This window comes from Caloenas nicobarica, chromosome 4 (assembly GCF_036013445.1).
Source record: "Caloenas nicobarica isolate bCalNic1 chromosome 4, bCalNic1.hap1, whole genome shotgun sequence".
In the NCBI taxonomy this organism is placed as follows: domain Eukaryota; kingdom Metazoa; phylum Chordata; class Aves; order Columbiformes; family Columbidae; genus Caloenas; species Caloenas nicobarica.
Window position 1 is genome coordinate 34724524 of NC_088248.1, and position 288358 is coordinate 35012881.

Below are 288358 nucleotides of genomic sequence, written 5' to 3' on the forward strand. Positions count from 1 at the left end.
ACAGAGACAGCAGAGAGCAGGCATTCAGTCTCTCCTACAACTGGCAGATGCAATAACAAAAGGTATTAATGACTTTAATTTTATGGATCTGCATCAGTCCCACTGAAAAAGACTTGGCTGCCTTCTCTCTCTCTCTCTCTCTATATATATATGTCAATAGGCTCATACACTTGTTTTGAACTACAAGTAACAGTAAGCCAATGCTCCTCTTCCTTAAATTGATGTAAAGGAGGAAAAACTCACATTAAACAGATTTATTGCCTTTTACTTGTGTGCGCCTGTCTGCAAGTTTACATAAATCCTAGGCTGGAATGTGTATGATTTTATCACAAAGAAAATGTGATGGTATTATTCATATTAACCTCTACTGGGATGCAGAGTCCAGCCAACAGGAATGCCTGCAGTTTTGGGAAACCATAGCAAGCAAATAGGAAAATCTCCCCTCTTGCTCCAAAGTGGCAACAGAAGCCCTATTTTTGCTATTTTAGAGGGTCCTCCTGTCTCTCTCTGCCATGTCTGTCACAACCCAACTTGCACCCAGCAGCCCAGCGGCCAGGGACAGCCCCGTTGATGAAGACATTTGCTTCAGCAACACTGAATCAGTTCCACTGTCAAGGAAAATGGACCAGTTTCACTCTCAGAAAACCTACACCAGTGCTTAGACCTCCTCATCCAGACATGAAAGAGAACTGCCACAGCTGGTTAAATAATTCTGCTCAGAAGATTAAGTATGTAACTGAGGCTTTTGAAGGGAAAAGCAAGAGTGGCTGTCATGCTTTCCGCTGTCCTGATAGCCATGCACTTTATGAAAGACGCCAAGTGCTATTGCAAACACAGTTTGTACTTCCATGACAGTAAGTGCTTCTCTGCTCCTTTTTATTACCACAGATCAGCGCTTTTGATCCATCAGCAGCGCTCAGTGCACATTCCCAAGGGAAATTCTTTGAAATGTACCTTCATCTTGATCGCAGACCTCAAGCTGGTCCATACCGTAAGCACCAGTGCAAAGAACTGCAGTTGCTTTGTGCAGAACTTTATCTGATTACCAGATTTCAAAGCAGCTAAACCCAGGCTAATCCATCACATAAAAGAGTCAAACTATTTTTATTTTTAATGCAGGTTCTTTCTTTTAAAACCTAACAAGGAGCCTAAATTTCAGAACAAAATTTAGCACAGCTTTTTTTTCTGTCCCAGAGCCAGCCTGCTGCAGTTTATCATGGAAGTTTATATTGTATTAAGAATATTATTCTAGAAATAATAGAGCATTAGAAATACTTAGTAAAATCAAACCTACATAGAGATCCAAGAAAATGTTATGAATACAAAAAAAAAAACCCAAAACACATGAAGAAGATGAAAATGGAACAACTTAATCTATTCATAAGCAATGAGCAATTACTACTTTATTCTGATACTACTAATAAATCCTACAAGGACACCAATGTTTTAGATTTTGCTCAAAATAATGACTAACAAAGATGACTGCACATAAAGACTAATTCATTTATCTACACAATTTGACACAGAAGTCACTTCATAGTAAGCTGTGTCAGTTCTTTTTAAAAACACATAACATCTGCAACACTTAAAAAAAAAAAGTATTAATAAATGCTTAAGGATTGGGAGCTCCAGCTGCTGTGAGAATGAAGGGATCCTCATGACATCAGAAAGCAGGAATTATATTTCATTCACCCTTTTTGCCATGGTGAAAAAAAGTCAACATGATCCAGATGTTTGTTCTGGGTGTTAGAGTGTCTACGTGGTAATTATTGTCCGATACACAAGCCTTTTCTTTATAGTGCTGGAATAATTGATTTAATCCAGAGGTAAAGAACTCAGAAGTATAGCAGCCTTCTTTCGTTACTCTTTCAGGGTAGAGGACACAGTTTAACATTTTTTCACATTTTGGGACTTAACGTGAAGTCACATGAAGTTAACCAATTGCCAAACAAATCAGAACAACACTATAGTCCAATGAGTATGTAATAGTGATACAAGCAAATAATTAAGCATTAGCATGGCAGCTTAGGTTTCCTACCAAGTCACATGAAATTCTGGTTTTTGTAATACATGTCATTTGTCAATAAAGTTACAAAGATTTGTTTGTAATTATTTTGAATTCTATTGAGAAAGATTCTGGTTTTCTTTTTAATACAGGGAGAAAATGAAGTTTTGAGTGCAAGGCATCTTACAACTTTTTTTTTTTTTTTCTTTCTTTCTTGTTTGCTTTTAAACCCTGTGCACTTACTTGCACCAAAACCGCTATCTCTGAGCTCATAAAATTCCTTATTCTACTCCCAGGAGCACTTACAAATATGGAGAAGCTGAGCACCCAGGGAGAAGAGAGCTGTCTCACCACAGGCCCAGCATGACTCCATTGAGGTGACAAGCTGTGAAAGTGCCCTGCTCCTCTAGATGACCTCATGCTTTTGGAAATACACCAAACATAAACAGCAGTTTAAATCAGTCATCAGCATAGACACTTAAGCCAACATTACAACTGAGCAGTAGCACCAGTACTTGCAGAAGTAGCAGAAGAAATTGCAAGCACTCCTGTGTAACAGAAAAGAGAGCAGTAAATAGCTATAAAAGCTGGCATAGAAATTTCCATCATTAAATTACAGAACAATGATACAGTACATATTTACAGCACATCGCCTTTCTTAATCTGTTTTCCAATACCAGCTGTAAGAAAAAAAAATCACGTACCAGTTTTCCTTGATTTGCTTAACTGATAATCAGTGCTTCTCTGACACAGACAACATTTATGTTGCACAAACTGTGCAAATTCAACAGCAGCATAAAAACAATTATATTTGCAATATTATTAGAGCTCTTGAAGCAAGAGAAAATACAGTAGTTTTGCAACAGTTCTGCTTCCTCCTGAGCAGGCTTAGAATAAAATGGAATTCATTCAACTGCAGGACCCAGACAGACCTAGTAACAGAAGCACACAGGGAATGCTCTAGCCATGCCTCTTTTTGCTTTAGTCTCCTTGCTGTTAACTTAACAACACAGGCATCACAGGTATAAATCAAAAGCCTTACTGGTGACACTAACTGCAAAATTCTCATCCCTATGTGGACAATCCATTGTGATGTCTGTAAAGTTGTCTTAACTCCAGCATACTGACAATACCGTGCAAATAATTAACACAACCCATCGGGCTGGTGTCAATATTCCGTGTAACACCTGACTTCAAAGATTCTATCAGATGGAAAAAAATAATGTGAGCCATACAACAAAGAAACTTATGGCTTCAGTTAACTAGGTCTTTAGAGACAAATGCTATATCCTCCTTGTGCATCTATATTATGCACCAAATAGAAATTAGTCTGAAATGCTGGTCTTCAGCTACTGCTTAAGTGAACATGCTTGCAATGGGCATTTATTTTACACAGCGTAATTTATTGCCAAATGCTGCAGATCCATACAAGCTGTGACAGTGTTTGCCCACATCCGACTTGTAGTATTGGAATTAATCACGTGTTGCTGCAAAGCCTGAAATATATCTGGATTCCTCTGTAAAGAGGCAGTATACATGGCACAAAACTTAAAAGCCTCTGGAACAAGTCCTACTGAAACTTCCCCGAGGTGATCAGGAAACTATAAACTACAGTGAGACTTTAATCTTGATCAACCACCAGGTTCATGAATTAGCAATGAGAAAAGCTCTTCCAGGAAGACAGACACTGACTGACATCTGTTTTGTACAGAATGGCTGTAAAAGCACTCAGAAATTTGTGGGCAGGGTAGGAATGAACCTAAATTTTTGGCACCAGATTTAGGAAGCTGCCTGGAGGTTCACACCTCAACTCAGATACAGGACACTTCCACAGAAGTAGCCAAAGCATAGATGAAATTCAAGTCAAAATGTTCATGAAGATGTTGCAACAAACATGTCCTCTGCAAAAAAAGTTAGGATTTCAAGCAAGTTCTTGAATAAAATTCCAAAAAGACAAACAAAACACATTTAGTGAAACCTTATTAGTTTTTAAGGGTTTCAGGAATATGTTGAACTGTTTGTTGATTAATGATTTCTTCAAAGCTTTGTAGATGAGAAAACTTTGGGTTAAATCTGTTGTTATTCCCCCAAAAAACAAACAAACACAAACCCTAGAGTGATTTAACAAACTACATAATTGCTTAGATCAGTCTAACCATTTCTAACATTTTTATGGAGAGTAGGGTAAGGAAACAACAGAAATATTCCAGTGGATTAGAAACTGAAATTTCTAACTAAACTATTTATGTAAACACCCTGCTTCCAGTGGGAGCAGGCAACATATCAAGACACACTTTTTTAAACCTGATTTGTCTGTGTAAGGAACATACCAGGTTCAGATTACCAATGATATGCATAAGTGGCATGTTTAGAAATGGCTTGAAAACAGAAAACCGATTTCCTTCAGTAGTTCCTCAAAATTTGTAGCAGTATTTGATGTCTTCATACACTGACACACCTTAAAATCAGCAAAGATTTTGGTCTTAATCTTTCTGCATCTTAGACCTCCTCTTGCAGCTAAGAAACCATAATGATGCTGTTGCTTTTTTACTGCCACTATAATACATTAACATGGACTTAGTCTGCAAGAGGGGTTTAATTATTTTATTATTTTTTTTTTCTTTTTTTAAATGAAGAGGCAGTGAAGGACCCTGGGTGGCTACAGTTATGTCACTACATGTACCTGTCTAGATTTGAAATAATCTGCCTTTACAGACAATAGGAAGAAATATTTCTATGGAATAATTAAGTTTGTCTTGAAGAAGGTAACTGAAACAGGTCAGAGAATGACACCCTGAAGCTTTCTCTTTCTAAAAATTTTAAAAGGAACTTGATGAGCAGCTCAGGGGCAGGCACCTACATCAGGAAAGTCCCATGGCCATATCCTGGAAAAACCTCTAGGGTTGGTGCCATCTTAGCATTTAGGTGCAAGAATAACACCATTATAATTTCAGAATTTTTAAAAATATACATACAAGCCATTTTAGGGCCACTACAAACACTTTATAGCCTGTTTTTCTCCCTAGAAGCAAAAAAAAACCCCAAAAAACTCAACAGGTAGAGCATGAGAAACGAGAAGTGTGTTCAGAGCACCTTGCAAAAGAATAAAAACTTCCCAGAAAAATAAGACTCCCTTCTCTTTTTCCCCTCCCCTATTAACAGATCAGTAGTAACCTCCAATTATTCTGTCACAAAAGTTATCTGGCAGTTTAGAGAACTGTATGTGTTGCAAAACAGAGATTCTGTTTCATCATACAAAATCTTCTCTGGAATTAAAGAGGTTAAAATATATGCTTATATTAATGAAATTCCCAAAATGAATATTTACACAAATGAAGATAAGTCCTCATACATGTTTAGCTTCGCAGCAGCCTGGGGAAAAAGAGAAGCATATTTTGTGCCAAACTAAAGACATCTCATTGTGTTTCTGTGGAAATCATCACCCATATCCTCCATCCTGACTGCCAACATAGGGCCTACATATCTTGGCAGGAAGAAAAAGAAGTCAAGGAAAGAAAATAAGTGACCTTTAGGAGCTGTAAAAACAACAAGGTGCAGCAAGTTCCCTTTTCACTTCAATGGAACTGAAATTCATCAGGATCATTATTCTTGTGTCTCATGTTCTTGAAGCTACCAAGAGACAAACCATGTTTTCCTTGTTTAGCCTCATCATTCAGCATCTCCTATAGACCAGTATGCAGCTGAGCAAGTCAGGGAAATCACATGGTCACACTAAGCTCAGTCCTTGTGAATCCATAACTGTTATTTTGTTTAACGTACTTGTGAAGGCCATGTACCACAGCCTCACAGTCCCGAACATGGAAACCACCATCCTAGCCCTTCATTATAAATCCCACAGTTATCAAATATAGCCAGCACTGAAGTACACAATAGACCACAAAATTACACTTGCTGCAAAAGCCAGAATGATCCTCCATTTCCACTCACACCTGGTTTTGATCAGTATATTTGCACAGAGTTTTGGCTACTTGAAGCCACACACTGGAAATGATACTATACATGGCACATAGTCCTGGAAAAAGGGACCACAGGAGCAGCAGCCCAATGCACCAGCGCTGCACTCCCTCCCTACTTGCCCACATCTATCTTTGTGGTGAAACACAGGGAATTTTTTCTTTGCCACCTTCACATAGGTAAAAACCAGGAATTCTGTTTTTAAAAGTCCAAGGAAAACTTGGTCCTTGTAACTACTCAGCTATCAAGGACAGTATCATGAAGTTTCTAATTAAAACACAAGCATCCATTTAACAAAGGAAATATTGTAGACAGGGAAGGAATACAAAACACAAAGAAAGTGAAATAAGCCAGGGACAAATAAGTCAACACCCTAAATCACATTTGCTGCAAATATATTTTAACATCACTTTTGTACCTTTATATTGTTACCATGCACAGATGGATTCTTCAGGGAGTTGCAATCAAAAAGGCGCATCTTAGTTCTTAGAAAATATGGATGTAACATACACGGCAGCAGGGGTGGTGTGAGGAAAGGAGGAGGAGGAGGAAGGCAGAGCTCCCAATTGTTTCTAAACAGTCAGAAGAAGATATGTTGTAGTCTCCACTGCCAGTATAGCTTTAGGGTTAAACAGCAAGAGCTTCATCAGTTGCTGACACAGGAGAGGGCTGAGACCAAAGTGATAGAAATGTCAAGGTTGCCCCAGTCTTGCAAGCATCTTTTCTTGGCTGTTGACTATTTTGGGACTTTCAACCTCTGTCCTACTAGGGCACAGGTTGTTCTCCCATCTAATGTCCTGGCTGGCCTGCACCTTTATGGGTGACCTTGGGTCTTATTGTGAATGGGTCACACACACACACAAAAATCTAATTTTATTTTCAGCCAAGTTCATCCACTGTTTATCTATTCTTTTGACTTGTCTAGGCCTTTGACACTGCCAAATGCTTGCATTCAGGAGAGGACAGAATAAGACACATCAGTTGACCACAAAACTATTTTAAAAGTTAGAAGATTAATAGTGCTTTCTCTCTTCTCATGCATTTTGGCACTTTCTAATTAAAGCAAGGTAAAAATAAGTAGAAAGGTATTGAAACTACTTCTGATGGTTTTCAAACTGTACATTATTCTACCGTTGCAAAATCATCTGAAGTTTTGTTCTAAGTAACATCACTGAATGGATACATTGTAAAAGGAGGCAATAAATTTATCTTTTCCATCCTAACAAAAATTGTAACAGTGCCACATAATATCACAGACAACTTCTCATACGTATTATTTTAATGTCAATGTTGGCTCCAAACAATATATAGCCATATCCTTATGGTTTACTAGAGCATGAGGGTGGAGGGCAAATCAAACCCCACTTCATCACTCCGCTGTTTCAAGGAATTAAACAGATTTTTTTTTTTTTCCCCCCAAACCTCTTTGGTTGGAAAAGCAATAGAAGGCAAATATAAGAGCGTCTACATAACAGAGGAGAGAAATGCTTGCTTGGGAAGCAGACTGAATGAGCACAGTCCTTATATTATTTTTAGTAAAGTACAGATGTATACACCTACTTTGCCGCTGATGTTAAAAATGGAAAAAAAATTATGTACTTTTGCACCGAATTTGACCATATTGAAAGGGAATAACATCCCAGGCAATTACCATCATACTAATGCACAGGTGGGTCGGAACGATTACGAGAAGTACTAATTCAGCAAAACTAATTTTTCTTTCCATTTGCTTGGAAATAGGTATTATCTTAATTACCCACCATTAAAAAAAAAAAAAAGCATGCCTTATGAATCTTCTCTTAGTAATTTAATTCTTAGATTTGAAGTGCTGCCTTTAAATATTTAAAATGCAAGATTTTTCCTGATTTTGAATTAGAGAAGCAAAACATTTCCTTCTTTAGAAAAACAATTTTTGCCAAGTTATTTTGTCTCATTTAAATAATATTAAAGTAGTGCTTGTCAATAGTTTTTCTTGGCATCCTTATAATATTGCTATGGTGTCCAAAAAGTAATGATATTTTGCATATTTAAATGATGAGGGATTATTATGTCTAATAACATTTGAATCTGTAGATAAATCTGAAGACAGGGATTGAAATGACTAAACTTGAACAAGTCCCCATCTGCCATTTCAACTGGTGATTTTTTCTGAAATATTGTCAGACCAATTGTTCAAAGTACTCAATGCTGTACATAACATGGCACATAAACTCTGCGAAGACAGAGGTACTTTGCTTGTAGAATAGGAGCAGCTTAGAAGTAGCCACGTGTTTACAGGCTGCAAACAACTACACTTGTTCCTATCCCTAACCAGTAACTTACGTGAAAAATCCCTGTTGAGCTGTAAAAGGCTCCTGGCAATAATAAACAAGTAAACATTTGCAGAAACCGTGTTTTACTCGTCTGCTGTTATGTATTTGCCTTAATTTAGAAAACCACAGTTAGAGATGACAATTTAATTAGCATAAAGGTGTTCAGGCAACTTGAACACATCAGTCTGAAAGTTTCATTCTTAGAAACCTCATTTGACTCCCCCCTACCCTCTGAGGTACCTACAATTTTTGAAGTGGTTAAGCAGGTAGTTGATATTGTTTCTGCACAAAGGGAAAGATTTGCTTTCGGGGCTGCCCATAACTGCCCAAACCTCTGCAGAGCTAAACAAAGAGCATGGACCCGAGCCCTGCCAGGATCTGCGAAGGAGGTGACCTTTTTTTTCTTATCATTCTTATTTGTGTTCCTCAAAAAAACTCCCACCAATCCGCTCTCTAAATCCCACCTTTCTGGGAGAGAAGGGAGAGGTCACCTCTACCCCACCAGCTCCATTACTGGAGCACCTGGCCAAGGAACAAAACATGGCTTTTAACACCCATGTCTGCTGAAGGTATTAGGACACAAAAAGCCAACTCCACAGGTTTACAGGGCTCTCTAGCACCTTTCTCCATAGGAGTAACTCTGCTTGTGTGGAAAAATTATTTCTCAGGTCAGCGAAAGTGAGAAAAAAAGACATCATAAGCAATCTTAGCGTTGGAAAACTGAGTCCAGAGAATGCAAAGTAACATCGTAACCTAAGAGTTAGAGCATTTATCCAAGATAGGGACAACTGGCCAATCATGCTTTGTATTTTACATTAATTTTTTTATTATTATTTGATTTTTTATATTATATTATTATATTATTGTTATTTTATTATTAGCACCAAAAATTTATTATTTACATGCCATATTTAAATGGCTAATTGAACAAGCAAAACTGAGAGTGCTCCATCACAGAATACTTCTCCGCTCCATGGCTTAATGCATTCCCACTGGAGATAGTTAAGTAGGGTTCAAACCTTTCCATTAGAGAAGGGACTTCAGCCTTAGTTTTCCAAAACCTGAGCAAATATTCTAATTACTAAATAGATTTTTATTTTCCTTTTAAGAGGTTATTGTTCCAACAATGTTTTCTTCCTGGGAGGCTTATGAGGTATATAAACTACTGATAGGATGAGTATACTGCAGCCACATTTTGTGAGAACAATTAGTTTGTTATTTTAAAACAAGCATCTGTGGTTAGTGTCTTGGGAACAGAGCTCAATTTAAACACAGCTCAGTATCCCATTAAGTATCTGATTAGCCAGCTGTACTTGCCAGATTATCACATTCACTGATGTTGGATTTATTAAGTTTGATGAAACCAAACAGAAGAGGTTGGAAAAGGAGTGCCAGGAAACAGTACCTTCCTGTGTCTTACAGTGCTTTTTCCTTAAGGGCAACCGGAGGCTGCTGCAGTTTCAAAATTGCCATTTCAAAACTTTCTGGATCTTAGCCACAGAACATTCTTTTCAAAATTGCCATAGACACAGATCACTCAGATATGGGACACACAGAGGCAAAACAAAAAGCCAGAAAGATACATAGCTGCACGCAAACAGTTGCTGACTTCTGATACAAGTCACAAGTCCATAAGCCATGTCCCTTGGTACCCGTTAGATGTAAAAACTATAAAAACATTAAATCATCTCATAATTTTCTCAGAGGCTACATAAACACTTCAAGACATTGGTAGTCTACTTTGTTTTTTCCTAGCCTTCTACACACTGTAGATTTCCTTACTTTAAAGTATACTCTTACCCTTTACGCCAATGAAGATCACAGTTCAGCAACTTCTTCAAAATGAGAACAGGAACAAAAAGGAAAAGAAGAATATGAAGTTCACAGCTCCGCACACACCAGAAGACCTCTGTGCTTGTGCAAACACACCAAAATGCACTCCCAGGGCTCAGCTTGCAGAAATTGCATGAACAGAAAGCACAACAGGTGTTTGCAATTGTTATCAGCTGAAGCACAGCACCAAAATGTAATTGCACCAACTGCTGAGTAACTGCTCCAAAACTGCCACCTGCCTCTGTCTGGCTGCCTTTAAAAGAACAGGCCTCCAAAAAATATATTCCTGCAAAGGAGTGGGGGAAAGGATGGCACAGGGAGTATCAATGCCTTTTCTCTCTGGATTAGTATATTAATTACTATTATCTCAGGTGGGCACCAGTTCTGGCACTGCCTTTGTTTAAAAAACAAAACAAAACAAACCAGCAAAAAGCAATGCACATGTCCTCCCTGCAGTGATACGAATAATTTCATAAGGAATTTAGCCCTTTTGAGATTATGTCAGTGCCTGCAGGCACTCCCTGTGTGTGTGTGTGACGGGTCAGTGGGGCCGCCCGGAATTGTGCAGCCAGTGCCCAGATGCCAGAGAAGCTGCAGAGGGCAGCTGCTTGTGTCCCACAGACCAGGACAGGACAGCCCAGCGTGGAAACAGACCCACAGGGCTCTAAGAAACACCTGGAGGGGAGCAGGCAGGTGTTTCAAATTCAGGTTTACGTGCAACAGAAAGAGGAATTTTTTACTTTTTAATAAATACTTTAAACATCTTAAAACCTTCTAAGGTCTCCTCTGGAGAGGGCCACACTTGGTGTTACTTGGTGTTACTTAATTTGTTTTCCAATTAATATGGGTAAGGGGAAATATGAACTGCATAAAATAGATATGCAAACATTCTAACCTATCAGAGATGTGATAAGATTCGTCAATTACATTTTTGTACTACACAGAGAAATTATTTAGATAATAGTTACACTTTTTTATATCTTGCAAGTCCTGAAAATATATAACAAGCAAGTCTTACGAATTGGGGAAGGGGATTTTCTGTTTCACAAATAAATTATTGACAGAAAGACAAATATTTTGTATAATGCTGTTACCTTACATTTTGTAACCATTCAGCAAGCAGTATAACTATGTCCCTTCTCTATTTGCGGTTCACTTATATGTTCCTTGTGTCTTTGTCTATGGCTACTAGGTATGCCTTTTTTAAGAATTTAAAGCAATCTTGAGCCAATTACATGTTAGAAAATCCCAATGCCAGCCTGCCAACTTGTCATAAAATTAGTGTATCTATGGCTTAGTAGTCCAGTATTTAAAATAGAGATGTGTTTCAGATCCATTAAATCTTATACCATATATTAATCAGTAATTGTAATACAAATAGGTGGATTTTCAGCTTAGAAGTGGTGGAATTAATAGCTATCACTTTTATGGGTGCTAAGAAGTACAAAAGATGCATATATTTGTGACAATTTTTGGCATTGATTGTTCAATTTTCTTTCTGAAAAATACAGCTTCTGAAATATAGTTAAAATTACGTTATTCTGCATCTTCCGACTTTGGTAAATTAACCTGCTTTGTTATTCTTAGGAAAGCTGTAAGGCCATACAATTTTGCAAATTGAAACACTTGATACAGGAAAATTTCTGCTTCATCAGGATAAAACAGTAAAACAAAACAATAAAGATGATTTTCAAGAAAAAAATATCAGTTTGTATAAACATCACTTGTAAAAACTTCAAAAAGAACTGATGCAAGAAACAAAATTGAAAACCAAAACTGTTGTTGTATACTGTATTTCACATTGTTACTGTATTTTGCCAGAAAGAACAGGCAGATAGTTTGGGTTATTTTTTTTTCTAATAATTGTTGCTATTATTTTAAAAACATGGGAATCTTTTAACTTTTACTTCAGATTTTCAATGTTCTTTTAAATCTTATTCTAGCAATGAATTTCTGCTTAGCACAAATAAGCAGCAGGATTTCATTTTGATCAGAGGATCTTGACCTTTCCTCAACTCTTGTTGACACACTGGACGTACAAGAAAACCATGCACAGAACAGTTATGTATTTCTGAAACCCTTCTCTTGTAATGAAGTGGAATAAACTAATCCAGCAGACTACCTGTTTTCAAAGATGGTGGGAAAAAAATCTGGAATCACTGAGCCAGTGGAAATCCCTTCACCTTTACAATATGTCCAAACAAAAACGACAACGGAAACGCTTCTGAAGACAATACAAAACCTTGCAGAACCAAATAAAAGATCTGAATAGCCTGTAAGGCATGGTGATGACAGTGACGAGCTTTATAAAAAAATACTTAGATCAACATGTGATCCACAGCTTAGGGAGTGTTATATTTTTACAAACCCATTATTTTAAAAATCTCTGTTGTCATCATACCTCTCTGTGACCCACTGAATTAAAATTGAATCTTACGAGTTGGGGCAGACTGTAATACGTGCCATCTCTGAACAGGAAGTGAAACAACATACAACATATGACCACAGGTGGTTTCTTTCTTGCATCTTTTGCTGGGGGGGCGGGGGGAAAAATAGTACTTTTTGAGCCTGTACACCTTGCCAGCCAGCATCCTTAGCAAAAAGAACAAAAATTTATTTTAAAATCAATCTTAAAATCATAGTACCTCTCAGATGAATAATCTCAGTTTGCTAAAAAACAGTATTAAAAAAATCAAGCCTATTCTTAACTTTGTAATATTTTGGTTTTCAGTTTTTGTGATGTTTCATTTTCATTTCAGTCATCAAAACATTAGGAAATCAGGTGAAAAGTTTCATTGTGGTTGCTTCTGCTGATAAAGTGTTTGTCTGGGTTTTTTTTGAATTGCATTTTATTTATCCTGGAAGAGAAAGCTATGCACCATCCTTGAAAGCCACATGTAAAGCTCACAGACCTCTGAAAATACTTGACTGGTTTCCTGAAGAATTAAAAATATTATTTATTGAAATATTGGTTCACCACTTTCTTGTAGGAGCCAGAAAAAAGCATGAAGCAGCAGAAAAAATACAAACTACAATTTCTGTGTTGGTTCAAGAAAAAATGAAAAAGTTAAAAATAGAATAGCTATTTACATGTAAAAGTGGCAGTATTTTGCTCGTAGAGGCAGTGAGTGGCAGCAGATGGTACTTCTCCAGAGAGTAAAATTGCTGGTGAAGCAAATAAAAACTGTTTTCAGTGACAGACAAACAGTCCTACAGGTTAGGGTAGCAGAGGTAAAATCTCGGCCTGTCGTGGTGGCAAGGGACACAGCGTGCCACCCGGACCCTTCTCATCTATCCTCCAGCTCCCTGTTGCAGTCAGTGTGTGATGTGAAAAGGACTACAATAGTAACCTCACTCTTGCTGGCCCCTTTCTCAGCACAGACACAACACTGCTGGTGCACAACACGATTGCTTGTGCGATAGCACAGGCAGCATGCAGGGAGAAACCTCTTTCTCTGCAGAAATCCCATTATAGCCTCAAGCATGAAGTTCAGTTTCTCTTATCCAGCCACATATTTTCTCTGCAAGATACTTTGTATTAATGAGGACAAAGAACTAAATAGTGGAATATCCTTCCACGCTACTACGAAAAATCTGAAGAAGCTTTCCTAACAGGAAATCTGTTACCTGACATATCTTGCACTGCACCCGATTAAAATCAAGCAACTCAGGGGCAGATTCTTAGCTGCGATATGGCTGCTTTTTGCCACCCTGCACTGCTGCACTTCTGGCCAAAGACTGCAGTAAAGGCGAATTTTAAATAAAGCCTGAATCAGGGTAGTCCTCGTGTTGTTTTACGGCTTGTGGAAGGCAGCCCAGTCTGCAGGGGACCACACAGCTGCAGGAATACAGGAAGCGAAAAAATAGGCCACTGCTAAAAACTTGGTGATTCTGAGCATGCATGAGATTAACTGCAAACTGGCTTAACCTGAAACCATCTATCTTCACTTATCCATTTGAAGAGTCAAGGAATTTAAGGCGTCTTTGGAAGTAAGAAAGAACTTGACTCTTTTCTCCCAGGAGCTTCATAATGAGTAGCTCTGATGAGGGGAGTAATATTATTGCAAACTGACAGTGGTGCAAGTAAGAAAGCAAAGGCGGCTGGCTTCCTGCCCCTTTTTATTTGTGTTCCAGAAACCATTCTTGCACCATCTGTGATCCTGTTGCAATATCTATGTGGGAATAAATATTACCTTCAGACTTTATCATAGCTAAGACCACACATGGCAGAAGGCACGAAGAATGAGCTCCCTGGGGCTCTATTCCCAGATGTGGCTGAGTCTCCTCCCCTGATGGGTAACAGGCTGATCAGCTGCTGTAAGGGCAGATCCTTCAATTCCTGCTCCCCACATAACTGGGGGCAGCAAGGATGCAGTCATTCTCCCTACAGGAGAGGAACTGAAATACATGAATATCCTTCCACGCTCCCAGAAGAAAGATAAACTGGCTGTAAAGCTGCTTTTGCACCAGAGCAGAACAACATGATAAATCAGCAATGCCTTGTTAGGGCTGGGGATGTGAACTGTGGTGCCTGGTTCAGGTGTTTTTCAGCAGATTTTGATACAATGTGTAAAGAAAGTACCTGCCTGAAGAGCACGTACACGGCCAGCCAGTTTGTTGCCCATGGGAAGAAGGCACCTCTAGTATCACCCTTATTCCCCTCACAGTGCTTTGATTTTAGTATGCCAAAACATCAGGCACAGCTTTTGCATGGAAATCTCTGTACAGTGGGCAGCTTTCTGGCTTGTTTTTCATCACAAATCTTCCAGAAGAGCAGCAGTTTCAAAGACTTTTACGAGGAAGCCTCAGGGCTTGTTTGCCAGACTTCAATGGATGTGTTCGGAGCATGGTCTATGGAGGTTGAACTGCCTGACTCCCATTAACGTTAATAGAGTCAGGAGGCTAAATGCCTGTTCACCGCTCTGATGATGTACCCACAGCATCTGGCAAGTAGCCTGCTGTCATTTCAAAGTCCTTTTGGATATGATGCTTCCCTCATCTAAATCAAGGCAGCAAAATAAAACAGAGGGACAGCTTAGTTTCATCCAGTCAAAACATTCTGCAAAGTACAATAATTGTGGGGAGTTTGCCTTGATTTTCATAAAGAACCTTCCACTTGTATATAAACTTCCTGATGTACAAGGTATCTAACAGCATTACAAAAACTAATTTAAAAAAAAAAAAACAAACCACAACCAAACAAACAAAATCCCCAGAAAACCTACAAGCACAAAAACATAGCAAACACAGACAACGAACTGCTAGCAACTTATTAGTTTAATATGAAAGAGCAGGCTAGCAGTTACACAGGATTCATGGACCCACCAAAATTCTAGGATATCTTGTTTATATGTGCTTCTTGAAAATTATAGATAAGGGACGTACTTTTCTAGGATCAATCATGAGGCTGTTGTACAGCTGAAGGAAGGAGCTAATTTAAAATGTAACCTGTATTTAAAAAAAAGTAGTAGTTTTGATCCTTCGTTCTCTGTTTATGAACACCTGCAGTTTATATCGCACACATTTTCATTGGAAACAATCTGTTAAATCTGTAAAATTATTATGGTGCAGTCCATAGTATGTCACACTGTGGCAGTACCTTTGATCTCAGTCCCTGGGAAACATTTTTTCATGTGGGCAGCAGCAGCAGCTGTAAATACAATGTTAACACTATTGGGGTATTAAATTTCCCTTTTACTTTGCTGGCTGAAGTCTGAGGGCTTGTGCAGTACTACACTTCCCATGTAACACGCTTTCAAGTTTCTGAAGTTTCAAGATAATCTAGTAAATGGACTGTCTTAGATACTTCTACAGTGGTGTTACAAGTGAAAAAAGGACCCCTCTGTTTCTTTCAAATCTGGGAAAATATACTTTGGTGATAAATCTTAATCTTTCAACATCTTGATCCTCCCCTCAGTTGCCTCTCAACTGACTGTTTTTCTGCTTTAACCTGATTAGAAACGACCTGTTAGCTAAATTCATGTTACAACTTACAGATATCCTGTATGTTTGAGTTTTTCAAATGTGTAGTTCTACTTTTTTCATTAAAGTATCTTTTTAAAAGAGACTCACTGTCCCTGATGGTTGTCTCATCACAGTGCTAAAATTCTAGATCATATATTGGTTTTGCTGTGTACAAACAGCACCAAAATCTGCCCTCAGCTTGTCACCATGCTATGTAGCCTATCAACCACCACACACGCATCCCAACTATATCTGAAGTCAATGGTATAAAGATTAGATAATGCTTGGAGGAGCATAAAGAATAACTTGAGCTAGCCCTTATTCAGAGAGATACATTAACGCTATTCTAACCCCTACAATTTTATTCTGATGTAGTTCCTTTGCAATAGTATCTTATTTGTTCAAGTTTTATACTGGAAAAGTTATAAAGATTAGGCAATTCTTTTATCTCCCATGCACTGAGTGCATTCTTTAGTAAGAATATTTATTAAACAACGTTAAAAAAAACAACAAACAAATGTCACATACATTCTGTTAAGTAAAAATTTACATTTGTATACACGTCAGTAATTTAAGTGCCTTTTGCCTTTCAAGAACACTTACATTAAAAAGTCTTAAGAAAAGTGATTCTACCAAATGGCATGCAAACACTCTGAAGTATCCAAATTATCTTGATTTAGCCTCTCCTATTCACTGCTTTGCATCCTGAATGAGACACACAAGCCACAAGACCTGTTCTTTGCATGCTCTGTACACACTGCTGTCAAACGCACATAATGACATCAATTTTTGCTCAGTTGCAAATACCACTTTAATAACTAGGGGTTTTTTTGCACACAAAGCTTTTTAAATGCATATGCCGGGTTCTGTGCCTTAGTGCAAATCTCATCTTACGCTTTTTGATATCACTATAGTTTGAGAATGCAAGGACTGAAACCTAAATATAGGGACTAAATCCAGAAAAAGACACAAAAAAACTGTTAGAGGGAGGGTGGGAGAGAAAGGGACAAGCAGGCGTGCACACTTCCCACGAAGGCAGGTACATCCCTTTCTTCTTCAACCTGTGAAGTAGCATTAGGCATCCAGCTGAGATTTACAACAGCCAGGAGGCTAACGTTCATGAATTTTTTTGTTAATCAGTCATCAGCTAAAGCTTTTAAATAACCACTAGCAAGGACTAGAAGTCAGCCCTCTCCTTTTCCCAGGCAAGAGCTCTAACTGCCCCAGGACACCAAAATAACATGACTATTCTAGCACAAAATTCTGTTCACACTCCTCCCCACCTCCTCCCATTTACTTATGGAAAGAAGTACATATTCCTTTAAAATACAGAGCTGTTTCACAGAAGAAAGCCATATTTGAGTAGCTTTTAAGTGTGAGATTGGGGTGAAAGGTGGGCACAAACCTCTACTACCAGGCAGAGACTGAACCCAGGCTGCCCACATCAGCTACTCATCCTCCTGTTGGAGGAATGAATGAGGACGCCCATCACCTCCTGCTGCTGCTGTGCTTCATGCACAGCCTGCACCATTAGTCATGCTAAGAGCATGCCAGCTGGATAGAGCCCCTCAGGTAAAACAGACTGAGGAATGCCTTGCTTATGAATCCAAATTAGGCTTAAATGCAAATTATGGCTGGGCCACTCCACAGTAAGCTAGTTCTGGGATGCCCAGGAAAAAGGAATTTAAAGCCTTCTGGAATTACTGCAGTTTTCATATGGACAGGTGGCTAAAGACAGCTGCAGGCTCAGTCTGCATTCCCTCTAACCCAGCTCCACCTAAGCCTACTCCATTTGAGAAGCTGGACATCCATGCCAGCGTGGCAACATGCTGAGGGGTCAGAAAAACGCAGGACAACTAAACAGTTCAGGTTGCTCCAAAGTTATGCAGCCACTTAGGGGAGTTATAAGGCCGCAGTTTGGGACGCAGAACCTTAAAGCAAGTATTAGCTACCTTTATTCTTTCAGATTTGCCATCTCTTCACCTCCTTCAGATTATATGTTGGAAAACCCTGGTAAAAGAAATTCAGAATTTTAGGGAGGAAAATTTCATGACTTCAAATGACAGAGCAAAGAATTACATGATCACACTGCAAAAGATGGTGGTGCAGAAGAGAACAACACATCAGAAGTGACCGAAGAATGGAAAAGAAGGAGAAATACAAGCTTCTGCAATGAAGAGAGAGCCTAAAATCTAAAGAGACTCTGTCTAACAATTTGCAGGAGAAGGCCTGACACCTAACAGGAGCACATTTCTGTGCATCCTTGACACCAAAGCAGTTGGGGTTGCCACACGTCAAGAAGAAAAGGAGGAGAGATGTCTCTTTATAAATTGGAAAACCTGTCCTGACTCTCACATCAAATACTCTAGGGCTCCCACCTCAAAAACTACTCAAGCTGTCTCCCAACCCAAAACTCCCATTCCCCAGGCTCTTCTGTTCTACACACCTATACAGTTTCACAGACAACAACAAGAACAAAATAAATACATTTAAATAGAAATCATTCTCAAAACCACTATGATCAATGACAGATTGATGCCTTTGTTGCGGTAGCTTTGAACCATGATAATGACCTGTTCTTTGAGTACAGTTTTGCTGAGTATTTCTTACTCTTGTTACTATAATAGATAGAGAAGAACCAGTTTGCTGTTTATGGTATAGAAATCAACAAACTGCACTATATACAATGTGCGAAACCATGAAATTACTTTTGTCAGAGTAAAAATTTGTATATCTGTGACATTAAAATAATGCAGTATAGTTTATTAAAGAGTTTTTTCCTGCAGTTCAGAAATATTGCTTCTGGTCAAAAAAACCAACCAAACAAACTAGAAGTACTCTTTCCTTTCCAACATCTTCATATCCAAGTTGGGTGGTGGGTCTGGATGGGTGGTCTACTAAATGGGTGAAAAGCTGTCTGGGCCCTGAGGCCCAAGGGGTGGGTGGTTAATGGTGCGTGCTCTGCCTGGAGGCCAGTTGTGGTTTTTTTCAGGGGTTTACCCTCCCTTGTCTAATATCTTTTTCAACAATCTGGAGGAGAGGTCAGAGTTCACCTTCATTGAACTTTCAAATGACATGTAATTGGTGCATGCAGTCAATGTGCTTGAAGGCATGGCCACCATTCAGAAGCACCTAGGCAGGCTGGAAGCTTGGGCTTGACAGGAACCCTAAGAAACAAAGCAAGGACAAATGCAGAATTGTGCACCTTGAATGAATGAAACCCTTGCACTTGTACAGACTGGGGACTGACTGGTTGCGGAGCAGGTCTGTAGAGAAGACCCTAGTGAACCCTAAGCTAAAAATGAACACGCTCTGGTAGTAATGAAGGGCAGCAGTGTCTGGGGCTGTATCATCAGGAACAAACACGGTGGCAAGGGACCTGTGTATTCTCTCTACCTAGCACTTGTTAGACCATATCTAGGATACTGTGCACAGTTTGGGGCATCTTGAGCAGGAAGGGAAGACATTGATAAACTGGAGCAAGTCCAGTGGATGGCTGCAAAGATGGTCGGAGGCTGGAGCAGGTGTGCAAGTGTCCTGTAAGGAGAGGCGGAGGCTTGTTCAACTGAGAGAAGGGATGGCTTCAAGGGGACCCAACAGCAGCCCCCAGTGCCTGTGGTAAATTTAGCAAGAAGACAAAACCACAACAGTCCATGGCAGGAGCGTGAGAGACAACAGACATAAACTGAAACAGGGGAGGTCCCACCAGAAATAGGAAAATGCTCTTTTACTATGATGGTAGTCGAGCGGTGGAACAGGCTGCCCAAACGGGCTGTGCAGTCCCCAGCCTTGGTGGCTTTCAGGATCCAGCTGGAGCAAGCCCTGAGCAGCCTGGGCTGACCTCAGGACTAACTCTGCTTTGAGCAGCAGGTTGGACCAGAGACCTCCTGGGGACACTTCCAACTTGAATTAATCTATGATTCATCATACATTTTAAGACCTTTCCTGGAGCTTCCTAATCACTACCTTCTTTAACTTTCTTTTGCTTTAGCATGAAAATCTTTCAAACTATTTCTAAAAGTACATCCCTCAAAATAACTGTCCTATTCTAGCTAAGTACTTTCATTATATATATATATATATATATATAAATTCTGAATACGGCAGCTTATTTTGAAGGCTTCTTCATAAAATGATGAAAGCAAAAGCAAGCCTTTTAAAATGAAATCTAGATGAGCTATGCATGAATGAATTAATGCCTAAGGATATTCTGTCATATTTAAATGTAGGAAAGTATAATTACAAAAGCTACAAGTAAAAAACAGAGCTTCTTAGGTAGAGAAATTAAGACTTCTTTAAGAAAAATAAAAGGAACTACAAATGCCTGGGTGACTTAAGTTTCCGTCTTTTGTTACTATGGCTACAATAAAGAATTACGAAAGGAGAGAATTGGATTGGTATGGTATTAAAGATTTGGCATGCTAATTAGTACTCTCCTTTTATTACTCTGATAGCCACATAATCCACAGCCATTTCTTCTAAATCACTTAACTTGGAATACTTCTTCACATTGTTTTGCAAGTAAAGGCCAACTCTATTTCTTGCACATTTGTCTGTATTAAAAAAAAAAAAAAGACCTGTTTCAATTAACATATTTTTGAAGTCTAGACTTCACCAATTTTTAAACTCTCCAGACAGCCATTTATTATCAGCTTCCTAGTGATATTATTTTCTTTTGCACAAGTATATTATATAGTAAGTTTGCTTCAATATGTAAGCATCCCTGTGGTGCCTTTATGCTTTCAGCCACAAAAAAATGTATGTGTAGCTGAACATAAGCTATCTCTATCCAGAAAATAGCCCCTTTAAAGTAAAACACCTCCAGTTTTATACCATTTTAGTTACATATTTTTGTCATGTTTTTCTAACATTTAAAAAATATCTTTAAAGCTAAGCTGCCTGTTGTGTAGTTGAAAACCGACACACTGCATTTTTCATCAGGACACCTAGATTTCTGTATTATTTTCTAATCTAAGTTTGCAAGATGTACATACACAAATGAAAACAAAAGCATGCACAGCTGTTTACAAATTAAAACAAAAGAGAAAGAAAGAAAATTCTTTTCTTGGGCACACTTCTAAATTCAAATGTCAAACTGATTAGTGAAAAAGAACACTAAATGGAAAAATCAAGAAGTGAGTTATTTCTATGTGTTAGCCACTGAGCTTGGACTCAGATTTTGATTCATTCTTGGCTCTGTCACAGACTTGATAAGGGACAAGGTATCTAATCTTCTTTCTGCCTGAGGCGGTAGCTCCTAAGCTGATGTGCCTGCTGGCTGCCTCAGTCCTGCCATCCTCCCCGCCTCAGCTCTGACCCCGGCTCAGCCATTTCAGTGTGAAAAGCCACATGAAAGGGTTTTGTTCTCCTCTCCCTGCTTTTCAGGTTAGTTTTCTATAGCTTTAAGACACTGAAACAGCCCAAAGCAAGGCTGGACAAACATTAGAGGAGTAAAGAGAGGATTGCTGCATGGCCAGCAGAGACCAAGATGAACAGCAACAGTCTTAAGCGAGACTTAGTTACACTGCATGGGACAGCAAGCTTCGGTTTCTCTGCCCATAGCATTGGCTTAGTGTTGGTTCTCTCTCTTTCCTCCTTACTTATCCTAGTTTGTTGCCTGTAGCCATCTTAGGTTAGGCCTGAAAATGTCTGTGAACACTTACTAGCTTTACATAAAGACCAAACGCATAAAAGCTCTAAAGGAATTATGTTGGAGGCAGCAAAAGGAGGCAACAAATGGATTTGTGCCAATAATGTGTTAAAATTAAATGCTTCTGGGAATGTGTTTCAGCAGATGTGTAAGGGTATGATACATATTTGAAGGCACTGAAGACATTATACACTTGCTCTTCATCATTACTATTAATAGGTATTTTTATAGATGCATTAACAGCACTATCTGCAATAGGATGACCAAGCAAACCACAGAGGCTTCCTTGAAAACCTTACTGACCCAAAGACAGAACTAATGTTCACCAGTGCTTAGCCACATTTTCATCACGAAGTGATTTGTTTGCTGTTATGTCGGGTCTGGAAAGAATATTCTGCTCTAGAAACGGTAAATTGGACAAATTTATCCAATCTATTCTGCTGACTGTTTGAGCAGAAAATAATAATTGTATTTGGCTGTGCCTGGGTGACATTAACGTTGATTTCCAAAGCACAAGGAATAATTGAGGATTTGACTGGAAGAAGGGCCAAATTACCTTCTAATAAGTTAAAGGTTACAAAACTATTGTAGGGGAAAGAATTGGAAAATATTTAAATCTGAACAAAACCCCACTGGTTCCCAAGAAGTAATCAGACAGAAGATACATATATTCCTCCTTTGGCAAACTATCTGGGGACACAATGCATGAGGTAGGACAGTGATACTGATCATGTGTGTTAGCAGAATGCTGGCTTTTTAACATGGGACAGATAGATGCAATTGCCCAGAAACCCCTCAGGCCTGTCGGCATGTAGGTCCATAGTATATCTGACCTGAGAATAGTTCTTAACAATGCTCATCCACCTTGCAGAGCTCACTGAAGTATCTGAACAGCAAGGAGGCACACCTCCGCTTATCTGCATGGGTGGACAAGAAAAAGATCTGTGTGAAAGAGAAGACAGATAACGCAGGGATCTGGGTATCTTCCAAGAAGCAACATGAGCCAGATAAGACCCCTCACAGCAGCAGTCCTTCTGAAGACAAATGCTGCATATAAAAACATGTATATTCAGATAATTTCTAAAGTAACCTTCTTCAAAAGCTTATACAAACACTTCATGTACATAAGAGGTCTCATTGACTATAGTAGGGCTACTCATGTGTGTTAAGCTGAGCCCATCTGTAAGCCTTTGCAGAAGAAAGCTCTTGGCGCATACATGAAACGTGCCAGTGACAATGAGATGCTGACGGTGAAGTTCTTTAAGAAAATTGGATCTGAGCATTAGGAGGGACTCACTGGGGAAAGGACTGGTGGTCAAATGCCTTACTACCCAGCTGCTACCAACAGATGGGCAGCAGTCCTCACACACTGAGCAGCTTTGACAATGCTACAGTGAGAACTGGGGGCAAGAAAGGGAACACAGGTAGCAAAAACATAGAAGCAAAGCAGCAGGAGAAGTTGCTACGAACTTTTGCATAAACAGCAATGACCTCATATGAGAGGTTTTTTTAATTCCTTCAAAATTTGTTGGTAACTAACAAACACAGAAAAAGCCAACACTTGATACAAAAGACAGGTATTTGGCAGCTACTGCTGTAGCGTCAATCACTTGACATGCAGACTGAAATATCAGAAGAGAAGGACACAGACAACCTTGAAAATATATGATTGCATCAATGGCTTTATAGAGCTGACAGAGCTGCAAGAATTCTGCAATATAAAGAGATTCACCAAAATGCATACGTAAACCTTGCAAGGAACTTGAAAACTATCTGGGAAGTTTGGTGTCAGCGGTTACCTTGAATCTCTTCCACCTCAGGATAAGCAGCTACAGAGTCTTTGAAGAAAACCAATAAATATATTAGTAAAGCACTAGAACTGTGATGCTTAGGGAGACTAAACAAACAAACCGAGGTGTATTCACTGTTGTTAGCACTATTATCAACACTCTTGTGTGCGGGGGACAAAACAACACCTCTGTCAGAGGACAGCAGGCAGATCTAGACCTGACCATCTTTAGAAAATGTTGAACAGCTGTCTTCGAAAAACCCTTGCCAACATCAGTCACACTCACAGTTCAAGTACTACATTTTCTACCACCATGTGACAACTCTGTCTCCCTGCTCTATGAAAACATAGCAAAAAATAACAAGTAGACTTCTGGAACTGTCAAGAGTATTTGAATTATTTTAAGATCCATGTAAGATTTTCCTGCTAGTTTTGTGTGCAAGATGCTCAGGTGTTACAAAGATGAGCTACAATAAAAGCTCAACAAACAGTCATAGATCAACTTCTCTTCGGTGACTTACGAAATAACAATACCACCACCACCCTGACACAAATAATTCTAATAATTTTCAATGTAGATAATAGATGTAAAAACACGAAGTTTTTATGACTCACCCGATGACACATCACATCTTAAAGGGATGCGAATAACTGTTACTTCAGCAATCAAACATTCAGTCTTGATGCTATTGTTGGGCATGAAATGTCACACAAGCACAAACATGATAATTGTTATCTGGCACTAATTACTGATATCACATATTGATGTTCTCTAGAACAGAAATTCAAGAAATTGCAGTGCAGATTCTGTGGTTGCTATCCAATTTCCTCAAACCCATGTAAATCTGTGAATAAAACTGCAGAGGAAGTAATCACATCTAATGCACATTGTTTGTGGTTATGAATGAGTCAGAGATTCTATTAAATCTTTGGTGTAGGTGGGATTTTCAATGTCTGGGTTGCATATCGAAATACTGCAGTCAGAAGAAATCAGCTCCCCCTGGTATAATCACTTTACTGATGTATCATGTAGGTGCAGCAGAATCTTATCATAACTCAGAATAGTTAAAGTATTTTTCACTCCTGGAGCTAGAAGCTCTTATAATTAGCTCTTTCTCTTCTCCAAATGTAATTTCTCCTAAGGAGTGATAAAAATAGGTCTGAGAAGAAACGAAAAAATCTATCATAAATTCTTATCAAATTCTCATTTGCAAATAGAGTTTTCAGATCAAAGTCTATAATAATTTCAATCCCTTCACAACATACTTCAATGAGTATTGAATCATTTTAGAACAAAAAAGATCCTCCGTTTCTCTTAAGACATATCCCATATCTCATTTCTGAGTAACTTTTCTATTTTAAATAGAGAAAAGCATATTAAATATATTAATATTAATAGGTAAAAAATGTTAAATGTAAATAAATCAAATATAAAAACTAAAATCTTTATTTCATGATCACAATTATAACAAATTATGTGCATGATTTTCAGTACTGCCCTATTCTGATTCCTTACAAAAGGAATTTCACTTCTTTGGGCATAAGACTATGAGTGATAAAAACTTCTGCAAACCACATTCACAGGCATGCTTACCTAAATATTTAGTTATTAACTTACTGAATGCCTGTTAAAAATTCCTAAGTGTTCACTGTTATATCAATTATTTAAGTACAATATACATGTATAAAATGTGCTCTATATATTTTACTGGTTTTTAAGCTTTCTCTCAGTTTCCTTAAGGTATCAATCTCCCTTGTCCCCCTAAACTCATGATTTTCTCTTCAAAAAAAGGAAACAAGTAAATAGAAAGAGAATCCGACATATTCATTATTTGGTCAGCTTTCTGTGTTATTTTTTCCTTTAAGTAATTCACTGAAATATGCATTACAGTGCATATCAAGGTTATATAGCACCTAGTCAAAAAAATACATCTCTTAAGAACTAATATTTCTTTCCCAAACTTTCCACTGAGACTTTTCTTCACCTGAAATAGTTTGCGTTTCTAGATTTTATCTTTTATTCTGATTACCTATAAATTTCCTAAAATATAGGCCGATGAGCAATCAGACTTAAGATGCAACAATGACACACTACGTTAATGACTCAGTCTCCCAAGAGGCCTCATCTTAAGTATCTTTAAGGGTACCATTATGATAATCTTGTATTTATTAATAAACTGAATACATCAATTGAAAATACCATGTGACCTTCCAGCTTTAGCATGTGTTAAATCAAAAGTCTACATATTTAAGTACTGTTCCCTAAATTTCAGGGCTAAAATATTAGCAGTTGATAAAAAAGGAACATGCAGAAATGTCCATGGAAATATACTTGCTAGACACTCTGCTGGCTATCATTCTTCACAGTTCAATCATGTCATGGACAGTACTTATGGTGTACTTTCATTGTTCAGTTAATGTGTCTGCACACGTAAATGGGCAAAGGATGTGTATTATGGAATGGTGAAAGGAATACTGCATTTGCCAAGTTGAACAAATACAAATGCTATTCAGTAAGCTAAAGATGGTCTGCCTGTACGACTCACAAATTGTCAGCTGTCTGTCCCTGATTAAATTCAGCTAACTCACAGCTTGGAAATGAAGGCTTGAACAGCTCCAGTATCAGGCAAATCATCGAAACATCTAGTCCCCCATTCTTCTTGTATCCTAAATGTAAAAGAATGTTATTTATAGCAAAGTACTCCCTGAGTCATTTCTTGGAATAACTGCTAAAAAGGGAACTATGGGAATTAAAAGCAGCAGGAAAGGAGACTTCATCCATCTCCTCTCTTTGTACAAACTTAACCCTCCCAATTGTTTAACAAAAAACCCCAGAATTGCCACAGAAGAAAGAAGCTTGCCATGGACTTCCTTAGGAAAACAACTTGTTGTGCTGTCTCCCAGTATTGCATTTAACATCAGTACCATCCCCTTGTCTTCTGATATGGTTGTCACCACAGGATCAGAATACTTTCAGGTCCATTAAAGAGCATCCAAACAGTTCCTCTGTCCTAATATCTTGCCTTGTCCACCTGATCCAGCTGATTCCAGGTGGATGCTTGAGTTACTTCAAGGACACCCAACTTAGAGAAGAAGAGTTAGACCTAGAGTTTTTGTGAAGTAAACATACTAAACACACAGTTTCTTAACATAAATTTCATGTATATCTACATACCCACCTTGATCTCCCTGCTAGTATTTATGAGATACATGAGGTTTTTTTCACATTTTCTGTGAGGATTCGGGCTTTCCATTCCTGACAATAAACAATAAACAATTACTTCTCCTCTAGTCTGCGCAGGTCCAGCAACTGAAAAGAATATACAGAAAAATATGGGAGAATCAAAATATTCAGTTCAGCCCCTTTCTGGTAGTGTCAAGTAAAATACATGTTAATTAATATCTTCTAGTATTTTCTGCAGCTGCTTTCAGACAAGATAAGAGTTACTTCTAGCAAGTACCTGATTCAAAACACAAGGAGTTAAAGCTGTACACAGGGCCGATATATGGGAGTTGCTTTTACAGACAGTGGAATTCTGTGAGGGTGAAAATGCACATAACTCCTTCGAGAGCATGGTATACCATGATTTCCACAAGAAATAGGGCTCACAGATCGCATCTGTTGGAATCAGAAAATAATTAAATATTAGAATCAATATAGGCTCAGGTGTCATACATTTGTGAGACAGATCAAAAGGTGCCATCCAGAGAAGGTTTTTGTCTCTTTTTTTCAATCCTGCCCTCCCCCCCCCCAAAAAAAATGAAAAGAAAACAAACCCAAAACAAACAAAAAAACCCACAAACAAACAAACAAACAAACAAACCCCTAACAATAGGATTGTATCAAATTGATTTTTTTCCCAAAACAAAGACAACTTCAAACAAATCAAGTTATACTGAAGTCCCATACTTAATATGATTTAAAGTCAATAGACTTTAGGACATAACTAAGATTTCAAAGCTTCCAGAAACTTAAACAACAAATCTGTGCAGCACCATACAGATTTACTAGCTGAGGCTTGGATGCAATACAACCAAGGCCACACCGTCCTGTTTTTGAGCCAACCAGTTGAGAGATGTCACTCCTTACCTCTCACACAGCACGATGCAAATGTCCCCAAACTACAGCTCCCAGCAGCTACAGTGTCTTCTCACAGCCTTCCCTAGCACTTTCATTTCCAGGTTTAAAGTGGCTCAATGGGATCAGCTCAAAACTTTCTACCCCTGCTGACTCATGCATGTCCTTAGACTCCGACATACTGAAGATTCAGATGTTCAAGAGCATTTGGGTTGCTAAGACGTTGAATCTAGGCTCTTATGGTTTGGTTGACTGACCTGCTTTTAGTCAAAAATAATATATCCATATCAGCATGGCTCTGTTCGTAGTTAATAAGCCCTACCTCTGGCCATATAAGCTCAGATGTAGAGTCACATTAATGTAGTTAGAGTTTTGAGACCCGAACCAGTGGCTGCACTGACATCATATGGCCAGTTAGGTGCTAAATCAGACCTCACTGGCTTTTTCCCATCCTTCCCTTAACACAAAATGGATGGATAACGTCAAGTAACTGACACTGGGGACCTGATGCTGAATCCTTTTGTGCATGTGGCTTTATACAACATCTGAAAGCAGTCTTGTTTACTTCAGTCTTTGGAATTTACCTTTCATCAGCTTCCCAGTACAAATATGAGCCTCATGAATCAAACAAGGGATAAAAAAAATAAAGGACTGGTACCATATTAACTTGGCAGACTCACTTGAATGTTCTTGAAATTTCTATTTTTCTTGCAACTTAGCGAAATCACCTAGGAAATTTCTTTATATATGTCTGTTTGACGATGAGTTCGAGGCAAAACAAGGAAGGTGAAGGAAAAAAAAAAAGAAAAAAAAGAAAAAAAAGTCAAAAAAAAGAAGATATCTGGAAACAAAAGTAACACTTTCAAAACATATGCCACTTTTAAGAAGTAATTACTGTGAGGAGTTTGTGTGATAGTCTAGTTACTCTTTATTTCATTCGCTTTCCAGAGACTCCATAGTCTATAAAAGGACTGGAAATTCCTATAATGAATGCTATAATGGAATTTATTATGCCAGCAGAATAAAGCTTGTGTCAACACTTCCATTAAGAAATCTTGGTTTTAAGAGTTCGTAACTTGTCTCTATAAATACTGCATGCCCCACTTTATTTCTGAATAAGTAAAAATATTATTGTCTCACAGCATTACATTTTCACAGTGATAATATCCATTTTAAATGAATAAAGATCTTGATTAACAAAGACAAAAGAGGGAAAATAACCTTACTGCTTTATCACTAAACTGTATATTTTCACAACCGTGTGTTGGAATTTTAAAACATATAATGTGGGTTTGGGTTGGTTTGTTTGGTTTTTTTCCTTTTATAATTTAATGGACCACCACTCAGATTATTTCTGTGGAAGGAGATTAAACAGGTTTTATTGTTAGATTTTTTTTTTCCCCCAAACTCATGTCTGTTACAAAATTATGTTGTGGTCCCAATTTGAAAAATGAGACTCTACGATTAGTGTGGGGGATGAAGGAGAAAACAGTCCCCATACATCTGCAGAAGCAGATTAAATGGCACAAATGGAATGTGAGCAAATGTACCATCCTTTCTCCGTTCTACCTTACGTGCCTCCTGATTACTGTGACAACAGCAAATCTGATGTTGCACCGGAATAAAGCAATGTTCAAAGCTTTTGAGCTGGTACTTGCTGATTTATGGATTTACTTGAGAAATCTTAACTTTGAAAGGAGAGAAGAGACCAGGTGCTGTAAGAGCTATAAAGCCCAGGCAATTAGACCAGGGGTAGGGAGCAGCTTTCTTCTTGTTGCTGAGCATAAGTGTAAAATATACAGCATGGAAGACTATGTTTGACACATTACTTTCCATGTAATTTGCACTCTTTACCACTCATTCTTTTGTTAGTATTTATATGCTTTTTGTTTTCATGAAACTACTAAGAAGATCAGAATGATAGCATAGCAAATTAATAAAAATATTGAATGTACAATGTATATTGCACACAAGAATATATGTTAGGAAGACAAAGCTGATTTCACATAAAAGGCAACAGCTGAAACAGAGACACATGGAGCCAGGGATTTTTTTTACATTAAATGAACAAAGTTTAGCCTGTGAACGCACAAATAAGGAAATGCACATATACATATAAAGAAGTGTCAATTATCATTTTGAAACATCAATAGTAGACTCCGAAGATTTTCAATAAGCCAGTGCCAGTCTGGAGTCACATTAATAATTTCATGTTATATTCAAACTCCATGTAGTTTGAGACCTTTTTTGAATTATACCATTTTAGATAATCAGCCTCAAATGTTATATTCTTACTGATAAGTTTTTACATTTGTAGCTGTCAAAAGGAGTATAAATTGAGATTTCTAGCAATATGAGGAGTGAGGAAGACAAAAAAGATATTCAGAAAAACATCTGGATACTACAAGAAAGAAGCTTGTCATGTCTATAAAGAAGACTGATAAGTATAAAATTCTCTTAGTTACTTCAAAAACAGTCCTTTAAAACAGAAATAAATACCATGAGTAAATTCAACCAAGAATTAAAATGGCTGCTAGTGAAATATTCAGCATGGATTTCTAATATATTAAAGACATGGTAAAGTGGAGGAAAGACATCCGATCTCGCTTTTTTAAGGATTATGAAAAACGACCAGAGAGGAAAACTACTCATTTCAATCCCATTAACCCTCATATGTCCAAATAATCCATCGACAGTAAAATGAGTTCCTCATCATCCTTTCAGGAATAGGTGGCAAGAAACAACTGGAAGGAAGACAGAACCACTGAAACAACAATTATTCCTGAATTCCTGTCTTTTCAGGCAATTCATGCTGTAAAGCCCAACCTTTGCTGGACTATACTGTCTCTGCAGCTGCTGAGACACAGACAAACCCACAAATTTTGGAATCCATTCTAGGCTTCAGATGGCACAATACTAGTCCTACTAATTTGGAAAGGACTAATGAAGATGCACTAATGAAGATGTGCTAAATATATATATATATATATATATATATATATATACACATTTCTGTTTTAACACATACCTGGATTACTGTGGGAAAGCAGACACTTCTACCATTATGAATGCTGGGTGCACCATCCCAGCACTATGTGGGGTAATTACCTGGGTGAACCACAGTCCTTCCCTTGTGTGGTAATGCAATTACGTGCCGAAAACTTCCGCAATTCCATTTCCTTTTCAATCTGTGTACCCCTGGGTTCATCTACATCGTATTATTCCAAACCATCTTATAACAAATAATGTCATATACAAAATTGCATTTTGTGTTCCATATTCAAAATGTAAATTGCCTTGAATAAAGAAGGCACCATCACCTACATCCAGCAGGGTAAATTAAGAAGGGAGAGTGACTTGCTCAGCATTATATCGGGCATCAGTGGCAGTGCAAGGAGTGTACCACTCATTTCTAGTCTGATAGGTTATGAACTTGAAGGAAGGGAAGGAGTGTTATTATGTTAAACCTGGAAGCCTAGTCTTTTCTTATAATAGCACAGAATCTGTAGTTCAGAATCGCAGCCTCAATTTCTCTGTTTCCTTGTAATGCAGGAAATCTTCAGTATTCTGGTCCGAAAAAAAAAAGGAGGAGAAGCTTTCCCATGCAAACTGAAAGGGAAACTCTTTACTATGTAATCTATTTATCTATTGGTTCATTAAAGTCATTTCTGGAATATCACAAGATACAAAATATGCATACATTTTAGTTTAGAATATACCTTTATCATCACAGAAAATTTGATTTTAAAATCACTTGGAGCTCATAATAATCTAACTGCAACCTTGGCAGAGAGTACATTAAGCAAAGATCAGTATTAATTTGGACAGTTCTTCCTTTTTCATGCTAGTAAAAAAAAAGATTACCATTAAAAGGAGCTCTTTGTAACAAATATTCATACTGATGTTCTTCCATCTTTTGTGCACATACATCTGTGAAGGAGCTGTACAGGTGTAGCACGATGTAAACAGTGTGATCTGCTGTACACAATCTATATGTTTAGGTATTTACATGCATTCCCGCTTCAAAAGCACACTCCAGCTCTAAACACTGTGCAGGCACATCCATAGAAGATCATGTGAGAAACTGAGCAGCTGGCAGGCTTTGTGATGGGACCCCCTCCACTTCTTAAAAATAGAAGAAAATAACGTGATCTGGGGATCTGCACATTGGGGCAAATGTCAATACGAAGGGACAGAAAAGTATTAAAATTGGATATAAAAGGTCTCCAGCCCAGCTCTCCCATACTGAAGAAGCACATGGCAATAGCACTAAAATTTCTCTTTGCTTCAGTGGTGTCTCACACCAGAGGTGAAAAGGTACACGGGTCGGGCAGCACCACGCAGCACACAGCCCTTCCCTCAGTGGGTCCTCCGTGTGCCTTTGTGCCTGCCCAGCAGTAAAGGGATCTGTTTGTGTTTGCTATTGGGTAAATGAATCCATATTCATATGGCTGACACAACTAAACCGAATGCCAAGATATATGGAAATGGTCTTAAGTTCTTTTTTAGCGTCTCCTAAAAGGACAAGGGTATAAAGGATGACAAGGGTATAAAGGACAACAAGGGTATTAGGTGGGGAAAAAAAAAAAAAGCTTTCCAACTTTAGGTAAAAAAATGAATATGCCACAAGAAATAAAGAGATAATTTTAAAGATCTCTTGTAGAATGAATGCATGTTTTCAGGTTCTTCCCACATGAAGCAATTTATTTCACACATGGAAAGCTCAGGAAAATGTACTTCACAGTATGTACCTCTGCTCAGCAACTTTGCTAGACCTCCAACAAAAAGAGAAAGTTCAAAACAGCAGAAAAATACATATAATGCCTCCGATTACCAAAAATACTACACCCACAGTAAAAATGAAATCAAGCACAATAGGCTAAGGGAACACCAGGAAACTTAACACAGGAAACAGAAGACTAAACTTTCAAAGTAAAGATGTAGTTGATTGCAAAGTGGGAGAAGATTGCTAAGAAATGTACCTGAGCTAGTTTTTCAAAATTAATTTCCTGCTTGCTAGACTTGATTCTTAAAGTACTTATGTCACATAAACGCCAATTGCAGCAACTCACTCCAAGTGCAGAGGCTTAGGATTTGCTGAATTGAATAGTAAGAGGCTGGAGCTGAAAAAGACATGCTACAAGGATTAGGAAATAGCTAATATATTTGAATGTTTTTATTTAAAGCTAAATATTAGCCAGTTGCTCAAGTCACAGTAAACTGATATCACAGACCTGATTGTAAGTTTTTATGTATGTTGTATCTTTTAAGCAAATGCTCAGTCTCTTGAAGTCTTCCTCAGCCATGTGCAAGCACAACCAACTCTTGTCAGTTCACTCTTGAATGGCTTTTCAGAAAACAGCAGCCAGCCTCTACAAATCCCTGCTCCACCTTGCAAAGTTTTCCTCTATGCTTTGCAGGTAATAGGCAAAACACAACATGAAACAGGAAGAGTTGGAGTATTTGGTTCATTGAATTTAAACACAGTGGGTGTCTCCTTTTAATTTATTAAATGCACATTCTACAGTCAGCTTGAATCCACTACAAAAGCTGTTCATTTTTTCCTTGCTGCAGTTCAGGTCGCCAGTACACAGCTTTTCAAGCTGAGGAAACAATACATTGGCCAGGCCTCCAAGAATTGCAGCTTACTCTCTCCAAAGTAAATCTGTTTGCGCAGGACAAAATGTTTATGCTCAGGGGCTGCAAGAGCATGATGACTGCAAACATCATGAACGCTCTTCTACCTCCTCTTTTGTAACAGTATCAGTGATAAAACCCATGGATCAAACAGCATTACTGCAACTATAGAAAAGTTCATTTTTCAAATTACTTGACCAAAAGCCAGGTGCAGCAACCGAAAATCAAACAGTAAACTTTGTCTATAATCCCACTATATAATCCCAGAGTCAGAAGCTTGCATAACATGACAGAATTAAGTATTTTCAAGTATCCAGGTGTTAGCACTTCCCAGTACTGCCTTTCTTTAAGACGGAAGCAACCATCCGCTGCTTCACACACGGGGTGCTACTTCCAGGCTGAGCCTTCCCCTTCACACTCTTTCTCCACAGGCCAAACTCACTGACTGCTGCCTCCGAGCCACAAACTTTGCCATTCAACTCCAAAAGCAGTTGTCTTCCTGACAGGTCTCTGAACATTCCCACCCTACAAGAAGCACACTACAGCTTAGTCCCACCAAAGCCACCCTTTGCTTCACTGTCTCAAGAGTTCAGTCCCTCCGTATCCAAGCTTGCAGTTCCCAGCCGTGGGTAGTGGTTGACAGGCACAGTCTCCATTGCCCACTCTTCCTCCTACATTGTCTTTAGACTGCCTTTGAAAACAATCAGGTTTTAGCAACTGAACAAACTACCAATGGACAAATTAATGCCCACCAACTGAGTTATAACAAACGCTGGATGCTCTTGTAGCTAGCACTGATGCAAAATGAAATTCACCAGCTCAAGCCAGCATTACGGCTGAAGCATACCACTGTAACTGCAACTCAGACCAAGGATGGACTCTTCCTGATGGCAGGATGGCAAAGACAGTAAAACATACAATGAAAAGAAGAAAAGGACGGGAAAATATTCTGACAAAGCCTTCTACTTCTTTTATGACCTGACAAAGTAATGATGACTAGAGAGAACTGTGGGAGTCGAGTTTCCTTCTAGAGCCTGAGAGAAGCTATACCTCACCACACATCAAAAAAAACAAACAAAAAAAATCACACAAGACAGCACGTTTGGTACTCAGGTGGGAAGGCATAGCAGATCTCTCACAGCACATCCTCTGCCAGGATCCCCTCTGTCCCTGAGGGCATACCCTTGCGAGGCCAGGCAGGAGTGCTCCTGCCTTCGTGGCCTTCGTGGAGACTTTGACATAGGCGCAGGTGAGGCCCCTTCAGCCTGCCAGAGTCCAGGCACCCAGTAACAGGCAGCCACGCTTGCATTTAGCATCTTACACTGCCAGGCAGACTCAGAGCAGTGTAAAACTCCACTCATTTGCCTGCAATGGAGAGGCACCCCCTGGCCCTTCAGAGCTCCTTAAACAATGAACACCATCAATTGGCTGTCTTGGTGAACACCACACTGAGCCTTGCGTTTAGTTTCTTCAATCTTCCCACACCTGGGTCCCTTTTCAAAGATACGTTCCTGCCCTCGTTTTCCTTTTGCTCGAAGGGGGAGTTTTCAAAGGCAGTAATAAATTCAGACCCCACAGCCCACTGGCTCCCAAGAGGTGCTAGGTTCTTACCTTAAAATTGTGTCCATAAAAAGTTCCTTTGGTTCTTTCATTTTTCATCTATAGAGACTCTGAGCCTTTTTATTCACACAGACTAACTGCTGTTCTTTGCTTCCTAACTTTCTTAACTACACTGATACTGATCTGAAACAGCCAAAAAGACTGAGTGTTTCTACTTTCTGGGGCCCATTAGCACAGCTTGAAGGCAGGGAGAAAATGCATAGGTTCAGGCTCTCTAGATTCACTACTTGTATAGCAGAAGGACATGTAGGAAAAGAATATATAAAAGTGAAAAAAGCTGAATATTAGATTATAGGATCCTTATTTTAATCTTATTACATTTTCCTATGAGAGGGAAGGAAATTTAAGTTTTAAGAGACAAAATAATCCTAGCTGAGGAATGGGAGTCTGCCAATTTGGAATGATTTCTCTAGCCGTTTTCCTAAAACTTAAAAATAAATCTGTGCCTGGCCTCTTCTTTTGCATTTAAATAGGAGTGCTTTCATGACCTCACTGCTTAAAACTGTCCCACAGGTCACAGAGAAGAAATTTTTCAGTGCAGCAATCACTCAGAGTGACCTTCAAGGAGACTATGAGGGCAGACAAAATTCTAAAATCCATTAAGGCTACTTAAAATAGTTGGAAACTAAGTCACAACATTTAAGGCAACAATTTTACCCTGCCACACAAAGTGCTTTGACATGATCAAGTGTGGTTAGTATAGCAGTGATAATGTTAATGTAGGTACTTTATAGAGTAAATTATTTATATAGAGGACCTTGTTCACCGCTTTCACACTGGAAAATGTTTCCCTTACTGATTTAAATGCCACTCTGGAGCATGGGCAAGGGGAAGAGCAGCACTGCTTAAATAAATATTCTATTTGTTGTTTCACATTCCCATGGGTCAAAAAGAATTTATAAGTATTGGGATAGTTTAACTAGCTCTTCATTCCTTCTATTTTTTTTTTTTTTTTCCAGGAAGGGACTAGGATGATGTCATTCACCTTTACATACTCTCTCAAATAGAACAACAAGGACAAGTCAGTCTTTGAAGAAGTGGATCCTTTCCACAGTTGAGTCCCAGGGGTACTGGTCCTCACCACAGCATCCTGTGGGTATTTATACTGTGTACTGACCTATCTGTGAACTGGTGCTTATCATCATCCTGTGTGGCACCTTTCCTGGCATTGCTGCCTCTAGAAAACATGCCATGACATTGCTTGTGAACTCTATTTGCAATTATGAGGTACTTTTTGTCGGGGCAAAGTACCATTAACAATTTGAGAGGAAAATGGCTACGTTCTTATGGGCTATGCAAAGCAAAACTAAAATGCAGAAGGATTATTAGGTAAGCTATTTGGTAAGAGTTCAAAGGCTATCACTTATACAAGAAACTTGATCTTACTTGAAAAATAAAGGTGTGATTTCACACAGGATATTGGCCTAGATATATGCCTCTTCCTATCAAATAACATATGATTATTTCACATCCTTATCTTCAGTTTTTAAGTTGAAAGTAATGGTTAACAAAGCAGATATGAAGCCTTAGAAACCTATTCTGGGAGAAACTTAAGTAAAAGAATTTGTCATCTATCGGATCATAAACATTACGAGGCAATTCGATGCCTAGGAACATCCTTATGGCATAAGAAAATACTTGACCCTGTGCTTATTCTTAGTTCTATGGTGATTTTAATATCTCAATGTTAAGATATAGATTTAACGTTGGTGGAAATTGTACCTATGCTAATCACAGAATGGTTGAGGTTGGAAGGGACATCTGGAAATCATCTGGTCCACCCTCTGACTCCAGCAGGGCCACCTAAAGCAGGTTGCCCGGGGCCACGTCCAGACAGCTTTTGAATACCACAGAATGTTAGGGATTGGAGACTGGAAGGGACCTTGAAAGATCATCTAGTCCAATCCCCCTGCCAGAGCAGAAACACCTAGATGAGGCTACACAGGAAGGTGTCCAGGCGGGTTTTGAATGTCTCCAGAGAAGGAGACGCCACAACCTCCCTGGGCAGCCTGTTCCAGTGTTCTGTTTCCCTCACTGTGAAAAAGTTTCTTCTCGTATTTAAGTGGAACCTCCTATGATCTAGTTTGCACCCGTTGCCCCTTGTCTTATCATTGGTTGTCACCAAGAAGAGCCTGGCTCCATCCTTGTGACACTCACCCTTTACATGTTTATAAACATTAATGAGGTCACCCCTCAGTCTCCTCTTCTCCAAGCTAAAGAGACCCAGATCCCTCAGCCTTTCCTTGTAAAGGAGATGCTCTACTCCCTTAATCATCTTCGTGGCTCTGCCCTGGACTCTCTCAAGCAGTGCCCCGTTCTTTTAATATCTACAAGGAGACTCCACAATCTCTCAGGGCAAACTCTGCCAGTGCTCACTCACCCTCACAGTAAGAAAGTGCTTCCTGATGTTCAGAGGAAACATCCTGCTTTTTGGTTTGTGCCTATTGCCTCCAGTCGTGTCACTGGGCACCCCTGAAAAGAGCCTCGCTCCATCCTCTCTGCACTTTCCCTTCAGGTATTTGTACACATCAATGAGATTCAAGCCTTCTCTTCTCCAGCTGGAACAGGCCCATCTCTCTCAGCCTTTTCTCATACAAGAGATTATCCAGTAGAACTTAATGGACTTTTGCTGCACTCTCTCCAGTATGTCCATGTCTCTGTTGTACTGGGGAGCCCAGAACTGGACAGAGTACTTCAGGTGGAGCCTTACCAGTGCTGAGGAGAGAGAAAGACTCAGCTACCTCGACCTGCTGGCAGCACTTCTAATGCAGTCCAGAACACCATTAGCCTTCTTTGTCACAGGTGTGCATTGCTGGCTCCTGTTCAACTTGTTGTCCCCTAGGACCTCAGGCCATTTTCTTCAAAGCTGCTTTCCAGCTGGGTGGCCCCCAGCATGTACTGGTGCCTACGGTTGTTCCCCCACAGATGCAAGACTTTGTGCTTCACCTTGTTGAGCTTCATGATCTTCCCATGAGCCCATTCCTCCAACCTGTCAAGGTTCCTTTGGACAGCAGTGCAACCCTCTGGTCTACCAGCCACTCCTCCCAGTTTTGTTTCATCTGCAAACTTGCTGAGGGTGCACTCACTCTGCCTTAACATTCCTATCATTAATGAAGATGTCAAACAGGATTGGACCCACTATCGACCGCGGGGGCACACTGCTACTTATTGGTCTCCAACTAGAGTTTGTTCCACTGACCACTACCCTCTGGACCTGACCGTTTGCCCAGCTTTCAATCCACCTCACTGCCTGCTCATCCAGCCCGCACTTCATCAGCTTCTCTAATGTAGCTGTCTAGCTTAGTTTCATGAACTGCATTAATAAATCCTTATTTTTACAAGTAGAAAAGGAGCTATATGACTTTGGCATTAACATGCCACACTGCCAAACTACTGGAAATGTAAAATTGCCAAAGTTACTGAAAGGAATTCCTCCCAGCCACATATTTCCGTTGTGGTTTAGGCCATAATTTTGTCTCCTTTACTTGAAGCATTAGCAACTCATCTCTGTTTAGAAATGGCTACACTTTAAAGTTTGCTTTTAATAATTCTTGAATTATTGTTACTAACAGTAAAAACTTCAGCTTTAAAAAACAGGTAAAATCTTAATTTATCTGAAACTGATTAAAGAAAAGGACAGTATGCCAAATGTATGAGAAAAGATTTTCCAAACTGATCAATGCCTTTGGGATAATGAAATGTGTAGAAGGAAAGCACGTATAGCATATATAGCACATTAACAATGCTTTGTAAAAGAATAATTCGTAACTCATTTTTTAATCCTTCCAGCAACTAAATAGTTTGTATGACACTACTACTTTTATTGAACACTTCATAGTGCATGGAAGTGTGATGCTTTTCATGTGTAAATCATCTGTACTTCATTATCCTCCTGCCTTTTTGGTAGTGAAACAGCTAATCTGCCCCTTTTGAACACATTAAGATCAGGTGTGGCAAAGGAAACCAAGTTTATGACATTTATGAAAACTATCTCTCTGGTAGGCAGGGTCTGTGCTGAATTTCAGGTCTCTTTGATCACATCACGCAGAAGACACATTCATTTATTTAACTGGGCTGTGCTTTATGGCCACTGATGTTATGGGCTGTAATTCAAACTCTGGCTAAAGGAGTCCCAAACTACTGATTTGTGGAATTTGGAAAGCATACTGTACTTGTACGCTTTCATAAACTTTGACCATTGCCATGAACAGAGGCGAGAATGCTGAACTAGATGAGCATCTGGTCTAAAGTAACACAGACCTTTCACTTTTTTCTTATTCACAGACTCCTAATTTTTCATTATCCATAACCAATTTTCTAAGTGGAAGCCAGCCCGTGTCCGAGGACCACATGCAGATCATATCTCTCGGCAACACCTGCAGACTGCTCCCCAAAGAGCCAGATGCCATAGAACAGTCAAGAAAGGATGCCCTCTCACCCTGCCCCCACAGACAAGAGGTGATTGTTTCAGCCTATGTCAGAAATTTGTGCTTAAGCTCTGAGATTTAACTGCACAACATAACAGGAATGAGACTGTTGTTATGGTTTACTAAATGAATCAGAGCTCTAGTTGCTTAAGCCTCTGGATGAAAAAGCTTTCTTATAGCTCAGATATACCTTGTCTTTCAACACATCTTCAACACGAGACATGAAAAGTAGCTAAGTGGGTCACAGATAAACAGACTTATTTTTGAGACTTTGCACATGGGGCATATGCTTTCTGGGGAGCAGTGGTGAAATTTTGTACATTTGAATTCCATATGCCCTTTAGCAATATAAAGCCTCCTATGACTTTGCAATAACATGAAGCCTCCCAAAAAAGCCATTTTCTGCCTACCATCACCTCACTGTAGCTATGTCAAGAGTCTGCTTAGAATCTTTAAGGAACCACACAAGCATAAAGATGCTGTATGGTAAATAGATCACCTACTTTCGATCACTGAAGAGTATATTAGCCACAATAAAATACATGTCACCCTGAAGGCAGAAAGAATCAGAGGGTCCAGTCTTTCAACACCTGAGGCCATAGAGAGTTATGTGTTTATTTTACTGTTTTCAAGAGAAATTATTCAACTTGTGACAAAAAGATACACAATAAAAAGCAATTAGTGAGAAGGGAAAAGCAATCTCTCTTCTGAAATTGTGGAAAAACTTGAAAAGAATGAAATCAAAGCTTAAACTTTTTTTTTCTTCAGTCTCTAAATGAAGCCTTATAAACAAAGTGGTGCAGTTAATTTTACTGTCTTTTGACTTACAGAGTTGCTAATTATACTGATCACTATGTGATGCTGTTCTTCAGAAAAGAACCCTGAACATCATGGCCTTCTCTGGCCCTCTCTTAAATGAGGTTCATGCAAGTGCTGAGATCCCCAGGCACACTCCACAGATGTGACTGAAGTAGGACAAAGTGAGACAGAGAAACAAGTTTTCTTGCCAACCTTGTTAACTTATCAGGAGTCTGAGCAGTGAAAGAAAAGCAAGTTTACTAAGAGAGACGTTGTTTGTTTCTCACTCTGAACAGGAGAGACACCAGAAGGAAGCTGGCTTGGATCTGTCTTCAGCACAGCAGAATATGAGGAAGGCAGCACGGGCTTGAGTTGAACTGGCACTTCTGTCTTTGCTTCACTAGTCAAAACAAAAGCTTGCCAAATTTGCTATATGAAAAACCATTCCAGACTGCAGAACTTCTCGAGACTCTTATCTGAGAGACGTTTTATTCAGAAAACAGTCCTGTAAATAGGGTATTCCATTGATTAACTTCATGCATCTAACAGAGCTGCGTCAACTAGGAGGGCCAGACTTTGACTCTATATACAATGAAGGCAGATGAGCACTTTCAAAAAAAGCTCTCATCTTTCTCCCATGACTGAGCTGTAAACTTATTTTCTTTCAGCAATCTAGGGGAGTTGCAGGGAAGCAATAGGCAAACTGTGTTCTCTGAAAAAGCTTTGTCCAATTTATGCTAAAAAAGTAGCCATATTTTTATTCTGTGATTTTGCAGACAAACAAACAAAACCACTTTCCCTGGGCTTAAAAGGTGCAGGAAAGGACTTTGAAAAGTAAGTTTTCTGATAAAGCATCCCATGCAAAAAACTATACAAAGAACAAACTTACTCAAACTAAGTTAAATATCATATGACAAGCAGCATCAGAAGTTTGTCTACTTAGCTTTAAAGCTTAGTTTGAATGAGAATCTTGCAATCATGATTCTTTTAGCATCTCTGCATGAGGTTTTATGAGAAAGCATTTAACAGTAGCACTACTACTGTATCTTCAGAAGTCAAACAGAAAGCGTTTCCAATTTTTATTTCCAGAGCTTAGTGCAATCAAAATAAGACTATTTAAACAGCTAGCATCTGAATAGCAAATTTATGAGTTTCAACACAGTCTGCCATTAATAAGGAAATCGGGTAACAGCTTATGTTGAGTGATGCAGTAGCTATAAATAAGGTAGCTTTGTGCTTCTGTCTGTCTTTCCCCTCCACACACTCTGTTGTGTCATCCACATTTTTTTCCCTCCTGCCGAAAAGGAGCCGCGGGCAGATGGGCAGACAAAGAACAAGGAAACTTAAAAGACTTTAAGAGCCAACAGATCTGCAGTTAACGCCCTTGGTGACTAAAGTTTTGATGCTGCTCCACATCACTCCCATGCTGGCCACAGCTGACAGGAGGGTTCCAGGAATGTGAATATCTACAGAATCCATAAAAACAAGGCTCACCATCAGTCGGCATCTCCCCACCTATTCCTCGGGGAGGAATAATTTTAGCCAGAGACGTTCATTTGGAATACGATAAAAACTCCAAAATGCAGCCTAGGCCATTTGGATTTTGTCTGTTTGCAGGAGCTGCTTTATTCCACTCCGCTGTTTCCACTGCTCAGGCCCATTGGAAACAGTCACCTCCCGCTTTATCCCCAAACACTGCTGCTTACATGAATGCAGTTCAGCAACTCGCGGCTTAAAACAGGCAGCAACAATTTAAGAAAATCTCCACAAAGATGTGAGATCAAAGCTTACAGCTTCTATTCCAGATGGAAAATCATGGGCTTTCTACCCACTTTCGTCTGTCTTTTTCTACACATACAGTGTCCTCGGCATTCAGCTGCACTGACCTGTAAGTGTGAAAGACACCGCTGTTTGCTTGTTAGTAATTCACGGTTAATATCTTCAGTTAGTTTTTACCATGCCTTTTTCTTAGAAACAACAGAATGTAAATAATAATAATGAAGCAAAAGCCTCAGAGGAGCATTTCTTGAATGCTTTGTATAATTGTGACTATAACAAGCCTCAGCTCACCTTGAGGCCCCAAGAAGTTGATGCTCCTCAAAAACACCTGACTGAAAAATTTCATCTTTGGGGAAGAAAACCTTGAGAGGGAGAAATTAAAACCTCTCAGTGAGGGAAATTTAAGCAAACCAGGAGAGGCAGAGTTAGGCAATTGTTTCTCTAAGTACACTGTGAAATAATCCCTTTATGCTAAACCGTACCTACCGTTAATTACTACATTTATCACTTGCAATTCTGAAGTATTGTATAAAGTATGTTTTTAAAAGTTTAAGGCCAAATATTAGAAAAGCGCAAGGCATCCCAGTTAAACCCAGGGCCGTGTCTCCCTGTGTCATCCCTCCTGCTGGCCGAGGATGGCCATGTCCCTGGGCTGGCAAAGCTGCCCAGGGAGGAACATGTCAGGGAGATACGGGCCTCGCCGTGGGGCAGCTCTCAGCAAATTAGGAGACCAGGATCATCAGCACCATTTCTTTCTTGTCCTTGTCTGCTCTGTTTCCCCCCAGCTCCCTGTCCGGGCCCAGCCCACCTACTCCCCCTCCCCTTCCTTTGACTCGTCCCATGTATTTTACCTCATGTCACCCTTTCCTAAATCCTGTCCTTTCAAACAAGGGACCCCATCCATGCTCTTCAAGCTAGGGAAGAGGCGGAGTGCTACATTCCCTGAGCACCTGAGGGGAGGGGGAAAAACAAGGTCTGAGCAGTGGCAGTTTGAAGACACAGCTTCAGCGTGGAGCCAAGCACACGGGAATGAACTTAACAACGGACGACAAGAGGACAGAAAACAGGAAGGATGGTGATTTTGGATCTAGATGACAGACACAGCACTGTGAAAACAAAGGTAAAGAGCGAAGGCATAAGGAGTTCAAATGCAGCAGTTCAAACACAAGCCATTGGGAAGGAAACTGGTGCAAGAAATTGGCAAGGAAGAAAGTAGGTCAAACCTGGGGGTAGGGACAATAGAAAAAACATAAGATTTTTGGAAAACATTATCCTCCATACCCTGTGTATGGCTCTAGAAACTCCCCACTCCTCCACTGCCATCAAATACCTGCCCGAAAATGAATGCCATGCCGTCTTCCACTAGCAGGTCTACAGAAAGGACAAGACCTCTTGCATTTCCTACACCAGAGTTTTCTGTAACAGATTTACATTTTTCAATTATGATGCCAGAGTCTATGATTTCTACTTTTAACTCAACTTGCTTTTCAAAAACGCTTTAAATCACAAAAAAGGGGACAATATTAAAGCAAAAAAAAAGCCCCAACATCCCTGCAAAACACCCTTTTTTTCTGGTCAAAGACTTAAGGTTCAAGTAAATCAGGTTTTTTGTGGAGCTGTAATTCTGCATTCTGATACAGAGTTAATGTTCAAAGTGGATAATTATATGCCACATTTACACCAGATATTTGACTTTGGGGCAGAACAGATCAGTTTAAGACAGAATCAGAAGCCACCTGAGAATTTTCCAGAACTGATATCACAAAGTCATACCAACTTGCAAAAACGTTCACATTTTCATGAGAACTCATTTTCATGATGGAAACAATAACAGAAGGTGTTATTTCAATTTAATGGCTTCACATGCACACAATTTTAAACATTTTGTATATTTATACAAATAGCATCACATTCTTTTTTCCCCCTTTTTCTTCTTGTGGATCTACAGGAAAGTAGAAGTAATAAAGCAAGTGGAAGCCTTGGTAACAGAAGACTCTTGTTTTCATAACTGACATTCAAAATGGTAAGTAGAAAATCACCCTCTTTAACTTTTCCTGTTATTGTATATTGGAAAGATATAAGATGCAACCACACAGAAACATTTATTCTCCCAAAATTAGCATTATTACTTTATTTGGTGATTCATTACAATCTGCAAATCCAATAGTCAAAAAAATAAACTAGGCATAATGTTAAAGCATTTTACAAGCAAAATACTTTTACTGTTTCCTTTTCAATTTGCATAGGGTGGGATAAGTGTATTGGTTAATGAGTATAACGTACAGAAGAACAAAACCATAGTTCATCAAACTGTACTGAAGAGTGAGCAAACAGTTCTTAAACAGCTGTAACCTTCAATGGAAAACCATACACTTCAACATTAACAAGGTGGCCTTCCCATGACCTTGATGCATCATGAAGGCTGCAAGCCACTGGGCTGCTTTTCTTACATTGTAGATCATCCTACTTTAAAGAAATTAAAGAGTTAAACAAACCAGAATGCATCTATCTATGCTCATTTCTTTTCTACCAGAACAAAGGCCAGAATGGAGGGAGGGAATTTTTAGAGTCAGCTTCTGAAACCACTTAGAGTAATGTCTGTCTCTCATATTTTCAGTGCCATGGAGCTAGCAAGCTTAGAGCTTCATCCACACATCCCTGTTTATTATTACTGTGCATCCAGGTAAAAAACTATTTTTTCACTGTGTAGCAACAAACTGCAAAGAAATCATCATGCTCCTTTCCCATTGTAACCACATCTCTGTTACTCTGTTACTCCAGCTGTATAAATCTGGCTTTAAAGTCTCACAAAGCTAAAAAATAGTTGATCTAGGTTGTAATAAAAAAAAGAATATTAAATACCTTTGGTAAAAATAGATATATTTAACAAGTTTAGAAAAGCAAATAGTTATATTGTCAAAAGGAGAGTATAAAAATGTACACGATAAAAAATAACAAACAAACAAAAAATCATCAGCCATAGTAGTAAGAAAAAAGGCGCTGTTCTTTTCAATATTTGCTTCCTTAGCTCACGTTATTGTCCAGTCTTCTTTCTAAAAGGCAGGAGCTTTACTAGAGCATATGGAAAAATCCAGTCCTTCCTACCAGCATTAGACAAATTAAGTTTGATTGGGAACAATACAGTCTGTTTTACCCCAAGTTTATACAACAGAGAACGCTTCAATTTAGAGTACCTAGGAGTAGTTGAACACAGAAAGGAAGATTTCAGGTGTTTTCAACCAGAGGCCAGATGTACTGGAGCTGTAGAAATGCGACAGCCAGCAGGATCAAGTCTCCATGAAGTGAGCCTTCTAACTTTATTTTTACTCCTAAATTATATATCCATGTATTGTCAATAAAATTGTGGGGGACAAAAACAATACATATATTTTAAATCCCTCATTGATGCCTTTCTCCCATCCTTTCACTGGGCCTTCGAACAGAGCTGTCACACAACATATAATCCCAGTTTGGCTTCTCCTCTTTTTAGAGCTCACTGTGAATCTTGAAGACGGAAGATCCCCAAAGCAAACAACTGAGATTACAGGAGGAGATAATGCACAAGCCCCATAATAGAATCAGCCATTGATTGAATGTGCTTTGAAAGAAAACAGCACAATTAAATAATTTTTATCCTTCAGTATTCCCTTTGCACACACAGTCACACTCCTCATGGTGTTCCAAGGGTACATCTGTCAATGATTTATGCAATCCTCGGACGCCAATCCTCGGCTTCAGCTGAAGAACCTGAAGGAGAAGACAAGCATCAAGAAAACAGTAAGTGCTTCACCGCACACCTTGACTATGAGCTAGATTCCACTGGAAACACACTGGATGACAGGAAACCTATTAAAAGAAATAGGTTTTCCTCAGCTGAATTTCTTCATTTATTCCACCCACTAATTATTATATCTGCTTTTCTCTGAAGCCCTGTATGAATTTGATTAAAAATGTTGAACAGATACTTGCTTTTTTCAAAGAAGAGTGTCTTGCAGATTTGTATTTCTACTTAATTTTATTTAAGGCCTAATGGTACAGTTAACCAAATGGAATTATTAAATAATTATATCATAAGTAATTTAGGTACAGATTTACAACAATGGAAATGGACAGATATCTGTTCCTTCATAAAGTTCACTTCTACCACTAGAGAAAGCTGAAGAAGGAGGTGTAGTTGGGATGTGTCTGAACTGCACCAGTAAACAAATACTGCAGGAATGACTTAATAGTTCCACAGAAGAATACTTTAACAAGGAAGGTATTACGTTTTTTTTTATGTAACACCTCATTAAAATGGTAAAAAAAATACTATTAGTGTACTACATAAAATTTTAAAACATTAATATTTGTGCATTCCTATAGTAGAAATAAATTCCTTGGTTGGATTTTGGTATTTCCAAACATGCAAATGTAAAAAAAAGGGCGTACCTCATGGTATTTTTTGGTGACTTTTGTTGGTACACATTGGCACTCATTGCAACTCTGATGACAACAGGCACAGTTTCCACCACAGCGTTTGACCAGAAGACACAATGGCCAGAAGATGGTGTCAGTTCGCTTCAGCTCCTCCCTCAGTGACACGGAGAAGTTGCGAGGAGTACAACTATAGAGCCGCACCTCCTCCTTGAGGAGGTTGAGATCGACCACTGCAAAGAGACAAACGAAGTGGTGCTTTTCTGATTCATAATCCAACTTCATCATGGTAAACCAACTTCAGCAATGCAGAACCCTTGAGGAAAGTTCGTTTTTGTGCAGGTGGTACAGGTTCAGCACACAAGTATAATACTGCCGTTAGATTAATACCATGAAAACTAAATCAAATGATTATTGTATAGGAGTATTCACTAGTTATTTATAGCCCTGGAAGAGCTGGTTCAATATAAACAAAGCAAGCTTTGGCTACTATATTCCAATAAATGTTTTATCAAGGCAACCCTAATGGAGTTCCCTTTGTTCATGCTCATACTCTGAGCTCTAGTGTTGTTATTCTATATTAATTTTGGATTGAAGAAACACACACAGAAATTAAGAATCCTGCAAACCTCAAAACATATTTTTAATTCATTCACATAAAGCATTCAAACTTCTTCCCTGCTAAAATTTCAGTTATTGCTTCTTTGCAGTGGTGGTGTAAATATATGGAAGAATCAAACCATTTATATCTAAGAAGAACACACTTCTATGCACTACCAACTTCAAAAAGTTATTTGTCATCAGTGAATACTGTACAGACAACAAATAAGTCCACAAGCATGTGTACCTATATAACTATTGGTACACTCCGTTTTTCCCTTTTTCCTTCATAGCAGCATATATATGAATTTCTGTTGCTACTCTGGGTTTCATTTTCACTTGATATGTCTTAAATAAAATACAGGTCCTCCTTATAAGCACCTAACTTGAAGTGCAAGTTAAAGATATTAATACTTGGCGCCAGTTTCCCTATAAATTGGTTCCACTGTATCACACTAAAGCTTCACTATGCCAATGGTTGAACAGCAAGCTCATGAACAGATCTGAAACAGGGCAAGCTCCTTTAGGTTCACCTTAGCTACATAGCTAAGACAAGACAGGCCTTGAAAGAATCTGTTAAGACTGAAAAAAATGGGATTGGTTTAGTGAAAAAATTAATACGTATTTTTCTTTGGTGAAAAGGAATATAATTTCATTTATTTTAGAAAAGCCAGACTCTAATGATCAGAATCTGGGATCTTTTGTCTGAATGGTTTCTCTCCAAACCTACCATCATCGAGGAACAGAAATAATGGTTAATTCACAGGGGCAGTCTATCTGGTTAAAAGAAAAGAAAAGAAAGAAAGGAAAAGAAAGAAAGGAAAAGAAGAGGAGAGAGGAGAGAGGAGAGAGGAGAGAGGAGGGAGGGGAGGGGAGGGGAGGGGGCGGGGAGGGAGAGGAGAGGGAAAGAAGAGAAGAGAAGAGGAGAGGAGAGGAGAGGGAAAGAAGAGAAGGGAAGGGAAGGGAAGGGAAGGGAAGGGAAGGGAAGGGAAGGGAAGGGAAGGGAAGGGAAGGGAAGGGAAGGGAAGGGAAGGGAAGGGAAGGGAAGGGAAGGGAAGGGAAGGGAAGAGAAGAGAAGAGAAGAGAAGAGAAGAGAAGAGAAGAGAAGAGAAGAGAAGAGAAGAGAAGAGAAGAGGAGAAGAAGAGAAGAAGAGAAGAAGAAAAGAAGAGAAGAAGAAAAGAAAAGAAGAGAAGAAGAAAAGAAAAGAAAAAAGAAAAGAAAAGAAAAGAAAAGAAAAGAAAAGAAAAGAAAAGAAAAGAAAAGAAAAGAAAAGAAAAGAAAAGAAAAGAAAAGAAAAGAAAAGAAAAGAGAAAAGTCTGTGATAATATGGCTACTGAGATGACTGAAGTAGAGGTCTTGAGCAAAGCAGCAAAGAGCTTTAAACCGACTGTTTTATCAAGAAGAAACTAGGAAAAAAATCCTAGTGCACTGATATTACTTGACAAATACTTTATAGTTATTGCTAGCCGTTTGTTCAAAGCTAAAATATGTTCCTGATCTGAATCACACTCTAGAGAAGAACTTTTTTCCCCTCTACTGACTACGTAAAAAGCCTCTAGAGGTCACCAAGGAGAACTTCGGCCTATCAAGGCAAGATAATAACTCTCAATTCTGTTTAAACACCTAGGAAATAAAAATAATTTAGAAGTTGCATTTCTCTAGTAGAAATGCTCACTACTACTGTCCCAGGAGCAGATCTTTGGGCAGCAATTTCATTCCATGTTTCTTCAAAGATTTCCTTTGCAGACCATATCCATACACTGTCATCCATAAGTAAGGGTTTATTGTTGTGAAAGGTCAGTTAAACACACTGAAGCTTTTTCTGTGCTTGCACTTACAGTGAATGCCAAGCTGAGGCACTTCATTCCATCACTATCAGGTTAACACAGGCTCCTAAATAAACAATCTGATTTTTAAAAGCAAGGAGTGTGTAAAAACTCCAATAAAGTTACTGATAGGACGCCAGCCTGCCTCCCACAGTGAAAGAGCATTCCTTGGGGAAAGCTGAGAAGGGAGCAAAGGAAAAGAGAGACAAAACATCCAGGGGAGAGATTCACTGTGAGAAATTAGAAATGACTTAAACTCTTCTGATCAGCTAATAGCTCTAGGCTGAGTCATTTGGAGGGTGGACATGTCTACCTCCATCAATCAAGAAGAATGGAGTGCTTCTGTTACATTTTCAAACGTATAATAAGTGAACTGTCTGAATGAGGATAAAATGCCTAAAACACAAAGAGAGAAATGCTAGTTCTGCTAGTACTTTCTACTGGTAGATTTCTACAGAGGCTGACATGCTTGGTACACTGAATGTCAAGAAGCTGAGCTTAGGCATCCTAACACAATTGCTGCTCAGCCCTTCACCATCAGAAGTGGAAAAGGGGAGCTGGGTACAGATGTCTGGTCCAGCCAGTCCACCCACCAGTGGGAGAGCTGCCTGTGGGGCCTGGTGCTTCTCCACTGCCTCTGGCCTACTGGCAGCAGCTGAAGGACAGATCCATTTGCTGATACTTGCTGTAGTTACGACACAGAGGAAAGGGCAATGCACTAAAACGAGCAGCAAGTGTATTACACATTTTGTCACAAAATTGGAACAAATTTGAACTAAGCCCCTCAGACTGACAGACCCAAATTTTAAAAATGTTTTGTGGAAAAACACACAAACAGCTCTTAGCAGATATCTTTGAGTGGGCCTTACTGTTACGACAGGCTTCAGGAGAGATGAAAAACGTCATGTTTTGTTTTCATGCTTTACAGTGTACTAAGGTATATTGCTATTATACCTCACAATGAACCCTTGCCCTGCCTTATGTAATTCAATTTCATTAAAAGGTCTGTGGCAAATTTATCTAGTGCTTATATAATCACTTCTTTGAAGTGTGTGAATGAAGCTGTTATTTTTTCAAAGAGTATCTGTCTGTCCAAAATTTATTTTAACACACTGTGGGCATGAAGCTAGATGAGAGAATGTATATATTCCCTTAAAAGTGTTTACTTAACCACAATAAAAGGTTATGTGGATTTCCCACGTGCACTGAGTTACAGTACCTGTTATAATGTGAACATTTAAACACTCCTTCAACTTGGCTTCCACTCATGTATCATGTTTGACACAACAGTCAAAGTTCTTTTGTCTAGCACTAGCTCAGGAGGAATGGAAGGCTCTGCAGTAGCACATGAATGGGAAACACTAAAATAAAATAAGGGGAGAAGGAAAAGAGGGATAAAAAAAAGTAGATGCAGGTAGATCTACAGTAAAGTCTATTTCAAAAGTGTTCCTTCACTGGCACATACAACTGAAGTAATCCATTTTCACACCAGCCTAAATGTAACTGTCTTCTCCAATTGCCAATGCAGCTTCTGGGACGTGTACCGAGTACCACAGGAAACCCTCTTTCCCAAACATTTTTTCCAGCTGAATGCTGCTCTCAACATCAACAAAACAAGTTAAATTCTGGTTGGGGCACTTTTGTGTGGGCACAGATAGCAGCAGGTTGGTTTTCATTCTTAAGCATCTTTGACATGTTCCTGAGAGTTACTTAATGGTTCCTGCAATAGGACAGGGCTGTTACAAAATCCCAAATGAGAAGTAAAAACCAACCAAACAAAAAGTCACATAACAATATGAGAAGAGCATCTACTAAGGACTATGGTTGGATTGTTACTCTTCTTCTTAAGCAGATGTCAGAATACAGTCTAATGATTATGTATAGATTTCTGTGGGAAGTGATGGGATCATTTTTTTTGCACAGCAAAATATATTTTAAGTATGTTTAATAGTATAAAAGAATTTAGGACTATATTTAGAGATCAAAGCCTCTGAACTTGATGTTTCTTCTTTCCTGGCTAGAAGTTTTTGGAAGCATTTTATCCAGGGAAAACATCAGACACAGAAGTACTGTGGAATTTAGGTTGTCTAAATATAGTCTTTTTCATATGAATTATTAAGTGGGAGTAGAGGACAATACTTTTCTCTGTATAAAGTAACTTACACTTTTAATTACATTTTCATTTAATCTAGATGCAAACTAATGCTTGTCTATGATAGCAAGACGGTAATTTAGCCTTTAAACTGAAATATTGCAAAAATAAAACTGATCTAATTATAGAATCAAAGAGTTTGAAAAAAACCAAACATGTTAGGGCATGCACTTCTCCCAAACATTTTGTATAAAGGTTTCTAAATAGAGCAAAGACGCTACTAGAAGGAATAACATTTTTAAAAAGTTTGCTTTCCCTATCTATTGAATACACCTAACAGTTAATACCATGTCATCTCAACTGGACATATTTTCCACCTCAGACTATTAGATTACACACTCAGTAATGCAGTCTGAGGGTGGTCTCTCAGAGACAAATGTGGCAATACCGTGATATGTTTATTCAGTGGAAAATCTATTTCAGCATCTAATGAGAAGTCTTTAAAAGATTTACTGTGGTAGTTTCTTTCTAAGATATGTCTTGCATGGAGTTGCTTTTGTTATAGATGTTATCCAATGCCTGCATTTTAGTTTATGTAAGGTTTCACAAATTACATTTTGTTTTTCTCCCACTTACTGTATGCTTATGCATAAATTTGGCAAATACTGAATCTCTTTCATTAGGAAAGTCTTAAATGACTACCCGAAAGGCATGCTCCATCGCTGAAAGGTTTTAAAGAGATTTCCTCCTCTTTGACTCTTGATTTAGTTGCTGTGTGCATAACTGTAGCAATACAGATAGGGTAGAAGGGTCAATTTTTAGACCCTGATCCAAGAATTTGCTGTCAAAAACTGAAATTTAAGTTACGAAAGGTTTTAGTTCCTCCCTTTTTTTGCTCATCAGACGATAATCTAGTTTATGCTTGTCAACAGAGGAGTCTATTCAGTTACGGCGAGCAAGGAAGGTGGTATTGACTGCATGGAGTCCATAAACATGAGATAGTGGGCAGTATCTGGATAATATGCAGTAGAAAATTCATTAATGTCAAACGTAGATGGAAGAAAATGACTTGCTGAACAAGAAATAGCTCCACAAGTCTTGAAGTACATAATCTGCTTTATATCTGATTAAGTTGACGACTGGGGCACCAAACAGAGTATAGACACAGGGATTTCATGAGGTGTCGTGGAAGAGGAATATTTAGCTCATTGCTCTCAATTCATATGGTATAAAGACTGGAACAATTCTAAAGAAATAAACCAACCATTCACATGATACAGTAAGTGTAAGAAATTACCTATCCCAAATGAAAAACAAAGTTTTTGCTCTCCATAAAAAAAGAAAGCCACGAAGTCAGATTATGTTACCCACCAGTGATGCTCTGCTACTTTGTGGAAATAAAGATCTCCCAGGTTCCGTACAGAAAAATGCTCTGTCTGCTTCTATTCTCCCCCTACCCCCACTTGTTACTTTATCCTGCTAAATTCCTTTAAGTTTTGAGTTTAGTTATTGTCCTTTTTTCAGATAAGATAATAGTGAGAATAGCTAACAAACAATGACCTCTGCTGTATTTCTAACGTCCTCCCTTGCAAGGCCAGACAGAAGAGTAATTTACCTCTCGATTTCCTCCCATGAATATATGCCTTTCCAAGAAGTTGCCACGTTGGTCTGTACAAATCTTCCAAATCCAGTTGCCACCGATCTGGTTCAAGGTACCGGATGAGTTCTTCCACAGTGCTAAATCCAGCAACAGCATTGTTTAATACATCCAGCGGTAGAGCTGATGGGGGCAGCAATGATGGGCTCGGTGCTTCTGTGTGGTGCTGCAATCAAAGCCAAGAGAAGAGAAGAGTACCAGTCAGAGGGTTAATGGATCTGCTTTGATGAAGTGCTATACTTTATGAAGTTACAGAGCTGGGAAAGTTTATAAGTGGCTAGCTTGTTTCCAATGTACAGTTTACCTAATAAGACAAATGGCAAGAGTCAAAAAGTACCTAATTATTCTTCAGCGATAATTGTAAACAAACTTCCACTAGACAGATTTCCCACTTCTTACATTCCTAGCCTTGAAGATAGCATGCCGCTGTACCTGCTCTTTGAAGGAGTCCACTGAATGATGGACAAGATTTTAGAAACAGACCAGAGAGTGATTTGAAAATACAGCCCCATTACAGGCAATTATTGTAACCTCCTAGAAATCTGAGGAAACATACATTTCCAATGCTGCCTTTCCTCTGAAACAGCCATAATCTTTGTCATCTTGTCTTTCAATGTAAAATCTGAACATACCCTAGTACAAAGCTAGCAAATATTCCTGCTCCACTCTCATCTGTAGATGAAAAAAAAAGCACCAGTTGCGTTTCATACAGCACGGAGAATTATGTTTCTGTTTAAACAATAATGAACAGAGTAATAACAACATCTGGCATTACTGTAATTATTTCTCCCTTCAGAAGAAAAAAACCCCCATGTTCCCAAGGATACCGAAAATACTCAGATGCTGAAATTGAGAACTGAAAAAAGTCTATGTACTTTCCCACAGCACAAACTGTACTGACAGACTCACTGGATCAGGGGTACTCAGTCACAGGCAATTCAAGCAAAGTCAGACTTCTGGATTTGCTCACTCTGCAATGCATTTAAAAATTATGCATTAATTTGTATTTTCAAAAGAAGAAAAAAAGGCAGAAAGGGAAGTCCAAGAAGGAAGCTGCTGCTGAACCATCATAAGTTTATTTAGGCTTTTATATAGGCAGACATCACTACAGACATTTTGGCCACAGTACTACACCAGAGCAATTTATCTGGATCATGTAAGAAGGATGAAGAAAGATTTGCATGCAGAGCTGATTTAAGGGACGAGAAGGACAAGAAATCTCGAACTTACATGGACAGTACTTCATGCATCACTACTGTAGTCCATATAAGATTTAGGGAAAATTTATTCCTGTAAGTACAGTCAGGTTTTGGAAAAGGTTCTCAGAGAGGCTGCACAGTGTCCCTCACTGGAGGTTTTCAATACCTGACTGCATAAAGCCCTGAGCAATGGTCTGACCTCAGAACTGACCCTACTCTGAGCAGGAGGTTACACTGGAAACCCCCTGAGGTTCCTTGCTGAATTTTCCTACAACGATCCTATAACATAATATTAAGAATGAAGGACTGAATTATCCTCCAATAAGTGAACTAATATGCTTCTTGTCCGTTCCGTGTGCAGTGCCTGTTAGTATTGCACAACATCTACATATATATTTATTTATATTTATTAATATGTACTTTTATATATTTAAAAATCCTCAGCCAGTTAGTGCCAAAATGGCACTCTTGGTACTGTAATGTGAAGTGTAGAAATACTGTAATTTTTTTCCACCTGTAATGTCAAATCAATTGTATTCACTTTTTCGAAATGATCAGGGAAACTGATGAGAAGTTTACAGTTATGCAGGAAAAAAAAAAATTACTAAAATAATCCTTGCAACACTACATACGAAATAGCAGTTTTCTAAAATACATACACTCGTGATAGCTGTATTTCATACCAATATTTTAATTTTCCTTTCCCTGTTCTCAATTCTATTAAATATGCAGCTAAGTGTGTGGTTGAAGGGCAGCAAATGAAAGTAACCACCACGCCCTTCCTATTTTTTGGTCCAAGGGTTTTTCTCTCTTCATCTTCAAGAAATGCAGTCATTAGAATGATTTGTGCTGCTTTTTAACTGGGAGTTTTGCAAAGATAATACAAAATGTAGATCTAGTGTGCTGCTACTATTAACTTTTTACCATATTTTCATTTTGCTAATCTAGTATTGTTTCCATAGAGTGAGTGAGATAGTTGATTCCCATTCTGGATGAATGTGGATTTCAAAAAGTTAAAATATCTATTTTCCTCTTCTCTGCATTGCCCACAAAAAAAATAATAACATGTTGCTCCATCTATTAGGTTATGATAATAAAGTAACAGATTCTGGTCTGTAATTTAAATATTTGCTCTTAGCAAAACATGCTACTCAGCAAGTTTCTAAATAGTTCTGTGACACTATAATTCAGATGGTCAAAAAAATAAATATTCCAAAATTTTTCTTCCTGTTTTTCTCCACAATGATGTATTTGTAATGGTCACATTTCCTGGTTTGAAGGTGTAGGATTTTGCTACGGTGAAAAACAAAGTAAGGATCAAATGGTAGAACTAGTATCTGATGAAAAAAAAATCTTCTATTTTGCTTCCAGCTGAAGAATTTACTTTGGTGTCTTACTTGTACTGGGATTTTTTGATGCCAATGAAATAGATGGATTCCAGATGAAAATCCATTCATCTAGAATCTATTCCCACATTTACAACTTAGAACATGTACACTTAGCAATGCATATATAGGAACTAATCCATCTATTTATTGGATTCTGGATTCAGTGTGCATTCACCTCAGTTAAAACATTATGAGGATATGGTGAATCATTGCCCTTAATGGTAACACAATTAAAATTGTCATCACTTTCTAATTATTCTCACAGCAAACCAAAACATGAAGAAAAAGTAATTGAAGTAACAAAATTGCACAACTTTGAAGATTAACATTTTAGAATAAAGTAGTTAAAATCTCAAGATTAAGAATGTTTTTCCCAATAATCTCCTAATTTAGTAAATTTAAATGACAGTTAAAATGTGCCAAAGATTAAAGATTATTGATGTCATAAAGCTATAAGTGCTGTAATTTATAACATAATAACCTTTATGAAATCTCAATGCAATAAGTTGTTTAATATAAATGGTAATTCAAATTATACTCTACGTTGCTTTTACTTGCTAACAGGTACTACTTTTTTATAATTTAAACCTTTTGGATAGGCCATCCAGGGCGGCATAAATGGTACTCCTTTCTTTGAATAAAATTATATCTTGGAATTTTATAAAATTTATAATTTCGCTTGGCTTTCTTGAAGATTTTCCTGTGTTCTATAGGCAATGCTTACAGCTGCAGTAAGGTTTTACTCTCAGAGAAGATACCGGGAGAAATGGCAATGCAAGAAATTAAACCCCAGCTTCACTGATGGCGCATACCTTTTAGATGAAGCAAATACAAAACTTCAGCATAACTCTGAAATGTTACATCACAGTTGCAACTTCAAAAATGCTGAAATGCTCCTTAAATGGAGCTTTCCCTCACTTTATAACAAGTCCATCACTTCTGTTATAATTCCTTCCAATTAAATAATCTCAGATAAAAATCCATGTGCCCAGATTTTAATCTGCAGCTCTCTTGACATTCCTGCTCTGCCCATGGCCTCAGAGATGCAACGTCACTGCCCAATGGTGGTGTGAAAGCCTCACAGGAGGACCACCAACAAGCTCTAGCTGTTCTGCTGCGTAATGTTGATGGAGAAAATGAAGATGATTTTACAATGAAGTAGCTCTGTGACAACTGCACGTCTATTCTATAGCTCGCATCACCTGATTAACTCCACAGAACTATATCACGTCTCCCCTAACAGGTCAGCCAACACATAGCTAACCTGTAATATAACGGACATCTCTTTATCTGACAGGGCAGACATAACCCAAGACAGCACACACTTGCTTAGGAACAGACAGCTATTCAGAATAACTTTCTTGACAGAGACCACTTACCGGGAAGTGATGTTCTCCAAGCTTTTTTACAATAAATACTAATTGATGGTAAACATTTTTTCTGTCATAGCAGCACGTCCTTGATTAATACCAATGTTCCAGGCTTGAGACAACTTTTTTATTTTTTACCCGAGCATGAATAATTTCTGTCCAGACAGATTTTTAAAATACATCAAGTAGTTCTGCATTTTAATGTGATTCCTCTAGTAAACAAAACACCCTGTGTTTTGTTTTTTGTGCCCAGGAAACAATTTCAATTTACTTTAATAAATATAAACATGTTTAAAATCAAGATAGAGCCAAACAGTTGCATCTTTACTGTTAGTTAAAATTATTCAGGATGAAAACCAGAGTAGAAAACATAGGCTTCTGCTGTCCCGTAGAACAGTCAAGATTGACAATTACTGTTGGATGAAACAGAATTTTCATTAGGTCTGTTAAAATTGTATTTCTGTATGTGCATGTCAGTCTATCAAAACAATCTTCTCAAAATCCCCAAGGGTGTTTAGAAGTGTAAAAGACAGGCAAATAGACAAAATTTAACCAACAGTTTAAGATATGGGCTTGGAAAAAAAAGAAGAAAATAATATAAAGACTAACTTATATAAGGACTAACAAAATTACCCAGCCCTGAAGTTTATACACAACAGTATCCCAGAATAAACTTAGGGAGTAGAATTTATTTTAGGGTGCTCACAATGTTAGTTGTGACCTATTAAAGGAATCAAAGGTACTCCATCTACCCTCTTTCTCAAAGAGTAGGACATCCTTATAAGTAGAATAAGAAGGCAACCATCAGCAAAGCAGTAAATCTGAACAAAAACTGCAAAAAATGGATTTGAAATCACCTAGCTGAAGCTCAAATCTAAAGGATTAGTTAGCATGTAGCCTAACTTGAAGACCTGTGATTAATTTCTTGTTCTGACACATATTTCCTGTGTGATCCTGAGCACAGTATTTAGGCCACAGCTTCATTGTGTAAAGCATCCGGCAGTAGCACCTCCTTGCTACACCAGCATGACTGTGTATGTGGCTGCATCGTACACAAGAAGTAATCTTGCTGAAAAAGAATATTTTTCATTTTCATTTCTCTTTAACCTCAATCTTATTCACAGCACAGAGCTCCAACAGCTAAGCCATGACAACCAAACGCACAGCAGCTGCTAACACAAATCTTCTGAGATTCACTCTAGCACCAGGAATTTCATAGCATGCAGGTTCGGAACACAGCCTTCTCAAATCTGTAGAATAAGCACAAAGGGAATTCCTTGATCTCACAAGTTCTATGAGAGTATGAATACAATGAACATTTATTAGATACCCATTACCAGTTTATCTGAAGAATCCAGAAGTATTTTAGAGAAATAAAAGGTAAAACTCTGGCCATGAAACTGTACATTATAACCTGTTCTGCCAGTATCCATCCGTTCTTTCCTTGCACTGAACCTACTCCAGGGATAAATAATTCAGAACAAAACAGCACTCATCTACAATCTGCACAAGACCAACTCTTAAGCGCCATTGCAATCTAAGCAAAGCCTTCTTTTTGCTCCTTTCTCATTGGATAGGACTGTCAAGTTACTGACACTACCCTCTTCCAGTTAAAGGGGAGGCAAGAAGTAATTTTGTTAGTGTGCTGCAGCCAGGAATGAGGAATTTCATGTTTAATAACGCAATCCCTGAGTTAAGACTAGAACAACAAAAACAAGTGAGTCAAATACTTGGCATGACCGGACATTTACCAAGTAGTGAATAATATGTCTAAAATAATTCCCTCCCCACAAAAGAAATCCCCATTTTTTTCATTTCTTGTCTTGAAGAAAACATTGTCAAGCAGTTTATAAGTGAAAACCCATTCATCGTTGGCAGAGTTTGGAGAAACTATTAAACATCAGCATGGTTTAATCAGATCAGAAAGGACTCTGCAATAAAGAAAACCTCAGAAGAATCTGCCCAGCTCCGAAAAGCAACCAGGATTAGCACTTTGAAAGAAATAACATATTTCTTCTAACGAAATATCCTTACAGCTTTTTTTTTTTTTAATTATTATACAGGAACACTCCAAGTCCTGCTTAGATTTAGAGATATGCTCTTGAAACTAACAGTACATGCACATTCTTGTAACACTCACAATAAAGAAAGCCTGTGTTTTTCCTTTATAATCACGGGTAGCCGTTCATTAGAAGCTACGAGAGAGCAGATATCCAACTCTTCTCGAGTTTGCCCTGAGGACATAGAAGCTTCTTGGCATAACAATTACCTCTTTCTTTTTTCTCCCATGAGTATATACACCAGTAAGTATGAAAAACCTCTAGAAATCCTGACCTACCTGAAAAAGCACAAACTTTTACTTGCTTGCATGTATGTGGTACAAAAAGCTAATGCATTTGTGAAAGTCTCTCACCTGTAAAGACATCTTCTCTGTAAATTATGAACCTGCACCAGTGCTATGCAAAATGTTAGTCCTGTTCAAGTAGCAACATACAAGGAAGCAGAGACGAACTGTAGCTGGGCCTGTGAGCAACCACCTGAGTAGAGAAATCAAGTTCCAGGATCCTATTTTTGTGCCTCCAGCAAAGGAATGAAAAAAAGAAGCAGCAAAGGCAGATAATAAATTTAGTCTGCCAAAGCCAGGGAATAAGGCAAGGCTGTTTACTTGCATGTGACAGATATGGAAGCCAGGAAGGCCGGTGCAGTTCCCATCCATTGCTGTATTTCTTCTTCAGCTGAACTTACTGTCACAGCAGTGAGAATGGTTGCACGACAGACACAGGACCTCCGGGGCTGCTGAGTAGGTAGTCTGGTAAATTAAGCTCTCGTGGCACTGAAGTAAACAGGCATCTTGTCCAGCTAACCTCACTTCAGGGACGCTAACTTCCGCCAGTCAAATGACATACAGGTAGGGGCACCACCCCTCCTCAATTTGATCAGTTACTGCACGTGAGATCCAGAACGCAGGATGACGGCCCCTTCTTTCCTTGCTGGGCCTCCAGCTCTCTGCTTTTCACAGGCTCCCTAAATGTTCCGTTCTTATGTTGTGCTACAACCGCCTACCTGAAGTTTGTCCAGCCTCTCTTCGTACACATACAGGGCTTTCCTTTTATCTCAGGGAGGACCTTATTTGCTGAGTACCTGTGTGCTTGCACCAATTTACATCTTAAAGCCAGACAAAGATGGTGTTGCATTTTTGTTACACATTTTGAGCGTTGCTTCCCAAACTGTGCATCATTTCTACACTCCTTGCCCTAACTGCCAACAGGAGAAAGGTCACAAGGGGAAGCGAATGCGTTTGTGCCTTTCTGCTTTTGCCTCTCACCAATGTAAATATAGGAATAAAGATGTGTAGAAGTAGAGTCAGGAGCAGCCTAACGTTTCCTCAGGTTAAAGTTTTGAGATAAAATATATTTTTTTTAAGTTTTAAATATTCCCTCAAACAGAGTTTCTGTGCATTTCACAGAGAAGGCCTGGAATCCTAATTGTGCTGGAAACAACTGAGAGATGCTCTCAAGGAAATTAGCAGCATGAAAATAGTGCAGGATGTCACTAATCGTCAGCTTTCTCCTGGCAAAACGCAGCTTTTTGCCTGAAGCCTGTTCACCCTGACACTCTTTGAAACACACAGCATAGGTGTGAGAACCACTCCTGTGGAAACAAAGATGACACATAACTGGAACAGGATTGTTAACTCTCAGAGGATGGCGTCAATAGCAATAACCTCTGGAAGACATTTTTTAAAAACTTCAGTGATTTGGTTGATTTTCTCAATAAATTAGTGATCTATAATCACGTAGGTGTACACATATATATGTGTGTATATGTGTATGAGAATACATTTTGCTTTTTCCTGTGATCACATGTTTCAGCAATCATCCACACTAGCTCCCTTTAAAGGCAACAAGAAAATTAATTCTCACAGTACTGTATTGTATGGAACACCTTATTGTTAACACAGTTCATCATGGTAGTTGTAGTGTTTTCTATTCCTAGCAAATATATACACATGGAGAACTGTCTTTATTGGATGCAGTTGCATGGAATTATGGATTTTTTTCTGTGCATCTAGTAAGTCTCACCAAAGCAGCGCACATGAGTTCATCAGGGTTTCATAAGCACTAAAAAATTACTAAATTTCTCTCTCCTGTCCTCTACAGAAAGTATTTGGTTTTTTAAAACATGATCTAGTGACTTGTGTATTCTTTTGGGCGAGAAGTTTCATTCACTGATTTATTCTCTTGGTTAATTAAGGAGAGAAGAGATGTAAACAATTCTGCTTGAAAGCTGTGTTGCCAGCATATCTGGCAACTGCAGAGGTCTCAAAGCATGAAGCGTACAACCCCTGCAAACCCGAGAACCCACACAGCTTGGAGATTGAGCCTGCTACCTGCAAGAGGAGTCAGGTTTTGATGCCTTACTACCTTTGCCATAGGTTTTGACCATATTTGCTTACATTAGGAATTTGTGGCCATAGTACTGAATTATAAGATTATGGATAGAAGACTCAAAGAAACATAAGACCTCTCATGACTTCGACATATTACAACTCAGTGGCCAGACTCTTGGCCTTATTCTGAAAGCATGTCCTGATGTACTGAATTGTACAGGGTGCATTTAAAACTAAACAGTCTGTAATGAATCAAGTCTAATAGTGTAGAACAAGCTATGGCATAGACTATCTTCATGGCATAAAAAGTTTTGAAGCAAAATCAGTATGTTAGTCTCCATCTAGAGTCCCTTCCTCAAACAACTTGTCTTTTTGGTTCTTTTCAGATGACTGTAGATATGCAAACTAATTTTAGGTAATAATAATCCATGCGGTTTTATTCCTGTAAAGTATACTTGTAGCAGAGTAATATCTAAACCATAACTACTTCCAAACCCGTAATTTTTAGTGAGCATTATCTTCTTGTTTATACATCTCCCTCTTCTAAATGAGACTTTAACCAAAATTTACAGTGAGCTCTCCCCACTCCGTACAACTATATATACATGCCGTAACAAAAAGTAAGTCTACTTTTTGTATCGTAGTAACAACTACAAAATATTTGATTTCTGAGCTTCAGAGAAACTTGCATTACAACATTCACAAACCAAACATATGAAATACATTTAAAACTAATTAGGAGTTTATTTACCTCATGCATGTGTATAAGAGGACTATAGTTGCAACTTTAAAAAGTTAAAAATCCAGTACATAATTTTCTTTCTTGTATTATTTGAATGCTTAATAAAAAACATTTAGTCTAATTCAGATCAGGGGCAATACTAATATCTACATATGCATTTTAAAGAGTTGAAGTGTGTGTGTGTGTGTGTTTCTACAAACTACCTGCTGAAAACAGCCTAAAAATAGACTGTGTATAGGCAAAACAATGTTCCAAAATAATTTACTGAAATATAGTTTGTCACCTAATGTCATATAATCTTTGTTTGGAGAAAGTCCTGGAATGTGTCTTTTGCTTGCAGTATAGTGCTAAAGCAAGCAAAAACCCCAGCATCTGAGAAATCATCATCTCCAAGTCTGATAACATTTTTTTAATATTCACAAAACTGTCCTAAACAAATTAGCATCTGCAATAAATCATTTCGGTGTGTTGAACATGTGAGGGAACGCGTGTCCATTATAAGCACTTGCTAAAAGTTTGTTTGACTCACTTGCAGTGGAGGTTGTCAGCAGTCTTCTGCTCAGGGCAGCAGGTTAACACCACACAGGAGTGCTGCTGGTTCCTGGATGCTAAGTTTTGAAAACGCAAAGTATTTTCCTAAATAGTATTTCTGTTCTCACCTTCATACAACTCTTCCTTACTATACAAACTACTCGTCATAGTATTTAATGAGATTTAAAGTTTATCCTGTGCTAATTTACCACCTCTCATTGTTAAAGGCCATCTGCAGTCTCATACCTATTTCCAGGGCAGAACTCTGAATTGATTCTCTGCTGTTTTCTCCTCACGCAGCTCTCACTGAGGAGCTAAAGTAGAACTCTACAGAGACCCTTCTAAAACTACTTCTTCAGTCCTTTAGTGCTTCATTGCTTTCTGCGTATACCCACTACCACCTTTTTGTACTTCAACGACAAGCTCTTGAGGTAACTTATTTTTTGTTTTGTGCTTGAATTGTGCTTGTGATTAAGGCAGTAGGGTACTTCATGACTGTAACAGTAGTAACAACGCTTTGCACTAAAATATTCTTTCATGGACATCCAAAGATACTTGAATGCATGTATGAGTAGACAGCCAAGTAAGAAGTGTTTTTCAAATGCTACTGTGAATAAATGCTTTATCTTCATTCTGTGAATATAAACTTAAATGGAAAAATGTGTAGAGCCAATAAGAGAGATGTATAAATATCATTACATACCCTATCCAACACTTAATTCTATTGGATTAATCTGATTATTTCTTCTTTATATATGCAACTGATATATTTTTGTCCATTAAATGGTATTATCTAGAACATCTTATTTTGATGAATGTTGTGTTACACCTGCAATTCCTTTCTAGAAGGGAAACCTTAATAAGAATCGTGTATCAAATACTAAGAAAGAGCAATAAAGAGAATCTCTCTTCTCGGTATTTATAATGAGATCCTAATATTTTTTTAAAGTACAGATCAAAAGTCACATTTAGTGTAGAGACCCCTGGCTCCAAAACTTAGCTGAACTTTAGCAGAAAGGGAGAACCAAAAGAATTTTACCACAGATTAACTCCTTTCACTGAAACTTTGATACTAAGCAAGTCCTGTGTACACACCTGTTGTAGGCTGAAATGTAGAAGAGCTTTTACTTCAGTAAGGAGAACAATTTGCAAAAGCACAATCTGAATTATGCTTAAAATGTGAAAGTTTCATCTAAAAGGAGGACTATCATTTTAATTGGACAATCATAAGAGCGTCAATGCACAAATGAGTCAATGCAAAAAGAGACTCCTACGATCAGACTTCAGTGAGCACATAAGTTATAGTAAAATGACTGTTTGCTCAAATCTTATTGCAAATGGAGTTAACCATGATTATAACTTCATTTGTATACACACCCAGAATTTATACATCTGTTACGTTTACGATTTACAAAAGGATTTTTTGTTGTTGTTCTGTACACAATGCTCTAGTTCTTACTTGACAGACAGTAGTTTATAAGGAACAGATAGGCAACATAAGTGCAGCTGTCCTGAACAGAAAAAAGTTTTTGTACATTCTTCTATGACAGAGGATGTGGTCAGCCGTAATTAAAGGGCATCGTGTTTGCAGACTTTTTTTTAAAAAATTACTCATTTTACTCAAAATATGTGAATACTTATAAAAAGCTTAACCAAATGGAACAACAGCAAGTGTTTTGAGTCAGGGAAAGAACTGCTCCTTAAGTTTCCTCTAGGTGTTAGAAATGGGTAGCTGTTGTTAAGAAAATGTTTACTTATCCCAGTAGGTTCACAGGAGGTTCATCAAACATTAAACACTAGGAATGACTGTTTATTACCACTGGAAAGTGTATTTGGCAAGGGCGATGAAAATGACTTCTACAGTACATGCAATTTTCATTTGATCCTTCAGTATACATGCTAAATTGCATTCCACAACAGGTTTCTGTTCATTTCGTATCACAATAAAAGGAACACACCCAACATTCCTGTACAGCAGACACTGCAAATCAGAGCTTGTTCTAGCCTTGAAGGTAGAAAGGCCTTGAACAAAACATTGCTTTGCAGGAAAGGAACCACAGCTGTGTCCTCATGTATCAGTTCTTAGTGTCATCAAACATGTTAGAGATTGACCATACTTTAAGAATTGTGAAGAAAATATTTTTTATTGTTTCTCATATTTAAATTGGCTTTATACATAACATACATGTCATAACCCAAAAAGCACGGTAGAGATTATGACTACATTGCCCTTGTAAAGATTCTTACACTGTTTGAACAAGCCAGTCTTAAAATTTGTATAGCTCTATACTGATAACCATAATGTTGTCCTGATATACTCTTAATGTTCAGTTGTGTCACTGCTACCTACATATTTTCCACTAGCTATATCTCTTAATTCCCCTCTCATGTTACCTCATTATATTTTCGTATATATTACGCACACAAGCATAATATGCGATTACACGACAACTAAAAGGCAAAATTAATTGGAAAAGTATCTTTAGTAAGAGAAATTTAAGAAAAGCTTTCTTAAAAAACTCACATTTAGGAGTAAAGCATTAAAAGCATAAATGCAAAATCGTAAGTACAGAAGTCCTGAAATAGAATAAACAGCATTACAGTGAACCAAAACCTGAACAGGAGACAATGTGATCCTGCTATGACAAAGGCAAATCTCGTTCAGATATATTCAGAACAGCACCATAAAGCTGGACCACTGAGCTGCCAGGGAAGTCTCATCTGAAATACAGTTTTCAGATTCCTTTCTAGCACTTTTAAGATATAGGCAGAAAGAAAGAGAATAGTCAGAGGAAAAAGCAAGAAGGAAAAGAAAATATGAACTATGATAAAAGATCAAGTGATACAAGTTTCTTTAATCTAGACAAGAAGACACTGACAGGAGATGTGATAATAAACATGTAGAGAATATCAGATGATCAGCTGTTCCCTAGTCCATCACCGACAGGAAAGATTTAAGTTACGTATCAGAAAAAAATTCATTCTATGTAAAGCAGTGCAACAGATGATCTGGGAATTCTGCAAAATGTTTGTCCTTGAACTTCAGGAACAACACAAATATCTAAGCAAGAATGAGCTTGGTCTCTCTAGTCCCTGCTTAGAGCAGGACAATGGCTTAGAAAAGATCCCACTGAGTTCCCTTCCAGCTTTGTCTTCTGCGGTTGCATTCCACATTATTTATCTGGTAACCTCAGTGTTTCTAGAAAACGTGTAAAATTATGCTGGGGGAAATGCTAAATTATATAAACAAATTAATTTGAAATTATTCTAAAATCTGTGCTATTGACTAGCTATGCTCCAAACTCTGCTGTATACACAACCAAACTCTAATGCACCTTTTTCCTCAGTGGTTTGTATGTTCATACGTACCTCCATTTGCACTTTTTAACCCTACAGATTTATTCTGTTAATGCTGTAATAAAAAGCAATAACTGCATGCCTGAATACTTAAATATAGAATATTTGGTAGAAAAAATACATGTGTTTTTGATGTTGCATGTCAAACCACAAGCCCTTAACTCACATGACAATATGAAAATAAATGAAACTACTCCAATTTTTGGACTTTAACTACTTTCTTATGAAGAAAAGTAGGGAGTCACAGGTTTTTAATAAAAGTTGGTTCCTTAGGAGCAGCAGTAGTTCCTTTGGCAGTATCATTTACAATTTCTTTGAAGCCTCAAAATAGTATGTAATATAACCTATTAAGAAAGTGGGTTTAGCGTCAGCTGTAAATTAGAAGTAGATCCATTTCTGCAATGCTCTAATTTTTCAGTCTCTGTGGACACTATTTAAACTGGATCCTGCAAAGATGGTTTGAAAGCAGACTACTTCATTCTATTTCTAGTAGGCTCCCATGAAATTTTGTGCTGCTTACAGCATGAACAAATCTATTAAAAAAGAATAGGTTGAATTTTAAGACACCACTACAAACAACTGTCTTAGCCTGATTCTTGGTGTTATTAAAAAAACCTAATTGAAACAGGCTAATTTTCTTTATTATAATACATGAATATATGTGTTCCTTTATACATGCAATATCTTCTCAGCCCTTTCCTTGACAGATATACAATTAGAAAAGAAAAAAAGAAGGAAATATGAAATCTGCCAAGTAATAAACCCACAGTATTAACAAATCTAGCATTTTATAGAGAAAATCTCATTCTCTTGAACACTGCTAGTAAATTAATCAACTTCCATTAATCCCAAAAGGGCTTTGGTTATAGCACCGTCGCTATCCACAAGCATGGCCGAAATTATCTGCAACCTGTCTGGTCAACTAGATCAATTATTTTGATTTATACATTTTAAAAATCTAATTAGGGCTTGCTAATATAATATGAGTAGCACACTCTAACAAAAATGATGGAAAATTCACGGTGACTTATGTTTTCAACCAGACCATTCATCTTCCTTAAAAAGTCGTAAATGAGTCTGTTCAGGCGTTGATTATGGCCCCAATCCTGCAACCAGAAGCGTCCGCACTGTCCCAGGGAGGCGAAGGGCTCTCCCGCCACATGCACCCACCTGCACTCCCTCTCACGTTACTTCTCTCTTCTTGCACATTGACCACACTGTAAAACTACAAACTCAAAATATTTATCTGCAAAAAAAAGGAACTAACACTGTACTAATCTTACGTCATTTACTGTCCAGCCTATCACATTTTAAAAAGGCAAGTATTTTTTTATTTCAAAGGCAGGATTTTAAAAGAGTTGTAAAGCCTTATGCGGAGGCATTGTTCATTCTATTTCTCACATGTACCCTTTTTATAAAAGGGTTTGTAACACTCATTTGAAAATGAATATTTACACACTGAAACATACTTTTTTTCTTGCATTTATACTTAAAATTTTTTCACCCTCAGTCTCTTATTTTCATGTTCACTGATTAAGGAATACTGGGTGTTTCTGATGATTTCATGTAGAATTTATGGAACTAATTACAGAACACAGACATCAAAACCTGTGGTTTTCTAAGCTTTAATTAATTGTGGTTTCACAGGCTGCTATTCATTGCAATCTAGGAAGTGGTTAGATGTGGAGTTTATTATCAGTTTAAGTAAAAAGCAAAAGCGTGAGGCATTAGTTCCACCTGAATTTTCCAGCCTGTAAAAACCCACGATTTTCTGTGGACTGCAGACTTTGTTTTCCTTCTGTTGAACCCAGCATTACACAGTTATTTGCTGCATTAGCCTACTAGATTGAAAGATTCTGGCTAACCACGAGGTTATCCTTTGATGGAGACAGAAAGTGTGCTTCAAAACAATATGATTAAAAATGCTCATTTGAATGCTTGACAAAGCATTGTTTCACAAATAAGCCAAACACGAAGATAAATTAAGATGATATTTAAAAGGCATTACTTACGAGCATTGATCACTGATTATCTATCTCAGTATGCTTTTTCCTGGGCTTGAGGGACAGACATTACAATCTGCAGCAGAAGAGCAGAAAAAAGCTGCGGGGATGGGGAGGAAAGCAACTTTGCAAGGAAACACTGGTCAAGAACACTCACTGAAGAGATCTATGTGGCTGCTTCTGGTGGGATTTCTTCCACCTGCCCTGCACAGTGAAGCCCCTTGAGATGATCTCTTTGTTTAAATAAGAAAAGAATCCCATTCTGAAGGTTCTGAACACCGAAAATGAAAAGAGGTACTGCATAAATTACACTGTTAAACAAGTCAGGTAAATTGACGGTGATGACTACCATGCTTTGCTGAAGAAAGAGTTAATCTAGTATTTTCTGCTTTTGTAAACAATTATACATTTAAGATACCTAATTGCCAAGAAGACAGTATTATCATGTTCTTAGCCTTCTTCCACTATTTACTGTTTATTTTGAAGCTGTTTTGCATCTTTCAGATTATCTGGGTAGTCCCACTGGACAAACATGAGGACTTGAATGAACAAATTAGGATGCGTGAGTGCAAGGCATGTGTAGAAGGGGAGGGGAGACAAATTGTCATTTCAAGTACATCACCATGAACTGAATATAATTTGACTTTATTCAGATAAGTAAAAATTCCCTTTGTAAGTTTATATTCCAGTTAAAAAGTCAGAAGAGGACATTTTGCTATTTAACAGTTAAGGTTATATTCTCTCATCAGACAATATATTAGTATTAGATATGGGTTGCCTTAACAACTATTATGTGTTGTAAAAGACAAATATGAGAAATGAGGTTGTTTTATAAGCAACTAAAAGAGTCACACCCATTTTCTTTTTTTCTCCCACAAAAAATTAAACCAATTTTTTGAGATAAAACTGATTGTGATCTCAGAATGATAACATCAATACTGTTTTTAACCCAATTACCCTCAAAGTTAAACTCTTCCAGGCAATCTTCATTGCTGAAACTGGTCCATGGTGTATCATTCACTCAACTAGGAAATTAGAGAAATAGGTAGTGACTGTAAAATAAGATTCTCCCTGGGTAGACCATTATTCTCACTGCATATAGAGAAGCAGTTATTTGCCAATTAATTTATCAATATACTAAAAAAAAAAATCTATTTAAACTTGGATAATGTGGCCATTATTTTGATGATGTGGTCATTGTTTTTCAGACTCCGATACCTAATATTTCATGTCGAAGGCAATGGGAACCATTTGTTTAAAAATCTGTATGTCATCAGTCACACAGCCTGTGTGACAAAGGAGAACTAGAATCAAAACATGCAAAGCTTTCAAAAGCCTAGAAATGGGAAAGTATAGCATTATCTATTATTCTAATTTCAATAGTGGGCTTATCACGGCATGAATAGAAATAATGAACATTAAAATTGCATGCAGTAATAAATCCAAGTTGATGCATTGTTAGAATAACTTTAGAATACAATTATTCTCATGACAAAAACCACATGAATACCATTTGTAAACAGAATGATCCAACCATGACAATTTGGCACTATAACTATTGCCAGTTACTCTCTCCCCTCAGGTAACCTGACTGTTATTTTTGCTTTCTCCGCTAAACCTCAGTACACATGGCAGAAAACAGAAAAGAGCTGCCACCCTTTTCCAGAAAAAAAATGAAAAAAAAAAGAAAAAAAAGAAAAAAAAAATCCGTAGAAGGTCCAAGTGTTGTACTGCCAGGAAGCCATTGCCTGTGACAGATGGCTATTGGAGACAGAACCTGTACATGACAGAGTCAGAGCAGGATATAAAATATCCATACTGAAAAGTTCATATTCTGTGCCCTGTGCAAGATGTGTTTCTTCCTGGTTCTCTTTGGGGATTCTCTAATTGCTTGATTAGGAGATTACTTTTTATAAATATTTAATTAAAGAGAGGACAGCATGGAGTCTTTCATAAGTAAGTATAATCTTTTACTTTATTAGAGAATTAGATTTAAAGAAAAATTAAGAATGGAAAGGTTTTTTTTTTTCTTAAAACTATGTTTTTAAAATTATTTTCCTCTGGTTTTGGATTTTTATGATGACATCACCTTAGTATTTTGCCACTCTTCCAAGTATTAACCACAAAATTTAGGCCAGCCCATCTATAAATTATCCTCTGGCATTTTGTCTTGGTTTTGTTAAAAAACAAGTTTCTCTTTTAGTGAATTTCCCTGTCAGCTAAAGCCTTCTTACTAACTGCAGTTTTCCTGAAAGCTACATTTATGTTTTGGTAGACATAGCAATGGAATGCGAGGTCATTGATAAGGATGCACATCTCGCGAGAGCAGTGAACTGAAACAGGTGACCAAAAAACTGACCAACTAAATATTCCATCCCATTCATGTCATACTTCATATAAAAGTGGGGGATCACGAGGATCTCGCCCCTTTTCCTTATGGCCGGCATTAGGAGAGGACCTTGCGAGTTGTCCCTGCGAACTGAGGCCTAGTGACAGACTGAATCCAGCTCCGGTTGGCTGCAGAGTCCAGTCCAGGACTTCGGGTGCCGGCCCTACATCTGCCGGAGCAGTTGCCGGGACCTTCAAGATTGGTTTTGTAAATTTTGTATTATTTTCCTCTATCTTTACTAGTAGCATTAGTAAAACATTTTTAATTTTTCCAACTCACTTCTCTCTGTCCTTCTTTCCCTCCCAATCGCCTGTCCTTAGTGGGAAGCGGGGAGACGGAGGGGCTGAAGGGGGAAGGCAGGGGAGAGGAGGTTAACAATACATCTGCCACGGTTTATTGTCACCCCGCAATCAAACCACGACACATTTTCATATAGCACTGGCTTTGTAAATCATAGCTTTATATGCCTTGCTTAATAAGGATCCTTAGACTCGCATAACTACTATTCAAATTATCATTATCTACTTTTATTAAACAGCCTGCAGACAAAAGTTTGTTCTGTTTGCACTTGGGCAGATTTGTTTTATTGGTTTTCCAAATTCACCTATACTTTGTAAGCAATTTCAGATACTGAAATATCAAACCTCATAATGGAAAGTTTTTGATTTTTTTTTCGTCTTTAACAGCACTGCAAGTCTCTTTTCCAATTTGATGAAGCACCCTCTCAACATAGTTTTAAAAAATATTAGATGCACTAGTAAGAGATACATAGGTCATAGAAAAGGAGGCAATAAATGGCAAAATACAAGAGGTGCCCACTTAACCAATGGACAGCAACCCCAGTCTCGGAAAATAATAATGAAAGTTCTTGTAAGTGTACCTGTTATCTAAATGAAAAATGGCAAAACCCTCTCACTATTTATTAGCACTGTTACATGCAAACATTAGGTGTTAATTTATCTTCTTCCGTTTAGTCTTAGTTCTAAGAAAATGTATAAATAAATCTTTAACTACATAGACTTGTGTGCTAGTAGCTCTAAAAAGTAACAGCTGATTTTACTTTGCCCTTCTTGTGTCACGACATCACATCAAGGGTGATCTCGGGCTTTAAATTAAGTAGGAATATAGCGCTGCTTTGCAGGATATAACCAGAACAGTTTGGTTTGCTACAGCAAAGCAGAAGACAGCTGCCCAAAGACCTGCACTTGAGCTTCGCCTCTGTACAGTGGGCTTTGCACAAGGTTCAGGTTCACCCATCTCTCATATTTGCAAAATATTGGGCATTCCATCCAATCACCTCTAGCACATCAAAGATGTGCAGGTTTGGTCCTTAAGTTCTAATATTTTTAGATATGTCTTGTTACCGAAGTAGTAAATTAGTTCCAAATTTCATATTGTCTTTCATCCATGTAAATACCTAGCTGTAAAAATAACTCATTTTTTTAATGACTATTTGGAATGTAATTGAAAAAACCCTCTGATAATTCATCATTAGTCTTTGTACTGTTGACCTGACCATCTATCTTTGATTTTTGGTGAAAAGCTGGGCTGTACCCTGAAGTGTTTTATACCAGCAAACAGTTTCAAAATGCTCTTATGAACCTTAATTCTACATTTATGTTGGATCAAAAGATGTATTCCTGTTTAGGCACCTAATCACAAGGTTTTTTCCTACATGAAAGGTGCCTATGGTTTCTTAAGCAGAAAGGCAATTAAAAAAAGTAAATAGAGTATTTAAAGTTATATATATTGACAGAGCACAAACAAGAAGAAATCAATTACAGAATTTACTTTGACTAAAAGACAAGAGTTCCAAGCCAAAGAGGCATTACACAGATGACTCAAGAACAGGAAGTATTTTATTATTAACTTTTGATTACCCAGAACACCTCACATTGAAAAGCCTGAAGACAAATACGCACACACAAGTCAGAAGAGTTCAGAAGATCAGAGTGATTTTCAGAAGATAAGCAAGGGCAAACCTATTAACAGCTTACATATTAAAAGCCTATATCTATGTGGATAACTGTTCTGCCATTTAGCAAGCTAAAAATGAGTTCCCCCAAGGAATACTTGCGCAACTGAAAGGGAAGGGCTATTAAGAGCCACCGACTTCACAATGTCTGTAGGATTATGTGCAAAATTTCTTCCAAAGGCTGTGCCATCTGCTTTCACATCTCCACTTTTCACATGCCTTTGAACCTAGTCTTGCATGCACTAAATCACTCCCTTCAATTTGAAGCCAGGCATTTTATTTCTCCTCATAAACGATTCTTATTATTTATCTTCCTACAATTTATTATCTAGCTCAAAAGTAGAGTGAAATGAACACTCAAGGATCCTGAGCATTCTGCCTTCGGAAATGTCTTTTGCCAAACAAATTGCCCTACATTTTCACATGCAAGATTTTGTTTATTTTATTTTGTTTTCCAAACAATTACAGTTCTTCAACAACATTCACTAGTTCTCAGGAGCAAACATGGAAGTAACCCTCCTGAATTCCTTCTCCACCACCCTGGTCAGAGATAATTGAAAGAACAGATGCAACAGCTTTGTCATTATCTAGACTTTCCCACGAAAAGAAAAGCAAAACCTTTTCAACAAAAATCCTGGCTTTCATCATCATCATTAAAAAAGTTTTGAGGACTTATGAGAAGCCAACAAATGACAGCTCATAATCCTCATCTGTAACACAAGAGGCCAGGTACTGCAAAGACAAGACAGGTGCAAATTTTGGTATTCCCAATGTGCTTATTATCCATCCCTTTTTAGAAACAAAAGGATTTCTCTTAACACCACTACCAATACCCCACATTAATCTTTCCACAAGTAATCGCTTACCCTGAAGCTACTATACAGTGTTATTACCCTGTCAAGAATTTTCCTTCTGAATTTAAAGAGGTTCTTCCACCAGGCTGTGGAGTCAGAATGTGTAGTCATCTACAGAAGCTGGTCCACAGTTGATTTGATCTCAGATGTCTAGAGCCGCACTCATCGTTCTGTTTTTTCTACGTAATTCTGCTGTTCCTAAGAGCCTTTCAGATCTGGACCATATGTCAAAAAATAGAGAAGTTTCACTGAGTAACTCTGTTCTGTCCCAAATTCCTCCCTTTTGTTTCTGTTTTCATCCTTTCCTGCCAGGATTATGGTAAGAAAACTTCGCACAGCACACACCACTCTTTAGCTACTGCCTGTTTTGTTGGGGTGAGGCAATGGACATGACTAAGGTGTTAATAATGGATATGGACATGACATGAACGCAGCTAAAACAGCAGAACTGAAAATTACGGTGCTGCCTGAAACCTAGTATCAAATGTACATTTGCTTACCTTTTTTTCCACTAGCAAGCGTGTCAGACACAATGTCTTAGTATTTGAAAGCACAAAAAATCTAGGACTCTGCCAGTTATACAGGGGATTACTTTGAGAATAGGACAGAGTCACTTTGCTTTGGAATTTGTAGAGAAGCCATCAGCATGCTTTCTCAAAAAGCTGTGAATATCATGTTGATTCTGGAAACGGGATAGTCAACTAGACAATTATGTAATACTTAAGATGTAAAAAATAAAGACAAGTGTAGCCAAAAAACAAAGAAACAAACAAACCAACTGAAAAACAGCAGAGCTAAAGGGACCTGGGAGAACAGGAAGGTTGTGTTGGGAGTTTTTTGTTTGTTTTGTTGTTTGTTTGTTTGTGGTTTTGTTTGCTTGGTTTGGTTTGGTCTGGGAGGGTGCTTTTTGGTGGGGTTTTTTGTTTGGTTGGTTGGGTTTTTTGTTTGTTTGTTTTTTTAAACCAAACATATTAAATGAAAAGTAGCTTATGTAACATTTAGTAAAGGACTAAATTTAAAAAAAAAATTAAAAAATCACACAACAACTAATAGATCACGCTCTTTAGAATAGATCTGATCAGTAAGATTGAACAAATAAATTTGAACCATGACTACGGAATAGTTTTAAAAGACTAAAGGAACTCTTGGACATCATTGTGGAATATTTAAGTTGAAGTAGCATCCAACAGCTCCAATTACTTGGGATCAGTTGAGTTTACAGTTTAAGAGTGACATATTTTTGTATACATACATATCCCTGTCAAGTAAAGGAATTGTTTGTAGTTTCTTTTCTATGGTGTATCTACACAATCTGATTTTAGCAAAGGATGTTGTGAGAGCATGAAGTTTACCCTGGGTTCAAGGAGCACACAGACAATTATTTGCAAGGAATGTCTGCTACAGATTACTAACTAGACAAAGCACACAGGCTCAAGGAATCCCCCTCTTCTGCAGAAAATAGCTGGTAAGTGGGAAGTACAGGAGGGGTGAAGAATCACACCTGCTTGACCTCCTCCTAGGGCTCCCTGCCAGCGGCTCGTGACCACCACTGCAGGCTCCTGGGCTGGACAATCTTTGGTTTGATTCAAGGCAGCCTGACATTTGGGAAACTGGGAAGTCACTTGGAAAGGCTTCAAACTTGACATTACTGCAAACTCTGTTGAATAATAAATTTTCAAATTCACATGCCACTATACATAACATGTATGAAATGCTTTAATGTATTACTACTGACTGAATACAGAATAACCAGATCCTTCTGCTCCTCATTCATTTGTAAAGAACTGTTTTAGAAGTGAAATTTTGAGAAGGAAGAGAGAATCTCTTTGAAGATCAGTTAAAGGAAAATTGGAGCAAATAGAGAATAACATATTTTAGATTAATATTTATGGTTGCTACAGAGTGGCAGCAGTATTCTTTTGTTAAATTCTTCTGTGTAATTGCTCTGATCAGACCTAATCCAGTCCTCCTTGAGTGAACTTAATGAAAAAAATCGAACAATCCAAATACTGCTTGAAAAAGCATTTATCAGTTAGTATAATGGTAGCCATTTCATTAAGTAAAAACCACACAATCTGAAATGTTCTTCAAACTCTTATGTCAAAACACAAGGATAGACATTTACCTAGTTTTAAATCTTGAGTTTCAACATTTAACTTTTTTTTGCTGTAAGAATACACTCTCATAATGAGGACTCCCAGAATATACAGTCAGGGCTGCTATATTAAAATGTAATTGTTGAAAGTTATTTTCATTAGTAAAGTGTTCCCTGCTTATTATCAGGTGTCAACTTCAATGTCTATTAAGTCAAGTTGAACTACGAAAGTAACACCAGAGGTAACAGCTGTGATAATCCACAAGGCTGCTAATCCACCCCAGTCCACTTTTGCTATGTACCATGTGTCCTCTTCCTTGCATCATTAATGCAGACTGGATTGTCCACATTACTGTCTTTCCTGGATTTGTACACAGCTTTGGTGTTTTGTTTTTTATTATTTTTTTGTTTGGGGTTTTTTCGTTTGTTATGGGTTTTGTTGTTTTACTTTTCTGAACAGTTGGCAACAGATAGTTCTTTTGGATTGTTCCTAAACAGAATAAAAGTTATTTAAGATCCCACATATACCAGCCAAACCACTCCCAGAGTCATGACATTCCAGGAGACTTTTTAAATTGTTCAAGAGAAGACAAACCCACTTCTTTTCCTGTCTTTAACTTCTCGTGTAGACTTCTTGAAAACAACAGAGCACACAACATTAAATCTCATATACACAAGATTTGTTGCAGAACATCACAATAAAGTAAATGATACACCATGCAAAAGTAATACTCATCTTCGAACTAGATAAATATGCATACATAAACTTCTGATAAGCATTCTATGAGACGCTCTAATAAAGTTTCCAGATAATAACAGAGTCCCTGACAATATAAATATTTATTACTAAATGGAAACCTAATAAAAACCTTTAGTAACTTAGAGAAATCAAAGAAAAGAGATTGTCTCAAGTATCTGAAATGTTTTTCTGATATGTTTTCTACACTTTTTCACCTTTTAGGGCATTTGAAGAAGTTACATATTGTTTGCACTGAATCATCCTACCATAAGCTTTTATGTGGGAGGAAAGAGTTAATATATAATTTGGCAAAAGGAGCCAAAAGGGCTGCCTGCTTTTTCTGGACAGTTGCAGTACGCTATCTCCTGTTTATGGCAATAATTTCTGCTTGAAACAGGTTGCCAGAGGATCTAACTTGTACCTAATGTTATTGACAACTCAAGGAGAGCAGTTTTCACAGGCTCTTCTCCACCTCGCTTGTTTTGATTTCCCCTCAGTACTTTCAAAAATACAACTTTAAGACTTATGTGAATGCTTTATAACCAGAATCAGTTACACTATTTGTTGAACGCTCCCAAAATTTTCAGCAAGAAATTCTACTGAAGTTGTCGAATAGTAAAAAACAAAGCATGACATTTGGGGTATGATAACATAATTGCATTTAATTTTAAAATTATTGTTAGTTACTTAGAAATAAGAGAACCAGCTGATTTTTAAATATGTTTTGCCACAGTGAAACTGGGTGGGATATACAGTAAACTCCCCAAATCAATGAATTTAAATCTTCGTCAAATATAGAATGAATTTTTCGAAAAGTCTGTCCAAGAAAATAAAATTACTTTGTCCCACCATTAGTCATTGAAACAATTTCTGATTCTTTTCAGCCTGATTCACTGTAAAGCTAACGTCACAGAAAAGTGCAAAAGAAATGGTATACACTACGTATACAACATGAGAAACTACATTCAAGTTTTGGCCAGGGGGAAAGGAACCCAGTCCTTCAGAGTACAAAACTTGCTATCTTCTAAGTATATTCATTCATTTTAAGAACTAAATGACAACCAATTTCATTCAGAATGTCTCTCTTCCTTTTAGAGTCTCAAACAATCCACACTGGCATCTCAGGTTGTGCAGATTCAGGACATGCTACTGTGGATTTCTGGGCAGGCCCATGTTTTTGTTAGAACAACTTTACTAGATTCATTTCTAACCCCATCTCTCCGAGAATCTGCTTCACATACACAGATTTTTTTTTTTTTTTATGATGTCAATGTGACAGAATGAGATGTGGTCACAGGAAAACAAGATGTTCTGATTTTATCAGGAAATATCCTTCAGAGGTTCTTTCTGCTTCAAAGGGTTTTCTGCCTCTCTCATAGTTCCATGGATAATAGCCATGCTCGGTTTTGTACTTTTTGTCTTTTTTTTTTTTATTAACCTGAAGCATGTCACTTCTACCTATGTGTTTTGGGGTGATCTTTACTGTCTCATTTAGGAGATTTAAAAGGAATTTTTCTTTAGACCTCAAGCACAAATTCAATACAAAACAAATTTCCAATGAAAGAATTAGTCCTAAATCTCTCTGATTTATTATACAATGAATTTTTGCAACACAAAAAAACCTGAATCATTGAATTTGCAAGCTGGAGCATCTTCAGGAGTTTGTTGATTTATCTGGGCTTTTCACTAAACCTAATCAGTGGAAACTCTGAACACAGAAGTTTTGTTTAAGAGTCCTCCCCATCATATGAAAATTTTCACAGTATTTTTTCACATCATGTAGCATTGCAAAGTGCTAAATAACACTCGCACACTCTCCTGCTGCTTCATATCACCTTGGCTTAAACAACCCTGAAATCATGTTATTTCCAAAATCTTTTGATTACTTCAAGAGAGAGTATAGAAAAACATTGTTTAGGAGATCAACAATGTCTTGTTTGATGTTTCTGGATGGATTTTCAGTTACTGCAGCCAAAATTAAGCCTCTCTTGGGCTTTGGTACCAACATGTGAGATACACACCTGCTACCTGTGATACCTGTGGACTTCTGAAAGGAAGGGAATGCTAGGTACGAGCCTTCCTTTCTCCGTTCTATTAGGATGCACTTTTTCTATTAGTATTTAAATTTTACTTGCCTTTCTAATTAAACAAGCTTAATTACAATGCTTCCACAAACAAAAATAATATGTTCAACCCTAAAAGAGCAAAGCTTAGACAATTTGAATGAAACGAAGAAACAATTATTAGATAGCCCTATAAAGATTATCTGCACAATATTGAAGTTAATTTTCATTACTGTTAATAGCAAGAGCACTAGTAACAGCAACTCTGCATCAACAGATGAAAAAAAAATCCTCTCTTGGACTGAAATCCAGATTGCCCTACAGGTACTGCACCAAAATCATAAACCACCTGCCAAGTCACTTTTAAACCAGGTCAGTCTTTAAGTAGCTTCTTGGATTTTCCTCTTCATTTTCTCTTGCAAAGAAGGAGATTAAGTCTGTTCTTTACAAACATCTTCGGCATGATCTTTGATAACAAATGACATGCTACCATATGCCAAAAAAGAAGAGGAATACGGTCACTCCCAGCTTCAACTTTAACTGGAGCAGCTTTGTTCTAAGTGCCCTGAATAATTAATAACTACTTTGGCAATCAGTCATGCATTCCTTAATGGCACCTCTGGCATCAAGTATCCCATTCACCCGCTCCCCAAGTAACAATGGACTTTATTACATCAAGTTTTCTCTGCCAAACTTGTAACTGACATAATTTAAACTAAACAGTCACTAGGAAGACTGAAGCCCAAACATATATTATAAGAGTTTATAAGGTTTCCCTCAATTGCGTGTGGCTACTATATGGATTAGAGCTGTCACTGGGGGCAAGTGAGAAGAAGGGGAAAAGAAATGAAATATGAATTGGTTTTGCAATAAAGTTCTGGAGGGTTTAGGTGGTATAGTGCTGCCAAAAACATGACTTTTAATAAATGCATAGCTCAACAGTCAAAATGCAGAACAACCACTAAGCAACCCTTAGTGAATAAAGCAGCTCACCAGTGAGCACAGACCAAGTGACAAGGCAGAGCATGAAGAGAGTGACTAAGAGTAACAGCTGTGCTGAAAGTAGCGTAATACTTTTGAAATAACACAAACTACATTTTCTTAGGAAGAATAAGCTTTTTCACCACTTCCTTCCACTTTACAGTATTTCAGACAAAATTAACTTGTGACTACAGAACAGAGGAAAGAAAAGTAGAGCTAGACAAGAATTACGGAAAGTTCTAGATGCACCCAGAGTACACAATTATAAATGGAAGAAATTCAAACAATTAAATGTAATTAGCTAGAACTTGAAGAAAAGCTTCATGTTTTTCTCAGGGAGCATTCTACTTGTATGCAGTACATGCTCTGCTTTTATGCAGTGCCTTACAATCCCACAGTAAACCTTTCTAGAAATGATGTTGCGTCTATTGACATTGGAACTGCCACGAGTCCTTTTGGGTGACTAAATCTTATAAGTAATCAGATCAATAGCCATTCTCCCCCTGCTTATTCATCATGTGAAAGTTGGTTTGAAATATAATATACAAAGTAAAAATATATGTATACGATAAATTACAGCAGATTTAAACAAAGCCATTTCTCTTGCTCTTTAAAAGACCTGAAAATGTGTCCAGTGCCCCTCTCTGTGTGTGGCCTCCAGATACAGAAACAAGCTTGCACTGTTTTATTTCAGTTTTACTTCATTTCTCCCCAAACAATCTCTCATTGCTAGTCTACCAGGCATCTCCCCCGCCCCCTCTTGTCAAAAAATGAGGAAAAAAAAAATTAACTGTTTAGGACCAATTTATTGAAGTGAATCATTAAATGAATCAGTTATGGTTTTGCAAGAATTATTTAAAATTTACACTCATTCCTATAGCTGGCGTCTTTTTCGCAGAGACATGGGAGGTGCGGGGCGGGGGGGTAGGAATGTTGGATGAGATGGCATTACACTTTTAAAGAAAAACACTTTCCTTTTTTTTGCATCATTTTTCAATTGCTTTATGTACAAGAAGCAGGTCTAATCCTGAAACTCAGCACTACAGATTTCATTTACAATCTGCAGTCTGAAATGCAAAATTGTATTTTGCATGGCTTATTAGGGTAGAATTTTTGATGAAAACGATCACAGCCCTTTTAAAGAAAGATTTGGAAACTAATCCTCACAAAGAGATAGGCAGTTGTCATACTGCACATTTTGGGTCTAGTTCTGCATTGCTATGACACGTTACAGATGTGAGACATAACATGCTTGGTTTCTAAAACAGTTTGTATGTATATTTCTTATGCTATATGAGCTTTGTTAATGGAGAAAAACAGAGAACTAAAAATGTATCCTATGATGTCAGCTGTTTTTCTCTATTGAATAAGTGATATAAATATTTTGAAGATTAAAAAATTGTTTTGCAAGTGTTGATAATTTAAATGTTATAACCAGTTTTCCCTATCAAATGTCAAGGAATAAACTCAGACCATTTGTATAGCATGGCATAAAGATAATTATACATGAACCCTGGTATTTTTAGGTGCTTTTTTAATCCATTCCACAGAAACTGGATTATACACAAATCAGATAGATATGTAGCAGGTAGGATGTAATACTAGAGCTGTAACAACAAAATTTGACATCAGCCCACAAATACATCTACTTAGGGATTTTCTTTTACAATTTTCTAAAGGTAAACATACTTCTTGCATTTTGCTCTTGGGTGTATGAAAGTTTAAACCTGGCCATATTTTAAGTTGTTTCGGAGACTGACATTTTATTTAATTTTAAAATTCATGATTATCAGGTGATACTATTCTACTAACAAAAGGGTCTAACCCACAAAAGTCAAATATGCAGATCAAACCTTTACCACTTTAGGAATAGTTCTTAGCTAGGCCTAAATATTTAAAATACTTACATGAAAAGAACATACACATATATATAATGTTCACACAGACGCTACTATGCTTCACTGACATCATCATCAGTATGCTAAATATAGTACATGGAAGATTATGTGTTGTTGAAAAGATAAGTGGAATTGTTCTTTCCTTCTTCTCAGTAATTGAAGTTTTGCAAATGGGGAGAAGAGGCAAAAATGGCAACAGCAATAAGTGAGCCAAATGCATTTAGAGTGAAGCGCATGTCAGTGGAGTTACAACATGGATTCTTTTGATCAATTTTTTATTGAGCTTGCAGATATTTTCTGCCAACCAAATACCACAAACCACAAGACTACTTAGGAGATTCACAAAGTAAATTATGAGGAACGTAACAAAAATACTCCTTAATCTCTTAAAATATGGAATACCTATTCTAAAACAAGTCAACTCCTGTTCTGTTCCACTCTAATGTTTCAGAACATTATCTCATCCTTAAAAATCTATAAAAATTGTTTTGCTACCACAGATCTTTCTTTTGGTGAAAAAAGATAACATAAATCTGCTGAGAGTGAAAAGAGTCACATTTCAGACAATAACTGTTGTTTAACACCTGCCATATACAAGAGTTAAGCAACATTTAAGAAAAATCTAAAGTATAGCTTCCAGAAAAAATGCAGCAGAAAATGAGTATTATGCATTGTCTGCTTTGTCACTATAATAAAAAAATCCAGAACCATAAGAACTTTACTGGTTTTGAACCACGTATAATCATTTCACTGTGTGTGTCCAATAGCAACTGATTAATAAAGGCATTAAGTTCTTCAGTCTTCTTTGAAACAACCCAGTGCTCTTTAAATGTCACACAGATGATTCTTATGCTGATTTCTCTTCTCAAAGCTAGATTTTTTTTTTTTTTTCACAGTGCTGTATCAGGAATGCAAACATTTTATTAAAGTTTCCAAACAAACAACCGAGCCCACAACTTCCCGGTTCAAAGCCATCCAAGAAGAACCACAAGAACACTCAGTTAGCTAAAAAACAGAAACAAAACGTACAATTCTGGAAGACAGATTGCTCATTATTTCGATTATTAAGAAATAATCACTAATTAATCCTAAGCTATTAAAACATTCTTTTGAGCTACCACATCAAAGACTTTGTTTTCCTGAAACGTTCCCATCTGAAACATGTTACTTACTGGCATAAGAAGTGTATAATGGATGCAGAATCCAGGTTCAGAAGGAAAATATTCATCAGACACAAATCTTATTCTGATCTGGTTTCCTTTGGAGATCTGTCTGCTTGGCACACTACTGGAACCACACCAGCGCCCTAAAACAGTGCCATCACTAGGCTCTTCAACTTCTACAAAGTCATACCTGAACAGAAAAGAAAATCAAATGTTTATTACTGATAAAATTTCTATAAGCTTCCTGCTTTAATCAATAAACTGGCTCTGCAGTTTGCATTTTTTTTTTTAATGCCAAAAGTATGCTACCACAGCCAGCTATTTTAAAGTGAGCTTCCAAGTTGCTACTTGCTTAAATACATAACAAAATCATGCAGTGAGGTTAAAAAAATAAAAGCAGAGTTAGCATTTTGAAAAGACCCATGATTATGGTTTAGTTTGCTCCTTTTATGGAAAGCAATTACAACATGTGGGACAGGGCAGAATACAGTCAGAGCAAAAAGCCTGAAGTTGCCCAGGTGTGGCGCAGTAACTCGTCCTGTGATACCCACTGCATGTAACACTAGTGAAAGGTCAGGGGCTTTTTGGTACAGAAAACTTGCCCTCTTGTGATACCAGTGGTGAATGAGGCTCCTGAGGCGAATGTGGCTTACGGAAACTTGGAAGCACATTTTCAGTTCATGCAAATCCCAATGAGACATCCATTGAGAAGCGACCTAGATGTACCGCGTGTTAGAAAGAACCTGGTACTTCGGTAATAGTGACAAGAGAGAGGTGGGTTGGGAGCCTTGAGAGAATGAAACATATTAAGTTTGATTTATGTTCACTGGCTTTTAACATGTGGTCTGGGCATCCCTGGAGATATGTGAACTGCTTAAAATAGGTCAATGAAAGGAAACTAAGAAATGCCTGTCAATTGTCATCAATAAGCTTCAATACGCCACACAAAGGTCCTCGCTTCCACCGAAAACGTTTAAGGGGTTCCCAAGTCATAAAAACATTCAAAGCCACTGCTCTAGAAGGTACATCTGTTTTCAGCACTTTAACCTGTTTCATGTCAGCTCCCCAGCTACCCCCTGAGAGAATAAACATGAAGACTTTCAGCTGGGCTTCCCTCGCTGCAGCCTGAAGCCCCCGAGCCCCCGGGGCAGCGGATCAAGCACGGCAAGCGCTGGGAAGTTCACGGCTGTGGCTTCCCGCGCCAGCCTTTCACTCTTGAGGCACAACTCGTACTCTAAGCACAGACATAATGCACCTCAGAGAAAGCCTCAGCATTGCTGATACTTTTGTGCTCTCCTACGTGTGTAGTCATATACTAAATATGTCTCGCGTAAATCTAAATTGGTAGATAGCATTGAAAGATTTTCAAGGGTACAATCCTACCTCTGATGGTAGCAGACACTCATATTTTTTTAAATAATGCATACTTTGTCTACCAAATATGCCAAGCAATATCTAATGTGAGAATTATTACCTCATAAACATTTTCTACTAAGGCTTTTTCTTGATTTTTTTTATCAGTAAAGCTAATCTTTATAATGAGTCCCAGCTCCCTAGTTAGACAGCAGGCAATAAATTCTTGTGTTGCATGTTTGTGCAAGACTGACTTGCACATTCATTATCTGCATTTAAAGGACCAGTATTTTTTCCACTTAATTAAAAATGAATGCAATGAATATGCTCATTAACTGTCTTCAAAATCCATTACTGCCATGTACCACAGTTTTATATCTTTGTTGAACTTACGATACTAATTACTTTATCACCATTTTTTTGCCCCCAAACACTAACTAATTCCTTTAAATGATCCATCAGTGTTTTTACTTTATGATCAAATATACAACTTATTACAAAGACATTGAGTACATTAATTGTACTAAGACTTCAGGGCTCAACACACTTACCAAATTGATTTTGAGCACTGACTTTTAAGATCGACTTATGAAGTTTCTAAAGATAACCTTTTACTTTTTTCTTAGTTAAGAATACGAAATGATTATCTATTTTCCTGATTTGTAAGGAGTGAATAAGTTAATCATTATGTTTATTGACTTAAGCTTAAGAGGTCTTGGGGTCAGGCATAGTATAGGTGTTAGCGCTTCTACACAATTTAGAGAGTACTTTCTGTCGCACTCTTTGATCTCCTGGCACCACTGAAGTAAAAGGGAAACTCAAATTTCACAGTTTAAATCTCAGACCCTTAAAATAAGTGCTAATTAATTCCACTAGTTGACAGCTAAATTAGAGGGGAAAATTATTCTAAAAAACCCCAATAAAATTCAGCTTTCTGATATACATGACAGATCCAGATAATTCTGTTTGTTGGGGTGTTTCTTCTATATTCAATTGTTTTCTCAGTGATCTTTTTATGTGGTATTTCTAAACAAGCTGTCATCTCTAATTAAAAAAAAAAAAAAAAATCTGATTTTTCTGTTTGTTATCAGTGTTACCTTGACTGAGAGGTTTCTCAATCATCCTTTCCACACCGTAATACCATTCTGATCATCAGAAATCCACTTGTTTCCAAGTTATCAATCTGGAAACACTCTAATCATTATATAGCACTCATTTGTACTGCACTGAAGTGTGAGCAATTACCAATATTACTATTTAAGGGATTTACTAAAACCTATTTTACAAGCCAATCGAACATAACTTTCTCATACCAACATGGTGCAGTACACATGGCACAGTTTATAGTGATTACTCCTTTCCTGCAATGTCTCCCTCAGGACCTATAGAGGATTTCTGTTCTCTCATGTTCAACAAACAAGTCTGGTGCTATAGACAAAAATTTTTCTTTTCAAAAGCAATAATGAGCTATGAGTATTGGTGTCTTACTGCTGAACACAGATGTAGGTGTAGCTCCCTGCACAATATAGACATTTCACCATCAGCAAGGGGAATCTTTAGAAATCCTATCTACATCAACAGAAAAAGGTCCCTCACATGTTTTTTTATGACATAATGACATTTTTAGCCAGAAACTTTATTCCTATCAGTTATCTAGGCTGAATGGCCTGCAAGAGCCTGCCAAAAGAATCTTCTGTGCAACTAAAATTCTTTGCATTGCACATCTGGACTGAAGTCTGAATTTGCTGTGAAAAGTAACAAAACAGAGCGTTTCAGATACTTCAGCATTTGCAAGATTGTGCTACATAATTCTGCAGCTTCATGTCACAGGGCTAAAGAGCAGTAGGGACAATAATATAGCCATCCAAAATCATTTCTCCATCAAGAGAAGCTTATACTTGAAATGCAGGAAAACTAGGATAAATAACCAAGAACTGAGAAGCCATTTTCCATCTGCAAAGGAGTAAAAGATGTTAAAATGCATGTTGAACCAAAAAAATTTTTTTTCCTTTTTGTGAAGTGTGCAAAGTAGAATACTCAACCATCTTTGACAATGACTAAAGAAATGCTCTGGTGCTGCATCTAAGTTCAATGCATTATTCAAATATTACGAAGTAAAATGATGACAAAGTCTCCAGTCTCTATTCCTGGGCTGAAAGATGATTTTGCTTTTAGTCATGATGCCCAAAATATCTTCCCTTAGAACATGTATTCCTCTTCCCTATGGCCTAGGTGCCTGAGAACATGGTTTCAACTGACAACCTGAACAAAGACAACTTATTGGAAAAGAGCAAGGAAGCAATCTAAGTGACTTTAAACTTCGATGCCTTTCCAACCAGGAAATGTATTTTCCAAGGGAATAGGTTTTCTTCTCCTTTCTGTGGTTTACACTGTCATTTGCTAAACATATTCTGACAGGCTGTTTACCTTGGCTTGCAGTTTTGTGACCTTTTTGTGGCTTCCTTCTGGAATTCCACAAATATATCAATGAATGGGAGAAGCAGAAATCCACGAGGTAAAACACTTTATCATGTCAGTGATATTGGACCTTTCCATCTTTATATAGACGTGTGCTAGACAAAAAAATCTAGTACACTCATTAAAACAGCTCGTGAGAAGCAAAATATATTTTTCCTTCCCCCTTCGAAAATAATCTCTTTTTTTTAATGAATAAATACGAAGCTGATGACAGTCCCTGTCTCTTTTTTGACAGTGTCCTGTGGAACACTATAATAATTATTTTCCAGCTTGTTTAAAAGCACATGGAATTCCAAGGTTTTCCTGGTGCTTTCCTGTCCTTGGTGCACATCAAAATACCTACCTCAGCTGTAGACCAAAAGCATTCAAGGTTCTCTGGCAGTTCATCAGACACACTGTTATTAAATAGAATGTAGATGGTTTATATTTGGACAGCTTCAATTTTGGAAAAATTGGAAATGTCAAAAACTGTCAATATGAACATATGTTGACCTTTGTGAACACTATCTTTAGTTAATTTCTGTTAACACTATCATTCTAAAGCAAAATTTCCTCTCCCTCTTCCACCTCCATTTTAAATATTTTTCATTTTTGCTACTGAAATATTTAGATTTTTTTAAATTTTGAGTTTCCATCATTCAACTTAACTGTGTATTTGTATAGACAAAACTGTAAGGGCATTGGTGACACTTTATATAGCCTTCACCTCTTAGATCACTTTTAAACCAGAGCTGTAAGAAGTCATATTGCTCTTTGTGAAATAAACACTGTATTCACACGCAGAGGAAAGCAAACACAAATGTTTAGCTTGAAAATATTTTTTTCAGAGCTTCTCAGCTTCACTTGCCATAAAGTCTAGAGGCCTCTTCCAGTCAACCCAGCTCTCCAGTAATGCTCTGATAGGCAGATTCGGGTTTATCTGGGTGGAAAAGGGAACATGACCGGGGCACTCACATCCATGGCATCTAATGGCAGACCTGATCTGTTTAACCAGCCTTGTCACTCCCCACAGGTCAACGTGCTTATGGCCTGCAACAAAAATGCGCAACAGGACAAGGGGAACGCGAAGCTTCTGACAAAGGGCAGGGGGAAAATGGGAGGAACTCAAGACAGAAGAAGGTAGAAGAGGAGAGAGCAGCATGCTGGATTAGATAAATAAAAGTAGATTTCAGGCAAACTACAAAACCTACAGATGTCACAACGGTTGTCAAGAGTGTACTGCACCGTTCACTCAACAGGTGGAGAACTTCCTTCTTTTCTGCTAATATTACCAATATTGCTCCTGTCGCTGAGGCTAAAGAAACTTTTCCTCAAAGACCAAGGCACAGAGATACAAGACACATCACGTAAGATTAAAATCAAAATGACAAAAATGTAAACAATTTGTAATAACGAAACTACAGGTACTAGTACACAATTTTCTATTTATGTAAAACGAAATCTTACTCTTTGTATTTTTTTCCCTTCAATATTTATTTTCATTTCAAATGCATTAATTTATATCATTCGGTTTTGTATTTGTTGCCAGACAACAAAATCTACAAGAACATCAGACTGAAAAATATTGGCCCATTCAGTCCAGTCCTTCATTCAGCCCAGTAGATACAAAGTTCCTGAAATCACGAGTGCCTAGCAGTGCACATCAGTGAAAGTCAGCAATTAGCAACTCCACTAGCCAGCCGGAGAGAAGCGGCAGAGAAAAAAGCCAGATGATACAGAAAACAAATTTCCTGGAGGAAGGGAAGGGAGAAGGTGCCTTGGCTGAAATGGCGACCCTGTGGCAGCACCAGCAAATACTCCATGCAGGGCAAAAGTTCAATAAAAATGATTCTGCCCAACATTATCAGAAACATTTGACTGGTGCTACTTTGAGTGACAGTAAAGACAGAATGCAGAAGAAAACTGTTTTTGGAAGACTAGCTGACATAAAATTTTAAATATTTAAAATGTTCTCTCTGGATTTTGTCGTTCTAAAAGGAATTTCTGAAAAGTGTTGCCCAGAATCATTTTATTTCAGTTCCTGAGGCTTACAGCACAGGCAATTCACCCCTAGAAGTCATGCTCTTTAGGAGGCCTTGGCAGCGCCTTCTACTACGAGAGGAAACTCCTTTGGATATCATTACAGATTATCCAACAATTGAAAAAAACAAAAACAAAACCCCCCAAAACAAAAAAGAAACCAGAAAAAACCCAAACAAACCCCAAAAAACACCACCACAAAACAAAAACAAAAAGAGTTGTGTTCTACAATGTCTGTCATGCTTGATGTTTTAATGTAAAAAACAAACAAACAAATTAAAAAAACCAAAAAAACCCAACCAACCAACCAACCACCCAAAAAAACCCAAAAAAGCAAAGGAGAAAAGATAATGGAACAGCAATGATTTTACATGAAATAAATTTCCATGGTAATACCTGTATCTGCTGATCTTACATATAACTGTTTTAACAGTCACTGGAAAGAAACAGCATACCCAGATATAATTCAAATAAATAACTGATGAGGTCAGGTTTTTTGTACTCAGAAAATGATGTTTAATTATACACAAACATCACTTCCAGCAATAGACATCGCTTCCAGCCAATACTGCAAATGAACATAAAAACCCCAAGTATCCTGCCATGTCTACATTTTCCACGAAATAAAGATACTCAATGTATAAACAGAGAACATTCCTAACTGCCATTCACCAAGTATGGATTGTAGTTTCCGCGCCAACCTACTTTGAATACATCTATTTTAGAATATGCAGTACTGTACATTAAGAACTGCCTTATGGAAACACAGATTCATTCACAAATGTTAGATGGTTGCCATGGTTCTCTCTGTTTAATCTTTCCTCATACAGATTAGTAACAGCCTGAGGCTTCTAACACAACCACACAACTCTCTCTGTATTTCTACCTTGTTATTTAAGATACACTAAAAAAAAGCTTAATCCTTAGATTTCAGTTTTGTTCCCCTTCATTCACTGTCAGCCACTTTGACCATAAATATACATTTACAAGACTGCAAATGAGAGGGAAAACAAGACAGAGTTCAACCTTCCAAATTCTACTCTTCGAACATTTGAACACTTTTCATGAAAAGGATGCTCTGGTTGTTTGATTTGGAGAAATTAACTGTTGCACCACCACTCTCCAGTTTACCAGAAAACATATTTCCATTTTCTGTGGATCTGCTGAAAATTTGAGGCATCATGTGAAGCTGAGACCTTCACATTTTGTGTAATAGCTTTTGTCACTTGGTGAACTAGAGTCAAAGCACTTAATGCAAAAACTAATCCAAAGAAATTAATCTCTTCCCCTTCCTCCCCAAAACTCTCTTTTGTATCAAAAACTTATTTCAGTGACAACTGATAGACTGAGTATTGCTGAAAACATATCTTTTCCCCAATGACTAGTAAATTGCCACACAAACACCTCTAGGAAATAGATCATCATGACTAGTAAGTAGGCATACTGGTAAATACTTGAGGATCTCCATCTTAAGCACATTAATATCCTGTAGCCTCTGAGGGTAACTTCTGCCTTTTGGAGAAGAAGGACTATTGACTTTTCCACAAGAATGAGAAATTGTAAACTAGATACATTGGTAAATGTACTTCAGGCTCTAAAACAAAACAGTTCTATATTCAGACAGCAATGCTGTAATTATTCAAGCATATGTTAAACTACTGATTACATACAAAGCATGTAAATAGATATTTTCATGAATAGAACAAGCACAGAATTCTGTCCTTGATAGCCTGTGCTACGAATTTATAATGGTTTAACTTCTATTGATACATTATTTTAAGGACTTGAATAAGAATCTTACAGAAAGAGACACTATAATCCTGCAGATCAAAAGTGGAGGTAAGAAAGAAAGATGGTTTCCCAAACTCCTCCTTTTGAAAGGCTGATTGCCAAATTTCTTAGAAGCTACTTATCGGTTTTGTATCAAAGAATGGCAGGTGTTCCCAGTGCCAGTCAAGAGAAGAAACATGTTTAGTTTTCCTTAAAAAAGGATTAAGTTTGGTCTAAAAATGACACGTTGTGAGTAGAACAGAGACACAAACCAAAAAAGCACATGATATTTCCTATCAACCTTACTATTACTACATATCAAAAACAAAGATGAATTTGGGAAAATTGAAGAGCTTGGAAAAAACTTACTAACACATGTGAATATCAGCTTGCAAATGATGCTGCAGTAGATTTACTTACCTTGGCCTTCATCTTAAAATCCAAAGGAAGAAGTTCCATGGGGAGTAAGTCTCTGTGAGTTTCCATTGCTCGGCATTACTATGCTTTGTTTACCTTTTTCCTATTTGACTAAATGTTCTCTCGTAGCCACATAAAATACAATGACTAAAAAAGATTTAAAAAAACTAAGAAGTCACTTGGAAAGGTAGCCTTTCAAGGACTAGAAAATGGATAACATCTACACGAAACATTTTCTTGTACTGTTCACCTCCACTCTGTCTGCTTACTGCTACTGACTTGATGTGCGGACTGCAGATTTCTTCAGCATCCTGCACAAGTTATGAATTGAAATAATGCATGCAACAAAAATGGTAATAAGACAAGAGTATTCTTATTGTGCTGCGCACTAGTACTCTTATTCTTCACCCTCTCTCCGCAAAGGAATACCTGTACAATTTGTTATTATTATGTACTTATGGTACAACAGCACATGGAAATGGCCATCAGAATTCAGAGTCCTACTGCACCGCGCACTTTACTCTCCAAAGTGCATTTCCTTTCATGAAGAGGCAGCCCATTGCCACCAGACAGCGTACCAGCTCAGTATGGATCCCATATCATACAGTACTACACTCTCCAGATTTTGGAGAATGAAACACCTTATCAACTTTTTCCTAGTACTTCTCTGTAAACTCTGGTATATTTTATCTTGAGAATTACAGCAATCATAATAAGTCACATGTTCCTACTGTACAGATCAATATTTTGTACAAAACCAAAAACTTTAAGGGACCTCAGTGTTCACATCATCAGCCAAGACTGTAAAGCATTCTTTCTTATCTACTGCAAAGTTTCTACATCTACTCACACTGTCAATCGTGGTCAGTGTATCTGTTTCAGCTTCTGTAAATCTATAATCATGCTTTTACCATTGCTTTTCAAGCAGCATTTTAAATATTTATTCTAGTATCCCAAATGGTAACTTTGTGCACAGTCCTCATATCCCGGAATATAGCTATGGCTCCAGTCAACAATGTGAAAACTACTGGCTAAGCAATTTCCTAACAATATGCAAAAGCATACTTTAGAAAAGAACAACAACAAAAATTCCTAAAGGGAATTTTTAGCATGTGAAGATTCACCCAGGGCAGTGCAGGCAGCACCGCTTCCCTCAAGCACCCGCTGACGATACAGCAATATCATACGCCTGCTCAGGTTTCCTCTCTTCGTTTTCCCTCCTTCCAGTCTACCGCAATGGAGGTTTGGGCTCTATCGATGTTTATTTAAATGAAAACCCTTTTATTTCTGTAGTCCCGCAGGACAATAACATAAGGTCTCTTGGCTGCTACACTAGCACACAGGATTTACCAGTCCAGGACAGGCCATTTGTCATGAAGTCCAATATCCTGATTCAGGACAGACTAGTAATTGCTCCTTGAACAGAAACCGAAAAATCCCTGTAATGTAACTAAGCAGTCTCACAACACTGCATGAGGCAGAAAAAATGTGTTCCTAACCCTAGCAGGAGATCAGTTTTCACCTGAAGAGCACAAGGAGTTTTCTCTCACTTCAATTTACCTAGTTGTAAGTTAATGGTCATAAAATCTTGCAGTCCTATTTTTAATCCAGCCACAGCATATGAATCAAAGACTAGCCAGAAACAGTACTTCTTAATAATTGCTGCTATTTTACTAGTCTCCCTGTTCTCATGTTACTATTTATTTTACCTTATAAAACCTCTAGGACACTCCTACATGACCATCTAAACCTTTTTAACCATAAGTAATCTTCCCTGTTGCAATTTCTCATGCACATGCATCTTTCAGATAGCCTGATGATCCAATGAGAACAGATTAACATAAATTGCATTACATTTCACTCCTACTTGATCCTAATGGAGCAGCATCAAGTGCAAGACAGGACTGTTACCGATTAATCTGCCTGACAATATTTGCCCGTGATATTATCTAACTACAATTTCATGTGAGCAACATACTTTGTTAAAACATTGATGATATGCATAAAGAAGCGACCACAGCATCTAGTGAGAGGGAGAGAGGAAAGGAAGAGGACAAGGGGAGGGAGAGAAAAAGCTGCGTAACAGGTGAAGAAACACAACTGTCCATCTGGGAATAGGACAGTTGGTATGTCTGCTGTTCCTGCTGATTAAACAGGAGAAAGCCGCTTATAAGCCTGACAGTGAGCCCATGGGCTTAACTGTACTTAGACTTTTAGTAACCAGAAAATATCAGGGAGGGGGTGCATGCTATGTATACACTGGAATATGTAGACACTACTCAGGGTAACTTTAGATTACGCTGTTGGGCCTGCCTTTGCAGCTTGCATTTCGCTTGACATCAGGACTGAAGAGACCCACACCAAAAACCATGGGTGGCTGCAGGGTCTGTCTACATCCCCGTGCTCAGGTGGTCACGGCTCACAGCGTGTTTTTGTGCCTGCTTATAATACACATTTACTTTTATATTTTAATAAGTGGTGGTGTGGGAGCAGGGGAACTCTTTGAGTAACAACTGGTCCCAAAGTACCCAAGACAGACACTTGTTCAAAGAAAATCACTTCAGTCTACATCATTAGAAACACAGCCAACTACGGTAACAAGAAACAATTTTAGAAGCAATAAATTAGGATTAGGACCGTTTACAAAAATATTTTGATACCGTGAACATAGTTTACTTTATTCAAACAGCTTGCTCGAGACTGAGAAGACCAGGAAGGAATTTTAAGGAGCCTAAAATGTTTTTTAAGTCAATGAGTGTAGTCTCCAGTGCAAAAAAGGAGTAAGGGATTATGTCAACTGCCCACTCATCAGCAATCACTCTCCTAACACTCCTCTGGGCTGCGAAAACAGATTTTAAATTACTTGGAAACAATATCCACTATGGTGTCCGCTAGCAACAGTGGATACTAAAAATGAATGCTGGGTTTACTGCAAAGAAGGGCAAAGTGGGTGGGCAAGAATGCAGCAATAGCCCTTAAGTTAGTGTAGCACATCCTGCTGATGGCATCACGTAGGCTGTGCTGTCCTCCTGTCCTGCTCAGAAAAACATCTTCTCTTTCCCTTTCTCATGTTGCACTCCGATTTACTTAGAGAGCACCACTTTGCAGCTATAAAGCCTTTCTGCAGAACTGAGTTTACTCTTTTTGAAGTTTAGGAAATGCGTGCTACAGAGTAGTCTCAGTTATAACTGTACTGCATTTTGGTTTTCTAATTTTTACCTTCTTTTACTGCTTGCAATACCTGCTTTGTCACATTTATAAAGCTATTATTGTGAGAATGGTATTCAGCAACTTTTACTAAGCAGCACAGAACCCAAAGGAATGTGTATAGTTCTGCTTATAGTACACACCTCTGCTGCAGTGTGAACTACAGACAGTAGCTAAACCAGCAGAATGGGACCAGCTGAAAGATGACTTAGTGCTCCAATCATTTGGTAATCAAAGTGTCATTTTTTTCTGGAATCATTGAAAATCTAAAAGAAAGAGCTTTCTTAAAAAGTAAAATTTAAAAAAAATACAAGGAGCCACACTTGCTCAATTAAATCAGAATAGAAACAGATCCAGTTCTTTCGATGCAAAAAGCACTCCTTTTTTCTTCGAAACATAGGAAAGCAGGATGCATGAGTCTATTGGACTCTTCTGCATTTCTGCATTCATTAAATTTAAATAATATTGTTACAACTGAACTAATGTGGAAAAAAACCCCACCTTCATGTTATTAATCTTTTTTTTCTTTCACATATAAGGAACAATTTTTAGGTAGCCAAAGGCTTTGGTCCTAAACTAAAGCAACTTCTTCAAAACTTTGATCCCCATCCCACACTCTTCATCCTCCATTGAAATCCATTCAGGATTTAAACCTCTCTTGAACTGGTATCACTATTCAGTTATCTTGCAAATGGATTGAGCAACTTCAGATCAAAATAACAAACAAACAACCCTGCAAATTCCAGAAGAAATTGTTCCACCAGCTTCTTTAGCACAAATTTTATGGCATTTTCTACACATTGCTCCTAAAACGCCACCTCCCTGCCACCAGAAAAACATCAATGTTGCTACCAAGGACTTCAGCTTAAACTAGCTTTTTCATAACAATTCTTTCCTATTACTATTTCAATTAATCTAAGGCACTTGAATGCTAGCACTCATCCCATCCATTTAAATTATATGATCCCCTTTCAGACTTAAAAAAGGTGTTTAACAAGTAATTTATGTGTTGGGAAAAAAAATAGAAAAAAAAAACCCCACAGCATACAGACACACACAAAACCACAAATGCATAAAAAGAAATGGCGTTAGAGGAATGAGAGTTCATATGCTTTTTATAATTCCATGTATTAATGGAATCAATCCTATCCAAATGATCCAAACGCATCTGATGCACAGAACAGAGCTATAACAAATTTTAACTTTAGTATGACTTTACTCTTGCTGAAGAAGTTATAGCCAGTGATGAAAGACACATTTAAGTATCACTGATATGTGGAGTCACCTAAACAGAGGCTAGCCCACCTATATGTGTAGCATCTAATAAAAAACAGGTGGCTAAAATTGAGCACACTGAAAATCTAAGGCAACAGCTGTAAGAAAAGAGCTATAAGGACTGGTCTTCACTAAAACATTTCTCTCTGCTCTCAGAGTCTATGGTTTTAGTGGTGACTGTCTTTTTTTCCAATTTGAAGCCTTAGAAATTTAGGAGGACTCCTCACTGTTTTCTGAATTTTCAAATAGAGGTGGCAGCAGCACACTCATGCATCTTCAGAACTGGGGGAGAGGGGGAAGGCAAAAAAAAAAAAAAGAAAAAAAAGAAAAAAAAAATCCCAGCAGCCCAGCTGCTTCACGACATGAGTTGCCATGAACATTGTCTGCACCAGTTTCTCTTTAGAGTTCATCTAAATGTCTTTGTCCAGTTATTCAAAGCCAACTTGAACTTCTTACTTACCCAAGAGATAACTTCAACCTTCTGTAATCACAGTCCACCAGAATAATTTAAGACTGTCTGACAGTCCATCAGTTGTCCAGAAAACAATCTCTTGGGAACTAGACCTTGATAAGGAACTCACTGCCCTCAAAATGCCCAGAATTAATATTGTATGTGAAGAGTTATATTTTTTTCCCTGAATCTGTGCTTGGTATTAGTATGTTCTTCACATATACATCAATATCACTTCTACAATGCACTCAAGACAAAAAAAACATATATATATATATTTGTCCTCAGGGTAAGTAGGAGGGTTGAATTTAATCTTTCTAGAAGAAAAGATGCTAAAATTCTTCTTTCACGCATGCACTCTGCTAATACCATAAGGTGCTTCCATCACAAGGGGCTAAACAAAAGCAAAATACCTGTCCTCATTTTTACTGAGGCACTTAGGAGTTGCAGTTATGCATCCATATTTTACTCCACATGCTATAATAGATGTACTGATTTTTAGTAATTACAAGAGAGGAAGTTGCATGTGGTGTAAGTTACTCATTGTGTCTTGTATTACACAAAGTCTATTCAGAAAATTACCTAACAAAATGTTTAACCTTTTTATTGTGTTTATCGTAATTTATCACTGCATAGTATGCACTTAACACAATTTATATTAAAAAAAAAAAAAGACAGCTAAGCAAATATTTTCTTCTTTATAGCCACTGACTAAAGACAGCGTCTACATGTTTCTTCTTAATACACTTGTTTCAGTCTTGTCAGGCTGAGCCAAATCTTTTAACTTTTTAGCCTTTCTCAACAATTTCCTGATGATAGGATCACATATGACTGTTGAAGCCAGTTGGAATACAGTTTCTACCACAGAACCTTGATGTTCCCTGAATGAAAGGGAATAGCTTGGGCACAATTCAGTCACAACAAATCTGAATTGAAGGCAAGTAGCTTTCAGAAACATTTGGGAAAAGGAAGGTACTGAATTTAATGCATATGGTTCTGATCTTAAAGCATCATCCTAAGAGCTGTCAGAGGAAGCACACTGACAGTATTAAGAGTTAAGTATTTAACTTGATGAAGAGGGAAAAAAAGTCACAGCACTACTCACATAGATTTTACCCCATGTTAGCACTGACATCTGCCTTCAGCTTAACTAATTTTCTTCCGGCAAAAGTTCTGCATACTGCAAATATTAACTAGACACACTTTGTGAATTCTTTCAGAACATTATAGGTAAATGCTTCAGGTATATATGAACAGATTCACGTATGCAGCTGCTAAAATCGAACCTCCCCACCCCCCCAACTATAGTTCATACTTTAAATTATTCGAGTACTGAAGAGAGCTGGAAATGAGTATAGATATCTGAACCTGAAGATGATGGTCAAATGGCATCTATTATTTAACTATCAGTTGGTTCCACATTCTTTTACTGATGTATTTTATCCTGATCATCTTACCTACAGTAATGGCACTTTGGATTTGTGACACATTTCTGTGTTTTATTATAGATAATAAAAGTCAAACAGACTGTAATCATCTGATGATTAGAAAGAACAGCTGCAACCACCACTCAGATGAACAACTAGAGCCATTCTGTGCACAGGGAGAGGGTGAGTTTGGCAGATGTTACTAACATAAGCAAGATTAGCTTTTTTCTTTTCCTTCTGCAGCTTTGTGTTGTAATGCTCCAGTGTACAACCAACTCTCAACGTCAGACTGCCTGTTAAAGGCAACTACAGCACCCATGTTCTTCTTGGAAGAAAGCTAAATTTGTGTCTTCCTATCACAGAGGAGTTTATCCCAAAGATTTTAATCACTGCATGCTCTCAGAGAGAGAAAGCAACAAATCTGGACAACAAGGAAGAAGTGAGTAAAAATCAATCCCTCCTGGTCAAGGAGAGCGAAGGCATCTTGCTGATGATAGGAGCTGTCAGGCACAGAAGTCTAATGGTCTCATGATTAAAAGTGTTGAGGTGCTAGCATCATGAAAATAATAACCTGTCATATCGCCTATCATATCAGCAGAAGAAAAGCTGCTTCTTTTCTTCATCGGAAAGGGTGGAAACAGAGAATGTAAACGCACTATGCCCCTCTTAGCTAGAAATTCCCTTGTGTGTGGAAAATTCACTGCCATTTCTATCATCTGAACAGTACTACACAAAAGAGCAAGAAGATTGCATCCTTCTCCTTTTTTGTTTGGTTTGCTGGGGGATCTTTTTTTCCAGAACCTTTTTCTTTTGCAAGTCACAACCAAAATCAAAGTATATAAGGCTGAAATTCCTGCAATATTACAGAGAATTACGTATCATATTAACAACGAAGTAATATATTAATAAATCTTTCCTGAGATACATGCATGGCTCTAGTTTCCATGTAAACTGGAATTTGTGTTCGCTTTGGAAAGGAGACAGTGGGATTCTTAACATTTTGCCCATAGAAAGGATGCAGTGCAGATGAAGTAGAACTATTGTTAAAATAATCATTAGCTGTATTTTAAGCAATGCAGAGATGAACTGCAGAAATTTCAAGCACATTACAGTTGTAAAACCAGGACAAAAATCACCTGAAGAAATACAGACAAAAAAGCAGAAATTTATTCTTAAAAAACCTATGACTTAAACTTTGTTTCCAAAACATACAGAACACAGCAATCATGGTAAAGACTGGTGAGAGTTAGCACAAGAATTAGGACTGTGCATGTTAATGCTGTTCCAGATGAGGTTGGGTCAGCATTGCTGGTCATAAATATAGAATTTGCTGTAATGCAAATGCTCTACCTTAGTAAATACTATAAGTTGATTTGGAAGTAGAAATGGAACGGAAAAAAAAAAGCCATACAGGATCACTCTGATTCAGATTCAGTAAAGTATTTAAAGAGAAAACTGGACTGGTACATTTAAAGTATCTGTAAAATGTGATATTTGTTCTGGATGAAACAACCTCACAGAATAGTTTGAAGTATCAGAACTGACTTTGGAGAAAACTAAGTGTGGAGTCAGGTCAGCCAGATACAGGCAAAAACTTGCCACAACTTTATCTGTGATATTTCTTAATCACCACTACCATTGTTTTCCTCTTATAGAGCTATGTTAAGCAAAAATAGTCTTATATAGCTGGATATGTTGGTTTTGGCTTTGGTCGTTGGTTTTGTTTTATTTTGGTTTTTTTTCCCATATGTGTGAGCAACATTTGAATTACTGAGCTGACACTACAGGGCGTTACAGCCTATGGCGATGACTGAGAAGCCTCTGGCATTGCACAGAATGTGCAGCTTAACTGAAAACTGTGACAATGACCACAGCAGGTAACTCATGAGGTCCTCTCACACACTACAGAAGGGGGAGAAAGACATCCTGGTACAAACTGTACACTGTTCCATGGGAAATGTAATGTTACTGGGCTGCAGTTTTAACCTAGTTTCAGTCATAGGTCAGAACCAAAGGATCAGGTCACTGTAAGCTATAGAGTTATAATACATTAACTTTTATGTCATATTTTATGCTGTCTTTTGTCAAATTAACTTGTCTTTGGAGAAACCATTGAGTTGTCTACAGCAACAATAGTGATTTGTGTGTTTCAAGATAGCAGAAACAGAGTGGAGTAACAAATAGTATGGGATGCAGTCAATAAAAACCCTTAGCTTTTCTACAGAATGTACTGGAACAGATCAAATAGTTTTATTAGTAACTATAAGCGATAAGAAACACAAGACATTATTTATAAAGAGATATTACTCTGATAACTGGTAACTTACTGGCCTGCGTATAATTGTTTTACATAAATAACCTCTCTGTATTTTAGTTGTTTCCTCAACTTGTCAATAATTTACGCTCCCTTCACATCAAAACAAGGTACACTTTCTCTTCCTTTTCTGAGTTTATTATTGAATTTAATCTTCATAGGAACCTAGCTCCTTTTTTTCTTTTGGTTAAAAATAACAATATAACTCTCTTTTTCAGAGGGTCATATCTGCCAAGCCAAAAAGCCCAGTGTGTCCTCAAAAGTGCGCATATGAGGAATCACATTTTTACAAGTTCCTGGTATCCCTGCACAAATACAAACACGATAAGATTACGACCAAGGGAAGATTATTAGTGACTTATTACTGTTTCTTAATTTAACCAGAACTTTTGTATTCAGCACATTGTTTACTTAAAATAAATGTACTCCCATTAAAAGACTAATCTAGTTATAATATCAAAAATATTTTAACTTATCTTACTTTTTTCTTTGCAAGTGGACGAATGAGTCACCCTACCTGGATTTTCTTTCACTTGCCACTTCACTCTGCCATATGCAAAGAAAAGAAAAAGCAAGCTAAGTTTTCGTTTAAAGAAAACAATTATTGTGCAAAGGGAGTGCACTCATCTGAGCAAACATATGTTTATAGTACTCAGTATTTTAATTGTATTTGACATGGCCTTGACAATTACTCCCTTCAGAATGATGAAGGAAAGACATCTGTCTATCTGTTATAAAGCTCAGCTCCAAAATAAAGGATAAGTGCAAAAGTAACCGCTAAGAAATTCAAGCTTTGTATCAAAAGTTGATTCAAGATATAAACCCAAACAAATATTAGTTAATTAGAAAAACTGAAAGCAAGCAAGAATCAAATAAAATGTGTATACAAGGTACTCAAAATCAAAAACTCCTAACAGAAAAACAAACCAAAAAACTACTTTGAAAGAAAAATCTTGTGTGAAGTACCTCTCCAGAAATACATCAAAAGAAGATATGCCATTCAAAAGACATATTTTATCTGTTACTTAATTTACTGAAAAGAGTTCAAACAACGTACAGCTATTCACACATCAGGGATTTTTACGATGTGTTGCTGTGATGGCAGACAGATACAGGATACAAGAGTTCGGGAACTCTTCCCTTTCACCCACCCACAGGAACCATTTATAACGTCAGCCCCTGCTGCCTCACAAAATATCTTTACATGACCAATCAGATGTCTTCGTTCAGAACTACATTCATCCCAATGCCCGTTATGTCACAGTTGAATAAATGTTTCCTAATATCCAATCTAAACCTCCCCTGGTGCAACCTGAGGCCGTTTCCTCTCATCCTATCACTTGCTACTTGGGAGAAGAGACCAACCCCCTCCATGCTACAACCTCCTTTCAGGCAGTTGCAGACAGCGATCAGGTCTCCCCTCGGCCTCCTTTTCTCCAGGCTAAACAGCCCCAGTTCCCTCAGCCACTCCTCATCAGACTTGTGCTCCAGGCCCCTCAAAACTTTTATTTGAGAGATTAAATCTTTCATATTTTTGTATCATAATGTATCTGTGGGCGAGATACTGAATGCAAAAGGAAAATGGGGGACCCGAACGCTTTTAATAATTAAATCCGTCTTTAGCAGTGCAAAAGAAAGTCATAAACTAATGATTTAAAAGATGCATTTTATAAATATATTGGCATGCAAGTCTGACATTTTTGCAAAACTCGAGCAACTTTTTTGTTCCATCTCCCATAACTTCATTCAGATTTTTCTAAGTTAAAGTAACTTACTTGCAAATGTCATCTTCTGGGTCCTCAAGCCCAAATCTTTCATCAAAAGTAAGCTGTATCCATACATTTTCGTCTACTGCTACTAATCTCCACACTAAAACAGTATTGCGTGGGTATGTGTGTGGAAACTTGGGGCTGTGAATACTTCCATTAGTAGTCACAGTAATTATCTTCTCATGCTGAGGATCCTGCACACCTATAGTAAAGAGAGAAAACGGACGCATCAATACTCATTTCTTCTCCTTTTCCTAAAGTGTTTGTACAATATGCAGATAAAAATGCTGTTTTGTTCTCTTCATCCTGCAAGGTATTTCTGCTTGGAAAATCTATTTAGTAACAACAACCCCAAAGTGATAAATATTAATTTGCTGGTAAAAGGTTATTCAACCCCAAATCTCAACTGCTGTTCTGAATGTGGAAGAGAAGTTCAAGTGGAAATAAGAGAAATGTGACTGCAAACACCTGAAGACAAGACTGGACTCCTGACAGAAGCCCAGCAGCCCAAGGGACCACATCATGCAGCCTGCTGCAGGTTTCAGTTCTTTATTACTGGAGAACGCACGGATATCATACAAGGGTACAGGGAGAGGTCTGCTCACACCTACCACAGAAGGGATGGTTTCCATTTGTTTCTTGTTAAAAGAGACTATCTTATGTTCATGGAGTTCAGTGATAAGGATTTTGATGGCTTCCTCCTTCCTGAGGATTGTACCAGAACAAGTTATCCCAATACAGGACTGCAACTGGGACATACTTGGGAAACCTGAGAAAGTCACCAAGTGTAAGAAACTAGGTGTTTAATGACAAGCCTCAAGTGAGAACATTCCTCAAAATTCTTCACATCATTGTGAGACTAAACATATGTAAAATTAAATGCATGTTTTACAATGCAGCAGTAAATGAATTCAAAAGAAATAAGCCAACTGCAGTTGATTTTTAAAGCACACGGTAACACTGAAACTACTTAAAAGACCTCCTCAGGTTATGAACTCATAACTACAAGGAGTCACCAAAAGGAAAGGACTCCTTTGGTGAGCAGCAGCTGTGCCTTTCAGAGCCCAAACAACTCTTTTCACAGTAAATCAAGAAAACTCATTCTCAAGTGCCCAATAGTCACAGGAATTCACATTCAACAGCTGGAATCAGCTCATATGGAATATTTAGCTGCAAAACAACAGGCACTGACCTAACATTGTGACATACAATGGTGATGTCTCTAAGCTACAAAATTTAATACCATCAAATGAAAATAATCTTCCTTATGCTACAGCACATTACTTTTACTATCTCTGGCTTTTTTGAAAAACCTGTATACAGTCAGATTGGACATTTCATTCAGTAAAACACAGGAATTCTCAGAGTTACCTATTAATAACTTTAGTAACGAAATAAGCTTGTAGTTTTGTACTGGAGAGTTATTAATATTATTTTGTTTTCAGTTATCCATTGTCTTTTACAGTTAGATATTTTGTCTTATTTTTCTGATTGCTTTATAACTGACATTATAAAAAACATTCATATGAAGCTATGTAAGAGATACGATTCAGTCTCCAATGAAAATACACACTGCAATTGTACCTTATTATAGCTAAGTGTAAAGGCTGACAGCTAAATGAATGTACTGCAAGAAAAGAAGGCCACAGAAACAGCATTGCTATTTTAAAAGAATTAATCCGTACTTAAGTGTAATTTAAACTCTGATGGAATCTTGCCTTCCATTCTGATGGACTGGTGCCTTTTACTTGTGGTATAAAAATAGTAAAATGTCATTTCAGTGGAATTGCTGCTTATATAAAACTGATGGAGTGTGGTCTTGCTTTGTAGAGGACTGACTGCCTTGTGTACAAGTAAGACAGGATAGCATGCAGTAATAAGTAAAAAAGCACACACACAAAAAGGTGCAAGAAACAGATTCCTAGTTTAGACACTTCACTGGGCTTTTGTTAGCTGAGTCACAAGCATTTTTCGATAATGTCTAGTATGTCAGCTGAGAGCTCCATGCTAAGCAAAGGAGCCAACAATAATAAAAATTACTTTCCCAGAGATTAGTGCACCAGAGTGCTATTTCCAAAGTATGCAAAGGACCATTTCAGACAAACATGTCAACATGTAGTGTCTGAAAACACTAGAGCCAGTGGTTCATTTTGTCTTTGAAAGCACACACAGGATTACAAACCACGTTGTATTTCACAACGCATTAAGAAAGTGTTTTGTTTTGTGTCATGAGGGCAATGATAACAACAGTACATAAGGACTGTAAATAGTCCAGGCATGTCAAACGAGAAGTCAATAAAAAAAGGCAGAGGAAAGAAGGTGCATATGGCAATTTACTGAAGAGAAGTTGCGGCATCTCTGGTATCTTCAGCTCCTCCATTTGCAAAGGAAAAAGTATCTATTTATTTTAGCACACAACAGTGTTCCATGAACATATCAAATTCCCACACACAACACTTGCTCCATTTCAAATATTTGCTCTTGCACAGTGGAATTTCTTCTCTTACAAAAGAATTATTTTGTATGACTACAAAGGCGAGTAATTGCTGTTACTGGAGAATGAAGCTTGTTATTTGTCTTCAGATAAGCTGCAATATTCTTTTTTATCCATTCTACATAAATCGTACCATTGTACCACAAAAACCTAGCCTTTTCCTACAGAGTCCATGCATGCTCTGAACATTTACTTTGAGGAAATTGTGTGAAGGGTACAGCTACCTGAAAGGGGCTAAAATGAGACGATAGTCTCTATTCTTTGTGGAATGACTTTGTAATTCCTGGCCTTATTTAGGGATAAATCAGTCCAAGTTACACTTAAAAACGAGTACTAAGTTCAGTCAGATTTATAGCAGTCAGCTGTACAACTCCAAAGCTATATACATTGCTGCACTGATCTGTCTGCCTTTCTATTAACAACCATCCTACCGCCTCCCTCCCCCGTCAAAAAAAAAAAAAAAAAAAAAAGAGGAAAAAAAACCCCCAAACCAACAGATTAGATTATTCCTGAACAAACATCATTAAACAACCCTGAAGGATCAGTTTAGGCAAGGACTGAGGCAGGCAAGGCACCTTCTCAGCCAGGGGGCAACACCACCACGCAAGGGAAATGGGGACAGACAAGGACCAAATAACATATTTGCATCTTCAGTAAGAAGCTTCATCAGAAGATGGGCAAAACTGAGATCACCTGCAGGAGAACATCTAAACAGGAAACATCCCTAAGCTGACCTAGGGATAGGACACAGTTACGCTTGTTAGGAAAGGACAGCACACACTTAACAGAGCCTGCAGTTGAAGAATGAGTCACCGCAGTCGCCTTTGATGTGGTACAAGATGCTATCACCAGATTTATATATCAATGTAGAAAGTCTGCTCCTGAAAATTATGAGATTCCAGGCATTCTGAAAGCGCGGCAGTGCCTAACCCTTCCACTGACGTGGTAACGCAGATGAAAAACCACGGTATCACCAAAGGGATCAGCAGATGCCACTGTAAACTGAAATTAAACCCACCGACTAGACAAGCTCATTCCTGCCTACTTCAAAGGAGGTCTCTTCCCCCATGGGCACAACACATTTCACAAAGATCAGTGCTGACACTTTTTAAATATAGCAAATACCTCTTTCTTAGTACATCGTGATCACTACATTTCAGTGAGGGTCATAAGTAAAAGTCAGACAAATCACAAATAGTTCAGGAGACAGTCGAGTGGTTGCAGAGTAAGAGAGAAGCATCATGTGAGGAGTGACGGCCTCAGCACGGATTCACTTAAGGGTTGATTCACTTAACAGTGCTGGTAAAATTGATTTTTAAAGCATTTTGCTAACCTTACACTAATTTCACAACCGGACAAGATGAGTATACTGCTAATCACATACTGTTCATATATTATTCGGTGTATTTGATTCAATAGCTGTTGATTACGAAAAATCACCTTTTAAGTCTTCAGAAATAGCACTAGCTTAATTGTGGCTATCACTACTTGAAAAATAAAAAAGCCACATTCAAACATAAGAAAAGTTTGAACTCTATTTACCAATTACTATTAAAGCTTTTTCAGATATACAGTGATATTGCAGTATGTGTGAGTTCTCTGCTTTAAAACTCTGAAAAAAAAGATGACAGTAACTACTTGTTCATTACCACAGAACTTCAGAGAGAAGCAGGTTTTTTAAATTAAAGTAATCAAAAGGATTTCCTGACAACATTCCTATTAATTTTTACAACACTCCACATATGTACAGAAACTGAGACTTTGTAGAAGAAACTATTTGAAATGTAAAATAACACGCCATTTCTTCCTCTTTCACCACACTTTCAAAAAGCAGTAACCCTACTTTCAAAAATAGTAACTCAAGGCATACAGGGGTAACTACTTCTGTCCTCTGACTCTGATTCAGTTGCCTCCAGGCACTTCTTAGCTATTATCTGAATGTAACAGTCAAAATGAAATTTAACTCTTTTGCTGGGTACAAAGGGAAAGCTGAAAAATGGTCTGTTACTGGCAGAAAATTGAAGACAAATAGCTCTGTTTGATATCATTCATATGTAAAGTGGTTATCAGGGCACAGCCACTCAAAATCACACAAATGCTGCTTTGAAGTGACCTCTGGAGACCTCCAGTCCCAGCTCCTGCTTGGGTTACTATTCCTGCTCACACCACAGTAGGTCACTCATTTGAGGGCTGGCGTTTTCCAGCTGATGCTCAAAAACCCCGGTGGATGGAAACTCACCATAGCCTTAGGATAACCTGTCCCAGTGCTGCACTATCTCGGTGCATGAGACGTTTTTCCTAATGTCCAATCGGAACCTCTCAAGCTGAAATTTTTAGTCATGGAGGTTTGGGAGTTTGTTTTGTTTTTACACTCTGTGCCGCTACCAGGAAGAGTTTAACTTGATCACCCTTGCAACTGCTCTTCAGGCAATTGGGGGCTGCTCTTAGACTGTTCCCCAGCCTCCTCTTTCCCGGACTAAACAAGCCTGGCTTCCTCATCCTCCACTCACTGCCTGCCACCGACTAGATTCTGAGCCTTCAAGCCTAGCAGTCCAGCCAATTTTCAACCTGCCAGTCTGTTCTTCTAAACCATTATGCCTCAAGGACCACAAGAAATGCTTTTGAGGCACACAGGGTTTGTTTCCATCATCACCTTTTCAAGTAGTGAGCAAAGAAAATTTCATACAGGATTGCTATGTCTGTCTCCTAAGATAGCTTTCCAAAGTGGTATGGTTCCTGGCTTCTCTCGGCTAAATCTCTCAGACACTTTTAGCCTTCTGTGGATTTTCCATTTTGAGTAGCTTCTGTGCTTTGATACAGTTACCTGTTGGAAATCTTGACATGATTATTCAGGTATTAGTAAGAAATAGAGAGAAGTGCAAATACCTGTAACACACACAAGTGCATATAATATACACGCATGACCTGTCAACCATCACAACATGATTGATTCAACTTCTAATTAGAAATCTGCTAATTTACCCAAGTACTTATTACCTAAATTAGCAAACATAATAAATACAGACATACAAAGTATGACACAGATGTAAAGTAACAAATTAGAAACACATAGGAGAAATATTACCTCTTGTTTAGATTGCTCCTTCCTCTGACATATACTTACTTCACACACTTGAAAAGGGATATATAAAAATTCCAGTTCAAACGACTCAAGATGAATGCACAGGGGATTGTTTCGTTTGTTTGTGGTTTTTGTTTGTTTTAAATCCTACACTTTAACCTATTCCTTTTTTCTTCAGTTACTATTTTGAGTTCAAACTTGTACTGTTACCCTTGGGCACTGAATATCACATTATTTAACTGCTGGCTAAAGGTCTTCTGTTGAAGCTATGTAAAGAACATTATGTGAAGAACTGCACACAGATGAAGTGAGCAGAGAAGCGAAAGCTTTCTAACAGAACTTCAGGAACCCTGAGTTTTGGTAGTTGGCCCAAAAAGGAATGACAAAATGAAGAAAAAGAAAGAAGGAAAAACAAAACAAAACAAAACAAAACATCATTGGATAACAGAGCATGGAACTATAGTAACAGATTTAATAAAGTTTCCAAACAGCTGCATGACTTAATGTCTTGCAGGAGATAATCATGACTAATCATACACTAACAAACCTTCGTTGGTTCCAACTTGCACTACAAAACAAAAATGAGTTTATATTTTACAAGTTTATGCTTTATAACCTTCAAGTATTCTGCCAGCCCTTTGCCTAGTACTCTGGCTTCTGCTCAAAGAAGAAGATGGCAGTTAAACAGGGGGTTTTGCACATGATAAATCTTCCCGTAATTAAAGTAACCTCTATTGAGATCTGTCTTCAGATCAAACTCTTTCGGAAGGCCGTCTTGGCCCTGAACTTCTCAATATCTTTTAAAACTAGATAAATATTACATTTTAGCCAAGATAAAGAATTCCTTTTGCTAAATGTTAGATGAGGTAAGTTTTGGTGTTATCACATGCCCTAAAATCTAATTATTCTAGAGTGTTTCAATAAGCATTTATTCCAAAGTCCACAGGTAAAGTCTTGGCTGCAGTGGAATCAATATTAAAGCTCCTGCTGACTTGAATATGAAAGGAATTCCATCTAGAATAAATACGTAAAGCTGCTGGAATAATTACTTTATAATGGACTTTATAATCTGCCTTTTTTTTCAGCCAATAATTATCCTGAAAAAATAGGATTATTAGTATGTTGCATATTCATATAGTAAATATGCATTCCAGTCATTAAAAAAAAAAAAAAAAAATCAACAAAAAGCTCTGCAATATAACAATTAGCAGTTAAACCTATTATAGCAATATCTTTCTTTTCTCTTATGGTTAAAAGAAACGTCAAGCTGGTCCTTTTGATAATATTTTTTCACATTTGTTCTTGCCCCAGTTTTTTCCTTGTAACAATATTATGCAGTAAAGAGTCATCACATAACATACAGACCCTAGCCAAGGACTGCTCCCTATCTCTGGCCTCTTCCTCCAACCCAAAACTATTTAGATATTTAATTAATTAATCCAGAATCATGAGTTGTGCTGGAGGTGCAAATGAAGAGGCATTTCCAGCAGAAAGCGCTGTGGAAGTTTTATAGGTATTATATTATAGTTAATTCCAGTAAGAACAGAATTATTTGTAGGTGTACTGCTCTACAGAAATACAAAAGTATTGGTAACTGTGAGAGCATACACATTTAAAAGATTACAGTCTGGATATGAAAGAGACTCTTTGCCAAATAAAGGCAGAGTAAAACACTCAGAAGTTAATCTGATTCCACATCTGTACTTTGTAAGCAAGAAGACAGCACATCAGGCTATCACCAATGCACAAACTTTTAATTTTTAATGTTATTTTCTGACTAAATATTCTTCAATAATAATTATTATTCTCTATTTCTATCAGTCATATGTGGTTTGGATAATAGCTAGGCTTTTGACTCTCATCTATATACTATTCCTGTATTAGATACAGTAGAAGAATCATTCGAAGTTCATCCGCCAGGATGAATGAGATAGAACTAAAAATACCTGTTGTATCCACAGCAAAAGAAAAGCTGTTTATATCCCTATTTTTCTTCACTTTAAAAGATTTACAGTTCATTTACAATATGATCTCTAAATGCCCCAGCAGCATCCGGAACTGTGATGACAAGAAGCAGCCATAACAAAATGTGTAACTACTTGAACTATTTTTTTAGTTCCTAAGCAAGAAGGAACAGAGGGAGAAAGAGTGGAAAAGAGAGGAGAGAATGAGGGGAGAGGAGAGGAAAAAAATAGGAAAAAACCACCATTCTGAATGAATCACTTGCACTAGCTTTTGAAGGATTGTCAGATAGTAAATAGCTCTATGATCAATAGTATCAAGGACTGACATTAGATATAACCAGCCTAAATGCCCGCCCTTCACCCATCAACAGCATGAGGTCGTCACAACTTCCTCCTCTTCCTACAATAAAACCTCTCTAACATTTTTCTTTTCCGCTATATTCCAGAGCATAAATCTGGTAGATAAAATTTTTGAAGTTTTCCTATTTACTCTTCCTCTGTGGAAGGGGGAAGTGTTTTACATATTCTGCACTCACAAGTCACTCTATACAAAATGGTGTGAATAGATACTGAAAACTGTTAAAGTCAACACAAAGTCTAACAGTATACAGCAATGGATCAATTTTCCAGGTGTTTCTTGTCTTTTGAAAGCTACTTACCCAGGTTTTAACAAACACCTTATTAAAACAGTCTGCAATAGGAGGAACTACAAGTCTCCTTGGAAAAGTACAACAACTTACTATACATGAAAAATAATGTCAATAGAGAACACATGCTGTAAGATTTAATGCTGAGAGGGACCAGGTAGTAAGAGCAAACAGTAAACCAGAAAAAGAGCTGCCCAGCTGGGGATATTTATACCTACTAAGAGATAAACACATTATTTGCTTACTTTATAAAGAAAAAAAAAATCTTATGCGTTTGGCAGGTCTGGGTGGAAAAAAGCTAGTGAATATTTTCAAATACGTAATCTTTCCAGTTCTTCTGCTACTCAGGGTTTTTTTATTATTATTATTTTCCTACAGGAAGCTGATTTAGCAAAGTTTTGGAAAAACTTAACAAAATTCTTAAAGGTAAAGAAACATCGACAGAAATTATAATTGAAAATAGTATCTATTGCAACAACAGAAACTCGAGTGAACGTGAAAACTGTCACATATAAATGCTCAAACCCAACACTTCCAATTTGTTTTCAGTTTTATTGCAACATCACTTACAAGCTACATCCAAAATCAGCTTTCTTAGTACTAGAGACCACACACATGCCCACACAGTATCAGTCAGTCTGTCCTGAAAGATTGTACATACGAAGCGAGGTAGAAAGGCAATGGGCAACAGAACGGTATTAACCCAATTTTCCAGACTGTGCATGACACGGAGTGGTTACAAGTGCAAGAAAACTTTCACAAAACCATGGAATAAAACTGGATCTCCTCTCAGTTAAAAGCTTTAGTTTCAATGCCATCTCTTAAAACCTGCTTGTATCTCATTTTCTAATACTAGCTATGACTCTCTGTATACTTTTAAATGCATGAGATTCATACCCTTTACAGAAAAATTATTTAAAATCTGACCCATTTGAAAATTTCACTTCTGGATCTTAAGTCAGACTTTGTTGGAAAGCAAAGCTTAATTTTATGTCCCTTTTCTTTATGGTTCCTTCAGTGTATATTGTGCAGCACTTGTTAAGAGCAGATACTAGCAAACATTTGGGAAAAAGATTATCCACGGTCCATGCGGAATTTAGTCTGAATATATAGACTCTATGGATGCGGTATGTGTTAAACAGCTACATCTCATTTTAGGTATTACTCAGAATGAAAAATATAATCCTGTCCTGATCATGTTTCAAGGAGGGGAGTGGGGGGAAAACAGATAAAAACACTGCATTAATCCTTAGAAATACCAGTCCTGAGATACTTTGTTTTGCTCTTTCCACTGTGTTGCTATTTGTGTGGATTTTCTTTTTAATTCTTCATACAGTAGAGCACTATAATGATAGCAATTCAAACATTTATCAAGATAGCCAGTCATATTTCAAGTTCTGAAAATGAAGTGTTGTTCAAGACAAATTTGAAAAGCATTACTGCATAGCAATATGAAAATAACATTTTTTAGTCAGAAAATTACAGTTATCAAGTTGCGTAAAAGAAGACATAAAAGAAAACCAGAGATATAAGGGTTTTGTATAAAACAATGGAAGGTGTGAGTGCAGCACATGTAGGGCTAGTTTTAACTATAAAGAAAGAGTAACTATAACAATGAAGTAAATGTGGCATTCAGTTCACTGCCAAAAATGCAGAGGGTCCTAAGCAAACTACAAAGTTTGTGCCAAACTCTCGGTACGGAAATAACACTGCTACTGGAAACTCCAAAATCCAGCTTAAAGCTCAGGCTTGCATTATGAAATCTATCTCCAGCATATCCTTATGTTGAAAAGGCAAGAGAAAGAAAGTACTGTAAAGAAATTATTTAGCATCTGTTTTCTGAACCGGGATACACTATACTCCCAAATTAAGAGGAAAAAAAAAAAAAAAAAGCAAAGCTTTTGGAAGAACACAATGCCTTCACCTCATTAAACTTTGATTCCTAGAAGATAATTTGGGAGAAAGTTGTCATGCAATATCAATAGTGATCTGCAGAGATGAATACAATGCAACTCTCATTGAACTAGAAGATCTTCAAAGAGACAGAACACAGCACAGAACCAAACCCGAAACACTCATTTCTAGCATCTTTGCATGGAAGATCAAATAATTCAACACCCTAGGAAAAGTACTCTTCCCAAAGAGGATTTGCGTGTCTAGAAGCAACTCAGAAAGGAAGCACAAGCCCAGCTACAAAACAGTCTGTCATTCTGCAAGGGGAAAATGAGAAATTTTTGTATAGTGTAAAATCACCATATGGTAGAATAATAGTTTTTACAGTTTCTTCTGTTAACATGCCTCTCTGATCCTGCTGGTTATTGAACTCACTTTTACATGAACACCAAGGATATATTTCATAGACAGACCACGATGATAAGCAATCAAAACTTAGAATAACTGATGACAATTTTCTTAGGACAGCATAAAATTTCTAGCTTCAGTGAGAGAGCTCTTGCCATTCTCTCTAACTTCAGATAAGTAAAATAGATGCCATTTTCAGTTAATTGCAAGTGGTATGAGCCTACCTGATCTTTCAGCCTTCATACACACCAGGGACTTCATGCAAGTCAGTTGAACAATCTTCTCACATTCGTACACAATTTATCCTTCCTTTACTCTGACCTTTCCATTTTTCCAAAGACAGACCATAAAGACCATACTAGAGCAGCCATAAGAGACCTGTGTCCCATGGCACATGCAATACAGTAGCCTATTTTAAGTAAAACCGCTCCCAAAAAACCCTTTTGCTAATCTAGGATATGAGGTATCCTTGAGGAGTAACGGCAGGGCCTCGAGGACCATCACAGTCACAACTTACACCGCTGAAAAGATTATACACTGTTGTGGTCCTCAGAAGCCTATTAGTATAGTGATTTAGGCTTCATTCCCCAGAGCTGCTGTTGTTCACCTTATTTCACACGTTAACTTATGATTTTATTTATTCACATATATTTTATTATTTATTTCACACATGAAGCTTAAGCTTTTATCACTAGATCTCCTGACATTTTTTCTGCCTACTCTTAATCTCAAAATCTTCTTACAGTATTATGTTTAGCCCAGGATCAAGAAGCCTTACGTGGGATCATCTGAAAAAGTTCCACAGTTGTAAAATGAAAGGTGAGATTTGAAACTCTTAAGTCACTCCCATTTCTCTGTTTTCAGATGTTTCCCATTTGTCAGCTTTTTTAGAACTACCCAAGGGAACCCTCTGTGGTGTTCCCAAGGGTCTTGGCAAAGCTGTACAGAGATGTATTACTTTGACGTAACTTGCTCAATCACAGCATCACATAAAAAGCTACTGCTCAGTGCAAAATCCAGCATGCCAGGTATGCTGCTTTCCACAACTGTCCTATCCTCAGTGTTATTCAGGGTCACATTTAAGAAACAGATCAGTATCCCGCCAGATCTATCACTTTACCTGTTTTTAAACTTCAACCCTTGCCAAACCATCCTTAACATTCTTCAGCATTCTTCAAATTCTTTGGAAAACACGTATAGGCATATGGGAGGATTGGGGAAAGCAATGGTTAAAATGCATTTTGCACAAGTCACTGCACTTCTGGAGAGCAAGCAAAGAGTATAAAATTAAATCAGACCCTTAGTCTCAGTAGCACAGCTTGTTGACTGCCCCGAGGGCACTGGCATAAGTTTAGAGAACACGGCTTCGGTTTAAGATTCAATGGTAGAACCAATCGTGACCCAGCTTAGCAGTGCTCTCTTGCTCAACATGGATCTTGGAAGCCCATCTGTCCACCAATAAGTAAGAGCTGCTTCACTGATAATTATGCTAAGTCAGCTGTGTGCTGGGTCAGAATATCAGATGAAATCCACTTTCCAGTCTCTTCACACACTTTTCAGAAGGTGTTTTAGATGCCTGTTATGGCTGAGTCTATATCCTCACTTGAACTCCTTGAGGTGGAATGTGGAACCATTAATTTCACAGGCACAGAACTGCACTTGTTAACTGTAGTTTGGACAAGTGGAAATAAAAGTTCACATCACATGAGCCTCAAGGTAAGGAAGAAATTTACTAAGGACTCTATTTACTAAAATGGGTAAAACAAAAATAATTTTGCCCTAGTTACACTTGGACTCATTAATGATTTGAGTGTTAATCCCCACGCTGTAATAATAGAAGAGAATTATGTACTTTAAAATAGAAGAAAATTGTAGTGATTTCAATGAATTGAAAGTGTGTGGCACTACATTTTTTTCCAGGGCATAGCAGCAGGTTACTACACAGAAGAGAACAGCTTTTATAAATAACCACATCTTGATGTATGTATTTCATTTATAATTTTATGCCTAAGAATTCCAATGTGTTCCCAACACAAGGCATTTATCAACGGTTTCAACACTAGTAGGTGAAGTCAGTAATTCAATTGCAAAACAAACGAGATAAGAACATCAAACCCTCAAGCTCATGCTCTCATGCAAATTAGAATGAACAAAACAATTAATATATGCGTAATCTAATCCAGCACCACAATTAATGGGGCATTTGAATCACTTGGTGATAAACGGTCTACAATAGCTAAACATGCATATCTCAAACACAGGATGGCTGAAGAACAAAGCAAATATTTTTCATATCTAATCAGTTCCCCTCTGCAGAATTTCAATAATATCAGTGTCTACAAACTTTGATGGTCCATAATTTTGTTTATGCAGTCCACCAGAGCACTGCATGAAAAAGAATTCTACATACACAGGATGTTTAAGACTAATCTGAAATTTGTTAATTCAGTGCTTATTGAAATTTCTAGCCAAGTTAATTTTATCTTCTGATTTCTAGGCACCTTAGCAGAAATCTATTTTATGAAAATCTTGCACGATTAAAAAAAAAAAAAAAAGTCCAAAGTACTATAGCAGCTGTTTGAAACTGAAAGCTTGAAGTTAAGATTGTAATATGCCACAGGTAAAGTATTATCTGCACATCAAAGCCCCACTCCTGTAAAGAAATATGAAGTGCTGGATGCCAAATGTCGACTGCCTTCATTCTGGAGCTGAATAAGAGAGCAAAGATCCCTGAGTGAAAATCAACAGAGAATGTGTTTTTGGGGGGAGAGGGGGTTCTCATTGTTTATATTGTGTGGGTTTGCTTTTTTTTTTTTTTTAAAAATACAGTGTGATGACATTTAAAAAATATTTCAGGAACTAAATACAGTGAATAGTCTTGGTCTTCTGCAAGAGCAGACAAGTTAAATAGTGTCTTTGGTAAACCTGTCTTAACAACAGTTTGAGGACTCTTTTCTCACTGACCAGATTTAAGGGAAGTAATCGATTTGAATCTCGCTGGTTGCAACTGAAATTAACACAATTTGTTTGTGTAAAGACAGAATGATGAAGTTGGCTTCTGACAACATTATTGTCTCAGAAGATTATTTTAAAACATGGGCATTGCATGGAATTTTCCTGAGGATGCTTAAAAAAAAAAAAAAAATTCAAGCAAGGTTCAGAGTCAATTTTTAAACCTAGAGTTGTATTAAGTTCACCTCACTTAGGTGTAGGTCTTCAGCAAGCCTTAGGGCATGAGAGGGTGAAGAGTAGAAGGAGGATTGGTATTTCACAGTATTACCTATTTGCATAGACCTAAACATTACTGAAACAGTTGATTTCAATGCAAATGTAATAGTTCCTCTGCAGCACGAAATGTTTTCAAAATAATCTTTAAGTTGAGCTATCACTATTAAAAGAAGAATGGCTGGACCACAAGGGATGAAAAAATCATATTTCACTTTAAAGGAGGTCTCTTTTAAAGCTAGTAAATACTGACTTGCTAACAGATAAACTTTTCTTCACATCGTACTAACTTTACTCAGACTCTGGTTTCAAATCCCATTTCCACCAAAACATTACTTTGGAGAGAACTGGAGTTAGCTCTCTATTAAAAGTAATTAGATTAACTCTTTATAGACTATGCTGCAGTAGGATACACATGCTGACACACAAAGAACTGATATTTTATTATTATTATTAGAATCTAAAAGGTGGAAAAAAATCTTTTTGTACAGAATGTTCACCTAAACTAGTTAAACATTCTTGAATGAAAAGGTGTTATGAGTTGCATTCCTGCAGAGACAAACCACTTGCATTCATATATAGGAAATTATCAAAAAACTGATGAAAAAATCCTCAAGCTTTTCTGTCAATTAAGAATATGTTACTTCACAGATCAGCAGAAGCAGCTCTGGGGTCCGTAAAGCCTTTCCAGATTTCACTCTGTGGTTTACCAAAAAAAAAAAAAAAAAAAAAAAAAAAAAATCATGGCATAGGATTTTTATGGCATGTCTAATTACTGATAAGTGCTCTTCTGGAAGTAACATCAAATCTACTTGTAAGATCCAAGAAGTTCACAGCACAAGTGAAAGTGAGAAAATAATTACAAAGAACAACAAAATGAGTCATCATCTCATTTTGAAATTGGCCAAATCTGATGAAGGCTACAGTGATCACCCGCTCCCAGCTCATTTGCCTCTGGAAGATTCTTGTTTTCCCAAGCTGGAAAAGGAGAGCAGAAACTGTCTCTGATATCTTTGAAGACCAGCTGCAGGCCTAAAACTAATAAAGATGAAAGTCTTTGTGCCCACTTCAGAAGAGATGGATGTGAAATATATCAAATATCAGAGGTATACATACCATTAGAATTCGTTACTAGCAGAAAAACAAGGGTAGAAATTAAAAACGTGGCCAGATTCAGACTGGCACATTCCCCAGAATTTTTCAAGTTACAGTCCATGGATATCCTCAAATCCACATTAAGCAGTCTAATCATTCCACTGGCTTGATGTGGAAACACAAAAAACGTGCCCCAGTTCAGCAGAGAGATATTTCCAATGGACTTCAAGAGTGACAAAAAGAACAGATGAAGATCTCGCCTCCAGGAGCCCAAGCAATTCCACTAGTCAGGAGGACAGAAAGTGTCCTCCTCACCTCCTGTACGTTAAATTTCCCATTTCCTCTGTCTTTCTAGCAGAGTTCGGTGCAGTTCTGGCAACGCCAATGGCAGGGCCCTTCCCCAAGGTGTGGGAGGCGAGTCTGCACCAGCACTGAACTGCCCATGCTGCTTTTCTATTTCTTTGTTAGTAGGGTGAAGCCTGGCACCAGCTGCACTAGGGGACCTTTGGCTTTTAAGTAGTTCCCGTCCCTTTTTGATGCCATCTGTGCACACCGTGAGAAAACTACCAATATTCTGGTCAATGTCTTCCTTTTTGGAGGCTGGTAAAAAGCAATTTCTTAAAGTTTGCTGGTGAAAATGGCATAAGCAGAACACCCTGTTTATACAGGTATTCATTCTCTCAAGCACAGAGCGAATCAGCTCTTCTGGGTGCAGTTTTGCTCAGGCACAGCAGATCTAACATATTAGAAGAACGGTACTTAACTGTGAGATAACAGGCAGAAGAATGGATGCGTATTAGGGCATTTCAGATGTTTGCAGTGTTGACAGGGTTTGCTTTGGGAGACTTCCCACAAGGACTGGAAGTTTCCACAAGGGTCTGCATTTGCACTTTGTCCGGTGTTGCTTATTATACTTACTACTTCGGGAGACTGGTCTAGGAAAATGTTAGGCAAAAGCCCAATTGAAACAAAGTAACCTTTGTAAAATAAAAATAGTATAGATTAATAAAGGGGCTGGAAGCACAGTTTCTTTCTTTATTTTGGCAATTTTTCACATACAATTCCTTCCAACCCCCAACAGTCGGAAAATTGCTTTTCATTCCATTTTCTGGTACATCCCGCAGACGATAGTAAACCTGCTTTATCCATTTGCAAAATCACTTGCTTTACTTGCAATCGCTGTTAACATTCAAGCTGATAACAAAACGTCTCCCTTACTCAGACACACGCGCCGTTCCCCCTCAGCCTCTGGCACCCGCTGCGGGTCGGGATCACTGGGGACAAGGAGCCGACAAAACCGGGCATCTGCTCGCAGCTCAGCCCCAAGTCCTACATTAAGACCATTTTGTTGGACTCAAAGGCATTTAGTTCGACCCGTTCAGGTTTCCTCTTCTAATAATTCCCTTCACAGGGAAAATAATGCCACATAAATATCGAGCAACATTGACACTTATCAGCGGTTCCCAATTAAATAGCCCAGGGACTTGTTTAATTCAGCTTTTAATGCTTTAACTTTTTCAGTTAATGTAAGAATATGAGAGAAAAAGCCACTTCTGTATTTGTGTTATAAATTTTGTTTTAATAATATTTATTCCAATTCTGGTTACAAACCTGCTTCTCAGTGTTAAAAGGCAGGAGTTAACAAGTTTAGAGGCTTTTTGTGTAAATATAAATGAAAAAAAGCAACTTAGGATAAATATTTGTTGTGCCTATCTACTCAAGGAGATAAATCCTGAAATATGATGAGAACCATCCCCTTTTTCAACAGAGCATGTAATTATCTTTTCACCAGACTCATATTACCAGCCAGTCTGGACTAGAAGACCAGTCTTAGATTGCTAACATAACAAAATCTTACACCTTTAGTACAACTGAATTTATCTTCCGTAAGTCAAAGCAAAAAATTAACCTAAAACATTTAATGACTTCCAAAGCTAAGGAAAACCCATTAAACATCTTTTTTTTTTTAAGTGCACTAAATAATTCACCACTAAATTCTAGATTTTACTATTACCTTAACACAAGAAGTTCATTAAATCTTTCTTCATTATTATTATTATTATACAAGAACAGGTAGGTGCTCCCCTCCCCCCCAACCTTTAAATTCAGAGTACTGTACCACTATTAATACCTGAATGTTTAAATTACCCATAGTCATTTAATGACACAATCTCCTGGAATCCTTCTCATCTGCTCTTCCCCTCTTTTATTCCATGTACGTTACAGCTGGTAATGTGGATGCAATCCAGATGTTATGTAAAACAGCTGCAAATATGTGCTTCTACCCAAGCCTCCAGTGCTTCCACTCATACACAGAAAATGCTTATACTGTCAATGTCTGTGAGATCAGTTCACTGAAAAAAAGAATTAAGTCAGCTGTTATGCCTCATTAACAAAAGTCAAAAAGAACCCCCAGCCAAACTCAGCTCTTGACAAATTTATCAAGTTATTCATTCAATAACATAATGTACCATTTTGTATATCAGTTTCATGGCTTTTTTTCCTAAACATTCATTATTCATTGCACTTCTTCATTTAGATCCACACATGTGTAACATCACTATGTAAGAGCTGATTATCTGTTCTCTTCCAAGGTTCATCAAAGTCTTATCTAAATCTGCAGTCCTAGTTCATTAGTGACAATGAATACCTAATTCTTCTCCCCTTCCATTGCTTTAACACAGAATTATTTCTAGTCACAACACACTTTTCAGGTAAACTGAGTGGAAATATTGATTGATCATAGTAGAAAACACATAGATGTGTTTTACTTTAGTATCATGCAAATACCAGTTCTGTGAAGTAGAATATAGAGTATCAAATATCAGTGTTTGTGTACATATTATATAATGAAAAATCGGATTCATCCAACACTGAAGTAGAAGGTAAACTGAAGATGAATTACGAAATGATTCTGTTAAGCCTGATATATTAGACGGTCTCTATCCAGATAGTAAAAAAAGCTACTCAAATGTTTTTCCCCACACTCACACACAAAATGATGCTGTTGTCATTCTACTGCTGTCAAAGAAGATATAAGAAAAAGAAATAATGTCCACTTTTCATTAAGCAATTCCATGTTGAAAGGCGCTATGGAATCCTCTTTTTATCTACAAGGCTGCCGAATTTTAATCATTAGTCATCATACCAAACTTGTTCCCAAGACTGGTGCCTTTGCAAGGAAAGGAGGGGAAGCAACCAGTAAACATTTTTCTACCATTTATGATGCAGAATCTAGTAGATTTCTTTGACTGAATTAAGAAATACTACTTTTATTTTCTTTATGTACATACCTACACAAATACACATATGCACACATAAAAACATCCTATATATAATTCTAAATAATGCTGTTTGTGAGGGTGCCTGTGGTGCCTGTACTGTGTTCTGGGAAAAGCCCCCGGTTCTGTCTAAAGTCTGGCTCAGGACGGGTCGCCTGCCTGCAGCATGCTGAGCACCCAGGAGCAACTCTGAGCCAGACCGTGCAGGGACTCTCCATAACACAGTTACCCACCTGCCCAGCTCCCTATGGCCAGTTCCTGTATTTTACTGAGGGGTAGTCTTGCAGAATTTTAGCATAGATAAGCAGCTGAGCACAGTCTGACACAGCTGAATAATCAAGGTGTGAGCACAAATGCAAGGAACAGTAAACCAGTTGCTCAGTATGAGGCTGCAGAGCAGCCTTGAACACTCAGAATTGATCTGAGGTTGCAGGAAGAAAATACTGAAAGCATTTCTACAAATGGAGTGCTGCAGTATTCTACTACTGTAAGAGAGACCAAGATCAGACAGAGAATTAAAGAAAACTTTGTTAGGTATATATGTCCTGATTTCTGGGGATATATGAAAAAATAAATGCTTCCAATGAATTAAGAAGAATGATGTGTGCCACAAAGCACAAAAAGAGGCTGACATTGCAGTGCTGCAGCAGCCAGGGTAACCACCACCCACAGCTTCTCATTGCCACAGGTCTCCATGCAGGAGGACTGCGCACGGAACACAGATGTAATTTATCTCAAGTTATTTCTTTTTTCCTTTGTCAGGTCATAATTTTACTGAGTTTGTTTGGGTTTGCAACAGCAGTCAACTGCAAAGATTTTCTACTGGAAGAACTATTCCATGAATACTGCGGCTTCTCAATTTTCCCACCACAGCCGCGAAAGTAGGCAATGCCCTTTCAGGATGCTGCTTAACAAATGTTACCTGACCACTTAATGCAATTGACTATAGAATGGATTATACTTTATATCTTACATTAACATGTAAGTGAAGTTATCAAAATGGGGACCAGTATAGTTTTTAGAGTAATGGTTTACTGATGGTTGTATTTCAGAAAAGACAGTAGAGCTGTGAAAACATAACATTCAGAAAACTCTGTATTCATGTTTATTCGCCATTTTAACTGGCAAAAATATCATTTTCATTCCCTATTATTCCAGGCTTTTTGATTATTTTTTACAACAAAATGCCATTTTTTGTGACATAACAATTCACTATTAACTGCAGTCAGTCACTGACAGGAGTGCTAAGAAGTGGTGAAACTTTTCAATACATGTGTCTCAAATAAAAAGCCTTTTTTCTGCCTAAATTATACTCCTTCATATCCCATTACTCATACTTTCCACTTCCATTTCCAAAAGCAGGATTTTAAATTTCTTACATATCAGAGATGATGCTTTACCTTTTCTTATTTTATTATGTTTATGATTTCCCCCTCCTTTCACTTTTGAAAAATATTGAAGTAAATGAGGAAGAAAATGTTCTTTTTTAACCAACTTATGCAAACAAAGGGAGACTTTTACTATCCTACCTTCTGCAGATTAACCCTATTTTCCAAAACCCCTCAAGTTGCTTTCCATTCTTTTAGCAGATTCATTCAAGTTACTTTCATCTCTCTAGAAAGATAACAATCTAGTCAACAGCAGAACCAAAAAGGCTTTGCCTGTCATAAACAACTTCAAATTATGGCTCATAAAACAATAGCACTCCAAAGTTTATTCACTGTATCTTTGTTTCAGAAAGGTGTTTTTAGGCATACTTCCTACATGTTCATCTTCTTTCCTCCTTCTGTGTAACTACCACTATTACTGACAAGTCTGAAAATGTAGAGAAACGAAACATTTGCTAAGAATTACAAATATTAGCCTAGATGACTTACAGTATCAGAATGGAGGATTGCTACATGCATGTCTACAGGTGTTTAATATTTCTTCATTTAATTTAACTTAACAGTATCTGGGTGTTTCTGCAGCCACCAAGAAGGTGCTGTGCTTTTTAGAAAGACACAAAGATGAAACATTTTGGTATCAGGTGCCTCCAACCAGAAGGACAGGCTACCATGTGTGTGTAGTGAGGGAACAGGCAAGCTAAACAAACTATTTTTAAAGCTTATTCTTGCAGCTGTCTTCATTCTCTTAGTACAGCTGTGCAAGCTAAGAAGAGTCTACGTCATAATTAACTATTTGGTTTTCACTTTTCATCTCCTCTAGAAAAGACATATAATCAGTGACTTTTATGCTGAAGATTGTAATAAACATAATTACTACTATAGTAATTAAACCAAACTTAACAAGTGATAGTTAGTCAGAATCATAGTGGCCCTTACAATGTTAACTAACGTATGTTGCTCATGACAAATTACTCTTAGTAGATACTTCATACAGCAAATGTCATTTCTCTCTTGTCTGCATTACTATCGGATAAAGAGCTCACTTTTTTTTTTTTTTTTTTTTTTAGATTCGTTCCCACCAAAAAAGCCCCCAAACTTTCAAGATTAATTATAGGATATTTATGTCCTGTTCTGCATTGGTGCTGTTCCTATACTCTAATGGTGGTAACCTAGTAGGATTCTAATATCCTGCTGTTACCTCCTTTTTTTCTGTCAGGCTATATGTAAATATTCATAATTTTTGGTAGCTGTAATATGTAAGTACACTTTTAGGAAAAAAAAAAAAAAGCCTACATAAAATATCTGAGAGCTTTTCCAGTCTGAATACTTCCCCAGTATTTATTCTCACTATTATTTGTGAGGTCTCCGATTTCTGTAATCACTCCCACAACTTACAACTCTCACCAAGATCTAAATGACGCAAAAAGAGGCAGCTTCTGCCATCTCCCTGGGGACAGCTCTCAGAACAACACATTATTCATGATGATTAAGTCTAGTGGGATGCGCTCCTCAGAAACAGAGAGCTTCAATTAGCAGCATCTTCAAAGAAAAAAAGTCTTCAGAGTAAAACTATTTTTTCAGATTACATCTCCCTGAAGCCCAGTATAAGTCTAACAAAGCAAAATAATTCTGTGTTTGCATGGCTCACAAATGGTAAAAGTCAACTTTTGTCTCACAGAATCCAAGTTACAGTCAGGAATGTTATTATGAGCACACTTGCCATCTGTACTCAAATGCTAATGGTGCAACTGGATTGACTGTATATGGACAGAAATGGTCTCAGAAAGATTTGGATTACAAACCAGATAAAATATAACAGATGTGCCCATCAGCAGGCAGGCTGGCATTCGCTCCACAGCAGCTGAAGCTTCCAAGAGTAAGCATACTGGAGTAATTCATCTGTTTTGAGCTTTCAAGTCACAAAAAAGTACAAGTTCAAAAGTACCCTGAATGTGAGGCAAGAAAGAAGAGAGAGAGAGAAAAAAATACAAATAATTTCTTTCTTGGACCATGGATGATAAACAAGCTCTAACTCTAAACCCTGTAGTATTGTTCTAGTCTGGATCAAGCCTCAGGCAGCTCATTCTGCCATTCCCACACATGCCCCGGCTCTGGGATGAGCTGGGTAGACCAGCTCCCTGCCCACAGGGTCTCCAGGAGCAGCAGAAATGGGGTAAAGTGAGAGTGAACACTGTGACGTGAACCTGCAGCGAGCGATCCTGTATTTCTCATTCGACTCAAATTGATTTAAGTATGACAGTGCCCACAGGCCCCCAAGTACATCCATGCCAAGCGCAAGGCCTTGGAGAAAAAGAGATTAGTCTGAGGAGTGGTCCTTCCCCAGCGGGAGGGTGCCGCCTAAAGCTTGCTAAGGGAGGCACGGAGCACACCATTCTACAGCAAACTTGGGCTCCCGCTTGAACTACAGCTAAGCATTACACGCTTCGAGCAGGGTCAAAGGGCCACCATCCTCAGGGGAAAATGGAGATGTTGGAAAACCCTGGGAAAATCGCCCTGGGCTAGGAATTGATCAGCTTCTGAAATCCCACGCAAGTCCATGAAGGCAAAGGGAAGGGAAGCACCACTATCTTTTCTCAGAATCTTGTTTCTGAGTGAAAGTTACCAAAGCCAGTAACGGATTTACGCTACAATTTTTTTCGCAGTATGTTCAGATGGTGTTCCACTTGCAAAGACCATAATTCATTGTTTATGTCTATCAGAATGGCAGGCACATCTGAGAAAGTTTTATCCTACTTTAGTAGTTAAGGAAAAAAAAAAAAATGGAACAGATAGAAATACTGTTTCCAAATTGAAAGACAGAATTTTGGAAGAAGCCCAATTTTCTTCCACTCTACTGATCTGAGAATGACATAATGACCTGATGAAGTCAACTGCCAAATACTTCTGAGGCAGACTTCAGGAGCACCAGATGGCATTATTCAGAAGTTCTTATAGTCCTAGTCCTACTGGCTGGCTCAACAGCATTAAAAAAAATTTAATTTCCATATGAAATCCTACTTCTGACCAAAGTAATATTTCTACTACAAAAAGGTTATGTGCTTAGAGGTGACACAAGGCAGATTGGTTTTTGTCTAATAAGTCTCCAGCCTTCATATGAAATTAATATGCAGTTATGTGGCAGAATAAGTTAAATCAATACTATATATGTATAAATTCTAAACAAATACAAAATTGAAAATTAGATCTTGCAGATTATATGCAACTCAACCTTGTCTTGTCAATCCCGACACTGAGAAAGTTGAGTTTTTCGATCATTCAAGTTAATGCCAACAGAGCATCTAGGTTTATGTAAGAATACTTTATCCTATCTAATTTTTGTCTCACTTGTAAGCATAATTTTAAGGAAAAACATCTAATTCTCTACAAAAGATTCTCCAAAGGCTGTTAGAAATACTTTCTAGAGAGGACTTGAATGTCAGAGTCTAAAGCCAGAACTTAAGCACCACAGGATTTGCATTAAAAGCAGCATAGATCTCAGTTTTCACCATATCAGAACATAACTGTATGGATATTAATATCCTGTGTAAAGGAGGCGTTTTCATAGCTTTTCTTCTCTCTTCTCAATACAAAAGGAAATAATAGTATAATCTACTTTGTTGTAACTGCAACTGTTCTGGCAGAATGAATGCCAGGTATAAAAGCTGCAGCACTTGATTTTATGTTGGTTCTTGGGAGGCCTGGTCACTTGCTTGGAAAAAAAAAAAAAAAAGTTAAGACTGCCAGCTAATAATTTGCTATTGCTACTCCATTCAAGGACTGACATCGTGCTGGATATTATCTTTGAGAATCAGTACATAAATATACAGAATGAAAATTTGAGTTCACCTGATTTACAAAAGTCATTAACTAGCAAATATTTTTTAATGAGCTTGTTATACAAACAAAAGGCAACAAAAAGAAAGGTTAATGACAACACTCTGGCTCCTTTTCCTCCTCCTCTTTCCCCTTCAACCTGAGTGAAGTTTAGTTTGACCTTCCAGCAACTACGCTCTCATTGCTACAAAATCTGCCGATCTTATTTCAAGATCCCCAACTCTGCTCATATTTCTGGTGAGCATTTGTAAAAAAGCACAGATTAACAATCAAGATCAGAATTAGCAAGTGAGCTGGACAACATGAAAATATCTTCTACCATGTGGTCTCCAGGAGGCTGCATGTGAGCACAACTGCCCTTTCCCAAAACGCCAGGGGCACATGGGGCAGATCGTGCTTCCATCCCCAGCCCAACATCAGACTCTTTAGAGGCAAATCAGTAATGTAACATGTCCAGTATAAGATAATGATTAAGAGGAGACCAAAACACACACACAAACCAGACCAAAAATATTAAACATTGCTGGAAATGTTTCACTTATTTCTATAAAACATGCAACATTGTCTTTGAAAGGTACTGAAATAAATTAATATTGAGGCATGCAGAAGCTGGGGGAAGTCTGGTATTTAGTGGGGGATCCTCATTTGCAGGTCTGATTTCTCTAAAGTCAGCATGAGGAAAAGGCAGAGCAGGTTTTTGTTCTTTGAAGATTATTCTGTGCTCTTAATTCCAATCAGTCTGAAATAAGAAAACGGTGTTGCAATGCCTTGGTATGTTAATGGTGACTTTAATAAGTTATTTATGTGAACTGTAAATTTATAAAATCCCTCAAAACAAACAAACAAAAAACCCACATCAATAAGCCACATTTCTCCCTGTGAAACAGCTCATTATTTACAACCTCAATTTTGAAAACACTTATTCATGTGCTTAATGTTAAAGACTGCAGTTAGTACCACAAAGGTCAATGAAATCATACAAGTAGATTTATATCTACCAAAAAGCATGCACATAAATGAGTAAAGTTTTTTTAATAGAATTTTTTGTTTGGATGGAATTTATGTAGAAACCTTTATTTATTTAATTATTTTTAGATGACATTTATAAGAGTGCTTTGGGTCAGAAGTGGTTTCCACAAAGATGAATGACTGGTAAAATATAGAAAACGAAGGACAGGTATGTATTTTGGGGTGGGTTTTTGTTGTTGTTGTTGGTTGGGTTGGTTGGTGGTGGTGGTTGTTGTTGTTTTGGGGGGGTGTGTGGTTTTTTTTGGTTTTTGTTGTTGTTTTGTTTGTTATTTGTTTGTTTAATTAACTGCCAATCAATGTAGTCCATCAAGAAACAGGGCTGGGACTACTGTTGCTGGTGTATTAGTGATTTTAGAAAGTAGCAGAAAAGTGAAACAACAAAAAAGTTAATTAGAATGACCAGCTCTAAAAACAAACAAACAACCCAAAAACCACGAGAAGCTGGAGGCAGTCACAACAGCAGCTGATAAAACTGCATCTTCAATAACCACCAAGGCACATTCAGGAGCAAATCCCTGGTATCACTACAGAGCCTCTTGAAACTATGAGATCAAACTTCAGCTGTGATCAGAAACAGAACATTAAGATTGTTATGCCAAAAAAATAGGCAAGGAGGAGGCTCCAGGGAACAGCAGTCAGTCTCGGTTCAATTCCCAGGCAAGGCTTTCAACACTCAACATCAAATTCCCCATCAATTCTCCTCATAGCCAAGCTGAGGAGATACAGACTGGATGGGATGCACGGTGAGTGAAGAACTGGCTGGACCATCAGGCTGAAAAGGCAGCAGTCAGTGGTTTGACGTAGTGTGTTGGGGCTGATGCTGTCTAATATTTTTACCAGTAACCTAGGCAAAAGGAAGCAGGGCAAACTCAGTGTGTCTGAAAGTGAGAAGAACATGGGCGATGCTGTAGACGGGCCAGAAGGTAAGGCTGCTGCACAGAGGGACCTGTGGGCTACAGGAGTGGCCCCTTGGGAGCCTGTGGAGGGTCAGCCCAGGGAAATGCAGTGGCCTGCAGGGACCGGGGCAGGTGGGGATGGCTGCTGACGAGGTGGCAGCTCTGCAGGGAAGGTCCTGGGGATCCTGGTGGGCAGCCAAAGGAAGGAGTCAGCAGGGCACCCTTGTGGCAACAAAGACTAAACACACACTCAGCTGCAAAGCCACCAGATGACAGAATTCATTGCTCCTCAGGCTGCATCAAGAGACCTGTGCCCAGCACAGAGTAGTGGACAAACTCGAGTTGGTTCAGTGGAGGACTGCCCAAAGTGCTCGAGTGTTTGCAGCAAGTGACGCAGGAGGAATGACTGAAGAACCTGGGTTTGTTTAGCCTAGAGAAGAGAAAGCTAAGGATGCATCTCATAGCAGTCTTCTACTGCCTCAAGGGGGGTCATAGATGATACAGTCTGACTCAGGGCACAAGTAATAAGACAAAAGCCAGCGGTTGCAAGCTGCAGCCAGACAAAGTCTGACTAAACATATGGACGTGTCTTCATACAGAGCAGTCAAGCACTGGGACAGGGTGCCAGGCAGGCTGTGAATATCCGTTCTTAGCGACTTCCAAAATTCAGCTGGGTAAGTCCCTGAGCAGCCTCACCCAACTTAGCCTTGCTGCAAGGAGGAGGCTGGATGAGGTGACCTCCAGAGCTCCCCTCCAGACTGACTCACTGTATGATTCCAGGATACCTGGTGTGCAAAAGTTTCATTATGATGCAGTGAAGCCAGAAAGTAGTTGAATTGCAAGTCCAAAGGTTACAAATGGACTTTTCATACTCATTAATAAAACACAGCTGATTTCTTCAGACTCCAAATTCTCCAAACGCAGAACCTCAAGCATTGTTGCACTTGAAGTCTGTTCTTCATCTGCATGCTGCAGCAGTTCTTACCATGAACTCCGGGCAGATGCAGGCTGGCTCCTAACAAACTCAGTGCTCTAGGCACAAGGACAAAGATCTGCAACATTCAGTCGTTAAGTAAGTGATGGTATGTAAGACTAGATCTTTTCTTCTGTGCTTGTCCTGTGTACTTTTTTCTTGATAACTACCTGGAGCACTGAGGATAATCTAGAATTCAAATAACCATTCAGAAATGCTACCTTTTTGTGTGTGCAGAACTGCTGAGAAAAATATGTTTAAGATTAATATAGAGTTAGATTACTGTTGACATAATCTCCTGTTTAAAATTGTTTCAACTTCAAATTTTATAATTGCTTCATGCAAAACCATACAACAATAATAAAATTTTTCGATAACTTATGTGTTGTCCTAAAACATTAGAATACCTTCCAAAGAAAAAGAACAAGGCACATTTTCTAACAGGCAAATCTAAACCCCACATACAAAGAATTCAAATAGTGAATCCCAAAAGTCAAGGTAGGAAAAAGGCCATGTACTGTGAGTACTGATTCTGTTATCCTTATCAGCAATGACAAGTTGTAATTGTTGTATATACACAGAAAATGTATGCCTATGTATTAATGATATGCACTAGCAACAACCAGATACAGATTCTTTTCAGGAATGGGGTGGAGCGTTCCTGCTTCTCACTCCACAGGCAGACTTGAGTGGAATGGAAAGCAAAGCATTTTCTGATGCATGAAACAGTGTTGTTCACACACACACACACACACAAAATCTAACAAATTTTGCCCATATTAAGGACAATCTGCTGGATCTATAGATTTCTTTCATGAATATATAAAAGTCTTTGGTAGAACTATACTTATCAAAACCCATGAAGTCCATTTCTCCCAAAATAAAGGTCCTTGTTTGTTCTTTGTTTTTGTTTGTTTTGTTTGTTTGGGGGTTTTGTTTATTTGTTTTTAGTTTTGGTTTTGTTTGTTTTGGTTTTTTCCCCAAAATTAATTAAAAAAACCCCCATGCTCTAAGCAAACGAGTTAGGACCAACTTCTTTTAAAAGCTGGCAATAAACTGTTTTCTGCTCTAGGACTCTACACAACAATTTTGATTTAGCTTTTTCAAATAAACTAAGGATATGAAAGTTGCTTTTGATAAAACATGCACACATGTACCATACACAAAATGTTAACATCAGCATGGAAGTTATAATTAGCCTCCAGTTTAAGCCTTTCTTATAAGAACACTGAGTATTTACATCTAAAAAAATGGAAGTACTTTTTAAAAAATTCTATAATGATGATATTTAAACAAAATAAATATAAGGTTGTTTACTATAAATGGAAGTTTTTGTCATTCCCAGCAAAGATTGAATCCCTTCCTCAAAGTTTGCGAAAGGGAAAGACTTGACTTTCGTATTTTAGGTGGGTACTGTATGACCCTGTATATGAAGGAATTAGTAAATATATGTGCCCCTGATAAGAAAGGTAGGTGTCATGATGTATGAATGACAGCAGAATGGTATTTCCTGTTATTAACAGCATTTTGCTTTATTTTGCACAAATAGGATTTACTGTTTAAACTGGAATTACATGACGGCCATTCCCACTTAAGATCATGCTACCTCATGAAGAAGCATCCATGGATGTCCTGCAAGATATTCTGTAAAGTTCTCCTAAGCAGTAAAGAAAACGCTAAAAATTTATTATCAAAATGCAACAGCTTTAAAAAGATCAACGACTTCACGACTTCAACTAGGTAGAAGAGAATTTATATGGAGTGAAGAAAAAAGTATAAGAAAAAGTGTACCCACAGAATTTCTCCTTTATAAACTCAGGAATACATTTCTGGAATTTCAAACACAGGTTTTGCTGTGTACATTCAACATTAAAGCAGGAAAAAAAAAGGAAAGAAAAAAACCCAAACAACTCAAGATTAAACCTCGCAGAACTTTTAAATAAACAACATACTTTGATCCAGGACTGTGACCAGTTCTGCCAACACACTCATCAGGGTTATAAAGTTATTCTGAAAGTGTGCTAAAAAGATATCCTCTAATAATCCAACTCTTTCCCTGGAAACAATAGACTTATTGCAAGTTACAAGAAATGAAGCGTTCCTTGCACTGACAATGTCCCAGAGCATGCTGCTTAAAACTGATGCAGACACATTCATCAAACATCTACATGTCCATGTTGCATAGAATTCATAAATATATGTGCTATAGAAATGTTTTAATGAAACAAAGGGATGATTGTAATGCTTCCACCTGCCAGAAGACTCCTACCTACATAACAATACTAGGACATTGCCTAAAGGCTGGTTGTATAAATGGATATTCAGTAAGACTGCAGAAGAAAATAATATACCTAAAGTGGCCTTTCCTGCCACCACTTCAATTCCACCCAAAAGAATAAATATATTAGTGATTTTTTTATTAATGTAATGTGATCTAAGTATGCTTTTCCATTATTTTTATGTTGTTATATTTGTCTGCTCATTCTCTACATGGTTTTTGCATTTAACTGGGCCTGAGTACAAAAAGAAGTCATTTGGTTGCATCCGAAAGCGTCTGAAAGGATACAAGAGAGCTCTGTTTCTCTCTGTTGTCCCATTAGGTGTGCAGCTTCTGGAGATGAAATGGGGAAAAAATAATAAAAATCTTGGTTTGCATAAGCTGTCATCTTTTTATGCTCAAATTTTTGTTGAGAAATTGGAAAGTGACATTACAAGCAGATATTAACTCATTATTTCATATAGTCTCTAGCAGCAACCAAAGCGTCTGTGCAAATCCAGTAGATTCTAAGTGAAGCATCTAGAAAACTCAGTGGCTCAGTCAGTGTCTTGAACTTCTCTGTCTCATTCCATTTATCTTCTTTCCTCCAATCACTTGTATCTAATTTAACAACAACCATCACAAACATTTACTGCCAGCAATTGTTACAACACTATTCACACAGGTTAATTTCTACAAGAACAGGTCCTTAGATAACAATGATAAATTGTAAAGTAGTTGTAGGGTGCCACAAACTTTATGATTCCCTAGACAATGTTAGGAACAATCAATAAATCAGTAATCATGTAACTTCTCAAGGGCACTAAAAATATGGAAAAGAGGGCTGAAGAAAAATGAAAACAGCAGTAAAAGTAAAGTAACAAAGATTCTCTTTCCTAATTTGGAGGACTCGGTGGGAGTGGTTGGGGAAGTCCTCTAGATTGACCATACTATTAATTTATTAACTCCTGGGCACTGCCAACCACAAACAGTACCGCTCTTTGGACTCCTCTCTTTTCCTACGCTGTGCCCAGCTAGCTGGCAGTAAAGCAGATTTATAGAGTAAGAAAAATCTGTATTATTTCTTCCTGACTCCTGTTTTCTTCTTGATTATCTCCTGAAAGCTTTGTAATAGAGCCAAAGGTAATTTATAGCCAAAGTTAAACGAAATGAGTAACAGGAAACTGCAAAGTGTTAGATTTCTTTACAGGGTAGCACTCCAAAAGGTAGACAAAACAAACTGGCTTAGGGAGGCAGCTCTAGTAAACTACGCTTCATTAAACACATGAAGAGTTTAATTCAGTTCAATAAGCTTTTGTTGAATATCTGCTTTCTTGAAATCAAATTGGTCATAAAAAAGAAAAAGTGAGGTAACTTTAAAGGATTATAGCAGGAAGGCATCTGTCGTCCCACAGACATTCAATGCATTCATACTGTATTAGTGAAAGGGCCGAGAAAAAGTGACGGAAACTCCAATTTCGCAGCACTACAAAGTCTAGTGCTATTCAAGCTGTCCATCAGTGGGATGGTCAAATGAGGTTAATTACTCTAACTTTGAACGTGCTTCCCCAAAATCCATGCTGTGATGATTGCTCCTGGGACCAGCACTGCAGGAAAAGCATTTCCACCTAACTTCATGCTATGAATGGCTAAAGAAACAGACCAGCCAACACATCCACACAACAGTCCACACAAACTGTTCACATACTCCATTTTTTAATACATGTGTATTGTGAACACAAGAACTTCCTTCTGCAAAATTACCACTACACTGCCTCAGTCATTCTCACCTGAGGTAAGCAGGAAGCTTCTAAGAACCTTTACTCCTACATTAATTCTTCATAGCATCTCCATTTGCTGTTCCGCAAATCAAACCTCTTAAATTAACATATACTTTCACTAACCTCGCCTTCCTTCCCAACGAGACACAAAAAAACCATTCACTTCTATCTGGATGTCCAACCAGATTGACAAATACGTCTGTAGAAAAAAAAAATGTTAGGAATGTTTTTTGGGTTGTTGTTGGTGGTTGGTTGTTTTTTGGGTTTTTTTTTGTTTGTTTTGTGTTTGGGTTTTTTGTTTGTTTGCTTTTTGTTTTGTTTTTGGTTTTTTTCCTTGTCCTCTCAAGGACCACACTAGGTCAGTCACTTCTAAGGTGAAGCTGGAAGTGACCAAAGTTCTGCAGAGCAGGGCCAGACATGGGAACACAGCATCAGCAGCTAAGACGATGGCAGGGCTCATATCCTTCAAGTACTCCAATTTCTACAGAAGACATTGTCCTTGCCAGTTGTATTGGATTTGCATGGCAAGGTTTTAGTATTTAGGAAGGGCTACAGGGGTGGCTTCTGAGACAAGCTGCGAGAAGCTTCCCCCATGTCCAACAGAGCAAATGCCAGCCAGCTCCAAGATGGACCCGTCACTGGCCGAAGCTGAGCTCATCAGCGATGGTGGCAGCACCTCTGTGATAACATATTTTAAAAGGTGGGGGGGGAAAAAAACAGCAACGGTAGCTAAAGAGAGAGGTGATAATATGTGATTGAAACAATTCTGCAGACACCAAGGTCAGTGAAGATGGAGGGGGAATAGATGCTCCAGGTGCTGGAGTAGAGATTCCCCTGCAGCCCATGGAGGTCCACAGTGGAGCAGAGATCCTCCTGGAGCCCATGGAGGACCCCATGTCAGAACAGATGAATGTGCCTGAAGGAGGCTGTGACCCCGTGGGAAGCCCACACTCAAGCAGGCTCCTGGCAGGACTTGTGACTCCATAGGAGATCCAGGCTGTGGAAGACTGTTCCTGCAGGACTTCACTCCAGGGAAGGGACCCACGCTGGAGCAGTTTGTGAAGAACTGCAGCCTGTGGGAAGGACCTGAGCTGGAGAATTTTGTGGAGGACTGTCTCCCATGGGAGGGAACCAATGCTGGAGCAAGGGAATTGTGCGAGGAGCAAGGAGTGACAGAGACGTGTGACGAACTGACCACAACCCCCATTCCCCATTCCTCTGTGCCGCTCGCAGGGCATAGGTAGAGGAATTGGGAGTAAAGTTAAGCCCAGGAAGAAGGACGGAGTTGAGGGGGAAAGTGTTGTAAGATTTAGTTTTATTTCTCATTAACCTACTCTGATTTTGATAGGCAATAAATTATTCTAATTTCCCCAAGTCAAGCCATGATGGTAATTGGTGAGTGATCTCAGCCTAAACTACTGAAGGCCTTATCTCAACCCACAAGCCTTTCACCATATTTTTCTCCCCTTCCCAGCTGAGCGGGGCAGTGGTAGAGTGGCTCTGGTGGTCACCTGGCATCCGGACAAGGTCAACCCACCACACCAGTATAAGGGCTACATTCAGCCCACATGAGGAACACACATGGTGGTTTGTCCTGAGGCTCTAGACCCCCAGCTGGGAGCCAGAGGCCACTATGACTCCTGACTTGCCAGGGTGCTTCAGTGTCACAAAAACCTTTAGAAAACTCTAGAAGAATGCCAAAGCTAGGGAATAACTTCTATTCAAGGCACAAGTAAATAATCTGCAGTTCTTCAGCCTGGAAAAGGCAGGACAAAGGAGTAGTTTCACAGGCCTCTGTCATGATAGAACAGGTTGACAGAGAAAGACAAGTGGAAAGAGGTCGAACCTCTGAGGAACCACAAGTACAACCAGTAAGTAGTGAGTCTAAAACAAAAGAAAGTAGTTCTTTACAAAAATACATGGCTGTCCTGGTTTTGTTAAAAACAAGTTTCTCTTTTAGTGAATTTCCCTATCAGCTAAAGCCTTCTAAATAACTGCAGTTTTCCTGAAAGTTAGGTACATGTTTTGGTAGACATAGCAATGGAATGCAAGGTCATTGATAATGATGCATCCCGCGAGATGTGCAAGCAAGAGGTGAACTGAAAATTGACCAACTAAAGTATTCCATCCCATTCACGTCATACTTCATATAAAAGTGGGGGATCACGAGGATCTCGTCCCTTTTCCTTATGGCCGACATTGGGAGAGGACCTTGCGAGTTGTCCCTGTGAACTGAGGCCTAGTGACAGACTGAATCCAGCTCCGGTTGGCTGCAGAGTCCAGTCCAGGACTTCGGGTGCCGGCCCTACATCTGCCGGAGCAGTTGCCGGGACTTTCAAGATTGGTTTTGTATATTTTGTATTATTTTCTCTATTTTTATTGGTAGCATTAGTAAAACATTTTTAATTTTTCCAACTCACTTCTCTCTGTCCTTCTTTCCCTCCCAATCTCCTGTCCTTAGTGGGAAGGGGGGAGAGGGAGGGACTGAAGGGGGAAGCAGGGGGAGAGAGGGTTAACAATACATCTGCCACGGTTTATTGTCACCCCACAATCAAACCACGACAATGGCTAACCTGTAAATAGTTTTACCACAGAATACTGTGAATGCTGAAAATATACACAGATCGAAGGAGAAGCTCGACATGTTACCAGAATAAAAGTCCGCTGTGCACAGATACTGCCTCTGACTCAAGGAATCTCTGAAGAGCAGACAACTGCAGCCTGGAGGAGAATTCATGGATACTATATGCTTACTCTCTAATCTATTTACCAAATCTGCTTGCCTTTGGCCAATGTTCAGAAAGGGAACTCTGGCCTATAAAGACCTCTGAACATGCCTATGCTCATGTTTTACAGAAAAGGAAGTTACATGTGTATTTGCAGGTTTTTCTTTTAATTTCTTCCAATATTCCACATTTCCATCATCAAAAACTTTATCCAAAGTGACAGATTAACATAATGGATAAGGACGATATTGATTTTTATATGTTAGTAATTGTTTCAGATGAAATTGTACTTAAAGAGTACCTTGTCCTTATTCAGTATAGTTTGGCACAATAACATGGGATAATTCAGAAAAAAGGATAAATATTGAGTTTGTAAATAACATCTTATAAACTGCATCACAGTTAGAGACATAACTATCTAGTCATTTTGCAGTTTCTCCAAGGCACACAAATAAATCTAGTCTTGAATTAACAAAAATCTGATTTCCCCAATCTGCATGCTATGATTTTTTAAAAAACAAATGCTATGAAGTAACTTATTTAAAACACAACAAAATACTAGGTTGCTAGCAGTATTAAATCAAGAATTTGCATTTTGATACTCTGACACACATTACATGTTAGTCTGCCCAACCTGTATGACCAGACACTCTCAAAGACTCTGAAAGAATATTTTGAAAGAAAGGTCTTGCAATCTAAGCTTTTTTAACATGAACACAGGATGTTTAAACATAAAAGTTAGAAGCCTAGTATGTTTTTAACATAAACTCTCTTCAGAGGGTGTGGGGTTTTTTTATCCTAGCTGAGGACCACCTTCTGTACTTGCCCACATCTGAGCTCCTTCTTCCCTGCTCTCCCTCCAGGTGCTGTAATGTTGCATTCTTTATTGCCTGTATCACATTCTCAGGATGAGGGATGAGGAGTGCTCCTATTCCCATTCGTAGATAGTTTAGTATCTTCTGGGATGCAAAAGCAGCTCAGGAGGGCTTAGAAATACCTCCGTCTTTCTTGGATGTATACTCTGAAGTGTAGGTTACCATGGCAAAAAATGAGAGGCAGGACCACTACATCTTCCAGGCTTCTTCCTTTCAGGAAGAAACCAGGTAACTTGCACATCGGACTGCCTTGCATGCCAAAGCCAGCATCCAACCGTTGTTAAGTTTTATATAGGATATCATTCTTGGAAGGTCAAGGCACTAAGTTTTTTTCCTCTGGTGAAAAAGGAGATCATGAACAATAAAGAATTAATTGATCGATCCTGTTTTTACCCAAGCAGGGCAGACATGGTCCCTGTTCTTTTTCAGTTTGATGCAGATAACTAACTACATATTTCCTGATGCCAATGATAAAAAAAGTACATTACTTAACCACAAAAATACATCCAGTGTTGACAAGAAATTAAGATGCAATTCACAAACAAAATGTAATACACGCCTTGGGCTTCTTTCACTGACATTTAGCTGCCAGTACATGAAAAGGTCCTAAAAGCTAACTAGAGAGACTGTGGGCTCAGAAACATCTGCTTAAAACACACTTTATTTATAGCCTATTAATTTCAGGCAGATGGACCTGGATCAATATTTATAGTATTTTTAGCCAACAGTTTTTTAAAATAAGTTATGTAATTCCAAACCTATTAAAAATAAATCCCACAGGCTTGCAATCTCTGCAGTTTTACTACTGCAGCACCAAGCGATTGGTAGCAACGTGAGGAATGCAGGTGTTGAAGAGAGCAGATGGAAATACAGCCCTTCAGAGAGTTTGCCTCAAATCTATTCCAAGCTTTGAAGATAAGGTTATTTCAAACCTCCTCTGAATGGGGGAAGGGGGACAACAAACAACATTAACTCTTCTCTTTCAACAAGTGTTTGACTAATAGGGGGGGTGGTCTCCTGTGCAAACTTAATATTTGTGCCTGAGTTCAAAGTATCCTCAGGAATACATGAGCTTCTTTTATACAGAACAGACTAGGTCTGCTCCGGTAGTTGAGCATACAGAGCCCTGTATTAACTTCTCCGAAGGGCAAATCAGCCCATGCAGAAAGTCCTGGTCCTGAGACTCCCAGATAACACTGCACAGGGTGGAAATAAAGCCTGTGTAACCCTAGAGAAGCACTGCATAGATTTACATTTCTTTAAAGCAAAACAAAAAAGCCCAAACACCTCAAAAGCCCTTCTGCCATTCAACTACACTTAGAGACTTAACTTTACCAACATGCATGGGAAATAATGCCTTCTCGTTTTTTTCTAATCTCCTTAGAAGGAGTTTTTTTCCTCTTAAAGAACATTATCTTCATGTCCCTGAGAAGTCACAGAAACTAGGATCTGAAGAAAGCAAATGTTATTTTGGATGTTAATGTATTGTTTTACTTTCTAATTTAAACAGTTATAAGAAAGACCCAGTTCAGATTTGGTATAAACACATCTATTGCCATTGAATATAAACATTTTCCTTACAGCCAGTAAGGATCAGCACACCATTTTCAAATGTCTCAAGCCTGTGCACCCTGACCGCAAACATCCATTCTTAGCCTTAACTGCTGAAGTTTCTTTCCACCATGAGCAACGACTACATTACCACACACTCTTCAAACAGTAAACTTGCCCATCTGAGATACTAGTTAGAGGATGAAACTAATTGCTGCTGTCTAAATTTAACAGGGAAGGCCAAAGTTGGGGATCATAATTCTGGCCTCCAGGGCATTCCAGTCACGTCCACCACCTCCAGGCAGAGCCCACAGCTCTCACACCCTCCAGCTAAGTTGGTTAACACAGCTTCAGAAAGCTCTGCCTTCTCTGTCTGCAAGGCACCATTTTGTAGAAAAAATGGTTTTATTTGCTCTTCGGAAGACATGCAATAGAAAGCCAAGTCACTACACCATGTATTTGCAATTTTGCTTATCTGTAAATTCCTAAAAGAATCTCTGAAGAAAGATGTCTCAAGAAATGTGCCTTGTTCTAGAAACCACATATGTATATGTAATTCAGAAAACATTGAGTGTTAAGTATTGTGTTTTTCCTCCCCTCCTCCCTTTTACCTTCAGTTACAGTGAAAAATTGGTGGAAATTAAGAAGAAAAACAAAAGTTGTGTCACAAAAAAATGCAATTAGTGGCAATCACTGCATCTTATTTTCAGATGGTTTGTAACCTCACCAAAAGGCAGTTTTCAAATTTCTCAGGAAGAGCTGTTTGTGGGTGTATATTAAAATGTGCTTATCCCCCTAATGCAATCTATCAGTGTGACTGGTGATACAAAACTTTTAAGAGCTGCAGCCTCACTGCTGCTGTATCTCTTACCACATATCACATAGAAAGCATCATGCAAAAAACTCAATTAATATTGCATTAATAAAATAAGAAATAAAGACCATATCCGCAAAACATTTAAGCCTGAAAGGAAAGCAAATACATTGGAAAAAGTTTTGGACTGACTGCTTGGGTCAGACACAGCAGCTAAAACATGGTTGTTACAGACAAATGAGAGAACAAAAATACATTATCACTAGAAGGTTTATACCATCACGCAAAATTCTTTCAAACATCTTGTTTCCACATTGTGTTCTTGACTGATCTGCTTACAGCCCAGACTCATTTTGTTATAAGTCACATTGTTTGTTTATTTATTTCATCTACATTTGGAGAAATGCTCCTCCTTAAAGGATGCAATTTCTCAAGAGAGAGGTGTGTTTCACACACTCTCATCCTGGCAACGTGCCTCAAGTTTCCTGAGGCCACAGATCTTTCAGTTGTACCCACCGGCCAAACTGATGTAACTTCCAGTGTTACCGAGTACAGTATCTTAAACTGTATCTGAAGTCTGTTACCTCCTATGCTTAGCTTAGCATCTATCTATATATATATATATTCAGGAACTATCTGTAAAACATACATTAAAATCACAAAGCCAGAAAATTTACAGGAAGTGTTTCATAAAACCAAACAGTCCTTCAGGAAGCTCAAAACAGCTCAAAACACTTCCAAAAACTTCTCCAAACAACTTGCAGCACAGTTTAAAAATGACTGCCAGTCTCACACACAGGAAGAAACATATAGTTGTTCTGCAGACTTATCAGTGATGCGGATTACAGCGCTACCAGGAGAATTAAATATCAAGAAGACGGAGTGCTGCTGTTTTCACACACAACTATCAGCTAATCCCTCACACATTTGTATTAAGAAAATTTCCAAGACTACAAAACTTTTCCTTAGAATGACTAATATACTTGGAGAGTGAGAGACTAAAAATTTTGTCCTTTCAAGTATTATATTTATATTTCAAAACATTTTCTCAAATTCTATATATCCTAAAATGGAAGGAGCCATTCACAACAGTCCAGGTTTTACCCAGACTAAGTATAACCATCATATATTTCTGAATGGAAAAGGTAAGAAGCAAGGTAAATTTCTTAAACTCAGCTGCATGATAATTAAATATTGTGAGCAGTTGTGCAAAAATTATAGGAAAGATGAGCTGATTTATAGTTATTAAGTCTTGAGGGAAGAACAAAGGTATTTCTTTGAAGTTTGAAGAAAGCAGATGTCACTTCAGTGTTGAGTTCAATAACTCCTGCTTTGCTATAAGCGGTCATATTTGTTTTACAAGTCAGTCTTAGCATATCTAAGCATTTTACTGATAAAAGGTAGGATAACCTGAAATTGTTCAAATTAAATTTGAATGGTCCACTGAACCCTTAATGATGTCTAATCCCTTTCTTTTTGAGATCGTGGATGTATTTTCCAAAAGGCTGTTGAAAAGGCTGTCTTCAAATAAGCCTGAGAAGCTTCGTAAGTCTCAAAGAGATTCAGAACAAGAGAGTAATCAGATCCAACTTAAAACCAGGAAAAAAAAATGTAGTTAATACTTCCACTTGAAGTTATAGTATAAAACATACAAAAACTTAAGCCTTGAAAATGAAACAGCATGATTTATACACGTGAAGTTTGTGTCATGATTTAAATACCTATTTCATGAAAGGTTCCCCCTGCAGTAACATCTTTACAATTATTAATTAGCATTACCAGAATCTGAACATCTGATAAAAGTGTTAAAAAAAACTTTCTGATTGAAAACTTTCTGAATAATTTTGCTGACTACAATGTCAAAATAGTCACAAAACCCTTCCAGTTCTAGTCACAAACTATGTTAGCATTAATTATTAACCACCTTGTTTAGAAAACTTCACTTTTCAAAAAGTGAGAACCATTAATTTGTAGATAGATTTGAATCCACATGTGCTTGCACATGTACCATAAGCAATAATCTAAATTACACACAGCTTTAAAGGTAAACATAAATGTCTTTTCTACACCAGTTAAAAGACTGAAAAGCACATAACCAAATTAATCCAACACATGTATTTTACTACTTAATATCGATAGCATCCGAGAAACTCTTATTTTAACACTCTTGGAGAGGCAATTAAAGGCAGCATTTCTCAAAAGAGGAAAATACAGATATCCCTTGTGCATATTTGGGTGCTGAAATAATAAAACAACCATATCAGAAAAGGGAAAAAAGGAAAAAAAAAAAAGACAATCTAAATATCAACAGTTGCTATCATAAGCATAGGCTTTGCAAAGAAGTTTCCTACACAGAAGATCTTCACTAGGCTACTGGCAAAAATTTCTTTATTGAAAGCTTCATCTTACGCAGCAGACAGTAAAAGAATCATCTTATACTACAGATAATGCACTCTAAATGGTAATGCACACCTACCTTAGCTTTTTATGCTAATTTAATGACTTAATTCACTTTTTAAACAGCTGTATGAAATGTATCTAGAATAATGCATATAACTATAATTTTAAAATATTTTTGCAGGACAAAAAGGAGCTAAGACCTTCTTAACCAGATTTTAAATGTGTTGCAATTTATCCTATCACTTTTGAAAAACATGTTTGTACAAATCAGTCCAGCTACTGCTGAGCTTTCACAAAATAAGTAGCATGTCCAACCAGATTGACAAACATGTCTGTAGAACAAAAAAAAAAAGTTAGGAATGCCTTTTTTTTTTTCCCTCCTCCTCTCAAGGGCCACACTACATCAGTCACTTCTAAGGTGAAGCTGGAAGCAACCGAAGTTCTGCAGAGCAGGGCCATTCGAATATTCCTGAAATCATCTTACAGGTTAGAAAATTGTCAGTAGCCAGTTTCTCTAAGGCAAGATTTCTTGTGATGTGAATTTTAGCATAACTTCATTAAATAAGAGGTTGAAATGCATCTTGCTCTTGGTTGAGCACACATGGAGAGAGGCTGAACACCACCAAGTTCTCCCTGCTGCTGTTTTCTTATGAAAAAGACTATGTCCTGTTTGCTCAGATCATGTGTAGTCCCAGCACTATCAGCTGACGACTTCTGAAATGGCAATGACTGCTATAGTGGCCCAATCTTACATTATTTTAATGAAAATTTGATGACTCACCATGAAATAACAATGAATACCAAGAGCCACAGCACAGTATTTTGCATCTTTCTAATCAACTGTATTTTAACATTGAGAGTAACGTAAGCTTAAAGTAAACAGAAAGTTGTAATTCTTTCACAGTGCCTTAGGTACCAAGGCCTCAACAGACGTAACTTTTACTGCAAGGAAGCTGTTGGTTCTTCAGATACTGTTTCTTTTTTTTAATATTTGGCTATCTTGTATTCTACAGCAGCTTTTACCAAATCTCTAAAAGGGATGGGTCAACAGATGCTCAGCTGCATGTAGCACCTACACTGTAGGTGCAAATACCATTCTGAACTGTGTTTAATAACCATGGTATATTTTAGATTTTTCCCACTCTAGGAAGATAATGGTTAAAACATTGGTCTTAGAACAGATACTGTAATATGGTATTCAAAGGACTCAGCATGATTGTGTACGGGTTTGCTTTCATGGAGACTGACTCACACACAATATTTCTAAGATTTATACTGATGTAGAAAGCTAGGTAATCCCAACTATTAATGGGAACCTCAACAGAAGCACATGCACCAGTAATCTCTCAGATGACATACTCTTGTCCTACTATGAGATCCTTAAATTATTATCAGAAACTTCACTGAACCATTCATAAAAAGGGGAAAGCTGATGTATATTCCTCTATTTTACAGAGGGAATAAATTCTCTGTAAGGTCATGTTATAGTTCTCATTTTAAATCACTCAAAAAAAGTGACATTCACAACTTTCACCATCTGCTTAATATTCTTTAAAATGATTAAAAAAAATAGTGCAGGACTTCTTTAACCTTCAAAGAATAAGAAGCAAACTTGAGAAAAATGACCATTTTCCCCATTTAAAAATAGGTTTGTGTAAGCTTTTCTGCTTGTTTGTGACTCCCTTAATTATCATTGTCCTACTGCACCTCCCCAAGAACTTTCAACAGACAAGCCTTGCAGTGCTAATCAAAGGAGTTAAAGCAAGCCTACATTAGAAAACTACACCAAGACTTGTCTGTTGCTCTGCTGGCTGACTCGGGACCAATTCTGAGCAGAACACGCAGCAGGAGAACGCAGGCTTGTGGGAACAAACGTGCAAGGAGGGAAGCTTACAGCTTTCATGGAGAAGATATGCACAAGAGAAAACCACTTGTAGTCACCAGCTCAATTTTTCCGTAAACAGAGAGAACTTTGAAGTGTACTCGCATAAATTAGCTAGAATGTTATTAATACAAACTGCTTAGAAATCAATGGGAACGGGAGGGGAAATCAGTGAAATTTTAAGGTCAGGCAAGGCCACTGAGCCCAGGCAGCCCAAGGCATGACGTGCATTCTCAACCTGCCACTCACCCATCTCCGTTCTTCCCAGGTGGATTCAGCACATGAACCAGATAAGCTGTCCCTTCTCAAACTGCTCAACACTGATAGTGTGAACTACAGTGGTTTAAGATCTCTTAAGCTCTCTGGGCCTTTCTAAACAGCTGTGCATTATTCTGCAGACTTAGAAAGTGAACTGCCAAGTATTAATACATCTTTACATTTTGAGATAAAGACAACTGAACTTGTGCCTCTGCAAGTTCAGAGGTCAGAACAACAGAGTTGTCCTTTTTTTTTTTTTTTTTTTGGCAAAATGGAAGCAAGGAGAAAATGTAGAAGTTGAAAAGCATGTGTAGCTTCAGATTTTCCACTTCACTCAGAAAACTTCCATATAACTTCATGTATTGTTTCAAATTGCACTTTATTCCTCATAATCAGAATTTTCTCACTTATTTTCCTCTTTGAATGCCTGTCTGTCTAGCTACCATTTCTTCTCACACTGATCTAAATAATTTTTTTTCCTTAGAACTTGCACCTTAAAACAACTGAAATTGCTTATTACATTTGCCTTAGGTATTGCTTAGTTAAAATATACATATTCAGCTCGTAATTCCCTATAAATAATTCTGCAACTTTCCTTTGAGCTTTATCCAAGTCATAACAGTATATAACTCCAAAAACAAGCTCATTGGAGTCCTGTACTTTAGAGGAGGGAAGTTACAACTGCCCAGCATCTCTGGTTTTCATACAATAAGTTGAAAGAAAGAAAATTTGCTACCACATGGCCTCACAGGTTTTTGCTTCTCTACTCACAGTCCTCTCTGACACCACTATTTTCATTAGTTCCTCTTTGGATTGAATTTCCATGTTCCAGTGGTATCAAAGTAATGATGTTATCTTGTACCCATAATTCTTGATTCTTAGATTTTTGGTATTTATTTTTTTTATCTGCCTCTGAACAAATATTCAGAGATTCTTCACTTTTGGTTCCAGTGTAAGTTTCGTTTTTGTGGTCTTCAGAATTTGCAGCACACATTTTCCACCTTTTTTTTCTGATAAACAGTATCAAGAAACCACAATACAATGTTAGCTCTCTGCTTCAGCCTTGCCCTTCTCAGATTCAAGGAAACTGTAGTCAGGACTTCTGAATTTGAATTGCTTCCTAATTCAAATACTGCATGAAGTAAACTCAGGCCAGCAGCAAACTTTTACTGTACTTCCTTACGCACTCACCTCCTCCATACTTTCCATCCCCTCTAGTCTTCTAATAGGAATTTCAGAGACAAAAAAACCCATAACAAACAAAAAACCCTGATGCCTTTGAAGATGGAGCTTGGCAGATGTATGAAATAGATCATTCCCTCTAAACTGCACAATCTGAGGCATTGAATTCCTTGCTTCTGTATAAATAAGCTACTTCTTAACCACTAAAATTTACAACTGTAGAGCATTCAACTTTGAGGTACAAAATGTCCAGCCACAGAAACAGTGAGGAACTCTCTGATTAGAAATACCTTTTCTACTGCTCTATGCCACAATGAGAATAAAGTTCCATTCTGAAAGCCATCATGGCCAATCTCTGCCTCAAACAAAGGCTGTAAGAATTCAAACATGTGTGAGTCCACTCTGAGGTAACATTTTGCTATAATCAGAGATAAGGACTTGCAACTAGAACATACAATCTTGAATACCCCAGAAATTTGCTCAGGTCTCCACATTCTTATTTTCCTGTACTGTTCGTTATCCTTGTCTTACAGTAGTTACTATTGTGATCTCTGGACTGTAGACCTAACCCACAGACAGAAAAATAACTGTCAACATGGCAGAGAAAAACTAAATCACACAATTTCCCCTCAGTGTAGTCATGTTTATAGGATTTCCAGAAGAAAAAAAAGAAATTGTTGTTAAAATAATATGAGCACTGGACAAGAGCAGCTAACCTCACAAGAAATATCACTGCTACTTTAGGTGTGTTTCCCAGTATCCCACATTCCCAGAGTTGTCAAAAAAACCCCAGACATTCATTCAAAGGTTGCCAGGAAACAACTGTATCTCAAATAGCAGTTTTGAAAGAAAGGAAGCTCAAGTTTACAATATCACACAACACTACACAAAGTACATTACTTCCACATACCAAGTGTATCTAGAAAAAATATAGATACATTGGAATAGCAGGTGGTCTGCCTTAGAGAACGTTTAACAGATGTATTCCAGTACCAAAAAACCCCATCTTCTTACTGCTGAGAATAACTGGTTTATATTTGACATTCTGAATAAATTATAAACTGTATTCCATTTTAAAAAATCTGTATTGTTCAGAAAACTTCTGTGTATGTATCACAATACGCAGAAAATTACATATTGTTTAAAAATACCATAATAGTAATATTACTACATGTAATATTACTACATGTACTCAAGTACGTGTCAAACTGCTCATAGTTCTTGGCTGGTCTTTTGTTTCTGCAAAAAGGTCTAAACAAAAGAGAAAAAGCAGACCTAATAGTATTTGCAATATGAAGACATTGAAGTATGAAGCAATACGTAAAACGCCTTTTTAGCACAGCACAGGCTATTTTATGTTCTCAAAATGGGCCCTGACAATGGGCTGCTTCACAGCAGATCAGCATACCTGCTTTTTCCAGACTAAATTCTTTGGCTTACACTAACCACAGGCTTAGGCCACATGACACCAAATTATTTCAATCAGTTGCAGTCTCATCCTAACCATCACAGTTTATGTAGTATTTTGCCTTTCCCAGTCTGTTGTATTTATCATCATCCCCATCTGCGCTTCTGTATCTGCTGTTTATTTCATTTTCCCATTCCTCCACAGGAGAGGAACTGATAAAACTTCTCTTTCCTCTGATTTCCACATCCTCTCTGATCAGTTCTTACATTCCTTTCCATCTCAGTTTCTCACTTATTCCCTATCTGTCTATATCCTTCTATATACGAAGGCATAGGAACGACAGTTCCAAACACCACAGTACCATTTGCTAATACACTTTTCTCTAGAATTTGTTCCTGCTGTGAATTCAGCTTAGTTCTTCTTAAGCACTTCAGGATTCCAAACCAAATCTCTAGTAAGCAATCTCACAAAACTCTTCAAGCAAATACCCTATTGCACACCAAAACTTCCCAATATATTATTTGGGAAGATTAATATTTTTATTATTTTTTTCAACCTTCATCTAGTGTAACAAAGAAACAAAGATCTCCTTCAAATCCTGTGCTATTGGCTATTGAAAATGAGTAATGAGCAGTAGAAACAAGTATGGATGAGAAAACAGTGTTATGAAGAAATAAAATAAATTATTTAGCAGCTTAACATTGGACCTGTGGCCACACTAAGGAGGAACACCATGAACACACACTTTATGAGGCACAGTGAGAATCTTGTTTGCACGAGGAGAGCACATAGTTGGAGCTTAACACACTCTTTAGCTGAAATGTTTATCTACAGAACCTCAGATCTATGCAGAGATTAAATCCATTACTTAAGAACACTCAAGCACTGCTTCTTCACAGGAGGTCTGTTATTAAGATGTGGGTCTCTGCTGTGGGAACAGCTGATTACACCAGCCAGGTCAAAGAAGTCAACACCAAGACACTGCCAAGAGGACTTGAGCACCACTATATATCTAAGGCTAACCAACACACGTGGAGATGAAATGCCAAGATCTATCCTCCCAGCTTTGTTTAATAAAAAAGACGTCTTGGATTCTTAAGGGGAAAATGTTTTCAAGAACCATTTTCTGTGTCTCTGTTTCCCATGGGATACACTAGCAGGGACTCCTTGGTCAAAGGTCCAAAGTAGGATCACTCATTCAGTGGAATCATTCAAGGAAGAGATTCCCAATGACTTCAGCAGGCACCAAGAAGGATTCTCTATATCCCACAATCATTGTCACAGCTGACGGCTCAATCACAGTCTTTTTTAAATGTCTTTGTTTGTTTATTAAACTCCCTTTCTGAGGTAATTTATACCTTAAAAAAAAACAAAAACAAAAAACAAAGCCGAAACAACCAAAAACTATTGTCTTTCAGACATACAGCTAAGGAGGCAAAGAGAAGACACACAGCCCGATGAAGTGAAATATGGTTTTCCAGGCAAACTAAGAACATAATCTTTTGTTACCACGTCTTCCAAAGAGAGAATTAACTCCAATTGCAGATGCACTTGTGAACTACTAGGCGAACTACAGCCTAAAATCAAGAGAGATGTATGTTTCAATAGTCAGAAGTTTGTCATTAGTACAATAGTCAATTCTTTATCAGGAGATCTAGTACAGGCACTGTTACAGTGAGTGACACTGAAGTTATCATGCCCATTACTTTCAGAAGAAAGTAAAATAATTAAATTTTAAAAAAACCAACCAAAACCAACACAAACAAAATAAACAACACTGCAACTATGTCCTTGTAACAACAAGCTTGAAACTATGTTGAAACACCAGGTTTAACTCTAAAATGACCAAAAACCAAAGCATTAAATCAAGACAGTCATTCCATATTTTATTCTGCAAAGGTGACAAGGATACCATTTGTCCACCGTGAGTTGCTGAGCCATCGAGGTTAAGCCAGGTGTCCTTGGCACTGCTGCTGGCCTTTATCACTGAAACTCTTCAGGGAAGGGCTGCTTAGGAGGTAAAGCAGGGTACAACAGTACCAGCTCAAGAGAGAAATACCCATCATTATACCTGTCATGCTTTGCAGATTTTATGTCACAGACATTAATTACAAGATCTATACGTTTCAGGGCACTTCATTAAGCCTGAAACTGAACACGGTCCATCACAATAATTATCTGATGACGGAACAGGTGTCTTCAAGTCATCAGGATAATTTGGATGCTGTAAAGAGATCCTCACAGAGAACACATGTGGAACGCAACAGCAGCCACTAAAAAGAGTGAAAGGAGGACACATCTTTGCAGCAGCTGGTGAGAGAATTGGCTTTATGAGTACCTGGAACAGACCTGCAACAACTCCTTTTTGCTTACCATGGTTCACGAGACTACGTTTGTCAGACCAGAGCCATAGAGCTGAAGGATTTGATGAGGTAAATGGTGAAACTGCTGCTTTGTGGACTGAGCAATCCTGCATAAGCAGAGCAGCAGATGAGAGAAAAAAAAAAAAAATCTACTCTCTTATTTCCTGGGAAAGAGTTCTCTCTGTGTTTTCCACATCAAATCAGTACTGGATCTAAATCCCAAGTAATGGAGTACATAATGCACCAACAGCACTTTGCAGAAAGCCGAGATTAATGCAGACATATAAAAATTTAAACCCAGTTCAAAATATTCTTAACAAACTTTTCACTATTTTGCTGGATTTTGCAGGGTTTTTGTTTTCCTTTCTTCCCCTTTTAAGGAGAAAAAAAAAAAGAAAAAAGCAGTAGGGCTTCTCATGTTAGCTTTTGGGAAAACCATTTATGGGATTCAGTGTTTGCAGTCCAGTGTGAAGTTTTGAATAAAGCAATGTTAAGCTGATAAATGTGTGACTAATTCATGGATTATTTAAATAGCATGCACAATATTACATGGACACCGCTCAGATTTCTCGTGCCGAAGACTTGTCCCTGTTCTTTCAGTAAATTCCTGCTTTTACAGGGATAGAGATTAATATTTTGTAACCAATCTGGAATGGAATGGTTTACAATGCTTAATTTCAAAAGCATTACTAGTTTTGTGTGTGTGTTTATATATTTATAGGGCTAGAGATTCAACCATATGTATAAATTTAAGTTTATATGACCCAAAATTTGTAGTACATTATATATCACCTATCACTTCACTACATTTGTTATTTCTGAAAGCTTTGCTTGGTTCCAGCCATGTTCAAAGGTTTTATTTCAAACCCATCAGCTAAACCCCAAGTTTTGCTGTTAGAGCATTTTCATAAAAATATTTTATCTATATAAATGTGGGGGTTTTTTTATATGCACCCACATATATACACACACACACACTTCTCTCAAGGGAGGGGAAAAAAAAAAAAATCCAGGCCTTGTTTATTACCTTTTTGTCCAAAACCAAAATACTGCTTCCTAAAACCAAACTAAAAATTGATTTTCTGATTGGTTGGTTTTGGTTTGTTTGTTTGTTTCAGGATAGTTAAACTTCAGAGTATCTCTTGCTTTATTTTCTGTTGGATGTCAGCTTCAAAACCAATCTGTATCTCTCAGGCTCCACCACAGTCAGGCAACTGCAGCAGTGTATCTTGATGTACCGACAATCGAGACAAGACACTGTGCATAAAACCAAAGGAGCGAGGTCTGTTAATGTTACCAGTTCTATGGACACTGAGTATCTGCAAACTACTGTCCTTGGTTTTTTTCAGTTGTCCAAGCTATTCTGCATTGCAAGACCACTCCATCAGCACAGTTTCTTAATTTCCCATTATTTCAGCATTTATGAACAGTTACCAGAACATGTCCAAAAGCTTCTTCTACAATGAGTCAATTTTAGAAAAATATAAACTTCACTGACAGTAAAAATGTAGGAACACAAAAATAGATTTTTTAATACAAATTAATGGCCTGCAGAATATACATGTTATAAGTTAAGTATGTTATTAATTAAAGCAACAGCTTAAAGTGAATTTGCGAGACAGAAATTTTCATCTCTGCGAGTTTTTAATTTTACTTTTAAGCCAGGAAAGCTGTTATGCTGGAAATGGAACTCCATCAGCCACTGGTTACATGATCCTGGGGACTGTTCAACAAGTTTCACCTAAAGAAATAATATGTAAAGTAAACTATCACCATTATTAAATGGTAAACAGCAAAGATTGATGAAGCAATTTGCCAGATACCTTGGAAACATACTCCTCATGGGAAAATCTGTGCTGCTGACTGATCTTGTATCCCATGTGTATCCCAGAATGTTTTACAAGTTACATATAATTTATTACTCTCTTGCATACATCCTATCTGAGGGTTTCTAAGCAAGATCAGCCCTAAATGTAAAAACCACCATTATTCAGGCAGTTTCCTCATATTGCTCGAGCAACCACTTTTATAGCCTGACAGGACCACCTGCGTGAGCTTAACTTTTAGTAATAAAACTAGCATTAAAAAAATACAAAGAATGAAAGATAGGAAACATGGGCAGGGGGGGCACGACAGACACAGGAGGGAAGATGAGAGTCCTACAAATAATTTTTTAGATGCAAAAACATTGTCCAAGTTGTAATCAGCTCTAATTATTCAATGGTTTCTCACCAGCAAAGGACAGGGTTTCAGGACCCTGGTTGTACTATAAAGCCTCCTGACTTAGAAAAGGTAATAATAATGTCAACAAGAAGCACTGAACATAACAGTTGAGGGTATTCACCTTCCTGCAGAGAAAAAGAAACTTGTCTCATGTGTAACAGCAGACCTTTTAAGATCTGCAGGCATTTTGACTTGTTCCCTCACTTACTGCCTGAATTTGTAGGGTAGATGTGATCTTACAGAGTATAGCACACATGAGATATCCTCTAGATACATGGATATAGAACACGATAGTGATTTACCAGTTCAGCTATTAAAGACTGATCCTATAAGCTCTTAGCCAGACGTTTTATTGGATTTGACTCCATAGGCTGTGAATGATCCCAATATTTGTGTAAAGCTGTATGCAGAAGTTCAGAGGCTCGTTCTGCCTAAATATGCGTACCCAACGGGGTCTCATTCCTGTGTTATTATAGAGGAGAACAAAGGTTGAATGGAGCAGTGCCTCACTGCTTCCCATGCAGGGGACAACGTTCACCCTTCTCTCGTGTCAACACAATATTTTAGCGCTGACAGCACGTCTTTGATGATAAACTAAAAGGCTTTTCAATTTTACATCTCTCTCTTTTTATCTTGCTGGTTTAACATCTCCTCAATTTAAAGCAAGAAAACTCTCCTTTTATGGTATGGTACAATGGGTTTATGTAATAGACGGCTTCCATGAGAACTTGGCTATAATGGCCTTCAACAAGTTGCTTACACAAAAATCTGATTTTTCATATACTTGTCATGCAATTAGAGTTTTGTGGTTACTGAAGATCTACATGTTTATCCATGCTCCAGTTCTTAATAGGACCATCATACTAACAGTACACTTTTCTACTTACAAATCAGACCAAACAAGACAAAAATATTGGTACAGAATTGTATGTGGAAAAAAGGAGAAAAACACATGTAGAAGTATTTAGAAATCAGTGATATTTACATCAAGGTAAACTAGACAATTTGAAAGCAACAACTGGAAATTGGAGCTACACATCACCTTTACCAGAAGTTGCAACTCTCTTATTTATAAATACACTGAGCTTTCAAAATTTCCTGCAGTTAATTTCAGCTTTAAATCAGGATAACACTATGTCAGTCAACCCCAACTCCGAGCTCAATTGAAATGGGTGTGTTTCTAACTTCACATTAACTACAAAAATCAACGTCTCGAAAGCCCCAATCAGAACTATCTCAGTTTACTTTCCACTTAGGTAAGGCAAAAAAAAGGGGTTTTTTACAGAATGAAAATAGACCACTGGAAAAGCAATCAAGTCCCAGCTTCCCAACCTTTTTATAGGTCTGTCCTCCAGCTGTTATGCATATTGAAGTTGATAAGGCATAATGCTGTTTATCCACATCTACGTTTGTGAGTTTACAAGACTCACACATTATATTGCAATACGTTCATCCAACAGAAAAACAAGACTACATTTGCTGCTTTGTCTCCACTAGATGTCTAAACAAGAGGACTTTGTTATTTTACATTCACATTTATAACACCCCTTGAAAAGGTACCACATGCATCCTAATATTAAGTATGGAATTATTATTTCATACTCTCATAGTAGCATCTGAACTGTTATAATACACTTACTGTACTTCATAGATTTATTTTGCTGGTGTGTTTCTAGAAACCCAAGCTATATCAAATTCTCTTGCAAATTTGATGAATTCTTGAGACAAATAGAGAGTCTCTGAAGACAGTTAAAAACTTTAAGTGCTAAGTAGCGCTTATATTCATAACCTGTTGCACAGGCAAAATTCTCTAAGTTTTGTACTTTAGCTTTGTTCTTAATAAAGCATAAATGATCAGCTATAAAATAGACTTCTGGAAACCTCACAGTCAATGGGTCTCAGGTTACAGTTTGCTGTAGGCTTTATTCAAGCGAGGAAAAAAAAAGGGGTTGGGGGGAAGAGAAATAATGGTGAAATGAGGAATTCAAGAAGCTGAATTGAATTACCATCTCTGACTAGAGTACAGCTGTTTTCTTAAGTTTGTGTTTCTCAAGTGGAATAAGATGATCAAAAATGCAACCCATAAACAGCAATACTTACTATCTATTGATACTAAAATGTGAATTATCAAAATCTAAAATTTTAAATACAATAAACCCTACTGTATATTTTCATAAGCTGCTTGAAAACCACATTCCACAGATCTGCACTTATTCTTTCCTCAGCATAGACTGTTCTATCAACAGATTAGCATTCACTTACAGAGCAATGTAAACGAAACCTGTAGATTTTCATTTTACTCCAAATAATGCCAGAGAAGTGTGTGTGTGTTGGGGTGGTTTTTTTGTTTTGTTTTGTTTTGATTTGTTTTGGGTTGTTGTGGTTTGTTTGGTTGGTTTTTGGGGGTGGTGGTTTTGGTTTTGTGGGGTTTTTTGGTTTTGTTTTCTTTCTTTGTTTTGAGGGGTTGTTGTTGGTTTTTGTTAGGGTTTTTTTGGTGTTGGGGGTTGTTTTGTCTTCATTTTTGTTTGGGGTTTTTTTGGTTTGTTTGGGGTTTTTTTTGGTTTGTGGGGTTTGTTGTTATTGTTGTTGTTTTTAAATAAATTTATTAATTTTCAGAAGGACCATACTAAAAAAAAAAAATCAGAATTTCACAGTATGTGAATATAAAAGGAAAGTTTAAAAAAAAAAATCCCACGGGTGCTGCCACACCTAAATATTGGGTGCATGGTTTCCAAGCAAATCTGAAAACCTGCATTAGGCTCCTGGAAAGAAAAACAGGATTTCGAGAACAACAAAAAAATACAACCTCAGCAGCTCAAATCAGTATGTGTACCATGGAAAGACTTAAAGCAGACTCGAGAAAATAAAACCTCATGCTTGTTTGGTTTTCTTTTTTTAAAGAAGTCCCTCTTCTTTCAAAGGCCTCAGTGCCCCAGTCAAACCTGATCTACTAAATCCGTAAATCGGTCTCCTTCTGAAGGTCTAAGGCACTCATTGCTTTTCAAAACAAACAGGGAGGAAAAGAAACAGGCCATTCTGCTACTCCACTTCTTAAGCAACAGCCTCATAACTTAACAAACATGAAGACTATTAAAGCCTTGGTTCAGTCCCATTCAGTCAGGGATGTGTTCAAATTCATCAAATGACATACTCCTGGAGGGACCCGTAAATGCCATGCTATAGTTTTTCTCCAGGAATGTCAGCCACAAGGTTTGAATTCCCTCAGAAAAAGGAGACATTCTGTGCTTCTCTCATCACAAGCTGGGCTTGAGGGAAGAGTAGCAAGGTTTCTTTACTGTGAACAAGGAGCACCACCACTGTGTTTTGTGGGAAGCATATTTATGTAAATGTGCATAAAGTACAGTCTGATTCCCAATTAAAGTTTAGCAGAAGAACGTCTTCTGCAGTTGGAGACAGCTCACATGATTGACAAAGCATCACCTCAGCTTGCTAGGAGTAGAGTTTCTGGATATACACATGAGCAGAGCCTTTTAGGTAGTCAGCAACTGCTTATCAGAAGAGTATCAAGAAATGTTAGCTATTTCTAGAGTTAGATTATATATGACAGTAATTTTATGATGGTGAAGGTGATATTCAAAAAAGACTAAGTACCTAGCACAGAATCACAGGAGAAAAACTCTGGGAAACCTAAAGATTGAAGCAGACTTACAAATCAAGGTCAACTGCCTTAAATACAACAAAACTTCACCCTTCCTCATGCCCATTCTGTGCACTGTATGCCCTTTAACAAAGACAGACAAAGAAAATGCCTCCATCCATTACTTCAACCTTGAATTAAGTCAGTTCAAAAATATTCTTCTGTTTCATCACAATTTAAATAAATTAATAACTTTAGACCTGAACCTGAGTGGTAACTGAAGATACTATTACAGATATAAAATTGGCAATAAAATCTATTTTAGTTGAGTCTAAATACCCAAACAGTGTCACATTCTCCACCTCACCAGTTTAAAAACCAGTACTTCAGTTTTCCTGTCCAAAAGCTTCAAGATCCTATTTTCACACCACACACACAAAAAACCCACCACGCCACAAAAGCCAAAACCAGTCCATATCTGCTGGGAATGCAAGAGAGTTTGATTCTAAACAGACAAAACTGAAAAGAGTTGTGAAAGCAAAGGATGCAACAGCTCCACAGTTCTGACCTTTAGAACCACCTAGATTTTCAGGAAACATGAATTCTTTTGTATTGGAGGTGAAATGGCAAATATTTTCTGTTATTAAGGAGTTTTGGATTACCTTCTCCTCGCTCAAATGCAAGACTTCTGATAACTAACCATAACGACAGTAAAAAGACTTAAGACTGTCCTGAAGCTGTACTAAAAAGCAGATCACATTGCTTTTGGAAAGAACAATAAAATTGCACACATGGTCATCACAAAAATTGCATTAAGCTTTTTTGAAGGTGCAAACAGTTTCAGGGCTCTGACAGCTAAGAATTATTCCTCTCCTAATTTCAGGTAAAGAACAACAACCATGGAACTTAAAAACTAATGACCTGCTGCTTTAAAGGTGAAGACATCTGAAAATAAAGACTGAACTTTAACCCTTTGGTGCCACCGTAACCAGAGCTCCCAAAAATATCCCAGGCTTATGAATATTGCCCTCCTATCAGCTTAGGCTAGAAGGAGCCACTAGAATGTTTAACAAGGCTTTGAATTACAGGAAGGTTTTGTCTTTGGAGCTTTTCATTGACAATTCCACAACTACAAAGTTTTGTTCCTTTATTCTCTATATACCACATTTTCAGCTTCAGTGGTAATAGAAGATGCCATCTGCTTCATTATCATTCAAAGCAAGAGGTGGCCTTTAAGAAAGCAAACATACTTTTGTGTGGTTCAGAGCAACAACTGTTGTTACATGCAGACAGACCACAAAAAAAGCACAGATAAAGTGTAAAAACAACAGGGCTCTCCAGTTTAATAAACAATCTGATACTTTGCACCGGTAGTCAGGTTCAAATTACTATTTTGTACCCTCAATTAGTGATGTATTTGACCATATGGGTATAATGCATGTGTTTCTATTTCAAAACACCTTACTGTCACAAACCATTACATTTTAAACATCACTTCTCACTGGGTTAGAAGAAATAGATCTGAACCTACAAGATACTCAACACTTTGACCCTGATCTAGCAAAGCACCTGAGCAGCAGCTGAACTTTTAGCACAGAGCCCCCCCTCCCAAAGAACTTCCTGGTCAGCACCAACGTGCTCGCTGTGTCTAACACAAGAGAATCACCTCCTATCTAGTAAGTCATGGATGCAATCCTCACCTAAAATATTAATTAGCTCCATGATACTATTTATGGCTAACTGGGCAGCAAGTTAATAAGCAATCACAGGAATGGGATCAATAAGACCTTTGAGAAGTTACCAAGGCAATGACATCGTCAATCAACATCAACTACAGAATCACGTAGAAGAGAAAATAACTCATATAATGGACTACCAATAACAATTGCAAAATGTTAGAAGTGTCAAAACAGTACAAAAGGTAATTAGTCTCATATGAGGAGGCAAGAGAAACAAAAACAAAAAAAAAAAAGAAAAAAGGAAAATAGCAAGATGGTATCTTGGTTTGTAGAGAAAGACACAGAAGACATGTTTTAGTCTAACACCAATAAAAAGGCAGCTTTAACTCAAAAATTTGCAGATTAGTAATTTGTGACTCTAGATCATCACACATGGCAAACCCTGTGAATCGAGAAATAAACAAACACATTAAGTGATACCAACTGAGTTATAGGAATACACTTGATCCCTTTGAGGCCCAATTTTCCTTGTTTTAATCCTGCTCACTTATTTCTACTTAAGTAATAGCTTTGCTTGCCTCTGGCTGAGCAAAGTTCAGGATTACGCCACTAATTAACTAGTGGCACTGGGATTTCTAGGCCTACGCAAAGTAATGAAGAGCTAAGTTGACAAAGTGCCCTAGAAAGTCTACTGTCCCACTGATTTTTTACTCCTTCGGAACAGGAATTACGTTCTTGGCTCATCAGAAGGCAAGAAACTATCACAGAACTGTTTTCTCACTAATAAAACTTTCCTAAGTTCCACACACTCTACGTTAGGCAAGAATATGAATTAGCAGCTCCTTCATGAGCAAGATATGGCAAGTGGCAGGTGAAGGTTCACTTGCGAGTAAAGTATCAATAACATAGATTGGGCAGATTCCTTCTTCTTGCACATCAAATCATTGCTTCTCCACGCCCTGCCCCCTCCCCCATTTTTTTCCCCTGTTCAATAAACCCCTCGTAACATATTACCAAAAAAACCAAACAGACAAACCAGGTTAATTTTACAGCCAATTCCTTTTTCCTTTCTTTTTTCCTTATTAAGAAAAAAACATCTCCAGTACCACAAAACTTAAGAGTTTTGCCTGTGCAAGAACTAATAAATACAGGTACTACCTAACTCCTGAGAATTGCTTTACTATATATTGACAAAGATTACATGAACACTGGTTAATACAAGAACATGACCTTGGAGAGAAGGTCCCCTATATTATGAAAGCATCTGCCAGGTAATCTTAATTCTTATCTGAATTCCTGCTTGTATGGACTGATTCAGAGAACTTACACACATCCTCCCCAAAATTTCAATCCAAATCCTTTATGGACATCTCCACTGACTGCAAATTTAGACTTCTGTGATCTAAACTGCATTCGCAGAATGATATGACCAAAGGCAGCCTAAGTGAAAGGGAACTGGCAATCACATAAAATTCCTCTTCTCCAAGTAGAAAAAAGTAAGCTCCCCAAACACTTTAGGCTTATCTTGAATTGTAAAATGCATAAAAGTGCAATAATTCAAAATCTATTCTTGTCACTTACGACACACACTGTTATTAAAATCCCAGCAAGCTGAACATTATATTTTGACCTAATTAAACTGGCCAGAAACTGAAAAACACTTCAATTGCAAGTTACAACTTCCAGCGTAATGCATCTTTGGGAAACTAGGTGGAGAATTTTGACACCTCTCCCTTTTACTAATCGGCAAGTGATTATTCTTCCTGTAGGCGTTTCTTCTTTTTTAGAGTACTAAAGATTTTTTTTCTGCTTAATCTGAAGACAGCAATCAAGTGGTTTAAAAAAAAAATATTTGAAACCTTTTATTATAAAAGTGAGAGTGGAGCACTGTGCACATCATAGCATAAGGACTGAAAACATTTTTAACAGATAAGCAGGTTATAGTTCTTGTAGTATATTTCAGGTGTCTCAAATCATCCAACATCAGATTATTCGCAGTCTTCAAAGCTCCAATTATCAGGAGTGATACAGTCATTGGAAAACTAAACCCCATCTGGATAAGTATTTTGTACTGCAAGGTATGGTTTCCCTGAAACAGTTCACCATTTCACATAAAATAAAGATAACATTTATTATGGTCTCTGCAGCTAAATTGCTTCGTAAGTAAACTATCTCATTTGTGCCTTCTGTATTACCCAATACAACAATACTTTTTAATAACAGTGGCATTTAAGCATTTTGAATCTGTCTTACAGGGTTGGATATCAGTCAAACTGAATCAGAAGTTTTCTTGATAAGTGAAATAATAGACCTGATAGTTGCTTCTGTTTTTAAAGTATTGTTACATGTCACCTAGGTGGGGTTTTGGTTTGGTTTTGTTTTCTTTTAAAAAAATTAACAACGACAACAAAAATTCTAAGAATATTATTGCTAGAGTATGTTGATCCATTACGATCAACTGACACTGACTATACAGAAGGAGTTTTGGATAAGTTCTGGATATCTTACTAAGCCATTATCTGTTGAATTTCTCTCGATAAATAGACATTTTGAAGAGTAGAAACAGTCATGAGAGCTTGATCTAAGTGTTATTTTTAGAAATAAAGCTGAATGAAGCAATTCAGCTTAGTAAAAACACAAACTTAAAAAACCTGTTTGTTCATCCTAAAGCACATTTCTTCTGGAAAAAGAGAAAAAAACTTTTTTTTTCCTTTAATCTCCAAAACTTCTTTATTTAAGCTCAAGTTTACAAAGTACTATCTGTAAGCTTCTGAACTGCATACTTGGAAATGTGTAGTTCTCTGGGTTGCTCACAGACAGAGGGAAACACCCCTTCCTGACCATAAAAGGCCTGAGTGCATGTTCTCAAGCGGAAAATGTGTGGGATCTTATTTACAAATGTATAAATACATGCCATTCCTTTGCGCTCACAGGCGCAGTTGAAAGCGAGCCAGAAAAGGAAGTACTAGCAACTTGATCTGAGATTTCTGTTACATTTCACCTAGCATGGTATCACTTCAGCATGTATTTTCATTAAAGACTAGTTATTTTAGGGAATAAAGCCATATAATATTCTCCAAATAAAGAAAAATATGAAACGTATTTATAAGCACTTTTCAGTTTGTGCACCGAACATCCATTTCTTTTCTTTCCTTCCCCAATACCTTTAGCCCTTCCTAAGACAGACACAGAAGACTAAGGAAAAAGGCCCAAGTGATTGGTACTGGATCCAGCAGCAACCAACACATCCCTCAGCAAGCACCTTCTCCCTCAGACAGGGTTCCCTAGGACAAGAACCACTGGCACCGCTGGTCTCTGCTGTTAACTCTGCCCACAAAGAACCAAGCTTGGATCACTGCAGGCTTTATGTAACAGGGTCATCCAGTGCTACTGAAGACAAAGCAAAAAAAAATTTAGCGGAACATGCATTAGGCTGTTCATGACTACAGAATTCATTCCTCTTCTAGGGATCCATTAAAGAAAAAAAAATCCCCAAACAAGGAAGTCAATAGTTTCATTGCTAGGTTATCTTTAAACATAGAAGGCAATCTTGAAAATGATTTCTTGTAAGTCATCTCAAACACAAAAAATATTTACCAAATAACTTCCCATGGTAAATTTAAAGCTGAGCTTTCAATTCTACAATTTAAACTTAGTGCCATGCTATCAACTGTAACTCTAGAACCGCCTAATTTAAAAATACTACCAGAAAACAAGGAGCTGCTACTACCTAGTGCTTATCTTGTCACCTCTATCTGATGAGGTAATGAGGATTATCGACTAAGTAGGTGTTATTTACTGTGTGTTTAATAACCAGAACTTCAGAGCACAGAAGCTGTCAGAGGTACACAAGGTCTTCCTTTAATATAATTCTCTAAGAACATGGTTGCATTCAAAAAACACATACCTAAATACAGAATGGCATCTAAATACCAACTCAAGTGAAACTAGAAAGATATATTTAGGTAAAGCATCTGGTACTCTTGAGGGATATGTTTATCTTCATTTAACAATAACAAAAAAACCTGTATAAAATATTGTTTAAAAAGGTCTGAATGGGGGAGGAAGCTGAAATTTCAGGAGCTGAAATAATTGTCAAGGAAAACTTACTGTCATTACGATGCTCAGACAAGCTTCTCTAGGTCTAATGTAAAACAAACTTCCCTACACATACATGTCCTTCCCTCACATGAATGGCAAATGGATCACACACTGCCTTCAGAAAGCTGCAATTTGCCCATGACAGGACTGAAAAGGGCTTTTCATATAAACTCAGTAGTTAGACCTGTTCCTTTTGGAGGGTAGTAAGGTAAAAGGAATAGTCTCCACCGCTCTTAGGCAGACACCTACGGGGGGGAGTAGATTCTGGTCCTGAAGGTTTACAAACCAAAGACAAGTCTATGAGAAGAAAACCAAGGCCAAAGCAAACAGAACACCACTTGACACCACAAACTAATGCTCAGGAGAGAACACTTGAGAAAGTTTGCTTCCCCTTTTTACAGTCACCACAACATCTTTTACCCATATTAACAATGATATAGGTGAAGTGGAACATGGAACCAGTTGCTCCTGTGAAATTCACAGCTTCATCTCACTGCGGTTCCCATCACTCCCAGATCTGAGCACAACACAAAGCAATTTCTCAGCAGTTTTCCCATGTGCAGAGCTGCTATTTGTCCTACTGGGACACGATCACACTGCTAAGAGGAAAACCTGAATATTAAGAACCTGCAGCAAAAGCACAGAGAACCAGAGAAAAATCTGTAGTGTACTCATATCTCGAATACTGCTTGCCAATACTTTGTAATACTTGGAATACCAGAAGATACATAATTTATATGCATTTTTATTCATATCTCCTATACCCACACACATACATATGTGCACATCTACTACAGACATACACACACAGTACAGGAGAAGAACACAGCAGATCCAAGGCCTGAAGCAACCCTCAGGTTGGATTCCACAACAGCAGGTCAAATCTAAAAATCACAGGCAAAACCAAAGAGCTAGACGATATTGAATAAAATTATCCAATAGTGCATGTGAGACAATCAAAATAAGATATTTGTCTGTCACATGGTTAAACTTTCTCATCACTAGAAACTGTAGACAGCAAAAGTTTACAAGGTCTCAAAAAGCTATTGAGCTACCAAACCCCAAAATTCTGCCTGCACCTTAAGAACATTTCTGACTACTAAAATACGAACTATTAGAAGAATAGATCAGAGAATTATCATTACATTCCTGAATGGGCACTGTGAGACACAACATGTTGTGCTAGATAGACCTTTCATTTGGCCTGGAATGGCTGCTGTTACCTTCTAGATATTTCTCAGGGTGTTGCCTTGGCATACAGGCTACATTACTAGTACTTTCTTTTAATCTATAGTATTGTAGATCACAGCATTATACTTAACCTTATCTCTTCCTTTTGGCCTCATTACCATTGATGATATTAAAAATGCATATATTATTCCATATCTTTAATTACCTCTCCTTGCCTACCTTTAATAAAATTGTTTCATCTCAAATACAAAGCGTTTCTTTTTGAGTACAATCAAGAATAATTTTCTCGAATTCTCCTCAGCCCAATATTTAATAAGCTAATTAACCCTAGGTTTTACATCTTTAAAAATTTCCAGATTTAGAAGGTAATTTGGTAATTCTTAATTGAATTTTCTTGGTAAATAGGAGTTGTATCTGAGTGAGCTTTGTAATTGTTCTGCCCATAACTGTTCTGTTTTTCTTTCTTAAAGATTTCAGCTGTGCTTTCAAACCCCAGTACCACAACTGCTGCAGCTTCTTTTCCTACAGTTTCCACAAGTTAAAAATGAAATATAATAAATGGCCATTTAGTCACATCTTTCATGTAAAGTTCCCAAACAATACTACAATATATGCAAAGTTGTGTAAGACTGGGCAACAGAATGGCAATTACATGTTTATAGATCCAAATGGAGGATAATCAACTCAAAAAGTAGTTAATTAATGGCTGCTCTAAACCAAAAGCATTATTGTAGAGCAAGAAAATTAAGTGTTTAGGAAGGAATTTATGGGGACCAAAAGCAATTCTCTGATTTGAATCTGGTCAAAGCAGTGTGTTATTCCTGCAGCAAGTGATAGGTGATCTCAGTCACCATCTGAACCCTCCAGCATGAGTAAGGGGAGAAGAAGAAAAAAGCCAAACCAAACAAACACTCCCCGCCTGCTCCCCCCCCAAAAAAACCCCCACAAACACACCAACCAACCAAAAAACCCCACACCAAAAACAAACAAATAAACATACAAAAACCACAAAACCACACACACACAAAAAAACACAACCGGAACAAAACAAACAGCAAAAAAACAACCACCAGTTACAGGAGCACCACCATGTATCATTCAGGACCAATATAGATGGAAAACTACCACACTGTCTCCAAACCTCCTTCATCTAACACTTTTCTAAGAAAAGAGGATAAATAGCTAGACCTTGTGCTTTCAATTGCTCATGCTTTATTACTACCTGAATAATGCATGACATTAAGAAATATAACCAAAGTGTTACACTGATAGACTGTCATTAAGTGAAGTCCCTGGCAAACACTTGATGGGGCAACTTTTTTTATTTTCTTAAGACGGCGCCCTAGTTTTATCTGGTCATTGTAATTATTTTTAACAATATTTCCAGTGGAGTTTCTGTACTGTTTGCTACAGAAGGCAGCAGTACCATAAACAGCTTGGTCCTTTGAGCAAATGATCCCATTATGTTTACAGTGTGTTCTTTGTAATCAGGTGATCTTGAGGAGGAGGACAGATTTGGTTTTGGTTGTGGGTTTTTTTTTTCCTGTTCAGTTTTCAGGAACCAAATCACAGACCACTCCAGTAACATGCAAGATCCTTCCGTCTAGCTCTTCTATAACAGTGACAGAAAGCAGATGCTAGCTGAGCACTGAAAGCTTCACACTGATCATTCTAACTTTTATTTCAGCAAAAGATGATTCCAGGGCCTCCAGGGCTGTTCACAGAGAGAAAATTACCAAAGCTCCTCTTCCTTAATCCATATGTAAATCCACCTCTATCTATTTTTGACTGAAATCTTTTTGGCAGGTGTAAGTTGCTGTCCTTTCTTCTCAAAAATCAACACTGTAACCACTGTCTGGATCACACCCTTTTCCCTTAGGGCTCAGTTTATTTAAAAAAACCCAAAACGCCCACATGCAAAAAAAACCAACCCCAAACGCAGAATTCATTAAGGCTAAAGCCACTGTTTTTCCAACAGCCTCAAAACGGTTCCCCTTGCATTTCTTTTACTTCATTTTCCTTCTCTCATCATCTGACCACAGGAATGCACTTGTTTTCCACTACTCTCTCTTTAACCAAACCACTCACTGAGTTTTATAGTCATTTGCTACATCACAACCATGAGACAGCTTTCAATCACTAATGAAGTAGGGCTCAAATTTGCCCTTCATTTGAGAGTTCATAATTAAAAAAAAAAAAAAAAAAAAAAAGGAGAATGACAACTTTCTATTAGATACTCTTGTTACCTTCAAAAAAGCCATTTTTAAGATAAAACACAGGGAGTTAGACCAACTGGATACCTATGTATCTGGAAAGTCTAGTGTACAGTGCCTATCAAGATACCAATACAATGGACACTCAATGCTCACTTTGACAAAAAACACTACTGTTAAAGTTTTCAGTTAGTAATTAGTTTGGTTTACGTTCTCACGAGCTTCTCTGTGTCCTTCAAATAACAATTATTTATTTCCATGAAGACTGCCTCCCCATGGTCTATAAACATAGGAACTCATAACTGTAAACATCACTCTTGAAAGAGGGCATAATATTATGTTCCTCCTATTTTTTTTTTTTTAAAGTACACACAGGGGGAAAAAAAAAAATCTACTGCTTACCAGTATGATGTATAATACCAGCTCTAAGCAGAGCTCTTCAACCCATACAATTAATTAAAAGTTAAGGGAAAGAAAGAAACAAAGAGGTTTTGGTGGCAATCTTGTTTCTCCTCAGAAACATTTCAGGCATTATGAAATCATTCCTTCAAAAAATGCAGGAATAACAAAAAGAATATGGTTGCACAGAATCTATCCTGGCACCAAGGTGCCATTGCAGTTTGTTACATTCTCTGCTCTTGCTTTAAGGATCAAGTTCCTAGTGGCACCATAAGCATGTGCCAGAAAATAAAGTATATTGAGAATTTTCAGATTTTTTCCATTAAGTTTCATTTTTTAAATACTTTGATCTTCATTTTTAAAAGTATTATCATTTACTCTTATTTAAAGTAATGAAAATTATTGATACAAAGCTCTCTTGTAAAGCCACACTAACTAGCCACACAAAAGACAAGAAATTTGAAAGACTGTCTCTGATATTTTGATTTTGGTGCATAAGGAGAAAGCGGATAAAAATAGAGATTGCTTATGTTGAGAATCCAATACTGATAAAAAGCCTAAGAATCTGCTGCTTTTATCTGAACATCATCAGACATATAAGTGCTTAAATGACACTGAAGAATGTTTTAGCATTAAAAACTATCACAGCCGAAAGTATTGATTTCTTTTTTAATTCCTTGGATATGAACTCTGATTAACGTGAAATGAGAGATAAAACAGCACAGTATTCACATCTTTCTCTGAAAAAGTAAACCTCCATTTGCATTGATGATTATGGACTAATAACAAAGCCAATGACTTACCAATACCGCTTTGTAATAAGCCAGCCTCAGGACATAGTTAATGAGACATTAGAAGTTTGCCTATCAGAAGTTTAATTGAATTACAACAAAGACCCACCTGTTTGAACAACCAGCACCACTCACCATCCTATATTTTGAGCAATGGCGCCTCAAAAAGAGCTCTGTCATGCTGTAGAAGGACAAACCAAGCCAGTATATTGCAATGTTTATGAAAACTAGATTTCAGTCTTTGCGGTTTACAGCATCATGTCCTGATTGTTACAGTGAAAAATCTTCCAACCCCCCCTTTTCAATACCTTTACATCATGTAAAAATCAGGTGCTATCTATCTAGGAGACTTAAGATAACCATGCACAACAGTATGCAGAAAAATTCAACTACATTACAAGGCTGAATAAAAGAGCTCCAGCACAGTATTACAGAAAGAAAGAAGACACACAGAAAAACAGTTTCTGTGCAGTATAGTTCACTGCTAACATCTTTTTGTTTTTTTCCTATAGATGGCTTTCAACATTGATTTCCTTTTTACATTTCTGTCTTTACCTCTCAAGGTCCAACACTTCTTTATGTTATAATACATGCAACATTGTTCAGCTATTCTATCAATTGTGGAAAAGACCATTTCTACTTTAGCATAAAGGCAGAAACATTTTTTTGTTACAGTTCTTACCAAATTATTTTTAAACTCTTAACAGCATAGATTTCCATATCTCTCCATCAATTTTTTCCTGTAAATGGGGTAGAAGTCCTGTTGATCTACATACAGCTTGGATTCCTCATCTTAGGAAAGGTACTGAATGAAAGAGAACTATAAAAGAAAATAACACTTGAAATATGAAAGTATGATTAGCTTTTATCTTTCAACTACCACCTTCCATAAATAAACTTAATTACAGTTCAACCATAATTAATTTCTATTTTTTCAGATAAGAAAGCAATTCACATGCAGTAAATGATTTTTATGGCTAGACAGGCACAATCACCATAGCAAACATGAACACAATTGCTGAACTTAATATCATATTTTATGGACATAATCAAAATTCTCAAAAATGAGTCATCTTGCTAGATGTTTCCTTTTTCCAGGCTTTGAATTAATGACAATGGCTTGATCTTGCAAATGTGCATCATGTAATTTTTTCCTAGTGATGAGATCCAATCACTTCTCAACTTCAGTGGAATTCCTCATACACAGAGAAAAGTTTTTGAGTACCTTAGTGAACAACTCCTCAATATATCTTTGCACCTTTTACACCTCTCCAAAGTACTGTCAGTGAGAAGTTTAGGGATTAGAGCTAGTCAGCTAGTAACACATTATTTATACGGAAGCATTCACACTTAATGAAACAGTAAATACAATAATTGCAAGTACATAGAACAGTCTGCATTGTAGTAAGCAACAATTTTAGAACTGCCTTTATATTAAGGATTTGACTAAAGCAGGGGCAGGAGTTAACTAAATTTAATTTATTACCACAAATATTAAGTAGTTTACAAAATATCTTTTAGGGTAGACTTCAAGATTCAAAGCACTGAATATCCTGAAAAATGATGATGGAAATAAGCAAATATAACTGAAAAAACCAGCTACTCATGACTAAAAACTAACATCATTCTATTCTATCTGTCCTTGAAGTCTTAAGCCAGCCAAGGAATGTAGTAGAGGTGATTATATATATATAAAGGTGCTGCGATTCATTTATAAAACCATTTATTTTAAAAAAATAAAATAATAATTAAAAAAGCATATTCCAGAATTGTCTTCTAAGATCCTGAAAATAGGCTAGGGTGACGGGACTCAGAAATCAATAGCTACTCTATTCCATACTCAGTAGCAACCTCTGGGTGCAGATGCACATTCCAAAAACAGATGGAGTGAACCAGCTGCAGCCACACAGATGAGATATTATCCCTCTGCAGAGCATATCAGCCACATCCAAGCTGCACTTTGGGCAATGATCTGCAGGTTCAACAGCCCATGTCACCTGGAATTAAATTTAAGTAATAACAGCTGATACGTAGAAGAGCGAGGAAGAGTCCTTTCTTCCCAAACCTGAGAGAATGAAAGTGAAATGTAAATATTATTTGCCATGTTACCTAGCATTAGTTGATCTTCATATGTGCATGCAAGACTGCTATTTAATCTATACACTATTTCATTTATTGAACGTTTGGGGACCTCTTTAGCAAACTGCTAACCCACTTGTAATACTGTCTAAATAGTTTTAGCTCCAATGTTCACCACTGCTTGTCCAAGCCAACTCCAAACATGAGAATCTTTCTTTTTAAACAACTGCAGAGAATATATTCTTATCTGAAATGCAAATTCTGAACATAAATATTACTGAGTACTTCCTGAAAGTGAAAAAATCTGAACAAATCAAACTAACCCAAGAAGCTACCTCAATAAACAGAATTAGAACAAAAATACATTAGCTTTCACATAAATAAAAATGTCAGAATAAACTACATACAAGTGCATATAACTATAAATTTGAGTAATTTTAAAGACCATCTATTAAGCAACTGCTGTTAGAAATGAATGTTGTGCTGTTAAAATTGTCCATAAGAAAACTAAGCCTCCATTCTACGGTGAAGTACTTTAAACTGTGTCAGATGAATCAGAAGAATTAACAAGATTTGGAGGTTGATTTTTTTTTTTTTTTTTTTCAATAAGAGAAACCAGTTTTAAGGAAGGGCATTGGTCCAACCCTGAAACAGTATTCTTAATGATAACGCTGCAGATTCCCAAACTTAATCTCAAAGAGATGCTACAGATCCTGTAAAACTAAGATGGCATTAGGTTTACCACAGGAACATCATCGGTTTCTTTCTCTAATGCAAAGAACTAACCAAGTCCAAATTTTGGTAACATAATTACATTAAAAGCAGTAACAATATGGAAACCTATCATAACTGTTTCATGCATCTTGACTAATGAGACCAGAGTTTTGCAAGATTCTTGCTGATAAGGCAAGCATATGCTTTAGAAACATGTTTATATTTCAACTTGACAACTATACAAAACCAGCTTTTCCCCCATAAGCAGTAAGATAACTTTGCAAATCATGTGGATATTTAAGTAACAGAGCTCTCTTTACTGGAACACTCACTTTACCAAGGGATGGCACTCTTGAGGTGTTAGGTAAGATCGAAGATGATCTCAGTGGTCTCTCCTGAGGTGAAAGTTAATGAACTCAAAAATTGTCTGCCAGCCCTATTTGGGCTCAGCCTACGATGCCCACACACATACTACTTCTTGCAAGTACTAAGAACAGTTGTAAAATAAAGATCCCCAATAAAGAAACCAAAAAGATGGCTGTTCTCAACATCTTATGCCAATCTTTATAAAGGATCTTACGAGAATAGGCACAGATTGCTGAAAGACTCCACTGGCAAAGACCCTTAGAGGTAAAGATATTGTTTGTCACAAATTCAACCTCCACTTGAGACAAAATAACTACAACATTGCATAACCACTAGAGATAAGTACTTTGTGAATTCCTATACCAGCAATCACTATGAGAAATAAAGTCAGTGCTTAGAAATCTTTAGAGTATTTCAGATTTTAGTCTTTAGTCTGACTATAAATTTGCAGTGCTCCTGAGGGCTGGGTATTTTTGAATTACACAAAGAGAAGAAAGTAGGCCCAACAAGAATCCTTAGCCATATTTTTAAAAGTAGCATTTAGGTAAGGTCATATACAACAGTTTCATCTCCTCGTCTAGAAAGCATGTTTGTTTTGGAGCCATTACTTGTTAGCTTTCAATTATAAGCCTTTACTTCACTTTGAGGTCCACTATAGTTATACAAGCAATAGAAATTTTTGCAGGCCAGCATCTCCCTGCGTAACAACAGACACACTAAGTAGTAAGACACTGAAGCCTTGAGACATTAAGACAGCCCACCTCTTAAAACTGTATTTTTAAAACACAAACTGCCAATAACATAAATACAAACCTTTTACAATCTACAATATACAATGTGACATTCATTTGAATCACTTTCTGAAGGACTTCAAATACTGTATAATCACACATATACACTTCCCAAATTACAACTATTTTTTCACAGACACAGTATCAAGCATCTAAAAGATGAGTCAATGTCTCATTATTTAGTGCTGCATACACAAATAGGTAGCTTCACCCGTGTACAGTTAATTACAACTAACTCCAAACTTGCACTGAGTAGTCATCTTCATTCTGAAAAGATCTGCAGGTTTTAGTGCATGAGGTTATGAAAGGTAGTTGAAGTTGCACTGATAATACCAGAGCTGAGCAAACACATCTCATGAGAAAGACAGCACCCCATAGTAGCCAGCACCAATGGCCCTTCCTCAAACTTGAGAGAGTTGTCCATACGCAAGTTTGCTTTTACATCGGAGCATATAAATAACCCTGCAGAATGTATTGTAGCATGCAAAATTTAACATTCCACTTTTTCAGTACTGTCTGACAAATGATGAAATGAGTCACAAGGATGTTGTGAGCTGACGCACTGTAGATATAATGTTCAATGCTTCAATTTGGTCTGGTATAATTTTCTGTGAGAAGCGCAGTTGAACTTGGATCAGAGTTGCTGCTGTTCTCTGCAAACCTATTTATAACAACAGAGCAAGGAGCCAAAACGGTTGCTTTGTAATTAGCTCAGGCATGTTTGAATCCAGAAGGAAACTTTTAGTTTATTTTCCCTGGGAAAGCTACAAAGTTCCATTACAGCTTTACTGTGTAACCAGGAGGATCAAGAAAGGTCCCTCATTCACCTCGAAAAGCTCAAATTATACTACTGAATTGTTCTGATGTTACTTGGCTTTACTCTGAATGCACTAAACTGTTTGAAAACATTGTTCCTAAGAATTTGTCATCCGTAGTGTCAAAGCCATTCTGGCAGAAAAAGAAAGTCTTGTTGAGGGCAAAATTCAGCCAAGATGACCGTAAAGCCTAATCCACACCTTTGGATTTGTACTGAATATCCACCACGTAAACATCTTGTAAATTACCCAATTTGTTTACACGGCACTGTAGCTTTTTATGACTTTTCCATAAAGAAGTTATTACATCCATTCCTTTTATTTTGTTTTAGAGCATTTGAATGAGCCCCAGAACCACAAGCAAGTGAAACAGACTCTTTGCAGATGGAAGTGGTCTCATTTAACTCACCACTACCGGTGAAACAGTCAGAATAACACTTTCAGTTTGGAAATGCCATACCTTCACACACAGCAAAATAATTTCCTGCACCATATGTCTTTTTTAATTGTATAATATGAGTGCTGGTTTCCTGTCAATCAGAGGAGGAACATGGAACCCCTAGGACTTGTGCCTCTGATTGGTTTGCACAAATGAGAAGGCGGTCAAACGGTTACACAGTGAAGTGCACCAAGGAAAAAAAGAATAATAGTTTAAAAATAAAATGAAACAAACAAACAAACCCACAACCAAACTAAAACAACAACAACAAAAAAACCAAACCAAACAAAACACACACACACATATTAAAAAAACAAACAACAACAACCACCCACCAAAACAAACACACTTTTCAGATACTTTAGTTGCTATCATGCAATGGTTTATCTAACAAAGCTCTCCTAATAAGAGTTTAATAAAGGACTGGACAACTGAACTTTCTGGAAAAGGCTACAGTTAAAGGTAGTTAAACCAAGGAATATTATTCATTATTTCACAAATCTCTTCCAGCACAGTAATTTTCCCATTTCATGTGCTTTTAAACAAATTATGCTTTAAAAATTCCATAGGGAGATTAACAGCTATGGATTGATGTGGAAGGTGTGGTAAAAGTGTCTCCAAGATCATTTTCCAGAGTAAACTACTCTTCAAATATAACACTCCCTGGTATTTTACACCTGCACTTTTCCTTCGCAGAAAATCATGACTTTGCTGATACGTGCCAAACTGAGTAATGGTTTAAAGATGTAGAATATCAAAACTACAAAAAGGGCACCACTCCTTTACCTTGTGCTGCCTGAACCTAGTTCGAAGCCCATTTATCAGATTACAGGACCAATTCCCTAACAACTGCAGCATCTAACCTCTGCCTCCCCGCCTCCTTACATAATTTATTGCCAATACATAATAAGAATATTAAAGCTAAAGCAATTCAAAAAGAAATTAAATGTACAGGAAACACAAGGAGCATTTTTTCCTCTTCCCAAGCCATTCTTTGTTTTGTTTTTTTTTTTTTTTTTTTTTTTTTCTGAAACAGACTTAATATTTCAAGAAAAGCCACGCAAAAGCAACAAGGGAGTTTAAATCCAGCACTGAAAGTTATCACCACCTATGCCAGAGATCTGCTGAAAGCTTGGGAGACCTCCCTCGCTTTCCTTCAGGAAAACAGTAGTTTCCTAGGGAATGTAAAAAGGGAGTTACCCAACTAACACCACTCTCCATCTAGAAAACAGAGTGCTAAAAATTTCAAAGCAAAGGTTTCTACTTCCAGCCACAGGGCTGGCAAGGTGTGAGACCAGAGGGAAGCATCTGCCTCCCTGCCACCGCCTGGTCCTCCCTCTGACTTTATTCAGAACCAGTGCATACCTCACACTTCATGTAAAGAAATCAGTACAACCGCGATCAAACTGAGACACCCCTGCGTACTGTTTTAATACAGTTAATAATCAGTTTTAACAAACTCAAGGAGAAATTTCAGTGTTTGGGGCTTTTGGGGAGTAGAGGAAGAGTTGCACTTTACCCTAGAAGAATGTCCTTAAAGCAGCTGTGTTTATAACAATACCTTGAATGAATTTACCGTAAAGCACAAGATTAATGAATAATTTATGAGGATTAATTCACAAAAAGGCACATTATCACTGAAAAAAAGGTGTTACTGGTTACTGCCCTGCAACTTTCCCATTCTCACTAGTATAAAAGGATGCCACTACACAGTAAACAACCTTTGAACATTTCCTCATATCAGGTGCAAATGCTGTTTCTGCCTGTATCGTGTTGGACTGCAGTACATGGGACGTTAACTCATATTGTCTTTCCCCAGTCCCAAACACCTGCACATGAAAATGACAGTAAGAGTGGGGAGAAAAAAAAAAGCAAGCGGCAACTAACCCCGTGAACATATTCACCGCAGAGTTAATCTGTATAGTCTCAAATTAGTCCACCTCGAATGAGAATAGCCACACAGGGAAATAATAATCTAACAGCTCAAAGAGACTGAACTAAACAGCTGATGAGTTCTTTCAACCTGAGCTGTAGCCAGCTCACCTGGCAGTCCAGTTGGTAGAGGTAAAAGCACACGGACACAAGCTGAGAGGTGGCACACTCTCGCAGGACTTCAGAGGAATCACAGCGACAAGAAGGCAAGGAGTCCATGAGCCCAGTGCAAATGTACGGTCATGCCAATGCACAGTGAATGTCAAAGTCCAAAATTGCGGGCATGCTTAACAAAGGTGGAGTACTTGGAATAGAACTAATTGAATTCAGAAGAAAGACAGGTCTTGCTGACCCTAACACAGAAGGCCTGCAGGAGACAAGTAATTAGTTGAGTTCTCTCATTTACATTAATTTTGTAATAGCTCTTATACTCTCTGTGTATCAGACTTTCTCCATATTGGTCTATACACCCCTGCCTTGTCTCACCCAGCTGATCAACTTCTGTAGAAACTGATCGGGTTATGAAAACCCGTAGAGGTGCTACTGTACATGTGCTCCCTAAGATGGAGTACCTTCTCATTAAAAAAACCCACAAAAAGCCCCCCAAAATCCCCAAACAACCAACCAACCAACAAAAAAAAAAAAACCCCACCTATTTAGCATTCTGTAGGATCACGAAATTGAGCACAAATAACCCAATGCAATCCTGGGTATATGTTTATAAACTTTCGGTAGAGGGACATCGAAAAGATCAGAAAAGAGATGAATCTTAAAGCTAGGATGTCTACAGATGGAGGCACGAATAAATTTCCCTGGCATTACCACCTTAAAATAACATCCTACAATATAACAAAGCCTCTGGAAAACATAACTTTGTATTTTAGCTTTACAGTAGCACATTATACATTTTCACTCACCTACTTGAATAAAAACATTTCACATTCAAACGCAAGCTGTAAAAGTTCTCCCCTAAAGGGAATGACAGGCCTGAGTAAGTCTTAATGTACAATTAATTTCTCAGAAACTCCAAAACAACTAAGCACTCATACAGATAGCTAAGTGCTACTATAATAACTGCATTTCTATGTGTTAGCTCTATTCATGTTCTGTTGTGTAACTTTTTCTAAGTCCCACAGGTTTCTGCTAAAAGACTATTTATGTACAGGCCAATTCCTACACTCACATGCCAGGAAGTGTATTTTCCATGACATGCACTTTGTGACTGAAAAGCAAAGGTACAGCTCTCTGGTAAAGCCAAGAGCTATCTGTAAAGCAATTGAAGAGGCTCATTTCTAGCCAAGGGAAGTGGGCTTGCACAGCGCATCCTCTTTCTAGTAATCAGGAGCTGCCAGACACAGCAAAAACCAAAAGCAGCAACTACCCAACAGCAATAAAAACCCCCAAAACCACTCTGCTATAATGCACAACCACTGCTGTAGGATGCAAAACAGTACTTTGCTATTACATGTTGACTATGTAATAATTAGATTCAAAGGGTTTGGATAAAATTATAAGATATAACAGACATAATGTTCACGTGAAAACAAAGTTCAACATAAGCCCTTCTGTAGTGTAGCTGTCAGTGTCTCAAGGTATACCCTGTGCTTCTTCTCCGTTATAAAATCCTGTATCTAAATGAAAAAAAAAAAAACCTAAAAATCCCCAAACAACATGACATATAGCTTTGAAGTCTGATCTTAAAATCTAATAAGGACTAGTTACTGCAAAAATAAGATTTTTGCATGTTTTTCCCTTAAATTCCATTCAAGATACTTAACAAAGATCCAGGAAGGTTGGAATGCCTACATACTGGGGACAAGTAGCAAGTGATCTGTGCTTTTAAAACCCTTACTTTTACCTAACAGAAGACACTGAGAGAAGCAGCAGGACTAAGGAGAAATCCCAAGCAGCACTCTGCTCAGTAGCAGACAATATGCCAGCAGTCAACTACAAAGGCAAAAAAACAGTTTTTAAAACTTTCTTCCACTGCAATTTATTGGGGTGCTGAAGAAGAACTCTAATTTGCCACGGTCTTTTGCTTAAAGGCAAAAAAGAATGTCATGCAATTCTCTGTTCTCCAGAAAAAGGGCTTGAAAGCATTTCAAAACAAGTCTTGGACTAAACAGAAATAGATTAAACTTGAGAAAAATTGCATCGCTGTCAAGTTTCCCTTTAGATGACACATGCTCATATTTTATACTTCCTTATCTTCTCAAAATGAAGAAAATTTCTGCTATCCAGCAGTAGTCAGCAGACTGTACTGGCACAGATTAATTCAACCAGAGTCAGCAGAGGTGGTGCCGATTCCCACTGCTTTAACGTACCTTGGTTTATAAGAGAGAATTTTGCAGTCAAATGACTGCACTCAAGCAAAAGCAGGGACGTCCCATCTGCAAGGATTCGATGAGCTGCATCACTTGGACATCCACACCTCCTTTTGGGTGTTTCAGCCTGAATTAAATGAACTTAATCAGAAACTCTACATTGTGATGGTGTTCCTGTCCCTGAAAAAGCTGGAAGCTCCCTTTGGAGATACAGGAACCAGGAAATCTTCCGGCTGGTTGTGAGGAGGCCTGGCATAGGCCTCTGGCACTGCAGCTACTCACTCGGTACCAGTCGCATCCACCAGCTTTTCCCAAGGATGCCCTGAGATACATGAGTCTCAAACTTTGTTGGTTTTGTTTGTTTGGTTTTGTTTGTTTATTGTGAGGGGTTTTTTGTTTGTTTTTAGTGACATAAATCTTGCCTGTTTCAGAAGATTTAAGAAATATATTCTGATCAGTTAGTGAAACTTATTACTAAGAGTTTCTATTCATGCAAGGGAAGGAAAAACAAAACAAAAAAATCCCAACAAAACAAAACCCCCACAACTTAGAAGAACTTGTGGTCTATCAAAAGATAGATCTTAACTGGTACATTACCTGTGCTGCAGGACTGACAGAAATTAAATAAGTGCTTTGGTTTTATAAGATTTACTTCAGCAACTCTATTTACTGCTGTTCATTCACACTTGAAACTGACTGCAGGAAAAATAATATTTCTAACTACTTGGTCCTGATGAGTTGCTAACTGACCTGTTTCTTGGCCTTCTGAAGCCATCCATTACTGCATTTTAAATGTACGTGCCACATAAGCTATACACTTCATTGCTCATGGCACCTGTTAGTAGTTTTTACAATATTTTCTATAAAGCCATCCTCATATTTCTCACAGAAATCAAAACAGCTGATAGCTTAGCAAAATTACTTCAGCATTTATCACATCTTGTCTTAAGACAGCCAAGAAAACAGAACTTAGATTCTCCTGCCATCTCATGTTGTAGTCAAATCTAGATTAAACTAATATGACATAAGCAGGTGCACTCAGACCACCAGGGTTAAGTCATCAGAATTAAGTCATTCACATCACTCAGTCATCAACAGGTCCCTCAGATGCTGCTGAAACTACAGAAGCAGGATGAAGATAGTATATAAAAACAGCAGTCAAAAGTAGGAAAAGTAGCAAGAAATATAATAGAAAGAAGAAATAAGTAAACCATCCAAGTAATCAAATTCAATAAGCGAGAGTTTTGTTCCTCGAAAGAAACTGAGTGATCAATTTTTCTTGACTCTTTTCTTCAATACGGAAAAATGGTAATAAAGATATCTGACAGCCATAAGAGAACTGATAAAGCCACCTAAGTATGAAAAACCCTTCAAAGCATAATCTATTTTTCAACATGACGAAGAACTGTAGAAAGGAAATCCATCCAGATAAATGGGAGCCATCACTATACGCACCATTTACTGCTACTTCAGTTTCTGAAAAATCGTTGCATAAACTTATTTGATCCTTCAGATGAATATTTACTCAGCTGAATTACAAATAAAAACATTAAATACGAGTCATTCAAGGAAATCATATAAAACCCTTTACTGTCAAGCACAGTTTACAAATAAAACCTGTTCTTAGAGAAAAATCTGACTATAATGGAGGGCAAATACAAACAAGGAGGTAGTTTTTAAGTTATTTCAAATGGAGCTACACTGGCCCCACCACAATCATCACACTGAATTCCTGGGGGGCAGCAGCAAAATACCGTGTTCTAAGAATATGTAATTTACAATTACGAAGAAATATTTACACTAGGCAATTGCCACCTAAAACGACACTTGCTGTGCAGCAGAAACAAGAGAACTTCTTATGTCTCCATTTAGTAAATAAATTAAGTCAAGTTGTAATTTTGAAGTTAATAATCACTTAGCTAATAAATAAATAACAATTATGAAAAAAATAATCCTTAAGCACATGCTTACCTTTGTAATACAAGTAATCCCACTGATTTAATAACTAGTCATAGACATCTTCAGTATCACCTTGAAGCAATAGCTACAGCACCCGCATGCACAGTTGAGTAACACTGTAATCCATTCTAGTGCAAAACTTCTTGGCCACTTAGCAGTTTTACAAGTAGAGGACAGAATTTTTATTTGTAGACTGCATGAGTGCAAAATCTCCCTCTCTCCTGACCAAGGGTTATTTGGCATGTGAACAGCAATATCTCATTCTCATACTCCAGGGAGTTTTAACCTGCCTCTAGCTAAAAGCTATACAATCTTTAGATTGCAGCAGAGTGTAAAAATCACTCTAATTAAATCAAGTAAGAACTGGTTTTACCAGTGTTACTGATCCCCCAAATAATTAAAATCAGTTAAGAAAAATCAAGGGTTGGTACTCAGCTATACCTAAACCTGTGCTAATTTTTAAAATAAGGTTTGGAACTGAACAACTAGAAAGCAAACTTCAAGTAAGCTACAAGAAGAACCTGGACTGTTGTAAGCATAAACTATCACAGAATACAGTTTCAGCGCACTTAAAAAAGAAAAAAACATCCTGGCTTTGCATTTGTTCTAAGATGTAGTGACCGTATCTTAGAGCATGCCAAATGGCATTGCAAACCAGTTGAAGCTTGACCTAAGCAGCTACATTTCTGATATATGTGAATAGAATCTAGTGTGTGGTGTCACATTTACCTATTTACACCAGTTTTGCTTCTATGCCTTATGGTCTACCTTTTCTACTCTATTGTTGTGCTCCCATTGTTGGATGCTGTTGGTCTTTCACAGCCCAGCTGTATTATCCTGTAACAAACCTCTCAGGGCAGATTGGCAGCATAGCAGGTTTCTTTCCAGTCCTGACAGATTTAAAGCAAAGCAATGGTAATTCTCTGTGTGTTGACGTGCTTCATAAGCACACCATGCAAATTTAACAGAAGGCAGCGTAACAGCATGAGAGTTTAGCATATTAGCACCAGGTCCATTTTGTCACAAAGTGGTGCCCTAAAACCTTAAATGCCAGGTAAACTGGGAGGGGGCAGAAAGTGAGTGGTTTCTTTCCTCACACAGAGCAGATAATTTCCTGAACTGGGCACAAAGTCTGATTAGTTTCCTGTCAGAATAGCCGAGTCTCCGAGTCTTTTGATCACTTTCCTCTAGCCTTCACAGTTGCTCCGATTAGAGATTGATCCCCATGCTGCTCTTTCATCAGCAGCCCCGGCAGTTTGCAGGTGCCGTGTATCATCACATCAGCAGGCCACAGCAGCATTCATCTCTCCCTGCTAAATTCACCAGTGCATTGCATGCCCTTTCTATCCATTCACAGAGCACTTGCAGAGGTCTCTGAAACTTTGCTTTCTATTAAAAGATATGATGTAGAATACTTTTATCTGAGGAGTTGCAAGTTCAAAGTTGAGAGAACTGAATTAGCCTCGAATCTGCGTTTCTGCTTTATTTCATGCAGTTCAGAGACTTTTGAGAGCTCCCAGCTTGGCCAAAAAAAGTGTTGGTTTTTGCCCAGGGAGAAAACTCGTTCTAGCTGACATGCCAAGGACTAAACTTTTCACACTCCCCTCGTACATTAAGCACCGAGGTTGCCATGAATGTATACTAACAGCCTTAATTTTAGATATTCTGCATTAAGTGTGGTTTTGTGCAGCATGTAACGTTTCAGTTTGCAAAAGATTCTTTAAAATGACTTCATAATAACAGATCAAGAGGAAAGGCACTTAAAAATCTGAATAATGTAAATCATATGGAGTTCAGAGGCTAAGCAAATTACACACCCCGAAGCTGCCCTTGCTGTATGAAAGGAGCCTTTCTCCAGCTCTGCGCAGCTCCAGCCCAGGGGAACTTGCATTTGAGAGTTTTCTAAACATTTCAGGTACACTTGAAAGTTGAAAGTAATTCCCATTTCCTAGGCAGGATTAGTTCGCTTCCAGCCTGTGCAAAATACCACTCATTCACGCACAGACACAACCCTCCCCCCCACCACCCCAAGAGCGAAGCATTTGGGGTACAAAGGTGCGCGGGTCGTTTTGTTTTGGTTTTTTGGGGGAGGGGGTTGGTGGAATTTTGCACCTCCGACCGCAGACAAGGCAGCCCCCGCGCCGGCTCCGGGCTCCCCCCGGCCGCTGCCCTTTTACCCACAGCGCTCCCCTGACGGCGGCGGGCAAACACCCGGCTGCCGAGCCCCGCTCACCCCGGCCCGGCCACGGAGCTCCCCCCACCCGCGGCCGCGCTCGCTCCGCGGCGCCGGGCAGCCCCGCGGGCGGGCGGGCGAGTTCCGCTCCGCTCCGCACCGCTCCGCGCCGGCCGGGCGCCCGCCCCCGCCCTGCCCCGGGGCTGCGCGGCGGAGCTGCTGCGCCTTACCGTTCTGCTCCTTGGCGCCGGAGAAGGCGAACTTGCTGCTGAGGTCGGACTCGGCGGCGGCCCCCTGCCTCCGGCCAGCCAGGGCAGATGTCAGCAGGAGCAGCCCGAGGAGGAGCATTGGGCCGGCGGGGCGAGGGGCTCCGGCACTGCAGGCACTGGCGGCGCGGCACCGAGGCCCGGGCGTCTCTCAGCAGCGCCCGGCGCGGGCTGCGCCGCTGGGGAGAAGGCAGCACTGAGCCTGCTCTGGCAGCAGAGAATTGCAGGGTAGTTTCCACATAATCCCATCCAAAACTTTTTCCTAGAGCCCTTTTCTGTGTCTCCAGGTTTTGTTTTTCTTTGGCTTTTTTTTTTTCTCTCTCTCTTAAAAAAAAAAAAAAATAAAAAAAATAAAAAGGATCAAAGCAAAATCTGGACCCAGACCAGCTTCCCAAGGACTAAACAATCCGGGGCTGCGCCGGGCGGGGGCCGCAGGAGCCGGGGCTGGTGAGGGCGCGGGGCAGGCAGAGGGGCCGGGAGAGGCGGGGGCGAGCGGGGCCGCTGCTGCCGCGGAGGAGCGCGCACCTGTCAGCCGGCAACCAGCGGCGGGGCGGGGGAGGGCGGAGGGGCGGGCGGGCCGGCGGGGCGGGCAGGCGGCTGGCGGGCGGGCCGGCCGCGCTCCCACAGAAATACCTTCCTCGCCCTCGGCAGCCGCGCTGCCAGCTCGGGCCCGCGTCCCTCAGCTCCCGCCCGCCCGCCCGCCGCCTCTTCACGGCGAGGGCGGCACCTGGCGCGGCGTTTACGCCCCGGGAAGTTGTCGGTTGGGAAGGAGTCGAGCGGGGCGGCCTCGGCCGCTGCCCGTTCTCTCACGGCCAAGTGGCGGCGCAACAGGTGCTGGGGCGGCGGGGGGCTGGGGCCTCACGAAGGGGGCTCCCGCCACCGCCCCCGGTGAGGAACCGAGGTGACCGTGGTCCGGAGCCAATTTGTGTGTGTGCTAATTAGGTTGAGACGGTGCTGGGTTGTTATTACGGTAACTGAGTTCGCGTTTGAAAATTGGATGCTCGATACCGGGAACTAAAACACAGAGAGAAGCGTTCAAAAATACTCTGGATGCAGATTATTTTTCTTTTGACGGAACTTGCTGGTTCGACCACCCTGAAATGAGACATCTACCATTTACATAAGCTGATGGAAACGGGTTCAACTTTTCACAACTGTCCCTCTCTAGCTGAAATGCTTGCGCTGTACTCAGGGAGGTGGTATCCGTGAAGCAGGCAGCATCGGGTTTCTTTTTGCTGTTTCTCCAGAAATCAAAACTGAATTTACGGGTGGACAATCCCACCATTAACGCCGATGAGGACTAAAAGGACTGATGGTATTCAGCACCCATTAAGATGATGCTGAGTTCAGGCTTCTCTGCTAGAGCTGGAGTTTCCAGTTTGCTTGGAAGAGGGCACCAACACCGACTATGTGATGGGTCTGGGTAACAGGACTGAACGCTAAGTAGATACTGGGAGGGCAAGAGAAGCAATAGGAAAGACAAATCTTTTCTCTCAACTGAGAAGTTTTGGCAGTGTTTATTAAGGGTGTATGGAGGAAAGATGGGAAGACCTGTGCAGCCATGGTCTCACTCACTGTCTGTGCAAGATACACAAGAGAAAAACTGAGCCTGCACTGCTGGAGTCTTGAGCACACACTGCATACATTTCTTCTCCTTTGACCCAGCTCTTTCCATTATATAACTGAGCTGTTTCTTTGCTGCAGCCAAAGTAACCCTTGAGACAGTGATAAACATTCCCTCTGTTCCTAATAAGTGACATATTTCTAGTAGCAACTGAAAGCTGTCCAGCCAAGCTGGGCTTTCTTCTGAAAGGCAGACTTGGAGCATACCGTAAATAGCAACCCTTCCCTTACAGAGTCTGAAGAAAGTAATGCACTGCACAAAGCAGACTATGTAGTTAGTTTTATTATTGTTACTGTTATTAATCATTAATTTTCAGTCTTCACTGTTGCTGTTTTAAAATGGAATATAAAAATAACATGTACTGCTTTCTGGGTCTTCTACCTTGATGATTACAAGCAGAGGGGTGGTTTTTTTTTTTTAAACAAATAAATGAAGTGTTGCACTGTAACTTAACCTTCGCTGCCTGAGGATTTCGTGAGTTTCTTTGTATTTTGGGAAACTGCCGACAAGTTCCCTCTGGAAAACACGGAACTAGTGTCTCAACACTGTATACATGAAAAGTAAAGCATCTGATGTCTCCCATAGCTTTGAAAATCTAGGCTGTATCAGACCAGTGTTTCATCTGGCATCCTGGCTCTGACTTCTCAAAGGAAAATGCAAGAACCCACATAGTGGATGAATATGGAATAACACTGCCTGGGGAGGAAACTTTCATTCTAAACCTCCTATTGTTAAAGATTAGTATACATTTTTAATCATTAAGGCCTACTTCTTTTCAAAAATGCTTTTTGTTGTAAATCCCACCCAAAATATTGTGTTTGGTAATCCCTATCCTTGTAAACATCCAATCTTCTCTGAAATTAATGCATTTATCACCATCTATTTATTTTTAATGTTATTCCTCTCCAGTTTCATCAGGTATATGTATGTGTTTGAATTATGAAAATAGGTAAATATAAATTATTTAACTTCTCTACCGTGTTCATTTTCTATGTTATAGCTCAATCATATCCTTTCCCAGCTAGGCATTTTTACTACATTTTTCATCTGAATACCTCTGTACCTCTAAGCTTTTCAGAGTCACATCTATTTTTGTTGTTTTGTTTGAGGTGGGACAACAAGAACATGATAGTCCAAGTGAAGGCCTAATCTTAACATATATCGTGAAGACAGAACATTTTATTTTTTATAGTATATCTCTTGCATGTCTTTGTCTTTTTATTGGACCTACTCATGCAATGATCCACAGAAGTACTGACATTAAAAATATTCTGAATGGTTAGATAATTATGATGAACTAATTAATGTGTAGTTCAGATCATTCCTGCCAGCGTACATCACATTGCTGATAATGAATTTCACTTGGGACCACAATGTTGATGCATCTAAGAGTTCTGGTGACCCCAGTGCCCAGTATGAATTTCTCTGAATATTGTTAAGACTCATCTGTGTTTTGCTACCACAATGTTCACATTCTTTTCTACATCCATAATAAATATTTTGAACAACAAAAGGTGTGTATTCCCAATTCTTCTCCATGCTGAGAATTGCACTTCAGTCTTCGTCTTTTGTATCGGTCACCATGTCATATCTTTTCTCACAAATACTCAGTTTACACTATGTAGTCTTTTTGAAGGTGCATCAAAGACTTTTTTCCCCCCAAGGTTTTGTAAACTGTGTATTGAGTATTTTTCATTTAAACATGGCAAGAGACATTTCTCCATCAATTGCTGTCTTCAAATAGTTTGAGACACAGACTTTGCTACGTAGAATAGCCATGCTGATTTGACAGGTTTTCAAATTGTTTTATGACACTTTTTCATCACCCTCATTTATAACTTTTTGAAGCATTTCTTCTTATACTTGGATAAAATCCAAATTATCTGGATGATCCCACAGGAATTTGTTTTGCACCAGTTGCAGAAATGTTATTGAGACCTAGCCACCAGAGAAGGCAATGGAAATTTGGCCTGTTAGGATGCCAGAGACTTTCTGCTATGGTGTATAGCCTTTGTAATCCTGAACTTTAAGTATCCTTGAAAGGAAAAGGCTTTCTCTGTGATTATTGTTAACTTAAAGAGTTATCATTAAAACATACACTCACCACACGATCTTCACAAACTTCACTTACACCAACAAAAAATGTCAAAATAACATACCATGTCAAAATAACATCATCACAGCACTGACAGAGGTGGATGGTTTACTCACACTCCACCCCATGTCCCTCCACCACTTTACAAGAACAAAGATTCCCCACAGTCACTTGTGCAAATGGGCTGGAGTTGGCAAGATGCATAGGTGTTCACAGACTGCCCTTTATGGTCTGAATTAACACCAGGAGATCTCAACTGAGAAAAAGAAAAGCTTGTTTCACTTCCTGTTATGAATGGGGGAAGGGGGATGGATTTAATGCATATGCACTTGTATATTCCTGTATATTCTGAATGTATCTGTTTGGGCCTTGTGAGATCACGCTAAAGAAAAAAAAAAAGTATTTTGCAAATCTTAGCATGTAATTTAAAACTAATAAAAATCTGCTCATCCAGACACACAGATAGCTGTCTGCTTTTGTGCAAGGTTCTCTTGATTTCAGTGTAGTTACATATTAATCGGTTGTTGCTGTAACAGGGTTGAGGTTTAAATGCTTACGTTCACATCATGGAGTTATTTTCAATTGTGCGAAGAAGTCTTAAACAGTTCTTGAATGTTATGTTTGTAAAAAATCTTTTATGGATGAGTGATAAATATGAAAACAGAAATTGCAGTAGAAACACTAATCATCTTTTAGAAAAGCAACAATAGGATATTCTGCTCTCTTGATCACCGAGCAGTAGAAAAAGAGATATTTGTACAAACAAACATGGCTCTTCTAATCTTACTAATGTTAGGTGAAGATGCTGCATATGGAATTACACAGAAAATTATTCCTGCATTAGAAAGTACTCCTGTAACTGAGGTAGCACTATATTTTAGTATTTCAGCCTTATTTTTCATTCCCACTGAATTGGTAAACAAGTTGAATATTTGTGGTCCTGTTTCTGTGTTACATTCAAAAATATAATGAAGAAAAAGAGTGAAGTCCAAAGAGGCTTCAGTTGTGTTGGTGCTTATACAGTGTGGACTGCTCAGACAAGAAGGAGCTCTGAACATGCTTTGGTCACTTGGATTGCAGCTCTAAATGAAGTGCCATTTCTATTTTGCAAATCCTAAAATGAGACTTGAGACTTAGAAATACACCTAAAGATAAGCATTTGAACACAGACTTCTAAGCATACCAATGATGTTCTGCTCAGCATTGTGGAGCTGAAGCAATCGTTTTTCAAATTGACTCAAACATTCGAGAACCAAAGTAGTTATTGTATTTTTGTGTGATTACCATGTAGAAGCATTGCTTTAGAGCAGTCACATTTAATAATTCCAGTTATTTTATCAACTATATACATGTATATAGTCCAAGCAACATGCCATTACAACTTTCCTTTAGGTAGGCTGCGAGACCTACAACAGGAGGTGAAGAAGGAGGCCCACTAGAGGTCTCCCAAACTATTTAGAAGAACGCTACCCACTTCTGGCACCTGCTAGCTCATTTGGTTCTTGATGGGCTTCCAAAGTCAACTCAAAAAAAGTGGAACATAGCTAAGTCACTTAGGCCTTGTACCATGTTTGCCGAACTGAAACATGGACTGAGGCCTGAAAGGGTGGCAGGAGCCAGTCTTGAAGTCGGCATTTTCCCCTGGGGTACATAGGAGTGTTCTGGGTGTGTAGGTACTCTCACAAGATACTCACTTTCTTCTGCATGCTTTCAGAGTAGAACACTCCTATGGTCTCTAATACTTACACCCCAATTCAGATCCCCTCAATATCCAAACACCGTTTGCTCTTAAGAACATACTTGAGGAGGTTCATGAAGGACTGTGCCCACATGACAAACTTGCTCAGGCACGCATGAATGTTTGCTTACTTATGACTATGAGTGCAATGACTTTTTCTATGTCAGAAGCCAGATAAGCTTTCTGACTGCTTTTTAATCAGATGACATCGATTATTGATCAATAATGTCTTCTGTCAGCATGCATGAAATCCTGTCATGATCACAACTGAAGATGGCATGTCTTTATGTCAGCTGTAAATAACTATTGAATTATGAATAACTATTGAATTTGGTCTTTCTGCCTGTCTCCCTTTCACTGAGCACTGCGAGGCACAGGTTGGCAATCTGAATACAAATTTTGCTTACTATTTCCAAGCATTACTAACCACTGCTATACCAAAAAATAGTATTTATCACATAGTTAGAAAGTTGGATAGTTTATCCAGATTCAGCAAAATTAAGGCTAAACTGTATTATTCAAAACACATATAGATATAAATAGATTATTTCATACACTGGTAACCACTTACAGTATTACGAGATTATGTTTTTTCATTTTCATACTGAAATATTTCTAAGCTATTTATATATTAATATTCTATGGCTTTGAAGCTGGTCTTCAGATAAATGAAGCTCAGCTGAAGGTATTTATGGGATAGGAGCATAATTTCACTACCAATATTTGCAACGTAACTAGCAGTTAACAGTCTGAATGCAGGCCGTATATGAAATAGATATATTAAGATCAGTCACATTAACTGTTTGAGTGGAATGTTTACATTTCTTGAGTCTGAAGTAAAAAAAAAACATTTCTTGATTTACTATGATGTCACAGGTATTTTATGTTTACTAAAGAATATTATTGATACTAAGAGCTTTGGTTCATGAGTGTGTTTAATTGAACTAGATTTTTATATAGCTGTGGCACTTCAGCTTTAGTTTTGTGGTATTCCAGTTCACACAGAGCAGGAATAATGCTGAGACAATTAAATAGCCATGAGCTTTTGTTTAAGTTCAAATTCAGCAGAAGAGAACAGGAATCATATTGACAGCAACAGCTCCCAAAGAGCATTGTCTTCAGGCTAAACTGTGATTACAGCTCAATTGGTTAATGAAAATATCTAAATATCTACAAAGATATTGCAAGCAAGTTCATAGGATAGAGGAATGTCAAAAATCTAACAGGAATAGAGGAGCAATCGGGAACTGAAGAGCAGACACAACCACATAAGACTGATGAGGCACTGGAGCAAATGTGCTTCTATTAGGTATGGAGTATCTGTCCTCCCTAACCCTGACCTACCACATGACATTTCCTCTCATTTTCCCATCCTGTCTCTTCCCTAGTCTTCCCCTCTTTCACCTCATCCCTTTCACCATTCTCAATTAAACAGTTACCACTTCTACTGCACTAATTACTTAATTTAAGTCTTGGCCTAATCTTATCTCTCCACACTTAATTTATGTGCTAGCTTTCCTAATCCACCTCCTTGCCTCCATAACTGGTCCTCTGATACTCCCTAGCACTCAGATTTGTCTCCTCTTTATACTTTACCCTGTCTTACTTCCCGTCAGTTTCCAGTCCAGGTTTACTTACCATGGCAAACATTTTCACATTATCATCTCACAGAATGAGATTTTCCCACAACTTTACTCCGGCTTTTATTACACTGATTTGTTCAACACAGGCTGGAGGAGTGAATTAGCTTGTGCTACAGACTCAGCATCTGCATTATGGATGTGCTGGAGGAGATCTTTCAGTATACTTCCATAAGAAAGTTCCCATTCTGACAGAAAACTATGACATAATGAATGGTAAGAGATCTGTTTTAAAAGGTGTCTTTCTCATCCAAACTAAAGCCCTAACATAAGCATACCCACCGTCTTGTCTGCCCCATCAATTATGACATTTTCCCCAGATCTCTCTTATTTTAATCTACTGTACGTACAGCTCTTTATTGACATCATCTCTCTACCTCTGAATGAAGAGCTTCCCTGTTTCACATTGCATAGAGTCAGCTCGAGAGAATGTATGCTAACGATTCAGCCCAGGCTAGGCTTGGCATCATCTATAGAAGCACATTTTTCCAAAGTCAGAAATAGGAAAAGTCTTTTAAAATGTCAGGTCACCTTAGTAGTGGTGACAGTTCTAATATTTTTTGAATTTTTAAACAGATCTCATTTAATCCCTTTATTCATTAATATGTTTCAAAAGCAGGTAGAGATTCTACAGAGATTTTTTTAATGACAATAAATGCTATTGGTAAGGGCTTAGGAGCTCAATTCCACCAAAGTCCTTATACCCTTTCCTACATAAATATAGGTAGAACTTCTGCAGATTATAGATATATCAGAATAATCTGAGATACAAAGGAGCAGTTATTTTTTTACTTAGATATGCACTAGCTACACTGCAGAACATCATGGACAAAAGCCTACTTTAGTATTAATATTTCAAATCATACATTCATTTTTATATCTGGAAATCCAGGTAATGCTGCAGAAAAGTTTAAATTGAAGAGCATGAAGGACTGCCAGTTGGACAAGAGTATAAAGAATGTACGAATGATACATTATTCATACCAGTAAATTCTCATTGTTATTTCCTTGCCAATTCACCGAATGGAAATATACTACAAAGGAAAATAATTTTAAAGCTTTTTCCAGTAATTCTTCAAAGCTATCCCTCCATTAATCACCAGAGTTCACGTCATCCTGTTAAGAATGCACAATATTCCAAAGTATTGCCAACATTTTTCTTTATTGATCAAACCCTGGCATCAAATCACAGTATCTCATTCCCACAGCACCATGAAAAAATAACTTCAGCTTCACTACCATCTGGATCACAGATCATCCCATAAAATGTTTTCAGGTTGACAGTAGGTTTTTGAAGTACTTATTTCATAATATGTTTCTGATATTGTTATATGTTGTCCCCTGTCACAATCCATTTTGAAAAGACTACCACTCCATTACAGTTCGAATTTTTTTAAAAAATACTATTTTCTCCTTAGAAAATAATCTATGTCTAGTTAAGTATTTAGAGTGGATTTGTAGACGTAAACAGTGACACTGTCATTCCCTAGTGCTCTTGCAGCAAGCTGGTTACTGTCAATAGCCCGCAATTTAACCAGGAGCTGAAGGATGCTGAAGTTGTCAGCATCTTTTTGGGTGGAACTCAGCACCTCACAGGATTAGCCTCCCATTCAGAAAGCACATCAGCAATGCCCAGAATAAATTGTGTGAACAGGGGTGGACCCAAAGAAGCCCTTAATAAATGCAAAATATGAATGTTATTACAAGGACATATTTCAAAAGTGTAAACCAGTTTTGAGATAATAGTTCTTATCTACACAAAAGGTGCTAATCTAAATGGATTTGTAGGATCAGATTCCTAAGCCTGCCCACTACAGCACTGGATGAGAGCCCAAAAACTCTTCTGCACGAGGAATCCTATCACACACATAGAATGAGTAAGCCTGTTCATGCCTAAGTAAAGCAAATACGACTCGATCCTCTGTAGCTCAGCACATTTCTGCTCAATCCTGTGAACCACTGAACTGAGTAATGTTAATTCCATTATATTAATTAAAAAATCGAAAACAAAGCTAGAAAGAGTGCTCAGTCCTTCATGTAATTGGAAATTAATGAGAAAGATAGTTCAACAGTAGGTTCTCTGCATTCAGTTTAAATGTCCTGTTTACAGCCTAATGAATGGATTTTGCCTTTTTTTTGATGGAGAAAATAATGAAGGCTCTATTTTCAGCACCACACCTGGTCATTACCAACTAAGTCATGCTAAAGCAGAATGATGATTTTGAGTGTGGTGTAAAACTACAGAAGCTGAGTTATTGCCTTTTTTGTTGTCCAGTTTGTATCTTCTGTTCAGGACTCGCACATTTCTGTCCTTTTTTCATCCATCTTCTTATTAACCGTGTGGTTTTTTACTTATTGCTACCTACAAAAAATATTTTGTCATATATACTAGTTATATTTTGTATATTTCAGGAACAAAAGTTTTGTATGTGGTAAGATTTAACAAGTGATTATAGTAATAGGATTTCCATTAATGTCTTCTATATTATTAAAGCAGTAGGAATTTTACTTTGGTAAAGACAGCTGAGAACTGCTAGTAGACTATCCATTTTATCCCAGTGTAAATGCTATAGTGCGGCAGAATTCTCCTGATGGAAAGAGAAATCAGTGCTGGTTTTCCAGTAGAGACTCATTATTATTTTTACTTCATTCTCAATCTCCTCTACCAGTTTTATAAGCATGGACCGTATTTATTCTTCCAGCACTTAGATCCTCATATTTCTGGGAGAGCTGTTTGTGAGGGCAATTCAACCGAATTACAACCACTCTAGCCACTGAAAGAAGATCATTCAGTCATCATGCTCTTTCTTCTGGCAAACCATGGGCACTCAAACATCCTTGTACTACAAGTACCCAGTCATTCTAAATGTGCTTTTAACAGCTGCAATTTTAGTTGCGACTAATATATGTCTTTAAGTAACCTTTAGAGATTAAAGCTAATTGAATAGATGAGAAAAATTTTATTAATTGCACAGACTAATTCAAAACAGCTAATGCAGTTGCTAGACTGAAGTCAGATTTGTTGTGTCACTTAATTCTTATGTGAATATTATGGTATTAAGAATAGCTGCTTCATGTTGAAACAGTGGAAAAACCTAAATGCTTTTTGCAAACCTGTTCCACTTCTTCTTCCAAGGTTGTTAGCTTTGATTTGTAGGGTTTTTTCCTAATAGTGAGTGATTTTTTTTTTTTTTTTCAGGACGAAGTGCATTAATAGCTTAGGGCACTATTACGAGTTATTTTATGTAAATATGCTCATAGAACAATGTTTATAGCTGCTAAAAATATAATTTTGGTTTTCAAGGTTATTAAATCTGGTTCTAACCTGTAATGGCACCATTCAAAGAAAATAAGCAATATAATAAACTACATAATATTTTGGATATTCATAAGCTTGAGACTCTGTCACGTATTCAGTATATAAAATAAACATTCATGCCTCACTTTGCAGATGTGAACTTGTTACAGGTTGCAACATCCAGAAGAAAAAATTTAAAAAAAAATCCAAAAAACCTTCCAGCAACACATTCCCTTTTCTGTAGTCACTCATCACTCATCCCTGGTATATCAGGGATATCAGGACAGAAAGTGAAGTGAGTGAAGTGCAAGAACCACCAAGTGACATCTGACATATATTCACTAAGAACTGCTGAAACAGCTGCAAAAATGAAAGCAGAATGGAAATTTCACTCCGGAGAAATCACTATGGGGATTAACCAAGGGCTAACCTATTTGCATGCAAAGTTGTACTAGCTTGGCTGTGCTACTTTTAGGGCGTCAGCTTGTATATCTTCGCAGTGCTGCATTCTGCCTTCAGGAGGTATCAGTCCTCTCAGATAGCCTCAGTTTTTTCATCTGGTCCAGCTCACCTTAAATCCAGCCTAATCATATACCTCCATGCAACAGTTTCCTCTGGACCCTCAATTTGAAGATGACAACGACAGCACCATTGTGGGGCAGCCCACAGTGCCACTCGGTATGTGGCAGCACTGTGTGGTGAGGTAACAGCTTATTTGGAACAAATGTCATCAACATGGGATTTTGAAGCATTATGCTAAGATATCTAAAATTCTAGGAATGACAGAATTGGGTCAACCCAGCACTTCTCTTGAGATGGAACCCATTCATCCACTGAGGCAGTTCACCAGGGAAGAGTGTTGTGCTCTTAGGGCTGTACCTGTTAGTCTGTGTAACTGACTTGTTTGGCTCTAGATTAGAGTTTCCTACAAGGTGCTCTGCTAATAGAATTTTAGAATCATACGTTTTGAACATTCGACATAAGCTTAGTTTACTGTCATCTAAATTGTGCTGCAAAATGTAAAATTCTAGCCTACTAGATTCTCCTGATATTCACATCAGCAGAAAAATAAATGCTTTTGCAGTTATGGAAAAGTCTGTATTAACACAGCATCTCCCAAGGAGGCTGGTAAGCAGCAACTACTAAAAATACCCATCTAAGGAAGCAGGTCTCACTGACTTGCACACAACCCAAGAAACTTGCCTCAAGGGTATTTCCATATTTATGTTAATTATTGGTAAAGCTTGGACTAAGAGAGGAGTTTTGTAAAACTGGGAAAAGCAAGTGATTATAGTTCCATCTTAATGGGTATGGGATATAACATAGTCATTGCCACATCACGTCCTGTGGCAAATTAAATTTGTAGTTCTTATCAGTAAGTGCTCAGTTACTTAAAAAGGGGAACTAGAATGATCCAAATCAGAAAAGATGTGTTAGTCTGACTTTGATAAATTAATAGAGAACTAAAGGTGATTATATTTTTATCCATTAATTGAAATCATTCATCGCTGTTTATAGCAGATAGAATTTGACAAGCTAATTGGATTTTTTTTTAAATGAGATTACACACTTAGTTGCTAAAAGTAATAGTGTTGATGTAAAATGCCTCACAGAAATTTGAGTGTATGATGTGGTACAATATAGTGTGTTGATTAAAAGACTGGAATGTAAAATGAACAGGGAACGGAAGGTAGACCTGTTTGGAGCCTTAGGGGCTGAAGGCAAGAACAGTATCTTAGAATAAGTGCTCAGCTTCATGATTCAGCAGATGTATACAGAACTCAGAGGAGTAATACTACATGATGCCATTTAAAATCTGACCTTTGAAAGAGTGAGGAGCCTTTTTTTACTGACACTACTAAAAAGGTAGAATCATTTTATTTACAGCTGTGAAATGAGGACAGGATGTGTTCCAATGCACATTTACAAACAGAATATAACATGAATGTGCAGTGAGGAGGGCTCATATACAACCAGCTGGCAAATTTGAAATAATTGGAATCACATTGGCCCTCCAAGTTAGAATAACGTTAAAAGGCATCAGTTCTCTGCAAGCCAGGAAAGCAAGGCTTCCTACTAAATGTATACTCATCAAAAAAGTGCCCAAAGGGACAGCTGTCTCACCAGCAAATAGAAGGCTTATTATGATAAACCACCTCTGTTATCTTACGCCTGCAGTGAAATCCTTCAGACCTGACTTTGGCTGTATGACTGACTGTGGTGCTGTGAATCTTGCTGGTTTGGACTCAGAGTGAGTGGACTGTTAAAAAAAATGGTGTCCTGGTGCCCCCTTTCTCACAACACCTAGAAAGCCCTTTAGTCCAGAATATGGATTTGAACCCTCCTCTCAAGAGCACTTCAATGAGAAAAAATACTCCTTTGCCAAATAAGCCTTGCCTAACATTTAAATCCCTGTAGCAGGAGGCACCGATCAAAACTCAGTAAGGCTGAGAAACATGGTGAACCTGGGTCTCTGTGCACTGTATGGTGGCAGTAACCACTGGGTTACTGAGCAGAAAGTAGAAGCAACTGCTTTTCCATCTATCATTTAAATGTTTGTGCAGTTAAACAAAGAGATTCTAAGCCCTAATAAGACTTTCTTTTAATGAAAATATTTTCAGCTGTAAACACACCTGTCTGACATTCTACGTACAGACAGAAAGGAAATCTTACATGACTCTCCAGATTCACCTCCTAGCTATCTATGGTAATTTGTTTCTCAGAACATAAACTGTTGAGAATCCAAATTTTATGTAGCAGTTCTTCTTATATAGCATGCAGGGGAGCCTTTGCACTTAATTCAGGTCCGTAAAGACCACCAGATGACAGAACATTTAAATAAGGTGCTGTAATACTCAATTCCATTATGAATCTTCTCCTAAAAATAATACTTTGTCTGATTAGCAGGTCATTTTAAGTGACATCACAATGTGCCCATGGAGATCAGGCATCATGTACTTGTTAAAGCTGACATCTGAAGGTTTTTCTAAAAATAAACTCCCACTTTGCAGAGAGGATTTCTCAATCACCTTAATCTTTTGTGGTATTTGGGGCTAAAAAAGACGCTTCAATGACTGGAAAATATCCAAAAGAATGTCTGGAACATTGAAAAAAAAGTCATATGATTCATGAATTGGCCATTCATTCAGGAGATTATCCGCTCATACTTTCTAGCTGAGGGCTGAAGGAAACAGGCATTGCGTCACTCAACTTTCAGGCCGTTTGTCTCCATGTATCAGATCCCTCCCTGGTATATCAGGAGGTGCCCTCCTACCATGTGAATCACCCTCAGGACAAGCACAAAGGATGTGCCTGCCCTGCCTGCCCCATAGGAGCCTCCTCCACTGCCGGCTTAGCGGTTTGAGTACATGGTAAACAGAAAATCTGGGTTTAATTATCTTTTCAGGCTGATGGTGGCCTAATCACATCTCCTAATCTGAGAGGCTATGAGGATGAGATGTTCTCTACACCACCTATTAAAGTGATGTTAGTGTTTAGTAGCTAATCCCAGTTTCACTGGATGAGAGGAAGGAACCATTGGATCCCTCAGTCTCGTTAATATTGCTCAGTGTAGACAAGGGAATACTAAATCCCCACTTTCTTATTTCTTGCTAGAGTTTAGTGGAAACTACAAACATCAAACCAGGATTTTCCAACTGTTTTCTTTCTTCAGAGCCCTAACAAGTAGATAGTAGAATCATGTTCCTGGTTTTTTCTCTCGTGTAATCTTGCATCTGTTGCACAGTGACACGTATTCAACAGGAAAGGCTTTGGATATTTCTTTTCATAAATCCCAAATTAAGAGATCACCTAATACTTCTTTGTAAAATGTGCTTTACGGCTTTTGAAGATGTGGAAAGAATTGAGTACAGGACTTCAATTGCAACTTCTCCTGATTCTCTAACTCCAGGTGAGAGGCACTGCCACTTCATTGAGAAGATAGTTGCTGTAGTTTCATATTGGAAAGAACCCACACTGTAGGTGTAGACTGGGAATTCCCTGAAACCATCTTTTGTACTGGGCCCCTTCCAGTTTTGCTGGAGAAACACTTAGTGTCCTGACTGTTCTCCTGGGGGCCCGGCAGTCTGCCCAGTCCAGAGTGGTTCTGCACAGAAGCAGCGCCCTGGGCACCTGAAGCACTTCAAGGGCTCACAAAAGGTGCTGCCAGTGCCTAGATTAAAGCTAAATGTTTTTGTTTTCTTCAGTTGTAGTGTCAGACAGAGTCATGAGTCATGATATCGGACAGAGTCAAAGCAAAGTGTGCTTAATTCATCATTCAGACTGACGAGTATTTAATTAGCTTAATTATGTTTACAAAACTGGGAAAATAACTTTGTTGTTTCTCAGATGGGGAAACTCATGCACAAGGAAAACAAGAAGCTATTTTAATATCTGTGCTCCCTAGCTCAAGTCAAAAGGCCAAATGCATTTTCCCCTGCTTTTCTGGACAGGGTTTTAGTGAAGGTTAAATAATGAAATTGTACAGTGCCTCACCAAGAGGCATAGAAATGTGCACCTAGAAGAGAGTTCCTGCATCATTGAGGCCTTCCTTACCTGAAGGCTGTATTTTAGAATTATATTTCTGGAACATTGCCCACAGTATTCCAGATGAGATTTTCACTTTCTTTAATACTTGTCCATCACTGCTTGAAACACTAAATCTAGTTGGAAACATTATAAACTCCTAGTGCTCAATGTCACTAATGTATTCAGATCTCTTCTGTGTCGCAAATCCTAATAGGTCTAATCCTAATAGGCTCACAGAATAAATTCTTATTAATATTTTTTTCTCTGAGTTTGAGTTTTGTACTATTTTCTGATTTACTATTATTTTTCTAAGCCTCACAATCATTCTGTATATATAATAAGCTATTCTCTGCTTTCTTCATAATTCCCACCAGCTCTACCACATAGCCAAAGTCATTAAGGAAATAGCGATCACATAAGGGAAACATTAACTAAAAACTGATTGAAACACATCTCCAAAGTTAGTTTAAGACAGTGCAGGATAAATAATTATCTCTTTAACCTCTTGCCGCTCACCAGATCATGTTTTACTTGTGGGATGGATTTAATCAGGATGGTTACAACCAGATCTTGGAATCTTGAAATGAGCTACACACAGTTAATATTCCAGGAGCTCTGTACTGCTGTTCAAGAGGGTATATTTGGATGCTTCTTGTTTGGGAAAACAAAACAAAACAAAACAAACACAACAGTATATGCCAGACTATTATTATGATGTTAAAAAACACATATAAGTACAAATACAGAAGCAGAAAAAATTGTTGATCCTAAAGTGCTCACAATATAATAAGACGCAAAACTGGGTTAGATGGAAGTCTGGAAAAGTAGTACCATAACTACTGCATGATTACAGGCATTCTTAAAAAACCAAGCCAATAATGAACTCATCTCCTACATATCAACTCACTTCTTATGTTCTGAAAAGGTGTTTCAGAGAGAACTGAAAAAAGCTGAGGGAATGCTTCTGAGAGGCCAAATTTTCTTTTATCCAGTATTTTGAGGAAACTTCCTGATGAAGCTATACACATTTTACTGAACTTGATTAAAGTAGGTAGTTACTTGAGTTCCTACAGGGCCTGCCAGGCAGGCAGATTTGCCACAGCAATACATATCCCTGATGTTGTCACAGGGCGTTTGGGTTTCCACGGCCCAGAGGTCTGAAGCGGATCTGGCCAGGCTGTGTTCAAGTGCTGGAGAGCTGTAAAAGCTGACCACAGCTGGTAGTACCTTCACTTCAAAGAGGAAATCAGAAAGCTGTGTCTCACCGGCACAAGCAGGTTACATTGCAAACTGCTGTCAGCTCAGGTTCATCTTCAGCTGTCGTCTGCAGCAGGCCAGAAGTAGCTCTGTGTGAAGGTTCAGCCTCTCTGCTTGTTGTGGAAATGAGGAGTAGCTGGACGCATGAGGAGAACGAGTTTCTGTCACCTCTGCCCATAAGCAACCATTCCGAAAGCCCAAACCCACATGCGGGCTCAGTCAGGGAACAAAAAGTTGAGGGAGTGCAGCTGGCCTGCCATGCACGGTGTTCTGAAACACCACAAACAGTTTCCAATAGGGAACTTTCTTGGAATTTCTGGTTGCAGGTCACTGGAATGAAATCAAAGTTACAAAATATTGGAATTTCCCAGTTTTACTCACAGTATGAGTCAAAATCAGATCCCAAAAGTAATTTGCAGTTAGGAAAAAACCTGTCTTTTGCAGTATTTGTTAGAAAAAAATTACTTCCCCTTCTCTGACCCAGAATATCAATAAATAAAAATGCTACACAGAGACCTGGAGCTGAAAGACTAATGAGAGTTGGGGTCTCACATTAGCATCTACATGGTGTCTTCTGACCAAGCTTGGCTTAGAAACAGCATTGACTCATGGTCAGATACTAGACTACTGGTAGACCACCTACTTCTCAGCAGTCTTGGCTCTCTTATTCTCTGATTTTGTAGTCACATAACATCAGTTCTGCTGCCATTTTCTCACACCTTCGTTCTTTTTTAAGATGTTCAACTGAATAACATCAACCTTCAGATTCAGTCACCCTTATATAAGATCAGTCTTCATTCCTTCTTTCCTGGACACCCCTCTCTCAAGATTTTCAGTGTTTCTTGCTTTTCTAAACTAAAAGTGTATTTTACTGTCGTTAGGGTAATGTGAAAAACATCTCATAACATGACAGAATATGTAATTTAATATTAATGCTTAGAAATAATATACAAGTAAAATAACCTAGATTGTTTGATGATGTTGTGAGATAGCCTGTTCGAGGATATTTCCATGTTATGTGTGTGCCAGCCTGAACACCATTCAAAAGAGGGAGAATGGGTTGAATGGCCATATGGCAGGATTCAGCACTAAGCCTCTTGGGGCCATAAAAGTGGACAACTCTTGGATACTTCTATAGAGGATTTTCTTTTTGGTTCATTTCCCTTCATATGGGTCAGAAAGACAGGTTGCAGCTCAAGATTCTGTCTACTGTGTAATATGATTTAAAAGTAAATCCGAGTTTTTTCCTTATTTTTAATTTTTATGTTAAACAACTTTGCAAGCATCTTCTGGTATTTCTGTAATACCTTCTCAAGTCTTCGACAATCCTCAAGATTCAGAATTGTGAGATGATCTACTTTGTACAAAATGCATCCTGCAATGAACCTCTCTAGTGAGGCAGGCTGTTTGTGGGAACACTGGCACTAGGGACTGCTGCAAATAACCTTGCTATGGCCATAGGTCATCAGGAGCCTTCTGACAGAGTGGCTTTTGCTTAAAAGCCAAATTTCTCCAAAACTGAGCTGTTTTGTGCAAAAACTAACAATTACCTGTTTCTGACAGAGTACAAGCCCATTTGCCTGGTTAATGTCTGTGATTATTACTCAAGCATCCATGTGAGTAACTCTAGCTATTGAGCAGAAGGTGACCCAATGGACTTGTCCTTCTTGGTGTGTTTGTTTTGATTTGTCTTTGTTCTTCTTTCACAAATCTGCAAATCTCCTGTCCTAAGCCAAGGTTTTCTGGATATTTTTATTTGAAACACCAGATTTTGCAGGAATTTGTGACCAAAGGATCTGGACATTTCCTTGTGATGTCAGAGACATGGGTACTACAGGTCCTCTGCTGCAGCTCAACAGACCTGACAACCAAACTTGTATGATTGCCTTCCTAGCAGAGTGACCTGGACTTGGAGTTTCCTGTGACGAAAATGCATGTTTTCTTCTGAGATTTCCTTCTTTGTAAATCTTGCTAAAATTGGTGCTCTCCTGATAAAGTGTGACCTTGATGACAGAATATTTTAAAACCAGCTCTACCTGCCATCACTGATTTGAGATGAAGGTGTGATGACTTCTACACTCTGTGAGAAGCACTGACACCATTCCTGCTTCATTTTGAAAAGTAAATGTGAGTCATTTAGGAAGTCTCTGGTTTGAGATTCAGTGCCCCTAAAATGCAAACTAATAGGAAAATACCTGAGTGATAAGTCCTTCTTCACTGACAAAGCACAGACGATGGCAACACCGAAGAGTGGATCATGTGTGGTCAGCTCGTTATGTACACAAGTATATTGTCCAGTCACTAGAGCTATGGCTGTGGGTAGCTTATGTGAGCTAATTTGCATACTTGCATTCAATTCATTTTGTATCTCCTCATCATAAAATCTAAGTCCAAATTTCAGAATCCTTCTATCCACATCATAAATTAGTTCCCCTGGCACAGAATATTTTACCAAAGCCCTTTCAGATGTTTAACAAACATGTCAGAGGGATCTACTTATGCAGTGAATTTTCCTTCATTCACTCTTCCTACATTTTCTGTGCATAGCATATTTCTTTGAATTTATTTGTCTAGTAACCTTTCCTCCAGGTCGTGTATGAAATGGCGACTGCAAATACCCTGTGTTAAAAATCCACCTATTTGTTTTGATTGAACAAGCACCTCAAGCTTGATGTTCTTCCCTGCTGTGATTTGAAACTGGCCTTCCATACCCATTTTAAAAACCTGCATTTCTTTACCTGTTCTTGTCACACACCTCCACTCTCATTTTAGAAAGAACAAAAGCAAAAGAGACATATTTATGGCCAAACCTAATTTTGTGAAATAATGCTTATGTCTCCCTGTTCTTAATACCATTTTTTTCCCCTCTTGGTAAACGTAAGTATGTTTCCATTGCCTTTTGGACTGAGATGCAAGTCGGTACCAGAGCTGTGAACAGAATTCAGAAAACCTATACATTGTTTCTCTGGTGTTGCAGCCAGAAAAAATAAATAAATCAGTAATTGACTTAACAGTCATAACATATAGTACATTTATGTTGGTAATCACGTCACTTAAACTCTGAACTCTAAACAGTAAGGATACAAGCATACTCTTTAAATATGAAACTTTTAAATATGTTTTCTTGGTCCCTCTCTCTCATTGAGACCTTTTCTAAGTTCTTTAAAAGATTTCAGACAGGAGACGGTAATTGGATTTCCAGACCTGTCTTTATTACTTGAGCTAGAAAGAGACGTCCAGAGTGAAATGATCTAATTTCTTGCCAAAATGGATTCATAACTAATACGCACTGGCTCTGTCTTTTGCTCCCCTAGGGAAAAGGGCCCACTCACATTTATACATTAAAAAAAGAGTCTGATATTCAGTCTTTAGATATGTAACACAAAAAGTACTAGCATAAACTGTGCCCTAATCTGCAACAATTATGTACATGTATATTCAGAATTTTTTAAAAAAAGGATCAAGACTGAGAGTAAAATGAGTATTAATGGCTTTTTAAAATGTAAATTTTTTGTTGTTGTTTTTAACACTGCCTCTTTCAAAGCTAGAAATGTCCTTCCCAAAAGCATACTCAGTCTGACATTCTGATACTGTATTTTTTAGCAAGCCTGCTGCTTTCTAAAAGTAGCAGAAATCTGTCTCCTTCTTTTTCCATCAGAGGTTTCCTAAGAATTTCCTAAGAAGTACAAATCCATTTTGGACAGAAAAGGTGCCACCAGCTCCATTAACAAAAAAAAAAAAAAATACATCTACATTTAGATGCATATATCTTTGACATTTTGAAACTGAAAACACCTGGGAAATTATAAATGCATGCATAAACATTCTTTTCTATGTATACAAAATAAATTACTTTTTTCTTTTTTTTTTTTTTTCCTGTAGACTAGACTGATACATATAGGATATATGAGCGATTTGAACTCATACTTCTAGCTCGATAAGTTTCTCATACATCCACTATAGGGCAATACCCTCAAAGGGCAATGGCTCTGATATATGGGGGATTCTGTAGAACTGGACACCTGTATGAATTCCAAAATATGACAGTGAAGTTCTATGTCAGTGACTTCATGTTCAAACTGTTTGCTAATACAGGAATTTCCCCATTGAACCTCACACCAAATCCTACAAGGACTGAAGTCAAGTGGTATTTTTGGCTCAGACATCATAATTAGAGCATGAAACAGAAACATCTCCAAGTTTAAAGTGTTGGTAAGTGTGATTATACTGTTAAACTAATTCTGTGGATGGAATAGATGTCAGAAGAAAATCTAATTTACTCTATCAGATTGGTCTGTTACACTAACAAGATTAACAGGCAGACAGAAAAGTAAATGTATGTTTTAATTCTGATTAAACCTGGGGATACATCTTTATACTAGATGATGCCAAATTTATATGACTGCAAATATACTTTGAAATCAGAGATGGGCATAGTTTGGGTTTCAAATCTACTTTTTTAACAAATTCTTTGTACTTTCTTTCATTTCCATCCTTAGATTAGAAATATAAATTTTTACCTTGAAAAACCTTAAGAAAGATATACTGTAATTGTGGCAGAGAAATGTGGCATAAATTCTGGAGAGATAATGAAAGGCTGTTCCCACAGGTTTCTAGCCTCCCAATTTGCATGACCTTTGACTAATTCAAGTAAACTTCAAGTAAACCCACTTCTTCAAATTAAATATAAACTTTGAGTCTCCTTAGAATTGCCCAGAAAAAAAAAATCCTGAAAACTAATACTACATGATCCTCTATTTGAAGGTATTAATTGCACTGACCAATACCCAGGGAAATCACTTTTAATCTGCTCTGCTCCAAGTCAAACAGAACTACAGCAAGAGTATTGCACCCACAGCAACTTGAAGTTATCAGGACACATTAAAATATCTTCAGACTTCCTTCTTTTCATTCACAGCTACGGACCTGATTATACCGTCCTTAAATCCTGTCTGTATCTCTCCTATTTTGCCAAAAGAAGTGATTATGAAGCAATATTGAGTCATACTGTAGCTCTAAGGAAGGTGTAAAATATAATCGCAATTATGTGCTGCCCCCTTAGTGAAAGAATGAGGTCATATATAACATGTTAATTGTATCAAAACTTAAAAACAAAGCAGTAAGAGAGGTGGCAGTCAGATTTTTTTTTCCCTTTTTGGATCAAGATGTTCAAATGACTAGAAAATGCATTTGCTCCTCTTTAGGACATGCGTGAATTGTTCCTGAGAACCGCTAATACTGGGAAAGAAACTTTGCTGGGATGTGACAATCTTTGGATATTTAACTAATTTGAGCATAAATTTATAAGTGAGCTCGCTGATGCCTTTCATAATGTTTTGATCTAGTTGTATTTGTTTCTTATTTTCTAACTTTGCCTGATAAAAAAATCACTTTGTATTATAGGATAATTTAACCTACACAGAATGAATACTTCTGGAAACAGTTGCAGCCAGGCGCCACGTACAGAGACAAACTGCCTGCTGACCCTAAGGGGTTTGGTATCTGATCTGAGCCTCAGTGCCCTGTTTCTAGTTGCCCAAAAGGAGATTCCATTCCAAAAGGCAAGCAAAGGAAAAATGAGGATGCTCCTGACTCAGCAGACAATAGGCTATGTTGTAGGAATTCCTGGCTGAGGAAAATGAACCTGTTTTTCTTTCCAAGACATTTTTCAGTTTTTGTGATGTCCTTAAATGGGAAGAAAAATGAGAAGAGCGTGTACTAATATGAAATCTTGCTTTTCTAACAGAATCACAGAATGTTAGGGATTGGAAGGGACCTCCAAAGATCACCTAGTCCAATCCCCCTGCCGGAGCAGGAACACCTAGATGAGGTTACACTGGAATGTGGCCAGGCAGGTTTTGAATGTCTCCAGAGAAGGAGACTCCACAACCTCCCTGGGTAGCCTGTTCTAGTGTTCTGTCACCCTCACTGTGAAGAAGTTTCTTCTCAAATTTAAGTGGAACCTCTTGTGTTCCAGCTTGAACCCATTACCCCTTGTCTTACTGTTGGTTGTCACTGAGAAAAGCCTGGCTCCATCCTTGTGACACTCACCCTTTACATATTTATAAACATTGATGAGGTCACCCCTCAGTCTCCTCCAAACTAAAGAGACCCAGCTCCCTCAGCCTTTCCTCATACGAGAGATGCTCTACTCCCTTAATCATCTTTGTAGCCCTGCGCTGGACTCTCTCCAGCATTTCCCTGTCCTTCTTGAACTGAGGAGCCCAGAACTGGACACAATATTCCAGATGTGGTCTCACCAGGGCAGAGTAGAGGGGAAGGAGAACCTCTCTCGACCTACTAACCACCCCCCTTCTAATACACCTCAGGATGCCATTCGCCTTCTTGGCCACAAGGGCACAGTGCTGGCTCATGGTCATCCTGCTGTCCACCAGGACCCCCAGGTCCCTTTCCCCTACACTGCTCTCTAATAGGTCATTCCCCAAACTATACTGGAACCTGGGGTTGTTCCTGCCCAGATGTAAGACTCTACACTTTCTCTTGTTATATTTCATTAAATTTTTCCCTGCACAACTCTCCAGCCTGTCCAGGTCTCTCTGGATGGCAGCACAGTCCTCTGGCATGTCAGCCACTCCTCCCAGCTTGGTGTCATCAGCAAACTTGCTGATAGTACACTCAATTCCCTCATCCAAGTCGTTGATGAATATATTGAATAGTACTGCTCCCAGTACTGACCCTTGAGGCACTCCACTAGATACAGGCCTCCAACCAGACTCTGCCCCATTGACCACGACTCTCTGCCTTCTTTCCTTCAGCCAGTTTGCAGTCCACCTCACTACCCGATTGTCCAGTCCACACTTCCTCAGTTCAGCTGTGAGGATGCTGTGGGAGACTGTGTCAAATGCTTTACTGAAGTCAAGGTAGACCACATCCACCGCCCTGCCACCATCAATCCACCTTGTTATGTCTTCATAAAAGGCTATGAGGTTGGTCAAGCACGACTTCACCTTGGTGAAGCCATGTTGACTGTCCCTGATGACCCTCTTATCATTGATATGCCTTAAGATGGCACCAAGGATAAGGTGTTCCATCACCTTTCCAGGGATGGAGGTGAGGCTGACTGCTCTATAGTTGCCCGGGTCCTCCTTCTTGCCCTTTTTGAAGACCGGAGTGACATTTGCTTTCCTCCAGTCCTCAGGCACCTCTCCCGTTTCCCAAGACTTAGCAAAGATCATGGAGAGTGGTTCAGCAATGACTTCAGCCAGCTCCCTCAGCACCCGTGGGTGCATCCCATCTGGACCATGGATTTATGGATGTCCAGATTGCTTAATTGCTCCCTAACCCAACCCTCATCAACCGAGGCAAACTCCTCCTTTGCCCTGCCTTCCTCTGGGGCCTCAGGGGTACGGGGCTCCTCAGGACAGCCTCCAGCAGAGTAGACAGAGACAAAGAAGGCATTCAGCAACTCTGCCTTCTCTGTATCTTCTGTCACCAGGGCACCCATCCCATTCATCAGTGGACCTGCATTGTCTCTGGTGTTCGTTTTATCCGCCATGTATTTGAAGAAGCTCTTTCTGTTGTCCTTGACCCCTCTTGCCAGGTTTAGCTCTAAGGAGGCCTTAGCTTTCCTGGTTGCCTCCCTACATCCTCTAACAACAGCCTTATAGTCTTCCCAAGTAGCCAGCCCCTCCTTCCATGATTTGTAAACTCTCTTCTTCCACTTGAGTTTGCCCAGCAGTTCCCTGTTTAACCACGCAGGTCTCCTGGCTCCCTTCCTTGACTTCCTACATGTCGAGATGCTCTGATCTTGAGCTTGGTAAAAGCAGTCCCTGAATGTTAACCAACTATCTTGGGCCCCTTTACCTTCAAGCAGCCTTGCCCACGGGATTTCCCCCAGCAATTGTTTGAACAGGCCAAAGTTGGCCCTGCTGAAGTCCAGGGTTGCAATTCTGCTTGCTGTTCTGCTCCCGCCACACGAGATCCTGAACTCCACCATTTCATGGTCACTGCAACCAAGGCAACACTGGGTCTATGAACTGAAATTCTCTTAGCAGGAACAGGTTTGCTTTATATAGTAAGGAAAGGATTATGAGTCCTCAGGTTCCACTGAGGGGAGACCTCATTGCTGTCTACAACTACCTGAAAGGAGGTTGTAGCATGGAGGGTGTTCTTCTCTTTTGCCAAGTAACAAGAGATAGGATGAGAGGAAATGGCCTCAAGTTGCACCAGGTGAGATTTAGATTGGACATTAGGAAAAATTTCTTTACTGAAAGAGTTGAAAAGCACTGGAACAGGCTGCCCAGGGAAGTCATGGAGGCACCATCTCTTGAGGTATTTAAAAAATGTATAGATGTGGCATGTAGGGATATGATTTAGCAATGAACTGGCAATGTTAGGTTTAGAGTTGGACTCAATGGCCTTAGGGGTCTTTTCAAACATAGATGATTCTGTGATTTTATGATTCTATATCAGAATTTGCTTTTCCATATTTGAAGGTATTTTATTCTAGTTGCAGTGCTTTATTGTGCTCTGCCAGTTTTTGTAATTCAAACCCTCAGAGGTTTTTGGGTCCATAATGGAGAACTGTAAGACTACAGAAAATTAATCTCCTGGCTAATTAGGAGTTTCACAGGGAATGTTTTATCTAGTTATAGAACAAGGTTTGCCATTCAATCTATCACTATTAAAAGAAAGTCCTGGTCTTCCCCTGTTCATGGTTTACTATTCAAAACAGGACTGTACTTTTTGTGATTGAATGAACCTTTTGCCCTCTTTTGCTTATTGTATATTCAGAAATCATCCTTGAACAAATCTCCCTGAGGAAGAGGCCTGTGTGATAGCAACCTAAAACTGAACCCTGGAATGAAATGACATTTAAAATTAAATTACATATTTGTTTATAGAAAGGTTGACTGATTGAATGCCTTAGGACCGCCAAGGTTCCCCCGTGTTGCTAAAATCATTATAGAAAAATTGTGGCTGTGTAACATCTGTTTGCCCCTGTCTGTTCGTGTCCAGTCTGGTCTGCCAGGAGAGCCTTCCCTGCCCTCCTGCAGCCAGTGCTGCCCCCCTGACTTAATCTATTCCTTTATTTATTGAGGGTCTCCCTCTTCCAAATAGAAGTGCAAGGTGGTTAGCGTGGCACAGGAAGGAGCCTGACTGCTGGTGACAGATGTGGCACCAGAGGAATCTGTGTTGGTTTTGGCTGCAGCTGCTTCCAGGCAGGAAAGCAATAAGCTTGTTTTCTTCCTTCATCTCACAACCCCCAGCTTTCAGGGCAGGAATTTCACTATAGTTTGGATGGGTGGATAAGTTATTATCAAATGCCTGTGGCAGGTAGACAGGAAGTTTACAACAGGCTATCAAAGCAGGAGAATCAAGAAAAAGGCCTTAAGGTTTAAAGAAAAACAAAACTTTTTCAAAGTGTGTTTTAAGGAGCAGCACCTACTGTAGCTCAATCAGCACTCTCGGGGTTGATGGCTCTGTAGCCATCCCCGCTGTTGGGAGAAGAAGGAGAAGTCAGAAAGAGAGATTAGCTTTGTCTGTCATGTGAAATACCAGGAAGAAATTGCTTTGTCGTCTCAAACCACAATGTCAAATTATTGTTAAAATGAAAATCCTAGAAAAAGGGAGTACAGGTCTTGACTCCTTCAAGTGATATTCTTTAAAGTCTTCCAAGCATACTTAACAGTTTGTATTTCTTAAACTCAGCATGACTTAGAATAAGACATGCACTTTTAATGGAAATGTACAAATATGACTTTAGTTCTGTTTGAAAGTTGCTGGTAGGGTCATGCCTTATGTTTATTTTAATTACTATTTTCTTTCCTTAGAATCATCCTACCTTTCCTCTCAAGCGAAATCACAGAATCATAGAAGAGAATCATAGAATAGAATCATAGAATAGTTTGGGTTGAAAGGGACCTTTAAAGGTCATCTAGCCCAACTCCCCTGCAATAAGCAGGGACATCTTAACTAGATCAGGTTGCTCAGAGTAGTAAACTCCAGTACTAAAACGAAAAAGAAAAGGAAAAAAAAAAGGCAATTGGGAGCACATGGTTGATGGTGAATGTTTCTGCATGTGCCTGTGTCTGACTCTGAGCAGGGAGCCAAGGCCTGGCTTGATGCTGTTTTACATCAGCATCCACAGAGTTAATCCTCTGGAGGAGAAGCAAGTTCTGCATCATCTGGTCTTTCAGGTCTTCATGAAACACACTAGTGAGCTATTTGCTCTTCTGCAATTCCTACTAGAATAGGAAAAGACTGAAAAAGAAACTTAGTCTTCATTAGACTTCATAGACTATCATAGGATGATGCATTTTCTATCATGTGCCTATGCAGCACAGTGGAGACCTCTTCCATGACTGAAGGTCTATAAGCCTTAGCTGAAAGAAAATAATGGTTTCATAAACATTTGGGTTACAGGCATTTATAATGGCAAATTTTATGTGATAAACGTATTTTTTTTTAAGTCAAATTTCCGTTGTTAGAATTTACAGTTTTGAAATCTGAAAAGAAGAACCTGTGAATTATTTAATGTGACTGCCAGTATTCATTGAAGAATGGGAAAGCTTCTAAAAGTGACTTAAACATTTTCAATAGAAGGTAACTTCTGTGTATTGTTCCACATAGACCTGTTTACCATACCCTGATAAGGCTAATTTCATAACACCTAGGTCTGAAATTGTGGATATGATTTGTATTGTGTACCTTAAAGCTCTAAAATAGATTGCAGCCAGGCCAGCTGTCCAAGTTTCTACGTAAACAAAAATATAACAGCATCCTTACTTACATGGGAGCCCAATTTCCTCATCTAATCCTTAACAATCCTCTGGATACTTATTTGTTAGTTACTGTCTCTCCTTGAATTACGAATCACTGACTGTAACTAGGAGTGAGATGGGGCTCTGTTTGTTACAGACACATGGTCCAGTAGTGCTAATATTTACCTGTGCGTCTGAATTTGTTGATGTAAGTAATCCCTCCCAGATCATCAATGGTGATGGGAATAGGCTGACAGCAGTAAGCGCAGAGCCAATGCATTCTCACAAAATATCTTTCCTCTCTGATTTGAACACACTTTTTAAAAATGAACTTTATGCTTTTACATTGAGAATCACTTTTACAAGTTTAAATATTCATGATTGTAAATACTAGAAAAGGAATAATCCTGACCTAAACTTTCAAGAAAATGAACCCTCTCAGTCAGAAAACTTTCACCTATTTTATACTGGTGCCTCTGAAACCTTTACTTAAAATTTTAAAAAAGAAAAGAAAAAAAGAAAAAAAAAGAAAAAGATTTGCAATGCCTTTTCTTCCAACATAGAAAAACAGACATTCAGTAGATATCTGAATCTTCCTTCAGGTTGGTAGTCTAAGGAGATTCTTTCCAACAAACTTTCCTGTCTGCTTTTTTGACTTTATTGCTCTACAGGGATAAACTGGTTTACTTTTAGTAACTTTTACAATTGTTTAGTCTGAGTTGTGAAGTGACCCAGTCTTAGGGAAACCAACTAAAACCAATGGGTTTTTTTATACTTTTTTTTCCACAAAGCTTCCGAAAAGTGTTGTTGAGCAGGAAATTTCTGAAGGGTTGGGTAAGGTTATGAAGTCAGTAGCCTAAAGAGGAAACTGCTGCTGGCAGTTCTGGGTATATTGAGCAATTGCATTTTTGAGTAATCCTTGTTTGCTTTTATCTTTTATGGTAACATTTCATGAGGCTTCATGTGACCGGTGTTTCTTGTGTAGGGGAAAAAGCTGGCTGAGAGACTTATTTTCTTTTTTAAAATCCTTTCACCTTGGAACTGAGAGTAGATAATAATTACTTGTGTAAGCACAACGATGCAGGAGTAGGGAAGTGCAGAGTACTCATGTGCATGGATATCAGGAATAGATGCAACTTTAGTCAACAGTGATGTGAATGAGGCAAACACTTTTCATTTTTCTTACATCCTTTTCCTTTCATGATGTTCTTTTGGGACTTGCTCATAAAGAACTCCAGGCAAAATTTCCCTAAGTCCCTCACAACATTTCAGTTTGGATTAAAGATTATGCTTGGCACCAAGTCCAAGAGCAATAATGAATACTAGGATGGACTGCTCAGTACACACTACTATTTACCAAGGTTACAAAGTCAGCCAGCCTCCATTATAGCAGAAATCTGAGATTATATGTTTATCTACAAGTTCCAAATAAATTAGATTCAAAGATTTATGCCAATGAGGATCTCTAAAATGCATCCATGATAAAAGTAACCTTTTCTGTTTTGTTTTTTTTTTTCTTTAAAAAGAACTATTTCTAATGGAATTTAAGCATTGAATAATTCTTTCATTACTTGTAGATGTGATCTCAACTTCAAATTCCCATATCAGTAGAAGCTGTTCTCCAGAATTTATAAGCTTTTGAATAAAGAAAATCAAGTTATGTTAAATGAAAAATTAGACTTCATAAGGCATATGTGCATCACTGTGATCTTTCAAAAACTCTGTTAGCTTATAAAACACAGAAAATGTGTGGTTAAATTTTCTGTGTGACTTTGAAAATGTTACCTTGTAGCTTAGAAAGCACTGGAATGACACAACATTTCCATATGGAAAATTTCTGTCACTGGCAGGCCCTTGCATCATTCATCACTTTCTTTTTTTCTGTGGAAAACAAGAAGTGTTAAGGAGGTTAATTGGTCTGATTAGGAGGAAAGGATAAGAAAGAGGTGGGACACATATTGATACAATATGTACTATTAAATATGTACTTTCTATTAAATACATGCAGCCAAACTTAGTCTCAGCAGCGAGCAAAATGTTTTTAATTTTGAGCAAAAGAAATAGGTTAGAAATCAAGCAGAAAGTCAGAAGAAAATATAACACTATTAAAAAGTGAATTCTCACTGGAACAATTCAGCTAACTGATGAAATAAAACTCTTGCAAGTGAAAAAATCCATCAGCCAGGATGACAGTCCAAACAATAATGCTTTTTGCCTGAGTAGGATCTATCTCTAATTGGAATCTAGCTTTTCTTGAATTCCATTCAAGACAGAAGTCAGAAAATTTGGTAACTTGAACGGGTAAACTCACATTTCGTAGGTCAATGACATATCTTATCACCATCAGACAACTGCCTGAAAATGTCTTTCTCAGCCTGCAGTCCTGTAGGTAGGTATTCTGAAAAGTATTTCTAACTGTGCTTCTGTCAAAACTTTTTCTCTTCCTGGGAAAGGTATGTATTCTTTGTTCCTTGGTGTTTATCTGTTCAGTGATTAATACCCAACTGGGGAAAAAAATCCCACAACTGATCTTTCAAGTGCTGTTTCTGTCACTTATTTAATTACTAAGATCTTTTGAAACACAACTAAAGAAGAGTTTCCAGAAGCCTTGTCAAACATGCTATGACCCCTATAAGTCACAAGTAAGCATTCCAGCAGAGCCTCTTGCACAGTCCCGGTTTTCAAAATTATTAAAGTGTGCCTGTGTTTGTCTCCAAAATGTCATAACTGGATCTGCTGGAGCCTGGAAGGTTTGAGCTGAGCCCATCCTGAAGACGGGGCCTGCGCAGCCACAGGACACTGTCAGGCGCCATCTGCAGTGTTAGCTGAACGGCTGCTGTGAGCAGGCACGGCTTCCTTTAAAAAAATCCATTTTTCTTGTCCACACAAAAGGGCTGGTGAGGCCATGAAAGGTGGTGAAGAAAAGGCCATTTCCCCTGTGTATACTCCTTCTGGTTGCTCCACCAACACTTACAACTCCCATGGAAACCAGCTGGTGTTGCCTGTTAGCTCTGGAACAGGGAGCAGAGAAGTGAGGGAAGAGCTAGGGGCTTATTTTTATCTTATTTCATTTATGCTTGTTTGAAAAGAGGCCCTTATCACATTGTGTTTTGAGAACACTTTAACAGATACATGCAGAACAATATAGGGAGAATCTGTCAGTGGAGACACATTCTTAGGGATGGCAGAAATTATTTGCTTGTGTTTCTTTGCTGAGTGAAAGGATTACAGGATTAACCAGCGCCTGCCCACCTCAGAGGCCTGCTCTTCTCTGTCTGTTCACCTCCCACACCAATTTCCACGTTACATGTGATTTCTATCCTATCCTCTTTCCTGTAAGTGGTCATTTCTCTAAACTCTACCATTCCTCACTGTATAAGCTGCATGTTATGCAAGAGACAGTCCAAACTGATATATTGGAGAGGCTTAACAATACAGAGTATATAAGCACCATTACTTTCCTGTGAGACATCAGACTTCTTATGACGATCATTATTTTACAAAAAGGAACTTTGAGAATGAAGAAGAGGGAATGAAACTACAATTTATCAGCCTACTGCTATTGATTTAATTCAATAAAATTTATAAGGTGGGGAAACTTCTTACCAAGCTTTCTAAATGCAAAACATGAGAACTAAACATTTCATAAAGATGAGAAATAATTTTGAAAGAGAATAGAAGAGAAAGGATATTTTACCAGGCACTGGACTGTCTTTTCCCTTTTTTTGAGGTAGCTGGAGTGAGGTCATTGCAATGCTCACCAAGTTCTCAACCACAGGGATTTTTCTGTCATTTTTGTGTGGGGAATTGTGTAGAAAACTGCCATTATCTGAAAACTAAACAGATTGTCATTCTTACTTTTAAAGCTGTCTGCTGTGTGAGCCATTGTCATAACCCACCTGTGTGTCAAATCCAGACATTGCGTTATAACATCTTCAGATACATGGAGATGCCAGAGACTTTGCAAAACCTCTTTACTTTGCCAAAGCAAATAAATGAAGAGAAATCCCTGAGGGTAAGGGATGAATGTAACAGATGTGATAGCTTTACTTCACATTCACTCTGCCTCATACATAGGTGCCATGTAAGACGTATATTTTGAGTGTTGTTATACTTCGCCAATAGTCAGCAACAGAAAAGTCTCTTTTAGTATGTGGGCAGCTGAATTTAAGTTATACCAACCCTAAGGCTGCTGCAAATTATTCAAGATGCTGAACTCAGGACAATTTATAAAGTTCCTTTTGATATGAGGAATACCAATCAAGTGTAACATCACCTGAAAAGAGAATTGCAGTTTCATTCTTGCAATCTTGCTCTTCTACCCTTTCCATCCTAATAAAGTGTTGGGGTTTTTTAGTTGGTTGGTTGGTCGGTTGGTTTGGTTTTGTGTGTGTGTGTGGTGGGGTGGGCGGTGTGGTGTTGTTGGTGGTTGGTTTTTTTGTTGTTGTTGTTTTGGTTTGGTTTTTTCCTGCTGCAAAACACAAAAGAGAAGGAAAGAAAAAAGGAAGTTGCCAACTGGCTGATTTCCAATTTACATGGGTATAACTACAGAATCAGCCCAACATTTGGCTTTATTTAGAAACACAGGCCCTTGTCCAGATCCCATTAAGACTGATGGAAAATACACTTCATTGATTTCACTGACAGTGGATTGAGCCCATTAAGAAAATGGTGTCAGGGTAGTGACAATTTCTGTGTAAACTGGAAAGAATGTAACCATTTGTAGACCAAAAGAATGTATTTTCAAACCTTTAATATGAATTCCAAACAAACAAATTTATAGAAAATTAATTCAACATGAAGCTAGTGCCTGTGCACAGTCATGTTTTTCTTACTAAGCAACACTGCTAAAGGAGTATAATGTGTCTCTTGGTTATACGTCAAGAGGAAAAGTATTTGCAAAGACTGGGATTATATTCCAAACACATCAGTCACTGTGGCTGCACTAACTTCAAAGAGAAAATCATCAGCTGTGGTAGACTTCTAATAGATTATTCCTATCCCACAGTCTTGGGAGAAACAGATAAAGAACAGATATTTTCTTTTCCTGACACTAAATGGCTAATGTGAAGTTAACTCAAAATGACTGTTTTGCTCTGGGGGAAGAATGGCTGCACATTTGTGATTTGGTGTACTAGAGGGGTTGAATTTGCCTTGCACTTACAGTTGGAGTCTTGCAGGGTGTACCAGGGTGTGTGGCTGCTGTGTTGGGAAGTGGTTTCCCTCCTGGTGGAACCAAGGTTGAGGTCACTCATCTGAGTGCGTCTGACTCACCTTACTTGCCACATTACCTCTTCACGGATGTGTGATGCATGCCTACCATCAGATACTTGCAAAAATGTGGTTTTGGTAAAGACACCATGTGCATATACAATCCTAGGACCACACAGAATTTCAACACATCAAACTCTAGTTCCTTCTGTTTTGCTCTGCACCACTTCGTAATGTGAGTGCAGCCCTAGGGCCTTAAAATAGGATTAGATCTTCAGCCACCAGAGGGGAACAACATATCTAAAGACTGTCTCCAATTTGCGTCAGCCTAATAGTGAAGCCCAAATCTCAGCCTAGTCCACACCCATGATCGGAAATCTATACCTGGCCAGATTTAAGAAAATGCCCCAGTTCCTTAAAGAGAGCAAGTGTCTATGGGCAGATATATTATGGGAAAAGTCAGATTTTAACTTTTTTCTCCAGCAACACCATGTTCTTATGACACACTGATTTTAACAGATTTTGAAGAATTTATGCTCACTGAGGCAGTGAAAGCAAGATGAGTCTCATGGAAGTGCTAGGGAGATTTTAGCAGAGAAAATGCTAATAGTAAATTCATTGCTAGGTCATCTCTGAAAAAAAAACCACAGAAAAACAGAAAAAGGCTTGGCAGGGGCCTAAGCCTTTCTCCCCATTGACACAGATAGCCACAGCTGTCAAGTCAAGGGGCAAAAGGACAAGTGTAGGGGCTCCATTTATATTCCAAGGTTAGTTCTGGGAAGACTGTTGTGGTTTGTTTGTTTGTAATTCCCTTTACCTTTTTTCTGTTTTTTCCTTTTTCTTTTTAATGTACTTTCCTCCTCTGCCGTAGTTTCTTTTTTTTTCCTTTCCCTTTTTTCCTTACTGTCTAAATTAGATCTCGGCCAGGGTTCAAGTTCATTCAGGAGACAACAAAACCTGACCTCACTTCTAAGCTGAATTCACCGCTGGGATATATGAGCATTGCAACTCTGTCTGAAGGCAAAGTCACACAGCTTAGCTCTGTGTGGCTTTGCCCTGAGACATAGGAAGGAAGCCGTGCTTTCAGAGCTAGGAATCATCTCTTGCTAAATATCAGTGCCCAGCAGCACTGTATTCCAGCAGAACTGGATGGGAGGCTACTGGATGGAGAGAGCTGGAGCTGCTTTGGATGGCTGGATCTCCTTCCATGCAATTGCTTTGTGGTCAGAGCAGGCCAAGGTGTGAGCCAGGTTTGGGTGTTTTGCCAATCAAAGTTCAAATGCAGCTCATATTTGGAGTGAATCATCAGTAAACATCAGTGGGTAGTTTTATGGAAAAAATACATTTAAAAAATAAAGATCTTTTATAAGGCCTATTTTCTGGTTAATCTCATTAAAGGTTTTGGCCACTTCTTTACACTTCTGCGTTTGCATTTGTTTATTTTCCACCACTTTAATAATAAAACTACTGCTCTGAACTTGTGCTGTAAACAGCTGACTGGCAACAAAGATGTTTTGAAAGACAAGAAAAAAGCAATAAAAAATCATTTAATCTACACCACCAATGATATTCCATAAACTGGAGCTCAAAAGCCTGGTTCACATCAACTAAAAAGGAATTTTTTGTTAACTGTGACAGAACAAGGACTGCACATGCTTTTGAACTAGTCAACAGGTCTCTTTTTTGTTTGGTTTGTCAGAAAGGTTCACTCAAGCATTTCAGAGATAAAAGTAACTTGACATAGAGAAATATCAGTTATATGTGCCTTTTTCATTCTTAGTAAATCACAATGAGCATCTCAAGATGTCTGTGTTTTACTGTGATATGTATCTCCTTACTGAAGGAAAATATTCAGCTAACTGTACTGTCTTTAATAAAATAAACAGCAGAGTTAAGCATTGCTACAGTGGTCTTAAATCCAGTTCATGCAAAAGGCCAAGTATCTGAAGTAGATTTAAGAAGACCATAAAAAAAGGAAGTCACTCCAATTTCGGTGTGACCAATCTAGCTACCGATCTGAAAATGCAGAGAATCCCCTGAATATTAATATTTGTGGAAGTTAGCCACAAATTTAGAGACAGGAGAGGAAAGACCTAAATACAATGCTGAAACTGTGAACCTGATGCCAGTTCCACTTTATTAAACTGTTGTGAAAAGAGAGTAAAGGAGGAATGTGAAATTCTAGAAGGAGAAAGGGTATAACATATTTGTTTCATCCAATTGTATACACCTAAAAGATGAGGTGCTAAGAAGCATACAATATGGGCTTGTCAAAACACGCCAAGTCAACCATTCTTTGACAGAGCAGCTAGCCTGCTCTATGAGTGAATAAAGTAAGTGTGAAATAATTTGACTTTAGTAAGGCTAGACTTTGTTATCTATCTGAGCATAAGCAAACAAGGAAATGTGGCATAGTTTGGACCTTATTAGTGCTAATTTAACCTCCTTATCATCAGTTCTTAACTCAACATACCACCGCAATTTGTTCCCTCTGCTTCAGGCGGCATTCCTGATGCCCAGCGCACTTCAGTCACCATTCAACTGGGAAGGTCTGTAGCTTGTGACTGCCAACCTAAACATCTAACCTAAGCGATGTTAGTCATCTCCTTTATGTCAGTTGTCTAAAACTGTTATTATCTAGAGGTCCTTGATTCCAGCTGAGGCTTCACTGATGAGCCCACCCAGGCAGTTTGGAACTGAGACCTCCGTGCTGGTGAGAGAGCCCTGATATCTCCTACACGCTCTGCGTTAGCGTCCAGGCCCTCGTGCAAGGATCGGAGAGTGGGATCAGACTGGCTGACAGTAGTTGTTAAGATTAGATTACGGCGGGTGCTGAGAGGCTGGGCTGGGAAACTCCATAATAGGAATTGAGTGAGGAGTACAGTGAGAACACAGTGACTAAAGACAGACTAAAGTAAGGACAGTTTGTGTAGTAGACAAGGTCCAGGCAATCTGGTGTCAGACAGGCCAGAGTCTAGCTAGGGATGTCTGCCTGAGATTTGGAGACATAGAAGCAGCTGGGAACGGGTCTGGAAAGCAAGCTGCTGTGTTTGCACCACACCATACTGCAGCATGCCGCTGTAGAGAAGAACCATGACAAGACATTTGGGAGGAGGTTGAACAGCAACAAAATGTCACCCATTATCTGTTGTCCTGAGTTTCATGGCTGACATATAAATTGAGGAGTGTAACTGCAGCACTGACACTATGTATTCCTTGTGTGATTTTGAGACCAAATTTCTCCAATCCATTTTACTTATGCTACCACTTTCCCAGCAGGAAACATCACCCTCAGCATCTAGGTCATTAAGTGGCCAGGAGATGACATCAGTAATTCAGAGCCTCCAGATTGTCACTGACTGTAAGGAGCTAGATCAGATAAGTCAACACAAAAAGGGCCTCCAAGGATATTAGGGAAAGTTGATGTCATTTATAGATGCTATAAAGCCCATTAGAAATAAATACACTTCTGCCACCATTACTGCCAGCAGACCCACATAAAGAACATGATAGTTATCCCTAGTATCACTGCACAGTTTGCCGACAGCTTTACCCAGTTCCTTACGTCCATATGTGATACCATGACCTGGTCCCAGCTTCTGGTCCACACCAGCCACAGAGAGAATGGCTGGGTCCTTTGTCAGTGTAGTCTGAGCAGTGTGGCCTGTCAGTGCTCAGCTGCGCTTCCAGCAACGAGGGGCAGAAAACAGCTTCTGGAGGCTGGTCTCTGCAAGGTACTCAGGGCAGCTTTGCAGTCACATTCTCCTAGATGTTGGACTGGGAACCAGAAACAGTCACTTTCTGGTCTGTCTTCAGACAGATCTTCCTCACATGTTTAGATCCAGATACCGACATGCCAGCCTGAAGATCTTACTTCACAGATTATTATTGGGCTGACCAGGCATTAAGAGGGAAGGATTTCAATTAAGATAGGAAAATCACTTCTGCTTGCAAGCGTGGGTGATTTTTTGAATTTATGAAATGAGGAAAATGGGAAACACCAGGAAAAATTGTGTTCCTGTGCACGTTGTGGCAAATACCTAGGCACGTATACTGCTAGCCAAAGGAAAACAAAGATATAAAGAGCCTGGGGTTTCTGGCTCTTATTTACCCAGTTCTTCTGCCTTACAGCAGCAGGAACTTGGTCCTTCGAGCTGAGCCATCATGCTAGACTTGACAGCTGCAAAAGCCAGTGTCAGACAATTTCTCTGCCGTCTGACAGTTCCTCTGTGCACTCAGGCTGCCTCATATTCTTTGTTTTGTAATCTTGAAAGAGTAGGGCAGTATTGCCCTTGATACATGCCTTGTTCTAATAGACCAAGGTCTATGTAATTTCATAATGGTAATAAGAAACCCCTGAGTTGAAAATAGCTGGAGTTCGGATAGATATTTGGGTACAGTATAACATCTGCTGGTCCTGTTCACACTCTGCCCTGGCATCTCCCTGTGGCCACCATTGCAGACAGAATGTTGTGCTATGGGGTCCAGTGCTCTGAAGTAGCATGGCTGCTTTTATGCAATTGTTTGACTATCTCCATCAAATATTCAATGACTGCATGGTCTTCATATGAACAGTATTGCAATCATATTGAATACAGAATAACAGAATGGTACTTTGACACAATATACGTGTCTGGGCAGGCAAATCCCAGCCCTAGTCCTTTAGGTGTTCAAAATGGAATATTTCCCTTGCGTTCTGCATTCAGAGTAACTGCAGGATCTACGTTTTTAACTACTACATTCAAGATAGGCACTAACATAAAATACAGATCCAAACAAAGCATTTCAAGTCACACTTAATGACATAAATAGTTCTACGGAAGGCAATGGCTCTGCTGACTTGCCTGAGCTGATACCATAGTTAACCTATATAAAGGCAAAAATATAACATTAATCAGACATAACCTGAAAAGGAGAACATACTTTTTCAACAACCAGGTTGTTTTCAGCATAAAAATACTTCTGTCTACCAACACTGATGTCAGATCCGTTAGCATGCATGAGCCTCTCCTAGTTCAAGACGGGAAGGGTAATGTCTTAGAGGAGAGAAAATTATGCTAAGGATGAAGTAAAAGGTCAGTACATTCTTTAACGCTGAACAATCACAAATGCTAAAACCTCTGTTATCTCTGTTTACAGTTGGACATTAAAAAACAATTAGCAGCAAAAGAGCTTTCACCGCAGCTCCTTGAACTTTCAGTGCTAGATTTACTTTTAATGTTGATGTAAGATACGTAATTTACACTGTACATTTTGGGCATAATGTGTAAAATATATGTTTCCATAACAAGCTGTCATTGTAGGATGAATGGGATTTCTACAGGGGCTTCTGGGTAACATAGTTTTGGAAGTTTCTGTTTTAGAAATTATTAATTGCTATTATAATTTCTGAGAAACCATTTAGAGTAATGGCTAGGCATCAAGTATATAATTATGATTATGCTGAAGTGTGTTTTTCAAACTAGAGGGACACGGCCTTTCTTGCATGCTTAATTGTATTTAAACCTCTCAGAAGTATGTTCAGTCAAGAGGGTTCATCTAACAGTGTTTGCTCCAACCCCTAATTTTCTCCAACATTCCCTATTCTTGTGTCACATACCTGCATTTGTGACTCAGGCACGTGTTCTTCTTGCTGAGTGCTTTCATTCTCCAGGACTACAGATGATGGTTCTTCTACATTTTAGTTTTCATTGCACTCTTTACCCAAAGAATCAGCAGTCAGGGATCACCAGTTCTTCGGGTTTTCTGAAAGAAAAGTAGCAGAACTTTAATTTCAGAGTAAATGTTATAGTGCCTTTTAGGATGCTCTAAAGCAGATCCTTTAACCTGCATGGGCCCTTCACACTGCGGTTAAGTGTGAAAACCCAGACATTCTCCTGGAAACTGCATTTATTAGGATGGTGTCCATTTTCTGAACTGCTAAGTCTGGATGAGGAAACAGATCCTAAAGTTATGACTTATTATAGCACAAATGTAGAGAATATCAATTTTTTAAACTAAGAACTAAACTGAGGCCTTGTACTGAGATTCTGCTGAAAGAGCTGCCTAAAACGTAAAAAGAATCTGTTTTCTTTAGGTTGCAGGCATATAATGAATTTTGGGGCTCATGTCCAGTTTGCAGTTGGAGCCTGGGACAGGCACAATTCCTTATAACACCATGACAGTGTGCTAGAAGTGTTCCAAAGACTGCGACTGAGCATCTTGTAGGTTGTAAGAAATTTGCCCCGTGGGTCTTTGGCACCATATGTGTAGCAGGTAGCTGACAGCTGTTCAGGCTGAGTGCAAATCAAGATGAATTTAAGTAAAGAGCAGCTACTACAGCAAAGCACATCAGCAGTGTGACTTAGGCAGAATGCATGCACTATGGTGGGTGAAAAGGGAATCTGAACATGACATTTCAGGCTGTCCTCTCTTCTGTCCTCAGGAACATCTACATAACTTTTCAATGCAGTCGGCCAGGAGGAGTCCCAAATCATACTTAAAACTTATTAGCTGGAATTGTCTTGACTTGCACAACAAGGCATCTGTCTCTTATTTTTGTTATGTAAGTAGAGGAAATAAACACAGATACGTAACCCTGTGTAGCACTTTGCATGCAATAAGAGCCTTTAGAAAGTGCTCATGTTGCAGAAAGTATATAATGTGTTGTTGAATGACATTTCAATAACTGTCTTCATGGTTCTTTTGAAGCTACAGCTATATTCTTTATTGATTTCTACAGATACAGCTGTGGTACAGTTACGCATGAGGCATACACTTCATGCCTGTAGCATGTTGATAACAATTACTAATCATGCATTAACTCTTCACAAGTCATTTACATCTACCATTTATGCATGAACAAACACTGCCTCTAAGAACTTTGAAGCTGACAAGTTAATCCTTTTCATCACTGACTTGTATCTCAATTCTTAAATGACAGTATTGTCCACAAAAGAAATGACTCTTGCACTAAATGTGTTCAGCCAATTAATTACACAGTCAGTTTTACTGAAACATAGGGGTTAAATGTGAGCATACAGGTTAAATGTGGATGCATCTTTTGATTTTTTTTTTCTTCCCTAAAACTGGTATGACCATCTTTCTGAACTTCCCAAAACATTATCTTACAGGTAGAAAATGAGCCTGAATAATTTTAAAGAGAAGTTTAGTTGACCTTTTAACATTATTATAAATACATGAATGTGTGAAAACCTTTTTTAAAGTTATTATGCTGACTGTGGGCATTACAAATTACAGCAGGAGTTTAAAGTTACTTCAATGTCACTAGTAAAACACTTCAACACAAGGAGAGGTGCTTCAGATGAAACAATACTTTTTTTGACTGTTAATACATTTCTCAGGCTAATTAAGCTGTCTTTTAGGAATATACAGAACTTCACATAGCAATATTATTAATTCTAGGTCCTAGTCTTATCTGCATAACAATAGGAACTATTAATTTAATCATTTTGGAGTCAGTTTTTTAGGTTGAAACCTCTGTAAGAGGTTTTCATCCACTGATATCAGGAATGCAAATCTTACTGGCTTTAGTGACCTGGGATTAAACTTTAATCTCTTTGACAATGACATTAGAGAATTGTAGAATCAACCTTTATTCACGTATACCTCCCTCTTTGGTCTTTCTGTACAACGCATTAATATCTGTATTCTAATATGTATACCTCTGCTTTCCACATTGATCAGTCCTTTCAGGGATTACAGGACATGTACTCTGTTCTGTTGTGCGTTGGTTTTTGTTTTTGCTTTTTTCCTCAGCTTTGAGGTCATTGCTACAGTACTTTCATTTTAGCAGTAAGAGAGCAGGGGAAAAAATCTTGAAGTCATACACACAGCTTGACAATCCTTCGTGCACGGAGATCTGTCAGCGAGGGCACAGCTCCATAGGAAATGCAAGTAATAAAATGCATAAACCTGCAAGGAACATATATTTTGGACATCTTGTACGATCCCAATTTTCTATATATCCATGACAGCAATAAGACATGTGGCTACTTCCTGTGATATACAGGCATTATTAATATGATTATGTCTATTATGATCAATATATGCCATTGCTGTTTTGACAAGCTATTTAACTATTTGATACACAAAGCCTAATATAGGCCAGGCTTATTATACTTATCATCAATACCAAGTTTGAAGGTGCACGCATTTCTAATAGTTTTCTCATCTAATTTTAGTAAATGAGACACTTCACTGTGTACGCAGGTCTCTCAAAAGTCTTCATTTTAGAGCCTCCACCAAGACATACTACTCTGAATTCGCCTGGATTCAGATCAACTCTGTAAGGATCATCTGTCACACTCGGTATCTGTAAAGGAGAGAGAGAGAGGAGGGAATTGGAACATTAAGAAGGTCAGACTATAATTTCCTTCATCTGATGGTTCATCTGTTTGTTATTTTGTTCACTGTTGGGTTTGCTTCTTTAAATTTCTGTATTTCAAAATGGAACGTAAATCAGTAGTCTTCTCAGAAGGAAGGAAATCAGGTACCCTCCACAGTTCTGGTCATTGGTACTAGAAGGGAGAAACCTTTCATACCAAATACCTATTTTGTCCCTATTTCCTACAATAACCTGAGGATATTTACGTCTTTACAACAGTAGTAAAGGAAAGAACAAAGAGCTTTCAGCATCCCTTAGAAATTGGTCTTAGGAGCCCTGTAACCCTCTACACTAGGGATGTCAAACTCATTTTCACCGGGGGCCACATCAGCCTCACAGTTGCCTTCAAAGGGCCAAATGTAAGTTTAGGACTGTATAAATGTAGAAGTTACATTTACACGTTTACATTACACCCCTACTACATTCTGGATGATCACCAAAGCCCTCAAGATGTGACAGGTGATTGGAATAAAAAACATCTATAATCACAAAGGTTGCAGAACACGAAATCCTTTTTGAAATTATGTTTTCTAATTGAGTGAATTAAATCAACTCAATTTATAAGAAAAACTAGTTTGGCGGGCTTTGAAACTAATTAAATCTGATTTCCAATCAATGCAGGCCTTGTGGGTGCCTGTTTTTTTGACCGAATTAATATGAAAGATAAGGCATGCATTATTCTGTTAATATAAATTTAAAAATACATATTCACTTTCCTGAAAAAAACCTTGGTAAAGGCTTTAATAAAAATTTGTCAGCTATTTGACATTAGAAGTTCTGTTTCTCAGTCATAATTCCTCCTCTAGTCAAGCAGATACTCCATTAATTAAATATGTTTGTGTTTAATAATTTATAATAGCTTTCTCCCAGGTGGATTTTCTGATGTCTAATAGTCACTCAAGTGAGTCTGCCTCCTTTCTCATGTTTTTCGTTCCGCAGGAACATCAACTCAGTCAGGCTTCCCAGCCAGCTGTCTTTATAAAACACATAGGACTTAACACCTCTGTGATTGAATAGCAGAGCTGGACTGCAGGATCTTCAGATCTCCATGTTCCACTACTGCAAACTAAAGGACTAATGTCCCTAGGCCGATCACTAGGAAAGGTCTTGTTATATTTTGCCTATGTTTTACACAACCATTTTCTAGTGATCAGGATAATGTCTAAGATGAGCAATTCCTGGGAATGATTCCTGAATCAAATAAATTAATATGGTTAGATGCTCCCAACAGTGGACACAGCAGCAGCTGCAAGCAGAGGCAAGACAGACAACTCCACCCCTGCACTGTGAAATACAATGAATCCTGAAACAGGTGGGTCTGCCTTTATACATCCATTTACTAGTAAAACTTCTATTTTATTTACTTATTTCTATTCAATAGGTTCTCCGAAATACAAAACACCACGAAAACCAATCTGCAGAACCCGAACCATTACTCACGATCAACCAGCTTGCTGGTACATGGCTTTTATAGGAGGCTTTTTTCCCCCAGTCCTTCCCATTTGGGCATTGCTGGGTTGGCTGCCACTGTGACAGGACATCTAAATGGTGCACAGGCTGTCCTTCAAAGTCCTCCGCATGTGAAATCTCCAACTTCTCTGCTGGCTTGACCAGAAGGTGCTGCCAGGTAACAAAGAGGCTGTCTGTGACCTTGCCCACATTTATATGGTGAGAGGTGGGAGGAGAGGCCTTTTCCCACAGACTCTTCACTGCTGGCACTTGCTTGAGATTCAATACCTATTCATTTTAAGTGCATTTAAAAAATTCAAGGGTGATTGAAATATTTCTTATGAAACTTGATTTGTGAAATGTAAGACACTGAAAGATACTACATAGATATCTTACTGAAGCATCTCCCTTTTCTTGTCTTTGTCAAATATATCTCACTTTTATAAGCTGTAAAAAGATATCAGCTGTACACTCGTATTTTATATGAACCCAAGGGGTGGATGATATTTATTTCTATATTAGTCCTGTTGAGTTACCACAAATATTCATCCATCCTTAGGTGTCTACAACCACAGCTGCATCAAGAAGCACTTGCAAATACCAGTGGATTTGCTGGCAGCCCAAATGAGGCCATGAGGTGCTTTGTGTACAAGGGGAGGTAAGAAGGAGCCAGGTTTGGCAGCTGCAGAAGGCAAGCAGCAGAAAGTGGAGCCTGCGGTGGCTGTGACAGACTGGTGCTGACAGTCATTTGTTCCTCTGCTGCCGCTACTACAGCATGTTGCAGATGCTTGTTATCCTCTACTGTGTTAAGGCTTTCCTAACACAAACAGGGGACATGTCTGTCCTCATGTCTTAAGCATATTGCTGGCTTCTTTTTCATGCCCCTGTCTCCAGTTTCACAACAAAAACGCGGAAAAGCAGAAATGGCATTCGGTGCATAGGTGCGCTCAAACAGATTTATGCCAGTCCTCCTAGAACAACTGCAGCATCCTGGTTTCTATTCCTGAGATAAAGTTCGGAAGTGTTTTAAAAAAATAAACCCTTTTTTTCTTCATGGAGACAGTGTTATAGGAAGGCTTGTGGGCTTTGCTTTCTGTTTCAGGAAAAAACTTCACTTTGTTTAATTTGCAAGTTCCTGTGTTTGAGCTGTAAAACTGCGTCTTGAGAGACCTGTGGCCTTAAACTGACCCTTGGAAGTAGATTTTTGCATCTGTGTGTGTGTGCGTGTGTTTGTACACACACATATGTGTATGGCACTGTATACATACTGTATGGCAGCATTTTCTGAAGGGCATGGAATTATTTTCAGAGCGTATCTTTAATTCAGGAACAGGAATGTTGCTCAGAAGGTGGAGCTGAGGGTACACAACACTTGGGTACTAGGGGATCTATGAGCTGCTTGCTGCCTGTCATGTCACATGCACCAGGCTACGTGTGCACATACTTGCCATTTGCCAAAGAGGTGACTTTTTTTTTTTTTAATCTGCCATTGTAGTGTAGCCCAAATCCCAACAGAGCTTCACAAAGGATGCATGATGAGGATTACAGGACATTGCAGAAATTGTCCATTGATGTATCACACTTAATCACTGAATTCATTCTGAAGAATAAAAAGCATTCTTCAGGTGATGCTGGTCTTTCATCACACGGCAGACTGCAGCTCTGGCTGTGCATACTAGGAGTGATAAGAAATTAGGCTGGAAGACAAAGACGACTTCGGAACAGTCACAATTTTCAGTGACTCGGTCACTAAAAAGAATATGAGACGCATCCGAGATAATGCCTTTGAATTGTAATGGGAGGATGAGGATTTCCTAACCTAAGACTACTTGGCTGTATAACGACGCTTGTCCACTTCCAAAATTTAGGCCACATAGCTAACGCAAGCAAGAAGTTCAGCACGTACCTGTATTTCTGCAAGTGTGAGATACAAGAAGCTCCGAAAAGAACTTTATGTATGACATTTCCAATCCCGTCGGTGCTCCGTCTCCTGTGGCAGGAGGGCCGGGGGCTTGGAGCGGAGCTGCCCGGGCGACCCCTCCCCGGCTCTCCCGCCGCCGGCGACGCCGCTCGCCCAGTGCCCATGTGCGGGCGAGCGGCCGGGACATGCTCACTGGGCGGGCACCGCGCCGCGGCTACCGCACATGCTCACTTGGCCGCGGAGGGCACCGTCGGAGGTAGGGCTCGCTCCGCCGCCGGGGGAACCGCGCTTTCGCTCCGACCGGACCGCGACATGCTCCGCCGCCCGTTCCCCGGCCGCCACCGGCTCTAATCGTGGCGGGAGCGGGGGAGGGCGCCGCGGCGGAGCGTCTGGCGGTGAGCGCTGGGCAGCGGCGGTGAGGCCGTGGCGGTGGCGGGGCTGCGCCGGGCCCGTGCCCCGGGTGGGGCGGGGGACGCCGGGGAGCGAGGGTCCGGCCCGAGAGCCGCGTCCCCGCCGAGCGGCAGCTGCCAGGCCCCGTCAGCACCTCGGCCAGCGCCGGTGGCGGCGGGGCCGGGGCGGGCGCCGCGGGGCTCGGGGTGCTGCCCCGAGGGCAGCGCCGGGCCCGTCCCGCCGCTGCGGGGGGAAGCGGGGCGTGCGGGGCGCTCCGCTGCTTCGCTCCGCCCGCTCTGCCCCCGGCGCGCCGGCAGCGCTCGGCGGCACGGAGGCCGCTCTCTCGCCGGGGCCGGCGGGAGGCCTCGGGCCGGGCCGGGGAGGCGAGGAGGCCGGGAGAAGGGTAGGGGGCGGCGGCGGCAGATCCGCGACCGTCACCGGGAGAGGGGTTTGGGGGGACTGCAGCTCCGGGGTGGGCTGAAGCATCCCGGTGCCTCCCGGAGGCTGGGGGGCGGAGGGAGAGGGAGGCAGGCGCTGCCCCTTAACAATCATTTAAAATAAATAAATAAAATAAAAGTGGAAAATGCAGCTGGTGCTGAGGCATCCGTGAGTTTTCCACTGGCCTCAGGAAACCACCTGGGAAGTATCTGCGGGGTGGAAAACAAACGGGAAGTGCCTGGGGTGTCGTGCAGCTGCAACCAGGGCCAGATGGGGCCGTGTCTGGCCAAAACACAGGCTCAGCCCCTGGCCTTCGGGGTGCATGCTTTTGCCCATGAGAAGTTAAAGTGTTAAACTGGACAAGAAGTTAAAATATTAAACTGAACACAATGTAATAAAGGACAGTATCGCAGGTTGTCATCTTTGCGAGGCCTTTTCAGTGTTGGCTGCAGCGAGACTACTTTGTGCAAAATTGCCATTTGTTTTTAAATTCTGTAGATAAAATTAAATTTGCAACCATTTATCTTAACTAGCGTTGAAATGATTGCTATTTTATCTGTGCAAGGTCACAGGGGGCTTGCAGTTCTCTGCCTTGCTAGGTGACTGTTTGGTCACATTTAACCATACTTAATGCAGTTGATCCATGACATGTTTGGTGAGGAATTCTGTTTTCAAGTTTCTGAGGATTTTGAGTTAGGCAGCCTTTGAAGGACATGATGTTCATTTCTTAAACACACTGGAGCAAACTTGCTCTTAAATCTGTTCCTCACTATCAATATCTTAACTTTGAGAAGCTACTTGACTCTCAGAAAACTGCCTAAGTTGGTTCCATATCAGAGGTACACCTCAAAAGACTCTCTCTCACAAGGCAACTAAGATCAAACTTAAAAAAAAACCCAAACCAAAAATATTTGTTTACTTTTTGTAGGTATGTGTTCCCATTTGCCATATCTATCCCTACTAAAATAAAACTCTCTTCTTTTGCCATAGACTGAAGATTTCTCTGAAGCTTTATCTTCAAGATGAAGTTCTTACTAGTGGTTTTCTTTTTCTTCTCATTCTCCTTATGGGTTGAAGAAGTCTATTCCAAAGAGAAGTCTTCAAAGAAAGGAAAGGGGAAAAAGAAGCAGTATCTATGTCCATCGTATGTTCCTTATTTCTTTTATGCTTTTGTATGATGGTGATCCTGTCATATTTTTATCTGTTGAAATTATGTGGCAATTGAAGTAGAAGGTGATGCTTTCTGCTGAAAAAACGGGGCTCGGGGTGGGAATAAGAGGAAGAGGGTTTGACCAGCATCATAATTAAGTTCTGTCAATGAACGCGTTTCTTCTGCAGCAGGTCTTCTGTTTTAATGAAAGCAAAAATCTAACCCATAGTAAATCATTTCTTCCTTTGCAGGGGATTCCAGCCCAGTATCTTGCTATTTATGGGGACATAGTAATGTAGCCCCATAGTGCTATGCTGTCTAGCATTGTGCTGCAGGTATACTGAGAAAAGCAAGGAGGATGCAAAACTGTCGTACTGAAATTCAGTTTCTGGTTAGCTTAGTTCTGTAAGAAGAGGCTTGTCCTTCACACATTCTTACTGCGTGTTGGATAGAACTAATGTCTTCTGCACCTTCAGTGATTACAGTGCTACAACATGGAGGTGGATTGACTGTTGCTATAAGGCATGGCCTTATGGAATAATCTCTGTGTAAAAGTACAGAAATTAAAATCTGTGTTTGCCCAGATGATTAGAGAACCTATTCTGGGCACCTGTGATTACTTGATGTTAAAAATACTGCCTCTTTCTAGTGCCTACCACGTTTTAGGTTGTGATCCACAGGACAATACAGAAGTTTTATTTGTGAGGTCCTCTTTTGTCATTTTCTTGGCCAGCCTTGCTCATGTTTTTACTGTTATGGTGTAAATATCTGAGGAAAAGATCGATGGAGTACAATAAGTTGCCAATAAGCGCAGAAAAGCACTATGCCTGAAATAATAGAATTGTTCAGGCAAATTTAAAACACATTTATTCTTTGATCGTAAAAGAAGAAGACTGGAAGATGAGACTGGCTGTTTAACATTAATAGACTTTTTCCAAAGAAAATTTGAAAAAATAAGTACAATAACGAGACAGAAGCAATGTTTGAAATATACTTTTTAAAGTTCCCACTCTTTTTAAGTGTTGGCAGTGATGTTTATTTGCAACCCAAAATCTTTAGAAAGCTTCTACATGTGATGTTTTCATTCTTTTTTTATATCGAACCTGAAAAATGAGACATATCTTTGCATTTGAATACATTAAGGTATGAGTCTCAAATGTGATCATGATACATCTGATATGACCCCTACCCATTCTATCCCCTTTGAACAGTTAAGTTGAGCTCTGTCTGGAGCCTTTCATCTGAGCTACAGTGAGGATTTGTAGCAAGGAGAGAAATGTCATAGTTCTCAGGACAGGCTTAAGCACTGAAGTCCTCAGAAAGTGAGTTACACAGCTGGGAACTGAATCCAGATCTTCCATGGTCTCATGGAAGCAGCCAGGATTTGCCTCCTCTTCTTGACTTGGTTTTAATTATAATTCAAAACTTCGATGTCATTTTATCTTGATTAAGTGGGTAGTTGTTTGTTTGTTTGTTTTTCTCTTAAGTACAGTATTTTGTGGTACACTGTTCTTTTTGATAACAGTTGACTTTAGGACCATTACATATTATGTCATTTGTCACCAATATACTTGAAAAGTATATATATATATATACTTGAATAAATGCTATAATTTGTGAAGCAATACTTTCATGTCCCAGTCACTTGAAGCTTTCTGTGAAAATACTAGCAGAATGCAGTATTTGTCTGATGTATCACATGTCCAGTGTTGCTAGCTAGAATTAATTGCCATATCAGTTAGACCTACTGGATTTTCTGGATAATGAACAAGTTGTCTATATCTTACTTGGCTGAAGTTCATGGCCTGAGAGACAACCACCTGTAATGGCGTGGTTGCAGGACTGCTGGTTTTGTGGCTGGCATCTAGAAGACCTCACATATGAATGAGCAATGAAAGTCAATTCTGTCTTGCAAAAAATTATCTAATGCTTTCTTCACTCAGGCTACTAGTGGCAAACTTTTAGTCGTCAACATGTTTTTTATAATCTTTCACAAAACTTCATTACCTCATGACACTCCGCATTATAAAAAAGGCTGCCTATGCTTAGTAGTTTTTTTCTTGTGGGGGAAAAAAAAGAAGTGAGGAATCTTTCCTCAGAAACAAACAAAACACAAAGTGGAGTGGGAATTAATTGACATGATAAGGGTTGACCAAAAATAGTCTCAAAGGAAGTGGTTGAATGAAAAATTTACTAGTAAAGCACAAAAGAAATCTTTTAGAAGAATGCAGTGTATCTTACTTAAAGAAAGTAAATTGGATTTTGCATCATTTATAAAATTGAATAATACAAATTCTTAATGAAAGCATACATTTACAAGTTACAGTCTTAATCTACCTTTATTTTATATTGGCTACTAGTACAATAAAATTCAAAGCTTAATTGTAACAAATTATTGTTTTTGTTTCCTTACAACATGTGAAAAGCTAAACTTTATCTCCTCAAGAGAACAAAAAACCACACTCTTAATTACATAAGGAATAGTCTTCTCTTTGCAAACTTTATAATGACATTCAAATGTATGCAAATAATTTTCCAGGAAAGATTTATGCCTGATCTGACGTCTTTGCTTGAGTTCCATAGTTTGATGTTAAGAAATGGGTGGTTATAAGACTGGTTTGGGACTTCAGCATGAATTTGTTTGTGTGAAAACTGTGCATACCTGAACTTTTCCTTTTATGGCTCTCCAGAATACAAACCTTTCACCAAATGTGCCCCTCTGGCATCAAATTAACTACTATTAGAATAAGCTGAAAACAATCTGATTAGAAACACCATGAACAGTTCGTTATTGTCTCATAAACAGATATTTGCTTCCGTCAATTAGGAGAATTCTATTTTGTATCTTAGAGCAAAACCTCTTACTTGTGATTATTCATAACACTGTACTTCTCAGTGCATTGTGTGACAGTGGCTTGACTGGCCATCTTATTTTCTTTTATTTCTGAAACTGATTTTCCCAGATTTTTTATCAAGTAGTTTCGTGAAGCTGATGCTTAAACACTTGGTTCTTATTTTAATTTAATGATTGCTCAGAACAGATATAAGATTTCACGTCTTACATTTAGATAATTTTCCTTCTTACCTCAGGCTTTCCAAATGAAACATAGAGTAATTATACTTGCATCTGATTCCTGAATGTTTGTTGATTAACAAAGAAATTTATATCTTGGGCCTAGAATCTTATAATAGAGAGTACTGCAGCATAAATCTGAGAAGCCAGCTGCCACAGACGCATAGCGCAATAAAATCTACAGCTGTAGCGTAACAAAGCTCTTGCCTTTTATATCCATGGAAAATATTAAAAAAACCCAAACAGGTCCACCTCTTAGCTTATTTTGAAATTCACTATACTGAATACAGATGATTTCAATAGAGCTAGAGATTGATTTAGTTGGTGGTAGACTACCCATCAGCTGTATTACCTCTATTACTTAGTTCTTATTAATTTCTTCATAGTTTCTCATAATACCTGTTTCTGATAAACACGTTGGATGCTTAGCTATGACTTTTTCTCAGAGCACTGCTGAAAAATGTTTTTCCTTTTCTTACAGCATAATAAATACTTCCGTTATTTTATGATGTTTGAGCTGCTGCTGTTATCCCCACAATCCTTCGTAGCCCAGAACATCTCTCCTCAAAACTACTTGTAAGATCTCTAGACAAAGGAAATTATAAGGAAAGGGAAGTTTGGTTATGACTGTGTTGTACAAGGCATAGGGATGTAAGAGTGTCAAACAGCAGCTAACAAAATCAGTTACAACTGTGCTCATAATTACAACTATCCCTGTAAATTATAGTTCTAGTTTGACTCTGCCGTTCACTTGCACAGTGTTCACTTCTGAAGATCCCACGGCATCTCTAATGCTACGGCAGTGCTAAGAGTATGACCTCAATCTCATTCTTTTGTCTGGAAATCAGGACTGTGCTTTTAAAATAGCATCCCTCCTCACCTTTATGCATTTTTCCATGTGGAGGCTTATGTCCATGTAGAAGATTAACTAAAAGCTGTATGATATCTATAGAGACTCTTTACCCACAAAGCAGGACTGCAAATCATATTTTGGCATGTATTCAATAAAGCGTATCAGCCACTTCAGAAACTGTGAAATGGCCCTCTAAGCCCGCCAGAAAACATGGCTTGTGCCATCTGCCAGGGCAGAAGCTTAGAAAGGTCACAGATACTAAGGTTCAATAAACAGCTTCCTTTAAAAAATAACAACAAAAGACAGTGGAACTAGGGGAAAAAAGCCTTTCATGTGTTTAAAACAGAAAGTTTTATGAAAGCCTGTCCTAAAATATCTCTTGGTTAACTGTCAGTTTCTGACACACTCTTCCCGTAAGGACTGAAGTAGAAGTTCAAAGTGTATCTTGTATCTTGGATCCTCTTCATCTTCCCATGGACAAGGATTTTTTAATTATGTCAAATGTTCGGGGATACATGGTCTCTATATCTGTAGTATGTGATCATCTCCAAAATGTAAATGATGGGCAAATGGAATAACTTGGGTCTTCATTCCCATCTTGTAGAAGACACTGTTGATAGTTTGTGAAAATTTTTATTTATAGACATGATGGGAGGGTCGATACAGTTTGTGGGAGAAGATGGAATGAAGTTGAAAGAAAAGCCCGAGTCTAGTTATGGAAGCAGTTACATCTCACAGTCATTCTGAAGATAAGTACATTGCAGAGCCCAGGTCTGGCTCCTATAAAAATTCTTTTGCCTTGTAGTAACAGCAGTTCGTCAATGGTTTAATTATTCTGTAGCATGTAACTCTCGTGGAAAGCCATGATACTGGACAGACAGGGCCACATTCCACTAGGTTTGGGAATTTGTTTTCACTGTGAATAAACTTGCTGGGGAGTAAAAGATAAAGCTATGTAAGCAAAACCTAAGTTCTCTTGTAAAACAGTAATTAAGCAGGGTAGGCTGGTTCTCATTCAGTAATTCGTCCTCTCAGTGAGCAGTGTTTATTCTAAACACTGTAGTGATGAGACACTACAATCACCTGGTAAAGTTACAGACTTTGTATTTCATGTACAGCCTCTGGACTGATAAAATACTTGGATCTGCAGGTTAAATTGTATCCCCTAAACCTAAGTGCAAGGAAAACCACAGGACTAAATTCTGTTCTCAGCTCCACCAAATGGGTCTTTGAAAGACATGTTACACAGAATGTACCTCCACTTATACCACCATACAAGGTGGATACATTTAACGACATCTGTGTATTATCTCAGCACTTGGAAAAAAGACTGGGACAAGGAACAGATGTGGGTAATTTTTTTTTTAAATGCCTGTAGTTCTGCTTAAACATCTGGATGCTGATCACTTTTCATGTCTGCACGCAATCACAGAACACAGCAGGACACCCGTTATGCACAAGGGTCACTTGGGTGGTGACTTCAGTTGGATGCGGAGGTGCCTAAGCTCGAAGCAAACAAGCCCATTTTAGGAAAAGGAAGCACAGTCAGCTTGCTGTGAGCAGTACTAGTCAGGCTGGATGAAGTACCATCCTAACCTGGTTCTGCTGGTTTGGGGGCTGTTGTCTCTATGGCGGGCAGATGAATCAGCTTGCTTTTCTCAGGTTTCGGGAATAATAAGAAGGCACTTCAGATGACCACATAAACACTCCTTAAGGCATCTGACCCTGGAAATGTTGAATGTGAAGCCACAGTTGGACTTTGGGGGTTTCTGATAGACAAAGACTGAAGTGGTGACACTAACTGAGCTACTCACACCACACAGCTTCAGGAAGGTTACTTGCTTACGTTCCCACATTAGGAGACTCTGCTCTTTGGTCTGTCTACAGTAGGAGATAAAAATTGTGAGTTATTTAACCCCCACAATTCAGAGTTCACAATTCAGGATGCCCAATCTGGGTTTCTGTTTCAGATTCTGCTAGGAAGGAACCTTTCTCTTTGTTCGCCACGCTGCATTACCACCAAACTTAGGTACTGAAGTTACGTATCTATTTTAGGTGTTTAGCTGTCAGCTGTGTTCGTGAGGACACATAAACAGTTATTCAGAGTTCCATAGTTTTAATGTAATTTGAGTGGTATCAGTTTGCATTGGAGGCATGATAATTATTCTTCCTAGTAATGGAGATGTCACCCAGTACACTTTGAAACTGTAGCTATTAAACATACTAGAGAATATGGAGATCACTCAGAAGAATGCTATAGTATCTCATTGATTTGTATTAACCTGTTTTTATGCTTTGAGTTATTGCACTCAGAAAATCAAATGCCTGCAAATCAGAACACTGATAGTTTATATCAGGGAAATAGTACTTACAATATATAGTGAGATGACAGATACAGCATTTCCCGAAACTTATTTTTAACATTCTCAGATATACACTGCCATGTTATATGGCTAGGTTGTCAGTTTTCATCACATAGATTAGATAAATTGTACTAAAATCTGTTGTTTCAGCGTTATGTAGGAAATTTTGCTGGAGATAACTGAACAGTGTGAGTTGAAATGTATATTTTTATACCAGTCAGACAGTAATCTAGAACTATGTGAAGGCAAAGCTTAATGGTACGTTATGCAAGCTATGCACTCTAAGCCAACACCAACAACAGACTAAGCACGCTGCCTGGCTGCCTGGGCTGCAGTGCATTAAAAGATGGCATGTGGATATGTCCCTGTGACCTGCCCTTCTTTTTTTTTTCTAAATTGTCATGCCATAAGTATAAAGTATGTTCATGTTCTCTTCTAAAATCAGAGCTTCTTCAGCATAATGGGATCTTAAGAGTAGGAACCAGGGCAGTAGGTGAATTAATATAACAGCAAAGGTTCTCCTTCCCCATTGTGTAGAATATTGTATATAGCATTTTCTCTAGTCATCCTCGTGTAGCACCGCATGTGATAAGGACTCCTTGTAACTTCAGTCAGCTCTGAGAGACTAAATGTCATGATAACCAGCAGAGATGTAATGTCTTACTGGCACATTTGCTTAACACAAATGTAAGGAAGCTATATCAATTTCAAACCAAGTGTAATATATGCTGCCTTTTGCCGCGCATATCTGCTTATCTGAACTTCTGGATTTTGATTATTAAATTATGAAAATAATTATCTGTTGCCATCAATTGAAAATGTTAATCATTCTTCAAAGGCAATGATGAAATGTGTAGAGATGTAGTGGAAGAGGAGATGAAGACCTTACTGCATACCCTGTGAAATGCAGTATTTAAAGTCATTCTTTTAGTTATCAATATCAGAAATAACCTCTCAAAGACCAGAGAGAGGCCAGCCATATCACACAGAGATATTATGCTGAAAGACTAACCATACTTTGTTGTTTTTTGGTTTTGTTTTTGTTTATTTGTTTGTTTGTTTTTTCTGGCTTTTGAGGACATTATTTGTGTGAGAACACTTTTGAGAATACTGGGGGGTTTTTTAAATTTTATTTTATTTTTTCCTCCTCCAAGGAAAAACAACCAACCAACCAACCAACCAACAACATACTTTTTTTTTTTTTTCCCCCAGAATTGTTACTTAGGCAAAATTCTTGTTAAGGCAATTTCTAGTTTTACTATTACTTGCTTTTAAATTCCCTTTATAGCAACTGTGAGACTTCTCTTGCCTTACCCTTTGGTATTCACCATGTCTTGCTTAGAACTCATCAGTTACTGTGAAGAGTACCACTGCATTTCCATTTCTTAATGCTTTCCAGCAGCTCCACATACATTCAATGCAAGTTGAAACAAATATATTAAAATTGCAATGCATGCTGCAACTGGTGGAAATCTAAGGGTAATCTTAGGCTAGTTATGAGCTTTTCACAGATGTGAAAATTGTAGGTTGAATAAGAAAAAGGACCACAGTGAAAATATAACCGATACACAGCAGAGGGTTTTTCTTCTAGTAGCTACTCCAACCATCTCATTCAAATTCACCTTTAAAAAGTAGCAATTACTGAGCCTCTGTTCTTCTCCCAACTCAAAACAGCCAATGCTTTTGTATATCGCTTGGGTTTTGTATGAATGAGGATAAATGTGTGCACGTTACATTCGTATAAGTTCAAGACACTACCCAATAACTTACGGAAGATATAATCATGATGTTCTTTACCAGAAGGCGGTGCTGCCACCTGTCCCTCATCCCATCACTGTCTTCCCAGCCCAAACAGACATGTATATTAACATACTTCTGCAGTGCAACTCAGATCTCACAGAACTACAGCCTTATTCCTCTTACTTGAAGAGATAAATAAACCTGTCAGCTGTATTTGGCTTTCTTTTGCTGTTTGATGCTCACTTATTTAATTTCTCTGACTTCTTTTCCTCATTGCATTTAACAAGCATCTGTATTTAATTTATGTGTCCATGTTATCCCATGTGGTTCAAATTACCATCATCACTATTTAATGAACTTCTTTGTATAATCCATAGCAGATTTTTTTTTTTTAAATAGGACTGAAATTTGTTCATTAGTCTTTTGGTTTTGTTTTGGTTTGTTTGATTTTGTTCATTAATACTGGGCATATATGATTTAGAAAGGAATCCTATTGGTTGTGTTAAGGAGACCCTCCTTTCATAAATATAATTTCTCTAGGCATCTGATATAGGTGTTTTAAATGTTAAGATGTGTGACCTTCAAGGAGGCAATGCCATGAACCTTCTTGTATATGATATAGTACTGTGTTGCCTGCTTTTTTAATGGTTAAATGAGCAGTCTTTTCTGTCTTGTTCCCGCTACAAAATAGAAAATAATCTTAACATTTAGCTTTATGTTTTCCTATTGTCCAATTAGTGGTAACTGCAAAAAAAGCGTACAAAGTTGGTGTATGATATTTCTATAGCAAAGTGTTCATTGGTAAAGGTCATCACTGAAAACAACACAAATCTCGAAATTACAGAAATAAATTAGTTCCTTTGCATAATGGTCCAAATCAAGTCAAATATAAAAGCTATAAACACAATCCTGGGAGAATTGTTTGAAGGTGAATTTATCAATTATTTGAGAGGGTTAGAACACCTATTACTATTTAATCATTCTAATAGTAGGTTAGCAGAGGTTTATTGTATACAGAATAAGGACATACTAGTGGAAGTTAACATACGACACTAAAAGTGAAAAATTCCTTATTTTATTAGTGGACCTTTTATCTCGGGATAAGTTCTAATAGAACAAGTAGTTCAACTGTATGGTGGTTAAGTGTCACACAGGTTCCAGTGTGTTCGCAAGAGATGGGTGGGGAATTATATACTGCAGTCATTTAATGCCACTCCACATTTTTTTCTTGTCCTGTATGTTATAGTTCAAGCTATACTCATGGATACAAACTTTTTGGTAGCTACATCTTTGAGCAACCTTCAGAATTCATACTAATCCTGCTAGTGACTGGTGAGTAGTCTGAAATTTCAGGGAAGGCTGAGTGGTTATTTGGTGTTACAGCTGAGTTTAGACATACTTTTCTCCCTTATAAATAACATCAAGCAAATACAAGCAACTAGTTAAACAGATATGCAGCTTTAGGTTTCAGAAATGTCCTGAATACAATAGGGAAAACAGAATTCTGATTATTTTGTTTCTGAAGGATAGAATGCTCAAAGGGTGTCAAGAAGACTATGACAGAATAAAGTGCCGTTATGTTTACATAAATGGTTGACATGTTTTTTGATAATAGGGATCTCCTTCAGAGATCTGTTTATAAATATCTTAGCTGTTAAGTGTTAATTGCGGAGATTAAGTCTCATTGTGGAGGCATAGTAAGTGCTACCTAGTCAGCAGATCCTGTTCAATTGCACCATTTGTTTCCTTATGGTTTGAGTTAAAACAGTTGATTTTAAAGGTGGAGTTATTCGTAAAAGCTCTGCAAGAGCTAGGTTCTGCTCATCTCCAGTTTTCAATCAAACAGTGATATCATGCAATGGTGACAGTTATTAATTAACTAGTTAATTAATTTCCCAGTAGTCAATAAGAAAGTTGCTGAACAGGAGCTACTATAATTTGGCATCTTAACATCAGGAGATCTGATACGTTCAAACAACTTTTTTTTTTTTCTTTAACTGTCTAAAAGCCTTTTAGAGAGTTAATATTTTCTTCAATAAATTTTTGAATAATGCAGAAGTCCCGGAGGACATGAAGGAAACTGAAGGATGAGAAGAAAACTAGCAGTGAACCTAGATGTTATAAAGAATAACCCACAAGTCTGCTAAGCTGACATAGATCTGGGAATGAATAATGAAAAAAATAAATTAAGTAGGGTAAAGGACGCAACAGCAGCTGATACTGATTACAGAAAACATTTAGGAAATAAACTGGATCATTTTAAAAAATAAATTTGTACATTTGTTTGCTGGAGGTAATAGTGTTGATGTATATGACTTATGCCTCAGTAGGGTGTTTGTCTTTACATGGCATCTTGGTTACTAAATTATAATGACAGAAAGTCAGCAGAGTAGTCATCATAAAATGGATGGAAAAGTGATTACAAGACAGGTTTCAAAACTGGAAAACATCACTGGGCAGGTTCCACAGACAACACATAAATTCATTTACATGACATTATCAGCCTGCTAGGTGCTTAAAGTACATGGGGCGGGGACTGATGCTCCCTTATTGCTTTTTATTACACTCAATTTCATGTTACCCTTGTAGCTATGTTTACCCGTCACAGGTTCTTTTCAATTTGAGCGATGGTTTTTGATTTAACACCCAACACAATAACACCCAGGTCAATGGAGATGTTTAAATCCCCCCTACAAAACCGGAGGAGAGACCAAGGCCTCGTTTCCTATAATGAAGCTTTTGTTAGCACTTGACAACGAGACGACGTGAGGGCTCCAGCTCTCGGTGGAGGAGCTGGCGCGGCGTGGTTTGGCACCTGCGAAGTGCCCGTCAGGTCAGTTACGTTCTAATCTGACAGTCGCTAAAAATAGCTCAGGTGGCTGCTTTCTACTCCTGAAGAAATCACATCCCTCTGGATATTTATATTAGGAGAGAAGGGAGAGATTAGGGAATTGCTGTTTATTTCCTTCCACGTTTACAGTTAAGAGTATATAGGAGAGCTTTCGCGTTTGTTATAGTTTCTTGAAAAATACTGAAACATCACAAGGAAAGGAAGACCGTACAGTGTGGAACGTGAAAATATGGAACATGTGTTGCTCATGAAAAGGCATTTATGGCGTGACTTTAAAATTACTTAAGTTTAAGCACACAGTTGTTTCTGTCTTAATAGTAACTAATGCACGGGTTTTTTTTTTTACAGCCAGCAATCAGCTGAAGACCTTGCAAGAGTACCTGTCAATTCTACCAGCAATATCTTGAACAGGCTATTGCTCAGTTATGATCCCAGGATAAGACCTAATTTCAAAGGTTTGTCAGATATTTCAACCTTCTTTTTAATCTTTGGAATTTAACTTTTGCTGTTTTCACACATAGAAAATCTATATAGAGATAATATTCACAACCTGGATTGTGAATACATTTATTCAGTCCTTTAAAGATATGTTAGTAATACAGCTTACACACTTTGGGATTTCAAATAGGTGATTAATTTAAACACATTCTCAGACTTCAAAACATCTCCTTGGTAGGCAAATGTTGTAGAAGTCTTCCATGTAGGCAAATGTGATTTTCTTAGATATGCAGAAAAGATTGGAATACATATTCTCCAAAAATAATAACTTATACAGCTGTAAGTTATGCTTTCCAGGAACTAGATTATTTCCCTGCTGGAAAAAGACATAGACAATTTTATTACTTTGCAGAAACTGCAGCTTACATTAGTCAGTTCTTCCTTTTTAAAACTTACATTTAATTATATGTACAGTAAGATATTCTAATATGCATATCAATAGTATGAGAAATTTGGAAATCTATAATCTTGACTGTACTTTTGGAGAGACCATTTTCAGATGTTCTGTTTAACTAAGTTTTATAACTATATTAAAACCTCTGTTCTCAGCAACTGTCTTGTTTCTTTCTTATTCTCTGTAGAATCATATTTATGTGTTTTCAGCACTGAGCCATGTCATGAAGAATAAATGTCCAGCCCCTGCTCTACCTGTTCTTCTGCATGATCAGCTTGTAATCACAAATCATGTTGCAGATTTCTGTAATCACAAAGCACATTGCAGGTTTCTTTATATTTTTGATAACCGTACTGGCAGTCTGTTAAGAATCAAGATGGAAAGAAAAGGGAGAACAAGTAATGTTAACTCACGGGGCAGTGGAAGAAAAAGAACATTTTCTGACAAGTGATTTGCCCATGTTGTAACATTCCTCACACATGGCTGATTTTCTTGGATGGGAGTTCCTATTCAAATCTGGAAAAGATAGTACACTCTTGGCTACTAGTGATGTGGTGGGTGCTCTGTCACATGCATCAGGCACTAAACAGAGTATTATGCTGATTGCATAACCAAAAGCACCACACACAACTGGTGTGATTTAAAAATTTAAAAAAAAAAAAAAGAAAAAGAAAAACACCAAGCAAAACAAACTGGTTTCATGGAAGACACTGAAATTGGTGAAATTGTATTTTAGTGATTTTCTGGTGACCGAAGAGAACTTGCTGAGTTTGAATTTATGTATGAAAAGTACACCGAAGTATTGTATGCAGGCAAGCAAACCATTAGATGAGGCATTTATTACTTTGTATTTGCTGAATTAGTCAAAATAGTCTGCACATATTCTTATATGTCTCTATTGCTGAAAATAGGAAGAATTCCACTGAATTAAGTACTTGTAACAGTGTAAATGAGATCAGATGCATGCATCTAGTGTACATACTGACAATCTCAACATAGAGGTGCTAAATAAAGCTAGTGGACCGTAATTAGTTCTCACAACCATCAGGCCACTTCTCCCTGCTTCGTGATAACTCTCTGTTAACACCAGATTAAATGACTGCCAATCAGCTCCCACAGGGTGACAGAGGGCAGATGTAGCAGCTGTCACACCGTCCCTCTTCAACTACAGGAATCCTGACTGTGGAAAAGAGGAAAAAAATCCAGTCCGTGTTAATATCTTTACAGCTGCTGGCTTCTAGACATTTTTCTTGGCACATTCGTAACCATTGTAAAACGGAGCAGCCTTCCAGCTGTCTTGCACCAAGGCAGGGTAGCTATGAAAGCTCCATGAAACAATTTTTGTCTGCCTGTATTCATACTTTACAGTTATGTACTTGACTTGCACATAGAAGTATCCTCTTAGAATATAAATAAATACATCATCATAAATCATAAACAGGTAATTTGGGATGATAGATCATCCTTATAACCTTGACAGTTAAAAGTGTCTGCCACTAGAAATGTGAATTGCCCCTACCCATTACAATGTGTGCAAAGGTAATACTGGATAATGCATGCTTTGATAACAGAAAATCGTGGAATCTGAAAGTTATTCAAATTTATGATCTGTGAAATGCTTTAAGCTTAGCACTCTAGACTAAGGATTTTTTTTTCTGTTTTCTTATCACTAGATTGAAAAGAATTTTTGTAACTTCTATTGACTTTCAATGGAAATAGATCAAAACACAGCTTTTGAAAGCTGCGTATATACTAGCTTGAAAAGATAAAGTTGTGTGACCCTACAAAAATACATTTCATATTGTGATACCAGTATTAAGGAGCTTTAAAAGAGGGATAAGGTACCTTTACTGGATTGTGCAATTCACTAGTTATCTTCTTTTTTTTTTCCTTTTTTTAAAGGAATTCCAGTTGATGTTGCAGTTAACATCTTCATTAACAGCTTTGGGTCAATTCAAGAGACAACTATGGTAAGACTCAAATTAAATTAATATAGCACACATGGAGATTTTCTTATTAAATTAAATTTAAATTTAAGGCTGAGAATTATGAACTATAACAGAAATAATTTTTATGATTGTAGACACTGAGAATTGAGTTAAAAGGGTTAGTAATTGGCTGTGCTTTATGTCATAAACCTATTAATCTGTTTCGCTCTATATTTGTGTACACCTTGTCATAGCTTTTAGAATCTGAGGTGTATGAAATGAAATCCATGGTTTCTAAAAGGCAAGAAATACACTTATTTCCATAAGTTATTAAGTTCAATGGAAGAACACATTTGGTAGTATGAATTAAGTAATCTTTCTGGGAGTTAATATATAGGTTGCTTGGTGTATTACTAAAGAAGAAACTAGGGCTGTATGTGAAAGTGAAAGAACATAATATGCATAAGGCTGAGTCATACAGGTTCTCTGTTTTATGTAGATCTGAGGAGTAAATCATGGAAGAATAGGAGGAGAAGGCGTAAAGGAGTAGGCCATCAATGACCATACTCTAACTCCTGTTTATTTATTGTGTGAGAAAGAGAAACTGAGGAGTGAAGTTTCTAAAAATGTATTTCCAGTTGTCAGAAAGTTTCAACGTGTCAATAACAGCACCAAATAATCCTCATTAACATTTTGACTTTTTTTGTTTCTATAGGAAATAAAATCTATTTCAAAACAAGAAGTCATTTCAGCAATGCCCTTCCAAATATTTTGGGATTTGAATACCTTTTTTGCAATGGTATTTCCAATAAATACTGTCTAAATTACTGCAAAAAAAAAAAGGTGTTTAATTGTTGAAGATGTTCTAACCTGATTAGGGTTTTCTTTTATGTAAAAAAGAGAGGAGCACACCATATCTTGTCAGTACATGGGAAGCCACAGCCAGAGCATGCACTCAGCATGGGAGTTCTGAGGTGCTCCCTGAGCATCCCATTTAGAAATAACTTGGGTGATCTGCTGCATCCGAAGCATTGAGGCAGTTCCCAAAATCAGGCTGCTCTTTTTAATGCTGTGACAGCACAGAAGCAATAAATCATAATACGGCTAATAAATAATAAAACACCTTTAGTTGTCGGTGGAAGTACCCATTTCAAATTCAGAACCCGCTTATACGATACCCTAGTGACATCTCAGTTTGACTGCAGAGCTGCTCAAAGTCAAACATGTGATGGCTGAAACAGCTTTTGAACAGCTTGGCCAGAAATTTCTGTTTCTTTAACTAGGAGTGAATAAAGATTTGCATTTGATTGCAAATGATAGTAAGTCAACTAATAGCATTAGTGGGAAATGATAGTAAAACAAAGTATGTAAGTATGCTAAAGATACCTTGAAATTTATTTCCTGGAAACAAAAAGGAGGCTGAAGTTTAAAGAGGGACAGGGAGGAAGAGCAGGAAAGTGGGAGTGAGATAAGTGTCTAAGGTGGCAGGTATATTAGGCCAGATGGCCCTTTCAAGTTTCTGAAATTTATTGCATACTTTAAAAAGTGACTTTTGCAGAGGCTTTTTTACAATTCACCCAGATCCAAATAGTAAGAAAACATGAATGTAAGGGGTGTGCTTCCCTGCCTCAAAATTAAATATGCTCCCTACAGCAATGTATGTCTGTGAATTCCTGATGTGGTCACTCACAAATTTACTAGGATGTTCTGTAAGATAAGTCATGCTCTCCTCCATGTTTCAGAACTTCGAACACCATCCTTACTTTAAGTTATGCATTTATTTAGATTTCTATGTCCAGCCGACCACCATGATAGCTAAGCGTGTTTAGGTGAATTTTGGATTACTGCTTGGTTGCCTTAATGTATCACAGGAAGCAATGACAAAAGAAATGGTTAATCTATTCTTCCATGTATCACTTGGGAAACTCTTCCTGCTGCAGTTTTTGCAAAATCTATGTGGGGTAAAGCACTTTGTTTTAGCCAAGCCAAAATGACAGTTCCTTCTTTCAGGTGATGGAAGGGTGGGGAAGAATAACCACGGATGCTAGGTGTTTGGAAGTGAGGTGGTGGTAGAAGCCTCAACAAATAAATGTGCAGAGTGCCTGTGAGAAAAGGTTTGAATCTTATATTCAAGGTTTGTACTTGCAGTGTAACCTTTCTTCACTGACTTAAATGGCAAAACACCACTTCCTTCTTCTCCTTTACTTTAAAACATTGTAGAAAGGTCTTTTTAATATTTATGTAGATAAACAAAAATCGTTTCCTTATTTTAATCTTAAAAATTCAATTCTCTACTTTATTAAGAGACAGTGTTATTATGCTTCTTTTCTTTCTGTGAGTGCAGTTCATGTAGAAAAAGCCTGTCATGATCTTCTATGTGCTCCAGTTTGCAGAAAGAGATGTATTGGCTATGCCTGTTTTCTGGCCTGAGGAGTTTTTCTGGCTGCATGCCCACTGTTTAGTAGGTTGCATTTGAAATATTTCCTAGAATGCCTCCCCTTTCAACCTCCCTGAAAACAACTTGCCTTCTGTTGGAGTTTCATGGGAAAACAAATCCCTGTGGAATACTTCTGTGATTCTTTTTACCTACCAAGTCCTCCTAGCTCTAATGCTGATTAATATCTCTTCCACCGCTGCCCCTAGTTTAAGGCTTTTTAATTGCTATTTGACTCTCCTTTATTATGAAATGTCAATCATTCTGCAATATTCGAAGAATGTTTGTAAAATGTATAGGAGGAAGACCATGTGCTTCATGCAGAACACTTCTTCAGCCCCTATTGAACCTAATTGTAGTACACATGCTGAATCTTAAAATTCAATGCCAGGTTTGAGAGGACTGGTTGCAGACTTCTTTCAAGATAGACTTGTACCAGATCATAGTGTATACTGCTGTCAGATGCTGTAATAGTTCATATTCTTCTAAAAAGAAGCCCTTCTGGACATCATTGTCTGGCTAGCCACAGTTTTATATCCTGACATCTCTTTGCGTTCTTCTACATTTCCTGTATTGCCTCTAGTATGTTGGTGGCTTTCCTCTCCAAATACACCCTGTCACAAGTTCATAGTCATTTAGGTGAGTTTGAACTTACCTATCTTAGGTTAATGTGATTTTTCTTCCATTGCCTTAAATGGGAACAGAATCAAGTTCTTAAAATGTTAGAACATCCTGTTGTTAAGTATACTTAAGTTCATTTGTAATAGAGCAAAGAAGGAAATAACATAGCATCTACCTGACCTTATTTCCAATTCCTATTTTGCCAGTGCATTCTGCTTTTCAGTGACATAAACATCTCCTGAATGGGTAAGCTGGAGGCAAGTGTTGGACAATGTTTATCATTTGCCTATGGCTTTCAGAAGGCATTTTATTTTGTTAAAACTAGGGTAATGCACTTGTTTATGGGGTAATTAATTTTGGTGCAATTAATAGTGTAATGCTTGTGAGCATGAATGGTATGCAGTATTTATCTCATATGGTTTAATGTAATTGTTTTCTTTGAGCCAAGAAGTGCATATGGAATGGGAACTTCAGCAAGAAGAAAGTAAATTTTCGATTATATGCATATAATCGAAAATATGCTTTCTGAGATAATGACCTGAATTCCCTCCTGTTCTGAAGCTTTTCTGTGACAGCCTTCCAGTACAAAGTCACTTCATATCAACTATTATTTTATACTTCTTATTTACTTTGACAAGATAATATAGGTCTTTGTATAAATAAGAGTCAGACTACGTATAGTTTCTCAAAAAACAGACTGCCAACAAGTTCCATGTCTCTCAGAAGTATGCATTAATACATGTTGCCTCAGTTCTTTCTACCTGGTTTTGCTGCTTTCGTTTTCCTTACAATGCAGTAAGGAAAAATATTACAGAGTATATTTTAATAAAGAAATACCTGGGCTGATCTGACTGGTGGACTGAACATGAGAAAGTGGGCACTGTGTTCCAACTAACAGGTTAAATCAACAGGGTAAATTATTCTGCATGAGGTCTTAGCCAAGTGAACTCCTTCCTCTTGGAGTTAGCATGACTGTCTCAACATGGCACTTGCTTTGGACTGCAATGTATACGTTATAGGAAGTACAACAGAAGAGAACTCACATTGTATTAACAGAAAAATGTGTGAGAGGGCATTAAAGTGTAAAATAAACAACTTTATAAAATTAGTTTGTTATGCAGCATACATTAACAAACCAAAAATATGTTGAGAACCTTCATTCACAGGTTTCTAGCATTTTGCTATAATTGTAAAGCAGTAGCAGTGTTTTCACTGCTCTAAAATTGTAAAAGACACTGCCCTTATCTCAGGATGCTTTGTACCTAATAGAGAATTACAAAAAAAAAGAACCAAACCATAGAAGTCAGCTAGGAAGACTGGAGATAGATGTTACCTTACATGTAGAATTTTGGTTTATTTGGGGTTTTTTGTGTTGCTGTTTTGTTTTGGTTTTTACTTTATTTCAACAATACCTGTATTATTTTTCCTATGTGTGATATGCCTACTTTACATACACATAAAATAGAAGCCCTGGCTAAAATGTAAATGTAAAAAGCAAAAAGACTTAGAGGTAAGACTGAAAAATCATAACTGACATACTGGGTCAGATTTTTCCTTTGGTTGCACACAGCTTTCACTAAGGACAGAATGCATGTGGGTATCGTTTTGCCCTGAGACACATGCTACTCCAATTCCCGAAGGCGAAATTAGGCTCTCATTGAGCATGGCTCTACTACTGTCCATCCTTGAGCAAGAGTCCTGCTGAATTCAGAGGGAAGTTTTCTCTGTGTAAAGTCTGATTCTGTCTCTTTGAGACCGACTCTGTTTCTGCTTTCATCCGTGCTACCTCAGTACTTGTGTTGTAAGCTGGCATCAGTTCTCCTCAGTTACCAAAATAGTCCCAAATCACTGTTACAAGGTCTGAGGCTGTACTCTGGGTGTCTAGTGTAAATTGTATTATCTACCTGGTCTGTTTTCTGCTTTTATAGCGTGATATTTTACCATCCATGTGCCACTTAACCAAATGGAGAATAAGCTGGAGTTTTCACTCACGGGATACCCTGATAGAAGCAATGTCGTGCCTGCTGCCTGCAGCAATTTGGTGTAGTCAAGCTATGGCCTGCCTCTGTCCTGCTGCGTGCTTTTCTCTATGCTTAGGGAACAGAAGACTACCATCAAGGAGACAGAAAAATGATCCTAGGGGAAGAATTTGGCCCTTTGGAAAAAAAAAAAGTTACCATATTCAAAACATGAGTGAGACATTACCTACCAATTTGTAGTGAACTTAACACTTGCCACTGTCATTTGAATAGTGATTACTCTCTTTGTGATTAAAAAATCAGGGCATAAATTGCTTTTCTCTTCAGTCTGATATAATGGTTGACTTTCTCTATGGGTTTCTGGCTACATTTTTGGCTTATCTAGTGTTCATGTGTTCTTCCCATCAGGATTATAGAGTCAACATCTTTCTAAGACAGAAGTGGAATGACCCCAGACTCAAACTGCCCAATGACTGGAGAGGTTCAGATACACTGACAGTGGACCCAACAATGTTTAAATGTCTTTGGAAGCCAGACTTATTCTTTGCAAATGAAAAAAATGCTAACTTCCATGATGTCACACAAGAAAATATCCTCCTTTTTATATTTCGGGATGGAGATGTCCTAGTCAGCATGAGGTATTTTATTGATATATTTCTGCACTTTTTTTAAAATTACCTGATATGTGATATATATGCTGTGTTAGACTTAGCAACATAATACAGTTTATGACTAATATTTAAATTTATATGGCAGTATGTAAACGATACCTTAATAAATTAAATGTGTGTAAAGAAATCAGATGACAATGATTTAAAGCATGTCAGTTGACAGCATAACAAGTACTAGAAATTTGAAGTACCTGTACATTTGTATGTCATGTTAAGCTAGCACATTAAGTAAACTAGTATTATTGGAAATATTTTAACCCTTTTGATAATTGCTTGGATTCTTTGAAGTATAATGAAATGGATATCTGAAGTAAAGCCTTCAGCAAAACAATATAATTTGCACACTGCTTGAATTTCTACATCAACTAAAGAAAATGATGATTACTTATTAATGATATAGAGAAAGGCAGAAATTACAGAATCTGTGAATATAAATGTTTTGTAAAGTTTTGGACATAATCCTGACAAAGTTCTATGCCTTACTGGGTATAAATTTTTTCAGAAGATCCCAAAATGTTGTTTAATTTCATTGCAATTAATGCATAATATTTTGCGGTTTGACTTGGTTTATCAAAAGTACACCATGCCATAAAAATAATCATCCACTGAAAATAGCAAACTGATTGATTAAAAAGGATCTCATAGTGAATTACAAATCTGGAGAGTTTATAGACACAATGATTTTTGGAGATTAAGCTCAATTTCCTAGAGTGAGTGGATTTTCTTCTAGTGTGATAGAGGAAAAAATGATTACCTGAATATACTGCAACTTTACCGTTAAGAGGGAACCACTGAAATTATGGTCACATGAGCTATTTCTTCTTGGAGTAGAAGTGGCTAGAAAGAAGAAAGAAGATGGGAGGGTCTGGGGTCCTTTTTGCCCATTCCAAATCAGGATGAAAAAACTCAATCTCAATAATTTGCCGACAGTGATCAGAAAAGAAAAGATTGGACAATCAAAGCATTTCATTTGGTTCACTCTGAAGGTCCTGGTTCTGATTTCCGTTGTTTATGTAGCATGTTTTGAAGTCTGTAGAAATTAATATTTCAAAATAGAAAATCGCTTTCAGCTGTAAAAGAAACTTCTCTTTTGAAATAGGAAATGTTGAATGAAACATTTAAACTTTTTTCAAATATTTTTCCAGATGGCAGCTATTCGTAAGTGAACTTAATTCAGTCAATAGGTTAGGCTAGCGAATAGTGAATATTGAGTGAATACTGATAAATGTGTTTCTGATGGAAAAGTTCTTCTCTGAAAACTTCCAAATAACAAAGCCAAATTCAATAAAGTTTGAAATTAATGTCATCCTCTAAAAATATTCTGTTGATTTTAATAATATATGTTCATAAATGATGTGTGTGCAGATAAGATTAATTTTTGAGGCACTCTGCTTTGGTGACATGCTACTAAGATTTTCATTTTTTAATATATATTATTGCTATGCCTTGTATTTTTAATTTATAGAGATGTTATCCTGTATTAATGAAAGAATCTCCAGTTATCGAAATACATGCTTGGCAAAATGCATATGAGAGAAAGCTCTTGCTTGCATAAGTAGTTAAGAATTGGGAAACTGAATGTGGGAATTAACAGCTAGTGCTCACATGAGGGGGAGTAGGCAGTAGAGTTCCACAGAAAAATCTCTTCTGGGTCCTGTGCTGTTCAACATAAATCATCTGGAAAACTGGCAGACACTTTTGATGATGGCAGAATGTTCAGGATAGTAAAGATAACAGACAACAGTGGGAATTACAGATTAATGACTAGGTAACGAAGTGTGGGATGAAATTCAATGTAAATAACTGAAAATTATGCACGTCGGAAAAAAATATTTTAACTTTACATAAAAACTGGTTGGTTTTGAGGTGGTTACCACGTAGGAAAAAAACCTTTGGGTAATAATGGCTAGTTCTCTGAAAATGTCCACTGACAGCTCAGTACCAGTTGAGAAAGTGAATTAATTTCTAGGAAGTATTAGGGATTAAATAGGACGTCATGCTACTGTATAAATTCATTATATCCTTGCATCTTGAATACAATGCAGTTCTGGTTTTCCCACTGCAAGAAGGGAGGCGAGGATGGTCAAAATTACAGAACAGCATCCTTTGTGAAGAACAGCTAAGCAAGGCAGAACTTTTTGCACTGGAATAAACAAGATAGTTGAGGCCATGAATGGCACAGAGAGAATGGATGGACATTGATTTATCATCTTCTTTTCCAGTAAAAAAAATATGAGGCAGGCTCAAGATAGATAAAAGGAGATATTAGAGTGTGTGCAGCTTAGCTATGGCATGTCTTGCTGCAGGATGCTGTGCATCATTAAAGTTTACACAGATTCCAGAAGGCAACTGGAAGCAAAGCAGCTTCTTGGAGGGGAAAAAATCTGTTGAGGTCCCTTAAATACTGAAGCATCACGTCTGGTTTAGGAAGCCCTTGAGGTGCAACTTTTGGGAAGCTGCTGGACATCTGGCAAAATATAATTTCCTGATTGCTGTAGTCTTATATTCTCCTTCATGAGTCTGCCCTTGGCCACTGCTAGAGACAGGACACTGCTCTGTATTAGTATTAGTATCATGTATTAGTAGATCTCTAATTTGTGAATTAGTATATGTTTAAAACTCTTTATAAAATTCTATTCTCTGACTAATAGGGATAGCTCAATTTCAAACTGCTACTCATTATAACTTTATTTTTTTCTGCTATTTTAGAAGCTGAAAATCAAATACCTGATTTTTTTTTTCTTACTGCAGTCTACTGCTTATAATGTTTTTAAATTCCACTTCTGTATTTTCAGATTGTCTATTACTCTGTCATGCCCTTTGGACTTGACCTTGTTTCCTATGGATACACAGCGCTGCAAGATGCAATTGGAAAGCTGTATGTAAATCAGTCAGTGCATATAAACAGTGGCCTTCTAGGCATGCCTGAGAATCAAACAGAAAATGATCAGTTCTGTATTGTTCATGTCAACATTTTTAATGAATCTTGAAATTAATATTCACTGGTTCCTAGCAACATACGTTTCCCTATTAAAAATGTTTCTTTCATTCTCGTATCTGCAGTTATAATCCCCAGTTCTACACAATCCCTATAGACAGAATTTTCACTGCCCAGTAATTGTTATCATAAAGGATCTTGACAGTTTTGTTATTTGCTTTATTTTCTAAGGGAGTGAGACCAATTTTATGAATGAAGCGTTAAAACAACTGATATTTTTTTGTATATTATCTTCCATCATGGGGCTTTGAGACATCGTGATTTTTATTAAGTTGTTATGAATCTTAGAGAAGTTAGCTTATGAACACTTTAGCTTTTTTAATCACAGCTGTTTTTCAAAGATAAAATAAAAATCTGTCTAATGCCTCCAGAAGAAGAAAAAGAACGGTTCTTTAAACATTTTTCAGAGCCTTTGAATTGCAAAATGCTGTATTCCAATGCCATCTTTTCTGTGTTTCCCCATCTCTGTTCCCATTTAACACACACTATCTGTGTTTGAACTAAGTTAATCCTTAATACATAGAAGGCAGCAGAAAAATGGCATGTAAATTCATTATTATGATTATGCATTTTTAATCAATATTGCTTTACGGTTGAATATTGTGAGGCTAACTTTCACCTAATTTTCCCACTTGTTGGTGTTGTATATATCATGATTTAGACACTCAGATGTGTGCTGAAGTCTGTCCATACTCGGGGGATCATGAAGGCACTGAATTGGTTTCAGCAGGATGGAATGGCAATGCTTTCATGAGTCAGGGCCTTTAATCTGAAAAACCGAGCAGAAAGGTTGTTTTGCACAAAACCCAAGATTCATCACAGTAATTGAGTTGTTAGATTCTTTTGATGTTACTAGGACTTGTGAGTGGTGTTACAGTTCAGTATATTTGTCATGCTTTGCTGAAGCAGAGTGTGAATGAATATGGAGGCTTCGAAGCCATGGAGAGCAGAGCTTTGCTTTCCTTGTTTAAAGAGTAAGCACCGTAACAAACACCTCGGAATCAGTGTAATATTGCTGATAATGTAATGTTCCACCCACCAAGTCCTAATTTAGGCCTACAGAAAAAAATTAAATTGTGGATTATTTCATTTTTGTATTTAATTATTTGAAAAGGAAATAGAAAGAAAAAGAGTGAAAGAAATATGATACATATATGCTAGATTTTCTCATGGAGTGTACTGTGATTGAGACGGTTCTTTAAACTATTACTATTTTGTTCTTGTAGTTGGTTACACAACTGATGACTTACGGTTTATCTGGCAGTCTGGAGATCCTGTACAGCTAGAGAAAATTGCTCTGCCTCAGTTTGATATTAAAAAGGAGGATATCGAATATGGTAACTGTACCAAGTATTATAAAGGCACAGGTAGGTAATATAAGTGGTTTCTATGGTAAAAGGCTTTAAGATTCCTTCAATTACTGTTTATAGTTAATGGTTAATATTCCAGTTCATGTATTACATTTCATGGCATAAAATAGATTACTTTTAACTAACAAGTAGTTCATAAGTGATTACTGCGAACTAATTCAAATATAGAAACATCTATGTTGAAGATGAGATTAAATGCTTATCTTGGTTTTGCTTACATGTCTTTTGATCTTACTATCACCATTTTGTTTCTATAGTCCTAATACACATTTATGCTTGTGTCTAATTTTTCTGAAAGGATGTTCATGTAGAATTATGCCTGTTGCAGCAAAGTAGGATAATTTTTATATTCTGGTCAACTTTTCTTCCAGAAGTGAATAGTATTAGAGTGTAACTTCAAATGGTTTGGCCTGCACGTTCTTCCTTTCTCTAAGTGTTCTCGAAAGTCTGTCATTACAGAAAGCTGCTTACAATCATCAGCCCTGCATTTATTCAATCCTATGATTGTTTTCTGAATGTGGCCAAAAATTTATCCAATGGTTTCTGTACTCTGGCTTCTAATGATTTATCTTTTCTACTTTGATTGATTCCTGCCTGTAATTATATCAAAAATATTCACATACTGTGGCAACTGGAAGACTTTTTTACAACAACAGTAGTCAGCAGGGCATATTTTAGTCAGTGCTGTTGCATCATATGAATAAATCTCCCATTAAAACTCAACTGGGACGGCTGTAGCACTGCAGATTCTGAGGATCCTCTGCAAGTTTCTCATTGACTATTTAGCTGAAGTTGAGGGTCTGTTATTTGCAGTTGTTTCTGAGCTAGATCCCAAGCCCGGAGGGATCTCAAGTAATGTTAGGACATCGCAGAGTTAATGAATTTAACTTGAAAAAGGTAATGAAAATTGAAATGAGATTTGTCTTTTAACTGCAAAAGGAGGGAGTTCGTAGCCTAACTACATAATTCAGTATCTCAGGTGATTTACCATTCATAAATAATATGAAATTAACACCCCTCAGGAAAATTCTGTATTTATGAAAGCACAACCAACTGGCAATGATTGCATTCAAGTCTGAATCTGGGTATGGTAGAAGTTTACGTAGCAGTGAAAAAAATATTTTATTCTTAATTAAACAGTGAATTTACTGGGGAAAAAAAAAGGTTATAAATCCTTTTTGTTTTAAAATAACCATGTTAATCTCATAATCAAGACTGGAATTAATATTTCATTAATGTGAATGGAATATTTATTACTGTGAAATATTTTTAAAGCTTGTTTTCAGTAACCAGTAGATTTAAAATATTTTAAAGCTTGTTTTCAGTAACCAGTAAGTTCTTATATTGAAGGTACTTTAAAAAAGGAGATTTTGAGCACATAGTTAAAATTAATTCAGTTAAGAATTCTGTCAGGTAATCAAGAGGCAGTGTTGCATGTTATGTCAGTTGCAAATAATTTAATCTTTACTGCCGGTTTATGTCAACTGATGTTTTATCATACCTACCTAAGCAGAAAGAGGGTCAACGGACTTGGGGTGACTTTTTGTGGCAATAAATGGAATACTTATATTTGCAAATTGCCTATTCTTTATCAAAATGCATGACAGATCCAAATAGATCCTCGTGAGCTGAATGGTAGGAGCAATACATACTATTCTCTGCCTGATGAAAGATGATACAAAGCCATACAGAATGCACTTCTGGCATAAAGCAAGCAAATAATGATTTTGAAGGTCATTCCTCATTTGAAACTAAAACCTAAAAGTGTCCAGAAAGTGTTCAGAAATTATAGAGGGGAAATTTTTCAGACAACAGATCATTGAAGAGGATAGAATGAGCTATGAAATACCGTATAGTCTCTTCTACACAAGGAAATTTTTCCGTAATGTTTTATTGTGTGTTGTTTTGGTTATTGTAGGCCCAAACAGCACCTTTAAGATGCCTTACCGTTCTACAGCACTTAATTGATAAAATAGAGAAGATAAATACATATATTTTTGACAGATTCAATCTTCCAAATCAGCTTTGCACCAACTTTATAGATATAGACAGATCTGAATTTTGAAATTGCTGTAATATAGCGTAGGAATGCCTTTTACTTGTGATGGAATAGTTTGTGAAGTTGTTTTTACAATGCCATTGTGTTAATATTAACATAAGAATGCCAGTTCTGCTAATTGAGTGAATATATGAATATAGTTTTTTTTCTGGTTATTTGACTTCCTGATCCATCTGTTATCTCCAGTAAAACCTCTAGTATCTGCAGCTTTATATTGAATTAATCCTAACAGGTATCTTAAATGGTTAGGTGATTTAGATCCTCTTTCTAAAAGACTTGAAGCAATATTCCTTGTTTTCAAAATTTACAGTTTTTAGAGTCTTTTTTAAAAAATCTATACCAATTTTAGAAGTCACCCGTATCAGCTTTCAGTACTGCCGGAATCTTTTTGCTGAGAGTCATGTTCGGGTCACCTCTTTCCATTCTAAACTTTCTATACTAATATTTCTTAATTCCATCTTTTGCACAAATTAATGCTAAGTAGGATTTTCTGATGAGCTTAAGCTAGTATGACTGCTAGACCCCATTGGTTTTATCTGGACTGCATCTTGAAGCCATCACCAAGATGAGACTGACTTTAACTGCCTGTTACTGATGTGCTGTGAAAAGGCAGAGGGTGCCTTATGGAGCACAGAGAGTACCACATGCCTGACCACACGTGGTGGTTATATAGATCTGTGTTTTGATCATTTTCTTCCAAACTGAACTCTTTGCCTTTATAAAGAAAATAAAATCATTGAACTTTTGCTCTTACTTAGATAGAAAAAGGCCTAGAAGATACAGATCTGAAGAGGTTGACCTGCAAAGCACATTAATGCTTTTATTTCTTTAAAGGTTATTACACTTGTGTAGAAGTAATCTTCACCTTAAGAAGACAAGTTGGATTTTACATGATGGGTGTTTATGCTCCTACACTGCTAATTGTTGTTCTGTCCTGGCTGTCATTTTGGATCAATCCTGATGCAAGTGCTGCAAGAGTCCCACTGGGTAACCTGCGTTTACACGTACCGTCACGATCCACTTTAACGCCATTGAGCCATTCTCAGTTGCTTTGACACCATGACACTGGACACTGAAAGCAACTTCACTTCCATTATCTGTTCATCATTTTCACTGAAACGTCCTCATTCCTTGTCCTGTAGAATTCACCTCCGCACTGAGACTTCTCTTGACAATGGTTGCAGGATTTACATGCTAAGCAAACTCTCTCTGCTCCTCCCAGCCCAGACAAATCTGATCTTACCTACGTGTGGATGAAGCTGCAGACACTGTGGCAATATGCAGTTTAAAGGAACTGGAACATCTGAATAATCAGTAAGAAAGCAGGAAGATTAGTAAGGCTCTAAATAGCTACCCCTTGGAGCAGTTTTTCTGAAGAGTAATAGAAAAAAAATTATATCTGGAAGAGAATTAGCATCCTTGTTACCTGATCGGCTTTATTTCATTAGAAACTCTGTTGATGGGAGTACTTCAGGCTCGTGCCTTCATGCTGCTCAGCACAACACAGTAGGCAAGCCCTTCATTTATTATGAGACAATAGGACACAGAATTAACTAAAACAATGTTATTTTGACTAATTTAATTGTACACGGGACTCCAGCTCTGGGGTGGCCAAACCTGCTGACCCCAAGATCTCAATGAAATGCTGAGCCAGGTTCTTCCGTCTTGACACTTCTCCTATTCAGATTCCCATCCTCATGCCACAACCTCTCCTTCCTCATGCTCCCCTTTTCCCCAGCACTCCTTCACAAGACCATACTCCTTATTTTCCGCGTATTTTCCATGTTCCAGAAGGTTCAGTGTACCTGTTTTCAAGACCCCAAGGGTGCAGTTGCAGAACACCTCCAGCCCCCTGCCTTCTTCAGAACCCTCTCACCCACACTTGAACTTCCACACTCCCACAGGACATGAGGTCTGTGCAGGCTCACGTGTGTCCATAAGCACAGGAGACCCTTGGAGTCAGGACTTGCCATGTCACCTCACCAGCCCTGCGTTGAGAGTGGGAAGGGTGCCTGCTCAGTTTTGTTAGGTGGAAAAGTGTCCTCACGTCCCCTGGCCTGAGCCCCACTGCACCCATCTCAGGTCATCTACCATGCCTTTTCCTCCTCCAGTGATACGACAGGCAAAACTAAGAGCTATGAAAAATCTGGAGAACCATGACTGGAGTGCTACTTTTGGCTTCTGAGTCAGTGTTGGCTGCCTTGCCCTAATTAAATGTAACAAAAGCACTACTTATATTTATTGTATCTCTTTTCTAGGGTTCTGTTTCAGAGTACAAGTCAGTTTTATTTTTGTTGACCTTTAAAAATAGTTACTTGGGAAGGAGTCATGATCTATATCCCTTTGATAGCAAGTAACAAATATAATAATAGGATCATGATCTATATCCCTTTGATAGCAAGTAACAAATATGATAATCTCTTACCTTGAAAAGTAGCAAGGATGCATTCCATAATGCGAAACATTAGACATTTTAAGAAAAAAAGGTGTGGGGAAAATGTAGCATTCTTTAAGTTAAAAAGACAGAAACACGAACTGGAAATATTTTTCATGTAGTGAGCTCAAATATGATCAAAACTTGAGCTGTATTTCTGCTTTTATAATCCTGCACTTCAAATAGCAGACCAGACAGGCTTATTAATTATATATTAGATTTATAAGAGGTGTAGTGCTGATTTATGTAACATGGATGTCTTTGTGAGTAAGCATGCATGCTTATTTATTGTTTGTTTGTTTTTCATTTAAGTGTTTATTCTTTCTTTTTATGTATTAGCATTTCTGAAAAAATGCATTTTCAAAGATACTAACCATTGGCCTGTTTAATGTGACTTTTCCTGGCTCCAGAGAAGCAAAAACTGCTAAATCTGATCGCCCTTTAATCTTAAGTCAGATTTTAGTAATGCAAGTTGATAGGACTGTCAGTTTTGTATTTCTCCAGTTTGCACGGGGGCGACCAACTAACTCTTCTAGTTACATCCTTGAAGATAGTTGACCTTGAAACCTAATAAGATTAACATTTCTTTGTCAAGTGGATGATCTCTAATCCCAAAAAAGTGTTATCAATGGCCACTGTGCTCTCAATGGCTAGATACACATCTGATGAGAGATTTAGAGCTACTTCACATCTACTTATGAATATCATAATACAGTTATCCTTAGAATTAAATATAGTGGGCTACTACTCCCCATAGCCAGGCATCTTAGAAGTTTCCGGGTGATTTAGGGATACAAGTTACTTTGCAAACCAGTAAGCAGCATATGTTTTTGTAGACTAATTAATGTTCTTGGAGAAGAATGTATCTTTGTTTGAAGAAAAAGCCTTTGTCCATGGAGGAACTAAACAAGTTGCAAGCCCTTAACATTTCACCCAGTTAGATCATCTGGTGGTAGAGAAGTCCACAAAGGACTGGTACATGAACAGCTGTTGCTGAGAGATGTAAAGGCTGGTATCACTGAATGCTTCTTTCTAATTAAATGCTGATGTTTCACCTTTTAATGAGCATGACAAAGAACTCTCCAGCTCTTTAGAGGTGGACAGTGTACCAGTATCTGTTTAAAAAATTCTTTTCTTTCCTTCACTGCCATGTGATCCCCAAAAGTAGTAAGGTCTTCCCTGGAGCTGCAGGGATCTGAGGGACATTGGGCTGCCTGACAGCATGGAGCATTAGTCCAGAGTGCAGCTGGGGGTACAATAGGGTACCTGAAGGCTTGGAATAGTGGTGATGGGTTCCCATGTACAAAGCACAGCTAGGTCTGTGCCCCATCACTCCTGTCCTCACATCTGTATTAGTTCTCGTCATTTCATTTTATAAAATTGCAACAGATGTAGAGTCTTAGAGGAAGACATAAAGATATATGTTAGAACTGCAGTATGAAGAAGGATTGGCAAGAGTATGTCTTTTAGTTTATGAAGTTTAATGAGAGGAGAGAATGTATTAGAGATACCAAATGATAAGGAAAGGAAGACAGAATATTACCTTTTTCAATAACATAAATGAGATAAAGCAATATTTTTAAAGCAGTAATATAAACCAGAAAATACTGGTTTATACAGCATATAATTAAGCTGTGGAATTCACTGCCAGAAGATAGTGCTGAGGCCAGTAAATTTGATGGATTCAAAAAAGAGAGATTTATTTATCTGGCAGCATGTGCTGAAGTGCTTTGGTGGATTGGCACTTTCTGATATTATCCATATGTAACTTGAGGCAGTATTTTTTAAATAGTAGCCCTATACAATCATGCTTTAGGCTAGGAGCCAACTAGTCTTACTGACAAGCTAAACTTTGCTTTTGAAAGATATGCCACAGTAGGGGCAAAAATGCAGAGGTGTTTTCTAGAAAGACCGACTTTCCCTGTACTTTGCAAGTATAGAGGAAGAAGATCTGTTCTCTCTCTAGTGCTCCCTGAGAAGAAAAGGGGGATTTTGTTGTTTCCTTTTTTTTTTTTTTAATTAAAAAAAAAAAAAAAGTAATCTTGCAGTTTATTTATTCATTCTCCTCATTCAATTTGAGCCCTGAGCTTTGGACTGTGGTAGGTAGGTACCTAGTGCAGCTGCTGCCAAAGGGGCAGCTTACAATGCTGGTACTAGGGTCTACAAGGCTATGCCAACTCTGATCTGGCAGCAAATGGTTGCTTAATAGAATATTTCTGTACTTCTATCTCACTTTATTGTTACCTTGAAAACCTAGAAGTTTCTTGGACTCTGAGAATGAACTTTTCATCCTAGGAATCCAGGCAAATGGAAATTAGTGGTGGGTGACTATGATCTCAATTGCCGTACTGAACAGTTTCGTGAAAGCTCCATTAAAATCTCTTCAGCTAGTAGAATTTGTAAGTTATTTTTGTAGAATTAAATCCAAGATTGTAAGATCTGGTATTTTAAGCTCTACAAAGTGGTCGTAGAAATGTTTTCAGCACGAGCCATGATAATAATATTAGCATATTAAGATAATCAACACTTTTAAAGTAAGTAGGAAAAAAATTACAATATCCAAGATGCTGAGCCAGTCTACATCACCGTGTAATTTGGGTGTTCATGCTTATGGTAGAAGCTGCCTTTCAGAAGTCTAGCATAGACATGCATAGCACATGATACAATACACTGTTAGAGAATAACAGAAAGCTGGGCATAGGTAGAGGTGTCCTTTATATGTTAAGAGACAGTACAGCCTTATTTGTACCTGTTGTTGCAGTTCATTATGATCCATAATTAGTGTTCAGCCCAAGACAGCTGTAGCTGGTCAGTGAAAATAAATTAGAAAAAAAGGACACTATTCTATGCTCGCTTTATGTCCTTATGGGCATGTTTGTACTTGAATGCTTCAGATGCAGTAGACAGAAAATAAGCCAGAATGGATACTGAGGTTTGTTTGTTCAGTATTTGCCATGTCATTCTGATCTGACATAGCACATCTGGCCATTCTGTATTATCCCAGTGGACAAAAAAATCCGACTTTGCAATGATAAGTTGATATTACATGTTTGTAAATAAAACACCATAAGATTCTGTATTTTAAAATCACATGACTGTAATAATTTCTTTATATTTTTTCTTCAATGTTTTACCAACTAGTAAGTTGCCCATTTGAGATTAATACCAAATAAAGTATTGTATCAATTTTATTAAAATCCAAATGGGAACAGCAGCAAAATAATGTTACTTATGGTCATAGGCTGATACAGATACTTTCAGTTTTATTAAGTTTTTCACATTCTCAGTTACTTAAAACAGATCTGTAGAAAATGATCTGTTTCATGCTTTTGATAGCACGTGTGGCAAACATAAGAAACATAGTTAAGATTGAGTATCTCCTTTTGGCCAACACTTTTCTATAGACATTGATTACATTTCATGAAGCTGCCCTTTCATAACTGAAAAAGATTTTTGTCATTAGCATTCACAAAATCAAAATGAGACATTCTGAACTGGGAGTTTGAAATAAGTTTTCCCTATGTGAAAGCCATTTCTAAAGTTAGCTTTTTCCAAATGTAGCTGTTCATGCTATTATTTCAGTTTCATTGGAGCCTCTTTGAGATCAAACTTGTATTTTGTGTCTTGCAATGTGAGCCCTGTGTTGATTTGAAAGTCTTGTAAGGAGGAATGCTTATTGAAACCTAGTTTGAAGATGAGTGTGACCTTTCAATAGCCTTTGCAGATGTGGATTTTTTTCACCATAAGAGCTTCCTGAAAAAGCCCTTTTTTTAGAAAGATTCCTCTAGATCCTGTAAGCTTGAATAGGGAATGATTGTAGATCCTCAGTCACCTCAGTGTTTTCATCTTCACAGTGAACTGGGAACACAGACTTTTTGATATGCAGGTACAGCTTTGCTCTTAAGCAAAACCTGCGCTTTTCCCTGTGTATTGCACTTGTGGGCAGGTCATTCAGAGAAGTGCTGCTGCTGTAACACAGTTCATGTTTCTGGAACAACAGTAGCTATTGAAGTCTGATTTAAAGGACTTGGAGACTTCTGATTTATGTATCATATATTTCTCTTTCATCTCTCCGACTTAGATACGTGTTGTAAGATAAGTCTTTCAAAAGCCCATTTCACAGTTGTATTGTGTGTGATGGGGCAGGAAAACCACAGCAACCAGTTTAGCCTCACTTTTTTCTTTCTGTATTTATAACATGAAGTACTCCTTATTAATAATTCATCACTAACTGCAATATGCTACCCAAGTATTCAGTTTAACATGTTCATTAACTGAACGCATGTGCACTTTGTCTACCTGCTGTAAAATACACCAACCGCATTGGGAAGCCCCAATTACTGTTATAAAACATCATTCAGTGTTGTCTGCTTCAGAGGAAAACCACAGCTGGTGTCAATAAGGGCAAGATTTCTTTAATCCATATATTGCTTTTCTTTTCATAGGTATTTTCTCGGTTCTCAGCTTGGCATCTGAATGTACCACTCTTGCCGCAGAACTTCCCAAAGTGTCTTACGTGAAGGCCTTAGATGTCTGGCTGATTGTTTGCCTTCTCTTTGGGTTTGCATCCCTGGTGGAGTATGCGGTGGTCCAGGTAATGCTAAACAATCCGAAGAGAATTGAAGCTGAAAAAGCAAAGATTGCCAAGGCAGAGCAAGCGGAAGGGAAAGGTGGAAATGCTGCCAAGAAGAACACTGTGAATGGCACAGGGACTCCTGTCCACATCAGCACTTTACAGGTAGGAGCTGCGAAGCTGTGTACGCAAAATCAGCATTATCCTCTGTTAACACAATTCCAGGAATATACTGTCATAATACAGGGTGTTTCAAATAGATGGAGCCAATTTGAAATCACTATATCTCTGCAACCATGCACCACCCATGAATGAAACTCTTACCACTGGGAAGGGCAGGGCATAGAGTTTCAAATGATTACCACTTGATAACTCATTAAGCCATTTGTAAATTTTTGTGTAATTGTAACATGTTGCCATCATGAAATATACTGCTTTGAGATTGGATCCATCTTTTTGAAACATCCCATAGTTTTAGATAGTGCTTAATCTTAGAAGTACCCAGGATCTTAAAAACATGCTGGTAATTAATGGCTAGCAATCTGACCAGTTGGTCCCTAGTTATTTGGGGTCAGATGTACTAAATGAAAAATTTGTCTCTTAATATCCTAGCGCCATGGTTGCTGCTGAGCTTCAGGTAAATAAAGTAGCAAGAAGCTTTACAGTTGCTATATTTCTCATAGTAAATAGCAGCTGTCAAACCGTAACTATTCAGAGAACAGGACTCTCAGTCAGTATTTGCTGAGAGCGTACTCAAATAACACCCGTCTCATTGCTTTCCCGGGGATGGCCACAGCTGCACTGCATTGCATGTCAAGCATCTCTGAAGCCAGGGATCCAGAAGTCTTGGTATTTGTAAACAAAAGACAGGTCTGTTTGTCTGTCAAACAGTTCCTGCATTTCTGATGTTGCCAGAAAGAGTTTATGGGTAAATTGATCAGATCTCATTGTATAGATAGAGATGAGATGTACATCTCAGATCAGGCCAAAATTTCTGTCATGATAGTAGGTTCCTGGTGTTGTATAACTCCCCGTTTGTGCTCCAAGAGTTATCCGATGCCCCAGGCCAACTGCCCCCAGTCCTGAGTGATATTTAATTGACATTTACTGTACAGAAGAAAATAGGTTATGCTACAACACGGAATATTAATTCAGCTTATAGTTGTCTATGACTCTGCAATTTTAATTCATAAAATAAAGCTATTAGGCGAGATCCAGGTGATAATATCGCTAGCATACAATGTGACTTAAAAGCTTCTTTAAGGAGGAAGTAGTTTATGCCCGAATGGTGGAATCTCTGTCCTAGTATCAGTCTGGCATTGCCACATTACTGATTAGACCCAGTCCCAAGGAGCTGCAGATATCGCACAGCGGTGCAGTTGACTACCGTGTTTCTCATCTGGTAGACGAGTCTTCTGAGAACTGTTCTGGCAGGCAACCAGGCTCAGCTTAGAGCAACCCCATGTCTGCTTTGATTTGTGTCACAAGTAATTCCCCAAGCCCAGGCAACATGGGAACTGAGTAGAAAGAAAGATAGCTCAGCTACAGTTTTGCTTCCCTGGAACTGAATGTGATGGTTTTGTGTTCAGCAATTTGCAGGCCCCCAATTCAGCTGTTTCTTGTGACAAAATAGTTGCACCAGTCCAGCAGAGCAGCGTAAAATCTATCTATTCCTGTTTCAGGTACTTAACAAGTGTAAGTGTCTAGCTTGATCAATGACAAGATTAATAAAAAACTACCGTTTTTCAGTGGTGAACAAAACCAAATTGCTAATTTACTGATTCTCCTAGGTGTGTACACCTTTTAAAGCGCTTGCCGTTGTCATAGCCATAAGGAGAATAAAATGATCACTTTTATCACCTATGCTCTCCTTTTGTCTTTTAATATTTTTTTTCAAGAATGCAAGTTTGGGAGTACAGTGCATTTTAAGACTTAGAGGAAGGGGAGTCATTGTCTGCAAAAAGTAAGCAACATTCCCCATGAATGGTGTCTAGCGATAGGCTAAAGGTTTTTAGGATTCAGACCTCAGTTTGCCCTCCAAGATCTTGCCGTGTCTCCCCTTCATAATCTTGCGATGTCAGCTCCAGTACCTCATGTTTGATCTGCACTTTTCAGGGTCTTCCCAGTTTGTTCTCTGAGACCTTTAACATTCCAATATCTATAATCTCTGCAACAATAATCTGTGTTGGATTTATATGGAGTCCTGGGCATGCGTAGCTTCTGATGATCTTTATACGAAGAGTTACAATGCATTTGTTTGCTGAGACATATCAGAAATATATATTCATTGCTGTAAAAGTTGACCGTGTGGCTGAGTGGTCTCCTGCCCTCATGGCTAATGATTGCTTGCATCCAGCCATCTGTTTTGAAATATAGCCTACCTGAGGAAGGATGTCCTGGGGAGGTAGTTTCTGGGAAGATTACCAGGCTGAGATAGAAGAAGGTCCCAGACCAATGAATCATTTGACCTCAGGATGTGGTAGGAGAATGATTCTATGTATTTGAATGCTCTAAATCTGCCTAGCTAAAAACTCCCTCTGGACCAGCTACCACATAGGAGCACTTTGAAAGCTGTCAGCCTTGGAGAAGCCTGTACTAAACTCCTAAATCAGAACAGGTCTAAATCTTTCAGTAGCTCTGACTCCTAATCCAAAACTAGGCCTGCCCCACAAAATTTCGATTGCTCCCATACAGAGCTTGTCATGATCAAGAATGCATTTATCATAGGGCAAATATGCAAGGGAGGGAAACATTAAAGAAACAGGTAATGGAAAAAAACTGTCTGTTGAAAGGCATAAAGAATATGAAACAAAAGAGGCCAGAGTGCTGTCCCAGAACTTCAGGAGCTGTTTTTCATCAGAGTTGTATAGGACTGTGTGTGAGGAGAGAGCAAGTACTGTGCTAAATGTCTGGAAAGACTTAGGCAAACCAATGTATAACTCTAGGAGAAAAGGAGGGCAACTTGAAACTGCATCCCTCATGTGAGTGTGCATCCCACAGAAATGTTTGAGGATGTTCTCTTTCCACATAGGAGGTGATACTAAGGCAAAAGTGACTGAGGTTGTAGCTGGAAATCTCACCATAGCCAACAAGAAAGACCTGGAAGCAGAAAACTACAAGCGGGGAAAAACAGAGAGAATGAATAATTTCATTTGTAAATGTTTCCCCAGCTTAAATGAAGCACTTCTTTATTATGAGACATTTACTGAATGGTGCTGAGACATATCTGTAAGTTATTAGAGAGGAACCAAGTTAAAAAAGATAAATTGATTTATTTTGCTTGAAAATGCCCCTGATCCTGATGCTAGGCCAGTTTACCAGCGTTCCCTGGGCCACAAGCTGCGCTCTTGCTGCCCCTCACAGCCATTCAGCATTGCAGAGTGATGTCTCTCCTGGAGATTTGATGGAGGGGCTGGTATGTAAAGTACAGTGGGGTTGTTGGGGTGGGAAGGTCCCAGGCGTGGGGGGGATTGGCGGGAGCACAGGGAAGCAAGTGGGGTGCTCAGACATCCCTGGTTCCAGCCCTCATGGGATAACTTGTTTTCTTGTATTTGATCCATTTGTGAAAGATAAAAATGGCATCTGGTCTGGAGACTTGGCAGGTTTGATATTAGTGAAAAACAAGCCATAACTAAATCATGTGATCATACGTAACAATACAAGTGGCTGTTGTTCCTTTTTTATGACAAGAAAAAGGGATAAACTTTTCAGTATATCCTAAAAATTAAAAGCTTGATGCCATTCGTAATTGAAGGTGAGGAGAAGAGATCCTCTGTAGCAGAATCTGTAAAGGTCCACCTGGAAGTTTTCAGTGGAAGGCACTACTGTGTCACTAAGGTCAATGATCATGACCAATAGCCACCAACAGCAACAGTGAAGATGACAGGATGAAAACAATGCTCACAATCTGAGAATCAGCCAAAGATGGAGAGCGCCTTCCATGGATGCAAACTACTTCTCCTCTCTACCAAATCCTGGATACTGGCTGACGCAAAAGCTGCATGTTGCCAGCATACGCCAAACCCCCGAGTCCATGCTTTGTGACTCATGCCCCCTCCAACAAAAACACTTGAAATGTCAGTGCAATTTTAAGCCCACAGGTTTATCAATATGACTGTCTGATTAAAGTCAAGTGGTCCATCTGGCAAGATCAACCTGAATCTGTAGAAAAAAGCGAAATTCAGCATAAGCACTTCTGCTGTGTTTGCTAGGAGCTGCGGTGGCTATGCATTCAGAGGCAAGAAGCCGTAAGAACAGTTTGGCTCCCTTAGCTCCTAGTGGCTGCAAGTAGATGCTGTTCTAAGCAGAGGAGAAAATTACGCAAACCTGGTGGTAACTGCTGGCATTGGCCTTTTATTTGGAATCCTCAGTAGGAGTTTGCATGTGTTTCCTAGCAATGTAGCATCATAGAGTGAGAAAAACAAGCAAAAAGGGAAATGTTTTGAAGATGAATCAGTTTCTTTTTGCTTTCACTGGTGGCGTGATTACAGGGAGAGATTGCAATGTTGACTATAACAACACCCTTTGATTTGAAAAGTTACATTTTCATCAAGCCCGTTTATAGAAGCTGTCCCCCACAGGTAATGTGCTGATGACTGGAGAGAACATTTGCTAAAAGAGTGGCTCTGGGGGATGATGAATAGTGCTATGCAAGCGGTGGTAACAGCTCTAAACCCAGCTATTTTTAAAGAGAGGTAGTACTGTTGCTTGCCTTATCTTGTCAGAACTGCATCTAGGCTTTGAAACCTGAGATGTTTTGTGTTCATCTCTACTGATTTACAATATACGTGACTGGTGGTGGTGACCTGTGGTGGCCCGATCTTCCCATAGTGTCTTTTACCCTCGAGTGGCACTCCAGACTTCAGATTTTTCTTGTAGAACCACCAGAAACCCAGTTCACGTTTTATCTTTTACACAAAACCACAGGCTGCAATCTATTTTAATAGTTCCTGACAGCATTTCAGGTACAGGGTAGGTACTTTCTGCTCTAGTGACTCACGTATCTATCCTTGGAGATAATTCAGGACACGACTGTAAAAAGGCCCCAAGCAATCTGCTTTGAGCAGAGGGTTGGACTAGATGATCTCCAGAGGTCCCTGCCAACCTCAGCTATGCTGTGATTCTGTGATATTTTATGTATAAATGTTTTTCGTTCTGTACTTTGCAGTTAGTGGGGTAATGAGAATTTGCAAGGAATATTTGGAATGTGATAGCAAGTTCCTGCTGAGCTGCACCAGAAAATCTACTCGGTCTGAATACACACTAATGCTAAACAATGATTACTTTATTGATGATCTACAAGCGCAAGAGAAGAGCACAAAACAAGCACAAGAAAGATTAATGACAGAGTTTGTTAGAAAACTACTCCTTCATCTTGTATAGAAGACTCTTACACAACTGGGAGGACTGACAGATCTGCATGCCAAAAGAGGCTGGGTGCAGCAGAAGAGGCAATTTCATGGCAGAGAAGACGTGCCGTGTAGGGCAGAGAACGTTGCGTTACAGTCAGGAGGCAGTTCAGCCTGAGGGGTGGATGCTGAGCTTGAGAGGCTGCCAGTGCTACAGCATGTTCAAAGCTTTGCTGGAAATTATGGACAATACATTTCTACTCTCAAAAAGTCTTGAATCCAAAATGATGGCATTTAGTGTTAAACTTCATCCTGATGAATAAAGAGGAGTTGATCACAGGACGAAGAGTCAGTTGAAAAGGATCCTTATTCTATTTGCACAAAACAAATCTAGTCAAGTTCCAGTATTTTTGGTGCTGCGAAAGGACAGATTTCACAAATTTGAAAACCATTTTTTCCTGTCTGAGTGGAAGAATTTAAACAAAAAATATGAGTGATGCTAGTGAGCTATCTGACAGTCAGTGTTCAAAAAAGCTACATACCAGAAGGGGAGCTATACTAATTTAAAACAAAAAAACCAAAAACAAACAAAGAAACAAAAAAATTCGCCATTCTAAAACAAACTCCCAAAGACTGAAAACTTACACAGCTTCAAGCATTTCTGTTTTCTTCTTACTGTCAAAAGAAGAAGTTGATAGCAATTAGTATAAGTTGAAATCCAGAAAATAGATGTAGATAACAGATGTCGATAACAAAAGGGATATGTGGTTAGCATAAGTGAGGGCAATAGGAAGTTACTTTGCATGTATAGCAAGTATACAAACACCAGTAACAAGAGTGTTGGTCCAATACTAGATGGAGATGTTGTAAGTGTCAAGAAATAGCAGAAAAGGCAAAAGCGTTGAAAAAACATTCTGCTCTATGTTTGGGGAAAAGCCAAATATATTCAAACAGATGATGAAATAAGTTTAATTGACAGCAGCTAATGAGTATGTTAAACAGTAGCTGTTAGACATTTTACAACCAAGATTTCAGCCTAAGTTGCATCTTGGATTTTTTAAAGAGCTGGTCCACAAGTGCTGTGGAACATGAATGTTGATGTTTTAATGAATTCTTTGAAACTGGGAGAGTTCCAAAAGACATGGAGAAGCTAATTTTGTGCCAGTACTTTTAAAGGCTAAGTGGCATAACATGAATAATTATAAGCCTGACATCAATCAGTGGAAAATATTGCATAGCTAACAGGTGGCTGACTAATAATTATTATTCATAAGTATTAATTATAATTAACATTATTCATAATTCACACCCATGTTAGCTAATAAATTTAAATGGGTCAGTGAAATTAAAGCTGACCTGTGTGTTTATTGATTTAATCAAACTGAATATAATTTTTTAAAAATATGATCGATTAGATTGACAGAGGTAATGATGTGAAGGTAAGAAACTCTGAAGAACATTTGACTTGGCTTCATATGTCAGCCTGGTTGCGTCATCTGAATTATGCAAAATCAAGGTTAGATCTGTTACCATCTGTAAGTACCAGCAGTTAATCAGACCTAACTATAGTCACGCCTCATGACTGGAAATTGAAGCCAAATAAATTCAGGTTAGAAATAAGGTACATATGTTTGTGAGGAGCAAGGTCATGGAAAAAATTCTTCATTCTGGATGTTTTTCACGGAAAATCTGGTATAAGTAGTTTGGGCAGTGAATGTGGAGTGATGAGGAGCACCATAGCAGGAGAGGCAAAAATGGGGTGTTCCCCTTCCCTGTCAATTTGCATGCACGGGCAACGCTTCTTCTTTCTTCATCTCTTTCTCCACTTTCTTATCACATTATTCCCCTGACTCCGCAAAGGAAGGCTTTCTGAGATGTGTGTGTCCCTGCCGTAGTGGTGTGTGTGCCACAGCTCTGGATGCCACGGCATCCAGGGCAGCCTCAGCTGCTGAGCTTGGCAGTGGGCACCCATCAGCCTGAACTTTGGAAAAGGTGAGAAAGGATCATCGCAAAGGGCTTTCTGGCTTCTAGGAGACATTTTTAGGTATTTCTGAGCTGTTCATCAAAAGGCAGGTGTCCTGTCCGATATATTGAACCTAGACAACATGGCCCAGTCCTGGGAGAAATGGGAACGAGGTCTGTGTTTTGGCCCAAGCCCCCAAAGCCACGTCGCCTTCCCGGGCCCTCCTCAGCCCCCCAACTCCGTGCTGGAGGGATGAGGAGCAGCTGCCCAGCTCCACGGGGGAGGCAGGGAGGCCCTGCGCTGGTTCAGCAGCCTTCCCTTCCCAAACAGCTGCTCCCCATCCCCTGCAGGGGCAAAGCCACAGAGCTGGTGGAAGCATCCTGTGGGCTGGGTCTGGCCCACAGGTCACGATGCTGGGGCAGGATAAGACAAATGATATCAAATATTTTCCAGGGCCAAGTTCTGTGTCAGGATGAAGTCGAAAGGATGTAATGTTTAACAATGTTTTACCTTCTATACAAGTCTTCAGTGTAGTACTATAAAATCCAGTCCTGTGCTATCATTTTCCACAGAAATTGTTCCTGTAGACGTTGGTAAGTGTCAGGAATTTCATTACACTTCTAGCACGAACTAAGGAGGGATTAATAAGAAGCAGATAAACTACTTTTAATATATATTATCTCACTTTGTTTAGGGAAAGCTGTAGGTCAACTGAAATGAATTTAGATTAAAACAACAGAACTACTGGAGAGTTGAACAGATGTATGGGAAGAAATTTAATAATATGTTTAGGCAGCAACTGAATATAGAAAAAAGAAAAACACATTAGATTTGTAAAGCCAGGGAAATGAAATAAATTATTTTAAAATACTTGCTAAAGAAAAATTTGGGCCAGGTTGCTCTTAGAAGGAAAATTGTGTCACCCTGACAAATCAGTGCTCCAGCTGACACTAAGCAGAGCTCTGTGTGAACATGCTGTGAACAGTCCTCTGCTTGTAAGGCAGGGGTCACCCAGAAGCTGTTCCCTCAGTTCTCTGTCCCGCAAGTGAATGAGAACCAACTTGGAACAGCCTTTAGGGGAGCTCTCTCTAGGTACTGCGGTTGGAACAGGAATATTCTGTATTGTGAATGCGAGCGCTTAGGCTACAATTAGTGTCGCTGAGTTTTACAATGTATTGCTGGCAGTATGAGAAACAGATTACAAGTTTGCAAATTGAAAAGCAGGCTTATAGTTTCATACATTATTCTATTTCTTGTAATAGCCTTACTAAATCTTACTAGTTTTGAGCATGGAAAAAGTGTAATATTCCTGTGACTCTTCAGTTAACATGCATCCCAATCCTACAAGTTACCCTTTCATTGAGCAAGAGTCTGCTTTGTATCTTTATTACCCATGTCATTGAGTATGATCCAATTGGAAGAAACCTCTCCGATCACTGTGTGACAGCCCCCATGTCACCCAGGGCCACATAATCATGTTCATACGTGTCTCAGTCACCGCCTTACTAGACAGTTTGTCCCTGCTACTCCAACATTAAACACTGTCCCAGGCTGTCCCTGACTGCCTCAGTTCTTTTCATCCATGATACCTTGTCAGTTGTGACAGAGAAGCTAATAATGTTCTCCAGAATGTTTTTCTTTCATCTGTAAGTCTGGTACAATATTTCACTATTATTATTTTACTTACAAAATGTGATGATGCCATTATGCTGAACCATCAGCCTAGGACCGCAGAAAACTCAGAGGTGAAGAGAGCTGAGAGTAAAATGCCCGAAGGCTTTGTGGAGGAGAGATCAGCTACTGGGAAGGAGGGATAGGGAGCTTTTGGAAAAAACAAGCTTTAGTGTATCGGTGGCTCCAGGAAGCTCTAGTGAAACTTATGTTAATGTCAGTTGCCCAGGTGTATAACCTGATTTGTGAACCAGCATTTTTTCCAACTAACTCTCAGGTTATATATGTGTACAAATAGCATTATTAATAATGCAGTTAAGTTTCATAATGTGTATTCTTTTTTCTTCTGTTTTTTTTGGTTTTGGTTTTTTTTTTCCCAAAACACTTCAGTTTGAAAGATGACAAATACGTTTTTCTTTTAAATGTTCATTATCTGTGCAAGTACAGTTGTCTGTTCTGTAAAAGAGAATCATTCACCTGGGGTGACCCTATAGCACAGTTGTACTTGATCACCAAGAGCACTGGCAGAGCTGTAGGAAAGTCAGGAATTCAATTGCTGAATTTAGATGTCCCAGTTACACAGTTCTCCTGTGTACCAATGGGAAGTGCTGAGAACAGTGTTGCATCTTTGTTACGTGTCTTTAGAGAGGCACCAAAGAGTGCAGGTACAAAGGAAGTGTCTTCTCACCATGCAAGGTGGTCACCCTGGGATGAGAGATGGGATCTTGAGCTGACTACATAGTAGAACCGGAATAAACTTTATTGTTGCATCAAACACTGAATTTTAGAGTTAATTCTGACTATAGCCTCAGGCCTCAGAAAAATGTAAGTATTGAATAGTATCTGTCCTGCAGGTTCATCTGCACAGAACTGATTTGCAAAAATACTCTCTACAGAAATATTCTCTCCTCTTCTATCATCTTAAAATGAAGGAGTCTAACTGTAGCAGGTTGCACAGCATGAGGCATCTTGTGCATGAAAAATTACACAATTAAGAATGTTTGGATTAGTTTATATGATTGACTGATCATATTTAAGTACTTTATAATGCAACCATTCAGCAAATTAGGCTGATGTACTGTAACCCTATTAACAAGTAATTTCCTATATGTTTGTTTGTGGTGTTCTCTAGCAGCTGCATTAAGTTTGTTAATGAAATATGGTGAGTAGATCTTGATTCCCCTCACACTTTATTTCATAGGTTGGTGAGACCAGATGCAAAAAAGTTTGCACTTCGAAATCTGATCTGAGATCCAATGATTTCAGCATCGTTGGAAGCTTGCCAAGGGATTTTGAATTATCGAATTATGACTGTTATGGGAAGCCCATTGAAGTCAACAATGGGCTCGGGAAATCTCAAGCCAAGAACAACAAGAAGCCTCCTCCTCCCAAGCCTGTCATTCCATCAGCAGCAAAGAGAATCGATCTTTATGCAAGAGCACTGTTCCCTTTTTGCTTCTTGTTCTTCAACGTCATATACTGGTCCATATATTTATGATAAATCTTTTATTTATGTTTTTCATATGTGTAAAATATATCCCATTTCATTACTCCTCCCCAGTCATGAAGGCTGCTGTGTGAAATTATTTGCATTTGCAAAGCAATATATTGCATTTTGATGCCATGCGATTGTACTGAACATATGGCATCTGAAATCTGAATGAAAGCATGACACTGCAATGTCTGTGCTCCAACCAACGTTGTATATAAATGTACAGCATACATCCTGCTTTAGGAATATATATGAAGGACAATGCATACTACATTACAAAGCTGAATAACGCTCTTCAGTTATTAGTAACATACAGAGATTTAAAGTGTTTCTGACAATGAAACTGACGTGCACGTTGAGTATTATTAAAATCAGTATTCTAGTATATGTAGTATTTAACAGCTTTTCTGCTGACTTCCAGAGGGGGAAAAAAAAAACCAACCAAACAACATCTTGTTCCTGTATAATTTTAGATGGCACTGCTGAAGAAAAAGCTAAGTTGTAATTCATTTTATTTAGACTTTGTAAGTGAAGGCAGCATTGAATAAGCTATCTTGTCTATGTGGAAAAATAAAGCTCAGAGAATTACTAATTTTGTAAAATCAGCTCATTTAGAAAAAAGACAGCAATTGTATCCATCAAGCAGGCACACTTAAATGTGTGAGAATATGCTAAGAATAAAATATTTGGCCAAATTTTGACTGCTGTTTCCTTAGGCACAAACTAGATACAATATGTCGATTACAAACAGGCCACTTTCTACACTAAAGATCAGGAATTTTTGAGAAACATCACAAGATCAAGTTCAGTATCAGGTTATATTATACTTTTTTACATTACTCTGTCCTCTAGCTCATCTTCTGTAGTGTCTGGCAAGCCTGCAGTATCTAAGTCACAATTTTTTTGTTGTTATGTTGGATACATCTTACTTGACTTGTTTATCCCCTTGGAGGCTTTCAGTTTAAACAACCAGGTACTGTCAAGATGGAATCCTATTTTTACCACTAGTTGTACTTTTTTTTGTTTACCTTTTGTAGCACAGATGACCAAAGCTAACGCCTAGCTACCAGTAGAAGTGAAGAAGTTTCTAAGAAGCTGAGACTTTTAAATAAATAATTAGCCCTTGTGCCTATGTGTTAATGAAAGGCTGCCCTCACCAACTCATTGAGTTGGCTACTACTTTCTGGAGAACAAGGTCCTATGCATGAATCTGTTCTGATAGGAGACTGCTCTCCATTTTCCAGAGGAAACCCCATGACATGGAGCCTACAGAAACATCATCGCCCCGAGCCACATAGTGCAGGACCTGTGGTCTTCTGTGGGTGCCAGAGCACACCCCTTTGTAAGGGCAAGTCATGAGGTGAAATGGAACTAAAGGAAAGCTGCTTGGATGTAGGCATCTGGGTAGTGTGTGTTCCCTGGGAACGCACAGGGACCGTGCCTCAGCCCTTGTGAGCGTCCTGTAGAGATGCACATCTCTGCTTGTGAAACAGGGGTGCCACGGTTAGTTAAAATTTGAAAATAAGACAGTTCTCAGTAACTTGGCAATTCATAAAAGGAAATACAGATCGTTGGCTACTCATAGGCAAGGAAGTGACTGAATTAAAGGCCTGAAACCTTCCATAGCACGGAAGCAGAGACAATACCACTTGTGCTACATTTCTAGTGCATCCAGGATGCGTTGAGCCAATGCAGGCCTCAAGTGGACTGTCGGATCACTTGTGTGTTGTCCACCAAGTGAATGTTGTCCACGTATGGCCAGCCTGCACAACCAGGAGGTCAAAAGTGGAAATATTAAAAAAAACCCCAAATCACGCTATGCTGGCTTCCCTGGGCATCTGGCCGATCTACGGGCACCCAGGGTGCGTGACCACTAACCACTGCCACTTTGGGATCAGCACCCTGGTTGCTACAATTTGTGTTTGGGTTGAAGAGATCTGCTCTTCAGAATATGGTCACATGCTTCCCATCAGCTTCCTTGCCACTTTCTGGTGGAGATTACAGGGAGCCACTTTACCAGGTGGCCACAGTTTGTCCTTTGGATTTCTTTCTGATAGGAGGAAATGGAAGGGAAATCCCAAATGTTACTGAACCATTTTGAACAAAAGGGAAAAAATTATATATCTTTAAGGTCTAGTTCAAAGTTCCAATATTTCTGTCTGTTAAAGGTATTTACAGAATTGTCGGAGACTCTGAGAAGCAATAAGGAGAAGTCAAAGAGAGTAAGGAAGGGAGGGGTAATTTTTATACATACAATCAGAGTGCTATATTTATAGACATTATTTATTCTCATACTTGTATTTTTTCTTACAGTACTGAAAGGCAAGAAAGTAATTACCCCGTGATGGAAATTATATGAATTTTGGAAGATAATTTTTTTGTTAGAAATCTTATTAAATGATTTATCTGTAATTAATGTCCACATTCTATCTGTATAATCTCAATTATAGATTTTATTGTTAAATTATTCTTTGTTCCTTCTTGCTTTCCTGCTTACTTGATGGCTTTTGTGTTTTATCATAAAACATTTAATCAATAATACACTGTAATTGCTTTCCAACTCACACAAAAGGAAGCAAAAGGAGTGTGCATTGTTAAGATAAAGGCTTTTCATTCATTACAGCACAAAGCCTAAGGACAGAAGCAAAGTTTAACAGCAAATTTGAAATGAAATTTAAAATAAAACAGTATCAGCTATAAAGTATTAATTTTCTTCTTACTTACACTAGATAATATTGCAATATTTGTATTACTTTGGAATATATTAACTTGTCCTACTGAGCAGTAATAATTGATTTATTTTATTTTTCTTCTTTCCACTAAAGGTCATTGAGACTTTTGCATGCCTATTACATTATGGTCCTCCAGCACCCTCTAGTTGTAAAATTTTGCCTATTGACTTATTTCCAGAATGAGGTGCAAATATGAAACTGTATAGGCAGTATAAGATGTTACTTGATAGTGATACTGTGAAGGGAAAAATATTAATAAATTAAAAATAAGTGGACATAAAAGCAATGGACTGCTGTAGAAACTTGCCATGCAGTATGAATTTAAAATTGTAGAAATTAAGACATTCAAGTAGTAGTAAAGGTGAGGCTCATGAAGTACACATTAGTAACTAGATTAACTAGTCATGATGTCTGAACAAACTGCACGACAGCAAAATCTGTTTCTGTGGGAGAGACCATCTGTTTTTCAGCTGACATTTCCTTGAAGTTCTTCTGTTTACTGGTAGGAGAGTTACAAATTTTTATTCTACCCTTAACAGAAACCTCAGTATTTCCTAGGCTCTTAAGCACCGAGAGCTAGGATCCAAATGGTTCATTCCTTTCTTTCCTAGTGTTATGGCCCTTTAGATATCTTTCTATTTCAAGATTTTCGAACACATTCAAACACTGCGTGAAGAATTTCCATGGAGATAGATTAATTCATTTCTTAGCTGCATCCACAAATTTAAGCTATGCAATAAGTAAGGATGTGACTTGGAAAGTATATCGGCTGCTGTGCATTAATTGCCTGTTAGGATGTGTGAAATGTACCATGTGGAGTAAGGCACATCTCACTTGCTCGTGCTGGTTCGGCTCATGTTTGACACCCAGTTTTGGGAGCAGCTCTGTAGTGTTTCTTGGCACCTTCTTTTGAGTCTCACATTAATTCTGGCTCAGATGGTGCATGTGAGCAGTCTGTCTTTTGAGGGGGGAAGGGAGTTTATTTCTAAAGTGCAGTATACAGAAGATTGACCACTTGAAAACATTGCCAAGCAGCTTTCATTCTTCGAAGCCTTCATATCAGTTTGGACTTGGTAAGAGGAAATGTGTGGGTAAAGGGAGAAGGTCTTCAGTGCCCTGTTACCCATTGAAGAGAAAGGAGTAACACAGCCTTTTGGGGTAGTTTTAATGAGCATGACCCACGGAGATTGATTTGTCTATATAATCATTTTGAAGGAAATGCGCTAACAAGTAATTTTTATTTGAAAGTATTTTGCTCTAAAGAGAGGCAATAACTTACTTAAGCAGTCTCTCCTAGCTGTTGAGGTAATCTATTAAGAGACGTTATAATACAGCCAAGACCATTGGTCTCTTCTGAAATTAAAGCATCTTACCATTATGATTATTGGGCAATTTGTGCTGAGGTTATTTATAGAATAGATAACAGTAAATTATTTATTTCCAAGGCAGTGCAACCTGAATATATGCAATGTTAAGTGATTTTTCAGGCTATAGAGATAGCTTAGTGCTGAAATGAGTACAAATGCAGTGTATAGCAGATAAGGAAATGATAGGACACTGTTACTTGATGCTTTGGTATACTTATTCTGGGATTAGGGAAGATAAGATGAAAAGAAAATGAAATTCAGATACAGAGAGATTGAATAATAGTTTTGTTTGTGTCTACAATTCAATTTATTTGTGTCTAGCAATTTAATTGCTCTGTAAGTAATAATATGCCACAACAGTTAACCTTCCTTTTATAGTAAAAAAAAAAAAAAAAGCTCATCTGTTGTGCCAGAAGGATACAGAAACTAGTTCTTTTCGTAGGAAGCTCTACACTTAAATAAGCAATGGAACATACGGAAAAAAAAAATGCAGTTTTACAGATAAGATTCTCATTGTTGTGGTTTTGTCTATACCATTGTATCAAATCAGTCGCAAACAATCTGGGCTGCTTGCAGAACTCCCTTGCATTTTGACTTACTCTGGAAAGTCACCTCCCAGCACCTGTCTCACCACCTCATCTACCTCCCAGCATCTGTCCTTATTCCATCAGTAGCAACAGTGTCAGCAAACATTTAAAAAAAAAAAAAACACGGCTATTTTGAAATATTTCTGAAAACGCTTTCTTGCTATGAACATGTCTACAGTGCAGTCACTAAAATGTCTGCAGCTAATGCAGGCTTATCCAAATTAGCTTTAAACTAGCTGGCTTGGGGATGGCTGGCAATGTTGCCATGGTAACGGTGAGCTGGGCCGGGAAACCTACCTGCTGGCGTAGGGAATGAAAAAATATACTTTGGTGTTAACCCCCACAGAGCTTTGTGCTGCCTGGGCTTTTGCACTCGAACTGTTGGTTTAAAGTTAGCTCGCGTGGGTGTTCATCAGCCCGTGCCTGCGAAATGTCGATGTACACTGCTGTGTGACGCACTCTGTGCTAGAACCGAATTATTTTTTCCCACTGGTGATGTGGGATGCCACTGTATACTATTCTCTTGATGGACCTTGATGACACACAGGATTTCTGCCATGCTTTATTTTGTGTACTGATGGAATTCTTCACCACTAGTGGCAAAAATGCAATTCATTTTCCCGAACCAATATACGTGTGAAAGAGTGAGCTGGATTCGCCCACCACAGCGTAAATGAGGTTGCCTACTGAGTCTAGGTCATAAGACTATTGGTTTTACACACTGAAAGACCCATTCTGTTTGAAGTCCCTCACTCTAATAGTGGATATTGGGTCATAGCCTTTTAAGTGAATAATGACACCAAAGATACTAGTGAGACTAATGAAACTTACCCTATAAAAGCATCTTTTGGCTACCAGTTTGTTTGTGGAGGTGAGCCCTCATTTTGGGGGGCACTGATTGCGTTCCAGCACAGTGTTTCTCAACACGTCATGCCTATCAAGGTTCTGGAGAACAGCAATGACTGACGGCCTCCAAACAGGGAAAGTATTTGAAGTGCCTTCAAGCTCTTTAGTCAACTCTTCTTTGGAGTATTGAGGTAAATCCAAAGTCTGCCTTGCACCATTAGCTACAGAACAGAGACAGCACATATATTAAACAAATGTATTTTAGTACAATAAAATTTACGGTCTTTCCCCTTATTTCCTGAAAGGATGGTTTACAGTGATGGAAAACAACCAGTAAGGCAATGTGGATTAGTAAGAGTTTCTGTCCCACCAGGCAGTTGCTTAAGACACATAATGTGCTTTGAGACAAAGAAGTGTGGGGACTGTGGAGTAGAAGGCATAAGGTTTTGGATAACTGTGTTCCACCTGATGAGTTCTTTGCGCTGTGGCAGTGGATAATGTAGATTTTTTTTTCATATATATCTGGGTATGTCTGTTTCTTTCTACAAATACCCACAGTGGGAGTAATTTTTCACTTGAGGAAGCAAACCTAAGAGGTTTTTGGACCCAAGAAACCCTCCTGAGTATAGCAGGTCAAGTTGATGTACCATTGCCCCCTGCAAAAACCTTTCAACACAGAGGAATCCATCTGTAACACCATAAATTGCAAGAAAAATCCCTGCTGTAACCGCAGCTGCTGCTGAGAGGAAAAGCTGTGTGTAGGTAGGCAGCCCCTGCACTTCCATCTTCTTTCACTGTAGCATACATCATTATAATCAATAGCACTGCTTAGCTTTTCTATTCTGCAGAGCACTCCTTTTATCAAGACTGAGTTATTTCCTCGGCAATATGCTGGAGCTGTCCTGCCTTTCACCTCCGTACAGAGCAGAGATCGCGCGTGTGACTCCAGCAGAGTTCAGGAAGGCAAGCCAGGGTTGATGTTCAACAACAGATTAATGGTAATGTGAGAGAAGACCTGGGACTCCCCTGTTTCTCAAATTTTAACATCATCTATGTTATCCTGTTTCAGTTGCGTCCCTATAACTCAGAATATTGTGTTATTTGGATAACACCTCACTACATGCATTACATTTTATAGTTAAGTGTATCAAATCGTTAATTTCTTGTCAAAAGCAGAAATGAAAAAAATAGTTCATGTGACATTTTTTCTAAATGTTGATTTCCTCTATTAACCTTAAAACTTGTGTTTGACCCTGAGGCTAGGGAAATATATTTCTCAGTGTTTAATAAGCCTTACATTGTCATAGCAGATTTATCAGTGTGTTGGGCAGACTTGTTCTTTCAGATTAATTTGTTTGTTTCTTTGACTCCCAAAGGCCAGCTCCTTGGAAAACACTAATTTGAAGACTGGCTGTTTCAAAGGCATCATACTTACAGGAACTGACTGTAAAGACTAATGTTTTTGACCAATACCACTCTGGCATCATTTTCTGCTTTTGACAAAGCCTATCTTGCTACCTGCTCCCGCTTCTGACAAATCCTGTTTAGCTTCAGCCTACTGGAGGGTGCAAAATCTTTGTAGGCTTTTTAAAATATCTGTCTGATTGCATTAGTTTCTGAGGCAGCTCAGCTCCCATTCCCCTCCTAGATGTGCTTCAGGATCAGGCTATTACAGAAACAATCTTCTTTTTTCAAACAAATACAAATGTTATACAGCATCCACTGTGAGCTGTAATCTACTTCATGGAATTAAACTTTAGTCTTTCCTTATTAATTCTTCATATTTTCTAGTTGGCTGTTTCCTGAGGTGAAAACTTCTCAAATAAATAAATTTCTTAAATGAATAAACAAATGTGCATAATGGCAGGAGAGGATCACATTGGCCCTGCTTGTTTTCTCTGGACTTAAAGCTCTTTCCTTGCTGTGGTCCTAAAGCCAAGACGGCTTCAGAGGATCTACTGCTGCTCAAGCCATTAGGGCTGCCCTACAGGAGCATGGACAAAGACAAGTCCCCTCCCTGTGTAGGACCTGCGCTAAATGATGGCGTTGGGTGAAAAACAGCCAAAGGAAAACACAGCTAGATTTCTCAAACCTTGTGCCTTTGCAATAACGTGTTCATCACATTCTTCACTTGATGAGTTTTCTTGCAAAAGAGAGGCACTTTATTTAGAAAAATAACATCAATGATGCCATAGTAATATTCCCAGATGCTGCAGTTTCATGGGAGTATTTTACACCACTACTCTGGAATACTGAATATTATGAATTTCACCATGGGAGATTTTAAACAGAAAATGCATATCCAAACTGGTAGTCCTTTATTATCTGTTACTCATAAGCATGGCTTTATTGCTTTATTTATCATGTGCTTCCATATTGTTCCTATTTCAGGAACAGCCTCTTAAATTGGGAATTTTTCTAAGTATATGAATTATTAAAGCATATTGTGGTTTACCCCATTTTTTTCCACAGGAATATGAGAAAGAGATAGTGTATTTTGCATTACAGTGCTCTTGCATCAAGTTTAGTAGTCTCTGTGAAGAAAGTCTTGATGAAATTAAATAGGTGGAAAAAAATTTCATGGAGTGTGCAAATGAAACAGCTAGGAATAAATCCATTTATGCAAGACTCATGCTGAGAGTCTGATGAGCTTTGACAATTGGAATAAATTATTTTGGCCAAAAGGAGATTCCAGCCTTAAAAGACAGGACAACACTGAATCTTTCAACAGTTTTCATTTCTTGCCTGGAAAGGAAAACATAGCTTTATAGAAAAGACCAGGCAGTCTTGTCCATACTGACCTCCTGTCCTCACCTGACTGGCAGCTCTCCTGTAATATGATCTTTCTGCCAGTTTGTGCTGCAAGAATTCAATAGATGAAATTATTTCTTCTCTGACCAAGCAGTGAAATGACCGCTGTTAGCTGACTGGCGCATGGTGCACGGCTGAAGAAGGCATAGTTCCATACACGGCGCAAGGTTGAACAGCATGCGGGATGGTCTGTAGCTCAGCACAGTACCCAGTAACTAAAAAGAGCCAGATGTCCCTTCCCCAGATCTCCTGAACTAGTCTGGCAATCAATTTCCTCTTTTTCTTATGTTCCTCTGTATCAAGTGATAGATTATAACAGTGCTACTTTCCTTTGTGCTAGGGGCCTTTTGTTTAGATTGGACTTAGCTGGGATGAAAAATAATCTGTTGCTGTATGTTGCACACTGCCTTATGGTACTACTGTGAGGCACAGAAAGAATAAAAATTATTTCAGTCATTATTAATAATAGATTCAGTGGTATACAGTGGTGATATCTGTATTTGTCTTCCCTGGGTCTCAACATTTCTGGAAGTCATCTGGCTCTGATTTCAAGTCTTGATATTCCCCCTCATTTACATTGGCTTTACACTACACACTTTCTGATTTACTCTCAGAGGAGGATCCAACCCACTGCATGTATACATTCTTTCCTTTAATATTACTCCTTTCTGGTCTTGAGAAAGGATTCTTAAAATAACCCCACAGTTCTTTCCTCAGATCCAAATTCCACAGAAGAATCTGCAGAATAACAAAGGAAGAAGTTGTATCTTTTAAAATGGGACATTTATTCACTTACAATTTAATGTACATATGCATAAATATTCATATTTAATATAATGGCATGCTTAGGACTAAGCTTTCATGAAAACAGCTTGTCAGGATTTAATAACTTACCAGTATTTTCCTCTTCCATTATTATTAATTTGTTTTGCAAGTATTTTCAAAATACATCTATATCATACCGTGTATTTTTTCAGTTCTCTGTAAAATAAATCATCCTCTGACGTGGCACAGAGTGGGCTATGTGGACCATGGGATATTAAATCACATGCTGGAGTAGCTGCCTCAATTGCAAGCTCAGAACAAGTTTTGTCATATAATGTAATCAATAAGTACTAAGTGATTCATTGGTATCTCATTTTCTCCATATTGTTAATAATAGTAATGCTATATATAAATTTATAAGAGGGTACTAAAAAGTATGGATAAATTTCTTGGGGTTTGTTGGCTAAATCCTTGAGGTGGGAACCTCACATTAGGCAATACAGTCTCTCATTTATAGGACACTAATCCTACAGCAATGTAGATATAATCACGTGGGGGATGGTTTATATGCAGAAAATTAAAAGAGAATGCCACGTGTCTATCTGACTCGCAGATTGCTTACTGCCTTCTCCAGGACGGAATGGAAGCCCAGCACAGCTCTTGTCAGAAAGTAGGGTTTCCTTTCGTGGTTGACATTCAAAAGCAAAAGACCCTGGGAGCTCATGAAGGGTGGTGTTTTCAGTCCATTTAAGTTCACTGTCATTTCATGGGGTGATACTGTAATTGATAATCTGTATGTCTTGCACCATCGTTTGTCAATAACACCAAATTGTCTGTTTTTCTAATGAGACACTGTATTGAGATGAGTTATAATTAATAACATTATAAAATAATTAAATGATGAATACAGAAAATTCCACTCCAAAGCATAACGTTTATGCTACAGATATATTTTTTGTGCAGTGCTGCAATAGCTGCAAAGAAGTAATATTGCATTCTGCTTTCTTGTTCAGCAATAGCGCTCAGAGTGCTTATGAGATTTGTGATTTTCCCTAACTGCCTCAAATAACCGAACTCTTCTCACTGTAAAGAAAATCTGAACCATTGCTACTCTTCTGTTATGAAAACACCAGTAAGAACTGGATTATTCTTGATACATGTTTGAGGCTGGAAGATTCTGATGTCTTTGTATTTCCCTTATTTTTTCTAAAGGAGATCTTGTGTGTTTAGGGTAAGCTCATTTCATTGCTTTTGACATTTGTTTGCTACAGCTGACCAACCTCTAAAATTAAGGTCCTATTTTGTTAGTACTACTAAAACCACAGGGAGTCCAGCAGAATACAGGAAAATATTGGAGAAGGTTCTCCTCCAGAAGATGCCTTTCAGTACTCATGTTTACTTCAGATACCATCAGCAAAGACTTTTAATAGTTTTAGTTATAGAAACTGAGATCATTAGATAACATTAGCAGATCTGGTTCTTTTAACAGAAAGATGTAAATGCTGTATTGACAGTAGCTACAGCTGGTACTGACAGGTTGGGGACAACCAAAATTTGGGACACAAGATGCTGGATCCTTATAGGAGTGTGCCTGTCGTTGGTCCACGTATTCCCAGCTGTGGCATAAATGCTTTCACTATCTGTAGGTTGTTTTCCTTTGTAGCTGGTTTAGACTCAGGACAGTGATGTTTCGAAGTTCAGGATTAAGTTTCTGTTGTGTACTCTTAACTACTGTCTTCGAGCTGCCCTTGAAGCCCCACCAGCTTGTCTCTTTCTTGTTAAGCCCTTGATGCATTGTGCTGTGTATGTTGACCTGTAATGAAAGGAAACCATAAATTTAAAATTGTTCTGAATGCAGCTACTGGCTCACATTATCTCTGTGCATACATCATATTAGGGCAATGCAATTAGAAAGGAATAAGGTAAGTGTCAAGTTAAATGGCAACTACATAGACTCTAATAACAGCTCGCAGTTAATCTGTATAAGATAACTTTCCATTGTAACACAAATGGAGTTCAGTAAAGACAAGCAGCATTGCTTAGGTTGTTTTTAATGCCACAAATATTGTAAGCAGAAATTTTTCTACTATAAGCTGTTCAATTAAAGTCTATATTTAAAGCAATTATGCAATTAGAAGAATGTTATTTTCTGCGTATTTACTATGTTGTAGATGTATTTCTAGTCCAAAGTATGTAATCAAGTGCCTCATAAGAATTGTTTCTTTTTTCTTACAATTCTGGTTTGTTCTTTTTCTTTCTGTGAAAGCTTGTCATCAACACCACACTTTATCACAGTAAATCTTTGGCAAGATAGGCCTATGCAGAGGTGAAAGTAAAAATATCTCTTATCTGTGCTGTGAACTAGTTCTAGGACTGAACCACTGAAGTGGTTTTTCTGAACTAAAAATAAACTTCAGTTGAGCACAACTCTGTATATTTCCATGATAACTTGCGTAAGCTGTTTCTTGACAAGATGATTTTCTCAAAATAAAAATTATTGATGCCAAACAAGTGAAGGGTGAAACCAAAAGATATTTCTGTTGCTGAAAGATCATAATGATAAGGATAAGAGAGGTGATGTTTCAAATCACAACAGTCCTTTTAATCTTATAGCCTATTTTTGATGGGATTTTTCAAAGAACAGTGTAAAATGCCTGCAATGGGTATTCGAACAAAACAAAACAAAAACTGTATATCTTTTAGATATCTCCCAAAGAAAGGAATTATTATCTTGTCTCGTGCAATTCTATCTATTACTCCAACTTAATTTGTTTTTAATGTTGCCAAGTGCTTGAGCTCCATGGCATAATTTCTGCAACAGCACAATATGTCTCTTACTTATTTATGTCATAAAATACATTATTTTAACATTTGCTCAAGTGGTTTTTTAATATTTACATCATTTTTCTATTATTTTTATGAAGAACACAACATAAAATGTTTGACTGATCGGTGTTTAATCTCTCACTCACTATTGCTTAAATTTCTCTTTATTTTCCCAGTTACAGAAGGCCTGACCAAATTTTAAAACTATAAAAGTGATCTAAATAAAATGCACTGTAATACCATAACCATTTTTAAACTAAATCCATAACATGAACATGTCTCTTTTGAAAAGAAGGGTTGGGTTTCATTTTGGTTTTGTTTTCTTTTCAAAATTAAAAAAAAAAGCAACTTCATACAATTTGTGTATAAATAAATGTATGACCTATATCTCAGTTACCTAGGGACATATTGCGCTGCCAGTTCAGTGTAAAGTGGTTACGACTGTCACCAGTGGTGTTGGTATAAATGTAAACTGATGCCCGTGTACCTTCTGATACTTCTGCAGTGTTCAAAAGGGAAACGGCCCTACAGAAGAAGAAAAATGGAGGTTTCATTTACTCCTTTGGTGACTGCAGTAGATTTTATCCTGCTTTACTATGGAGAGGGCAGCAAAGCAGTCTGTTACCATCGTATATCTCACCAGGTTGACAGCTAGCCAAATTGCCTGTGCTCTGCTGAGCAGCCTGGAACTGGGCGTCCCAGCCCCAAGGGACAGAGGTGACACATGGCCCTTTCCAGCCCCAAGGGATTGAGGTGACACATGGCCCTTTCCCCGTCCCCTGGGTTGGCTCCTGACCAGTTGGGTCTCCAGGCCAAGAGCAGGGTTAATGCCGGCATTGTCATTGCAGCTTTCCTGCTTGTTCAAAGAGCTCTTGGCCGCGAAGCCTTGCGCAAAGGATGTGAATGAGATCGTACAGATGTTGTTTCAGACAAGAGGTTAAGCAGGAGAGAGTCACTCCCTCGCTGCAAAATATTATGAGAAGCTGTCTTACTTGGATTAAGCAGTTTAGTGTAGAAGTTAAGGATTCGTTAGTTCCGCTGTGGTTGAAAGCATCTCTGCAGAGTTTATTTGAATGCTATCCTGGATGCTGTGTGAGGTCATAAACCAAATTAGAGTATTGACTAGCAGTGCAATACTGCCTGTCAGGACTTCCATTCTCTATAAGAGTTCAGCGCTCATGCACTAATTTTACCTTGTCAGGATATAAAAAGCAGCCAAGTCTCTGACATTCTCTGACCTGGTCAAAATGCCAGATTTGCAACAGGTTCAAATCCAGAAAAGATCAGCTGATTTCTCGAGGTTTCTAAGGTAGGCAGAGTAGGCATATATTTTATGGGTAGTTTTTATGAATGAAACATTAAGAACATGCCTTCTCCATCTCAAAAATCATCATTACACAGTCCATTTGCCACAGGCTGGTGTTTATCCAGAGTCTTTGTCCAAAGTACTGCCTCAGCACACTCACTACAATGACAGAAACAACTTTCTACAGTATTCATAATGTTAAATGCAGCCATAAGGAATGTTTGAGCAAGCATATACAAAGGCGTTATTACCAACAGCACGTTTCATCCTTGTTTTTCAATCTGTCTGTAATTTGTCAAACTGGAGCTGCTCCTCACTGTCATTGCTTGGGATTCTGAAGATGTGAGATCACTGCATAGTGCTGCAATTGCTGAGGGAGAAAACACCTAGTTTTGGGGAAATTCCTTCTGTTGTACAGAAGAAAGGCCCAAATAGCAAGTGAGTAGAAGTCAGAGAATGAGTAACATCAAAAGTGTACCACAGATATGTCAATAGAGAGCAGACATTCTTGTCAGCTTGTATTTGCCTTTTAACATTTTAGCATGTTGTTTATGAACGCAGGGAACTGAGGTGGAGAGACGATTTGACAAGTACCACACCTCAACAGAGTACAGTCCAACAGTGTGTGAAATCCGATGTCTTCATCATCTCTGAAGGACTTTTTGTTATGAATAACGAGCGATACATTTCTCACAGGTGACGGAAAAGATGCAAGGCTAAAGAGGAATATCAGCGACTAAGATCTGACCTGAAAAATAGGTGTAGGGTTCATATTTCAAACATAGACGTCGGCATGGGAAAAGGAATAAGAACAGGATGAGAATAAAAAGCAACGCTGGAGTCAAGGCTGGCAGTGCTCGTGCAGCAGATGGGAGAGGTGGCAGACGAAAAGAGAGAAGATCAAGGCTGTTACAGTCTAAAGAGAAAATCCAGCACATTGAAATTAGCTGGGCTCTGCAGAGGGAATGGGGATGCTAAAATCAAAATAACAGGAGAGAAAAAAAATATTCTGATGGCAATGCTTTGGGAAACCACATGGAAATTAGGCAAGGAAGGAGACATCAAGGAAGAAGAAAAGTAGGCAGGCAGGCAGGAAAAAAATTTGGACAGAAATAAGAAATGTATTCCTTGGGATTGAGACAAAGCAGAGAAAGTTATTATACCGTTGGAAGAAAAGGAAAGATATTGACTGACAAGAATCACAAATTTAGCATGCATAATCTAATCTGAAAGTATTGCTTTTATCTTTTTCCGGAGCCTTAATAATGTAATTTGCTATGATCTCAGTAGAAAAAACTGAAGTAATCTATAGCAGATTTTCCATGCACGTGGTTAGTTCAGTATATTCATAAGAGATTTTATCACCAAAATAAACATAACATTTCTTGCAAATAACAAGAATGTAAGCAGCTCAGGTAAATATAGTAAATCCCAATTCACTAAAAATTTCTCACAATGGTTGGCTAGGCTAGCAACAAACTGCACTGTCACAGCTACTTTACAGCAAAGGGAACCTAAAGTTGCACAATTATCACTAATTATTTTACATTAGTTATACCACAGAGTAGTGATGTTGCTTTTTTCACCATCACAATCATGTAACAGAAGCATAAGCTATTCCTTAGTGTGTGTCATCCCCCGGTATATATGCTGTTAATGGGAACAGTATGTGGTTGCTAATCAGAAGAGGAAGCAGAACGAGCATGGGAGATCAGGATGTACTTTTTATTTTTAAAAAGACTCTTGAGATCTAGAATGAACATATGGAACTAAACAATTTAAGAAAGATTTGGAACTCGAAACTTTCATTTATATTTCCTCTTTATTTCCATTTGCTGGTATTTGCTAAATTTCTGCAGATTTGAAAAATCCAAAGACCACAATCTTTTTTGAAGAGAAGAATTTCTTCACTGGCCATAGAATCAAAGGATTCATACGTAGATACAGCATTTTTGCATCCTACAAAATCTGCATATTTTAAGATTTTTTTCTAATGAAAAAAGAATCACAATATTTCCAACTATAAAATTCAAATACTAATGGCATATAAGGCCAGAAGGGACAACTATCACCATTTAGTCTGAGCTCTTGTCGAGGATCATCTCAGAATTCAACTTTTCCAACACGGATTTTTGAAAAATAACCTGATTTTTACTAAGCATTTTCCAGGGCTGGGGAATTCACTGCAATGCTCAGCATGTGATTGTCATGGTCAACGACACATTACTGAAACACTAAAACAAAATATAAACTTTATTTCTAATCTGAATATGGTAATATAATTAATATCATCATTCAAATACTGTTATGTGTTTGTTTGGCTAGGTTTTTTTGGTTGGTTGGTTGGTTTGGGTTGGTTTGGTTTGGTTTTTTCTGCGTTCATCTCCTCAAATGCTTTATATTATCAAAGTTACTTTCCCAAAGCATGTAGTCCATGTGATCAAGTCATTCCTGAATTATCTTTTTGAAAAGTATTTGGAGTGATCTCTAAATGTTTCTGAGTGAAAGGCAAAAACTTTCAGTTCTTTAGTCATTTCCAATTTTCTTTCCGTATCTCCTGTTCACATGCTGAAACATATGAACATTTGGTTGAATTGCAGCCACTCTCTCAACTAGAATTTTGCCAGGATGAATTACTGAGGAAATGTATTCCTGATAAGCTCATTTTTTTTTCTGATTGCCACATATATTAGCACATTTTAGCTTCTTCACCAGCTTCTACCTCATGTTCAGAATATCATCCTTTAGAACCTATTAAATCGAATATAGCCATGATTGAATCCTGCATGCCTTGCAATAAATAGCAAATCTCTCTCAAATTTCTGTGGAATCAGGATTAAGCACTTTGCTTTTTTTAGGGGTTTGGCATCTTATTATTTGATATCTGGCCTTATGTCATCTGTCATTGTTTTCATTATAACTGCACCTCTATGTTCCTTTCAACAAGTGATTGATGCTTATTATTAGCAATCCTCTGGTTTATGCTTTGTTCAGATTCTGAACTAATGCATTTTTATATGAGCTTTTATCATGGATTTAGAAGAATGCATATAAGAATATAATCTTCTGTTTTTAAGATTACAATCCTTACTTACCTCTTGCTAGACTCTTTTCATTTTCTTGTGGAAAAAATATTGAATGTGATTTCCAGTAATGCAGTCTGATTTTTTTATGCAGAATGTTAATGAGTATGTCTATTCTTAGTACATGGTCATAAATTACTATCACCTATAAATTTATTTTTTCTCCTTTTGTCATGGTTTAACCCCAGCTAGCAACTAAGACCATGATAGCCACTTGCTCACTCCCTCCACCCCCTCGAGTGGGATAGGGAAAAGAACCGAAAGAGAAGGGAGAAACTTGTGGGTTGAGATAAAAACAGTTTAATAAGACAACAAAATAACAACAACATATTACTAATTAAAAATATAATTAAAATAAAATAAAATAAACCATAACATAATATAGTATAACATAAGATAGATAATAAGATAGATAAGATAAGATAAGATAAGATAAGAGATAAGAGGTAAGAGATAAAAGATAAAAGATAAAAGATAAGATAGCATAACATAATATATAAAATAAAGTAAATGATAGTCAGTGCAATCCTTCATGAAACTCCAGTCGAACCGAACAGCCAGCCCCAGAGAGAGCACCCTGGTCCTGAACAGCCAGTCCCAACAAGAGAGAGCAAAAAGGGCAAAAATGCAGAAAGGCCCAAAGGCCCACTGCAAAATGGCAGAATGGCAAAAGGCTGAAGTAACACTGAACTCCTGACGGAATGGAACTTCCAAATGGAACTAACCAAACTAGCCAGAAAAGCCGGCTCCAGCTTTGTACCAAGCATAATGCTAACGGGAGGGAACATTTCATTGATCAGCCTGGATGTCAATCTAGGTGCTGTCCTGTCTGTGCCCCTGTCCTACCTATTTGCACCTGCAGCTGGATGGCTGAAGAAGTCCTTGGTTTCCCTGAACACAGCCAAGATTATGAGCGAGTTCGACTCAAAAACATCTAATAGCTAGCTAGTGAAAAAAAAACATTAACTCTATCCCAGGGAAGAAGCAGCATTTTCTCATTATTCTTATACTACATCCAAAACAAAAGACTGTGCTAGTTACTAAGAAGAAAAGATTCTAACTGCATGGAAAACTAACTCGATTTCAGTCAAACTAGCGCATTTTTGCCTGCTTACATCTTTTTGATTAACATAGGACAGTTATAAAAAATAGAGAGTTGAAGAAGGCCTTCTTTTATTACCAGCATTTTTCCATGATTAAGTTCTGATTAAACTGTTTTGTTGCTGATTCACTAGCCCATGCTGTGCTTTTGAGCTTACTCACCTCAGTTGAAATATTTTATTTTTCTCTGGCGCTCCAAAAGTAGATTATGGCCACCTAATCTGACATTTTTTCTACATGTTCTGACATGATGTTACAAATCTGGAATATTACATGTACATACATGCAAACACATTGTACGTGATGGATACATGTACATACAATCGTGTAATGGAAAAATATGCATTAGAAAATCAACCGTTGGGATGATATCGGTTGTGACTACCATGGCAGTTGTTTTTAACTCACCACAGTCTGTCAAAACCCCCAGTTGTAATTGGCAATTAACTTCTTACTCAGGTCACTTTTATTTTACCTACCTGCTATGCTGTGTTCTGTAGGTCTTTAACTTGAAAGCTGTAGCATGGACACTGTCATCACAGTGGGTTCAGGACCTTAATCTATAAACTGTTTGACTCAGATAAAGGTGCTCGTTGTGTAGTGCCCACTACAGTGGGATCCAAACTTAGTATAGCATTTACCTGTGGTTTAGTGTAAACAACAAAATAGCATTTTACTGTCTAACCAGATAAAACATACATCACCGTGCATTAATTCTTACTGTATCTGATAAAGGTCTTGATGTGCATGTGGAATAGCACTCCTCTCTGTGACACAAAATATACCACAAAACAAATCAACCAACCAAAACAGCTTAAAGGTCTTTAAGATGTAAATCCTTTCCGTAACTGTGAAGACAATTAGTTCAAAAAGTGGGATTCTTTTAGATTGCATTTTTATATTTTGCATCATCTCAATCCTTTTTATATTTTAGTTCATTATGCATCTGTAATGTCTATTGGCAATCAGGACTTTTTGTTTTATTATAAAATATTAAAATACAATCTTCAAACTGAGATCTTTGCTGCATTTTAACCTCATTTGATATACATAAGGGGACTCTTCAGAGCTGGGTGAAAAAAAAGTGTATGTTTATGATTTACCTTTGCTCCTGTTAAAGACTGGCAATATTACACTAATTTTTTCATTAAAAGTAAGTGCCTGTACATCTCCTTGTCCAGGGTGCAGTGAGGACTACCTGGGTGCAAGCTTTCCTCTGATATCTTAATGTATCGATTGTCACAGTGACACTGTTTACTCCTTTCGCAGAATTCAGCAGTGAGGGAGCACAAAACCTGACTAATGGGGGGACCAAGCTAGGGGAAAGAGCAAGGAAGGGCTGTAGTCACTCTGCCATTGCACCCAAATAATGTGATAGGGTCTCTTACCTCACGATGTTAAAGCTCACTCTCTTCGTCAGGCTCATTTTGTGGTGAGAGAGACATGATGACACTAGTATAGGCAGAAGCTTGTACGGAATTTCCTGGTGAAATGACTCAAATGAAACTAAACTCGTCATGAATTAGTGATGGGCAATGGGCCTCAAACTGCCTACTTCCTTCAAGATATGAACTTACATTGTGATTATCAGAAGATTCGAGAGTTTTCCTTGTCTCTGGAAAGGAGAATTGAGACAATTTGGTAATGAAAATAATAAAAAAAGAAGGAAACGCGGTGCAAGATCAGTATCCTTTTCTACATGGATATCCCTCATCTTTATTAACAACAACAAAAAAATTAAAAAAAATATACCGGCGAATGATCATTTAATAGCAAATTCATTGTCACAGTATTGCTACACTGCTGCTTCTTCTGTAAGATGTGTGCCCATGTGTGTGTGTGGTGCATAGCAACAGACTTTGTGCCAAACCGAAAAATGTTAAATTTAGCTTGCAGGAAATAATATAGCTGGAATCCATCTTGAAGAAAAAAAAATCCCATTATCCCTGCAAATGAAATATCTGAGTAGGTTTAAACTTTCCTGTATATTAATTCTTCTGTTTTGGTTACGGCAGATAAAAATATGCTTTTCAGGTATGTCTGAAAGGTGGCTACATCCAAATGCCATCCTAATGAAGACTAGTGAAATTAAAAAAAAAACAAAAAACGAAAAAACCCAAAAAAAACTTTTAAAAAAAAGGCTTTTAAAAAAATTATTATTTCTGCTTTCCATCCAAGAAAACATCTCCCGCTGTCACAGAGAGAGACTGACGAGTGATTGATTGACGTTTCTGATTTTTATTCATCTAAAGCGGTCCAAACGCCAGGCGCTCCGCATGCCGCGGCGGTGCGCGCAGCCCAGCGCGCCGGGCCGCGGGGAGGCGTCCGGGCTGAGGGGCCCGACCTCAGACACGCTCCTTCGGGGGACCAGGCTGGGGGACAAAACACCTCCCCGAGGCAGTGCGGTCGCGACGGGACACGGGGCTCAGGCCTGGGGGAGCTGCCGCGGGCACCGGCCCGTCCCGCCGCCGCCCCCGCTGCTTCTCCCCTCCGCCCCCCGAGTCCCCGCAGCGCCTCTGTCCGCGGTGCTGAACGGCCGGCGGCGGCGCTCAGCGCGGCCGCGCGCGGAGGGGCGGGGCGGGGCTGCGAGGGGGGCGGGAAGGGCGCGCTCCCGCCGGCCTCGCTGCTCGCGCAGGCGCGCCGCCGCCTCGCCGGGTGCGCCGCCCGCCCGTTGAGTGCGAGGGAGCGCGGGCGAGCGCGTGTGAGGGCAGGGCCGGGCGGCGGGCGCGCTCCGGCAGCGGGAGCACAGCGGGAGCACAGCGGGAGCACAGCGGCGTCGCCGCCACCGGCACGCGGCCACCCCCCCCGTCCCCCGGTATTTCCGGAGCCGGGACGAGGACCGGAGCGGCGGCAGCAGCTCTCAGCGGTAGCGTGCGGGAAACGGCTTCTCCGGCTCCTGCCGCCCGCCGAGGGGCTGTTTTCGTTTCTTTCCTCCCGTGGTTGGCTTGCGCCCGCCGGCCGCTCGCCCGGCGCGCAGAGGATCTAATTTGCTGACGAGCGCGCTCCCCGGAGGAGGAGGAGGACGAGGAAGAAGAAAGGGCTGTTTCCGTGGCTTTGTGGATGCTCTACTTTTCTTGGAAATGCAAAAGATTATGCATATTTCTGTCTTCCTGGCTCCTGTGTTGTGGGGACTGATCTGGGGGGTCAAGTCTAACAGCATACAGATCGGTAGGTGCCCGCATGCCGGGGGACGTCGCTCTCCTCCCGACGGATCCCCCGCTCCCTCGTCCCCGCCGCCGCCACTCGGGCATCGCCGTCATGTCGCCGCGAGCCCAGCCCCACCGCGGCACCCGCTGTGAGGTCCCCTCCAGCCGCCGTGGCCGCCGCCTCCCCCGGCCCCTCGCCTTCCCCCGAGCCCGCAGGCTCCGCCGCGGCGGCCGGGCTCGGGACAGATCCGCAGCCAGGCTCGCTCCGGCAGCGCTACCCGAGCCGGCAGAGCCAACCGGCACCCCCGCCCACCCCAGCCCCGGCGGCGGCGGGAAGGGACGCGGCCCCGGCGCTGCTCTGCCCGTGCCCCCGCCCGCCTGATGTGTGTGTGTGTGTGTGTTTCCCTGCAGGGGGGCTGTTCCCGAGGGGCGCCGATCAGGAGTACAGCGCGTTCCGGGTGGGGATGGTTCAGTTTTCCACTTCGGAGTTCAGGCTGACTCCCCACATCGACAACCTGGAGGTGGCCAACAGCTTCGCCGTCACCAACGCCTGTGAGTAACGGGCACCGGCAGCCGCTGCGCTGTGGCGGGGGGGGCGAGGCGCCTGCGCACGGAGCGGCGGGGGTGGCCGTGTGTGTGTGCGGGGGTGCTGGTGCGGGGGTACCCCGGCCCGGTCCCGGGGACCCGCGGCGTGGAGCCTCCGTGCGCTTCGCAAGCCCTCGTGGAGGTTTAAAATGGTTCCTGCCGCCACCGCACGGCGGTTCTCCCCACGCGTTACATAAAGATGCGCGGCCTCGGGACCGCCCGCAGCGCTCCCCCACGGCCCGAGGGCTGGCCGGGGGCTCTGCCGTGGCTGCGGAGCCTTCTCGTTAACCGGCGTGGGCAGGGCCGGGGTCCCCTCTCGACAGCAGTCGAGGGGGCGCGGAGCGGGCAGCTGCGGGGGCGATCAGCCATTTTACCGTGCGCGGCGCTCCGGGAGCCCCCCGCCGTTGAGAGGGGCACCGGGGCCTGCCCGTTCGCCTCCCTCTCGCCTCCCGCTCAGCCTCGCCCGCAGCCCGCCACCCCCGCGGCTTTCGCGGCGAGCCGGCGTTGGGCTGCATGGGCGGCCGGCGGCTCTGCCCTGACACCGCCCCCGGCGAGGCAGGGCCCGGCCGCACGCGTGCCGCGGGGAGCGGAGCCTTCGCGTTGCTCGGAGAGGCGATGGGGAAGGCGGGGTGGTGCAGCCTGGTCGTCCTAGCGCGAAGAGAGGAGCCCTCGGCGGGGTCCCGCGGTGATGTTCGCTTCTCCCTGCCGCTCGGCGGCTGCCCCCCGGTAGCTGCCCGGCGTTTGGCCGAGTCAGGGTGCAGTTTGACCCCGCGGCGCGGCGTGGCTGGCGGGGGAGGACGGGCTGGGCGATGGGTGTTGCGCGGTGGGGCGGGCAGCTGCAACGAGGGGCGGCGGGCGCTCCCCGTGTGGGCGGTGAGCGCTGCGGGCGTGAGGCGGGCGTTCCCGGGGCGGTAAGGGTGCCCGCCTTACCCCTCTGCCCGACCCGATGTGCCCGTTTCAAGCGAAGCCGGGGGCCCCGCAGCGGCGTGGCCAGCAGGCAGGAGGGAGCCCGTTCTTGTGCCGTCCAGGCCGCTCCCACTGACCTACGGCTCATCGGTCGCCCAGCGCCGCGCTCTCCCGAGGCGTTTCCCCGTCCCTTCTGGGGACAAGCCATAAGGCACACTGAATTTAGAGGTTACCTGTCAGCAAGAGCAATTTCCCTCCATTGGGGACCTTTTTTTTTTTACTTCTTTTTTTTTCATTTTTCTTCCCTGTGGTAGGTGAGGTGGTGCTGAAGAGGGGTGTCTCAGCACAGGCATTGGGATAGGTGGTGCAAGAGCTCAATCCAAGGAGCTTTCTGTGGCATGCATAAGGATAGGCGAGTATAGCATATATAAGAAAGATCAGAGCATGTAGTCAGCCACAGTAAAGCTATTTCGCTAATCTTTGCAAGATGCTTGGGGAGTTCTTGCTTTGTTAGGTAATGAAGGTTTGCAGCAACCAGAACTGCATGTGGTTAGTGTTTGCAGTATATCTTATTGGGACTGCTGGTGAAGTAAGGGGTTGTGTAGTGGTCTAGGTGGCATTCTATGAAAATATGATGGGTCTTTCTGTGTTTCTCAATTTTGTGAAGTCAATGAAATCCTGAAAATAATTTGTGTAAAACAATAGATTTTTCTTTTTTTTTTTTTTTTTTAACTAGTATTAAAGACAAATACAGCCACCTGGTCTTTAAGAAAGTGAGGGATACATATTTTTTGTCCGACCCCATAAAGTGTTTAATCAGTGTGTGCGTGCATGCTCTGCCTTGTTCTTGACCTTAGCCATCTTCCTTGGAGAACTCTCACAGTATTCAGATGACATATGTAAGCTGTAGACCGCAGTGACAGACTTTGAGACTTCCAGCAAATGGGAGATGCTATCCATGTTTCGGGTTTCCCTTTGTGTGAACCTTGTCCAAGGCTTCACTTTTCAAGCAGTTGGAAGAGCACCCAATTAAGACATGAACATGTACTTGCTTTTTGTCACCTCAGTCACCATTGATGGTTTAGTCAAGTTATCTTGTCAATCGGATTTAATTGACTAGTGAAGTATAGGCTAAAAATATGTATAGTGTTTCCTTGGTTACCTTTCAAGAAAGGTTTTATTGGAGAACAAGGAGTTCTGAAGACAAATGCTTGCTATATAAGAAGCCTTTTTTTGTCCCCTTTATGCTTGTTCTCATTTGAAATATTGAAAAATCTGCAAAATCTGCAAGGTTGTTTGTTTGT

At 38.5% G+C, this 288358-nt stretch overlaps 3 protein-coding genes across 5 annotated transcripts in view; 2 read left to right on the forward strand and 1 right to left on the reverse strand.

The window, feature by feature from the left end:
* Nucleotides 1-44033: 44033 nt before the first annotated feature.
* Nucleotides 44034-176321, reverse strand: PDGFC (platelet derived growth factor C). The gene is made up of 6 exons (XM_065634071.1): nt 175797-176321; nt 100080-100275; nt 81603-81783; nt 52415-52622; nt 46296-46513; nt 44034-45614 (listed from the first exon to the last, which is right to left on the reverse strand). The coding sequence occupies exons 1-6, from the start codon at nt 175912-175914 to the stop codon at nt 45498-45500; spliced, it is 1038 nt and encodes a 345-aa protein (XP_065490143.1). The 5' UTR covers nt 175915-176321; the 3' UTR covers nt 44034-45497.
* Nucleotides 176322-221552: 45231 nt separating this feature from the next.
* GLRB (glycine receptor beta) lies at nt 221553-264999 on the forward strand. Its single transcript, XM_065634060.1, has 9 exons — nt 221553-221674; nt 232909-233015; nt 235355-235422; nt 240823-241052; nt 243881-243963; nt 245310-245450; nt 248347-248499; nt 254392-254684; nt 264703-264999. The coding sequence occupies exons 1-9, from the start codon at nt 221553-221555 to the stop codon at nt 264997-264999; spliced, it is 1494 nt and encodes a 497-aa protein (XP_065490132.1).
* Nucleotides 265000-285497: 20498 nt separating this feature from the next.
* Nucleotides 285498-288358, forward strand: part of GRIA2 (glutamate ionotropic receptor AMPA type subunit 2) — an 89011-nt gene continuing 86150 nt past the window's right edge. For all 3 annotated transcript variants that reach the window (XM_065634377.1, XM_065634379.1, XM_065634380.1), the window contains exons 1-2: nt 285498-285585; nt 285975-286115. In XM_065634377.1, coding sequence (XP_065490449.1) covers nt 285498-285585; nt 285975-286115 — 229 coding nt within the window. The remainder of the gene's footprint in view (nt 285586-285974; nt 286116-288358) is intronic.

Excerpts from the sequence above, each read along its gene's own strand:
- PDGFC (XM_065634071.1), bottom strand. The coding sequence starts at position 175,914 with ATGCTCCTCCTCGGGCTGCTCCTGCTGACATCTGCCCTGGCTGGCCGG. Across the intron at positions 52,623-81,602 it reads ATTATACACTTCTTATGCCA|CACCACACAGAAGCACCGAG; the intron begins GTAAGTAACATG and ends CTTTGATTGCAG. Across the intron at positions 45,615-46,295 it reads TCACCAAAAAATACCATGAG|GTTCTTCAGCTGAAGCCGAG; the intron begins GTACGCCCTTTT and ends CTTCTCCTTCAG.
- GLRB (XM_065634060.1), top strand. The coding sequence starts at position 221,553 with ATGAAGTTCTTACTAGTGGTTTTCTTTTTCTTCTCATTCTCCTTATGG. Across the intron at positions 235,423-240,822 it reads CAATTCAAGAGACAACTATG|GATTATAGAGTCAACATCTT; the intron begins GTAAGACTCAAA and ends TCTTCCCATCAG. Across the intron at positions 241,053-243,880 it reads GATGTCCTAGTCAGCATGAG|ATTGTCTATTACTCTGTCAT; the intron begins GTATTTTATTGA and ends CTGTATTTTCAG.